Raw genomic sequence first — 257500 nt, forward strand, 5'->3', positions numbered from 1 at the left:
AGCCACCATCAGGCGGCTCATCTCCGCGGCATGAAGAGCCTGGAGCCCGAGGAGGAAGTGGACGACGACCCCAAAGTTACACTGGAAGCCAAGGATCTTTGGGACCAGTTTCATAAACTCGGGACGGAGATGGTCATTACAAAGTCCGGAAGGTAAGCGCTGCGTGCGTGGAAGGACTGACTCGCGTGTATTTGGGACACGGAGGAGGCGCTCGGAGAAGGTGCGGGGGAAGCAGCCGAAGCCCGGCCGGCAGCCGGAGCCGGAAAGCCCGGAGAAACATTTCACACGGAAAGCCGCGTTTGGCCTCAGCGGTTACGCCCCGTGTATACACACCGTTTACACACCGTTTTCACACCGTTTTACACACCGTTTACACACCGATACTCCTCGAAATAGGACATACATATTATCCTGGACACACATATTATCCTGGTTACTGCGACTAATAGTGATAATACAAACACCCCAAATAATATTAATAATAACAGCAACAACAAGAACAAAATCCTAATAACAGCAACAACAACAATATCAATATTATTAGTATTAATAATAATAAATCATAATAATTATTATAATAATAATAACCATGATGATATTTATTATATCATGCAAAATATGCATTCGCTCAATATTTTTAATTCAAACTCAAAATACCGGGGTTCGTTGGCGCTTTATAAAACTAGGTAGATGTATTTTCACGGCATACTTCTCTATATTTATACTGTTTATTATTTTCATAGCGCGCCAAAAGAGCATTTAAGAATATTTTGGAGATTAGGCGCCCCTCGGATTTTATCTTCTAAAGTGCATTCTGTCGAGGCAGCATAGCTTCTGGATTTTATAAACAAGCTGTCACTTCAAAAAGCCTGGACGTGAAGTGTTGTGGTCATAAATATACCGCTCTGCTTTGTAGTGCAGCAATCGGACAACACACACACACACACACACACATTTACAGACACACACACACACGCAAGGGCCGGATCGCATGCAACGCTAAAGAATTATAATCCTACAAATGCAATATTCCCAGTTGTTAGAGATGCTCGTTTTTTTTTTTTGTTTTGTTTTGTTTTTTTCTGCGTGTTGCGTTCACTGACCTCTCTCTCCGTATCCGGGCTTTCGCGTTAAATCCTTGCGTTTCTCCCCGCAGGAGGATGTTCCCTCCGTTCAAAGTGCGAATAAACGGGCTGGATAAGAAAGCCAAGTACATCCTGCTCATGGACATCGTGGCGGCGGACGACTGCCGCTACAAGTTTCATAACTCCCGCTGGATGGTGGCGGGCAAGGCCGACCCGGAGATGCCCAAGAGGATGTATATCCACCCGGACAGCCCGGCAACCGGCGAGCAGTGGATGGCCAAGCCTGTTGCTTTCCATAAACTCAAGCTGACCAACAATATCTCAGACAAGCACGGATTTGTAAGTATTTCTGCCGTCAAGAACTGCGTTTAGTGTTGGAACAGCCCCCCTTTTCCTTTCCCGTTTTTTTTTTCTTTTTTAGTTGTTGTCACCATGCTTTTAACGTCAGATCAATATTTTATGAAGCAGATGGAGGAAACGGGGTCAATGAGGTGGTGCGGTAATAATAGCCCGGACAATTAAATACAACTGAAAAATGGTAGAAGAACATTAAAAAAAAACGTAATATTCTTGGAGGGGTGAATTTGAGTCATTTGCAAAATAAGCAACATTAAAGATTTATGGAGAATTGTGGTTAGTAATGCTGTAGCGGGTGACATTATCTACTCTTTATAATTGTGTAAAACTTTGCTTGCATGAATAGAGTTGGGTCCCTGCAGTGTCAGGGCCCCAGATCCCGCCTGCAGGCCTGGCTCCCCGAGCCTTCTTAATATTCTTTTCCACCGATCTCCTCCTGCATGGAACACTGTCATATTTGAACCTTGGCGCGGGGTGCGGGGTGCGGGGTGCGGGGTGCGGGGGGATTAGTGGACTATCATCAAACCGGGTCACACAGAAATGACGTGAAATGAGCTGATCGAGGATTTTGATACCCCCCACCCCCCACCCCCCCAACCCCAGACACCACAACCACCAGCCCAGCTGGAATCTTTCATTATAACTTATTATAATGTCAATAATATGTAGCTTTCCGTGTCAAGGATTTAATGTTTCTTGCACGCCCATGTTTTGCTTCAGAGATGAAATGAAAAGGAAATCAACATTTGCGTGTCAGTGTAATTTACATTTAGAAAACACTGTATGCAGGCGTTATTTGACATAAATCTATAGATTTCATCCTTGCCTGTAAAATTGCTTGGATTCCTGTTTTTTTCAGTCAAAGCGAAAATATATAGAAAGCTGTTAATGCGCCTTGTCTTATTAAATCTTATTAAATTCTCTCTTATGTGGTACATTTGAAATGAATGAAATAAAAGACACACACACACGACGTGCACACACGCAAGATACACACACACACACACACACCTCGGATTCCGCCTTACATAAAGTGGATCAAATCCATGGTTGTCATGGCAGCCTGTGTGGCCTGGTCAGGTCTAATTACAGACACAGGTCTACTTGCACGCTGATCATAAAAGTATCAACACACACGCACACATCCGTGATATTCACTCCAAAGCTGTGCTTTCGTGCTTATTGGTGCAGACCATCCTGAACTCCATGCACAAGTATCAGCCCAGGTTCCACATCGTGCGGGCCAACGACATCCTGAAGCTCCCCTACAGCACCTTCAGGACCTACGTCTTCCCGGAGACCGAGTTCGTCGCCGTTACTGCGTATCAGAACGACAAGGTGCGTCACTGCGAGCAAGCACACACACACACACACACACACACACACACACACACACACACACTTGCGTGCAAGCCTCCAATAAAGCAGTTTTTCCCCCGGTGAACGCGCCACATGGAAAGACTTTGTTGGTCGCCTTTTCATAGATGCCTCTGTTTTTTTTCTCTCTCATTGCGATCGATCATTTCACGAATTTTGAGATGGATTGATTTTTTTTTTCGTGCGAATTTAAATTTGTAAGGTTTCACACAGAGATGTGAAAAGTACCTTTTTTAGTGTGTGCGTGTTTTGTGCGCCGTGGTCTTAAACGTCACGGTGGCTGAGTTTGTGGGCGTCTTGTAAAAGTTGAGTCTCCATCGATTGGAGAGGCTTCCCCGGGCTTGTCGCCCCGCAGCCCCGCAGCCCGGCTGCACGGATGCCGGGAAACACACTCTCCCCGCGGCTAATGGCAAATGCACCAAGTGCTTCGTCCAAGGGCCACCGAGGGCCTCCGGGAGCCTCGGCACCGCGCACAGATCTTTGGCCCCGTGCGTGAGACGCGGGCTGAAACAGCAGCTCCTCACACCGCAAGATGAATTATTGATATGATGCTCATCTGTTCACGTATTGCTCCATTTGCCCTTTTTTATCTTCCGGGGGACAAAAGCCGACGTGGAGCTTTCAAGGAACACTTGAAGACCCTCGCGATTGATTACTTATAAAAGGGTCATTACGCTTTTATTAACTGAAAACGCAAATTTTGCATGGCTTTCCCCACGATGAACGTCCGAAAAGCCTAGATTTCCATAAACGTTGCAATTGTGTGTGTGTGTGTGTGTGTGAGTTATTTGCTCATATTCCTCTGTGTTGATGTTTGGCGAACAGATAACACAACTCAAGATAGACAACAACCCCTTTGCCAAAGGATTCAGAGACACTGGGAATGGAAGGAGGGAGAAACGGTATGCATTTTTATTGCATTATTATGCATTATTATTGCATGCATAATGCATTATTATTATTATTATTATTATTATTATTATTATTATTATTATTGTTATCCACCCATCTTCTACTGCTTATATTATTATTATTATTATTATTATTATTATTATTATTATTATTATCAACCCATCCATCTGCTACTGCTTATATTCTTCTTCTTCTTCTTCTTCTTCTTCTTCTTATTCTTATTCTTATTCTTATTATTATTATTATTATTATTATACTATCCACCCACCTATCTTCTATTGTTTATATTATTATTATTATTATTATTATTATCAACCCATCCATCTTCTACTGCTTATATTATTATTATTATTATTATTATTATTATATTGTAATATTTATGGTTTTATTTGGCAGCAAACAGCTGACCATGCCGTCTCTGCGGATGTACGAGGACCAGTGTAAGGCGGACCGGGAGGGCGCGGATTCTGACGCCTCCTCCAGTGAACCTGCGACCGGCAGAGACACCGTCCACTCCCCGCTCGGAGCGGGAACCAGCCCGCTGAGGTTCAACCGGCCGAGTCGAGGTACACTTTCAGGCCTGCCGTTATCCCTGTGTGTGTGTGTGTGTGTGTGTGTGTGTGTGTGTGTGTGTGTGTGTGTGTTGTGTGTTGTGTGTGTGCGCGCGCTAGCGCTCTCTGTCTCTGTAAATCGGCTTTAGTTTGTGTTGAAGTTGAAGGAAAATGTAAAAATTAGCAGGTGTGTAAATATGCTTTATTTTCTCACCGTTTTGTTAAACGAATCCACAAACGCTCATCATCATAACTTTGTTTTCAATAATCCAACGAGCTCTTCTAGTTTTAGGGATTATGTAGAGATCCAAGTGAAGGGAATATTATCACCATAAACTGGTGTCCCAGCAACACCTCAATATTATTTTGATTTTTAACTTTATGAGGTGTAGTTTCATGTTATATCAAAAATCTGAAATTGTACACCTGTTGTTGATTTTAGAGCGTGTTTATATCACAGCATTGTAGTGCTATCAAACCACTGTGTTCTGAGTTGGAGGCCATATTTTTCACCTTTGTCTCTTCAAGAAATAAGTTTTCCCCAAAGCCAAGGTTCCATTGCTTATTTTTCCTTTTTAGTGCATAGAAATAACACACACTTCAGTGTTTAGCATAAGTGTGTGGGTTTACTTGGGATTAATATGTGCAAGGCAGGACACATTCATATCACTCTCATTTGGATTAAATTTTGCAGAATGTCTGTTGAGAATGTTCAGCTGTCTTGAGGCTGGTATGTGTGCATGTGTGCGTGTGTGTGTGTGTGTGTGTGTGTGTGTGTGTGATGCTGGAGATGAAGTGGCGGCTAAAACGTCTCTGTATTGTGTGTTGCAGATGACAAAGCATGCACTGACAGCGAACAGGAGCTAGAACACCACGACGAACGCTGCACCAGTTCCAACAGCCCCGGACCCGAACCGGTGTCCCCGTACGGCTCCCGGTGCGAGGAGCGCGTCAGGGACCGGCCCGCTGCGGAAAAGAAGGAGGACTCCCTATTCAGCATAAGGAACCTGGAGAAGGACAAAGGCGAGAGCAGGCACCGGAAGGACACGGCAGATGTGTTGACAAAGGACTCGGAGGCGGGGGGCCTGGGTGCCAGCAAGGACGCCTTCTCCCCTCTCATGGTCCAGACCGAGAGCCCCTCGCACTTCAGCCCGAGCCACTTACAAAGCCTGGCTCTGTCTGGCCTGCACAGTCAGCAGTTCTTTAACCCTCTGAACACCGGATCGCCGCTGTTGTTCCATCCCGGGCAGTTTGCCATGGCCCCCGGAGCCTTCTCTGCTATGGGCATGGGGCATTTATTGGCCTCCGTATCTGGGGCGAGCGGCCTGGACAACGGCAGCCTCTCCGCCCAGGGCACGGGGGGAACCCCCAACCCCTTCCCCTTCCATCTGTCCCAGCACATGCTCGCTTCTCAGGTAAGGCCCGCCGCCGAGACCAGCGCGCCGCGGCCTCTAGGTTAGCCGTCTGAGCCGGCTCAGGCGTGCCCCTGTGCTTTTTCCACCTGATGTTTACCGGGCGAAAAACAAATCGACTCGCATTCCGAATTTTACAACCAGATGTACCTTCTTTTATGGTCCGAAAGCAGGAGTTAACGCCGCGTTATTAGGAGCTGGCTTTCATTTAATGCTGGAATTAAGGACGATCGGTACAGCTGCATGGAAACCAGGCTAACGTTTTGGGACGGCATTTGTTTAAAAACGTGCCGATTTAAAAATCACTGAGGTCATCCGTCTTTCTCTCTCTCTCTCTGTTTCTCTGTTTCAATTTAGTCATTAGACCTGCATGGAATGAAGCTGTTGCTGGAGATACATTTACTTGACAAAGCATTCGTATCAGCGCTATTTGTTGCTGTTTGGCAAAAAAAAAAGAATAGATTTCAGCCAATTTGTGTTTGCCTGTGTACTGAAATGAAAAAAAAAATCCCAACTCTTTTTTTTTTTTCCACCCCCCCCCCCCCCCCCTTTGTATTCCAGGGCATTCCCATGCCTCCGTTCGGAGGTCTCTTCCCCTACCCTTACACCTACATGGCAGCGGCTGCCGCGGCGGCCTCGGCCTCGGCCCTGCCGACGACCACCGCCTCCAGTCCCCTCTCCAGGAACCCCTTCCTGGCCACCTCTCGACCCCGGCTCCGCTTCAACCCCTACCAGCTTCCCGTGTCTCTGCCTCAGAGCTCCGGTCTGCTGGCCGCCGGCCTGCCCGGCAGCCTCAACCCGGGCTCGGAATCCTCCAAACCCTGCAGCAGGGAGACCAGTCCCACCCCCGAACACCACAGTAACCACAAGACGGGAGGCTCGGGCGGGAGGGCCCCGTCCCCCAAAAGCTCCGCGAAGGACTCGGTGAATGAACTGCAGAGCATTCAGAGACTGGTGAGCGGCCTGGAGGGCCAGAGGGAGCCCTCTCCGGCCGCAGACTCCCCCAAGTGATCGGGACTCCGTTTGGGAGGAACACTTGTCTTCAAGGCACGAGGACTACCGCGCCGTCCCGGCCCGGCGCTGCACGCGACAGAGACCGGGACGAAGGTTCGGCTCATCTGGGTTGGCGGAGGCCCGCGGCGACGGCAAAACCGAAAGAAACCAATCTCGTATATTTTGGATTGAAAAGTACCTCTGTCCTGAGACGACGCGTTAAAAAGAGCAAAGTCTGTCAAACTGAATTTGAACCATCGCTGGGCATCAAAACTGTCTCTGAATCCGAGTCATTTCGACGGCGAGGCTGAACTCCCCGATAAAACACATTACTGCAGTGATTGAAGGAAAATAAAAACACACACACACACACACACACACACACACACACACACACACACACATTTAGAATAATCCCAAATGATACAATCATTCAATTTTTTTGACCAATTCTGTTTGAAGTTTCACTGAGCATTTCCACTATAATATAAATATATATATACCGTATATATATTATAAAATAGAATGAGACTTTATCACATCCATGATGGTGATGATGATGATGATGATGATGATGATGAAGAAGAAAATGAGAAACCAATGACGTGGACGGCACAAGGCCAGTATCGGCCCCGGATGTCGAGCACGCCTGCAGCTCCAGCGCGCACGGCCGGCGCACGGCGGACGGTGCCGGAGCCGTGACGCCAAAAAGGCAGGTCTCGATCTGCATCCAAAAACCCTCTGCAGGCCGGACTCTTCTCAAAAAGCGATTTTGGGTGAGTGAGAGAGAGAGAGATTGAGAGAGAGAGAGAGAGAGAGAGAGAGAGAGAGAGAGAGAGAACCGCCTAACAATTTGTTTCTGAACTATTTATGTGATTAAAATAAATAGAAAACAATCTGTAAATAAAGCTAAGATCCAAGAATATGCAATTGGTATTAATTTATTCAAGGCTGTATATTAGCGTGTATATATTTCGAATTTAGCTCGTTGCTATTTTTCCCTCCTCCCCCTCTGGCCTGAGTTTATCTGCAGACGTGACAAATTAAAGGAAATGATCAACATGAAATGACTTGGTGAGACGCCGAGCCTCCACAACGCTTGAGAACAGCTCCAATGCACCTTGACAAATCCAACAACATCGTGTGTTTCTGCTGAAAGGACGGACGCGCTTGTTCGAAAATAAAATTAGAAAAAAAAAAAAAAAAAAGAATATCCGATTATAGCGCCGTCCGAAATGTCTCCAAAAATATCACATGTTCCCTGTCGCAAACATGATTCATATCGTTTTATACAAACTGAACATCTGTTCCGGGTGGAAGCATTTACACGTGTTTTGTTTCTATACTCTTTTACGCATTTTTTCCTTTAATTTGTCACCCCTGTCTGTTGCTACTGTACATGAACGCTATTTAGCGCTTGTTGGTTTGGAGAGAAAACAATGAAAAAGAAAAGAAAAGAAAAGAAAAAAGAGTGTATGGAGCTGATTTCTTTGTTTTTGAGGACGTGTGTGCCATGTTTAGTCTGCATCCACCGACAGATCCAGAGGAACAGAGCGAGAGCTCCATATGGATTCATATAAAACACCTCAGGTTATTTCACTCCAGCCAGGAGACGATCAAAGCAATTCCTCCTATGGACACATCATTCATATCTATTCATAAGTATATTTAAAGAAGAAAGTATCTTGTTTATGCTGGTTGTCCGGGTATTTTTTTTTTTTTTTGACTGTCTCACAATTTCAATAAAAAAGTCGTTGTGCTGAGATCTTTCAGGCGTTATTATCATCTTTATTATGATGATTTTTTTTTTTTTTTAATCATCGTGATTAAGTTATGAAGTCGCAGATCCAACGCACAAAGGCGGGAAAGGCGCGCCCTCTGCCGGTGTTGACACACACATTTTATTCTTTTTTATTTTTTTTTATTTTTTGCAGAACTTTCGAGATTTTACAATCCCGCATGGCGTTCACGCTGTTGCAAATCATATTTTTCAAACCGTTGATTTTTATATTTTCATTTTATTGAAAATAAAAGGTGTTTCCTCGTCAGTTGAGAAGTTTGTGGTGCAGAGGTTTATCAGTCCTGTGCTCCTGCAGCAGCTCTATTTCCAGCGGCCCTCCGTCAGTGTCACCCTGCGTTTCCTTCAGTATTGTGTAGGTATTTTTAGAAAGAGTCGAGTAATGTAAGTATTTATAGGAAGAGCATTCTGTGGCGCTCCCTCACATCCTTTGCAGCCGCACAACAACTTGAAGAGAAAATGAGTGTGAGTTTGCAGTGCCGCCTCTGTCGGCTTGAAAAACTAGTATATTTATAACGGACATGTTGTTTCGATACGTAGGAAGGTCTTGATATTGTTGCGGTGGAGATTCGTACGGCCTGTTGTTGCGGTGTTGTGGACTTGCATTTTTGCGTGTTGAAGTCACAATGTAAACGACCGGATTGCGGCCCTTGTTTATGTATGTGTGTGTGTGTGAGAGCGTGATGCAGCAGCCACACTGTGTGTGTGTGTGTGTGTGTGTGTGTGTCTCGGTTTAAAGGGTTAAGCAGGGGGAGTTTAGGGCAGCAGACAGCCTTTTGTCCGGGACCCGGCGCCTGTCGCCTGCCTGCCATCCACAGCCTCCACACCGCCCCGCTTCCTAATTAGAACCCCCCCTGCCCCCCCCCCCATCCCCCCGCCCCCCCCCACGCTCCTCCACCCCCCTTCACCTTCATTTTCTTTTTCTTTTTCTTTTTTTTTTTCCCTCTGCAGCGATAATCACAAAACTCTCATTCTATTACGGGGCCATGCTCGCCACTCTGTTATCTTCAATTAACAGAGAGAGCGACTCGACCTCGCACTCTGGGAGAAAGAAGTATTTGTCTAAATCAATCAGTCAATGAGTGATCAATAGGCCCCCGTGGAGGCCCCGTGGATCATGACTAATGACTGTTGACGGCGTGGGGTAAAAAGGCCAGGATTATTCAAAACTTTGTGCACTGATCATTGTGGGCTGATGTTTTTATTGAAGCCCGGGTACCAGAAGCTACACTAAACTAACACCTTTGATGCCTGGCCGCTCCGCTCCGCTCCTCTATCTCACCACGCTTCTTTTGCAAACACAAATTGTTGAGAACGCTTTTTCAAAAGGCAGAACAAAGTTTGAAACGCCCGATAACTCGCCGTTACTTTATGGGACACCGAAGTCTATTTCTCCGGAGTGCTGTTGCTTGCACTGAAATAAACATCGTCTCGAAAACACAACGTCATTCCCGCCGCTGTTTTCACAAGTGAAGATATTCAAAGTTCTAATAACGATCATTATTCAAGTGGAAACGGCACCGTTTTTATGACAATACTTCAAAGTGAAACCGGTGCTTTTTGGATGTGAAATGTGTTTCACAAGCTCATAATTAGGAAACGTCACGAAAGGAAAAGCCTGCGCCGGGCTCGTGCACCGCCCCGCATCTGGGGATGACACCGTGGAAAAAATAACCTTCAAACAGAAAATTTACGGGCGACAAATTTTAAAAGCGAGCTCGGGATTGACCCCGATTTGACAGGAACAAAAGTAATGAAGAATAACTGGAGAGTTATTCACGAGCCATGATTACAAGAAATGGCTGCACAACGGGCCGCTGTTTGTGCGGCGCGTACACAAGCCTCGCTGTTTTTCTTCCGTGTTGTGTTTGGCCGCCGTCCTCCGGAACACGCCTTCCACACGCAGCCCATTGGCCGCTCAGCTCAGGTGTGGTCTTAACAATGGCTAGAAGTGGACTTGCAGGAGACCAATCAGAGACGGCCATTGTCCGGTAGGACCTGGGCCGGGGAGGGAGGGAAAACACACACACACACACACACAACCTCTCTCACCCTGCTGAAACACTTTCCCAAGCTGCCACCTCACTCACAAAACACACACACACACACACACACAGGGGTAAAAATTCAAATGTATTATTTGTAACATTTCATAAATTCAACGGAATGTGCCGAAGGGAAAAGTGCAGCATGACTTCAGTTAACCCCAATCATCAGTGCAAAACGTCCATTAAAACACCTAATAAACACACCTATAAAATGCACATAATAGAGTACGAGTCGATCTCACGGTTCCGTGCGTGGAGGACGCACGGGAACCGTGCGCCCATCGCTTCATATCTGTCAAGTTGATCATGAAATGGCATTTATAGTTTTCTTTCCTGCCTTTGTGTGGGTGGTTGCATTCACTGATTGTCCAGGCCGTCACAAATGCGCCACATGCAGTCGGTCATGACTGCAGCTTTGGGATTGGCCGGACGGAGCGTGCACGCCCGTCGCCCTCTCCTGGACACAGAAGAAGGACATGCTGACAGCGTGAACTCCTTCCAGTATTAGCAGAAATAAATTGCCGTATTTTTTATTTTGTTTTTAATGATGGCCATTTGTCTGTACTCTTTTCTGTCACTTTATTTACACATTAGTGGTTTTGGAAGCTGATCTTTCATGGAAAAAAAACTACATTTACTACCAGGTGTAGTAATACAGAGTAGGAAAAATAAAACAGTAAATGAACAAACCTCTGTTACCTAGAAATGAGACAAACATACAATACTTTGCCAGAAACTTCACAGGACTGGTGTCTTGTTTGGGTAAAATATCTTTGTTTCTTCAGAACAAGCGACACTGGCCTTCCAGCAGTGAGTCCTCAGTAAACACTAGATGGCACACTCACTTACTTTACCACACAAAGTGTGTCTGAGCGTGACTTTGTGTTAATAAAGCATTCATACTTGTCGATCGTGGTTTGCCGGTTTTAATGTGCCGTCACACGAAGACTGTCTGCAAAACAAAACCCGTGTGTGTGTGTGAATAAATCATAGAATTACAGTATACGCTGAACTTTTCTTGGATAAAGCGTTTGCAAGTTTATCCTGAAAATGCATTTTGGTGTTTAGTGTGCCTGTGTGTGTGTGTGTGTGTGTGTGTCAGACACTTTTGAGACAAATTACTAAGAGAAGTATGTTGAGATACAAAATAATCCCAAAATCATCACAAAGCCAGAGTCCAAACAGAAAGGAGCAGCTAATAAAGCAGCTCACAGATAAATCTTTTATCTGTTCACAGATAAAATAGCCTTTATTTGTTGCTTGTCCATGTGGAAGCGCATAAACGGTACAGCCATGATTCGAAAGGTTTCCTCCATGTGAATCATAATAAACTCATATTCTATTTCAAAATACATTGCAATGACTTTGCACATCCATTTCACAAACATCATATTTAATGTTTAAACACTCAAACTCTGGAATTTTACATAAACATATTTCTATATACAGACAGAAAAAATTGGATTTTCTGGCCATTGTTGGTATTTGTATTGACTTTTATATTATATTATATTATATTATATTATATTATATTATATTATATTATATTATATTATGTCATATTATATCATATTATATTGTATTATATGATATGATATGATATGATATGATATGATATGATATTATATTACATTACATTACATTACATTACATTACATTATATTATATTACATTACATTACATTACATTATATTGTATTATATATGTTAAAATGTATTTCTCTCTGCAGGCGTGGTGCAGGATGTCGAGCAGTCGTCTTTAAAAGCGAATATTGGGGTTGGCTTCCCGGCTCCTCCTCGAGTGTCCGAGTGTTGTTTAGCGAGACGCCAGAAGGCCAAACTGCTCATCTGCTTCATCACAGAGAAGCAATTTCCCCACGCGGGTTAATAAAGGATAAATTATTGTTATCGAAATCTGAAGTTGTCATTGAAGATACAGCGATGAACTGTGCTTCCTGTAAGAAGGTTTCCAAAGTGTTCCTGAGTTCTGCTTCTGCCAGAAGGATGTTAGAAGCCGTAGACGTTCAAATCCCAATATGTATTTTGAACCTTAATGTAATCGTATTTAACAATTTGATTCACAGTATTGATATTTTTTCTGTTCCTATGTGGCGACATTTCGGAATGATCCATGTGTTTGTGACGAGAGTAAACACCGTCGTCTAGAGGTCAGAGGCAGTTAAAGCGGTTGAATCAAACCGGGTGATAAAACATGGTTGCTAAAACCGCGGGATGTAAAATGTTTAAAATGTGTAACACAACTGGCAAAAGCGATCTCAATACTTCATTATTCAGTCATCCTATCCCAGCTGACGCCGGCTGAGAGGCCACACTTGTGCTCATTTAAGGGTCTTCAACTCGCCTACTTCATGTTTTAGCACGCTGGGAGGGAACTGGAGAACACGGAGAAGATCTTGCCATCTTGGTGTGAAACGGCCACGGAAAACACTCTGTCCCTGTGCCGGCGCTGCACGCCCAGACGGGGCGGCGCAGAGGTTTTCGAAGCACAAACCTCTGGTTTTTGGGGCCGCAGGTTCTTTGTTTTCCTCTCACAGCCCCAAAAACATGCAGGACGTTAATTGGAAAAATAGCGAACGGATGGTTTTCCGTCTGTGATGATACAAATAATGATTGTGTCTACTTTGGTTTTGTAATCAGATTACATGGAGCCTTCTGTGTAAAAGACACTCCCATTTGAAAAAAATAAGGCTGTTCATTGTAATATCCTTATCATATGAAAACGTTAGTTGTAAGTCTACACACAAATACAAACACATCCACACAAGGTGTGTGTTGAACAAGACACTGAAACCCCGGCGCTGCTCACGGTTCGTCCCCGACGGCTTCAATCCTGTCAATGTTATATTTACGGCTCGATTTGTGCCGTATTTATAACTCAATCTGACAAATAAAGCCATTTCTATATCATGCACACAATCATTAGGCCAGTGAGTATTTTGACCATATCCTCATTTTATCCACACTTTCCAACTCCAAGCTGTATAAACTTGAATGCTCCTTGGGTTTCATGCCTGCCAGGTGATGTGTGTTTGTGTAACGAGGGAGGGCGCGGCCTCAGGAGATCAACTCCTTATATCAAGGTGTGCAGAAGCACAAGGCATGTTCTTCTCAGGAGGAATGGGCCAGAAAAAGAGATTTAACTGACTCTCAAAAGTCAAAAAGTTGTAAAAAGTCTTTCATTGGGACTCAGATCACAGAACCGTCCAACATTTTCTTGCAAATAGTCAACAGGGCTGCAGGAATGAATGCAAATGAACCGCTGAAGATTTGAGACGAATCAAACCTTCAGCTACCAGGAAGTTGTTCTGCCTTCTTCCAACACCTGTTTGCTTCTCAGACGCGGCCCAGGTAAGAAAGGCTGGAACCAAAAGCCTCCGAACAAGACACAGAAGTTGAAACATCAAGAATGGGCCAAGAAATATCTGGAGACAGATATTTTTTTTTAAGTATTTGTGGAGCGATGGCGGCGCAGATGGCTGGACCCGTGGTTGGATCCGTGACGGACACGGCGCTCCTTCAGACGCCGGCGAGGTGGAGGTGTGGTACTGGGATGGGCAGGTGTTATTGAAGCATGTCTGGTCGAGTGTGGACTCCAAATCGTCTCTCAGACCTTCTGCTAATTTTTAGAAGACACTTTCTTCAAGACCGGTACAGGAAAAAATCTGCATCTTTCTGAGTTTTATGCGAGCCACGCTCCATCACGTGCGCCACAGTGGTCCACCGCGTGGTTTTAAGGCCGGAAAAAAGATGAAACGCGAGCGACACGGCCCCCTTCTTCCCCTGACTTAAACCCAACGGAGGACGTTTCGGCCCTTAAGCAGGATTTCCAGGGAAGGTGGACCGTTCACCTCTGAACACTGACTGAGGCTGCGGCTGCACGAAGTTGGTTCTGACCCTTCGAGAAACTGACCGACTCGTGGGTGAATGGAAGGCTTGTGACCGTCTGACAAGACGGCCGGCTCGATTGAGCACTGAAATTGAAATTTGAAAATTAATTCTCGTGTTAACAGGTGAAAATAAACAAGTGAGGTGAGAAGATATATTCATTTAGTTGCATAATTCTGCACCCTAATAGTTGCCTAATTATGGCGTTAATAGATTTTTTTTTTCCTAAGAAAGCCAAAACTTCACTTTTACCACTTAAATGTCCAGGTTTGAGGGTTTAACATTTTGGATTGACCAAGAGCACTGCAGTTGTACAATAACAAAATAAATCCCCCAAAATGCAACTTGTTTATTGTGCATGCAGAGTATTTACAGAGTGTAAGAGGAGATGCGGTCGTGCATCAGACTCAGCAATTGACTTTTCTCCTGACTGATGCAGTGACAACAACTGACTGCATACGTAGAACTGATCATGGATGAATCTTTCATTGGAAGGAATATTGTAGAATAGTTATCGCAGGTGGACTGAGGATCAGACCCGGGTGGAAGCCGCCTCCCACCCATGACCTGTGGTGTGGATCGCTGGCCCAAACCGATTTACGCCAGGGGCCGGTTTTAAGCATGAAAATGATTCTGCGGATCCGTTTGAGGCGCTGGGGGTTCAAATAATGAACACTTGTCAGTTCACAGTATTTAATCTGAATACAACCATTACAGTTTATGAGGCAGTTGTAATATGAAGTGCGTCAGGAAAGCAAAGGCGGAAACGGATGTTTTTCAAAATAAGATCTGGAAGGTCTGAGGATAAATAACTCATTGGTACCAAGAGAGTGTCTTTGCGGAGCAGAAGCAAAGGATCTGCAGGCTGGGGGTTGGAGACCTCTGGTGCAGATCATGAAGGCAAGAAGAATCGTGAACTCCATTCTTATCAGCCATAACAAGATGAAGAGCAGTGCGACAGCAATTACGTAGGAAAGAAGTCCAGAAGCGGTAGAATCTTCTGCCGGCGGCCTGTAGACCTCCTCACTCTAAAATATGTTCACTGAACAACAACCCCTACTTTTACACAAACTATTTCGCGCGATCATACGTTTATTCGTACAGAAGTGTGTGTGTGTGTGTGTGTGTTACCTATTTTTACAAACTTTTGACATTTTGATTTACTGTTTAAATTTCATGATATGAAGTTCTATTCTGATTCTTCCCCGCTTTGTAGCAGGAGCTGCTTTCAATGAAAATCACTTCCCTGGCGATCAGTAACGTATTAATATTCAGACTGGTCACTAGAACTTTACTGACCAGCATAAACTGTGATACTAACATGACAGAATCTGAACAAAATTCACATTCTGAAGCAAGAAACTTTCCCCCGAATCAATTCGAACATCATTAGTCGAAGCGGTTGCGTTCTAAAATACGATAAAACGTGCGCTGTTTGAGCGCAGCGCGCTGTGAAATCAAGGCGTTGTGCGCACGTATGCTGTGTAAGTGTTGCAGCTCAGGGAGAAACTCATTCTACCATCTGCACTTTCAGACGGATGTCTGTTTTGCCAATGTTTTTGTTTAGGAGCGTCTGATCCAAGAAGATGAATATTTTTCCAGTTTCTTCAAACTCCTCGACTCTTGTTTATTGAATCCTCTCCTGGTTCATCACTGTTTTTTAACCTATTTTACAAGAAACCCAGCCTGTCTCCTGCTCTCACCTGAGGAATATATGGATCGTGACCCGATCATCTGCATTACATTGAAGGGATTTTGGGGCGATATTGAACATTTCTTACTGAAATATTCATGTTTAAAAAAAAAAAAAAACTTTTCCTGTGAAATTGTGCCCTGAGCCAGGAACTCAAACATTTTGGGATCCCAAAGTGTCGTGAGAATGTGACATAAAGGTGATTTGGAATAGCCTATCAGTCCAAAATGTTTACCTAATTAAAACTATTTAGAAATAGCTTTACTTAATTTGTGGTATTCTTGGCTTCTTTCCTCCAGTTTTTGTTCCCCAATTGTTCATTTCAACTTTTGAGAGATTGCTAATCTGATGCAAACGGCTAGAAATTAAACCAAGGCATTTAAATTTAAAGGTCATACCGAGTTGCTTGATAAGGTATTAGTTAAAGATGCATTCTAAGATGCTTCCACCTCAGACTGGGCCGGTGCTGTTTTGCTATCCGTCTTTTCTGAACATAATTTAGTAACACACGCTGATATTGATTGGGAAGCTTTTTGTTTCAATCAAACATTTTCAAAAGAACAAAGAATGAGAGCAAGGAGAAAGGTGTTCAAGCTGAAAGTCCTTCACACCCAATAAAAACAGATACGGTGAAGCGGAAGCCGACAAGCACGGCGAACGACGAAGTCACGAAGCGTCCCAGAAATCTGGACTCCCATTTATCTTTAATGAACTAAACCGAGCGACGCAAACAGACTGGGACGAGCCTCTCCTCGTCACCACGGTCACAGGCAAGGATACGCCGCCGTTTAACATCCGCCGCTTACGCGTGAATAGCAGGTAATTAGAGACGGCGAACATTTGGGAACTTTTTATCCATATATTCACTGATTCATTTACGTGCGAATGACCGACTGGTTAAACAAATAACAGACAAATTGGAGGCGTCCATCTCCGGTCTCCATCTGTAACCGCAGAGCGGGGCCAAGCTCTGGCGGGGCCAAGCTTTCACGGGGCCAAGCTCTTGCGGGGCCAAGCTCTTGCGGGGCCAAGCTCTGGCGGGGCCAAGCTCTGGTGGGGCCAAGCTCTGGTGCGGTGATCGTTTCAGTAAAAGAAGATAGCGGCGAGCGTTTCCGTCATGGGAGGTCCGAGGACTAACTTCCCCCTGGGCTCCGTCCAGTGAAGTCAGCAGGATCACCGGGTCCCATGTCTGCCCTGTCACATGTTCGGGGATCAGAGGAACCGGAGGAGCCGGAGTGTGTACGTGAGTGTAACTAAGACTATGGGTTTGACCAGATCTTGAACCAAGTAGCACATGACGCCCACATACCACCAGCCAGGCGGCTTCTAAAGTCCGGCTGAAATCAGCAATTGACCCTGACACTAATATCATCAAGCTGTGCTCCGAATCAAACGGTCACAGTGCAAACACGGCGTCCACTTCAAAGAGCGCCAGGGCTTACCCCCGAAAAACAAAGGGCACGACGCTGTTTAAATGCGAGCTGGGAACCGCTGAGACACCAGAGCTGATGAGGTGCCGCGCCGAGAGGCCGGATAAACAGGAGCCGTTTTGTCCCGGTCGTAACCCTGCTAGTTGGCTCTTACACAAGATTAAAACCTTAACCTTCCTGGAGACTGGCCTCAGCCGGAGCCTTTCAATCAACAAGCAACTTTTACATTTAAATTAATTCCATTACTCAATCATTACTTATCTCTCAGGTTTGGAGTTATCACACTTATTGCAATGACCTAAAATGTAACCTACTGTCTACACAAGCACAACAGAAGCTTTGACCACATTTATACACAGCAAGCAAGCAACTGGTTTGACGCTTCGCATTTGTTTTAGCACAAATCTACCGTGGAGTAACCCAGCGTGTTCCACACTCACTGGCAAAAGGAAAGGTAAATATCAAAGCATTGTGTATTATACAGACACGGACGGGATGCAGTTGAATTTAATTCCATGTCGTCGAGCGTCTGCCGGAGCCGTCTAGGACGTCTCCTATGGCGCTAAATCCAATCATGCTAACCGGCAAACCCTGTCTATTCAAACCAAATTTGTGGACAGCGGTCCTTTTCTCCAGGTCTTCCAACATTCATCCACGTTTCGCTTCCTTCCCAGTTTGTCCAGCTGCTTATTTCACAACAAGACTCTCAGTATCCCTTCTGTGGAGGCTCGGTGCAAGGTGGACGCCCAGGAGGGAGGACAGACCTCCACGGACGACCGCTCGGCCCGACAGATGTCAGTGGATTCGCATCACGACGGTAAACAGGACATACTTGAGGTAGATGTTCACCCTGTTCACCCTGGTCCACCCTGGTCCACCCTGTTCACCCTGTCCACCCTGGTCCACCCTGTCCACCCTGTTCACCCTGTCCACCCTGGTCCACCCTGGTCCACCCTGTCCACCCTGTTCACCCTGTTCACCCTGGTCCACCCGCCAGAACCCGAGTCCATCCACGCAGGCGAGAACATGCAAACTCTACCCAGAAGGCCTGTGGTCGTGAGCGGCCCGTGAGCCCGGAGCACTAACCACTGAAACTCTCATTCGCTTCTCCGCATTTCTAGTTTTAGCACCTGAGCAAAGATATGTACGGACTGTTTTCTAACTAAAGGTGGTCTGACTTTGCGTGGAAATGATTTGGCTGCATGAAGCTTTGAACCCAGACTGTGGAATCACCGGAGGTGGCGACGTGTCACCATCGCAGCTCAGTTAACTGGTGGTTAACTGGTGGTTAACTGGTGGTTTATTGCAGAGGCGCCGCACCACAATCCAGAGGACTTGAGGAATTCTTATTCATGACATGAATCTTGTAACCGCTGTGTGTTTTTGTAGTAAATGCCGCTTCATCACTTCACACGGGTCTGATGGTGACATTGTACAAAGTGTTAAAGAGTTAAAATCATCTTATTTCACGGCTATAATTGTCACATAATACTATATTTAATTCAATACCACTATCATCTGCATTAAACAGCTAATGTAATAAAGATGATTATTACATTAGATGTAATAATTACAATTATTGCCGTGAAATTAGATTTTTTTTTTTTTATAATTGTTGAAAAAAATTAAAATAAAAAAAAAAATCTTATTTCATGACAATAATTGTTACATAAGACAACATTTATTTCAACACCACTATCATATGTAGTAAACAACTAATTTCACAGGAACTTTTAATATAAATAATGATCTAAATGTGTAAGGAAAGAATGAAGTGTGTGTGTGTGTGTGTGTGTGTGTGTGTGTGTGTGTGTGTGTGTGTGTGTGTGTGTGTGTGTGTGTGTGTGTGTGTGTGTGTGTGTGTGAGTGTGAGATGTCCACCACTTACTATGTGTTGAAATATCTTAAAACTTCCACTTCAAAGCAAAGTTTAGTCCAAGAAGTGATTTGAGCACCAGAAGAACTGGAGAGCAGATTTCACTGAGCTTTTACTGTAACATTTCAAAGTTAGTGGTCGGTTCTATAAATCAAGAGAAAAACGCTTGATTTTCAAGCAAATTCAAGGCACAAATATGCTTAAGCTTATGCAGCGCTTTGGATGTTATTTATGTGCAACTGGACTCTTGAAATCAGAGGCGGCGGCCGAGACAGAACCCTTCGTATTGTTTCTGATCCGCGAGCTGAACCGAAGGCCCGCCATTGGTTACTCAGAGGAAAGGTTACCAATCGGCAAAGAGAAATTTGTCAGAGCGGAGGGCGGGAAGGGGGAAGGCTTGACGCTTTATGAAAATGGAGACAGAGATTCGGCGGGTTTGCCGACGCCTTTCCACGAAGAGCCTCGGCTCACGTCTCAACTTCACGCTCTGCAGAAACCAAACCCCTAAACTCCCCCTCGATCAACACAACAGTACATTCTATAAATACCAAAGGCGTCTTTAAGACCCGGGAAATGGAAATGAATCATAAATAGAAAATAAATAATGGACTCACAAATACCTGCCGTGTCATTATATTTGTGTCAAGCGGACGCACAATTCCAAATTTCTAAACTGTCATCTCAAAATAATCTTCATTTTTCATGAATTCAACTCAGATTTTATGTCCACTCTCTCTCTGGATTACTGACTCTTTCAACAATACAAAAAACAGGTTTTTAAGTTGTTTTTTTTGTGTTTTTGCAAAAGATTTCGCTGCACAATTTCATCTATCAAATGTACAGAATGTCTCCTTTTTCCCGTTTTGAACAAGAATAAGTAAAAAAAAGATTGTTAAAGAGATATGACCTCGTATTATAGTTCTAAATACTTTTCAAGTCCAGCGGAGTAACTTTAAATCACTTATTGTCATATGACGTCTCTTGGAAATGTGTGTGTGAGTGTGTGTGTGTGTCGGGGGGGGGGGGGCAGAGTGGGGTCGACTTTGCCAAAAAGACAAGTTTTTTTTTAAGGTGTTTCAAAAGAATTGGGTATGGATCAGTTAAGTCTCATTTATCCCCTCTTCCTGATAAATGAGAGACATATTTCCAAGGCCGACATTAGTGTCAGACTAACTGCGGCTAAAAACCTCCTCCTTCTCCAACCATGTGACAGCGGGGGTGTGTGGGGTGTGTGTGGAGTGTGTGGGGTGTGTGTGTGGGGTGTGCGGGGGTTCACTTTCCTTCCAGAACTTGGGCCCGATTCTGCTGCTATAAAAAATATCTAACATTTAGTTTGCAGAGGATACTTGCGGAGGGGCTGCACGGCTCCGGCACGGTGAACGCTGAGCCAAGATAACCGTGGGAAGGAGCGCAAAGGTCAGGAAGAACGGGAGGTAAGACACACACACACACACACACACACACACACACACACTCGATAATCCAAACTATCTTTACGACGATATCGACAGAAAGAAGCGGTGTATTTGGGAGTGTGTATTCTCCATCGGTGTAGACGGACGGCGCCCGGGTCTCAAAAATCAGAGGATTTGTTGAAAGACGAAGCCGAAACAGGCTGATGTTGCTAGTTTTCTGCCGCTTTGGCCTCAGAAAGTAAAACATTGATGCGCCACAAAGTGCACGCCTGCCTGGGTGAACGTCCTCCGGTCTTTACGGGCCTTTATGTTGCCTGACGGATCTTTTCAACTTAACGCCACCTTCATGAAGGCTTTTAACACATTTTTCTTTGCACATACTTACATAGTTTTTGAACGGACGTCAAGCATTTGAACACCCCGGCAAAGGCCTTCGAGCAGAACAATCACAGGTCGCATTGCGACGCAACACAGAAAAATATGGATTCTTTTTATTTGAGCGTCACAATTAGAAATAAGAATGCATGTGCAACCTTTTCAAGCGATTTAAACATGGATTTTAAAGGGTGTTTTGACATGAAGAGTTGCATCAAATCATAAATCAATGCCACAATAATCCATAATCTCATGCTGGGGGTGTTTTTTGTTTTATGTTTTTCTGAATTTTGCCGCAGTTTTTTTTAACTTTGGAGCTGAAGTGTCTCATAAATCCCCGCGCGTTGATCGAAGAAGACAAACATCATCTAGAAATGTGCGTGTTATTTCACGAGATGCGTTGAGGGGAAAACAAGAAGTTGCCCTGGTTGTGGATTCATTCACGCATTCATCCGTTCATCGTCAAAGTGCGTGATTGACAATCGAGACGTGGAAATCCTTTTTTGGAGAGCGCAAAATGGAAACAGTTGAGACGAGTGCGCGATCCAGGAGTCGCGGCCGTGGACGGAGAGAGCGTGGACGGAGAGAGCGTGGACGGCCCCGGTGGAGCCCCGGTGGAGCCCCGGTGGAGAAGGCCTCTCCCGGGGCGAAAACACGCGCGATGACGGCATTTGACGCACCGTGAAATCACGCCATTGTGCCCCCGACCCTCTCCAAACACCCGGCGGGGTGAGCCGGTCACGCAGAGTAAGACACCGCGTGTATTCTCTGCGTGGGATGGAGTCCAAGAATACACCCCGTGCCCCCCCACCCACCCACCCACCCAGCCCCCCTCCACACCCACGCCCAAAACAGAGCGCGGAGCGCGGCGCACAGGCGCACAACGGCCCCGCTCCTCCGCACCGGCAGCTGCAAGCCGGCCGAGGCAGTCGGAGCTGCCGTGGGAGGAAAACACCCGGGTCGAGGAGTCACGCGTGGATGGATTTGCGCAGATGACCGTGAGGTAGGGCCGCCTCGGCGGGAGCCGGTGTGTTGCGCGGCGCGCAAAGGTTTTGTCCCGCGTCGTGGTCCGGACCCTGTGACGGCCGTGCCCGCACAGGCGCGGGAGGTGAGCGACGCGTGAAAACTTAGGCCACGCATTTTTGGCTGAAAAACTCTATCGAACGCACGTCTTTCTGCGCGGTAAAATGAATAAGAATAACATGAATTCCAGGAAAACTAACGACGCGCATCATCATGATGAGGTTATTTGTGTATTTGTTGGATGTTGCCCGAGGGCCCGCACAGCTGGACAGGTGTCTTTAAATCACTTTATATTACTTTATATCACTTTATATCACTTTATATCACGCTATTAGAAATGAATACCATGAACAGACTCAAACCCAAGTGTATTTTACGCTGACCGTGATGTTAGTGCGCGGGGTTGAAGGCAGGGATGCCGTCTGATGCAAACTGCTCTGTCACACTTTGTGTTTTATTTTTACCGCTTTGTTACTTTTATTGTTTTTATATTTATGCTTTCTACTAAATCTCGTTGAGTGAGGCGCCCCAAATCCAATGTATTCTTCTTCTTATCATTCCTGGTAGGTCAGTATCCAGGTACTTTATTCAAATCTAAGGGGAAATTTGCAGGTCAAGCTTCAATACAAAAATATTTCCTGCTATTCACTGTTGTTGTTGTTGGTGATGGGATTATTATTACTATTATTATTATTTTGATTGTCGTTGTTGTTGTTGTAATCACTAGTATTATTGCATTGAAAACGAGTTAAAATGTCAAAAAAAAAGAAAATACAAAAAAAAATATTAGTGCCATTTTAAAGAGGCCAATGATGGATGCATGAAAATCCATCAAATAAGTACGACTCAAGAGGGAGGGTTGTGTACAGTTCTCTATTTTACAGGAAGGCCAGAGGGCTTGTATTCTTTAAACTTTTTTAAGAAAATGTAAGTCGATTAAGGACCAGTAAATGAGTTGTTCATTTCTACCTGGAGGAAGCAAACCTGTCTGCTGCTGCAGAGGCAGTGAATTAACCTCATTTTATTTCTTCACTTTGGTCATTTTTATTAAGTTGTTAGGAACTCGTGAAGGTTAATGAATACTAACCACTGCAGTGGACCATTATAGTCTGGAAATATTATACTAAAGAGACGCTGGTAGGTTTAACAAATCTTTAGTTATTCTTTTGTGTGGATTTACTGGAATATGGGGGATTCATCGCTGGCAAATGTATATTTCTGAGTAAATATAAATTGGAAAAAAAATAAATGAAAGAAGCGACGAGAGCAGACAGAAAAGTATGATGAATATCCGTGAAATAAATTCTCATTTAAAACTTGAAGTGATATGATAATAAGACAGAAAAGTAAGAAGAGGAAGAAGAAGAATGAAAAACCAGCATAAGTTTAAATGTTGACTTTTTTTTTTTTTTAATCCAGGCAGGAAAGCTTTCAGTTGATGCTCTGGATTCATTCCTTGCAGTTTCATAATGGTGAAATGCCTTTTAACACAACTGGATCACGGATAAACAACTATATTTTACCAAACATTTCTACTTCTCACTTGAGAAATCAGAGTTCCTGAGAGGATTTAAATCATGTGATTAGAAAATGGACTGATCGCCCTGTAGCATTTTCCTCCACCACAACAATGTTTACATCCTTATGTGTCCGCTGAGATATTTTACAGACAGACTCAGCAAAAGCGACTGCTTTTAATGCGTATTCAAGACCGTTCCATCCAGGATTCGGACAGAAATAGCAGCAGAATGAAATCAATCAATGCCATAAAGACAGAACTTTCTTTTTGTTTACCGGCTTCTTTGAAAGGTGAATTTGTTCTGTTTGACTGTCATAACTCACAGAAACACAATCCTCGCACCCTTAAATGGCACAAATCAAATTCCACATTCACGCTGTAAAAACTCTTGCTGTTTTTCTTTCAACTGTCGATCGGCTTTTTTAGCTTTTCATCCATTTATGCTGGATGTAACCTGTCCTGTTCCTACTGCGCGTACGTGCACGTGTCCAAGTTGTGCACGTGTCCACCTGCACAGATGCACAGCTTTTGAGTGTTTTTTACCCCAGCGGTGTTTTGAAAATGGCCTCATTGCTTCTGATCCTTTGGATAATGGAAGCATTTATCAGTGTTAAATATAGCGGGTAAAACCTGACCTAAAAGCCGAGTTATGATTGGACCATGAAAACAAATCCATGTGTCTGAGCAGCAGGATGAGGCTTGGATGAGGAGGGAGGTTCGGCATCGGGATGGACGATCAGCAACATATCAAATTATTCCACTGTTTGCAATAGTTTGCAATAGTTTGCAATAGTTTGCAATAGTTTGCAATAGTTTGCAACAGTCAACCTTGTTTTCAGGAGAAAAATATTTTCCTTTTGTATCTGTGACTAATTTGAGTGACATGCTGTATGTTTTTTTTTTGTTGTTGTTGTTGTTCATTTGTAATTCCAATTCATTACTTTCATTGTTTCATCATTCTTTTTTTTAAGATCATTTCTCATGGCAGTCTGGAGTTAGTACTCATTTTTGTGTGTCATTTTTACATAATGGGTTACGTTGCCAATCCGAAAATATACATACATACATGATATTATACTTTGAATTTATCATTTATCCGGCACACAGTGGCATTTTTGGCAATCCGTACAACATCATCACCATATCATTTAAAAAAATGTATGTAAAGGATTGTGTTTGTATAGGATGAAGTTACACTTCAAAATGACTCATTTTCAGCCGTCTAATGTAAAGTGGGGGTGTAGATGTGAGAGTGATAATCTTCTGGAAATCAGCAATTAATTCATATGTTGGATAGAAAAATATCAGATGAATTAGAAAAACCAATTAACTGAAGCAAATTTATAAATTAAAGTTTACATTTCTCGACTGTAATTCAATAGCAAGGGTTTATTATTCAGTGACCTGCAAATTTAAAGCCAGTGTATCAACTGTATTGATTTCATTGAATTAACAGTTACAGGAAAATGCGCTTGTGTCCAGTTTTTAAATGTGGTTCATATGATCAGGACAAAATGGTCGAGTAAAATTAAAGTGAATTCCAAAAGTGTCTCTCTGTATTTGGCAAGGCGGGTCTGAGTCGGTGAACAAGATATATGTTTCCAGAAAGCCTTGCAGAGACAGCGGCAAAAAGATAAAGCCGACAGACACAAAAACCTTGTTGCAACCCCACAAGGAATATGTATTTTAAAGCATAGAAAACTAAAATTCGCAATTAATTCAAAGTATGCAACTGCACATCCATATGTAGATTCAATATTGTCACCGTTGCCATTTTTTCACAAGTCAGTTTTTTTTTTTCTGTAAATCACGTGAGGACAAAACTGTAAATATGACTTGACTGCGTTCCTGCAGTGGAGTTTATACTCAAACTACAAGGAGCACTATTTCACACATCCGCTGGATTTCTGTCACCTTTTGCAAAGATATTTGCCCTCACCGTCCCTCACCGACGTCTGAAAGCAAGGATGTTTTTTTAATCCTTTAGAGATGCTGCAAGAGAAGGCTTCCTCTGTGACGGGTGAATATATGAACCAGGTCCAGACCGGCAGGGAGACGGATCCCCTCCCAGACCCGCCACAGCTGGATCCGTCTAAAGCTCCCATTATTTCCTGTTCCAGCGAGCACGACCAGGTACGCCTTCATTTTTTGTTTTTTTTGCGGCGACATTTTCCCCTTTTTTCCCTATTTACTCATAGGAAAAAAGTGTCTGGTTTTGTTATACATATAATTTCATTTTTATTTAACACACACTCACACGTTCCGTCGGTTGTATTTGTATTTTAACCTTACGATTCTCCCTCTCTTTCAGAACTTTGACAATATTAAAGTTGTTCTTCACGAGAGGGAGCTGTGGAAGAAGTTCCATGAGGCCGGCACAGAGATGATAATTACTAAAGCAGGCAGGTTTGTAAAGCAGAATACGGCTTCTCTTCCCGAAGGCCTTCCATAATCAATGAGAAATCTATGACACAGAGTGTATCCGTGATTAGAATCCCAACATAACACTTTTTAAAGACGTGAACCGTTTGACGGCACAGATGATGCCCTCGTCTCACTGTGGCTCGTGATGCCAGAAAACACAACTTTAATATGTGGCCAATTTAATGTAGGAAACCATTTTCTTTACATGATTTTGAGCTCAAGTTGCATTTTTAATGAGCTGCACACACACACACACACACTATTTAACTGAGCATAGTTGAAATTCAGTTGCAGTTTGACGTCACTATTTTATTTGTTTGCACATGCAGGTACTTTTAAGTCAAGCTGCCAAAGACTTTTTGATTTGTGAAATTACACTAATTTTTTTTTTAGCCATTAACCCAACATGCATCGTGTGTTTCCATACATGACATCAACTGGTGGACTGAAATGTCACTGATATTACGAAATATTCCCATGTTTTCTTGTGAGAAATCAATGGCTCGCGTCCTCGTAATGCCCGCTGTGTATCAACGACGTTGATCGTCACGCATCAGCTTTGTCTGAATCTTTAACTGCTACCAGCTGAGAAGAGTGTGTGTAACATCCCCTCCTCCTGGAACAAAAGAATCCGTCATTTGCCAACACGGTCCTCGGGAGTGTTTCATGTCGTGGTCCGTCCGGACCGAGACGGAGAAAACTCTCGGTTTCGGCTCGACTTTTATCACCTGGAACCAAATCCAAACCCTGGAGTGGAAATGGAAGCGGCAAACAAAGTGTGAAAGGCGTCCCGGCGGTTGTGTGTTCATGTCGCGGCCGCCTCGCTGGTTGTCATGAGACACAGATGTCTTGGACGGCACGTGAAGAATCGAAAGCCCGAAACACAGAAGGACGATGACATCTTTTTTTACTCCCAAGTTTTGAAAGATTATGAGAGAGTGATAGTTTAATGATGGATAATCACACAAAATCCATACATTTCTGAGGCCGCTCAGACAGCTAATAGTCAGATCTAAGTTACAACTTTGCCTTTCAAAACGTAGACAGAATGTTCCTAAAACAGCGAGTGCATAATTGAAAACACAAATGACTGTTCAACATCTTGGATTTAATGCAAGCTCAGGATTAGATGGTGAGGCTTTTGGACATTAACCAGAGAATGAGTACACTCTCAAATCAACCTCCACCTCTCATTCCTCATGGGATGTTTTTTTTTCCAGTAAAAAATGTAAAAGGTCACCACATTTTTCCTTAATGCCACATAACACAAAGAGATGGGCTTTCTCTTGTCCAGCTGATAAAGCGAGCTTTGAATCATTGAGGCTCTTTGAAGAGCCGCGCAGGGTTCAGCACCGCAGCTGTGCTGGGAACCCGTCTGGTTTTACCTTCTGCAGGAGATACTGGAGGTCACAGATGAAGAAGCTTTACATCTTCAAGAGCGACAACTTTGACAATGAACCAACACACAAATGATCTGAACAACAGACTCGAACGTTCCCACAAAAAATACTAGCCGTGGTGTTACTCGGTAGGTTCTCGTGCAGAATGCGTGTCCTGGTCCAATAGTTTGGCGCGTGTTCTCATGGAGAATACGTTTTGTAATTCCTGTATGTTTTGTTGTTTTGACGCGGCGTCGCTCCTGGTTCTCACGAGAGGCCCCGAACCACAACTGATGTTCATGACCTCTTTCCTCATTTCATATAAACAGTGTAACTGTATATACTTTCTACATATACACTGTACATTTATGAACAGTTTATACGTATGTGGATACGTACACGTATTCAGCGTATGAATGTGTGTGTTTTGTGCAGTTTACATTCATTAGAGGCATCCTGCTCTTTGTAGTAGAGCAGACAGAGGTGAAATGGAGCAATAAGGTGCTGGCAGATCCGTTGACATCTTAAAGTACGACGTCGGGGCTTTTCCATAATTTTTCTGCCCCAGCGTATCCTAGAACTGTCAAGAGTTGGGACACAAATACTCTTAAAAACAATTCGATTGGACTGCAAACCGATCGCATCGATGTTACTCTGAAAATAGCGGGAATCTATTTTTGGGCTGAAACACAAACTGGTGCCAAGGGCCGGTTGTGGCTGATGGAATTCTACTCCTTCCAAATCGCACACTTCTTTAAGGGGCAAAACACGCTTGAAATGGAAAACCTTTGCACGGCCGTCAGGATTGGTGCTGGTGTATCATGTCTGCATGTCCGGCAGCAGGCCGTCAATGCACATCACTCGCTGTCTGACTCGATACGCTACTTATAATGAAAAATAATGGGGAAAAGCTCCTTCAGCACAACACGTCTGAATTCAGTGTCAAACCCGGAAGATGAAAAACCTGCGATGAAAAAGGGAAGCGATCGCTTTTCTGCTTTCCAGATTTAAATGAACAAGCCACCCATTTGTCCGTGCGACAAATAGTGACAAGTTTAAAGAAAAGAAACTAGATTCAAAATAGCTTTGTAAAAAGGCTGACTAAGCCTCTAGATAGTTGCCAGTTGGATCTTATTTTGTGTTTAAAGTGAATTAGAACAATAGATAAAAAATACAAGGGTCACTCATTGTAAATCTGTGTGTTGCCCATGACTTTGGGACTTTCCGCAGCTGCCTACATTTTCTCAGCTTAAGGCTGAAACCTTAAACCTGAGTCTCGTGGCTGACGTTTCTCAGGTGAGAAAATAACCACGTTGTAGAAGGGGACGGAAAAAAAATGTACGATTTAAAAACTGGATAAAAACAATTTTATGGCGGCGAACACAAATCCAGTGCGGGCACACTGCTCATACATGACCGTCCATCCAAGAAGGTCCCGTCGCTGTCCTACAGTTGAATGTTGCACTCTCCTGGCGCAGAAGCCGGTTTGTGTGGACGTTTGCAGGGTACGAGCAGGGTTTTCTGACTTCAAACTACTTTTGAGGCAAGAAAGGAAAAGAGGCGGGTGACACCAAACCGACGGGACGACTTTTCATGGTCTTCATTACGCTTTTTCCAAAGTGATCATCGTTGATCATTTCTGCACGTATCTTTGAGTCACTTGTGACCAGAGGACATCCAAACAATTCAGTGCCTCCTATTAGTAACTGCCTGTTAATGCTTATTTCTTGTTTTGCTTATTTGTCTCCTACTAACACCCTATCAAGCTTCACTGTGAGAGGCAAAAACACAAATACCTGACAATTAAACTCTTTGAATCTTAAGCTGAGAAAGCATGTGTTTTACAGCAATGACTTGCCAGTTCAGCAAGATATCACAATATTGCTCATATCACTAATACGGGGAAGAAAGAGTAACATTTGGGTGAGCTATTCCGGCACGGTAGGAAGGGATTCCACGTTTTCCGGACACTCCCGCTACCCGGCCAAGTCTTGAGGAGTTGTTATTGGGAATGTGGTTGCCCGGGCCGTAATCCACCCCCTTTATAGCACCCACTCCAGCTCTTCCCTCACTCTCCCTCTCTGTACACAAGCTGTCAAGAGAGCAGCGGCAGGTTGATAAGAGGAACCCGGGGGCCGCGAACGTCCCGAGTCTACCGGGTTCCAGCGCTTCATCATCCCGCCCCCTCCCTCCGGGCCTCTTTGATCTGGCCGTGGTGCCGGTCATTCCCAGAGAGGGAAGGGATCACTGGAAGGCCTAAACATGTGGGACTGTTAGGAGAAACAGCTGGCCGGGCACACAAAGACACACACAATCCGACACCGATATCATACACACACTCGCGGACTTGCGTTTCTCATGCTCCGCTTCGGCTCACTCACTTTGTCACACGGTTGGATGTATACATGTGCCTGCGGAGTCTCGGACTCCCAAAGGTGCGAGAACCTTTTTATAGATGTAGAAAGTTTTCGCGTGAATTTTCAGCGAGACAAAAGGCTACAGAGCGACACGGTGGGTTATCGATGAAAATCATTTGCTCTCCAACCAGCTTGAAATTCTTGCGTTTTGGCCCTATTCATTAATTATGTTTCAGGATGAGGGATTCGGGAGCCAAAGATCTAGTAAAAGCCCACTTCATGTCAAGTATACTACTTTATTATTGAAGAAGTAGCAAATGTAGCATGAACAGCCCGGTGAAATTGTGCCGCGGCTCAGAAGTACATTGAATTAAATTGCGAATCCTTACACGCTGCTCCGAAAAATAAAAGGAGCACTAAAATAACACATCCTGGACATGAATGGATGAATGAAATATTAAATGCTTTTGTTCTTGTCATAGTTGAATGTGTTGACAACAAAATCACAAACATTATCAATGGAAATCCAATGTCTGAACCCATGGAGCTCTGGATTTGGAGTCGAACTCCAAATGTTGTGTCGCTCAAGTGTTCCCTTTATTTTTTGGAGCGGTATAGTTTGGAACATCCGATTGTTACGACGAATAATCTCACCTGTTTGGTTGTGATGCTAGCACACAGTCGTTAGCATTCCCGGCGGGATTCTGGCCTCTTTGTACCGAGTTTGCACCGAGTTTCTTCTTGTGCTCGTGTTGGTGCTCTGAGGTTTCTCTGCGACGCTCCAAAAACAAACATGCAGTCGGTTTAATGACGACGAATGGTTGCACGACTGGATACTTGTCCCGTGGGACGAGGCTGTCCGGCCCGGCGTCGGCGCCGGTCCTCCCTCAGAGAGACGCAACTCATTTCTGCCAATCCATGATGCCTTACGGACTCAAAACTACGTTGGTTCCTCTTGAAGAAATTCAAACAAATCACATTTTGATCTTTGTATTTAGTGTTTGTGTGTTTTTTTTGACCAACAAAAAGGATGAATAAATGTTTGTAAAATGGTCAACAAAGGAGAAAGAAACATGAAATATTCCTTGCAGAGTTTTGAAAGTTGGGAAAAGATGGAAATGCTGTTGGTTAAAGCTCTACTTGTGCTGTGTGAAGGCCTTTGCCACGTCTATCATTTATCAGCTTGAATCTTGCTTAAAATGGGCCTTTTTTTCTAATGTTTGTTATTTTTTGCGTGTTTGTTTTTCCCAATTTGCGATCAATCATAAACAGATATCAAAAATCTGGTGCTAAGATTGCGTTCGAAGCCCGTCGAGTCTCTGAGAACTGGAAGAGTTTTAGGAGTTAAGCCGAGTTAAAACAAGTATCTCGCTACCCACTTCTGAAAACAAGGTATGACCTTATTATTCAAGTCGGCGGTCTGTATGTGTTGACACAGGCTTCCATCTGCTCCTCTATACGCTTCAAGTTGAGCCAGAGATGAGCAGAGGTCTGTTTTGAATGTTCCTCAAAGATTAACTTGTCTGTCAGTGAGGATGATACTGCGACTGATCACCCTTACTGATTGGATTTGAAGCCTGCTAGAGAGATTTGAATTACCTGCCCTCATTCCTCCTTGCTCTTTCTAATGCGAGAGAGTATTTACAGTAACATGATCAGCTGGTGTCAGGCACTGTGAGCCTTTGAAGGAGGATAGTTCTTCCCTTTTGGAGCAGCAAGTATGAAGAAAGGGGGTTTGATGCAAAACCATCCCGTGCTTTCACAGGCTCTTTGCGCCACTGTTTGCACAGGAAACCGTGGAAATAGCCACTCCGAGGGACTGCAAGGTATTTGCTTCCCTCTGTAGAGGTTTTGAGCAGCAACTCTCTTCCCTGAGCCGCTGTCCAATCTGTGGAGCCATTAAAAACCACTTTAGGCTTTATGAGGAGTCACATAGACTTATGCAAAAATGTCCCTGCGCTCATATGGTATTACACAGTTTTTGGTTTCCCATACGAAGCAAGGAAACGCAGCTCTCTTTTAAGAGGTCAGGAACGGTATCTCCCTCCAACAGTTTTATGGCCTTGCGTGCTACCGTACCATATTCTGTCATGAGGGATTTATTCTCCCAGGAACATTTTATGGCATCCCTGTATCACAAGTATGAAGAGGTTGAAGTCATCCTCTAAATAAATGCCTGTGGAGAAACAAATGAATATGAGCTTATCCATTGAGAACATTTAAAACCAAGACCGATATTAAGCAAATAGGTAAAAATATGGTAAGCAGTCGTTCTTCTGTAAAGTGATCGATTGGGTTATTCATGCAGCGCCAGATCTTATTCTCTGAGCGAATACATCGCCAGGTGTCTGATCGGTTGACAGTAAAAGAGTAGATCAGTGCTGGTCTGCACACACCGATTGATCAAACCTTATTTTGTTCAACCCTCTAATGCTCGTGATCCAATTTTAGTCAAAATGCAGAGTATTTGTTCACAACATATTCAAAAACTAACCGTACTGTTCGTGTCTCGCTGAAAACTCACCCTTATTCAGGTGACGGAGCTCACAAAATGTCCTGCTGTTGTCCATTAACCAACCGACAAAATACTGAACGATAACAAGGTTTTACTTTGGTGAATTTGATCGTAAATCTAAATGTTCAATTTAAACAATTCAAAACAGAGAGGCTCCTTTCCCCATGCAGGGAAATGTAACAATCGGGACCATAAATGAAGAATTAGTGGAGCCATGCACATTAACACGTTTATACTGAAACTGCACATCTAATTACAAAAGCTAGTATTTATTACAATTTGAAAACAGTGCAGCTTTGCAAAGCTTCTCAAAGTATTAGCGGCCAAACAAGCAGATTATAGCCTGACTTTTACAAATCTTGATTTCGGATTCTTTTGTGAATAACACTGTATATTTTGAAGAGGGGGGGGGGAATAGATCGATATTGCGGTGACAAATTTTATCGATCTGCTGTCTATTCTGGAAACTCTCTGGGATGAGAGGTGAAACATATTCAAAAGAAGGAAAGTTGCTACGATAGTAAGTTTATCTGCTCTTATATATTTGCTATTTGTTCCTGCTGTCCCTCTCGCTCTCAGTTGTGCACGGTAGCCATGACTTGGCCTTCCAACATGAGTCTCAGTTGCATTTTAACTCAGGATCGATCACTCGTTTATTCCTTTTTTGTGTTGCATTAGTTTGTTGTATCCTTTCTCCCAGGCGGATGTTCCCGAGCTACAAGGTGAAAGTGTCAGGGATGAATCCCAAAACCAAGTACATCCTACTTGTCGATATCGTTCCGGCTGATGACCACCGTTACAAGTTCTGTGATAATAAATGGTAAGTTTATTCCAAGTTATTCCCCAAATAAAACTGGCTGAGTATTGAGTCGTATATTACCTATTACTTGGGATGTTTTTATTCGAAAAGAAAGCGAAACAAAGAATATTGTTCCCATGAAGAATGTGACATTAGTTGACTTCCCCCCCACCAGTAGGCTTTTATGTCCTGACTGCGATCGCACGCCACTCACTTGCAGGGAAAAATCTAAACAAAGCCTTAAAACCAACCCAACCAACTGAGGAAATGAAAAAAATACAACTCGAGGTTGGAAAATTCAACGCCAGACGGTCAGTTTCCACTAATTACATTTAAGGTTAATGATCTGAGTTCATCCTTAGAAATGGTAAGACGGAACCCGGGGTTTCATTTGAGGTCACCTATTTTGATCCAAAATTTCACTCGAATATATTTGCAGTTATCCTTATATGTCCTTATTTTTATGCAATGTCGAGGTTTAAAGCAGCTTTCCAGTTCCTAAAACCTTTCAAAGCAAGCGGTGATCTTGTGCTTTTCTTGTGCACTTTTTCTAGACCAGAGGTTTAGAAAGTAGATACCAAACACAACTTTCCGTTCTCGTAAAAACAGTTGCCCCTCCTTTCTCCTCTAATAGTTTTTGAGCTTTGACATTGCACATTCTCTACCACTGGACAAAAATCAATATACGTTAACGTTTGCAAAAAAACAAAATGCATTAAAACCGTTGCAACTGGTTTCCACCTCTGCATTGGCTCAACTTCCACTATGGCGGCGCAGAGGTGAGACATGATGTCAGGTCTCTGTTCATCAGAGCACCGAAACACTCGGTAACGGTCAGATATTGATCGCTGTGTTGTCTCAGCCTTGGGCATCTATTGAGCCGTAGTTTGATCATGAGCTTTAAAGAGCTCCAAACAGGAGGCCGTGAGGAGCGTTGGGAACTTTTGCAACTCACTTCCCTTATTGTTAAAGCGCTGTTAAAGGGAAAAGTGATTGTTGCTGGCAGACAACCGGACATGAACCTTAAACATTCCTCTATCCGGCTCAAATTAAAAACCCAACCGACATTGGTCGGACAATTCTAATATAGCATTTGGTAATGAATTTAAGAAAATGTGGTCTTTAGTTTCAGGCTCTTTGGACATCTGGTCATCTCTTACCGGGTTCTGACCAGAGCCGCCTGAATGTGTGTCCACTATTGAACGGACAAGTCGATGTCATTTATTTCAAATCAAATTTCAGCATTGTCCCTTTTAATTCCGCAATTTTCAGTCTTCTAAATCAAAGTGTGTGTGGAGGTTCTTAATCGTCAAAGTTCTGGTCAGTGGTCGGATTGAAGTTTGTCAAGAGCAAGCGACGATTTCATCTAAAAAACAAATACTATGATAACAACTAGCACCATCCCGCCAACACTGATGGTTCAGAAGAGCAAATCTATATTATGTTGTAAACAACCGCTTGTTTTCTTCTCTGCCTTCTCAATCTGATTTTAGGATGGTGGCAGGAAAGGCCGAGCCGGCGATGCCAGGCAGACTCTACGTGCACCCCGATTCGCCCACCACAGGAGCACACTGGATGAGACAGCTGGTGTCATTTCAGAAACTCAAGCTGACAAACAATCACTTGGATCCCTTTGGTCACGTAAGTTCCCACAGAGAACATCAGGAAGGTTTATTTTAATGTGTTTACCCTCTAAATTCTTCCAATCACCAAAGCTCATGGGTGTATTTTATTACTAGAAATATGGGAGCATAGCAATACTCTACATGTTACACTGGAGTCCACACACTGGGTCAGGATGGCGCGTCACAGAGTGCCAACGTTTGGTTTCTCCCCAATGCATCTGGAGATGCTCATCCAATAATGACAGAAAAAAAAAAGGTTGTCAAAAGAATCCTGGACATTTGCAGCTGTCCGGTCAGTAATGTTTTTTTGCACCAATATCAGGAACACCAATGGATTAACTCGTCCTCCAGCGCCACTATATTCAGAACATTAATTTGAACATATCTGACTATGGAGTCGATACATTTAGAAAAGGAACAGAAGATACAGTTTAAGACAAGAAAAAACCTGGTACATCAACATCTTCTTATTGAAGCAACTAAATGTGAGTTTCCCCTCTCGGCTCCTTAAAAGGAGCGCTCAACTTGCTCAGCGCCGTTCATGGAATCCACAGGTGTTGGATTTTTAAATTCATACCGTATCATTTTCGTCCACTGAGTTAACCGTCCGTGATATTCAGCTTCCTGCCGTCGGTGCGACACTCGCAGCCACATTCGGCCAGACTGGCGGTTGGTCTTTTAGTTTACTGAGGAGAAACAGTTACTAAAAAATGATGTGAGCAGCATTCTCCAACTGGCATATTTACACGAAGCAGACAGAGCCGTAATAAGATATAACCATAAACCATGATATGAATGCTTTGTAATACTCATCCCACGACACCAAGTCTGCATCCACACCAGAATGGATGACTTGGACTGAAACATCTGATGATTTCAGACAACATATGATGGAAGCAGGCGGCTAGATTTCTAGATGAGCTTGAAAATAAGGACAGAAAAAGGATTGATAAATGCGTTCGTATTTAACACGGCGCAATAAAAAATTGGCCAGGTTAGATCAATCTGAACGGTCATTGATGAATTATCTTTGGACTTATCCTGCACTCGGGTCACAGAGGGGCTGGTTCTATCCCTGCAGTCATTGGGCGAGAGGCGGCTGCACGCCGGACTGGTCGCCAGCAGAGGTACATCTCAAAAAACAGCATGAAAAAGTTCCTTTTTTTTCTGTCACTGGTTCCAGAAAGTGAAACCCATATTACAAAGACTGAAATATTTCAAGTTTGTATTTCTTGAAGCTCTGATGTTTATGGCTGACAGATAATAAGAACCAAAACTCTGTTTCAGAAAATTGATTTATTACACAAGAGCAATAAAAGGGATATTTTGAAAACGAGCATCAGGTCGGCGAGAGGGGGGGAAGTGGCAGCGAGGCGAGGTGCTCGGTCCACACTCGGGGTCCCATCGGTGGGGTGAGGCGGCCCCGTAAGGGCCCCGGGTTCACACCACCGCCCAAGGGAACGGTCACCGTGCAGGGGGTCCCTTTGGGTGGAGCGGTGGCCCGGCGAGATGCGAGGGTTCACACCTCCGGGGGAAGGACGAGGGAGAACGCGATCACTCAGAACAGAAATGGAGAATGAACTGGCAACCGGAGAGGCCAAACCGCCTGCTTTTAAGTGCTGCTGATCCCTGGCGATGAGTGCCGGGTGAGCCGGTCAGCAGCAGGTGAGCTGCCACAGACCGGCCGAAGCCAACCCTGATATCCCCGTAAAGATAATCAGCCAAAGGGAGACTGAAGGGCTGGAAACAATTCAGTGTAGATGGTTGTGTTGACCCTGGACCTCAGAAGGAACCCAGTGGACCAGCTCATCACATGCAAAATTGACTCAGGTTTGGATTTTGCTGCGGTCGTCCCTTTTGCCGACGCACCTTTTCTGACCACATTTTTCCTTCCGCTCAACTTTCGATACACCAGCTTCTTCGCAAATGACCTTTTGTGGATTATCCTCCTTGCAGAGGTGACATTGACTGTCTTCCCAACACCTTTCAAGTCCGTGGTCTTCACCGTGATTGTGTCGCCTTTCTAACCCTTTTAAAGGTTCAGGAAATGATATACTGAACTTTTTTACACAATATTCTAATGTTTCTGAGACATTCAATTTTGTGTTTCATTGTTCGTCAGCCATCGTCATCAAAATGCCAATACATATATATGTATATATATATATATATATGTATATATATAAAAGCTTGAAATGTTCTAATGAATATATATAATATATGGGTTCCACTTTCTGAAGAGAGTGACAACAATTTCTTCATGGCCTTCTAATTTTTTGAGATGCACCTGTATGAACATACAACCATTTACTGTCATTCACACACCTGAGCAATTTGCAGTTTCCAGTCAATCTACTACAGGTTTTTGGACCAAGGGTGTATGAATGCCTACTAGAACCAGATGTTAGAATCCCTTGATAAATCAGCTCATCGCTGGTGTGGGAGACGTCCTCTCGGATCGGGTCTGAAGATATAATAAAGATCTAATGTTAATGACTTTGGGCAGCACAGTGGTGTCTCTTAAACTGTCTGTCTGGATTCTATTCAATCACCCTGGGTTCATCTCACCGTCCAAAAACATGTACTAGGTTACTAGAAAACAATTTGGTGTAATCTGCTGTAGGTGTGAGACTAGTTGTCTATGTCCATGTGACTGTTTCATCAAGTGTTTCATTTACTCCACCTGTTGTCCATGACTAATGAATATTGAATAATGCTGTTACACAAAAAGGAATGTAGATGTCCTGCTAACAGTAGGCGAGCGGCCTGGCAAAGTTAACTAGTTAACCAGTTTGGCATTTACATGCTTTTATTTAAAGCAGACACCATGGAAGTATCCTAGTGTCGGTGTTGATAGTTAAGGACTTTATCTGGACTGTTAAGGAAAAGAGGATCACGTCCTGAGTTATGTGTGTTTAGTCTAAGAGCAAGTGTGTTTTGAGGTTGCAAGAGATCTGTCTGGAATAAAAAAGCGAGTGAATATGTATCCTGTCTGTGAAAGTGTATTAAATGTACACGCATTAATGCAAGTCCAGTATGGAAGATAAAGTGTTTCATCTCCATCAACCTTTGAATTCCTGATGTTCTGGATCAGAGGGCTGGTCCTAAACAGGTTGCCATCATTATCAAAAACATTAAGTTAATTAAAGCTTTGCCGCGACTAACTAACTAAAGAGATCTGTATGTATCTTCCTCCATAGGTTATTCTTACATAGAGAGGAGAAAGTTGAGTGGTCAGGGGTAGATTTACTCTCCAGGGGCCGCATTTGAATGGATTTCACTTCAAAAAAATGCAGCTGCAGGGAAATGCATCAAGATAAATAAATATTTGCTAATCCTTGTCACGGGCATATTTGTGAATGAATGATGCCAGAGAGTGTGTAACACAGACAATAGAGAGAGGGAGGTGAAGAGTGTGACTGTGGCAGCAAAGCCCAAGGGGACTCTGGGATAGGTTGTCTGAAGCCATCCCATCAATGGGTGGGCTCATTAGGTTCATAACCTCTCAGATCAGTGGCCGGGCCGGCTGTCAGACTGAGTTGTGTGCCTGGCCAGTGATAAGGGCGGGTAATGAGAACAGAGTAAGTTAAGAGGTGAGGCGAAGCCAGATGACGGCTCGGCCGGGACTGGAGTGTAGACGGCCTGTTCGGAGGAGGAGGAGGAGGAGGAAGAGGAGGAGGAGGAGGAGGAGGAGGAGGAGGAGGAGGAGGAGGAGGAGGAGGAGGAGGAAGAGGAGGAGGAGGAGGAGGAGGAGGAGGAGGAGGAGGAGAAGGAGGAGGAGGAGGAGGAGGAGGAGGAGCATAGGAATACAATGTGGTCCCAGTGATTACAGAATCTGTTGCGAGGTTTTTTCTCCTGCCACCAGTATATATATATATATATGTGTGTGTGTGTGTGTGTGTGTGTGTGTATATATGTGTGTGTGTGTATGTGTATATATGTATATATGTGTGTTAATGTATATGTATATATATGTGTGTATATGTATATATATATGTATGTATATATATGTGTATGTGTGTGTGTATATATATATATATACATATAGAAAAAACATTATACATACATATATATATATATATATATATATATATATATATATATATATATATATGTATAATTTTTTTTACAATACATTCACCGGCCTGAATACTTTGATAATTTGGAAAAATATTCAGTGTGTTTTTATAATGATGAAAACAAATGTTTTTTTTATTTAGTCAGACTTGAAATAGAAATATAATTGTATCCATCTTTCCCCCCCATATATATATATATATATATATATATATATATGTGCGTGTGTGTGTGTATATGTATATGTATACGTGTGTGTGTATATGTATATGTATATATATCTATATGTATACATATATATGTATATATGTATATGTATATATACATATATATGTATATGTCTACATATAATGATTTTTTTTATAATGATGAAAACAAATGTTTTTTTTATTTAGTCAGACTTGAAATATGAATATAATTGTATGCATCTTTCCCCCTTTAGATTTCTTCTTCTTCGAACTAATGTCAGTAAATTTGAGTTAAACCCCATTGAAGGAGGATTTTTTCTAAATCATATAAAGTTGGTCTCCAGGTGAGACGACGCCTGAGAAAATACATTTTTCAACCGATTTGCCAGTCAGTTGCAGTTCAGCCTGTAGCGGTGTGAGCGGAGCAGGTTTTTGAATATGTTGAGTTAAGAGAAGATGCAAAGCATCCCATAGGCATACAGATAAAGCGCTTGGTTTTGCACACACATAACATAATGTGATAATGTGATGTTGCAAAACTCAATTATTTCCACTGAAAAGGAACCAAATCGTTGTTTCATCCTGAGTCACTTCTCTGCAGAATGAGATTCAGGATTACAGCACAAGATGACTCTGTCCCTATCTGGTATTGTTTGGTTTAATTTTCACTGTGCAGACCTGACACTTCACGTGCATCATTAGAAATGTTATGAAAAGAAAATGTATACCTTTTTATACAAACAACTGCATGTTTATCAAGGTACTCCAGGTATTCTCTCTGAGAGAAAATAACACTGTCAGTGTTGTGGTGTCATCAAGGAACAGTTTTCAAAGGGATGTTTAAAAAGCTAAAGACTGAATGCTAATGTGTTTGTGTGTTATATTACATGAAGAAGCTTAGCCTTGGTCTTCATCCATGCCACTCAGTGCCACAACAGAATCCAGTGCCTTCCAGACTGAAAATGCCTCTTCTCTGCATGCATCTATTATTTCCTGTTTGTATGTGTGCTATTTAATGCGTCCAACCAGTTTTGAAAGTTCTTGTTAAAGAAGGATTTCAAACACTGCACAAGTTTGGCAACACTAAGTTGAAATCAAATATTCATCTGAAAGGGAAATCTAAATTACAGCCAATTTTTTGCCCACAATTGAGAAAAAACAAACAACATAAAATAATGGTTCAGAGTACAAGTTTGATGAATTTTGTTTGTTCAATGTAAAAATCCAGCTCTGCTTGATTTTTTTTTTTTTTTTTTAACTGACTCATCTACATTTGCAGACGAAAGCCTTAAATAAAACACGCAGACCAGAGTACAGATGAAGGCAGTCACCATTTTTTGGATCAATTATTTTCAAAAAGTTCATGAAATGGCAGAAATTATATAAATCGTATGGCCTTTGTGCTTAATCTGCAAGTGCAATTTTGTCCTGCACCTTTTTTTCTCTGCCACTGTCACAGGATTGTCCCTGACAATCACTTTACTCAAAACAATTTAATGAAACCTCCTCTGTTTGATTTTACTTATCCAGTCACCATCACTACAGATCCAGTTCTGCACTTGGCAAGTTCTCCATCTCAACCAAAAAGCTCTATTTGCTCTGTGCTTGTGGTATGTTTCGCTCCACATTAACTGTCGATGTTTAACATGTTAAGTCTATTTAAGAAAAAAAACAACAAATCTATAGATCCATCCATGTAATTATTAGTAAACTAACTTTTTATTTGATTTTTTTAATCAAGACTGTTCACACAATTTAATGTAAGTCTACCTCTTGCTGTGCTGTTGAATATTCACCTCTCTGAGAGGTCCAGGGGAACAGGCTCTTCAGGAGAGTGTCTGGTAATTAGAGAAGCCAAGTTGCTGAGCTTGATGATGATCTGTCCTGACAAGCTGGACTAGTAGTAACCCTACGTAACAGTACTAGGGCTTTGCTGGGCGCAGCACTGGACTGCAGTGAGTTGACTGGTGCTGGTGACACCAACTGGCACGAGAAACTGACACTGAAACACTCAAATTCCGGGTGACTTTATTCAAGATGAAATGGAAAAAAGGTCACTGAGTCAAATGATGTTGAAGAAAAATGAGGATAGTCATAAAACAAATTTAGAATTCACATTTTAAGTTTTATTCCAAAATTCTTTTACAAAATATGTTTAGTTTCTAAACAAAATGGATTGTGCACTAACTACAAAATTGTGACACTTGTGCTTTTACCGCTTCATGTCAAAATGCTTTAATGAGGCCTGCAATGCTGCAAACTAGTTGTACCTATGTAGGCAGTACATTTAAACCAATCACAAAGAAGGATAATGAATAATCACATTATAAAGCAACAGCAGAATAAGTTGCGACTATATTTGTGTGGATTGATATGTGTTTATATATATGTATATATATATATGTGTTATATATATATATTTGCACAGACATGTACTCATATATATGTGTATGTATGTATGTATGTTTGTATATGTATATATATGCACCATTAACCATTTAACCATTATAACCATTTAATCTATTTTTTCATTTTCAATTTTTTTCTTTACGAGATGACGGGTGAGGCCGGGCCTCACCTGCCTCTACTGACTGCACGTCACACTGTATATATGTATATAATGTAAATGTGTATATGTATCAATGTCTTTTCATGCATGTAAGTGTAAATATATGTGTGTATATTTCTATGTTTAGATATGTGTGTGTTTATATATGTATATTTGTATATGTTAATATATATATGCATATATATATTAATGTATATATCTATATATTTGTTTGTGTGTGTGTGTTTATATGTATATATTAATTTATATACACGCATATATATTAATGTATATATCTGTATATATTTATATATGTATGTGTGTATCAATGTATATATATGTATATGTGAAGGTATATGTGAATGTATATATGTGTATATAAGTCTGTGTATGTATATGTGTATATATAAATGTATGTGTATATATGTATATATATTTTTTATTCATCTACATGTTATGTATAAATACATACAAAATACACACATATATATATATATATATTATATATATATAAAGAAACAGAGATACTTCTAGATATACATACATACATACATTCATTCATATACATTCATACACATATACAAATAGATATATACATAGACATATATATATATATATATATACAGAATACATGTTTATATGTGAATATGTATATATGTGTGTATATATTTATATTTCAGTGTGTAAATATGAATATATTTGTATCTATGAACATGGATATATATGTTTATGTGTATCTATATATACAGATATATATTTATATACACATACATATGCACACACACGTAAATATACATACAATATACATACATACATTTAAGTATTTATACATATGTATATATATATAAACATACATTCTTTAATGCATACATACATACATTTATAAAAATTTATATACATACACATAAATACAGAAATATGCATATGTATAAATAAACATATATACATATATTTATACATACACACATTCACATGAATATATACATATACAAACAGACATTTGCATAAATATAGACATATATACATATATACATATATACACACACAGAATACATGTTTATATATGTATATGTGTGTGTATATATTTGGATATATGTTTATATTTATGTAAATATGTATATATTTATACATATTCATATATATGTTTATGTTTATCAATGTATATACGTATATATACACATACCTTTTTTATATGTATCTGTACATGTATATATATATATATATACACACACATAGATGTATTCATATACACTCACTTATACATATATATATATAAATGTGTAACAAATTTGTAGGGGTTTATATATATCTATATGTGTGTCTTTTATGTACATATATGTGTATATATGTGTATTTGTTTTATATGTATATATATCTTTATGTATGCATCTATATTTAGATATATGTTAACATATATGTATATTTTTTTAAATGTGTATGTCTATATATATTTATATGTGTATATATGTATATATATGTATGTGCCCATGTTACATATGCATCTGATATGTCTACATGTATATATGTAATTGTGTATGTGTCTATATGCATGTATAAGTTTGTATATATGTGTGTATATATGTTTATACATATCTTTATATGTGTATATTTGTATATATACATATGTATATGTATATATGTATATGTGTATGTAACCTCCGCATACAGAGGAGTCAGACGAGGTGATCTTGTCAGTATACTTCCTGGAGGTTATCTGGGCCTGTCCATCTGGGAGGAGGCCATGAGGCCATGAGGCCATGAGGAGGACCCAGGACACCCTGCAGAGACTCTGTCTCCAGGCTGGCCTGGGAACACCTTGAGATCCTCCCAGAACTGCTGGACCATGTGGCTGGGGAGAGGGAAGCCTGGACCTCTCTGGTCCGGCTGCTGCCCCAACACCCAACTTAGGATGGATGGATGGATGGATTGGTGGATGGATGGCATACATCCTATGATTTTTGTCTGTTTTTTGTCCAAATTAATATGATTTTACACCTGTAGTTGTAGAAAAATAAACCATTATCCTGCAAATGTTTTGACACAAATTAAAATGAAATCTATCACTTTTTTAGATCATCTTGAACTCCATGCACAAGTACCAGCCCAGACTACACATCGTAAAAGCAGATGAAAACAATGCTTTTGGCTCCAAGAACACTGCCTACTGCACTCGGGTCTTTCAGGAGACAGCGTTCATCTCTGTGACCTCTTATCAAAACCACAAGGTACAGCAACTATTAATTCTATCCCCCACAGCCATTGGCATTGTCTGTAGTTTTATAAATTCAAATGCTTAATGAAAACATCGAAATTCTAATAAGCACTCTTATTTGCACTATTTTATCATCTGCTTCATCACCCAAGATAAAATGCAGTGTTATTATTTAGATCACCCAGCTGAAGATCGAAAACAATCCATTTGCAAAAGGATTTCGAGGGAGTGAAGAAGGAGATCCGCGCATTTCAAGATTGCAGGGGTAAGAATTTTGAAAATGGAAAGTACGAGAAGGTCAAGATCTTTCACGTTCTCGGACAACAGAGTGCATTTTAAGGATTTTAAGCTATTACGAATATGCAAATGTATTGAATATCTTGAAATATTATTTAAAATGAAACACTGTTTGTTTTCTGTTGACGCTCAGGAAAGAATACCCAATGGTTTCCAAGAATATGGCTTGCCAGGGGTTAATCTCATCACACAGTCACCTAGCAGGAAAGCTGGGAGCAGCAGTGCTAACAGGCCATCCTCAAGTTCTGTCCTCTTATCAGTATGATTCCGGGGTTCCTTTGACCAATGTAGATGTCCAAGACACAATCTCCAACCACTTCCCTCAGACCAGAGAGCCCAGCCTTCTGTATCACTGCTTCAAACACAGAGGTATGCTATTAGCCATTGAGAAGAATTCAAAATGGCAATAAAAAAAAAAGCCTTCAAAAAAATGCAGTTGATTATACCATCTTGCAGATAATGCCCGACACCTGGAGCTTGGATGTAAACGGCCATACCTGGAGACTTCGTCTGCTGTGTCGGAGGAGCATTACTTTTGTTCTCCCCCCTCTTATGAGTCACCCCTCCTGTCTCATCCCTACTGCCCTGAGGTGATAACCTCTAGAGAAGCTTGTATGTATAGTAACATGGAAACAGAGTCTGGGCCCGGAGAGTCCGATGACCTGAGCAACTCCCCTTCCGTAAATTGCAACATGTGGGCGACTATGCAGACCCACCCTCGCTACAGTGTGGACGGTATGCCTTACCAGTCCTTTACGGCTCACTTTACCAGTGCTGCCACGGTAAGCCCCGCAGTGGCCCACCCCACCTCCTCAATGGCATCAAGGCCACAGGCTGATCTGGGTGTCTACAACTCATCGGTTCAACGAGGTCTTCCCATCATACCCCCTTTATCTTCCTCTTCATCGTGCTCTCCAGCAGTGCCGGGATCCAGGAACAGGTCAGGCCACCCACCCCAGTACCAGAAGAAGCCGGCGTCGCCAGCCTGGCCTCACAGAAACTTCTCAGCTTATCCCAGACAAAGCACGATATCCATCTGTGATCCATCCTATCAGTACCAAGTGGGTCTCAGTGCGGCAGGGCCTCCCTGGACGGATAGCAGTTAATGTGGACTGCTGGAGAAAGCGTCAATTTTTATGGTAGTCAAAGTGTCCAAAAGCCCACCGTGGGCAGATGCCTAGCACTGCTCATGAGCCATAGCCATAGCGGTGCCAAGACCGTTGACTCCATGAAATCTACTGAAGCACAACTGATGGCTATGGTGAGCGGTGGCCCCGTCTCTACTGAGGCCAAAGTGCAGCGTATGTACTATAAATCTACAATTGCATCGGGTAGTTTTGTTATCGTCGAATGAAAAATGCAGTTTTCAACAGCAAATGGAGATTTAACACAACTCAGCTGGATCAACTCTTCTTTGAACCATCAGTTATTGTTCAAGCAACAGTTGTGCAAGACAATATTAACAAACCCAATAAGGACGATGATACAGAAAAGGAATGTTAGTTTTGCTTCCCTCTTTGAAAGAAAGTTAAAGCCCACACAGCTATTTTGGATATGTGTTTACTCTGCAGGGAAGACATTTTTTTTGTTTGTTTTTCATGTCATAAAATGTGGTTCCATTTGTTGTGTATCACGCTCAAAAGTATTAATAAAAATTGAGGATGAGCTGAAGGGTCTCCCAACTTTTGCTATGTTCTGTATCATGGCAGTGCCGAGGCAGATCATCGGGGTTGGAGGTGAGCGCTGGATTGAACAGGTGGGATGAGAGCCGTCATTTAAAGAGGAATAATAAAGTGGCACCTGCAAGCAACTTCAGGCTGCCTGATGTTGCCTGATGTTGCATGTCTAATCTTTCAATCATTCCAGCAGTACGGCAATATGCTTAAAGTCCACAGAGACCCATATGTACCTCACCTGCCGGCACTCATGTACTTTCATTGCATCCATCTGGCTGCTCCAGGGGAGCTGCAGATAATTGTTCATCAGCCTACATTACCTTGATGTAAACAAGCGTGGAAGGAGATGTGGCCAGAGCTTTGACACAAAACACTAACTAACAATGCTTTGCAGGTGAAATAAATATTCCATACATGACATGTGTGACTGGCATACATGTACTTGGTGAGAAGGTGCAAGCATCTCTTTAACACTGACTTGTCTCACCAAACACAGGAGATGGAGCATTTGTTCAGGACTATTTTCAGTACGCTGGAGCATCAAAGTATGTTCATGGTGACAAATGTGAAATGAAAGAAAATCAATACGAATCAAAAGCAGTTGTTGCAATCTGAAGCTCTTCAGGAAGCAGAGGGAGTTACGGGCTACAAATAAATGACGAGCAGTCAGGATGAATTTTGTTGCTTGATGAAAAGCTTGATTCATGAACCTTCTCTCAAAATATCTGTGTTTTTGGTTTTGTAATCCTTATTGCTACGGTTTTCCATAAGCTCCGCTTCTATGGATTGGGATGTCTCTCTGCTCTTTTTGTAGTTCTGCCTTGGCTGTATAATTGGAATCCTTGCAAACCATATGAAGAAGTTCATTTTGACTTGCTTTTTGCGTGGGTGTTGCCAGAAAGTATTGAAATGTAGGATACTACAGCATTATCTATTAAAAACATACTTACTGTAAGTAAGCAGATGGGCTGACGCAACAGAGGCAACATGAATTTAAAACTTTAAATTTGTTATGATTGGTCAAAGTTTATCGATAAGATGTGACAGGCCACAAAATCAAAATATAGATAAACCTGTGTTATTTGAAATAAAACACACATTTTGCACCGTAGCCCTCCAGGCGACAGAAAGAACCTGTAATTCTCCTACTGAATGTATTGTAAAGAGTGACTGGGATTTAAGCAAATCAACTAAAGTCATTTTTAAATTCACTACGTGTACAACATTTAACCCCACTAACAAATAGTCTAACTGCACCAGTGTTTTCTCTCTTTCACGCTATTGAATTGAGCTGATACGCTTGAGAATAGAATGGGCTACAGATTATTCAGACAATTCTGTCCAGTAGAACTGAACTGAACTGTTGTTTGCCATCAAGAATGAGTTGAGTAAATCATTTTTCAACAGAACCGAAGTAAAGTGTTGGAAAGGCTTGTCTAGTGACTTCTAAGAGACACAAACAAAGCCCAGAATTTGCATTGGATCGGAAGGTGGTCAATAAAAAATGTGCACCGACAATTATTTCATTGTATTCATGAATTAAGTATTTCATAGTCTGACATTTTTACACAGCTTGTTAATAAACATTTTATAGGCTCCAACTGTTTCTTCTCTTTCTGTATTAACTTAAAGGCCACCACCGTCTATTGTACTTAAGTACTGACAGTGTGACATTCACCGTCTTGTGTACTCAGGAATGATGTACTTATTTTATAATTCATCACAATTTGCATCCATCATTAATGACTGGACTGAGCAATCTTCGGGATTTTCTTGCACGAAACCAGCTTGATATCCATCACATCTTGATCCAAAGGATTGTTCATTGGGTGTTAATTCTATTTCTTTGTTTTTCTCTGTTTCTTAATCATACAATAGACTCAGTTCAACCTTTACATTATGGTTTTTACACCTCTGTTTTGAAGATTTGTTTTTTTTTACTTAACATTTGGTGCAAATCTTCATTGGAAGAATGGGATGCGTTCAACAGAGGCAAAAGGCCAAGTTAGCGAGGACTGTTTGCGACTGTTATATCTTAAAAATGCTTGAAGGGAAAGTTTGATGTGGACTCTGGGATTTCGGAGAAATTTACTATCACTTCGACTATCAATGTCCTGCCAATATGTCCGCCTAGCCTCTTGCCAAAAAATATGTATAATTTTCTGTAACAAGTGAAATGATTTTCTAACGCATTGAGAAAAAAACGCTAAGAATTTCTGAAAATGAGACGATATTGTCCTAAAACAACCTTTTAAATCTTTCTTAGATAGTGCTTAAAACTTGTTCTGTCTCTTATCAAGTTCAATAACAACGTCCCAGAGAATTAAAGACTTACTTGGCAAGTCTTTACCTTTGGCTGGATGAACCTTGGTAGTTAATACAGTGGATTGACAGATTATAAAAAAAGTTTTTATGTTACATCATATTCTGTATTTCCCTGCTTGAGCATTATTACTTAATTGAAACAAGATGAAAATAGTTCGCACGCCGACAGCTGGAATCAATGGAACAGAAACACGGACAAACAAGCCGGTGAGGTGTTAAAATTCTGGGAAGAAGCTCCGTCAATGTCTACATGCTTAGAGCTTCTTCCCAGAATGACTTATGTCTAAGTCTTCATGCTTGTTGGCGACTGCACAACCTGGTCAAACATTACAGCAAGTGTGACTGAACAAACAGTTTGGTATTCAGTTTCATAGCTACTCTGCAACTCCCAGTAAGATCTGCTATCATGATTTAACGGCATGATGAACCATCATTTCCAAAGCAACACAGATCTTCTTTCAACTGCTATCATGTCTCCACATTTTTGAACGCCATCTCGGACGTGCCGTGAGGAACAACAATAAAAGGCATCTCAACAAAAGGCTCCACTGCATGTGTCATTTTATGTGAGCGCACAAAACACTGGAACAGTTAGTCGGGGCATTGTTGTGTTCCATATGTCATGTTGTTTACAGAGACGTCCAATTATATTTTTGAAAACCGACATTTTTATCAAGATGAAAAATGTACCTCGTTTACGATCACAGTTCTTGAGTAATTATTTGAAGTGTAATTAAAAAAATGCATCCTGTCAAACATTCAAATTCATGTTGATATAAACAAAATTCAAGTTCACAAACTCCCCTCCTGACATGGCAGCAATAAGCCAAGTCTAAATGTACCGGTGTGATGCTAAAACATTCTGGATAGCTTGAACCAAGCGACATTTCAAATCAACATCATCGTTGGGTTTTTGACAATAAAGAGGTGTTTTCCAGGGCTGAAGTATTTTACTGCATGGGACTTTTTTAAAAAACACATAAAAGGATTTTATCCCAGTATGGACCCCATCCAGCAAAAACAGATTTCTACACATGCTGAAAGCAAGCTCAAACTTCTATGGAAAGCATATTTTGTTAATAGCAGTGTAACAAGAGAGAGAATGAGAAAAAAAAATAAGAGTTTGAGCGAGAGTGAGAGACAGCACTGCTTTCTGTCAGAAGTAGCTCTCATCAGATCATGATATCTACTGATGGAGAGCTCCTGGTTTATGTCAGGACCTCCCTTTCTGCCTCCTCAGAAGCTGCCGCATTTTACATGCGTGGGAGTCCGTCACGGTCAGCTACTAGTTATACCAAGATCAGATTAAAACCGGGATAAACCTTGCTGGTTAGCGGTTATTAGACGTCGATTGGGCAGAGCAAGGCTAACGTGTCCGTCAGCTCTTCACTTGAGAGTGACAACACATTAATGCAATACATATATTTCCTTATTTACACTGGACAGGGGCATAACCCAGCATTTCTAATAGTCAACACAAGAAAATCCACTGTTTAAGGTTCTCATTGTGCTGAAAGTCTGGTACTAAAGGAAGCTTAGACAACAAAAATGAAGACATAAATAATAACGGTGTATTTCAAAAAGATTAGTGGCAATGTAAAGTATATAAATTATGCAAATAGAAAAATGTAGCTGCTACATTAGCCACATGACAGCTGGATCTTCCAAGCGATTTATTTCTGTGAACGCAATTCTCTACGTAAATCATCGCGGAACGGCAATATTGGAGCGGGTGCCGTTCAGCGACGCACACTTTTGTTATAATGACGTACAGAAAGGCTAATAACACGGATTTCACAGCGTGACCTCGAACGTATATGCAGACAAGAAATGGTACAACTGAAAAATGAAACACAACTATCTTCACGTTGAAAGAAGCCCCACCCGAGACACACTCGGGGAAACGGTGAGTCCTGGTCTGCGACTCCAGTGGGAGAACTTTGGCCTGCAGGCCATCTGGAAGTCATTGAGCGGAGCTCTGGACGTTCCTCTCCCCTGCATTGCATTGCCCTTCTCTACCGTTGCCCCATAATCCCGGCTAACAGCCACCGGGGTCTGGCCGGCCCGTTTCAACACACCGCCGGCTTAATTTAGGCATCTTGTAAAAAAAGAAAGGCACCGTTCTTCAGACGACCACTGCAAAAACACTCTTTCAATATCTGGGGGGGATTTAATATCAAGTCTATCAGGGCTTTTCTCCAGCCCTGTAAATAGTCAATTAGTGGATTAGTCTGATTTGATCCACATGCCATCGCAATAGAAGAGGCCAGTTAGGGGCTTTCTCATGTGGCTCCCTTTCAGAAGATCATCTACTAAGAGGGTGACAGTGGTAACTCCGTCATAAAAAATGAATCATAAAAATGATTAATCCTGTAGAGGAGGCAAAAAAAAAATAAAACACCCCGAAATGACAAATGACGGTCTTTGCTCTTTGGAGACACCGGGCGCAGAACCTCGGAGAGACGGACGTTAATTGTGCTTGTGTCTCGTGATCAAACACACAGTTGGAAGCAATAGAAACCAGAGCTGGATCTGCTGCGTGAAGAAGGATTGCAGCGATACAAAGTGGTTTGGAATAAATGCATCTGTCAAAAGAAATAAACATCACAATCCATTTGTTGATTAAATATCTGGAGAGGAGAAAGGGACAGATTTTTTACATCCGACATTGGACAAGCTCTTATTTTTTGGAAATGAAATTATATGTGAGCAGAGGTTGAGGAACACGGTGTTGATTCTGAACTCTTGACACAACTTTAACTGCAAACAAAACACTAAGTTGATAAAAGCAAGTATCACAATCTACTCCCACACCAAGTCTGATACATACTCTTAACTTCTTCTCCGTCTTTTCTTTTCCCTTTTGGGTTTTCCCTTCGTGGGTCTCCACAGTGAATCCACCTCCTCTCTCACACCAACTCCCTTCATATCTTCTCTCACCACGTCCATCAACCTTCTCTTTGGTCTTCCTCTAGACCTCCAATTCCAGCATCCGTCTAATTCCCTCTCCCTCCTCTGTCCATGACCCAACCATCTCAGTCTGGCTTCTCTGACCTTCTCTCCGAAACATGCTGTTCCTCTGATGGACTCATTCCTGACCCTATCCATCCTGGTCACTCCCAAAGAGAACCTCGACATCTTCGTCTCTGCGACCTCCAGCGCTGCCTCATGCCTTTTTATCAGTGTCACTGTTTGTTGAGCCTACAGCATCACTGGTCTCACCACTGTCTCCTGCACCTTTCCTTTCATTCGGGCTGATAGTCTTCTATCTCTTGGTGCCCCTGACGCTTTTCTCCACCAGGTCCAACCTGCTTGAGCCTGTTTCTTTGCTTCTTCGGTACTCTGAACTGTTGACCCCAAGTACCTAAAATCCTCCAGCTTCTTGATCTCCACTCCCTGTAGCCTCACCGTTCCACCCGAGTTCCTCTCATTCACACACATATATTCTGTCCTGCTGTGACTAACCTTCATTCCTCTCCTTTCCAGAGCATACTTCCACCCCTCAAGATTTTCCTCAACTTGTGTCCTGCTCTTGCTACAGATCACAATGTCATCTGCAAACATCATGGTCCATGGGGATTCCTGTCTACCCTTATCTGTCAGCCTGTCCATCACCACTGAAAACAAGAAGGGGCTCAGAGCTGATCCCTGGTGGAGTCCCACCTCCACCTTGAACTTCTCTGTTACACCTACAGGACACCGTACCACTGTCTCATAGCGAGCATACATGTCTTGCACCAGTTTAACATACATTTGCCACTACCGACTAACCCTAACCCTCTCTTGGTCGTATGCTTTTTTGAGTTCAATCTCATAAACCAACCCATGAAATAGCCCTGAGGGCCACATGCTCACACAGGTTTATAAAAGGCTTTTGAAATCAAAGCAAATCAATGCGATACTGTTTGTCATGTTGAATTCGTGGATTGTAAGTGTAGTTGTGGATGGAGCCGTTACTTGCAGTTGTGTTTGACAACGATCAGGACAAATTCAACTGGCTTGAACTTAGCATTTCTTTCTTTCCTCCAGGAAACCAGAGAAAAATGACTGCATTAGATGGATTTTTTTTTAATCTTTCTTAATTTCTAATTTGCAATCCATACCACAGGATTGTTGCTAAGCCTTATACAATTCAGTCAGGAAGTTGTCAAGGGATCAAAATAGATTTTTGCACTATTATTTGTTGTCTATTGTTTCCACACCAAGCCACACACATGAAACGACAAATACAAGTGCACATATGTGCACCACACCCGGAGCTCCAGACCGACATGCCCACATCATTGTTGTTAAATATCATCATTTCTTTGAACGGCAATGCTCCATGATCATACAAAACAACAACACAAAACCAGGAATCATTCATTAAATTCATATCTATGTCAAAAAGATCATTTAGATCAATCTGGAAACCGAGCAAATCACCGTGTGTAGAATTCACCCTTAATTTGGAGAGCTGTCTGGCCATTACCTGGATTATTCTAATTTCATATTAACTAACTACTAATTAACGAATATTACACCGGTCACTATCGGGTATCATAAGCCAGGTGGTTTCAAGACTGAAGACGAGTGTTTCTTGTCACATGCACAGCGTGGCAACGTGTTTCGCTGTACAAGAAAATTCTTGCGTTGCTGTCTACACTGCAGATGGATTTGTATTGACAATAAATAGGTAGTGTAAATATTATTAGAAATATGAACGGCGTCGGCAGTGCAAGTGAGACATTGTGCGGCTCGGCGTGCAACTCACAAAGTGCAAGTGCAACTGTTTGTCAAAAACTTTGTGTCATTGCAATTGGACTGGATTTTCTTCACTTGAGGACGTTTCTAATGGGAGTTTGCTAAAATAACTGCCAGGGTTTTGGGCGGGTCGAGGTTACGGTGGCTTGTTATGCAAATGGGAGAGTTGATCCTCAGAAAGTAGGTCGAAGGGGGTTGTAATGTTAGAGGGTGTCGTTAGGTGGGGACAAAAATACAACTTTTGGGATTTACCGTCAATTCCGGACTACAGGTTGCGCCTATATAGAGGCAGCAACTCTCCTAATTTAAAATAAAAAAGAAAATTGTGCATGAATAAGCCACAGGTGTCTCCGCTGAAACGTGACATAACAAATATAAAAACCAAATGTGTGCAAAATGCATCAGCACAGGGAAAATATTGACAAATCAAAACTAATGCATGTTGATTTATTTCTTTTTCAATTTTTCTATAAACCTTACAGAATGTTTTTTTTATATCATATTCATCAACTATACAGTTCGATTCCAGTGTAAATGCTAAAAGTATTTTCATTTGAATTGTCAAAAACATGTCATATCATGTTGTATTTATGTATTTATTATCATAATTTTTGTTTCGTAAACACCGGCTCTGAACTGAAATGATGTTTCGTTGGAAAAATGGATTTGCTGTGAACGCTAATTTTAGGCTGCATTAAAAACATTTGTGACATTTGTGCATTCTCTGTAAAATATCAAAACCTCATGAATTTGCTTGGACTAATGTGTGTTTCTAATGTTTGCTGAAAAGTAAAGTAAATAGAAAGGAGCTGTTTTCCAACTCGCGAGACAATTTGATTGCGAGTGCAAGAGACTCACTCATCTTTTTTTCTCCTGTTTTTTGCTCTTATTTCTGGTTTTGAGACCAAAGTTTGGTCCCGGGATTAACAGTGAAACAGAGGAGCCGAAATGCATCTTGCAAATGTATAGAAGTAAAAGATTATCAGCAGGATGCCTGGAGTGTCTTAACATCACCACCTTTAGATTCCTTGTTATTTTGTCCTCAAGCGTCGCCCTCTTAAACCTCCTCCTGGAGTCTGTTTGATGTCTGGCTGGAAGCATCTTCACCCGAAACCCTGAGAGCCGCTGCTTTAGCAGCTCCATCTAAAATCTATTTATCAAAGTTAGCAGGGGAAACAAACACACACATTTATGAAAGAAAAAAAAAAAAAAAGCACAATTTGTTTTTATGCTGTTTAACCCTAACTAGATGAGTTGGTTTTTTTTGTTTTGTTTTTTAAAGCAGTATCTGAAAGCGTACACACACCCTCAGCCTACACACAGTCCAGAGGCTGAGGATCTAGAAGGTCATCTATGCAAGGAAGAGCGTTTCCTCTTGGAGTTCCGACACCCTCTACTGGCTCGAATGAATCAACTCAAGCATTTCCAGCCTTTGAGATATATTCAGTATCCTGATTCAAGAAGGGTAGAACATTTGTCATTAATATTTAAAACACTTGTGTCCATTTCCACACAAGTCATTAATTTCATTAAAATAAGAGGTGATCTCTAATTTAGAGTAGCAGCTACTGGCAGAAGACGGGAAGCAGAGCTGGAGGTCGCAGACACGTTGAGGTTCTCTTTGGGATTTGAGGAGGACGGATAAGATCAGGAATGAGTCCAACGGGGCGGCAGCTCATGTTCGATGCCCTGGAGATCAGGTCAGGGAGGACAGACGGAGAGGGTTCGGACACGTCCAAGGATGCTGAGGTTGGAGGTGGCGGGTAGGAGGCCGAGTCCAAGACCAGAGCGAAGACTCGTGGATGCGGTGAGAGAAGACGTGAAGCTACTCGGGGTCGGACCGAGCCGGGGGTCGACCCCCCCTGGAGGAAACAGCTGAAGGAAAAGAAGATAACTTGCTCGGAACGATTAGTTTTGCAGCTCGTTTTTACTGTCCGCTCCGAAAATGAACGATCGTACAAACGATCGCACGTCTCCGGTGACAATTCATTGCGTCCAGTCTTTATCTGATGGTCCAAAAACATTAGGAAGGGGGTCCCCGTGGCCCCTAGGAAAATGGGTACGTGACAAAACGTCGCTTCACCTGTGCAGAGCGGTCACATATATCCCGCTAAGATGTTTGTCCTCCAGTAAGTCTGTAATCACAATGCGCTGAGCCGCCTCCTGAGCTTCCCCTTTAGCTGCCAGCCTGGTCGGGATCAAGTATTTAGTTTCATAAGCACAGTTTACCGGGGATCACACGTTACTGTTGGCGAGGTTCGCCAAAAGGGCAACAATCCTCCTGAAGGTGATTAAGTACCTAAAGAAAGGCTGGGTGAGAGATGTGTTCGTCATTTTGCACACTGTTATGGTAGAGCTGTTGATTGGATCGACAAAAACCAGACCGGGGCGGTCCGGCGTCTTTCGACTGCTCGTAAAGCGCCGATCAATAACGTGTAAATAAACCGTAGAGCGCGATCAAACATTCCCCGGGTCAGAAAGGAGGACTTCCGCTTCCATTTAATTTCACTTCATATTCCATTTGTCAGTCGTAAATTCAGAGAGGCCCGCTTGGCCGAGCAGAAAATAGAACGGAGAGGAAGCCGGCGAGCAGGTCCGGAAACACTCTGATGAAATCGCTGATAAATGGCAACAATTAAAATGACGTCGGTTTCACGTGATCTCGTGCTCGCTGCAAAAACTTCCCTCTGATGGCGGCGGGCTGGCCGAGACGGCAGAGCCCGTGTCTTTTCAGGGGACGAGAAATAAACCTACAGATTTACGGTTACGTTTTAGCACCGAGTTCCAATTGCACTCGCACGTTTTCTGAAGTGCCGAGAAACACTTTATCGGGAAATTTGGGGAAAATAGGTAGAAACGACTCCTATAATCTGAGCGTCGTCCACGAGGTCAAATCATCCGGGATCGCTGTCTTTATCCCGGACGTTTACAAACCTCAAAACAAGGGATTCCTTCATTGGACCCGAGCACTTCAGTGTGATCGGTGTTGACGGAAAGCAAAATATATCATCTTACAAAGACACACCCAAAATATCTTTATAGTGACAGAATGTGAAGAAAAAAATATTAAGTAAGATTATGTGGTTTCTGAGATCCAAAGAAGCAATTTGCCGAAACGATCCAAATAAACTCCAGCTCGTATTATTCAAGAAAGCCGTTTACCCAGAAATCAAAACGTGTAGAATCGAATGAGCGACCAAAATATCACGGCACGTCAGGTGTTTCAAAAATACAAGGGATTACGAGGTTCTTTGGATGAGAAAAAAAGTGACACTGAAAATTTAAAGCGCAAACGTTATCTTTGGTCAGAGCGTTGTTTACGTTACGGCAATTTCTCATACATGCGGAGGGAACATCGACACAAGAGGTAAACATTTAGTTGTCCTTAGTTGTCAGCACAAGCAAGTAAGGTGTAATAAATAGTTCCTGCCGGGACGATACAATCTCAGTTAATCTGGACACCAGGTGTCCTTACAGCAGGTGTTGGATTACCAGTCGGCCTTTTCCACGAACACAACTCAATGTCCTGCAAAGTGGGCAGACAGTAAGAAGACTAGCCACAGGTAAGAAAGGTAAACTTGGGGATTTGGGGCCTTAGCTCTGACTCAAAAGACTCTTAGCAGGTGATTTGCGGCTAATCCCCCAGAGGACTTAGGCTGCGCCGATCTGACAAAGCTCGCCCATCAAATCAGGTGTCTACTTAACGCAGCGCGGCCAGGTTGATCTGGGAGATGGCTGGAGAACAGGTCCCGTATCCTGTTAGTGTAGCTGTTTTAATGGGTATTTAAAGGCCGATCCCATTACGCCGGATTGAAAAGTGCGTAATAGGTTGCAAAACATGTCCAGGTAACATACTGACGGCAGCCATCGGTGAGAAATGTTCACCTCACCCATGGAAATAATGTTTGCGTCTGCCAGGCTGTGTTTCTTGTACTCTTTAAATGGTGTCTCACTGCTGTTTCTTGGACTTTTTCAAAAGACAACGATGATGGGATGGATTGGGAGAGAACCATATTTGGTTTGAATCATTGCAACGGAAAAGTGGAGCGCACTAGAAGTGGGAGTGGGAGTGGGAGTGGTCGTGGTCACACACACATTGCATTTTATGTATTTTGTTGCAGCATGGCATGACCAAGGTCAGAGAGGTGTTGTCTGTAATTTCAGAGCTTCTGTTGCCGAGGTCTGATCCCATTTCCACTCTGCGGTGTTGCGACATGGTCGCGTCGTGCCCGTTGACTTCACCCGCTCAAAGTGCCAGCTTGTGCGTCAGAGGAACTCGGCGTGTGAGAAGATACCCGGTCATCTAGGTCACAGTTACCCAAGAAGTGTTGAGTCACGGGCTACTTGACCTGTTAAATGAAGACGCCTCTTGGCCGAGAGCGGCGATACCTTCGCCGGCCTCCAGGTTCCTGTCGATCGGCCCGGTTAAGAACTAGGCCAAACACCAGGTTCTCCAGAAATAAAATGGACCCCTGAGCCGTCAGGCGACCTCTTTTGTTCAGAGTCACTATTTCATTGGCTGGAGACCAGATTCATCAGGTGCGTGACATGCGCCGATGTTTTGCGTCATCGTAGAGCGCCGCAGTCGTACTGTCTGTGAATGACTTCACATGTTCTGGGACAACGGATGACAAGTTCAAGCTCTGTTTTAGTTTTAAATTCTAGCTGGGACAAGCCGCTAGCGCTGTTTGACAAACCCACTGCACGCTATATGTCACTTTTAGCAATGGCTTCCCTCCCGCCAGCACATATTCGGTATTTAACATGAATTTAGATGCCTATCTATAAGTTGTCTCCAGTCGTTCAGAAAAAAGGATTTGCGTATTTTTCTACACCGAGTTTTAAATTCATTCTCGCTAAATTGGGGATTTTTTTTCCCTTCCTATTATTTTAGTTAGGTGAGTCGCAATTTTGATATCGAACCCGTACATTTGGCAAGGAAAGAAGTGTACAACGGCCAAATGGTTTGGAGGCTCACTCTTTCACAACGGAAGAAGATGGATGCTTGTGATTTTTTTATTTGACATAAACTCTAAGGTCTGTCTTTAGCCAAATAAAGGTGCTTTCTTGAATTTTGTATCATGCCAAGTGCTAATTCAGGAAGCCCAGCTTCTTCCTAAAACGGAGACTCCTACACAGTTGGAAGAAAGGTTATGAAGATGGAGCGTAAACTGGTCCTTCGTCAACAAGTCCTGACTCACGGTTTCTCCCGAATCTGCTCTCAAAGGTCTGATATTTCAGCGCGAGCGGCCGAAATGAGATGAGTGCTTATCATCCACCGGGAGCAGGAAGGGTGGGCAAGACAAGGGAATTAATCATGTCTGTTTTGCCCGTCCTTTTCCACGTGACCTAACCTCATTTGCGGCACCTCTCCTTCTGGCCTCAAAGAGTCTTGTCTAATGTGAGAAGATGACACTACCCCTTCCTCGCCCGTCTTCCTGTTGCCCAAACAACGGACATTTCACATAATCGGCTGGATAGCGATTCGAAAACATCCGCTCGCTCTGCAAACACAAAACCTCCGAGGATTTCCGAAGGTACACAACTGAGAGGGCGCGTGAAGTAACGGCTCGGCCTTCGAGCCTTTCCCGTCACGTCCGGAATCGTTCGGATCAAGGTATGTAGGATATGTAAGTCAAAAAGTACGGACGGCTATCTCTGATGGCACAGATAGCGGAAGCGTGGAGCCAAGCCCGGGTATCGCCGGCATTTATCTCACACAGCCCAAACAATGACGAGCAACATTTCTGGTAACGCAAACAACATCCGGATATAATTACACAATCAGGAAATTACCAAGACAGTGTGTCTGCTTGAGCAGGCGGCCCGCATCCTACACCCGAGACCGGGAGGATGTGTGGGAGGAGGAGGGTCGGACGCCGCCGAGCCGCCAGACCACGACCAGACCGACCGTAAACAACTCCGACTCTCCGCGCCTTCGGCAATAATCGGCAAATACAATATAATAGACAGTTAGAATATGTCGTCCGCACGGATCAGTGAAAACACCGATATTCTCCGTCCGCAAACAAAGCTCCGGGTGATAATAGATAGTCAGAAAAATGTTAACCTTCGATCGATTCCTTTGAACGGTGTTCTGCTGCCTGGATGTTTCCGCTGGTTTGGTTTGGGTCGCCCAGCTGTCCCGTCTGTTCGTTTCTCCTTTGAACGAAACAACTTAGAGAGCGCTTTCCTTTTCGACCGGGGGAGCCGGCGCGCCGTGACCCGGGGCTGCGGGGGCTGCGAGGTGAAAGGTTTGTTTTGGCTTCGCTTTGGAGGGTGTTTGAGATTTTTAAGGAGAACTCATGGCTGTCGAGGCCTCGCTTCTCGGAGGAGACTCGGAAGTCTCCCTCTGATAAAAAAAACGGTAAATAATTTATGATATTGCATATTGAAATGTGAATTTTAAAGCGCTCGACAAATAAAGCCTAAACTTCGGTCCTGGCCGCACCTCACGTGGACGGTGGTGAGATTTTCAATTGTTTTGTTCCTCAGGACTTTCCAAGTGTTTTCAGGCCAGTTGGATCACTGTTGATGTTCAGCCCAACACTTTCATGCTGTGCGTGCGTGTGCGTGCGTGCGTGTGCGTGCGTGTGTGTGTGTGTGTGTTCTATTCGTTTCCTCGCCTGAGAACAAATTAACGAGTACTCTCCGCTCGCTTCTCGTCCCGGAGTTTTTTCTTTCCATTAGTCATCAGAGCTGCTGAAAGGCCCGATCTGAAGAGTGTGAACTAAAAGACAGCTGTCAGGCTCGCCGAGAGAGCAAACATCACACTCTTACTTACGTGCCATTACAAATATACCGACAGGCAAGCAAACAAGTGTACGCAAACACAATTCAAAAGGTGAGAGGCAGAGCTCGTCCCGACGCTCGGCCTGCCTCGGCTGCTTTGGAATTGTTTTAAGCTCGAAGCTTCCACTCCTTTGTTTGTTCTGCAGCTCAGTCTTGTCCCTTGTGCGTGTCTGTCTCCGTGCTCTTTGGTCCGAGTGTGTGTTCACAAGGTGAGAGTGTGCGGGGGATGTTTTTTTGTTCGGCCGGGACAGGAGTGTTTATTTTGGGGAATCGGAGTGTTTGTTCTGCTTGCTTTGGGAGTCGACGCCGGAGACGGTGAGGGACGGACCGCGGGAGGTTCCAGCCAAAGGTCTCCGTCGCTCCCTGGTGGCCGGCTGTCGTACAGACGCTCAAACTGAAAATGTTAAAAACCTCAGATGAAGTTGAGCAACAGCTTACGTGCGTACAGAACTCAAGCGCATTAAGCAATTTATTTTTTGCAAACTGATGTTTAACAACCTGTGCGAATTCATAAAATATAGAGTATTTATGTTTAAAGCGATGCAATAAATATACGTTTGACTTTTACAGGTCAAGTCCAATTTGAAATCTACATTTGTGTTTGTTCCAGTGACTCCCGGAGCCACAGAATTTGGTGGTTTATAGGATACGTGCCGGAAACGTAGAGCCCCGCGTAACACGGAGCAGCAAACTAAACCTTCGTCCTCTAATGCTGCAGAAAAACCCCCTGAACTGTTTCATCCATCCAAAATAGACTTTCATACATTTGCAAAACATGGATGCAAAAGGAGGGATTATTTAGGTGCAACACTTGGCTGTCTCTCAGCGTTGCTCCTTTTTTGGAAACAAGAAAACACAGAGAAAGAGGAAATCTGCGGTTATATTTGTGCCCCATTGTGTCAGGCATATTTTAGCATGAATGCTCAAATAAGGGTGTCCTCCGGTCACCGTGTGTTTTTGTAGCCCAGGTGATAAACTGCGCGAGATGATCTCACAGGATATTTTGGCTGGGCGCTAACAAGTAAACCAACTGAGCTTACAGCTAAATGAGCTAAACAAAAAGCAGGAAGCGAGCGGTGTTGCTGTGACTGCTGCGATGCGTGCGCACACACACACACACACACACACACACGATAAACTGAACATGTGCTCAGAGGAGAGCTTTAGTAGAAGCGTGAAGGAAATCCATGACTCCGCGCACCAGCGTGAACAATAACACTTTATACTTCAAAAACATCTTCAATCACTTCGTGTTGGACGGTTACGTTTTCATCTTTTGTTCCCGTCGTATCTGTAAACATTTTGGTTGTGTGTACTTGCTTTCAATTTGTAACCTCTGAACCATTCTTCACATTTAATCCACAATAACAAAACTTCATTGCACAACCAAGGAGCAGATGTCCTTTTATAACTGACACTGCCGATACAATGGGTTCAGCGTGCGATGCGGGCTCAGCCGCCCGGCGGCGGTTCGCCCGCCGCGGAAGTGAAAGGGAAACAGCGCCCCCATTTGTTGGCCTTCCGTCTCCGCCGGGCGACGTGTCAAGGGCAATAAGGCTTAAAGACTCAAGCAGGAGGTGGGCAGAGGCAAAGACAGCATGTCTGCAACACCTTCGTGTCACAGAAAAAGGATTACTAGGTTGCCTCATTATCAGTATCCACAGATGCACGCACGGCGCTATTAGCCGGAGACGTGGGTACGATTAGCCGGACGGGGGCGCGAGGGGCCGTTTCACAAAAAAACTGGGTCAACATTTGATCGTTAGATGCAGAAACAATCAAATGCATCGGACCCGCCGGCCTCGGCGGACTCGGAGGACGAGTCGCCCAGCTCAGCGCGAAGCTACCAGAGACCAGCTTTTGTTTTCCCGTCAATAACGACGGTCCCGAGGTTTGAGCTTTGCTCGTGCGGCGCCGGCGACGCCAACCGATGGAACCAACAGGTTTCCTGCATTGCAACCTAGAGGTTTGAAAGATCTAAAATACCGAGTGGTGGGAGCAGAAATGGGTCAAAAACACTCGGATAATAATATTATTGATAAAATATACAACATTTCATAAAATCATTGAGGGTCAAGACTGTCTATTTTTTTCTGTCAACTCCTTTCGGTCGAATGAACGGCCGACGACTTATTGTCTTATGCATATCGTATCATTTTTAACTCACGTTCAGCCCTTTTTTAATAGATTTAATGCCAGAAAGTTAAAGTCACGTATCCCTCTAACACTTTACGATATCATTGTTTAAAAAGCACAACTTATCATCTCTTTTCAAACGTTTTATTGGGACTTTAAATGTTAAATACTTGGACACTTGAATCTTTGGTGTTCTCTTTTAAAAGTAAGACTTGACCTGAAAGGAGTGACCCGGAGCAATAAAGACTACATATTTTCAATGACGCATTCAAAGACACAGACAGAGTCTCTTTCTGTAAATATGAATAAACAGTAAAGTCCTTTTTTGGACTAAAACCAAGTTTAAAATAAGATTGTAGCTCATTTCCAGGCCAGATGTACTTTATGGATGCCTTTCAAATGATGACTAATTGCTGCTGACCTATTTATCTTCTGTAAACTCTGTATTACTTTCACACTCTTACACTCTCTAATCAGTCTTACACTTGTAAAAAAAAAAAAAAAGACAGATTTTAATGTTTCAAATGCTTCGCCTCAAATTCCAATAACTACTAAAATGCAACAAAGTGACCAAACTACAAACATTTGAACCAAACGCTGCCACCCTGTCTATTACTTTGTTTCACTGCGATTTTGAGGCCCCTTTAGAGTTATTTATTGTGGTTTTAGCGTTCGAATGATGTTTTTTCATGATCTTTTACAGCCGGCGTGCCAGAGACAAATTTCCACCTAGTTGGACTCAATAGGTTTAATCTATTCGAATGAAAAGACCCGTCATTGGAGGTTCTGAGGCGAGACTCATCTATCAATATTGGAGCATATTGGAGACAAATAACAATGCATAAATAAGAATGCCGACAGTCGTGCCACAGCAGGAAGGCTCCGTACACATGCGCACCGACAGACTAATAAAAAATAATGTCTTCATTAAACTGACGGTAATAAATGCAGGCTAGTGGGAGAACTCTCCACTCCTGGCTCAGGTCGATGGGTGCATTTCTGGACAGCTTTATATGAATTATTTTTAGTGTATGGTAACCATGTACCTGACTTTTTGTGATGGAAGAGAAATAAACGGATATATATCGTGCAGTTTTTCTAGAAAAGGAGTGAGCGGACAGAAGCCTCCAAAGCAGCCCATTTTGTGGTGACAGTTAATGTATTTACATGGTAAACAATGCTTATGTAAATCCATGAGCATTAGCTTTCAGGTGATGGCAGGTGGATAATGTTGTTTACTCCAAGCAGCGGTTGGTTCAACACACACACACACACACACACACACACACACACAAACACACTTCTCTTTCAGTAGAAACCAGAGGCTCCTTTCTCAGCTCATCTCTAAGCTTTAACTTTGTTAGTCTTTGCTTTCGCCTAAATTTAACCGTTAGAATTTGTATAAGCTTTCAAACACACCATTAGCTGACAGTCAGTTGTGCCACGGCTTAACGTTTTAAAACTGGATGAAAGAAATGGGTCCATTGTACGATCATGAGAACACCGGATGAAAAAAGCCGGCAAAGAAAATAAACTATGAGACGACCAGTTTAATCTGTGCGAGAACATTTGGAGGCATTCTGTCAGTAGATCTTTGATAAGACCATGAGATGTGCTCCTCCTGCAGTTTGAAAGGTTTGAACGCCGGTTATATTCATCTCCATAAATATCGGCAGAATATATTCATAGTTTAGTTCAGGAATATCAAACCAAAAGGCTCTGCATTAACAATTTGGAAGTGATGAAGACTCATCTACCGGTCCTACGGGTACGAAACCTGTTGCGATGTGAGGACAATCAATAGAAAATATAAAAAAAAAGGAAGCAGGAACTAGCGTTTTGAATTCTCCGCAGTCACACCCAAGCAACGGTGACACGCTAAAAGTGACAGTCAAACGTGGACACGCGTGTTGTCAGACGGAGCGCCAGTCGTTGTTGGAAACATGTGGCTAAAGCACGGGAAGCTGCGTGGGGAAGGTCGTGGCTCACACACTGATAGTAAAAAATGACAACTTCACAGATACAGGAGTCATTGTTGCTCCAGAAGCAGCCGCAAATAGTCGACAAGGAATGTGTCACTAAAAAGAGCAACCTGTTGATAAACCCATGGACCGCCAGCGTGAAAAGGAAAAATAAATTCATGAAAAAGGGAATGACATTGCAGGTTTTGAAGATATACGTATGATGTTTTCTGCAAGATCTTGACTTCAGAACATATAATAATCACAAGAAAATATTCATTTCTTACCATTTAGAACTCATATTTGGCTCTTTCATGGTTACATTTCAGCCTCACAGTGATTCCCTGATCCTGTACCCATCCTGCACTTCTGCCAAGATGTTTGATCAACTCAATTTTGACATTTTAGCAAAAACAATGAATTAGTTTCATGGCTAAAAAAAAACAAACAAAAAACTGCAACTCACACTCCAAAAGTAAATGGTAAACACAAACAACAATTTAAATCTACACCTCCATTATGTTTAGATTTAAGAGCAAATATATTTCCCAGTGTGATCAATGAGGTTCTTTTTCAAATCTGAAAAAAGAAACTACTAAAAAATAGGGAGAGACATGAGCAGAAACACATGGGCTTTTTTATGAATCAAAATCAACGGACACCTAAAGTGTGAGTTGCTGGAGGGCTCATGTCACCAGGAAGGTTGAGGACATCACAACACACACACACACACACACACACACACACGCTTCTCTCTGATTACTGGAGTGGACTCAGGTGTGCCAGAGGACTAGCACTCACCAGTTTCATCCATTAGTCATAAAAACTCCAACAATGCTTGTTTTGAACAGTAATTTGCTTTTCCTATTTCCCTGCAGTTTCTCTTCCCCCCCCAGTGTCTGTATGTATATATGTATGTATGTATGTATGTATGCATGTATGTATGTATGCATGCATGTATGTATATGTGGCCCTGCTAGTGACCAGCGATCTGTCCAGGGTGAATCTGGGGAAGGATCAAGCTTCCACCGCGACCCTCAGGAGCAGCAGACGATGGATGGATGGACGGTTTCTGTCCAAACACTGTTATTTGTAACAAATTTAAAACGCTGGTCCTGCGGATGTGAACTGCATGTGCTGAAAAGAGGGTTTGATGGAATGTGGCGGGTAAATACACTATATGGCCAAAATATTGGCTCACGCATCCAAATAATGGGCATCAGGTGTTCCAAACACTTCCACGGCCACAGGTGGATCAAATCAAGCACCGAGGCAAGAACATTGTTTTTACAAACATTTGTGAAGGAATGGGTGGCTCTCAGGAGCTCGGTGAAGTCCAGCTGTCACAGGAGGCCACCCGTGCTACAAATCCAGCGGCTCCTAAATATTCCACAGTCAACCGTCAGCCGGATTAGAAGAACAGGAAGGTGTTTGGGAGCGACAGCAACTCGGCCGCCGAGTGTTTGGCCACGTGAACTGACGGGCGGGTCAGTCCATGCTGAGGAGCAACTCTCTGCCAGACCTCCAACCTTCACGTGGCCTTCAGATGAGCTGAAGAACGGGGAGCTTCATCGAAAGGCTTTCCATGGGAGAGCGGCTGCATCCAAGGTGCAGTGCAAAGCGTGGGATGCAGACGTGAAAAGCACGCTAGAGCAGCGGGGACGCCGACTCTGAAGCGACCAATCACGCTTCTCCATCTGGCAATCTGATGGACGAGTCTGGGTCCAGCAGTCACCAGGAGAACGCTACTTGTATGACTGCATCGTGCCAGGTGTTAAATTTGGTAGAGGGGGGATTCTGGTGTGGGCTTGTTTTCGGCCCTTAGTTCCGTGACAGGAACTCTGAGAGCTTCAGCAAAAAAAGATGATGCCAACTTAGTGGGAACAGTTTGGAGCTTCCTTTTCCAACATGACTGTCCACCAGAGCACAACGCAAGATCCATAAGGACATGGAGGACAGAGTCTGCTGACCTCAAGCCCATACAACACCTTTGGGATGAATGAGAGAGGAGACCGAGAGCCAGACCTTCTTGTCCAACATCACAACTGTGCTTCTGGAAGAACGCTCAGAAATGGCCATCAACACATGGTGAAGCTTGTGGACAGCCTTCCCAGAAGAGCTGGAGATGTTCTCGCTGCAAAGGGTGGATCCACGTCACATTGAACCCTCTGGATCAGGAACGGGACGTCACTGCAGTTCATCTGCCAGTCCGGGCGGGTGAGACGATACTTTTGGCCTTTTAGTGTTTTTCCTGAGCTGTTAGATTGTGAGAGAAGATTCACTCCTGTGAGCGACCATATTGGCCCGTAACTATCACATTTATCAGAAAACAACCTGTTCAAGAACATAGAAAAGACAGGCACGACGTTACTTCGGACTCCCCGACATCGTCGTCACAAATAAAACAAAAAAAACGTTAAAAAAGCCCAACCATTAAAGCTTCTACCGCATACAAAGTCGCTCTTGCTAAGCAATGCTTTGATTTCACCACACGAACCGAAAGGCCTCCGGTTTGTCGAGAACATTATGGGAGCGTCGCACACAGTCGGATAGGTGAGCAAATACGAGAAGGTACGGGCTTTGGAATTGAGGTTAACAATGACTCAAAAAAGCAACTTGAAGCGGCACCTGTCACGCTAAGGGAGCAGCAGGGTGGAGGACGGCCCACACAAAAGACTGCGCATTATGCTGTGTTTAGAAAGAGGAGCTAACCCTGTTTGCTTTGGAGGTGTTGTCCCGGCCGCCCCGCCGCCTGATTATTACAGTGATGTGGGCGGCCTTTTGTTTCCCAGGGTGTTTGGAGGGTTCTGCAGGCATTGGTGCGTGACTGAGCGGGAAGTCTCCGGACAGCACCTGCCGCTTGGTTCTCTTTGCTAAACCAGCATTGATGTGGAAATGCATCACGGTGCATTTGGGTGTGATATCTAGACTATAGCTTCACTATCACACTGCCTTTTTTCCTCCTTCCCTTAGTTTTCATCTTAGATAATGACATCTTGAGGTTAAGTTTGAATCTGAACTTGTATTTTGGATTTCGCCCACGACATACAGTTGGTCGGCCGAAGACCGATAGAAGGTCAATCAGTGGGAGTTTCAAGCCACTGGTCAAAGGTGTGCTCGGCCCGTCAGCTCATCAGCGATAACATGAATGAATGAATGAATGAATGAATGAAATGTATCTAACAGGTCAGAGAATGATTTATCCTTTATTGATCCCCCCGGGGCGATTGGTTCTCTGCAACACGAGCGTGAGGAGGAGCCGAGAATCCGACCGGGAATGTTTGATCGCTCGACCTCCTGCGCCAACCTCAATAAGAATAATATAAGAATCATTTTTACTCAGGGAAACAAAAAAAAAGACAAGATGATGTCAGAATGAATTAAGGTTAAGTGGTGATTTGTATTGTCTTTTCTTACGAATTCCTCCAATTTGAATTCGTCAAAACAGCTGAACTCTTCACGCGGTAAAATTTCAGAAAGATGCCGGACATCCAGTCGGGTGAAGGGTATTTCAATTTCAGACCAACGTCTCGAAAGACAAATAATAAGGAACGTCTCGGGCGAGTCGAGTCGAGTCTAGACCTCCGAGCGATGGATGGATTAAGGGATGGTTGATGAAATGAGATCCGTCTGAGCTTCATCTCAGAATCGGGAATTGAGCAAAAAATGCTCGAGCAACAAATGATGGACGGAAAGGGCGACCGGCGGAGAGGAAACTACGGCGAGATCTGGTTGGCGGTGAGGATCGGCCGACATGATCGGCGAGCGAGAAAAGACCACGTGCGATAGGAACCGAGAGGAAAGAAACGCTGACGGACGAAGTGAAAGCGCCCGACTGAGTTTACGTTTGGCCTGAAAGAGCGCTTACAGTGAAGACACTTCGTGCAGAAAGTTAGTTCTAACCTTGTATCGGGAACACAAGAATGTTTCAGATTATTTAACATTTTAATGGAATATATACTGTACATATATTTATTCAGATAAAACATATTTTCCCCATCATGCCAACGGCAGAGACACACTAAAAATGCCATAAATGACAACTTGAAATGAATCATTATAATCTCGGTGTGTGCTGGCAGGATCCAGGCGAGCGGCGCAGAATGAAAGTCCACATGTGGAGGGGAAAAATACGATCGGGAAATTCATGCCGCTCGGCAGCCGGGTTTATTGATGTACGTCTGTCGCCACCTCTGTTTTCTGTCAACAAGAAAAGGGTTTCCAGGTTTCACCTCCGACTTCAAAAGAAGAAATGTGTGTGTGCGCCCATCTCTGACTTCTTTCTAACATTTGCTTCTTTATAACTCAGAGAAGCTGTTAAATGGCCAAAAACGGAACGCAAATGAAATCAACATGTTGGAGCAGAGAGAGCGTAGAAATCTCCTTCCCCGTGCGAGGAATGCGAGCGGCGGGCTTTTAAAGGTGTGATGAGTCAGGGCAGGCTCACAATTAAACACTGAAAGTGTCCTGTTTGATTTGAGGAGCTCCTGTTTTTAAACCGTCTCGTCTGTCAGCGTGATTATTTGAGCCCAGGCAAGAACAAAGAATGCTCCTGTCATCGCCCGAGCGCGCCGTGCGATTATCTCCGATACTTGCAGTGATTGTGTGCGGTGAGAAGAGCTTTCAGCTCACCGGGACGCAGGAGGATCGAGCCTGTTTGAGACAGATCAAAATAAAGGGTCAATACGCCGCCTGATCCTACTTCTGGCTGGATCTGAAAGAACAATCCAGGTGTTGTGTGGTTCCTCATTCATTATTAAACTGCGTTTGACACAGAAACTAAAGATTTACACTGTTTACACAGCTCAGGACCACCAACATTGTGCTTTCACTCCTGACATTTCTCAACACATTAACTAGCATTCCGCTAAGTCCCAAACCCCGAGCTCTCAGACGGCCTTTCATGGACACGCCGTCGAAAGAAAGGCGATCCATCAATTCGAAGAGATAATAGAGCGTTTAGTCGGAGATGACTGAAAGTTATATGTTTGATCTGCTGGCATATTTGCAGAAGGATTCCCAAATGCGAGACGGCCTCAGTGCATCTTGAGTTTCCTTTCACCTGCAAAATATGAGCAGCAGCAGCCTGGAAACACCCGCCATGAGACCGCAACTGGAGTCCAAAACATTATTACGCTACCGATATCTAAAAATGCACAACGCATTGTCATACCGAACACGCGCGCCGTTTTAGCCGGAGCTGAAAGTACCGGAACGTTCGATCCGTCTCTATTCGCCAGGTGTTTTTCAAATATGGGGATTTTGCTGTGACAACGTGGAAGCGCGATGAACTAAAAAAGAGAAATCAGGACAAGCGTAACCGCCGGCGCAAATGCAGTGCAATAAAGAAGGTGTTTTTGTGGCGAGAGGTTTTGGTTCAAACGGTGTTTCCAGGGTGAGACGGATCAGCCGTGACCTTTCCTGGAGGCGTGCAGGTCTTATCCAGGACTAATAAATCACTTATTACTCCTGGATCATAAAAAAATGAAATACATCCACTCTTGTTTGCATATGAAAAGACACGTGAGTCTCGTTACAGTACATATTTGTGTGTGATTCAGCTACTGATCATTGAAAAACTAGAATCACAGTGTTTGATCTCTCTAAAGGCTTCATGTGCTTTGGGTGTGTTTATGTTGCAGAGTTGTTGTTGTCAGTTGTTGTCAGTTGTCATCGGAAAGGTCCTGCTTTGTTATTGTTCAAGCCACAGGAAACAAAAAACAAAAAAAATCTGTCCATTTGCTTTTCAATTTCTTTGAATATAGATTTATTCACGCGATTTACCGATCACGTGATTTGATAAATGACAACGCCCGTGCCGTGTGTGTCGTTCTGAAAATACGTGAGATGCTTTTCCATCTCTATGGCTCTGAACCGTTCAGAATTTACCGGCTCACACCGGGTTCTCGCTCTGTCCGGGCGACAGAGGATCTCCGAACAGCTCCTCCATACCAGGAGCCACAATCACTGCTACGCTGGTAAATGAGGACTAACTAGTTAGGCTGTGATTCCACCCGCCGCTGGTTTACAACAGGCTGTGGTGACTAAAATGACCATAGCTTTATGAAATGCAACATGTATTTTAGTTCATTTAGCGTCAATCCTATTTCGATTAGGCGGTCCGACCCCGGCGCCGTTCACGCCGAAGCTCCCGAAAGCATCATTATAGCATTTAGAAGAAAACTATTTGCAGAGTAATAATTACTTCAGACAGGTTTGCTGCTATCGGCACAGCCGGTAGAAGAAGTTCCAGCGTATTGATCCTAAGTTAGGATCATAGGACGACAACAGAAAATCAATACGGGAGGCGCAATTTGTATTCAATCTACGTGCGACCATTTTAAGTGACGCACAGGTGACGGCATGAAATGAAGGCGGCTTATCATTTGAATGAATTGCTGACCAACTGTAACGGTGTTAACGTGACGGTGAACAAAGAAGTTAATGCCTTTCAGGGATCAGAGTTTCTTATCTTTGAGTCCGAGGGGGGAAGGAATGGCTAACTGCCAATCTCTAATGTTCTCCTGCTGAGATCTACTACGATATGCACGACCAAAAAGGCATGAGGCTCTCAGCTGACAAATGGTTACAACAATAACACTCATAGTATTAACCAGCTTACGCTGTAAGCACACTAAGATGAGCCCAAACAACGGATGTCTATATCAAGATTAGGCAACTTACAAAACCACATAGGCAGATTAGGTGTCTAATTCCAGTGACCCTCTGAAATAAATCTGGGTTTATTGTCCAAGGAGCTCCAAACCTATGACTCCAGCCAAGTTCTAACAGCTGCTCCAGTAGACAGACTGCTAAAGACCCTCTAGTCGCAGATGATCCGGACAAGCAATCCTTATCAGGCTGTATACGCTTAAAGAAATCAATTTCATTAACTAGTATTCTACTCAGGAATATTGCGCTGACCAAGTCTGCTTTATTCCATCCAAGAGACTAAATTAGAAATGGCAACATTTCTTTTTTTTTTTTTTTTCTTTGTAGAAGCAGATAGAAATACTGACGTTTAATGTTGGATTTTCATTTTCACCCGTTAAAAAAAACCCTTGTCTTGTTTTGTTTTTTTTTTGTGTTTCATTTCATTTTCCAGGGGGATCTGGCAAATTTCAAATCAGAGAAATAATACCTGAGTATATGTTAAATGTGATGATGTATTGGCTTCATGTTGACAATCCGTGGAAATTGTCTTCTTAAAGCTATTTTAAAAACATCTGTGAACTAAAGTTTTCACTGTCTAATCATTCAGAGTAAAGCTCATAAGCGCCATTATAATGTAGAGTAATAACACCGACAAAATACACGGAATCACAGGTATTCTCTTCCATTTGAGAGCGAGCAATTCATTTCTATATTTAAAAATGTAAAAAAAAAAAATTGATTTTCTTGCCAACCGCCATCTGGCCATCTTGGTTTTGCCATTGGTTTCATCATTGAGTTGTTCTTTTTGGGGAGGTTCTTTGTAACTTCGTAAGCGATGCTTGAAACCATAGCGCTTTCCACACTAGACGTATAACGTCTAGTTTATGAGGAGGCTCGTCTTCGCACGCCCTCACATCTTCTAAGTAGGAACAGTTACAAGTAATCCTCAGCGCATTAGCTGGTAATGATGTTAAATCAGACATTAAGATCTGACAGCAGGTGCCTGAAAGATGAGGACCGCCGGTGACGCCCGCGGTCGTGGTTAGCGTGAAGGTTTTTAACACCGGCTCACGTCAAGAGCGCGGGATTCTGTTCCGGTGCGCCGACGCCTCGTGAGCAATATGGTTTCTGTCAAGTTTGCGGACGAGCAGCGGGGGAAATGAAAATGTTTGTGCAGGCGTTCAGAGAAGAAAGAAGAGCGGACCAAAGTGTAGCCCAATGTCCTCCAAGCAAAGGGGTGGAGAGAGACGGGTTTGCCTGACAGGCTTAGTCAAATTCACACAAGGATCCAGATGGTCGAAATGTTGAGACAATTCACAAAACAAGTCCCTTATCCTGACCGTCTGGGCACCTCCAGGACGGTGCCGGCGGTGCCGGCGGTGCACCACGCTCTGCTCACGTAGTTCAAATGATGAGGCCAGAAATGTCACAACAGGAAAATACATTGACCGTGAAAGCGTGAACAAGAGTAGTGGACGATCACGCTTTACGCTCAAAACACTGTTTACCAAATGTCAAACGAAATTCTTCAAGAAAAGTCTTTAAAACACTCCACGTCTGGGTCGCAGCGCAGAGATGAGTAGATCATGGTGATTTGAAAGTAAGTGCCACAAAGTTGTGGAAAGTAGCAGTTCACCTTAAATGTACCGGTCAATCTGGGTTAATCTTTTTAATCTGACGGCTCTCTTGTAATCTGCACGGTGGTTGACAATTTCACGGGTGGTTTTCGTCAGGGCGGAAACGCCACGAACAAACGTAACGCCGCGACTTCATCGATTAAGGAACCATTTATTGGTGAGAAGGTCCGATGTCGCCCACTGATTTCGGGTGACGTCTGGTGTGAATGATCTCGCTCGGCATTCAAAACTGTCATTTTCAATCGCAGGAAATGTTTTTGAGGAGATGCAGGAATGGGAACCGACCCATAATTTGGTTTTGACTTTTCAAACGCGAAGTAGCTTCTCCGTCTGTTTGGGAAAGGCATGAACACGCCTTGAGCCTCAGACTCTTCCTTTTCCTTCTCACATCATTGGGATTCATGTATGACAATAATTATTTTCTCATCATTGTATTTGCTTTTGTAAGGACAGCAGACTGACATAAATCTTTTCCATTTATTTAGAAAACACAATTTCTTATGTGTATGGCATGCGACTTGGAAGAAGATGTGAAATTAGCTTCTGAGTCCATGAACTCAGTTGCAAAGAAACTATTCTGAAATGTATTAATGAGAGCATTTTAAGTTTCGGGCGAAGCAAAAACTGCACTTTTAGACAAACGTCGGTAAAATGGGTGATCGTTTTAAAAAAAAGCCTTATCGGATAAATGTTGTCGGAGGGCCCGCCCTACAACAGATCATTTAAGAAGGAGCTTAAGGATTTATAAATCAATGTGGTTGTAAAAACTGGCTGAGGTATTTCTGGAAGCCGTGATCATTTGTACAGTGTCTCCGTCCTGTTACTATTGTAAGTCGGATTATGGAGGGGTGGCAGCAGTTATTGATTAAATGTGCTCTCTGGCACAGCATGTGTGCACCAGAACTAAATAAAACAGCGCGCTCAATGCACCCTGATAAAGCAACAGCACATGGATATTTCCCCCATGAAACGGCTATTTGGGAAATCCAGCAATGCGGCTCCAATATCTTTGTCTGTAAAACACAGATCGCCCACAATCTATCAAATGCGGGGTACATTTTCAGCAGATCCCAGCTTAGTGTTAGACAAAATTCTCTCCCATTCCTTGTTTATCTTCACTCTAGTGTAGAGTTTAAAACCCATCTTCTTACCTCTCACACCGTCTAACATCCCGAACTACCGTGAACTGACCTCCCGAAATCTGCTTCGACTTGTTTCCAAGAGTTTCTGTAAGTCCAGAGCTTACACGCATTGACATTCTCTCTAGAGCAGGTGGCGGTCTGAACCAAAAAATTGTCTACATATATATCTATCATTTGTCCGGGCCTTATTACAACTCATGCCTTTTGTATGTTAATCATGGCTTATAGCATCAGCCTGTAGTATTTTCCTATGGTTTTGCGTGCACGTGGCCTCACGTCCGGCAGATATTGTGACCCTGAAGGTGCAGTTTGGGCTAAAAGCCATCCAGTAATTATTAATAATGGCCTGTACTATCAGCAGGCTGTTTTTAGCGACTGGCCTTTCCAACAGATCTGACGGAGATGAACTGAATTCAAATGACCTCGTTCATAACAAACAACATGCTATGCGCGAACGGTATAACTGGGTTTGTGTCTTTTGGTATTTGTTTCTTTTATTGAGAAATATATAACATACATCATCATGTATGTTATACACGTCTGCATCATATTTCAAAACATCAAAAAAAAACATTTTGTTCCAACATCAAATAAAAACATTTCATCAGATTTCTTCCGAGCACAGTGTTCGACTTGGAAATGAAAGATGTTTGGACTTTAATTTAGCAATCTTAAATTACATAAAGGCACATGAATGTGCTCTGCGCTGTACTATACTGCTTGAAAATTAAACAATATTGGTTCAAAGATTATCTGGGAAAAGTACAAATGTCATAAAACAAAAAAGAAATAGTAAAGTCAAAAGTTGCACAGTAATCACGGTTGCATATCCACGTTTCGAGTATTTATCAAATAAGAAATGTAATATCTAAACGCAACGGTGACATATGTGCACTGAGATATCAGGTCTTACTGGGCTTTAGTTAATATATGATATATATATATATATATATATATATATATGATAGTCATGCAGCCACTGCAGCCACATTGCTTTTTAAACCAACAAGGAAACAACGTTTTCGTTTATTGCATCTGGACAACTTGTTTGACAGGTCAACACGCAAAGGGACATTTCAAGGTAACCACGGATTCTCAACGGTATTTTTAGCTTTAGAACATCAGTTTTCATTTACCACTTAAGTCAGAATAACTACATTGAAAAGAGACGGTGCCACTAACCAACCCCATTCTTGTATTTTTAAAAAGACGCACCCAGAATGCTGCTTCCACGAGATGCACACTGTGGTGCGATGCTTCGTCCTGCACCGTCCGCTTCCTCCCTGGACCGGGACAATTTCACTGCGGATATGAAAACATCTTTGTCAGGTTTTCATTGTTCCGTTAGGCCACACGGGATTTATTGTGTGACTAAATGCATAGCTGGATGGTAAATAACTAAACAAGGATTCGCAGTGGGCACCTGGAAAATGGCCGTTCTTTTTGGACACGTCCTGAGTCTTCTTCGTTCCTGCTTGTAAGATCTTTGTACTTTTGATGGACGGAAAGATATTTTAGATATTGAACAGTATTCCAGACAATACTTCCACAAGAATGTAGAACCTTGAAAAGTATTTTCACAATCCGCCCTTCGGGAAAGTAATTGTAGGGTAATGGAATACAGGCCTAAAATAACATGCATTCAAAGAACCGGCCGACATGTCCTCATTCTACATCCTGGTTGACATTTAACCGTCAGCTTGTCACAAGAAACAACTTAAGAAAGCAGGGGTCGAAGGTTACCTGAGATCCTAAGATGCGTTCCCTGTTTAGATATTGAATGTTAAATATTACAGCAGGCTCAAAATATGTTGGTTCATTTCTTCTTGTGGAACCAAAACTGTATTATCTTGTCTCAACAACCCCAGCCTTTGTCTTGTTTTTGACTCATCACATTCCTGTTGCCAATAAAAGTCTTGACCACGGTTCGGTTCGGTCGTGTCTCTGAGTAGAACACCATCTTTCATCCTAGCATGTTCATGTGGAACTTGTTGCAAGCGCTTTACCTTTTGGTTTGTTGAGCTGACCGGCAGGAGTTTCCTCTGGAGCAGCAGTAGACGCTACCTCGTCCTTGTGCAGGCACACTTTGTCGTCTTGTTTGGAAGCGACAAGAGCAACGTGTGGAGCACCAGCATCGGGGATGACCAGCTCCTCAAGGTCTTTCTGGTCTCCTGCATCTAGAGAGGGCTTCTGCAACTCGTCTGTCTGCTCTGCATCTGAGCAGGCTTTACGGCCTTCTTCCACACCAGTCTGGTCATGTACGGGAAAAATATTGTGGCGGATCTTTAACGAAGAGCTTTTCCTCAGGGGTTCTCGGCTCTCCGAATCTGTAATCTTTAACTCGACGTAAAAACTCTTCCCGTCCGTCTGCATCGTGCTGAGCCGGATGTGGTTTTTTTGACGGCTCCTCCCTGAGACGTCTTCATAGCCTCCACCTGCCCGACAAAAAGATGCAACATTTAGTAAATATAGCCCTTTTTCCTGAGCCAGAACAACAAAGAGGGTGGGCGGGGATTTAATATACTGTATTTTGTTGCAGTTTGGAACCAGAATCATTTGTGGTGCTTTCAGGAATCAAAAATATAAGTCATACAACAGATCGGTTTCTGGTGAGAAGCAGGAATTTTAAAACCCCAGTTGAGTCTCTGGGGAGTCCAGTTCATACGATACACAGTTACAGCAAACCGGACCAAGGTGAGTGATGTTCGTATAAATGCGATGCGAGCAAAAGCCCGAGAGACGATGCAGACGGACTTTGAGGAGATAATAAGTGACTGTTTCCACAGCCTGGGAAGTCATTCACTGAAACAATGGTACGTTTGATAAATGTGGAATGGGAACACACTAGAGTAAGAGTAAGGTCCGAAAGAGTTCAAACGACGCTTAACTTTTGGACCTGACGGCACCTTTTAAGAGAAGCAATCAAGAGGGAATTAAAGTCTAGCTTTCACAAGAAAATGAACAAAAAAAGAAAAAAATATTGCAGTTAACATTGAGCAGTGACATCCATTTTCTTAAGATTCCTTTACTCCCATATTTATTGATTCATTTATGATTCAGCACTTTGATGACCAGCTGCACTTTTCCAAGATTTCAGGTGAACTAAGGAAGCCATCATTCGACAAAAACAAACCTTAATCAGACAAAAAACTTCAGGAATAGTCAAATCAACAATTTAGTCCCTTTGTATACATACATACATATATATACACACACACATAAATATATGCATATATACATATATATGTATACATACATCCATATATATACACATATATGTATACATACATATACACACACACACACACACATATATATATATACATATATATATCTTATAATGATATATATATATATATATGAGAATTGCACTTGTGGGATCAACACCACAGGAACTTCTGGGTGAAGAAACAAATCCCCCCCCAGAGAGGAGGGATTTATTCACCATTTATCTGTAAAACATTAAAGAAATTTAATGCAATGACATAAATAGCCACAAAAAAGAAATAAAGGGGTTTTATGTTGCCGCTCATCACAGAATTCAGTCAAATGAACATTTCATTTTGAATTCATAACTATCAGTTTGCTTGCTAAGCTTGCATCTATTTGTCACAAAATTCCTGAAAATGATACAATTACACGTTTGACAAAGACATCAACATTGTTGTCCAAATCTTTTATAAAACGGCGACGCTCGATAGCATCAAAACCGGACTTGCTCCTGCAAATACTGCTGAAGAAAAGGCTTCCATTTCTCAAATGAAAAGAATATATGAAGCAAAATGTTTTTATTGTGAATTTCCCCTCTGTTTGGTATATCTTATAAAGCAAAATGTTTCCTTAGTGAAGCATTAATGATTTGGGGTTGGGAAGTCTGAAAGAAGCTAATGGGAAAAAGTCATTGTCAGCTATTACTCGGTCTTTGGGTAATGTGCGCTCCCTATTAAGTGCTTTTAACACACATTTGCCAGCCTCTCCACGTTCTGTGTTTTGATGATGTTAACGAGTGGTCAGGCACGATTACGTATACAAGGGTCTTGGGGAGGCAGTTGATGAGCAAAAGAAAGGTTTTAATGGAACACTTGTCCACTCCACTCATCTGTGTAAATCACACATTGGTGAAGTTTGCTGTAATGAGAGAAATCACATCAGAGTAATCACAGTTAATTTAATCTTCCTGCTTCCTTCTTGATGATTTTATGCCACCTTGTTTGGCAATTCCACATTTAACATTGGTTTGATTGGTATCCCCGAGCACAAAGCAGACGCAAAGCAAATAAATATGACCTTTGCGAGAACCGCTTCTCTTTACAAGTCAAACAAAATGAAAAACTGCCCTGAAAGGCATTGTTGAAGATTCAAAAGGTGAAATAACACGAGGGCTCAAAACATTGTTTTGTGAAAACTGCAGACGTGACGATCGTCTTATCAGAAAAGTGAAAGTGAGATCTTTTAATACTTTGTTCTCTTCATATTGTATCAAAAACAGTATAATAACCGCCATCTGTTTTGCCATTATCAACATTAATTACTAAAACAAAATAAATAGCAAAGGACTTATACAAGATACTGGTGTCCCGTCTTCCTTAAACTGTGACACGATATTTCAGCGCATAACAATTTCAGGTAAACAAAAACAAAAAACTGAGAAAATTAACTTAAAATTTGAAAAAAATTTGAGTATATTACAAATAACTTCCAGTAGTATGGTGTATTGGAAACGGGCTTGGGAATTTGCTAATAATTCAGTTTGTAAAGTAAATATTCAAAAGTGTCTCTAGTGTAATAGTGTAACCATCTTACAACTTGGAGTAAATTTTATTGACAGTCTCAAACTTTTACCAGGTAAAACTTACACTCCAACATGAGCTTGACAACATCCAGACTGACATGTTTTAGGTCCAGAAACGGTTGTGACCGTTCATCGCAAAAAGTTTACGAAAAGCACCGGGAAGAATTTGCGCTTTTTTTAATTAAATGAAAGATGATAATATTTTGATCTAAAACAACATCGATATGGTGGTCTGCAAATTCACTTCAGAAAGAATATGAGGGGGAAAAGAGACAAAGGAAGTGTGAGCGTTTTATTGCAGAGTAAAAAAAAAAAAAAAAGATCCAGGCTTGTGAGTCAAACAAATGCTCATCCATGTACTCATATGGCATATAATTGGAAAGAAAACAAAAAACAAATGAGGTTAAGTGAGGCGAGTCTTAAGCGTCCATGTTCGCCAGCCATGATGTATGTACACATCATTAAAACTCAACAAAGTGATGATGTACTCCTCAAGAAAACAAATGAGCTCTTGGTTTTGTATTTTAATGATTTAAGATCAGCGATGTCACTTCCACAATTACGTGGAGTCGGGCTTGAGGGCACGGCCTCTGCGACCTTAACGAGATTTATCCACACGATACCAGAGTGCACGTGAAACGACCGCGTCGGTCGAAATACGCATGGGCGTAGCGATTAGTACGGTCGGAACGTTTCTTAGTTATCTGGATTCGATAAAAGTTGCAAATCGTGTAACAATTGCACGTTACATGCCGGCTGATTAACTTGCATATGTGTTGCTTTTGCAAACCAGATATGGTGCTGTGTTAGTTACCTGGTTGAGGAGCTTTCTGTCTGGATCTGGACAGTCTGGAGTGTCTACTCCCTGCCTGCGTGACCACCTGCTCTGCCTCCTCACCTCGCGTCTCTGCCCTTTCACCGCCTCTTTCACCTTCTGGTAATTTAGCTTTTGTCTCACTGACTAAATTCGCACTGCGTCGTTCACAAGGGGACGCTCGGCCTCCGAAAAGCTCCCCCGACGGCGCGGCGGGAACGTCCGCTCCGCATACAATCCCCGAAGGAGACGGCATCTCCGCCTCGCTCTGTGGGCCGTCCTCCTCTCCGTCGCTATTAAAAAGTTCGGGGGTGAAGAACACGGTCAGGTCGTCTTCATCCGGCCCGTCTGCCGGAGGAAGGTCGGGTTCGCATGCCGTGAGAGCGTCTGAAGACACATTTTGTTGTCCCTCTTTGGTTTCACAGGACGCCGCTTTAAGACAACGGTCCTCAGTCCTGTCTGGCGGTGAGGGACTCTGCCGCTCCTTCTCAGGAATACCGGGCGTCTCTATGTGCTGGCTGGGATCACCGGGGTCCGTCTCTTTAAAAATTGCCTTTTTGAACAAACTGATGGGACCGGAGGTGAAAATGTGGTACAGACGATCTGGCCTTTCTTTATCAGAGAGCGGTTCTGCTGGGAAACGGCGCCGCATCTCCTTCTGCTGTTCGGCACCTGGGAAACAGAATGGAGGATTTCTTACATCTAAAACACAAAATGTGTTCGAATGGCGTGATTATAAACCAAGTGCGAGCAAGAAAGCAAGAAAGCTCACAGGAAAGCTTTGAAATTGCACCACGGACGCTGGCTGCTGGTGCTTTTTTATGTAGAAAGATATAAATGTGGCCTTACGCTCAATATAACCCAAACAAAGGTCAAGGGGATTTAATTAAAAGCAACAGTCCAACATCTGCTCATCAGCTCGCTTCAGCAGCACTCAGGCACGCAAAAGACCTTACAGTAATGAGGCAAGCCACTCAACTGATCCCGTGGCCCCCCCACCCCGAGCGGAGGCTGGGTGGGCGTTAGGGGGTGTCTGCTACCGCTCAGCTACCACAGCTAGCCACAACACCAAATTCAACTGTTCAACCTTGTTATGACCCCGAAACAAAGGCTGCTTTCACAGGCAATGAGCAAATATGTCACCTAAATATATCTTCTTTTCATGTCCCCTTCAAATCCCTGCCACCACAGAAAATGGCATTTTGATTGCTTGTTTTGGAAACCTGCTGTCATTCATATATATATGATATATAAATATATATATTACAAAACAAGCTTGAACATGGACCGCTTTCATCCCTCTGCTATTCTGTGTACTTTTAGTATCTCGACAATGACAATTCTGTACTCTTTCACACATCTGGATAATTAGATTTTCTATTTTTTTCCCACAATGTTTATGTTGTTGAGCACAGTTTAGCTTAATACAGCATTTCTTCTTTACTGCAGCCCTAAATAGTGTTTCACAACATAAGCCAGAGACTGTTTTTGAAACTGATAACCACTGAGACAATGAATCAGAAAACATCTATTGTGATACTTTAAAATAAAAATAATACGATACGAATAATTGCTTCAAATTCTCAATTTACGCAGTACAACGTTCGTACTTGAGTTTAATTAACAAATGCGTGCGTCTTTATTATGAACGCTTCAAACTCAATGTTATACTTTTCCATCGACGTTCTTTGACTCTGATGTCATAAAAAAGCATTTGTCCTTGCAGAACCCGTAAAGTGTATATCAATTATGATCATACAAAATGACCGGGTTGATACTGAATGCACAAATCGGGAAAGTGTTTGCCTCAGACTGAGTAGCAACCGATGATAAAAAGCCATCAGTTGGAAATCAGTGCTTTTTAAATCCAGGAAGACTTCTATGCAAACTGTACAGTACCATAACATATAAAGAATAATAATTTCATACAGATTGAGGATGCCATTAATAACGATGTAAAGTCATTGGTCAATCATTTTTTGGTGAATCTTTTTCAGATGATAAAGAATGTATCATGCCAGTTAAGACAAAGTGAAAAAGCAGGCAGGTCCCAGCCCTTATACGTTTTAAGAGACTTCTATAATGTACTGTTTTGATTTATTTTTATCTCAAATATCCATGCTGAGGCATTAGCACGCCTTTAAATACCATATGCGTTATTATTTTCAAATATTCTGTGATTCATCGAGTTCAATAGGCATATTTCTTTTAAAGAAACGACAAGATGTACAGCATAGCCTCCATTCTGAGGTAAAGATGTATCACACAGGCTGGAAAGGAGCCGTCCATTGTTGTGGTCACATCTCTGTTGTCCAACCATTAGGAAGCATTGAGCGCTGAAGGGCTCTTCAGCACCAGAAGGCTCCCAACCCTCATCTTCTACACCAGGTGCAAAGCTGATGCTGCGTGAATGTTCACCATGTTTACTGATTAAATGAATGACCGGTTTTCTGTCGGTGTTTAACATAATATTAAAAAAACTGAAATCTGAAAAATAAATGAAATAATACATCATCAATATGAAACCAAACATAATTAGCATTACGGCTATAGTCAGTTACAACAAATAATTAGTTTGTCAATAAATACATCTTCACCCTTTTAGCAACATTTAGTGTGTCCTCTTAATGGCTCAGTGGATTACTAGCATTTGCCAAAGGCACTTGATTTATTCTTTTACCATTTTTGTCAGTGAACCAATGAAACCCATCAGGCAGTCCACCAGGAGTGTGTCCAACCTCAAGAATGACTGACTGCAATCATTCTTAGTTTGCTTGATTTGACAATTTGGACTCCCGATAGAGATTTTCAATTTTATCTTTTTTCAATTTTCTACGGCTTCATATTGCATTTGTGATAAAAACAGGCATTCGGCAAACCTCTGTGTGGGCTGGGTTCAAATGGAAAGACTGGGGACCGGAACGTCTTTTTGAGTTCGGAGTCGTTTCTCAAAGCCTCCTCAGCTCCGGCAGAGGAACCTCGAGGGCTCTGGCTCTCTACAGGAGAAGAGTTCTGCTGGCATTGAGAAAACGCTACCAGAGATTGCATGGCCGTGCTGAAGGTATCATGATGCAGGACGCGCTGGCGAACCCATTTGGACAGACCTGGAACACAACAACACACACACACACACACACCGCCCTGTTTCTTAGAATGGACGACTATTGCCATCTAGTGTTCAAGTTGAGAGCGTGTCCAGTTTGACACGGAAAGTCAGGAGGGTTTTTTTTGTTTTCAGCAAGTGACGACTTTTGCCAACCTGTGATGTACTTATTAGGATTACTCCTGTAACGGTCATCCACAAGAATTAAGGCGCCCCAGTCATTCCTATGGCGGATACACCTAAAAAAGAAAAGCAATTTCATTTTTAGTCCATAAAAATGCAACAGCACACGTGATTCTGACTGAAACCTTGACACATGTAAGATTTACCTTCCCAAGGCCTGGTTTAGAGCTCGGTAGGCCTGAATCTCATACCAGCGGTGACCTGAGAGTAGACCTCTGGTTGTGCAGTGCTGGTCATTATACTTCATCTTCAGTTCCACCTATTTATCACATAGGATAACAGAACCAAAAATACTCAAGGATAAGTATTGTTGATATTATTTATGACCTTTTTTTTAAATTGAAATATTTTTCGTAAGACTGAACTGACGTCATTCTCACAACTGTCTTTCAACAAGAGTAGCAAAAAATTAAGTAAAAGCACAGTTCGGCCTTTCAGTTAGCGAGACCACAATATATATATATATATATATATATATATAAAACAGTTTCATAAAGCAACACATTAATAGACTGAAGTGGCCTGAAGCCATTGTAAAATTACACACAGAACCTGTTTGCCCGTGGGGTAATATTGGGTTTCTGTTAATCATTTTAAGGAGTGTCGTCGAGACCTACTCCACATGTAAAGTGTCATGAAACAACCCTGTGGTGGTTTATCCCTATATAAATCAAATCTGATCATCAAATTTTGACTTGCAAGCTGTAACAAGACAGAAATCCCTCTAATTACAGTTTTTTCCATTTTCTAAAGTTAGGCTTACGGACAAAATTATTGGCCAATCATTTAATGTGAAATGCAAACAGGAATGAATAGAACTCTTTTCTGTGGGACAATAACGGCGATGGCCTTGGTACGCGGATAAATCGATTAATTGGCCGTACAAAAGGAGAAACCCGTGGAGATGGGGTTCTAAAGAGAACCAGAACACTGATAAAAACACCTGAAGGCTTGAAGCGGTGCAGTATTACCTGCCCTTCCAAACAGACGTGTTGTGAAAGGGGAACAGCAGCACTATAGACAAGCTGTGACAGAGCTGCAGAGGCAGTAGGAGGGGGCGGACAAGGTGGTCTAGGCAACATGAAGCATCCCTGCACACGAAAACGAAGAAAGCATCCATCCATTTGCATCTGTCTCCGTTGATTTTAGTGCTAACCTTTCTGAATTGACAAGTGAAAAGTTCAGCTGGCGTCTGATGAGTTGTCATGAAGGGCAGGCTGCTGAACAGGGCTCTAACTGCTTTTGACAGGTACCATGTGTTCGCCCACAGCCACCAAACACAGGACTGTGGCAGGTACATCCTGTTCCCCGACGTGCATCACGCAATACCACTGTGGCCTGTCTGCGCTCGTGTGCATAAACAAACAAGCGGTCACAGAAAATCAACAACATCGTCCTCGAGTCGGACGACGTCTAATCACACCGATACGAAGCGGTCAAACACACACCCGCCGCGAAGAACAACATGAAAGTGACACTGAAAAGAGTCTCACTGTTGGACGATTGTGTGCCTCGGCTCACGGGACAATGGGAAATTACACCTTTTTTTTTTCCGGAAACGACAACAATACTACAAGCGGGTTTTTTGAGACAAAGTGTATGTGTCGAAGCCAGTGTTGTAAAGTTGCCTTTTTGGTGAGAAACCGTTCAATATGAGACACTTCTTCTTCTTCTTTCGGCTTTTCCCTTCAGGTGTCGCCACAGCGAGTCCACTTTCTCCATCTAACCCTATTCTCTGGATCCTCCTCTCTCACACCAACTACCTTCATATCTTCTCTCACCACGTCCATAAACCTTCTCTTTGGTCTTCCTCCAGACCTCTTGCCTGGCAGCTCCAATTCCAGCATCCGTCTACCAATATGTTCTCTATCCCTCCTCTGTCCATGACCCAACCATCTCAGTCTGGCTTCTCTGACCTTCTCTCCAAAACATCGAACATGTGCCGTCCCTTTGATAGACTCATTCCTGATCCTCTCCATCCTGGTCACTCCCAAAGAGAACCTCAACATCTTCATCTCTGCAACCTCTAGTTCTGCCTGCTGTCTTTTGGTCATTGGAACAGTTTCTAGTCCAAACATCATCGCTGGTCTCACCACTGTCTTGTACACCTTTCCTTTTATGTTCAATATGAGCCACTATAGCAGTAAAAGAATCTACTTCTCAACCCGCAGCTCTGGCAGAAAGGTCAGTGGCCTGGAGCCGACTGTGTCATCTAAATCCAATCACAAACTATTCCGCCGTCCAAGCCATCGCGTCTCTTGTCTGTACCATATCATTGTCCAATCTAACATGACAGGTTACGTATGTGAAAAAGCCAATTCTGGCTGCTAGCAAATTTCCCAAATGTGCAAGAAACCACAAGCTCGAAGGGATTAGTTAAAATGTCAAGAGATCACTCGCTTGCTTTGGCCTTGTCCTCTAAAGCTACCTGTTCATCCCGAAAAACATATTTGACCAGTAGGCATGATTCATAGCTGAGCGCATCCGTATGAGCTACATTTTACACAGGGTGTGTGTGGTGGGCGTCAGTGTCACTGTGCACGCCCCTGGCGGTCCAGGACATCTTGTGCCTGTCACTGAAATTGCTGAGCACCTCATCTGTCACATGAGGTTGAGCTGACAGCAGAGTGGCTCATCTTAAAGTTAAATGTGTCCGTGTATACATATATGTAGGACATTTGACTAGAACACCTTCCAACACTCTCATGGGTCAGTCCACACCAAACATAATTATATTGGACACGACTCACTATAGGATGATTTCTTGACTTGAATTTCTTTTCTTTTCTTAGTCAAGCAGCTAGGTGTGTGTGAGTGAGTGACAGAGAGAGAAAGAGAGATTCAGAAATATGCAGTTTGAATTGGACTGTATGGTTCTCATATAGTGCAAAGAACCTGATCAACAGAAGAGGCAATCTCAAAAAAAGAGTCATTTGATGAGTGTAAAAGTATATTTGACATAGATACGGAATACTGTCGGAGCTTGAAGCATTAAAATCCTCTAACAGCCTGAACAGTATATTACCTACTCATAACAGCTCTTAATATGTGGAAGTCGGGCGCATTATAACAATAATGGTTGTATTAAGTCGAGGTATTCATGCAGCCTTGGGGGCCCAAGTCTATCTCTCCCCGAGCCAGCTTTAGGGGTACAGGCCAGTGTCTCCTGAGCCAGCTTTAGGGGTACAGGCCAGTGTCTCCTGAGCCAGCTTGAGGAGGTTCAGACCGGTGTCTCCTGAGCCAGCTTGAGGAGGTTCAGGCCAGTGTCTCCTGAGCCAGCTTGAGGAGGTTCAGGCCAGTGTCTCCTGAGCTGGTCAAAACCAGGATAAATGCAGAGGGCTGCGTCAAGAAGGGCATCCTGCCTAAAACCAAATATGCAAATCAAACCTAACAATCTCATACCGGATCGGTTAAGGCCCGGCTTAACAACGACCGCCATTGCTGCCGATGACCTACAGGGTACCAGTGGAAACTGGGCTACTGTGGGTGGAAGAAGGAGAGGAGGAAGGCGTGTTCGAAAGCAGAGAGAGAAGAGGAAAGACAAGAGTCTGGGACTGAGAGGAGGTGCTTTGAATATTGGGACTGCGACAGGAAAAGGTAGAGAGTTGGTGGACATGATGCAGAGAGGGAAGGTGGAGATACTGTGTGTCCAGGAGACCAGGTGGAAAGGTAGTAAGGCTAGAAGCTTAGGAGCAGGTTTCAAGTTGTACTATCATGGTACTGACAGGAAGAGAAAGGGATAAGAAGTTATCTCAGAGGAATTTGTTAAGAATGTTATGGTGGAAAAAAGAATGTCCGACAGACTTATGAATCTGAAACTGGAAATTGAAGTTGTGATGCTCAATGTTGTTAGTGGCTATGAACCACAGGTGGGATGTGAGTCTGAGGAGAAGGAGAGGTTCTGGAATGAGCTAGATGAAGTGATGCAGAATATCCCCAGAGATGAGAGGGTAGTTGGTGCAGACTTCAATGGGCATGTTGGTGAAGGCAATAGATGGGATGAAGAAGTGATGGGCAGATATTGATAGACGGATGCTGGGATTGGAGGTCTAGAGGAAGACCAAAGAGAAGATTTATGGACAGTGAGAGAGGATATGAAGTTAGTTGGTGTGACACAGAAGGTTCAGAAAATAGGGTTAGATGGAGAAGGTGGATTCACGGTGGCGACCCCTGAAGGGAAAAGGAGAAAGGAGAAGAAGAAGAGCGAAGTTTAGGGATTATATCACCAAAAAAATATCAAGTGAAAGAGCTGTTAAGATGCTGAAAATGACAGCACAAATAAGGATTACGTATTACGAAGCATTTCTTCAGGGGCTGATTAGAAATCCACATGTTCTGCCTCAAGTGTGCCTCGACCATCCATCATCTCCCCTTGTTAATTTCTGTGAACTCGTCAGCATTCCTCCAAAATCCCTCTATCCATCAGAGGACATAAAAATAAAACACTTTCCGGCTAGTCTTTGATAAAAGGCAGCAGTAAGAGGATGGCTGAGCCTGTCATTAAAATAAAAAAGATCCCTTATCAGTTCTAAGTGTCTTTTTATTGGTTGTAAAGACCCTTTTTCTGTTTGGGTCACACAGGATCCAACGGTTCGGTGTATAACAAGCCCCGGGAAAAAAACCTAAACATAAATGCAATACCACATTTGGCAGAGCTTTGACTGTCGTGGGCTTCTCAAGTTCAACCTTTGATCTTTGTCACAATAACACTACAGGCTAGTAAAATGCTGTGCTACGTCCTTCCAGTTAAGTGTCCAAGAGTTATGCGTGTCTGGGAATGCAGCCATCTAGTGTGCTGAAGCGGTTTTAAATGGAGAGAAGCCGGGCTTACGCCGCTTATCCTCGAAATCGGGGCTGCTGTGTGAATATAGCATAGAATTAATGAGTTACTATGTGTGGTTCCACGTGTGTTTCGGGGGGCTAAAACATGAAGTTTTAAAATGGGAAATAACACCAGAAACTACTGGATATGTGAAGCTTTATCGAGGGCAAAAGTGCAGGCGAGTACACGGGACTGGATACCATGACCAATGTTGCACGCCGTGATCCGATACTAGTCAGTTCAGATGTTTTTTGAGTTGAACAAAAATATAAAGCTGGTCAGACAGTGATCTCCATGCAGGGGAAACACAGAAACTGAAAGAGATGACGGCACATACGAAACCAATCTAAGGAGATCATAACAGAAAATAACACAGAAATGAAATATAAAACGAACTAAAATAATGTTAAAACTGTCGCTTCCATTGCAGGAGTCTCTCCTGTTCATGGAGAACGGACAAGAAAGTTGAGAGAAATCTCACCACATAATAGATGTACGCTTTTTCCCCAGTTTGTGTTCCCTCAGGATAAACAAAATGGAACGACGTGCTAGTAGATCCACCATTTAGCTCCAGAGGGGTTTTCTAACTAAGCATACACATTGCGGCTACAATGCACATTTTGATCAGATCTGATCACACATTAGGAAAAGACACAGGCTGGCACTGCAGATGCTGATGGTAGATCAGATCTAGATTCAAGGTGAGCAAGAGCTCCAGTTCCCTTTGCACAAAGTGAACCGGTAGCAGAATCTGAGGGTGTAAAGATGTCACTCCAAAATGCTGCCACCTCGCAGTAAGAAAAGTCCAATTTACTTCCTGCTTTTTAATTGCTAATTAAAAGCAGAAACAGAGTAATTTAATCACTAACCTTCGCCATGGAAAAATACAGTGGGAAGAGCGATTGAAGTCATGTACCACTGCAGAAGCCAGAGGGACAAACACAACAATAGCTCCATGTCTAATTCATAGAAAAAGTCACAAAAGAGCATTAACATTTTAGTAATCCGCGCTTGTCGAAATAGCTGAGTCGATTGAGAGGTTTCTGTTTGACACAAAAGCCTCCTCTATTAATCATTGAAAGGACAAAAATGCAATCACGGAACAGTGATGATGGCGGTTGAATTTCCTCATTTCTTTCTTTCATTGACTTCTGTCTGAACGAGCAGCGGTTAAGTCAGGATGGACCAAATTTTTTAGAAAAGTAAAACTTTGATGTTTTCAAATTTGGGTGCTTTTTTTAAGGATTGAAAAATGGTTGACAGATACCTTAGAGTTCAAACATCTTTTTGATGGTTACATAAAATTAAGTTTGCCTCTATACATCCCCAGAATGACTGGAAAGATGTGATGATGATGCACCGGATGCCTAGATTGTCACTTTTCCAAGCTACAGGATATATTTTACAAAATACTTCTATGTGCAAACAATCACATTTAGAGGCCCTACAAACACTATAACTGCAGGGTCCTCACTTCAGGTACTTTGCGAGGTTTTCGGTAATCATTGTAAAATTCAAGGTCTTTTATATTTCCTCGAATTCAACTTTCCCAAATTGGTGATATCGATCTATCGCAGAAGACAAAAAGATCAAATCAAATGCAAAGGCAATCGTTTAACATGACAACCTCCAGTCATAATTCACTAATCCCTATTTAGAGCTAAACCTAAAGCTGATATTGATAAGATAAGATGAGATAAGAACAACTTTATTAATCCCGAAGGAAATTGTTGTGCCAGAGTTACAGAAAAAATAACAGTAATAAATAATAAAAAGAAAAGGCAGAATTAGAAATAAAATAAACTATAAACTATAAAGTGTCTCAGTGAAACTATAAAGTGTCTTAGTAAACAAGTGATAAAACTATAAGTGTCTTAGTAACAAGTGAGGTAAGGAGTGCACAATAGTATGATAAAGGAAAAATTGTCGTGTACTGTTATGAAATGAAATGAAATTGATTTGATTATTCTATTGTGTAGCTCTTTTAGCCATATCAAATATACTGCATATTACTGGTATTTTTTGCATGCCTTCTTCACTTTATTGTAACTATTTACATGATGTTTGTGGATATTACTGGAATGGCGAATTTCCCGCCGGGGATGAAAAAGTAACTAACTCTAACCTCGGTCCAAGATAAAATCGAGTTTAAACGGCTGGCTTAGTTGGGTTGAGATTAGGTCACTGTTTTCCCATTTAAAAAAAAAATGACATTTTTTTTTTTTTTATTTTAAGGACAATCTCTGTTCCTTTCATGGTGATATGGGTCATTACCCATCTAAGCCTCTACAGATTTCAGTCTTGCAAGTTTTTTCTATGATCAGAGCAGAGAACCAAACACTAATTCAACGCCTGAAATCAATACCAGACCTTCAATCTCCTTGATTTTCCTGGAGCATAAATTGTGGTCAAACTTTGGCAGATCACCCATTCACGATAAGAACTTTTTCAAATGCGATTTTTTTTAAAAAAAAAAAACAACGACGGCTTGAAATTTGACAGAGGTGAAAGTGACAGCTTTGGCGAAGGTAGAGTCTGGGAAGCTTCAATCAAGCACTCATCATGACACAATGACAGAACAGGTTAGTGAAAGCTTTGCTGTGCTCTGACAGGGGGATGGGGGAGGAGAGGCAACAGGGGGTGGGGTACGCAAACTTAAAGGTCAACTTTAGCTGCTAAGGACAGAGCAGACACAACAACATGGCTTTGGGATTTTTTTCACGGATCACCACAAAGGAATACAGAGACTGCATATAGATGGACATCTGATTTACTCTGTTGATATACAGATGTATAGAAATGACTGAAAGAGGCCGATAACTTGCAGACTGTCAATGTCTCACACACTTTGAGACTGTAAATGTTTCTATTCTTATTATTTAAGCTATGGACTTTGCACATGCATGGAGACACTTAATTTAATCTTTCTTTATGTGTATTTTTTCCTACGTTCTTTTTTGCATTCATTGTTATTCTGTGTTGTTGATAGCGTTGCAACTGGTAGTTATTATCCTGTTGACTGTGAGGTACCTTGCATATGACAAATAAATCGCACGAAATCTGACTGTGTTTGACTGCGTGTGTGTGTGTGTGTGTGTGTGTTTTCTGTGCCAAAAAAAAACAGCAAAAACAGATTAAAGCAGTCACATATAAGAAATAAAACAATAAATAAAGATTTGCGGTTATAGTGGTTATTTTACTTTAATTGCAAAAACAATGCTCTACTCACTTGACAGCATAACACTGTCTCCTGCTATTTAACATCAGGTCCCTCAATAATATACAAGGAGTTACTTCCACTTGTTCAAAGGGTTTAATTTTCAACTTTAAGAAATTGGTGAAGGTAACATTATTCTTTCAACAAGTCAATGCACGCAAGTGTGAAATGTATTTCTAAACGCTCGGGCCCAACTGAAACGGGGATTGCTTAAATCGCAGCACAATTGTGTGATGGCATGCTGCAGACTGGCTCATTTAGACAATTTGTGTTAAAATGTAAAAGATAGTATATGGGCACATGCATATGATTAAACTTGCTCAAATGAAAGACTGAATAAAGTGATTTTTTTACAACATACCTGGAGGTCCTTAATGTTTGGGAATGGAATTCCAACCGTGATCACCGCCCTGGCGTTGTCATCAGTAAAGTCCAGTCCTTCGCTTACTTTACCTCGGCAGACGGCAATTAACAGAGCACCGTCTAGAGTAAAATATTTAAGAGACAAAGACAAGTAATGTACGGCTCAGGACAATAACAGTCCTGTTTTTAATCACCACACGGAAAAACACCGGAGAGATCCCGGGTCAATGTAAAAGCAAAAATAATGTTTTAGCTAAGATAAGGAGCTGCCCGAAATCTAAAAAAAAAAAAAAAAAAAAAAAAACATTAAAGTTGTCAGAATGCTGAATTCAGATTGTTGATGTTCAAAGCATTCAGAGTGTGAAGTCACAAAGAAAGCAGGGATTCATGTGTAGAAATCTCACCTCTTTCTGCAGAGTGTTTAATGGCATCGTAGTAAATCTGAAGCAGTTCATCAAACTCCCCCTTGCCGCCTCCACGGGGCTCCGTTATGACCGTTTTTTGTTTTTCAAGCTTCTCCCAGAGACCCGTGCAGGTCCATCGATCCCGCAACTTGTCCATCATCTACATGAAAAACACAGTGTTCGTCAAAGTTCAGATGTTAGTTAAGATTTCTCAATTTTGTTCAAAACACAGGGTAGAGCTGTTCACCTAACATCTAAATAATTGCATCTAAGGGCGCTTTGTGCTGCCTGTTCTCTACTGTCATGGATAATGTTATTGGTAAAGAGTTGTAACTCACTTTTCTAGGCCTGTAATGGCAAGTCATACCACTTTACACCAGATGTTTGGACATTCGTTCATAAATCCCAGGAGATTAATCCCTCCCCCCCCAAGGCCAGTGAAAAATCTAAGCAAAAAATATGCACATCCTAAGAGATGGGCAGATGTTTGGCCAAGAAAGCAAAAATCAATCGAGACATTTTGTAAAAAATATTGGGGCCAGTCAAACGCATCATTTTCTGCAAGTCCATATTTTCTGCGGTGAACCACTGAGTGGCACAGATCACTAGAATAGCGTTAAAAACGATGTTGTCACGAAACCATCTTGTTCATCCCTCTGTTTGGCCATAAAAGCGTCTTTACCAGCACCAACAGCAAAATAGAATAAGTTGACAGACTTCTCAAAAACAGTAATCAGACACGACACACTGACACTCAGGCCAGAGTCTCCATTTGCATAGGCCTGCCAGACGGGATTGACCGACAGCCACGCAGAAGGTAACCGTTCACCTGTCACTCTAATGTTGAGACGCACAGTCAGGGGCTGTCAGAGGAAAAGGCAGATTGAAAATAAAGAACAACGCGGTGCCAAAAGATGCTGCAAAATGAGCAACACTTTTCATCAGTAAGAGACCGGATTAATTAAAACACAAACACACAGGGCCGGGTCTCATATTATTATATGCAACCAATAAATAACTGTAAGCTAAACAACTCTTGGTTGGGTCATTTGCACCGTCAGTGGCTGTTAGAATGCCTTTGAATACCTGTCATATGAAAAACAGGCAAAGTCACAATATGCCTAAAGCAAAGCACGGTATAAAACAGGTATATCACAATAATATTGTAACATCGTTATACTATTATGCTCGTTTCTATCGCATCTGTTGATCCCCACAACTATCTTCCACGCATGTTTATCGCAATTGGACTAAGTCTGTAATAAAGCGATCAAAATCAGAAAATTCATTTTGATTCGTCCAAGCTTTATATTTTTCCCTGTGCTTTCTGGAAATAAAATCACTGCTGCTGTACTATTGTTGGTGCAAAAAGTCACCGTCTCTCGGGGGAAGCACATTGATCTAAAAGCCCTCATCCTAGCACAGCACTAACATAGCTGTGCAGTGCAGATTATATCCTTGAATAAGCATGGCCTCACAATCAAAGAGCAGCTTCACTGGCTTGGAAATGTGTTAGGAGGGTCAAGAAGAAGTTCTTCTTTTAGTCAGTAGAAACTTTAACAACTTTTAGTTTACCACCATGACCAACTGTAAATGGGAAGCGTTGGGAGTTTTTAGTTTCATCCATTACAACCAAATCATCCTATTTTGTATGCCTGCATGAAAAGCAACTCCAAATCTTTCCCAGACACACCGCTTGCATCGAAAAGCAAATTGAATCTGCTATACTGAGTGGACAAGAGTGTTGACAGTTGTTTCCATGCCAGTGTGTTTGCCTCATAATGGTGAAATGAAGCATGTAGAAGATTTTATCAGGTTGATGCCTCCAAAAGCAAGCAAGGGCAGCATGGTTGCATCAATAAAATATAGGGCATTCACTAAATATGCAGTGTTACATCAACAAGGACCCCCTCGCATGCATCTTAAACTCTGCAAATTGTTTGTCCTGCTATTGCTTTCCAGAGCAATCTTGGGAGAGGAATGAATAAATAATGCTATGTACTTTAGGCAGCTCTTCCTCTAAACAAAACAGTGATCATCTGTCAGGCTATACGCTAAAAGGAGTCGATTCCTCAAGGAAACGTGAAAATGAGCAAATACTCACGCAGATAAACTTAAGCGACACTTGATAAAAACCAAATTACGACGCAATCGACTGGGAATGAACGGACCGGGCGTCGTTCTTGTAGCGTTATTTCTCTCCCCGTGTGCTTGACGGGCGACCTTTGCGGAACAGTTACATTATTCGATGACATAGGATTTCACTCCCTGACGCAAACTCCTCTGCCTGGCATAGATGAAAGCTTAAAATGGGATTCAAATTTGTGGACCACCTGTGTCAGTGCTAGCTGTGTCCTGCTCGCTCCCCCTGTAAGAGCAGCAATTTCCGTTTTAACATTTGTTTGTTTAGATCGCGTATACGTTACAAAGTTGTGGGGGCTCAATTGACATTTTTGCGATACAATTTTCATGCATTTCTGGTGAACGGAGAGAGGTTGCTCTTTGTTTCACGGAGGGATCTCGTAAGCCACCGGTCCGGAAAATGGCTCATGTTTTGTTTGTCATTCTGACCTTGGGCCGCTGTGTAGACAAACCTTATTGCCTGTAAATATTTTGCGCGTGGCAGCAAATTCTTCATATTTACATTCTGGCGCTCTATTTTTACCAACACCCACAGACTGGAGGCAAATTATCAGTGAGATCGATGCTGTCTTGTGTGGGTGAATTTTGTACAGGGCCCTCGAGAACACAAAGTAGACACAACGTCAACATCTGGACCTCACATGTAAGAATGCCATTGGTGCCGTGACTAAATGAAAAACACCCGCATAAAATATTTACTACAAAATCTTACAAGTATCGAGGTTGATAGCTTGTTGCAGATAGATATACTGAAATTGAAGCTATCATTGGTTAAAATTCTATTCATTTTGAGCAGTGCTAACATATCATTATTATCAAATACCTGACAAGAACTGTGTAAGTATGAGCATATGCCATAAACTTCAAACACTGTTTTGGTAAGTTGACTCAAATTCAGAATTTTGCATGGCTGATTTCAAAATGTGGACTGCGTTTAACTGATCGGCTCAAGTGAATTCTCGAGATTTTAACGGCGCATCCTATATCTATCTCATTTGCGATGGGAAATGAAGTATAAAAATGCGATGCAAAATCATTTTTACATGAAGCATCAAATTAGCTCTATCCTATTTTTGCTCGCATCCATTTATGTTGGAATATGTTTGAATGGAAACACTTGCGATGGGTTGCTTTTATGTGGGCGTGCAGGTGTCGCTTTTGTTGTGCTGAGCTCTGGATAACCCTTTGTTGCTCCGACAGGTTCGACTGCTTAGATGTACGTGCGGAGCTGGTCTTTAAAATGTGCAGTCAAATGGTTTTTCAGCACCTTCAGCAAAGCCTGTCAACCATGCAAGTGTTCAGACACTCCGAGAATTTACACACACAAAACTGACAACGGCATATTTATAAATTATTGATGGACAACATCTGACATGGACCTGCTGCTTAGTTGGCAGGCCGGTTTGGCATCATAAAAGTACGACCATTAGTATTTCTTTTCTTTAGCCTAAAAAAAAAAGCCACGGGGACATTTGTAAAGAGTAAAGGCACGGACGACGAGCACATTTTGAAGCTAGAGAAAACTCTTGGCTGAAGGCTGTGACGCTGAGGTTTCTTTTCCCATTCCTTCACAGCATTTCAGAGCATCTCCGATGGAATTCTATCTCTTTTGGAACAGAAGCATTTCAGCATAATTCATTTGTTCTGCCAAACTTTGGACTTACAAGGGTCATTCTACATTAACCTAATTGCCACGCACAGGAAACCAAAGTGGAAATGTGGGGTATTTAGCACATAGGGGAGGAGGACGAGGTGTAAAATATTTATTGCACCGCTATCCCTGGTAGGTGCAATGTTCAGCCTCTGCCTATAATACGGTTAAGTGGGCCAGATCTTCCTGCCAATTGGGACAGTGTGGTGAACAAACAGATAGAAGCAGTGAACTGTAGTCTTTCTAACACTTCTACGCTTCCCATGTTCTTCCCCACTTTCACCTCTTCTGTATCCGGCCTCCATCTCATTCCCTATGTCCCTGGTGTCACTGAGCTGTGTGGCGACACATCGCAGCTCCTCTAGTTCCTGATGAATTATGGAAGAAGATAGGAGGCGATGGCATTAATGAAACATGCAGCCAGGAGCCACATTTCACTGCAGCGAGGGGAGACGTATTGTTGCAGTGTAAATTATTCAGCTTCAAAATATCACAGCAACCATCACGCCAGGACGAGTGGCAAGAAGCCACCTGCCACCTCTGGCCAACCCTTGTCGTCTGGTGGCAACAAAAACTGATGGAGGCTTTCAGTCTATTCAAGACAAAGGGACTTCACGCTTCCTGTTCCCTTTCTTTTTTTTCAATTTATATTTTGGACAGATATTTCCCTTCATATTAACAACTTTGACTGCAAGAATTGAGCTGAGGCTGAAAGGGAACATCCGCGTTCTTCACTAAAAATAGCCCCCTCCCCGAAAAAAAAAAAATGCGCGCGCACACACACACACACACACACATGCACACACAGACACACACACATAGGACAGCAAAGCAGCCATACATGCATGCATGGCTCAGGAGCAACTGACGGTTCAATATCTTGCCCAATGATGCGCCGGCATTCAGAGACCGGGAACTGAACCATCGACCTTCCTGTTTGAAAGACAAGCTGAGCCACAATCACTCCCTTCTGTACGTCTGTCAAAAATTAAATAGCTTCAAAACTGCAGCAACAGTGAAGTCTGTACTTGTAGTATCTCACTGAATGCAAGTTGATCTGAATATTATAAAATTACATGAATAGTCTGCTACACCACCGGTTCAGTTTTAACCGAACCGCAACATTTAAACCGAGAAATTCACATCACATGTCACTTGAGAAATCAGTAACAGCAGCAGGACGAGACTAAAACAACAGTAGATATTTTTTATTCAAATACAAGGCTACGTAAATCCCTGCATACCTTCAGTTTAACACCCTCTGCCTGCACGGAACGGAGCCATGGTAATTGAAGCTAAAAGAGCATTTTTAACTGATCATCTTTATCACATCAATACTTTGCCAAAATCAAAATTTGGCCCATATTCGTAATGACAAAATCCTGTGCTGAGGTGACGACATCGCTGAAATTCCGACATTTCCACAAACACTGGGTGAGCTAATCTCTTAAACAACAATTCATTAAATACTTACAGAATGAGTGACTGAAATGTTTGCCTTATCTTTCAAATAGCTTTATGTTTGATGAATAGCTTTATGTTAAATGAGCCTTGAGTTGTCATTGATACAACTAGATCTCTCATTTATCTAGTTAACTGCAACTTGTACACTGGTGTGCAAGCATGCATGTTTCTGTCTGTATTTAAAATAGTACAACACATGTAAGTGAATGGGAATTTGTGAATCTGCCTTCTGGCCCCTCATTTTTCTTCACCATAGGTTCGATGGAAACAAGCTCATATAAACCGCTGTGTTTCTTCACTTTGCACTTGCCTATTCCAAAATGTATATTGTCTACTTTCAAGATTCTGCCACTGTTTTGCATTGGGCATTTGTAGGTGTACAAAGTGAAGAGAGATGTCGAGAAGGAGCGCATCCTCAGTGCCTTGTGGATGCGCACCATAGACGGGCCGGACGCCATGGCTCCAACACGGCAATGAGCTCCAATTAATACCCCGGCACTTCATATCCTATTCATCTGTAAGAGCTGACTGCAGATTAAATATTCATGTGTCAGCATAGAAAGCAAGAGGGAAGGCTCCAACTTGGCTATCAATAATAAAAACATATTCCACATCTCATTGGGGCTCCTCGGCTGGCATAACAGCTTGATAAAAAGGAAAGGTAAAATGAGATTGCAACACTGTAATGAGCCTTAGCTTTCCTTCTCAGCTGAGAGACTAACAGGACGGACTGCAGACACATCAAATAATTACAGTATGTGTAACACTGAAATGCGTGATCTTGACTACTCGTTACTATAGATGACAGATTTTCCACTGAAGTAGAAAATCTGTCTGAGCGTGGAACAAATGTCAACAGTTGTCCTGGCACTCCATTTAAAAAAAAAAAGTTCTCCTAAAAAAGAACAGTAATGAAAGAGAAATGCAGATCAGGGTGAGTACAAATGAAACGGCACCAAAAAAAGAGGCCGATAATACTGGGAAAAAAACGTTAGCGGGTCTTAAATCACAAGCCGTAACAACGAAACTTATGGCGGAAATACTACGAACCTAAGAATAACCCTGCAATAAGCTGAATCTGACAAGCAAAAACAAAATCCTTGAAGGACTTCAATATTAAAAAACAAAATAATCATCATCCCCATCATTGCATTAATATATTTATAGAACACTTTCCATCAAAGTGAGAAGGGATGAGAGGAGAACACAAATGACTAACAACAATACGAGTGTCCTCTCGTTTCAAACCGTGGCCTGCATTTATCTGACGGGCTTTGTTCAAGTGGATTCTAGAGATTTTAACAGCGCATGGTCTTTTATCTCATTTGCAATGGGAAATGAAATATAAAAATGTGGTACAAAATAATTTTCATATCAATCATAAAATTAGTTTTATCATATTTTTGCTTGGGATTATGTGGCCACACTGGGGAGAAACAGATGGTCATTAAATTTATGATATGTGAGATCCAGAGATTCAGCCTGGATGTGGGAACAGATCACAGATGGAACAGGCTGGTGACAAAAAAAATAAGACCATCAAAGATCTAACATTCACCACTTAACTTTCAGAAGCCAAAGATAAATATTTTCAGTGCTGCTATTAATGTCCATGAAGATTGTATGAGAGGACGCGTTTTGTCCGTCATGCAAATGTTGAGGCCGATGAAGTCAATATTCCTCGACAATATTACTGACAATATTCTTCTAGTCAATCTGAGCAGCTGTGACACGATGCCTTTCACAAGTGCAAAAAAGCGGGTTTGGCATTCTATTTTGTCTGGAAAATGTGCAGTTCACTACTGTGGAGCGACAGGAGGTTTGTCAAAATAATACAACTGACACAAGCTCAATTACGTAACAGTCAAAAATTCACCAAATGTGGGACTTCCACTTTGTGCATTTATTATACCGCGGGTTCAGGTGGCAATTATTTATGGTAGGTACCATTAATCTATGGTATTTATGGTAAAAAGTGCATGACAAAAATGTTCATGTACATTTTACCACCTCTGTTAGCAAACAAACAGGCTAAAGGCCACTTTGAGAAACACCGTATCAACTCTTTAAATTGGCGATGAACTTGACACAAAAGCCAGAGGGACGACTCGAGAAAAAGAAAAAGTAAATTGACAGGAGTCAATGCCAAACTGAAGCGTAAATAGTACATTACACGTCTTCTGTTTGTGTACATTCACACAAAGTGTTTGAAATCCCTCTCTTCATCTCTACCGCAGCCTGTCAACCTAAGACGGGGTCAACAGAGTACTTTAGGGGAATAAATTGATCCAGTGTACTTTGAAGAGCGGCAGCGATGCAGTGTGTCCCGGCTGGACAGAATGCTAAGGTACATAACATTTCTGTGTATGTGGATCTGAGTTTCAAGCTCCATGTTTACCCTCTTTGTCAAGGACAGGGGAATCATTCATTAAATGGAAAAAAAGTATAAATAGAATGAAAACAAATAGTGGATACTTGGGTCGATATGGATTCTCTTTTCAGAGAATATATATGTATATGTATGGGTTTTTTTTTTTAATTATTATAAAGATTTTTGAAAGTATAGGCTACAACTGTAAAATTTGATATAATGTGTTCAAAAAGACAAAGAAGGACATACAATCAATCAAGTTTCAATGTGCCACATTTTTATGACTGCACTACACCTTACCTAAATGGCTGATTTTGTAATAGTTTCTAACTTAAAAGCAAAAAACAAAAAAAAAAGTTAATAGGTCCAAATTTGTGAATAACAAAAAATGTGACATGACGTTCAGAGAATGACAGACAAAATAGCAAAAAATTCTGTTGCCCTTTAGTGAACTGATGCGGCAACTGAGATATAATGGACATTGAATTATTCATGGCCGAAAAGGCTTAGGAAATAAAGGGGGACACGGTGTCTATGAGTGCTCTCTTACAAGTCACCTTAACACCTGAGAGGCAGACCGTCCACAAGTACCTGACAAGCACCTCTGTTCAGCTGTGGTGATGTACTGGAACGTGACACCACCAGCTGGGATAATGACTCGGTGTCTTCAAACCGAAATCCGTCCCATATAGGAATGTTTACGTCTTCATCCCTTCCCTCTCACACCCGCTCTTCAGAGACTGCTGATCAAATGAACTCGCTTATCAACACCACCAAGTCAGAGGAAGGAAGACCGGCATGGATCATTTTGCCCTTTGAGAAAGGAATTTTAAGTATTCATGTGTAAGTGTTATAAATATCAGCATTTCTAGCAACGTATTTTGGACATAAAGTAGAACAATTGCAAACACGGCAATGCTACAATAATTCACGAAATTTTTGAACGATAGTGTCTCTGATCATTTGTTAAAGTGTGTATGTGTGTGTGTGTGTGTGTCAGCGTAGAACAGATTAAAAAAATACAATTGTGTTTAGGCAATGAGAATTTACACCGAAACTATGTTAAAAATGTATTAAAATAAAAAACAAATCAATAAAAAAATAAAAGCGTTGCTAGACATGTTTCAAATACCTGGTCTCTAGCTCCCTCCAGTGGTACAACGTAAAAATTGATGTTTCACAAAGCGCCAAAATGATGATGAGAAATTATGCAACATGAAAATGTTCTTGTCTGACCAATGGAAGCAGCTGACAGACGAACAAGAGGAACAGGAGCAGCAGAAGAGTGCAAATCTAAAGAGAGTCTACTCACCCTTTATACACAGACCCTAAAATAGAAATCAGACATGTACACACACACACACACACACACACACATATATATATATATATGTATAAAGACTGAGCACATTAAAATAAAACAAATTCAAAAAAATTTCATTATGTTCATGTTATATTTCTGTAGACTTTTATCAAATATAAGTTAAAGGATAGATAGAAATGGAAACTTTTATAATGCTGGTTGAAAGTTAAAAAAATAGAATTTCAGTTCTTTGATTTGCCGGTATTTAAACTTTAATTGGCTGTCCTTGCAGCCAAAATGCAAACCCTGGAGAAAAAAAAAAAAAAATCTTTATATTCGGAGTCTTTTTCTGAAATAATGTTTGTATAAATGTACACTAGAGAGTGACCGAACATTATGTCAATAAAATTGGACAAAAAAAGTGTGTTACTGGGTTGCTGAAAGGAAACCTCCATTGTGGAACAGCTTTCCATTCACTCAGCACAGGCAAAACCATTCCAGGCAGTTAAAATCTTTTACACAACACTAAAATGTTACCTATGTTACCTTGCATTAAATCCTAAAATGAAGTTCCTTTCTTGTAAAAACGTGAATGAAAGGCATATCAATCTCCTAAAATCATGTGCACATTTCATGTCTGTTTTAGTACGTGTTGGTGGTATAGTTACTTTGTAAGAGGGCAAAAAGCAGAGCACACCCTTGGTCACCACTTGGCAGACATGCAGCAGCAGGGCACCCACTTCATCCTGGAAAGCAAAGGTCTCCGCATGTTGAAAGGTGGCGCAGAGTTTCCTGCCTTGAGGTCCTGCGCCAACGGTGCCAACCCAAACCTGCAGAGAGACATTTAGCACTCGATGTTCATTCGGCGACTTCTGAAGAACATGATCTTGCACCCTCAGTATATGTTAGCAGATTAGGTGAGTCTTGGGTCATTTGTTCTTTATTTTCAACCCAATGAACATAATAGTGATCTCAATTACAGAGCCTTAGTATGAATTACTATAACTAATTACCTCCGATCAAAAAAAGAGGCATCGTTCCTATTTTAATTTAAGCGTCCTCTTTTATCGTGTAACCAATGGAAATCCATAAATTCTATTAGACAGTTAAGCTGTTGCATAAAAGTGTAGCACCTCATGGACAAATCACGCAATTTATCCAATGTTTAGCAGATTTTTTTGGAGATCATCTCTATATGGTTTTAATATTGTCAGATTTATAACAAGTAACAAATAACAAGGAGAAGCTCTGAAATGCTGTTAGATAAATCTTAAGGGATCACATTAACATGTGGCCGTGTGGGATGGCGTACTGACCACTGACCTGGGATTTGTTGATGACATGGTTGGCCTCCAACTGAATGGAGAATTTTACCCCAAGTTCTGAGGAGAAGGACCCCATTGGTGACAGAGTCCCTGATGTCAACACGATGCTGTGCACCACGCCATTCAACTCAGAGAAGGTCTGTGAAAACAAGACACGCGTCAATATCTCAATTGCAGTAAATAGAAGACACTATTTTAACTAAACCAGCCCTTCAAAACTGACATTTCTCTTTCCCCTTCTACAGTTGAACAGATGAGCTTCACGATAGAGAATGACATATGAGCAGAACAGACATTTAATGTATTCTTGTCAAATTTTCCTCTCGTGGCAAGTGGACTTGATTTTCTTCCCTTACAGACGTTTCGCCTCTCATCTGAGAGGCTTCTTTGGGCCGAGAAGTAACGTCTACGGGAAAGAAAAATCAAGTCCAGTTGCCACGAGAAGAACATTTTGACAAGAACTGACCGTAACCTGGATGACTGAGAACCTCCACAGACACATTAGAGTCACAATATTCTTTCCATCAATATATATTCTGGATGGTTAAATAGAGAGAGATTTAAGGACCTTGATTTTTGTTCCAATATAAAGTATGCCTGACAAACATTATTGTTATTAATAATATTAAGAATTATTGTGGCTAACACGGGCGCCCAGTCATGTCTATGCTCACCACAGCAGGGTTAAGGCACCAGAAGCTCAATGCCAGGACTTCTGTTTTGACGCGGGTGTTCTGGCGTTTTCTGTGGCGAGGCACGACAATAAATCCTTGCGCATCTGTGGGATCGGCTGCCGACTTGTTTGTCCAACTGTAGCTCTTCTGGAGCGCAACTCTGTAGTCCTCACAAAACCTACAGACACAACAGCTTTATTCAAATGCTATGCAACCCCTTATTTTCTCAAAGTTTGACAACGGTTACATCTCTATAAACAAATTTTGCACAAAAAACACTGCACACTCCATCCTCAGCATTGACAAATAGTATATAGGGGAGCTACTAATGGTGTATTACTTTTAAAATCAGTAGGTCCTAGTTTTCGACAGATAATACATCTATATGAATTGAAACCTTTGAATCCCGTCTAAGTGGATTGATATTTATGCTCTGAAGAATACAAGATAGAAAGTAAAAATATGCATGGTATCTATGGATTTATTTCATTTCTAATATTAACTGCCACTGCCACTGTTGTTTTCACAGTGACCAAATACAGTCAGCAAGTATCAATGTAGGAAATCTCCAAATACTGGCTCACATATTTCCCTCCTCACAGAGAGACTGGATTGAAGTGGTACATAAGCTTTAGTGCTCCAACCTGCTGTTTTCCTTGTAGAGGAAGTTGAGCACCATAAAGAGACCTTTAAGGATAGCAGCTACTGGTGAACCGATGGTTGGCACCTGCACCATGTCCTCTTTCCCATTGCCAGCACCTACACGCTCCTCCTTCTCCATCACAGTTGCCAAGTTTTGCTGTTGAACATGAAAAAAAGTGTGGGGGATAAAAGTTATTACTGGTAAAAAAAAATGACATAGTCCTGCAAAACAAAACATGAAATGTCTCATCAACCAATGCAATTGAAACCAACCGATTGAACAATGCAAGAAAGCTGCAATCTGCTAAACAGCACATACGGAGGACAGGTACCTGAAGAATGGTAAAGGTGCCAAAAGTGATTCCCAGGTTGTGGAAAATGCCCAGTATATCTTTTCCATTCCAAACTTTACAAGAGTTCTCAAATCCTCTTTCAGTCATTAAGCTTTGGCTCTCCTGGATCCAACTATATTGTGAAGAAATATATATACATATAAAACATACGATATCCTCAGAAAATATTGGCGCAACTCATCCTCTAGACAAGGATTGTGGTGTCAGTACTTTTATACATTAAAGTTGTAAAGAAACAAATAGATCATGTATTAAATGGTCAGAAGTGGAGGGGGTTTTACAACCTCTGTACATTGGATATTTTTCAGAGTTGTCTGCACCATTTTGGTCGTGTCAAGTGCATTAGCTGACTGTGTCGTGAGACCAAGGGTTGTTTATTGACAACATGCGGTCAATATTGAAACATGTTGGGTGGTCACTTCTCACCGGGACTAACCTCCAGTGATTTCCTGCAGGCGTATGCGTAAGTGTGCACGTGTATGTGTGTTTGGATGGAGTGCTGACGGTCGCAGCCGAACGCCTTTCACAAAATACGGCCAGAGATGGTAAAAGGTGTGTAACAATTAGTTACTGACTTGACAAGAACATAGCAGAAATCTCTGAGGGTCTCGTGCTGGGAACGTCTGATGTTGTTTTTAACCATGCCATCCAGCTCGTCCCGGCACATCATGAGGCCGTTGTGGTCGACAGTGAAGCTGGCACACTCCCTGGCACAGTCCTCTATGTTATGGGCTTCATCCAGCACCAGGATTTGGCCCTCAAGGTTTATCTCCATCTGTCGGCGGTACAGGTGGAGAGAACTTGAGAAACACAGTGTATCCAATCTGACTGTTTTCCAAAGTTGATTGTCAAAGCTGGACCGAGTTGCGTCCGGATTATGGTTTGGAAGTGATGTCATATTTTTTAAAAGTGCAACGCAAGGCATTTTCAATATCTAGCAAGGATGAATGCAGCATGTGAGGGAATGTTTTTAGACACCTCACAAACTAAGCTGTGATTCTCTTTAAATATGAAAAGTGAAGCAAGTAACATGCCGTCTTATCTATAACATGATCTCTCATTTAAAGCGGCACTTCACCAAAAGGGGCCTCAATTGACTTTAAAAGCAAACCAAAGCTAAGCTATGAAAGTACGGATATGAGGTTGTACCCAGTGCTATGTGACTGACGATTTGTACACTGTTGTTTGATGGTGCTGCTTCTCCTTCTTGTATCAGATGTAGCTGGTTTTGGATGCACGCTGTTCTCCAGTGATGTCGAATTACTTTGCGTTTACTAAATCAGGAAAAACTTAAATATGCAAAGTGTTGTTTAGTTGGAAAATAACACCAGCCCTCCACATATTCTGTGGACACCCTCAAAAGGCAAAGGTTCCAGGAAATTAGTATTAAATATTTTAAATTATTATTCATGGAGGACTTTTTAAAACAAGTGTAATGCAGCAACATATCTCAGTTTCTAAGATATTTTTGTCAAGAAAAGTGAAATTTGGTTTATTTCAAAACTTATGGGGAAAATCTAATTTGCTAATCCTTGCTAAATAGTGACATCCATTTGTTTCCTATCTTATTTTTCCTCCCACAGAGGACACGCACGTGTCTGTTGTTATGGTTTCTTGTTTGAAACATTCATGTTATAGCGACTCTTACATCATTTGAAACTGTAGCTTGACATGTTTTGAAAATGAGCTGTAGATCCGTTCATCTTTCACTCACTGACAAATAAATTTGACATTACATCCAACCACTCCTTCGACTACGTACGCTCTCTCTGATCATGGGGTCCAGCAGATAGTTGTACGGACAAAAGATGATGTGGGCGTCTTGCATCAGTTCACGGGCAGCGTAGTAGGAGCAGAGCCGGTGTTTCTTGCCCAGAGACACCAGGTCCTCGATGTCCCAGGCTTGATGGAGCCCATAGACCTTCTGCAGAGTGGCCTGACCCCTCATTTTATGAACGCCATGGTAGAAACTGCATGACCTGCCCTAAAAACATAGAGATGGTGTGAATTGTGGTACCCATATATGAAGACTGAACTTCTCATTACTAACAACCCCACTTGGGAGATAAGAGAATAACTTGCCAGCCTAGAACATCTTTCAAGGATGACATTAAATGCAAAGTATTTGGATTGATCCTTGACAGTGATTTTCTGGGAACTGCTATCATCCAAATGCAAACTAGATGGCAATGTGCTACAACATTAAACAATAAGCAAAGAACAATGTTTGTCCCTGCATACAACAAGATCTAGGGGAAAACAGATTTTTGTTTATTGTACTGTATTCACATTTAATGTCTGCATTCATTTAAGGGTTTGTGGAAAAACTCTTCTTTAGTTGTGAGAAATATGACTGTCTTAACAATGTATGAGTTCTCCACCAGTGTGTCCTTGGAGAAGCATGGGGGAAACTGGGATGGTAGTGGAAACCAGAATGTCATTAAGAAGCACCCATAACCGGACGCCCTACAGAAGAAACGCTTCCCTGTCATTCACTGGAAATCGTGACCGGTCAAGTCAAGAGGAAAATGTTTCACTTTACTTTCAGCCCGCAATGTGAACTCTTTGAATTGTTAGAAATAACTTCCATTTTAAGTTCGAGAAATCAAACAAATAAAATGTTCAGTTTCAGAGCAGGCTAAAACTGCTGTAGATTGTGTTTATGTGGCAGTGTCTTGCAGTTCTTTCAAAGGCCTTAGTAATTATACTGAGAAATGCTGACCTGTCAAATGTTTTATTCACTACATTTATTCAAAATTTTATTAGTGCAAAATAAAGTTTTTACTGCCCTGTTTGTCACTACAAAGTTACAGATACAGTGGGATTCTCTTCTCTGAGTAGAAGTGTACAGTATTTCAAATATACCTTGGATCAGGTGTCTCTGCTATTGAAGGGGGTTTCATGTCTTGACACTCATATAGTAGATATATGAGTTTAAAAGAGCAGCATCTCATTTACCGAGAACCAATTACTGTGTCACTGGAGGTGCCTCCTGTAAATGCCCCACCTTTATGCATAACAGCTTGAAGTGACAGTGTCACATAAATACTGTAGATTTTTGGCCTCAATGACCTCCAGACACAATTATCATCACAGGATATAATAACGGCCATTTAACAATGATGTGTGAACTTTGACACTTCCAAAACTGTAATCCATATGCTGGGGGGGGGGGGAGCTTAGTGCTCGTGCAACCGACACCACAGCAGGATGTAAGATTACCAGCTTGAATGAAAAACCTGCAGAATATGGATTCATTTTAAGGTTTTAATTACAGTGACTAAAATGACCTTTTTTTACATATTGATAGAGGAAAGTATGGGTGAAAAAAATACCTATCAAGTATGATTTGCTTGATAGGTGCTTTTTGTTCTTTTGTTTTCCATCAATTGATGTTGCAACTTACTTTATTGTTGGAACTCAAACAGACCAAAACCAATGTTAATAGAGAAGCAGAAAAAAAGGGACTTTTATGATTTGGTTACGTCATTTTAAAGAATCTCCCTTTGAGTAGTGGTTCGATAAAATATGCAGGTGATTATACAATAATATGAATATAAATATGGATATCTAATCATACCAATACATCTTTCTAAATCCAACACACTAGGCCAACCAGCGGTTGAATGTTTTGACAAAAGGCACCAAGAAGCTCCCGATATAAATTTCTGTCTATGAATCTTTGTTAGTACAGCATGGTAACGTGACACTGAGGGGCCACTGAGGGGCCACTGAGGGGCTACTGAGGGGCTACTGAGGGGCCACTGAGGGGCCACTGAGGGGCCACTGAGGGGCCACTGAGGGGCAACTGAGGGGCCACTGAGGGGCCTGAGGTGATGGAGTCACAATATGCTAGTGACACCCACTCCAGAACGGGGTTATGACTCGGACAGCCATTTCATGTGACAAAGTGAGGTGAATGCCAGAGGAGGCCAACACCTCCATTGACAGCAAAATTGTCCTCATTCCAGTAGGTGCCTTCTCTTTAACAAAGTAGAGGGGCTAACAAGTGTCTAATGTCTCTGAAAAAAGTTCATTCAATGGCTCTTGACATTTTACTCTGTCAAAAAGAGCCTGCTGGACCATTGTGGATATTGTAACAGCATAATTGCTGCTCTGAGGTTACATTGTTGAAAAATCTTTGTCTGGTCTAAGTTACTTGTGTCTTTGTGTCATGGAGAGTGTGTGTATCATGAGGTAACGCATGTTAAAAGAGCATGACAGTCTGAGGTCAAAATAGTGTGAAATGGAGGTATAAATACATTGTAATACAACAACATGTACACATTATGTCACTTTAAGGCAAAATGAAGCCAAGTTACTATTTACTATTCTTTGCTACAGAATAAAGCAGTCATTGTCAGAGACTTAGACCCAACTGACTGTCTCTTAGAATAAGCAGTGTGCAAAAGTACTGATATGGCAATCAATTGTGTGACTTCTTTTTGCAACACAATACTGCCGTCCTGCACGGAGGGTCGCGGGGGCGCCGGCGCTCAAGCCTATCCCAGCTGTCATTGGGCGAGAGGCAGGGTGCACCCTGTGACGGTCACCAGTCGGTCACAGGACCACATATAGAGACATACCAACATTCACACACCTTGGAAATTAAGAATCTACAATTAACCGACTGCATGGACTGCGGAAGGAAACTGAAGAACCCAGAGGAAACCCAGGTGGTCACAGAGAGGCCCCTGTTGGATCCCAACAGGAACCTTCTTGCTGTGAAGCAAAGCGCTTATCACTGAATTTTTCAATCAAATCAAAAAAAACAAAAAAAAACAGGCAGGATTTTTTTTTTTGGTGAATGCATACATTCTTGAATCATTCTATTATACTGATTGATGGTGCATATAAACCATGAAGTTGTATACCATGACTGACCTAGATATATGGGCATATAGTTAAAATGCCAAATATACACACACACACGTGTGTATATATACATATAAATATGCATACATATATATGTATGTGTATATATATAATATAAATTATACATATATATACTGCTCAAAAAAGTAAAGGGAACACTTGAACAACACAATGTAACTCCAAGTCAATCCCACTTGTGTGAAATCATAGTGTCCACTCAGGAAGCAACACAGATTCATTTGGACTTGTTTTAAGGACATTACATCAAAGTTGGATCAGCCTGGAGTTTGTTTTTACACTTTAGTTTTGAGTGTGATTCCTAATCCAGACCTCCATGGGTTGATACTATTGATTTCCATTGATCATTTTTGTGTGATTTTGTTGTCAGCACATTCAACTGTGTAAAGAGCAAAGTATTTCATAAGAATATTTCATTCATTTAGATCTAGGATGTGTTTTTTAAGTGTTCCCTTTATTTTTTTGAGCAGTGTATATATGTGTGTGTGTGTGTGTGTGTGTGTGTGTGTGTGTGTGTGTGTATATATACACATAAAGTAGTGCTAGACGTGGCGAGGACGGTGAAGACGTGGCTCGCCTGCGTCGCATATTAAGGGAACTGTGAAGCTTCAGAAAAAGACAGCAAACAGCAACTCACCAGATAAAGCCAGAGCTGCACAGGACCAATAACAGACTAGAGGAAGCTGGGGCCAGAATGAAGGTCATTTTGAAATCTCGGACGAACAAAGCCACGGTTATCGTGACGTCCGGTGGATATGCATCAACTTGCATACGTGGAGATTTTGCATGGAAGTGTCTAATAATTAGATTCTTTACGACGCCTAAACAGAAAGCTCATTTTACACGAGACGATGCAAAGTGCTGGAGAATATGAGGGAACCAGGACGCATATATTCTGGGACTGTCCAGTTACCACAGATTGCTAGTCGGATATGCACAAAATATTAGAAACCATCTTTCATATGAAAATACAACACCATTTCAAAACTTAAATTCTGGAAGAAAACAACTTTCTTACAGTATGTCTTATTCAACACCTATTCAGGGTTTTGATATCAGTTGGCAAGAAAACCATCACCAGACCCTGGCTACGTCCTGAAGCCCCCGACATTTGAGGAACGGTTAGGTATTGTTATTGTTAATTTGTTTGTAAATGGAAACATTTCCCATGTCCTGTTCAAAATGACACTCCTACGTACAGAAAGCCAGCGAGCTGAATCAACTCACCTGGTATTTTCATCGCTCTCCTGATTTGGACTCTAAACCGAGATAGAGTGTATAAGGATGTTCCTACGGGTGACTTTATGTATCTTTTCTAGCTTACACGTCCCCCCTTCCCCATTCATTCCTCTTTTTCCTCTTTTTCGCATGTTTTCTTAAATAATTGTTACTCCTGTTATCATTATCTCTTTTTATAAGAGCAAAAACACTTTGTATACTGCAGCTAATTCAAAGCATTTGAAACGATGTAATGCAATATCATGTCCTAGTTCACCCGTATGCTGTGAAATGTAAACTACACTGAAGATAAAAAAGAAAAAAAAAAAAGGAAGAGTATTTTGATGTCAAAATGAATTTCAGGTAAGTCAAAAACAGAGCTACGGTGTGTGTATGTTTTGTTCTCACATCCTTGGACTCCAGGAGTTCCTTGCAGCGTTCGTTGCGGTTGGAGTGAGGCGCCACCGACGGATTCACACAGGTGTGATCTCTGCTGGACAAGATGGTCATCGGCACGCTGGAGAAAATGGTCCTTCTCAGCTCATGAGCAATCTGAGTGATTTGCTTGTGCGTCCGTGTGCCGAAGAAAATCTTTGGAATCTTCTTTTTGCCGTCCTTCTCCTTTGCGCCATCTTTTACGACAGCACACGGGCACAGGGTGCATGGCTCGGTGGGCTGGAGAGACAAGAACACATTATCACTCACAGCAACGCAGTCCTTATACACTAAGGTGATGGATGAGCCAATTCTGTTGCCTCATTTTGCGATCATAATAAGAAGAATTATGTTATTTTCCTTGTTTAAGTATAATACATGAATTGTGAGAGCAAAATGAACTCAAACATTTTCAATAGGTTTAAAGACTCAATTGATTATCATATAATTGTAACTTTAAAATCCACATAATCACTCATAGCAATGCAGTCCTTATCCACTAAGGTGACGGATGAGTCAATTCTGTTGCCTCATTATGCGATAATAATAACAAGAATTATGTTGTTTTCCTTGTTTAAGTATAATACATGAATTGTGAGAGCCAAATGAACTCAACAATTTTCAATAGGTTTAAAAAGATTCAATTGATTATCATATAATTGTAACTTTATGAGAGATGATGAGAAAGAGATGAGAGATGAGAACAACTTTATTAATCCCTAAGGAAATCGTTGTGCCAGAGTTTCAGGTAAAAAACATAACAGTAATAGATAATAGTAGAAAGGAGGAAGAATAAGAAATATAATGAAATAAGAATTGTCTAACTGTTAGCAGTAACTACAAAGATTGAAGATTCCCTGCGGCTGAGGGAAGAGGAATTAAAATTAAAAATGTATATTTTTGTTTCTTACCGGTCACTTTTACGAATACACCAGTTCATCTAGTCGTTAATGCAAATAGCTACTCAGCCACTAAAATGGCAGCACCTCCATGTATTTAGGCACGAAGACACGGTCAAAATGACATGCTGAAGCTCAGGACGTTTGGCATGTCCTCAAAGATCCTCAGCAACTTCTACAGCTGCGTCGTCGAGAGCGTCTTAACCGGCTGCATGGCGGCGTGGTACGGCGTCACCACTGCTCTGGACCACAAACGCCCGTATCAAGCAGTGAGGCTGCTGAGAAGATCACAAGAACCCCACCACCTTCATTCCCATGAGAGATGCCTCCATTGCCAGGGACCCACACATGAACCCCCCCAACACACACTGCTCACTCTCCACCCTTTGGTACAGGAGTGTGAAATGTAGAACAAGACGACAAAAAGAACTTGTTCTACGCGACGGCCATCAGGCTTCTGAACAACTGACAGGAATCAATAACTGTGTACGACTTCCGGACAATTCTGCATTTCTGCACTTGCCATCCAGGACAGCCAGTGCTGCACTCAACTGTAATGTCATTTAACTGTATATTTTAAATATCTGCATATGACCTGCGCCTGCTCTTTGTCAGTTGCAAACTACAGTATGTTTGTTATTATTTATCAAAGCTTATCTGGATGCGCTGTGGACAGGAAAGTAAGGATTTCACTGTACAGGCTAACTTTTCCAGACTGTATACATGAACCTTGAATCGTGAATTATGAAACTAGCTTAAACTCCTCACAGTACAATTAGGAGATATTTGTCTCGTCGAAAAAGGTCATCTATTCTGAGACTTCAGACACGCTGTTTAAATGGACAGGATGATAAATGCGGGCAAAAATGCATTTTTCAATGACTATTAAGGAGGTTTTTTTCGTCCCTTGTCACCACACGAGCCCGTTAGACTTCGCACGTTAGTGACTTTTATTCTCCTTTTTAAACTTTTGATAGAAAATAGCATGAGACAAAAAAGGTCAAAATTGATTTCACACGATCATTCAGAATACAACATTTTAAAGCGCTTTATACAAACAGTTGCTTGTTTATTTATATTTAATAATAAATACGTAAATGACATCTTATTCCTAAACGCTGTCTTAATTCCACGTCAGAGGGTGTTGTTGAACATGAATCACAGCGTATGATGCCGATTAGAGGGCATCACTTTTGATGACAAATAAATGTCTCGGGTTGCACGGAGGCTCAGATTTACCTTCCATGTTTGCTCATCAAATATTACAATGTGTGATGGAGCGTAGGCCAGAGCCAGCCCCTCCAGGGCTGACTGTAAGAGTTAAGAGGGATAACAAACCCTGTGAAAAATAAACAGAGGAGCTGAAGGGCCTCAACACAAGCTCAAATTACCTTTCTCCACTGGAACAGTTGCACTCCGCAGCCCGGACCCTGGGCCCGATCACCTTACTTGCCGCTGCCACATAAAACAGAACTATCCAAATGCTCGCCCCGAGATGGCCAATAATCACTTATTCATGGGCAGGTGGGGAGAGACGGGGTGGTTTGGGCCAGTGTAGGAGAGCTCGCTGATGAATAGAGGTGATTGTCAAAAGCTACGGCAGGAAACAGCTGACACAAGAGTATCCTCTTACGCCTGCCTCCTGAGATGCCAGAACAACAATGCTTCAAGCCTGGCCCCGGAGCCCAAAGCAGACACCCACGAGAAAGAATGTAGATAAGTGGCAAAGGGGGAAAAGGGGCAAACAGGATACGGGCTCGGTTTGATGAACGAACGTACCCGATCTTCAATACAATTCTGCTGGTGTTACTGTTTGGGCGCTAATGTCAAGCACTGCGGTGGACAGGAAGCGCTTCCTCGCGAACAATGTGCTTAAAACTAGAGTCCGTATAGGACATGTTTACTGCGACTCGTACCTCCAGAGGTACGCATGAGATAACGGTGGAATTAGCATAGCGGATGCCAGAGGGTCGACCTTAGACTATTCACACAGTAGACTCCTACGACTTTCCTCTCTGGCCACACCTGAGAGATGGAGTTCTCACACTTCAGGGCGCCGGTCAGAGGGCACCGAGAGGCCACAGGCGCCCGACCACTTAGGTATCACTTGCGCCTCATGCTGGACGCCAATTTGCTCCTCATTTCGCAGCTTTAGAAGCCTCGGAATTCATTCCAATAAGAGCGGGCTTCAAAAGCCAATATCTCGGAAAACACGACACCGAACGCCCCCACCTTCCAATACGACCACACCGTGCAGGTAGGGGCCCTGGCCAATATCTGCCCTCCGAAGCACCTGTTTATCCCACGGGCGCAGTAACCAGCGGGTGAACCCCATTCAATATTTATCCCTGTGGCTTTCACAGATCAGCAGCTCAGGCAAGGCAAACCCTCTTAATTAAAACTGGAGCTTGCTTCAAAGGGCCCTATTCAGGCCATCAGTCAGCACTCGTGGGACAAAAGAGCCCGGGTCATGTAGCTGCAGGGGAAACTAGAGACCAACACGCTTTTTCGACTTCACTTTCCCTCCTCCTCTTTTTCCACAATCCACAGCTCAAAATCCAAGCCACACACCTGTGGCATGTACACAGGCAATACTGCATCAGCCTTTTCTGGCTGAGTGCGTGGAATGATTATGGGTAGCCGACTGGCGGTTGGCCCTGAGAAAACCATGTTTCCTTCATACCTTCGATAACATGATGCTAGTGCATAAAACTGCACCGCTTGCTCAATACTTGACTTCTATTCAGATCAAAACTTATATGTTCTCAGCAAAAGGTCATTCAAAATTAGACTGGCAAGTCAATCTGATCTTTATGCATTTCATTCATTCATTCATTCTCTACCTCTTATCCTGCTCTTGGAGCCTGTCCCACCTGTCATTGGGCGAGAGGCGGTGCACCCTGGACTCCCTGGACACCCTGGACACCCTGGACACCCTGGACCAGTCGATCACAGGGCCACATAAAGAGACAATCATTCAGTCTCTCATTCACACATTTGAGCAATTTCCCCTTTTTCTCCAGTTAACCTTCTGCATGTTTTTGGACTGTGGGGTGTAGCTGCAGAACCCAGAAGAAACCCATGCGAACACGGGGGAGAGCATGCAATCTTAAAAACCATGCAATCCTAAAAGAAAGTCTGCCTTTTCTCAATCTGCCTTTTCCTGTAAAGCCACAAAAGAATGGAATGGGCTTCCAGACAATCTTAAGAACATGACTGATTTTCACACCTTTACACGGGACGTTAAAAATTGGATTCTGGAGCACCAAACATGCTCACGCTAACAATGCCAGACGGGTATTTTGCCATCAGATGTTACCTGATGGCCCCCAGATGACCAAAGTAATAATATCACAACAATAGCACTTGCAACTTGCAAAATACATATTTTATTGCCTGTTTATATATTGTATAGTTATTTTATTGCCTATCTGTATATTTTATATATATTGTCTATTTTGTACAGTTTTATGTTTGTATTGTCCAGGACTACAGATGGAAATTAGCAATGAGCTACAATCTTGTACTAACATCTCTGCCTCTGTGCTTAATGTAATTGTACACTGTCCTAATAAACTTCTAAACAAACAAACAAACAAACAAAGAGCGGGGAACTGAAGCAGGGTCCTTCATGCTGTGAGGCAGAAGCGCTAACCACTGCGCCACTGTTCATAAACCGTTCTGTTCACAGAAAATAACATTCATTCATAAACATGATCTTGCTATATATGTGCGTAGTTTTTTGTTTGTTATTTTTGGTCATGGACCAAGGTCTAACTGGTTTACTGTCACTTTATCAAAGAAAAAAAAACGGAACTTACCCTCTTTTGGTAGTTTGAATTGAGTGCAATAGCTTAAAATGGCAGTTTATTGCAGTTTATGCCTATAGATGTGCACTCTGGGTCACATAGTTACCCTGTACAAACTCACTCTTGAAAATACTGTTGATAGTTCATCCTTCCATTCAAATACCTTGTATTTTTTCCTTAATGTGCATGTTTATTTTTCTTATGCCTTGTTAAAATTTCCGTCAGATCACGTGGTTACTGTGACATGAAGACTCTGGTATATTACATTGTAATATATTATATTCAGGGTTGCCTCCTCGTTCCTCCTCCCAGATGGCTTCTAACAACAGATTTATAAACGTGACTATGACTAATTGATGTAATACTTTTACCTCGGCCAATGCACCTACCCATTCCTATATGCAACAGTTATCTGAAATGATGAGGACTTTTTCATCAGAGTACAGTGACGTATCGCTCCTACTGTACAGAACTCTTAAAATGAGTCTAAAATGAACAGGACAACTTATACCGTACACGCTGTAAAATAAAGTGTGTGAGGTTGAACTATGTAAGACAGAAGTAACAGACCTGATTGGGTTGAGGAAATTCTAAATCCTTTAAGGTTCAATTTCAAGCAAATGTACATTTTCCCCCGTCAAAAACCTGCCCAATAAAACAACTTGAAGAGTTTATGAAATAATAAACAGGGTCAACTGAGACAGAGACGTCAGCGTGTAAATAATAAGGCACTGTTTTGTAAGACCATCTAGATTTCTGTGAAGTATGTTTGGGGCTAAACTCAGAATAACAGTTAAAAGCAAAAATGGAAAAAAGTAGGAGAATTTTGAGGGTTGCAACACTAGAATGGTTTAGGGAAAGAAACTCCCTGAGTTCTGTTACAAACAATTTATTTAGACCAAATACGGAAAACAAATTCTCCGACATCTTTAAAGAATTTTGAAATTTCAATATGATTTGAAACATGGGAGGGAATTATAATACTTGCATGACAAATATCAGTATACAGATATGAGATGATTTTGGGAGGGAATGTCTACAAAATACACGTTTGACATCCATGTCTGTCAAATGCAAGAAGAATATTCTACAACACAAACACATCCATTCCCAAACAACATTTCAAGAGGTTTACATTAAAGAAATATAACTACAAATACTTCACATTTTACTATGACACATGATGTGCACTATGTAATGGTATGTGCATTCTGTTCTCACCTTCTGAAAACAGTAAAGCCCGTTCATCAAAGTGTCATATGTGTTATTCTACTGATACCTTTTTGTGGGGGTTTCTTGGGAACTATAAGCGGGTTATTATGAAATATAGCCATGTTTACTTTAATTTCCAATATTAATCTATTGCAAAGAGTAATGCTATTCAACATTGTAAAATACAGCAAGTAATTGAGTCATGTTTAATGTTAACTTTAAAGTTAAATGAACTCAAGACAACTATACGGGGAGAGACCCCCCTTGATAGGATTACACAGTAACCTGTACAGTAAATCCACACTTTCACCGACAGCAAACCTGCACTGTATCCTAGAAGGATGCATACTTTGAGGAACACACATTCCTTCCGTGATGTCAGACATCATCGAATCTGACTGACTGAGATTGGGTGTCCAGTTTAAATATATGATCTCTGGAGGAGCTGAGGTCATCTCGCAATGAAGAGTTGTACACTGCACCCTTACACACCTAAGATATGACTTCATACATCCTCATCTCTCCTGCTGGCAAGGCTTTTAGAGAGTTTCAACCAAAAAGTGGACACGTGCTTCTTTCTTTTACTAAAACCATGCTTGTTCATGCGAGCATAGATGGATGTCCAAAATACATAAAGGTTTGAGCTGGCAGTTCACTGCAAGCGGGAAATATATGACACTTATTTCGGAGACGGTGAATCTTGTGGACTATATCACCACCCAGTGGTGGTGGTAAATACATGAAAAAGATGTAGAGTGCACAGTTCTACACAGCTGTTGGAAGAGAATTAACAAGCATTTTGACCAGGAGTAGCTTGAATAAAGGTTCTTGGGTTTTTTTTTTTTTTTTTTTTACAACTTAAAGAGTGATTGACATTTTGTCAATGTCGGCAAGCTGTCATCTTAAAGAGTTCAGCGTGCCAACAGTGAAACAATGAGTTTACTTTATGGATGTGGGTTGTTATAGCATGTTTTGAGGTTTACAGAAGGAGAAAAGTGATAAATTAATGTGGACAATTTAGATTTGTATACAGAATAATAAGACCATACTGGGGTGACACATTTTGAATAACATTTCATTGGCATTTCAAGGGTTAACAAATGTTGAGCACAATATCTAAACTGTAGGTAAAGGCTAGAATAGCAGCCTCAGCTCATCAGAATGAAGGTAAGTTACACCCTAAAGCATCGGCGTCTGAAAGCACCCTGTCAAATATATTCTGTTCATTCAAGGTCTTTTTGAAAGCATCAAATGGTCTGATGTGAGACATGTAGCTAATGTTAATATAACTCAGAGACTCCCGCAAACCTCATTACAACTTGTATTTTGTCCCAGAAATTACAGACAGTTTGCCTTTTCCATAAGAGGTGGAGGTGGGGGCCTCCTGTCAAGTTCGAATTTCGTCTGGTAGCGGCAGCTGTCACACATACCTCTCGTGTCAAACAACCTTCCCAAGAGGTGGATAAGCACAATGTTGTATTGCCGGTGATCATTCCACAATGGTGTGGAAGACTAATGGCTCGAATTGATATAGCTTGATTGTAAAATCTGGTTTGTATCTCCGACACAAACAGTTTTGAGATATACCATCTTTACATCAGCGCATCCTACTGTTTTTAATTATACTATGGCAAATACTTCGACCACAGTGATGACCGATATTGCTGAAAAACAGAATTTGCAGGGATGGACAGGATTGTGGCTTGGTGATTGCTCAACAAAAGCAACAGAGCACCAATTCCCTTTCACTGACTCAGCAGTTACAGTCAGTTTCTAATATACCTTCAGCACTTTGAACAATATCACCCTCATGCATCTGCGAGCCAAATAATCAGCTCTCGTCAGCATCTTGAGAGTTTTTACTCACGCAGCACGAGGACGGTCCTGCCGCCTGGCTCTTTGGCTCCACGCTCCACCCATAAGGACTCCATGGCTGATCTTCGAGCTCTGGCTCGTCATCTAGAAACACGACTCCACGATCTGAACGCTGCCTTTTACGGCTCTGGAAAAAAAAAAAAAGAAGAGATTTCACATTATTTAGCATGTTTTAATTAATGTCAATCACTGCACCTCAGTTCATTATTTCATGAGCAGGGAAAAATCATGGATTCATCTCACTCGGGAGGTGACTTTAAATCCAGAAAAAATATTTAAAATAAATGTTAAAATAGATTGTTCAGGATGAAAATGATTTGGATAAAAACAGTTCCACTTAAATTCTATTTTTTTCCATTATCCCTATATAACTGAACTTTGAGTTTAGCCGATGTGTGATAGACATTTAACAAAGCATATTTTGGAGTGACAAGGATGGATATTTAGGACAATTCATATTTCATTGTATTTCTTATTCTTCCTCCTTTCTACTATTATCTATTACTGTTATGTTTTTTACTTGGAACTCTGGCACAACAATTTCCTTCGGGATAAATAAAGTTGTTCTCATCTCATCATCATCATATGATCAGGAATGAGTCCATGAGAGGGACAGCACATTTTAGATCTTCTGGAGAAGACCCAGACCAATATGGTTTGGACATGGACAGAGGATGTATTGCAAATATATGGCTGGAGGGATGCTGCGGTCAGAACTGCCCGCTGTGAGGCCTTGAGGACGACCAAAGAGAAGAGTTATGGATGGAGTAAAAGAGGACAAGAAGATAAACAGGGTAAGAGAAGAAGATGCAGAGGATAGGATTAGACGCCGGCAGATGATTCACTCTGGCGACTCCTGAAGGGTGCAGCTGAAAAGAATAGACAGAGATACATATATGTGTATACAATATTAATGACTACCTTGTGTTCCAGAGTACGAATGCGCTTCCTATCTGCTTGGAAGTCGTCATCGTTCTTCTCACCAAATTTCAAGGAGGACTGGAAAATCTTACCCAGGCGAGATGCTATTGTGTTCCGGGCCTGCAACTCATCTTCAAAAACAGCAAGTGTGTCATATGAATATGCACTAACTCCAACAACAAAATGATTCCCTTGTGCCTGGTGCATGTAAATATTTAAACCTGCTGGAGCAGACAACGAGAAATCCGATCCCGTGGATAGTCTGCAGCGATTGCAATGACCTGAGCTTGATTGAATAACGTTCATACCGCAGTACAACAAAAAAAAGGCATGTAAGAAGAAAAGCACAATTTCCATGAACTTCAGAAATTGCTACTTCTCTACAGCTCTACTGTGCAGCCATAACCTCCCTTTGCTACTACTTTGTCTGCATGGATTCCATTTGAGAATTCAAAAGAAACAAAAGGAACTAAGTGACAAAAAAAAAAAACATGATATATTCATAAATAACGAACTATCTAAAAAAGGAATCTTGCAGCATTTCCACTGAATTTGAATCAAACTGTGTCTGAAATTGTCTCGTGATAACGAAAGAAGAGTAAAAGGCACTTACTAGTTTGGGATGTTTGGGGCAGTTTTCCGGGTGAATCGGTGAGGTCAACGACAGCCGAGGGGGGTGAAGCTGGAGTGGAAGTGCAGGTGACTTCATTGTGGCAAACACACTGGCACGGATTACTGACTCCTGACTTTGTATAATCCCCGGCGTTTTTGTCAGACTGGATCTTGTCTTCCACGGAGCTTCTTTCTTGTTCCGATTTAGCTAACAGGGCAGAGGCAGGCGCATGAAACAACCTTATCTACATCAATAAAGTGGGTGCATATTTGTTCTATGACCATTCCCAATGTTCCAAAATACTTCAAACCATGATTGAAATTTGAAACCAAATGTATAAAACATATAAGGATCACTGAACTGTATTTCATGACAATGGCAATTTTATATATTTCTACATTTCTTAAAGACACGGGTAAGAAGGGGGGAAAAAAGTCATACTGGCATGTTTTTAGAGTGACACTCGAAACCGTCTTACGGTCTGGTATAAATCATTTATCTATACCATAATAAGGTGTCGACAATATGCTGTTACAATAGAAAAAGATTAATATTTTATCTTGCCAAGAAACTTGAAAGCTCTTGACCCGAGTGTCCAGGACACGCGGATGCAAATCCAACAACACGACCACCAGGTCAACCAAAGAACTGCGTCGGTGGCTTCCACATTTCCAAGCTTATGTTATGAACACGCCCACTCACTGACGTTAAATATGAAGCAATAAGTCACTGCACACGCTCTTAAGATTTCTGATGTGACCTCTGAAATTAGGTGAGAAAAATCCATGCGGCAAACATTTGTTTGATATTACATAAATTGTGTATCGAAGTCAAAGAACGCTTACCGAATTGTGCACTCTGCCACCCGAGAGAAGAGCACAACAAGGCCAAACTCTTGCCGCTTCCTGTCGGACTCTCCAACAAACAGTGCTGCTTAGAGTTTAACCCTCGTATGATCTGCAATCACATTCAGATAATATCACGTAAAATTAGGGTAACACATAAATGAAACCCCTGAATAAACAGCCCTCATCAATTATTCATATAATTAAAGCCTCAATACGCACGACTACACACCACTATCCAATCTCTATACAATCACAATGTAGTCAGCGGTTTCGGAATATCCATTTAAAAAGTAGTTGAAACATGACAATGATGATCTTCATATGATATATTGGCTGTTTTTACCTCAGTCATGACTATCAAAACTATCATGACTATCATGACTATCAAACTCCATACAATAAATATAGCATTTCTGTTTGTTTTTAATTTCAGGTTCATATATTTTATTGTTTAAAAATATGTTGTTTCATTAATCGACATGTTGGTCTCTTGTGGAGATAAATATTTATCATATACATATTTTATGAGTACATCACTATATAACTAATATACAGACAATAGAATATTTTAAATCCACTTAATCTATGAACTTCCCATGCAACCTGCCCGTTTGGACATTTTATTTTCAAGTTAAAATAGCAAGTCTTATAACATATTCTGATTAATTTAATCACTTTCTAAACCCATCAGCATCATCTCTAGTACTGTTTTTTTTTTTTTAGGAAAATGCTTGATTATTGCTGTTTCATATTCTTCTAAACTAAAAAAGGCACCCAATGTGAAGCATCCAGTTGAGGAAGAGGACAAGGGATTTTTGCGCAGAAGAAATTGGCATTCTATGAAGATGTATTCCCATGGTGCAAAGTATCTTCTTACTCGACCATTAGTCTGATGACCATATTATTCCACACAGGTGATAAAAGACATAAATAATGTGTATTTGTTTTTTTTAAATATACTAAGGGGTATTTGAATATGTCAAAGTCGTGATGGAACATATTTCAACACACACGCGCACGCACACACACTGTTTTTTTTACCATGTTTGCTCAAGTACATTTAAACGCAATGTTGTTCATACATTAGTTTCACTCAATGTTTTTATGCTCACATTTATTTTAATATTGTGAAATTCATAGGCATCATGGTGTAGAATATACTTTTCTAAGATGAAAACAACAACAAAACAAACACAATTAATGGTTGGGACAATAGAAGACTTTTGGGGCAATATTCTGTGGACTGACAGACAAAATTGGCACTTTTGGGAGGTGTACATCTACAACTGGCGTAAAACTAATGGAGCATTTAATAAAAATGACATCATGCCGACAGTCAAACACAGTGAAGAGAGCCTAAAGGTCCAGGGCTGCTTTGCTGCTGCAGGACCCCAAACACTCACTGTTATTGATGGAATCAGTAAATCTACTCTCTTAACAGAAAATCCTGAAAGAGAACACTCAGACGTTAGTTTGTGACCTTAAGCTCAAGCACACACGGATGGTCCTGCAGGACACTGAGCCGAAGCACACCAGCGGTCCACCACAGAATGGCTCATAAATAAAATTTAAAAAAAAAGAATGAAGGATTCTGTTGCTGTCCAATCAAAGAGCGGACTTTAACCAGATTGAGATGCTTAGATATAACGTTAAACAATCGTGTGAAAATCCTCTACTGTGGCTGAATCAGAAAGAATCACTGGCATTTATCATAAAGGCTTCATTGCAGTTATTGACATCAAGGACAATCATGTCTTGGGATAAGGGGGCAATTACTTTTACACACAGGGCCAGGTTCATATGCATACATTTTTCTCCTTAATTCATGAAGTTAACATTTAAGATAAGATAAACTTTATTGATCCCCATAGGGGAAATTCTTGTCACAGCAGTGAAAAATTTATAGTGTCAGAAATAAATATGAATATAAATAGAGAGACAGGTAGAAGACAGAAAATAGCAAAGACATCCATGATTAAAAAGACAGCAGGGAGAAGAAGAAGAAGAACAACAACAGGGATAAGAATGGACAACAGCATGAAACAACCAAAACTAAACGGCAATATAGAGTCACAATAGCAACGCCAAGAATAAAATGAACTAACAAAAACATAGGCAGGATGTGTGCAGGCTGGGACAAGGATAAGAAAGGGAGCAGCTTCAGGGCATGACATGGGAATGGGTGAGGCAGTGAGATTGAGGGAGCATGGATGCACCTCAGGTTTCTACTCCCTCTTCATGATAAGGACCTTTGGGAAGATCCTGGATGAAGCGCTTCACCAGGTTAATGTGCTGACTTACTGAGTTCATCATAGCCAGCTGGGATGCATAAGCCTTGCAGGGGAATTGGATCTTCACCCCACCGATAGTGTATTCCACTGATGATGCAGTCATGTTTCTTGCTTCCTTATGCACAAAAAAACACGTGTAAGCAGATTAAATCTCTGCAAGACCAAACCTTGTTGTAAATGTAAATGTAAATAAAGCAAAGAGAGGTGCCAGTTGTCTGTCGTTAGCGCCTACCTGAGATCCGAGGAGAGACTTATTTGGGGAGCGCCTAGAATATGACAACATTCAGCGCCCCAGCAGTAAAACCGCTCATTCCTGCTGTTTCTGTGCATCAGCCGGTGACACCGGCAGCGAGAAGATTTTATGAGAGTAAACTCAGAAACCAGACTTGGACAAGCTGTTTGAGATCCCGCTTTCAAATTCCATGGAGGGAAAAGGCCGAGCGGTGACGTCGTAACCACGCGTTTCCCGAAACGGCTTCCAAAATAATATTGATGACGTTGAAAGACAAAAAATATCAAACATATTTGCAAGTAACGCTAGGAAGTGAGAACGTATTTGTTTTTTTGACCAATCGACGAGTCTTTACTCGATACATTTGACAGAAAAAGACCAGCTATTAGCTGTCGATGTTACGAAGCGAGGCTAATGTTGCTATTTCGACGCTTTTATTCCGAAGCCCTTATTTGGTAAACACCGGAAGTGACGTTTGCACATTGCGCGGGACTTCCGGGTTAGGTTTTAATTGAATGGCAAAAATGATGGAACATTTAATGGAACACAAATGTAAACAATCCAATGTGCATCACTGGGCATGATGATGCAAATCATTTTAACAAGGTCGGAGCGGAAGGAGTCATTTGTATAAATGGTCATTTGTAATTCTTTTGGAACATTTGGGAGTGTCTTTTCATGAAAATGTATTTTTTATAGGGTCTGGTTGGATTCCGACAGGAGACCTTTCTGTCTGGAGTTTGCATGTTCTCCCCGTGTCTGCGTGGGTTTCCTCCCACATTTCAAAATCATGCAGTAGGTTCATTGGAAAAAATCTGGGAAATTGCCCCAAATGAATGAGTGAGTGAGTGAGTGAATGTTGTCTGTATACGTGGCCCTGCAACTGACTGGGGACCAGTGTATTTCTTTGTAATAATTAAATTATCCTGAGTTTCCTTAGCAATTTTCGTGCGATTTTGATGATGCATATTTTGGTTCTCAGCACCCTGCCTGAAATTTGAAAATGTAAACGGTCATAACTTTAACAAATGAGAAGTGCTTATTAACTTGAACATGTTTTCCTATAAGGAAATGATAAAGTGATGATATAAATATTAAAAAATCTCAGGCTGTACTGACAAGGAGAATACAGCATGAACTTCAAGTCATGTGTATATACCTTTTCTGTAATATTCCAAGTTACCCTATGGTATATACTTTTTTTATCAAATTAAAACATGACCAAGATTTCCTGTGAATAAAATCAAATCCGGCTATTTTTCATATGCAGGTTAATAAATAGTCTAAAATGCAATGAAATTTTATGGACAAGAGGAATCAAGTGACTCACAAATCACAACGCATAAAAAAATGACTGTAGAATATAAGCAAAAGTCTAAAAAAAATATATGGAAAATTATAAACATTAAGATAATGTAAAGTATGTTTTTCAATGTACATGATCAGGATTCAGAACAAAGAACAAAAATGTAAACATTAAAATTGTTAAAGTATGTGTGCAAGGATTTGCGTACGATACTAGGTCAGGTTTGTGCAGTGTCTTAAACAGTTTATCCTTTGTTCAGGAGCCCGACAGCCTGATGGGAACATATTTCAGTCTTTAGTTTCGTGCAGTCATGTTCCTGTAATGAAGTAAAGAGAAGTATTGTGCCATTTAAATTTGAGACTAGGAATATCTATTTAATGTAATGTCAGCATAAAATTTTAACTCAATGGAGTTCATGGGAAAATTAGAAAAAAAAAAAGGGCATATTTAAGCACGATTGTGTAAGAGGCAGAGGCCACATCGCTGCAGGGGTGTGCACAAAACCTTGTCCAACTTGTCCTCGTAAGAAAACACAAGGCACAGAGTCCAACACAGTTAGAAACTGTTTTGCTTTTCAGACCACTGTAGTGATGAAATAATATTTCATGGCATTTGAAACAGCAATAATGCAATAAGGCTGCCTACTTGATAACCAATAATCAGTCACTGGCAGTCATTAAACATAAGTAGTTGTATATTTGTTATATTATGCCAGTAAAATGTATGCAATGTAGGTTTTAACAATAGCTTGTTCAGTTCGTCATCCGGGTTCATGTAGATTCAATGTGAGGAGCAGAGCAATGGTTGAATTCCTTTAAATGTTTGTACTGCGTAATGAAATGTTTGTACTTTAAATGTTTGCGTTACTGCCCGAGAATTTGATCCTAATTTGATTGTCTGGTTGATGCATCAAGACTAATATGAAACACACTTAAATCCCAATTTATTTTTGAAGGAAAAATAAGTGTGCAATGACAGATGCAAGCAACAATATCCACCACGTCGATAAACATTGGTGGCTTACCATGTTTTTACAATTTCATGAAGGTGTGCAGATAGAGGATTGGAGCCTCTGTATACAGTGGAGAAGATTGGAAGCCTCAAAACAGACAGACATAGGACACGTACATTGGCATGCTACATCTGCCAATGAAAAATCTATGTCTAAACTTTACAAAATGTGATTGAAACTTAATAATTAACTCATAAATGTGATATTCTATTTAAAAAGTCTTTAAATATTTCTGTTGTATCTTAAATAGGATCATTTATTGATATGTGTTTTAAAGTTTACACTGTACACATGCATCTGCACCAAGGACGTCATTATCCAAAAGGTAAAATCCTTTAATACCCAGAAGATTTCTTAAAATAGTATAGAAAACATACAGGAGGACAAAGCCAAGTGACATACAGACTGTAATGGGTGGGTGGATGTGTTTTCATTACTGTATCATACAATAAGTTTTAAAACAATTCACAAAACAAAGAGGTAAAGCGGAGTAAATACCAAAAAGGTATTGGAGCATAAAAATTAATGGTTTTGTGTCTTAATTTAGGGGTCAAATATTTGGTAGCTGTCACTCAGACCTAAAAGGGGACTTCATTTTAGATTTTAGTGATTAAATATCAAATCTCGGTTCGCTACCACACCAGCTGCTGCAGTAGCGTCAGTTGCGCAGATGGTTGTTGAAAGGCATTCTGAGGAAAGAGGAACCTGGATAATATGAATGAAAAAAATATCTGCCATGGAAGAAGTAGATCAGTTGTAGTGCTTGAGGAACCTATACATATTATAGGGATGAGTGAAAATATCCAAATGATGCTGTGAACAATTAAGCCAATATTTCATTTGAAACTTTAAACAGCCTAATTCATTATGATACGAAATACTACTTTCACTTTTTACATTTACTTATATGCCAGTACAGACAATGTAGCTTACTACATAATGAGTGTAGAAGCACCTTCACGCATGTCAAAGATACATTTCCAGTGGTTAGATAAGATACTAAAAATACATCTTTTTTTTTTTTCCAAATATCCAGTTTGCATGCAATGCTTTATGGACATAGCGGGGAAGACTAGAGCTCATCCATGGCCGATTTTATCATACAATTGGACTCCAGGTGCATCTCAGTAATTAGAAAAGTAGAAAAGTTCGGTATTTCTAATTGGGTATTTCATAAAGGGAAAATGATGTATATTCTTGACTCATTCCATGTAAACTAAAATGTCTCAAGTATATTTTGATAATTATGTCCTATGACTTAAAAATGGAAATAATAAATGCATCACAAAAATAGTGGAGTATTTCATGTCAACTTTGAGTAAAATCTGACTCATGCATTATCAATACCATTAATCACCGTCAGGTTACAGTAACTGCAAACAACTGTAATGTGTCGTCCAGAACACTTACTAACACCCTCCACAAGGAAGGTCAGCCACAGAAGACCACTGCTGACTCTTCAGAGCACCCCAGCAAAGAATATTCATGGATATTTGACCGGAGGGGTTTAGTACAGGAGGAAAGGGTACACAAGCACCAGGGATGGCAAGGCTTTCAAATAAACTTGTCAAGCGAGGCTTATTCAAGAACTTGGGATAACTTCACAAAGAGTGGACTGAGACTGAGGTCGGAGCTTTAAGAGCCACCACACAGACATTTCCAGGAACTGGACTACAGGGATCACATTTTGAGTGTCAAGCCACTCCAGAAGCACGTTATCTGAGCAAAGAGAAAAACTAGACTATAGCTCTGTGGTCCAAAGTCCTATTTGAAGAAGACAGTGAATTTTGTATTTCACTTGGAAATAAGGGTCCCGAACTGATAGGACGATTAGCAAGGCACAGTACCCATGTAGCTTGAAGTCCAGTCAAGGGTGTCCACAGTCAGTGATACTCGGTGTGCCATGTCAACTGCTGGTGTTGGTCCACTGCCTTTTGTCAAGTCCAAAGTCAATGAATGTGCTTGGTTGGTGAGCCACCTTGGCTGACCTGAACCCAACAGAGATGCTAAAGAGCATTGTCAAGAGGAAGACCCAACAATAAGGTGAACTGGGAGCCTCTGTCATGGCAGTCTGGGCTTCAAATAACATTTCAGCGGCGCGTCAGGCTTTTCGCCTCCATGCCGCACTGCAATAATGCAGAACTTTGTGACAACGGAGGCCCCACCAATTATTGAATGCAAAAATGAAGAGACTTTCAAGAAGTTTGCCCTTTCTCCACCATAAATCATTTTTTTACTGATCATGTGAAAGGTTATAATGTTTTGATATTGAGTTTTCATGGGCTGTATGGCATACTGACTACATTTAAGACAGAAAAGACTTAAATATGTGAGCTCGATTTGACCAGATTCACTGTTGGATTTAAATGATGGTATAAAAAAAATAGACAACTATTAAGGTATTCTAATTTTTCAAGATGCACTTGTATATACATATACATTTTTTTTTTTATTTTTTTTAAAGAACCAGATCTGATTTTCAAGCCTATAAAAGCATTAAATATTTACATCAGTGTGATTAGTTTTTAATGAGTGTTACCAGATGGCGAAGTAAAGTAGGGCACATAAAAGTGCTTAAAGAAGGCAAATGAAAACGAACCAAAACGATTTCTATTAAGCTATTTGAACAAGGACAAATGTACCGGTCCTGTGCAAGACGAAGACTTTCCGTGCTCTCGGATGTTGGGCTACTTTGAGATGGGATAATGTGCAGGATCACTGGATGCTGTACACACTACATCAGGAGAGGCAATAAGTTGATGTGTCCATGTGCGCATTTCAACACACACACACTGTCGTCTTGCTATGCTGCTGTAGAATAGGGGAGATATTGCTGGACTCCTGTTTTTTCTCAGCGTTGTGTTGAGCAAGAGGTGGCCTATTTGCAGTCCTGCGTCTGGCTTTCTTTGTCGAATGGCCCAATGAAGGTTGGGAAGTAGATAGGTCAGTTGTTCTTTTTCCACTAGGTGTCCTGCTGCCCATGGTCCTGTTTGTCGGATTTGACTGATTTGGCAGCTCGGCGTTACCGCTCGCGAAAAATGCAGAAAAAGCGAATGGATCGGATCTATTCACGTGGAAAAGGTTGTTGCCGCCCGATAGTCCGTCCCGCCTTTCGAGAGCAGGAAGAAGCTCACATGAAGCAGATGGAGGGTCTTCCTGTGGGGAGTGCTGCAGAGCAGAAGCAGATGAGCAGAATTAGTGCCAAGTGTGATGTTACAGTCTTAAAGTTGAAGCTACATCACTGGCCTTCAGAACTACTAAGAATCTCTGCAGCATGACACCTGTTATTTTTTCTGTGCATTAAATGCTGCATGTTACTCGCGAAAATTTCGAGTCCTAACACTCAGAACAGGCAGGTCTCAAGTGCTTCACTAGCCTAAAAGTGTCAAAATCAAATGACTCCTACTAATGAAGTTTATTAAAGGCTTCGGTTGGATTGTGTATCAACCCACAAAGGGTTGATACACAAATCAAATCAATTTTAAGTTATAGTCCAGTCTGCAGTTGGAAAACAAACTCTAGTTACTTGTGTTGCAAACAATTTACATTTGAGGCAATCATTCATGATAGAAGGGGGAGAATCTAAAAACGAGTACTGGTTGAAATTGCGTTGAATCGGTTAAAGGACATATTTTTATATCCTGCTTTAATTGTCATTATTGTGATTCCACAGGAAGTTTTGCAATTAATTTCACCTGTATGTGAAACAGTGGAAGCTGTATTCAATTTTACAGCTTCAGACATACACACATAGTGTTTGGTCGACATATAAAATCAGAATCACACAACATAAACTCCAACACATATTATATTGATCACTGTCAATGTGGGCTTTGTTTTTGTATCTAAGTAAATCAAAGTAGGTAGAAAAAAAACTATCAACTTTGTCTGCAGGGTTTCAGAAAATCAGACTTGACATCATTAACAGCAATTAAAACAAGAGAAACAACTTTAAAAAATAAAAAACCCTTTCTAATGGTGCAAAATCTAGAGGATAATTATATTTGTGTTTAAACAGAGGAAGGCCAATGCACATACCTAACGCATGGATTGATACTTAAATATAACTTCTTAACGAATAAAATCACTTCAGGAGTTTATGGGATATTATATACCGGTAGGTCTAAATCCTCTGACCTGCTTCAAAATTCCAAAAAGTCTGTTCACTGATGAAATGAGGTGTTACGCGGGGCGGGGTTTATATATTTGTCTTTCGACGCTTTCCTTTACTTACTTGCAGAAGGGGCGATTTAGGTGTGGATTTTGATGGAAAATAGGACACCTTAGCGAGGTCAAACACCACTTCCTCATGGTTACAGGTGACCTGGGGAGCCCCGGCATCCTGGAGTGCAATAACAATAGCGCTGGTGTTGTCGGCACGCAACATCCGCTGGCGCCACCTCAGCAGAGCGTGGCTGACAAGCTGCCGGGCGCTCTGCATCCCAGACGAAGCCTGCAGCAGCAGAAACTGTCGTTACACTCAGAGGCACCAATGTTGAGTCCGTGAATTAGTCTAAAAGTTAATTCATAGTGTTGGTTTGGAAGGGAAATGCTCTGATCCTGATAAAACAGTAACTTACCATCCCTTCATCATTATTCTGACACATAGAAATGGCCTCCTGAGGTGGCACCATGTTCCAAAGACCATCGCTTCCCAGAATAATGTAGCGATGTTTTTTGGGGTCAAGGTTTACGACGCTGGTGTCTGGCTCCGGAGACACAACAAACTCCCCACTGTAGAAATCATAACTCCACAGATCACCTGTCAATGAGGAGTAGAGGTCATGTGAGGACACGGACAGGCGCCATTCTCTGACCTGCATCAAATATTTCCATGTTTTTCATGTCTGTACAGCTTCTTATGACATGTAGGCCAAAAAAAGAAATTATAATGTGACTAAAGCTTTGTGAATTTTCAAAGAGAACTCAATTAAACCAACCCGCGCTGATTATGTCAAGCAAACATTCTAGTAACAAAAAAGTGCAGCAAAAGTCAATTCTGATAGGTTCATTGAAAATCACTGTTCGATGAGTTGGCTGTTTTCTAACCTAGAGCTCGAGCTACGGCGAGGAACGGTATCTGATCGATAACGGTGCTCCGACGGACAGGTCCGTTGTGGCTGAGTCGAGGCCTTTTCCAGACAACCCGGTTCACTCCGGATTTCTTGATTACACTGTAATGGACAATAAATATCCCGTAAATATCCAATAAATATTGAAAAATATTCAAAGTAAATACAGAAACCACTCATAGTTATTAAACTGCATTAGAACAGGAATGTACCGCAACCTCAAAAACAAGTTTTACATGTTTGATTGTTTTCTCATACGTGATGTTTTCACAGATGAGTGTGAATCATTGATATACAGCAGGCCAATATGACAAAAACCTTCCTGAAATCAAGCAGTCAAACTCTATTTAACTGTATCCTCTAATAACAGACATCCAAACATCCAAAATTGATAAATGACACAACTAGTTTCAGAGCAGGCATTCTCGTTTAAGACTTCTACAGTATAAAGAAGTCATTGTCTCAATCAGTTTTCCCTTCCGCTGCCCTTAAATTACCTACTTGCCTACTTACTTATACAAAATCATGCTCAGAAATTCTGACAGCCTTGTCTACAACTTGATAGTTGCCCTGAATACCAGATTGCAGCTCATATGAGATTCATAAGAGGGCCGATTTCAAATCCTTCGGCTCCAGGTGTGGATGGAATGCTGGAATGTAAAAGGCTTTTTATTGTGTGCCTTTTGAAATAAATCAACAGTGGATCAAACTAACTTTGGTGTGGACATAAAGTAAGTTGTATTTTCAATAATGTGGAAAAAACTAAGATGGGCTGAATGTTTTCAGGAATTTTCTGGCAACTCAGCAGCTCAGATTGCATTTGGAAACTCTGAATGACAAAACCTTTGGGCAAAAAAAAAAAATCCACCTTGTTACAAAGTTCATAAGCCAAAATCTGTGTTAATATATGGCGGTAAAAGGTCGATGACACAGGCGACTTAGGATAATAATAAATTTTATGTGAGGCGCCTTACTAGACATGCAAAGACGCCGTACAGACATATACATAAAATACAGATTTAAGAGCAAGAATAAAAGTGACGGAGCAGTTGGCCTCAGATGAAGAGGGCTGCTTTTTGAGTCGCGCTTTGAAGAGGTGGAAGGAGTCGGGGTGGTAATGACTTCCAGAGCAGCTGAAGACTCGCCTCCCCGTGGTGCTCAGACAGAAAGGTGGACGGAGGCAGTGGGACCAGATGGGGGGGCGGGAACGAGTAATGTTTGGTAGACGTCAAGGATGACACCCAGACTTTGAACCCGGGGCGAAGGTGATACAGAGGAGTTTATTCATGGCGAAAGAAAAGCTGTTGGCTTTGGATAGAGTGGATCCAGGGAGAACTTTGGTGCTGTTCTTGTTTAACTGAAGGAAGCTTAGAGTGAACCAGGTTTTTGTTTCAGAGGTGCAATCAGTAAGCGAGGTGAGAGACAGCGGAGAAGGGTTTAGGGGTGACGTAGATCGGGGTGTCATCCGCGTGACAGTGGAACTGAATGTTGAATTAGCAGATGATGTACAGAAGGAGCCCCAGGAGGAGCCCAAGGACACAGAAGGGGGGATTTAACGGAGTGAGGGTGCTGGCGATAGAAGGCGGCCTGTTAAAGAGGTGTTTTAGTGCGTGAAACATCTAGCATAGCACCATTAATAGTAGAGAGGAAAAGCCAAAAAAAGAGAAGTAAAATAACTGATAAATACTGTTAATACCTGAATTACTATGTGACTGCTTTTGCAATTCTAATGTGCTTGAATCGGCTACGTATATTTTGAGCCTTATTGATTTATATAAAATGTATCAGAGGACTGCCAAGCAACATTTTGCAGAACATTTGCATAAGGTAAACCACTCCATTACAATACAAACCATCCATGTTGTCTATCATAAACCTAATGTTTAAAAAAATGCCTTTTTTCATAATCCTATTTTACTTGATATTTGCATATAGCTCACCTTTATTTAATATTACAAATGCTCACAATTCATATATTTAAATACTGTGTGAAGGGAGTCATGACACCCATAGCAGAATCATTCCCATCATTAATGCACAATACTCACTATTTGATCAATACATGAAATGTTACAAGGATTCCATTATTATTACAATTATGGACAAATTAAAGCCATAATATGGTCATGCTGCATCACACAAAAAAATGATAATTAAATTAAGAACCAGAAATTAAAACCGGCAATAGTTAATCATGAATATGTCTTCAGTTATGAGTCATTGCCTGAATTAAAATGAATCAGAATGCGAGCATCATGCAGCATGTGACATTTCTTACCTCCCTCCCAAACCTTCAATGCGCTCTCTTTCTCGTGGTAGTTCAGGCTTGTGGTCTTGTGTGACTTCCACTGCTCTTATGAATGGAACCGTAGGATCATCCTGAACGCCAAGAACTACTGCGGAGTCCCCAACATGGGCCACATACATCCGGTTCCTTCTGATGACAACCACACTGGCGGTGGTACCTGATGTGCTGGGGAGGCCGGCGAGAGTCTTGGGCCATTCGGCTGAAAAGGTAATGGAAATAATGTTACCTATATTATAATAATGTTCATTGACTGATATACTGTTTGTAGTTTGCCAATTTGACCAAACTGGCTATTAAATAAAAGACAGATATCCGATCACGTAATTGGGACTAGTTACCTCGACAGGAAACACTTAGGCCTTAACAAACAACGAAGCATGTAGAATGTTTTCTTCCCAGATGAAAACAAATGACAAGCCCAGATACAGACGGAGCGATGTGGACGACCAACCCGCTCCTGGTTAGTACATAAAGTCCACCGTGTTCAAATCTCATTCAGTGTCAGAAAAGTCTAAAAGTTTGGACATTTGATGCTTTCATCAGTATCACTCATCACATTTTTAAAGTATAACTTAGTCTTGGGAAGGGACGAGCTGTGACGTTTTACTCTTTGGTGATGAAGCAGAGTAATGTGCTGTCGGTCTCATTTGGACGACAGTGAATACAGGACAATGGACGAAGCCCATTAATATAGTCAGCTACATCACTCACAGCCATGACACTAAGGAAACACCGGACAACAGGATTACCGCAGAGACATAGTATCAAATAAAAACCCTCCTCAAAACAATTATGAGAGGACCATAATCCTATGGTCCATATCCCATAATCCACAGTTCTCGGACATTTGTGACATTTTACCCATGTCACTGCCAATCTCATTTTAGAGGACCCCTCGACACCGCCTAAGGGGAGTAGCTGCTCCCCGCAATCCCCCCCAACCATAGAGCGCCGAAGGAGCCCGGGACTAAAGTAGTCATCTCCATGCTCAGACCCAACGGGCAGGGATTCTGCAGCTTGTGCCGGCGCTCCCTCACCCTCAGCCTGCTCAGCATCTGAGGACCAAGGCTGGTGGGAAAGCAGAGACATCTGGCCTTGTTGTGGTTGGCTTAGGCCAAACGCAAAGACCCTCAGACACAAAACATATTCCACCCTCCCTGCAGCTTAGAGAGGAGGAGCACACGGACCCTGGAGAAGTTCAGGCTGAGGTTCTTGAAAGAAACGCACAGGTCGAACACGTAAGTGCATTTCAATCCATGGCACGGATCCAGCCTGGATCTGGTGGCCGAAGAGGCCAACCCTGGACGTGGATCCGGTGTCCGGGACGTCCAGGACTAGGCGTGTTCCTGCAGCTTCCACCCGGCGGCCCCGATGAAACCCCGCGGCGGGCTGAGCAGGGGTGGCGTCCGGTCCACCAAGTATCCCCGGCAGGGTCGCGCTTCATCGTGACGGTCGTCCCAATGGAGATCCGCGTCAGGACTGGGGATGGAGCGGCTAATTTCTTACCGAATTGCCATTTTTTATCCCACATCAGATCACCGATCACCGGCCGCGGCCGGTGGGACGGATTCTTTGGTCGTGATGACGTATTGCGTGTTGTTCCGTCACCCCTTTATTTGGAAAACGGCCGAAGCCCACTAATCCGGCCGCCTGTCTCACTTTTGACATCAACTAATCATTTGCAAAGACAACAGAGTTATAAAAGAATAACGCGAACAAAATAAAGGCTTGTCTTTAAAGGCTTGTAGCGGTCCGTCTCATTTCCATATCCCGCCTCTCGGCCAATCATATTCCGGGAAAAGCCTTCCGGGACACCACGTGATGCGTCCAACACTTCCCTCCTCCCTCAAATAAACACGGCAGCCTTGCTATTTACCGTCACCATTCGCAATCCTAATAAAACACGCAAGGACTATAAGTTTTTTTTTGTGGCTTTGAATCGGTATCTGTTTCCTGAAGCACATTATTGCGGTCAGTAGAAGATTCGGCGCAACTGTCTAAAGAGACGATAAAAATGAATCGGATCCTTTTTGTGTTCGATTTCGTGTTGCAATGACAAAAGGTGTCTCGATACCGGGATGACAGCCAACAGTGAGTGATTAAGTCCTGTGTCAGTCAACTTACGCAGCTTCTTCCACATTGCGTGGTGGCAGGCAACGAAGCCTTTGCGTATGGCAGCGCACACCTCGGAGTCACAGTCCGACCAGAATCCCCGTTGCTTCTTCACAAAGTCCCACAGATAGTCTCTTGCAAAGAGAGCAGCTTCACGGCCTCCGTGGCCGTCGAACACGGCGAAGAAAGCCACCGAATGGCGGGAACGACCAACGTCGCTCGGCTCGGCTCGATCTCCTCCAGGGGATCTCGTTTCAGCCGGCGTACTTTTAGATCCCATTCTTTCTGGGTCACTGGCCGTATCTGCAAGTCGGATACACTCCACATTTTCCCCAGTGTCCTCTGGATTCACGTCTTCCACCGACGAGTCGAGAGTTCGGTCCCCCCCTGAGCTCAGCTCTGCTTGCCCCGACGTCAGCGCATCTTCTCCCGGCTCAGGTTCAACTACGACCTCGGTCACATCTTCCATGTATTTTCTACCTCCTTGGTCGGTGAAAACGCTAACTCGCATCGATAGTGCGTTTTCCATGGCACCAACAACGGTTAACTCTGCTTACTTTCCAGTAGTTTAACCTTAAAACTCAAGTAAGTAGAGTTTAAAGTAAGGCAGCGATCTGCCTTTGTTTATGTTCAACCGGAGTAGGCATGCCCAAACGTGATGACGTCAGTCTTTCTTCTTCGCGCACGTCGGTGTGGTGGTGACAGCGCTCACAGCGCCCCCTAGAGGCCGGGTATGTAATTACACCCAATTCAGTGGAGCGCAGATGACGCTGGGACCCGTCGTGAGAGCAGATAACAAGTGGAGAAACATCTAGAGAGGTGCAACTATGCTCTGGAAAAGAGAGGATTTAAGTCTCGTCAAAATATTCTTGTCTTGGCAGCTGGACTTGAATTTCTTGGATGACTGAAAACCACAGACATTTCTCACTGTTACAGCTGTTGTGGTGCGTGAGCCGTGAACGAACCGTTCAAAACTTTTGAATCATTTTACTGACTCGTGAATCATTATTCACCATCTATTCACCATCAGTATATGAGGGGCTGGACAAAATGTCACTATTGTATTATTGCTTTTCTAACTATTTTGTCTATGTGTGTGTATGTATTTAAATATAAATTCTTCCCTGTGGAAAGAGTAACAGGTTTCTTGTTTTTTGGGTTGTTGGTTTCTTGTTTCAACTCACCCTTTCAGTCTGTGACATGAACTGTCAGTGAAGAATAAGTGTCACAGTAGACTCTACCAGCTGACCTCGTTTGACAAACGACTCACTAAGTAACTCAATGAGCGAATCACTGAGTAGCTCAGAGTAGGGGACTATACTAGTTCTGAGTAAATTACTACAACGACGCATTTTATTCTTTGTATCATAAAAACAGTGGGTCAGGGAAACATAACCAGTGAAGCAACAAACTTGCTTGTCAGGATATTGAAGATGAGACCCTGAGCTTTGTATACTTTATCTTGACTGCTGAATTAAATGCGGATTTAAGCCTAAATATCATATCCTATTGCTTCATTAACAAACATGCAGGATCCACCCACACATAGTGGCGAGGTAGAACGGGACAGGTTGCAACAAACTCCATTTTCTACTTTGTGAATGATTCATGTAAACCCAAGTTAGTGAAAGGAATCGAGCATCCCAAATCCTTGACTCATTTTCATACCTCACCCCTTGGCCCTTTACCAATCACATTCCACAGGCCACAATACAGCCTCCCTTCCATTTCGTCAATTAGGAGTATATCTGATGTATTTTAAAACTCGAAATGATCGTTTGTTTTTATTGAGAAATGTGTTGTTTTTTTGTTTGTTTGTTTTTTAAATGCAAGGCAGGATGCAAGGAAATAATGATCAATGACTCAAACTGCCATACACATTATGGTTTTGTTCAGAAAGCTTAGGCTATTTCTGAACCAAAAAGTCTATGTATGTATGTATGTATATATGTATGCATGTATGTATGTGAAGATATGTGTGTATGTAACTATGTATATGTGTATGTATGTGTGCATGTGTGCACTTGTGGATATATGTATGTATGCATATATGTATGTGTGGATATATGTATGTGTGTTTGTGTATGTATGTACGTATGTATGTATGTATGTATGTATGTATGTATGTATGTATGTATGTGTGTGTGTATGTATGTATGTATGTATGTATGTGTTTGTGTGTGTGTGTGTTCGTGTGTGTGTGTATTTATTTATAATGGCTGTACAGTGACGTCATGGCGTTAATCACCGTGCGTCTACGTCGGGACGGGGGCACGGCACTGCTTGTGCAGTCGACGAATAATTGATAATGAAGGAGACAGATGGAAATTTGAAAGGGGGGTTAGCATTATAACAGTATTTAGGTGAAAGTGAGATTATTTCCAGCATTCATGCAAAGCGAATGTTACCCGAGAAAGTGTCGTACTAGTGGTCGGGCGGCGAATGAAGGGAGTGTTGGGGGGCTGTAGCTGCTGTTTTTTTGGAGAGGGAAAATAACATGGCTGCGGTGGAGCTCGAATGGATCCCAGAAACACTGTACAACACCGCTATCTCGGCCGTGGTGGACAACTACAGTCGATCCAGGAGGGATATACGCTCTCTTCCAGAAAATATACAATTCGATGTCTATTATAAGGTAAGAGTGTCAAGACAAAAGGCCCAGGTGGCTCTGACAGATGCCATACTGTAGGCGTTTGTATCTTCAGCCGCTAAAGTTAGCAGGCTATGCTAATGTTACGGCAGCTTTAATATGGCTTGTTTTTGTTTGAACGTTAGCTTAACTGTTTATCCCAAAACTTACAATCACCCAAAACACATCTTTGTGTTAACGCAGCTAAACGAATAAGTTCCAAATTTATAATATCTAATAGTGGTTTTCTGTCAATTGTATCAGACTGTGTTTATGAGTTACGTTGTTGGGAGATTGTATATCTTTTCTCTACGTCACAACGCTTCCGTAAAAAAAGAAAATAACATAGAATAGCACAGCAGAATTAAACTTTGAAAGGACTTCAACATCATTAAAAATACTTCATGTGGCCCTTCGATGACTTTATCGCTCCAGGTGTACAGGCTTGTTAAAAGTACTGTCTGTTTAAATGTGGATTTATTGGTCAGGGCTGTAGAGCTATTTACTTGTATACGTTGAAAATACTTCAGTTAAGTATAAAAGAACGTTACTTTGTCATTTATACGAATATAATTCAGCCCACTTAAGCTCTTCCAGCGTTTGCTGAGGCTCAATGGCATGATTCGTCCTGTTTTTCATGCTTTTCAGCCTTCATGTGGTCTTGTGGATATCATTCAGACACTCTGTCCAGTTATAATTCTCTCCATGCAAGACTATCATATGTGTTTATATCAAGTGGGGGTTGAGCTGATTTCATTAGAAACAAGTTATGATCACTTTCTATCTTAAGCCTATAACCCAAGGGTTAGAGTGCAAAATTATTCACCTCGATGTTAAACGTGTCAAGCATGTAAAAATGAGTTTACAGTAAAAAGTAGCCATTGGAATATGGAGTGTTTAATAGCGTTTCAAAGCGAACACAGCGGACCAGCAAACATAAACTAGATGTAATTTCATGTATACTCCTACTCATACTGAGCACTCTAAGAAACTGACATTTCAAGTTAACATTGCCTTTAAGAATAACAGAATTAACAGCAGCATATGTCGAAGGATTCAGTTGAATCCTCTGTTCAATTTGGAATATGTTTTTGATTCACTGTGGTCTAAAAAATGACACTGTTCTAAAATTGTCTTTTTAAATTATCTTAAAGGTCAGAGTGGCATGTAGTATTACCATTGAACACAAATATCTCCTCAAAAGTCATAAATAAATACACAATCGTACATGTTTTATTTACATTGCTGTTTCAATCTCATCTTAATAAACATTTATAATAAATTTGTTTCCAAGCACTGACATGAAATTCATGCGTTAGTATTTTCTCCTGAAGTTGTGTTTAATTGTTGTATTTTTGTATTTTGTAACTGATGGAGTCATATTTTCTTAAAAGTGTGTTATAAATTATAAGCACAATCGGTGTAATTGTTAATGGTTCATGAGCTGATTTGTGACTTACGATTAACAAACTATATCAATGTACATTATAAATTCAGTCAATGGTGCACACACCTAAAATGTGTAGGTAGATGCTTCATTAAGACTTATTAAACATGACCTTGTGATCCATTTACAAAGATCCTTTGTCGTTGTTTACTAGTTGGAAAGTATTTTGTGGACTCACAACAAAGTGAGAAAATGTAATGCCTAACAAAACATCAACAAGAGCGGCTATATCAATGATATCATTGAAATCCAAATGGTTTGGAGTTGAGGAACATCAGTCTAATACCTGTGCCGGACTAGATGTTCGCCCCCCTTTACGGAGGGATCGTTCCATCTACTCCTAGCAAGCGTTTATCTCGCTCTTCTGACACCAATCTTGTATTTGATGGGTGTCATCTCTATTGTACAGACCGGGAAGTAAAAAGGCGAAAGGATGGTACAAAGAACATTCTCTCAGAACTGTCCAGTTCAATGTGTCTGTTGCTGTCAGCTCAGACTCTCACAGATAGAAATAAGTATTTCATGAGCAGGTGTTACTTGTATGTCATCACATGTGTCACTCGTAGTGTTCCATAGATCCAGTTATAGTGGGGTACTGAATATACTGAATTCCTGCGAGCCACATTTTGATGACAGGCTAGACATCAGCACATTTTTTAAAATCCCCGAACAGCAGACAGCATTTTCTAATGCATCAACCCAAAACAACCAGGATAGAAACAAGGTTGAAAAAGTAATAGAAATAGATCTATTGTAGTCACCGAATTGATCGATTCTCCCTTTCACCTCCCCATCTTCTTACTTAAATCAATGATATCTGAAAGACTTGATATTGTCAGCCTGAATGAAAAATTTAGATCTGTATTTCTTCTTGGAGAGGTTTCATTCTCATCTTCTCCACTGTTTTGTGTCCTTTAGCTTTACCAGCAGGGTCGGCTCTGCCAGCTAGGAGGGGAGTTTTGTGAGTTGGAAGTGTTTGCTAAAGTGCTACGGGCTTCAGACAAAAGGTAAGAACATGGAGACACCACTTTATGCTTGAAATTTCTCAAACCTCATAGCATCCGCATTAACATGCCTCTTGTCAGATAAAACTTTGTAAGAGAGTTTGCATCAATTTTACAGCATGTTACCTGGTAGTTTCTATTTTATTTAATTTATTTGAATTGCCCTGTGAGAAAAACAGAATAGTTGGATATCATTGGAAATGCATTTTGCATATATTTGAATAGACCTTTCCTGAAATAACTTACCATATTAAAAGCAAAATACATGAAATTTAATATAGTCATGTCCATAAGTATTTGTACGGTGAAATAGATTTAGTCCTTTGCCTCTCTTCAAGAAGTGCTTTCACTATGATATCCACTCAGTGGCTATGCTTTTGAAGGATGCCATCATTTGTCTCAAAAAATAAATGTCGCGATGGTCGTGTTTACAATTTGGTACATTATTTAAGAAACAAGGTTGCACTGGTGTGCTCAGCGATACTAGGGGAGTTATATGAACACCGAAGACTTCCCTGGTTGAACAAAATAAAACTACCCAAAAATCTCAATACCCTTGTGAACCCTTGTCATGAGGCAGGAGATTGATTGTAGAGTCAACGATGGTTTCTCTATGAATGTAAATAGTATTACAATAATAGCTAACTGCCAGTTACACCCTGGAACAGAAAAGCCAGTCGGACCTTGTCAGAAAATATCTAAAATGCCCCCCTAGTTTTGAAATATAATTCCCCAAAACAAATGAAAGCTGCTGCTGCAATTATACAGAGAAGAGAAAAGTAGAGAAGAGAGCAGTTTGCAGAGGTAAAGAGAAGGTCCCACACTGGCCATCGGAAGGAGGAAGTGTGATATGTATTAATACATAAGTAAGGATGGCTTTCAATCAAAGAGGATAGATTGTTTTCTCATTCTGTTAAATGCTGAAAGAGTTATGAGGAGTTCTGAAGTGTTTCGGGGTCTAATTTCTGCTTCTATCAGAACATTGCAGCAGGGATATTACCCAGTGCATACTGAGAAAGCACCTTTCTCAAGTTAAAGAAATACAATGTATTTATGTAGCCACATTGTATTTGCGGCTTATTTCACTTCCGAAGATTAGATAATACTGAGAACATTTCTTGTCCAAAGTGTTTCACTCCGTCTTTTGTGCTTCTTCTGGAGAAAATTTCAAGATGTCTTATAGCGTATTTCCAGTCCTGTTGTAACAAAATAGCTAAATACAGAAATACAGATAGCTATTTTTTACAAGTAGGATTTAAAAATGGACAAAAGTTATTAGGGATTAAACTAAAGTGCATGACTTCCCTAGAGATTCAAATGGAAAGATCTGTTTGTTTCCACATAGCCCCCCCCTCACCCCCCCCACCCACACACAGAATATTTGCAAATAGTAGTGTGTGTGTGTGTGTGTGTTAGCTGTGTGTGTGTGTTAGCTGTGTGTGTGTGTTAGCTATGTGTATAACTGACAAGCAATCTAGTAACTCATCCGACAAGGAGCAAAGTCTGCCAATCTCTTGTGAAGACACCTTTACAGCTAAACAAGTAATTTAATCGTTTTGAAAAGTAAACTGAAAAGCTGCTCTCACAAAAATAAATGGTAAATCAAACAATTCAGTCACACTTGAATGATGAGCAGACAATTTAAGATATACTCTATTATATTTTAAGTTATTCAAGAACAATAAGGAAATTCTTGTCTATTCTTGTCTGGAAGATTTCGACAGGAATTAATTATGACCTGGATGACAGAGAACCTCGATAGACAACTCACATATAATATAGATTCATTACACATAGAGTGAAATATTTCTTAATCAAAAATTCAGTGTTTTAGAAAATTAGAATATTGTCCAAAAATTCAAAATCGGAAAGTTACGGTGTCATGCCAAAAAGAGCTAATTAATTAAAAAGACTTTTGATGGTCTTAGTCTGGGTCAGTAGGCTACACAATCATGGGGAAGACTGCTGACTTAACAGATGCCCGGAAGACAGGAAGTGGCACCCTCCGCTAGGAGGTTAATCTACGGCTGGAAGTTGGTCCTTCAAAGAGCGCTGTATTTAAGAATATTCACTGAAAGTTCAGTAGAAGGAAAAAAGAATTTGGGGGACCTTAACAAGAGTGGGCCGAGGCTGCGGTCAGTCCAGCAATAGTCACTGTACAGAGTCAAATCATGGACAAATGTTCAATGTACAGATTCCTTGTGCCAGGCCAGTGGTGAACCAGAGACAACGCCAGAAGCTTCTTACCTGGCCTGCGGAGAAAAAGAACTGGATTGTTGCTCAGTGGTCCAAAGTCCTCTTTTCAGATGAAAGTAAATAAGATAAGATAATACTTTATTGATCCCCATAGCGGAAATGTGTTTGTCACAACAATAACAATATCAATAAATATGAATATAGATATGAGTAGGAGAGACAAGTGTCAACAGCAAAGATATAAATAGATGGCAGAATGACAACAATAAGGATACAAGTAGATAACAGAATGACAACAAGGATAAAAATGGACAACAGAAAAACAACAACAACCACAAGGATAAAAATAGATAACAGAATCACAACAACAAGACGGATAAAAATAGATAACAGAGTGACGACAACAACAAGCGCAAAAAAAAAAAAAAAAACAAGGCTAAAAATAGAAAACAACAACAAGACGGATAAAAATAGATAAAAGAATGACCATGACAACAAGCGTAAAAATAGAAAACAACATAGATAAAAATAGATAACAAATTTTCCATGTTATTTTGAAATCAAGTTCCGAGAGTCTGGAGGAAGGGTGGAGATGCCCTTTGGTTGAGGTCCAGTGTGAAGTTTCAGCCGTCAGTGATGATTTGGGCTGCCAGGTCATGTGTTAGTGTTGGTCCACTGTGTTCTGTGAAGTTCACAGTCGACACAGCCGTCTACCAGGAAATGTTGGAGGACTTCATGCTTCCTTCTGCTGACTCGCAGACTTTAATCGATCTTGTGTAATATTCTAATTTTCTGAGACACTGAATTTATCTATTTATATAATGTATGAGTTTCACTTTCTGAAATGAGTGGCGAAAAGTATGAACTTTTTCATGATAATCCGGCCCCGCGGGTGACCGATCGCTGCCCTAGATGATGATAATAATCAAAACTTATGAAGTAATGTAGACTGGAAATAGCATGAAGTATGGATGCCATCGAGTAATTGCAGGGTGTTTAGCTTTCATTTTTGTACATTGTTTGCCAAAGTGTCCTTCGGTAAACCTTAATTACTTATTAAGTCCTTCTATTTATGTATTTGTGTATAAATGCTTATGAGGATGTGTCAATTTTCTAATCTTTGATTGCGACAGATTTGTATAACAACTTTGTGTGGGTAGTGGACCCAACAAACGGTGTGTAAATTCAGTCCAATTCAGATCAGTTGTCCTACATGAGAATATTCAGAATACTATAATATATATGAATAATCCTCTATCTGATAAAACAAATCAGACATAAAGCATAAATCCTACTGTACTCGGTTCAAACCTTTTTTTATTTAGTCTGTTCATTGTTTTTTTTATGCAAAAGACGATACAGTGACAGCCTCGGGTATTAGCTATGTTAATTTTCTGGTGTGGTTAACTATTTCAATCTTTTCTTGGCATTGTTTAGCTGTTTTAATCAAATGTTAATTTATGTGATTGAATTCTTTTTGATTGATTACTCGGACAGTTTATTTCTTTTTCCAATCAGACTTGTATTTCTTTGTGTTTTACAAAGACTGGTATTTCTGTATCAAACATGGAGGGGTTTTTTCATGTAGAATAATGTAATCTTGGTATTCAATATGTTGATGATTTTTAAATCTCAGTCTTCCAATAACAATCAATGAATGTCGACTGCAGTAAAACCTCAAAAGAATCTAGATCTCTGTACAAACTCAAATAAACCAGTAAGTTAAGGTACTTAATTGATCTTATTCATATGTAAGTATAGGTCTCTGTGCTATTTGTTGCGAGACTGATAATGAACACAATAGCAGCAGTCATCAGCATTGTTGTTGCACTGATTATTGTTTACCTCTTTCTATATTGTATTAATGCAACAACAAAAATCTTCTTATTACAGACACCTCCTGCATCACTGCTTCCAGGCCCTGATGGACCACGGTGTGAAAGTAGCTTCGGTTCTAGCCAACTCCTTCAGCCGCCGTTGTTCGTACATCGCTGAGTCTGATACTCATGTCAAAGAAAAGGCCATCCAGTTTGGCTTTGTGCTGGGTAAGTGATGTGAAATGGAGCACGCCGCCCAACATCGCCACCGCTCCAACCCCACCCTCATGTTTTGCTCCTTTGAATAAAGGAGTATTGGTTACTCAGCTGTGATTTTTTTTTTTTTTTTTTTGCCATTTAAGTAACTTACAAATTACCAAGAAAAATAAAAGATTTTTAATTCTAAGTACTTACGCATTATGGTTATTGAAACCCTCAAGGTACAGAGGCTTCACTTTTTCACCAAACGTCACCTAGTGAAGTCGTAAGGGTTTAACAATGGCAGATTGTTTGAAAAATAAATGATTGTTATTCAGATATGTTTAATTAGCTTTATATAACTTTGCAGGGTCTTGGTCAGACTTATGGAACAGCGTTGCCTGCTATGGGAACATTCAAAAATATGCATGTACATAAATCGATTAAGTCATGACATGTTAAAACCAAAAATGTGTTTAAATGAGAAGTTTGTCCTCTGCAATTATATTTTTGCATATTTTGTGCCACAACTCGAGAAGTGGTACTCTAATATGTTTTTCTTTTTCTCCACATCTATACCCTTTATCTTCTGCCACTTACAGACAGTTATTTTAGTTCTCAGCGGTTCCTATGTAAAAAATACGAATGTTTTGATTTTTACATGATGTCGTGTTGTACTTATGTAAACTCCTCCCAGTATAACCACTATTAAAATCTGCGTTTCGTGTAACAGTATGCAGCTTCACATGCGAAACAGGTATCTGGTATACTAAAGCAATATGGCAAGGGGATTGTTAAAGATGTTCATGATAAAAATTTAATAAAGAAGGATTAGATTAATAAGGAACTTTTTGCCACCATGCTTTACCTAGATGGTGTATCTGCCTTATCATGATAGTTAAGTAAGTCATGCTTTTTTGATTCCAGGGGGTTTCTTGTCTGACGCCGGCTGGTATGGAGATGCTGAAAAGGTGTTTCTGTCGTGCCTGCAGCTCTGCACACTCCACAGTGAGGTCCTCCACTGCTTCAGGGCCGTGGAGTGTTGTGTCAGGTAAGTCAGTCCCTGAGAAATTAGTTTGACCATTAGTAGGAGGCTGATTTACCGAGAAGTCCTTTTAAGCGTTGGTTGAAGAATATTAAAGGCTCTTTAATATTCAACATCTCCCTGTAAAATATGTTCAAAATTCACTCTAAGGATTCACCATAATAACAAAAACATTGTCATTCATTTCTCCTCTTCCCTCTCGTAACTGTTTATTGGCATAGGTCTCCAAAATCCGATAAAGCCGGGACACTATTCTGAAGCTTTTCAAGCTAACTGACATGGGAAGCATTTTATTGCTGTGCGTGGACTATAACGTGCAAATTTGTTTCTGTCAAGCACCTAGTCTTTTCAATATGCTGACCAAAGTTGCAAAAAGGGTCACTGTGATAATGAAACTGTTTTTACATTTACAATCCAACATTTTTTTTATTAGACTGAAGCATATCTACCATCAAACATGATGGATTCCCCTGACATTTGATGTCCCCAGTCTGCACATCTGTAAGGTTTAGGCGATCCTCAGGTGGTTCAACCTCTTGATCAATTTTTGGAGAAGCTGGTCTTAGCTGTCACATAGAACATGCCGGTACTGATATTTCAGTCCTGAACTGCTGCTGTGACACGTCCACCAAAGGTACGGTAGTTGGTTTTGGTATCCAACTGCTGTGCAGATTTCTAAGGTGATGGGCTTATATAGAAAACAGCCATGCTAATTTAATGGAAACGCAGATCTGCTTGCCAGTAGATCTTTACCGGTTGCAATGTGACACTATGCTACACAGATGGATGATTTGCAGTTAATCTCCACCGTCAGCATGGTCGTCATCTCCACTGTGGTGGTTATAACTTCAAGGACAAACTCCACAAGTAATCAACTTTGCTCAAGGAAAAAGCTTGCTAACAGAATTGATTCGAGGGCAAATCTAGACAAGAAAAAGATTATCTGGAGATTGCCCAGAAGAAGTGATTGAAAAGATTAGTGTTGCAGTTCATTTCATGTCCGGCGCCCCCTTTAATCGTTTCAGGCTGCTTCATGTCCGCAATGGCAACTGCAAGTACCACCTGGGGGAAGAGACATTTAAGCTTGCACAGTCTTATATGGACAAATTGGCTACACATGGCCACCAAGCCAACAAGGCAGCACTCTACGGCGAGCTTTGTGCCTTGCTCTTCGCCAAAAGCCACTATGATGAGGTACAGTTTATCCTCCATACCTTTATATGGTCTGGCACTATATAAATAGTCAGGTTTGTAACACCTGGGATCGGTGAGACATTTGTAACTCATGTTTTCCCAAATTTCTACAGGCATATAGGTGGTGTATAGAGGCAATGAAGGAAATGACTCCTGGGCTACCTGTTAAAGTAGTGGTTGATGTCCTCCGACAAGCCTCCAAGGTGAAAAACTTTCATTCATCCCAAATATAAAAACGGTATTTAGATGTTGACTGGATTTTCCTTTTTCCACCTGAGTGACATAATATATCACAATCCATATTCAGTTTCTTCCGGGATAAAGTACGCGTTATTCTGATTCTAATATGATCCTCTTGATTATTCGGTTATTATCCTCTGGATGTTCCCACCTGTAGATCGTGATGATTAACCAAGAAATTAAAAAAATGTCTTGGAAATAGAAAGGAAAATTTATTTGATCGGATAGAATTTCACTATTTAAAGGTATTGATCAGAGATAAGACATTTATCTTGCCAAATACATTTGTTAAATTCTTTTGAGAAGCCTCTTTAAGAATTACAATTATTCAGTTTTGTTTCAATCTCTGTTAGTGAAAAATTACAAAAATGAATGTACGACGGCAGAATGTGGATAATGTGAATATATATATACATATATTTGATGTGATTCCATGCCGTTCAACACGGAGTGTGATGTTTTACATCTGTGATTCTCAGGCCTGTGTGGTGAAAAGGGAGTTCCGAAAAGCGGAGCAGCTGATTAAACATGCAGTGTTTCTAGCAAGGTACCGTGCTGTGTCTTAAACTGAACGTCATCTAAGCTTATTTGCTGTGTTTACATGCATTCTGATGTCTTTTTTTTTTTTTTTCTTATAGAGAACATTTTGGACACAAGCATCCAAAGTACTCTGACACACTTCTAGACTATGGATTTTACTTATTAAATGTAGACAATATATGTCAATCAGTTGCTATTTACCAGGTAAGCGGGTCATTAGCAACACGTTCATGTGCTCATTGTCCTTGACAACAAATGAAAATTGTGTCTGTTTTTCAATGGTAATCTCAGACTGCACTGGACATCAGACAGTCGGTGTTTGGAGGGAAGAACATCCATGTTGCCACAGCTCATGAAGACCTGGCCTACTCTTCATATGTACACCAGTATAGTTCTGGGAAATTTGACAATGCTCTGTGAGTACAATTACCTCGCTGGCTTATTACGTCCAAAATCATGAAATGAAAGAAAATGACTCCTCCTCTGAGGTCCTATCTTCTACATCTATCAATTAATAGTCCGTAAACAGTCTCTCTGTAAACAAAGAGCCGTAATCAAAACTCAGTGACTCTAAATTCTATTTTCCTTACCGGCCTTTGTAAAATATTTATCATAGTGCTCCCAAACAACGCAATTTAAATTTGTTTCACTGAAGTACTCTCCCCTTTTTAGAATACAGTTTATTGGAAAGTCTGAGCTGTCTTGCATATTCTTTAGCTGCTGTGTTTGTCCATCAGCTTCCATGCGGAGCGTGCCATAGACATCATAACTCACATTCTGCCTGAGGACCATCTGCTACTGGCCTCCTCAAAGAGAGTCAAAGGTAAGCCATGTTTCTTGGGGACTTTGGACCTGTGAACACTATTTGTAGGGAGCAGTGGCACTCTAGTAAGGCTTTATTTAGACCGGAAGCAACTGTCGAGATCCTGTTACATCATAAATGTGTGATACCAGCTCACAGTTTTGATGAAAACTACTGGTGGACTTAATGTCTTCTGGCTTCTCCCTAACTATGGGTTTGCCACAACAGATCTTCTGTTTCCATCTGGCCCGGCGCTCTGTAGCTTCCTTTTTCACACCCACAAACTGCAATACTCACTCATGTCAACCTTAATGCTCTGGATCAGTTAATGAACTAACTTGAGTAAATGAGGTATGCAAATATTCTTTGCTGGCATTGTTACAAGTCATAAATACATCATGTTATTTTAATTTGAATACCTCTCCAATGTAAGTTACAATAGTTATTGTCAGCTGGGGGTCTCAGCGCCTCTAAGCAAGAAGGTTGGATTGTGAATGGGGCTTTTCTGTTTGTATGTTGTTCCACGTGTGACGTGCGTACATTCTTTTGAGTTTTCTTTCAAAATCCTCACACGTTTAAGTTCATTTTTATTTGTGTATGATAACTATGGTATTTTCCCCACACTGAAATGATCAATTTCTTTTTTAAATTTCCATCAAGGAACGAAAGCGATTAAGGATGCTCTTAAGTGAAGTAATATAACAAGAAAAAGTGTTTCTCATTCACTGATTCATGCTTATGATGTTCAGAGAACACTTCTCAGAGCTAACTCAAGTTTTTATACCTTTATCCACTAGCTTATTATTAAAAGAAACCGCTCACTGCCAGATGATACCACTTACTGTAATAAGTTGTAGATCCCACTCACACTTCTTCTGTATTCTTGATTCTCCTCATAGAACAAAGACTTATTTTCATGAGTTGGATAATGATAATAACATCATATTATGGGATTAAATGTATTTCAAGTTATATATCCATGTAGAAAATTTCAAATTTGCCCCGAACCACACAAAGCGAGCTAACTTTAAGTAACTATCTAATGCTGTGAACCATTTCCCCCACTGGAACCCGCTCATACTGCCAAATCCTACTCTAGCAACAGTTATTTTTCCCATTCATTCATTCATTCATTCATTCATCCATTCGTTCATTCGTTCGTTCAGTCATTCATTCATTGTTGATACCGCTTGTTCCTTATTCAGGCTCCAGGTAGAGATGGAGATCATGCCAACTGACATTAGGGAATATGGTTGTTATTTATTTTATACGTTTTGCTATTACAATCAGTTTCCATCATCACTATGTAACTTTTAAAAAGGTAAATTAAAGGCACATCACCCAGTAGTCAGTATTCCATCAACCTGTTATCAGGATTTTACTATTAAAAACATGTTTTTTTCAGTACTTCATACTTATTAATTTACTATATATTTGAATATCTCCCGATCTAATACCCTCTACTGTTGCATACTAATTATTATTTTGAGAGAAGGCAGGGTAAATAATATAAATAACCATTGCACAAATACATTCTCTTTGAAGGAAAGAAAAGAAGGCACTGAGAAAGCAGAAGTTTATGTTGTAATGGACTTCTTACGTGTGTCATCTGTGTGTTCTATATGTATCAATGAATTTGTTTTCATTCAAGATGTTCAGTTGAAGAGACCTCAAGTTCCTCGAGCACTTTTTAAGTTGAAAATATCCCCCTGTTTTTTTTGTTAGTTTCGTAAACTGATCGGTCTTGCAGATTTTTAATTTTTGGTTCTGTTTTTGAGTACAGCGTTTCCAGCAATCTCATTACTTAATATTCTTCAGACAGATCTTCAATTCTACAGTCTCTTTTCTGCTGTTTGTGAAATGTAGTTACTTTTTTTGCTTTTATGCTGATGATGATTGATGGTAGTTGTATTTTTGTTTAGTTTTTTAATCCACATTGGGATTTTTTAGGGACCCCGTAAAAGTTAAAAGTAAAGGACCATTTGACCCAGAGTAAATACGGTCATTTTTCTTGAGTTTTGTTTATTGTACCGTTCTTACATTTCACTAAAAACTCTTTGTCTTACATTAATCTTGACTTTAGCATGAAGAACCCTGAAAGCTTACTGTGGAAATTCACAGTTGGCACCAACAAATGAAATGGTGCAGATGCAGACTTCGACGTGTGCTTTGTCTTTTCTTTGCTCAAAGCTCTGATCCTCGAGGAAATTGCCATCGACTGCCATAACAAGGAGACAGAAGAGCGCCTTCTGCAAGAAGCACATGACCTCCACCTGTCCTCGCTGCAGTTAGCCAAGAAGGCCTTCGGAGAGTTCAATGTGCAGACGGCCAAGCACTACGGCAACCTAGGACGGCTCTACCAGTCCATGAGGAAGTTCAAGGTAATTGGAGAAACCATTGGTATCTACACTTTTTAATACATTAAATAACTACAATCTGACTAAATATCAAACTCATCTTACTTGTGAATTTTGATGACAATTAGTTCATGGTTATCTCCCACATGGCTAACTTTGACACATTTATGTACTGGAGGGATCTTTTTTTCAAAACTTCAATCATACGAACTGTTCAAAATTCCACATTTTCCACATGTAACAATCATAATTACAAAACGAAGCAGATGATTGGTAATAATAACAAAGGTAAGACAAGTGTTGTTTGTGCTGTTTTACTGCTACACTCTATTACCATCTTTCTGACACAGATGTTTCTGTCGAAACAACAAACACTGACACTGAACAAAATCAGTCTCTCCATCCCTTAATAACTCAGTCTAGTAGCACACACTCCGATTTCTCATTTTTCAGAAGACAAGCATCAACTACTATGGTAAGTTAATGGTACTCTCCAAATTCATCATCCACTGATGTGGCGTCAGTGTATTTATGCCTCCCTATAAAGGCCTTACGACTTGTTTCATTTAGTGAAAAAGAAATTTTAATTTTGGCTTTCACGCACTCTAAACCCACAATATTTTGTTTGTGACAATTGAAGCAGCAGGACTTGTTTTGAGAAAATACAAAGCGAGTGCTGTATGTATGTGTGATTAAACCTGTACTTTAGTTGTTTTGTAGATAATTTATAATGTGTTTCTGGATGTTTGTGTGATTGAAAAGGAGGCGGAGGAGATGCACATCAAGGCCATCCAGATTAAGGAGCAGCTTCTTGGGCACGAGGACTACGAGGTGGCTCTGTCTGTGGGTCACCTGGCCTCCCTCTATAACTACGACATGAACCAGTATGAGGATGCAGAGAGGCTCTACCTGCGCTCCATTGCGATCGGTAAGACATTTAGAAGAGGGTTTCCAGAGCTGAAGTCAACCACGGATATTTATCAATCCAATATATACTTTGTAAGGCTATAAAAGGTCCATCTGTAAAGTAATTATAGGGTCAGCATTCCTTTAGAATGCACTCAGCTTCCAACAGAATATTCCTGTGATCGTCTCACCGTGCGGAAATTTCTGTTCACGCAGCAGCACAAAGTGGAGCGTGCAGTGGAGGTAGTTAATAATGTATAAGGGGTAAGATATAGAAATATCAGAAAAAAAAAAAAAAAAGTAGAAAAAAAAATAAATAAGAAATTAAAAAAAAAAAAAGAAAGAAAGAAAAATATATGATAAACATGTGCAAAAGTAGCAACTAGCATACTAGCATACCACAGTGCAATTGTACATATAAACAATTTCATACAAAAAAGGTTTTTCATTTATCAGCCAATTGTTTGCGCTGTTGATACTGGCCTGTGTGTGTGTGTGTGTGCATGCGTGTGTGTGTGTGATACTCCATAGTACATATTGTCTGTTACTTGAAGGTCTCCTATTAGTGAGGACAGAATTGTTTCAGACAGTGATGGTCCGCTGGAGGGGAATCTTTCTAGTAAACTTTCTCAAGCGTTTACTTACAAGTGGTATTTGTTTACAACTTTGTTCTGCTGTTGTGGGAACACAAACAACCTGAGGCACAAACACAAGAATTCTATCATTTTATTTGTCGAATCAGATCCGTGCAAATAAGCAACATCTGTTCAGCGGGTTGAGGGATGAATGTCCTGCTGAAGGGAACAAGGTCATCCATTGTCAGTGTCGGTAGTTTAAACTAAACATGAAAAGCGCTAAGTTTCCTTTTGTTGTCGCAGGTAAAAAGCTGTTTGGGGAGGGCTACAGCGGGCTGGAATACGACTACCGAGGTCTAATCAAACTTTACAACTCAGTGGGAAACTACGAGAAGTTATTTGAATACCACAATGTACTGTCCAACTGGAATCGTCTGAGGGACCGGCAGTTCGCGGTGGCAGACGCCCTGGAGGACGTCAACACCACGCCTCAGCAGACCCAGGAGGTGGTTCAAGCTTTCCTGCTGGCTCAGAGCCTTGGCCCGACCCGCCCTTGTTTGGGCGGATTTTAAAAAGGAAGAAAGGAAGAGACACATGGCTTTAAGTTCAGTGAGGACCAGTCAAGATGTGATGCCTCTGTTGCACACACACACACACACACACACACACACACACACACACGTAACTAGTTATACATAGTAAATTTAACCCTTGTGCTCCATTAAAAAATGGACCCTTTTGAGTACCTTAGGGGACAAAATATATAAAGTTGTTGTTGATTTATCACTGTGTTGATGAATGTGGTTCATTGTGGCCTGCAGTTCGAAATCTTCCAAATTTGCGACTCAACTCACACGTAAATGCAACGCATCGACTTTCACCACCGCACTATTTCGTTCTAAATGCCTCTGCTGAGGAGAATACAGTAGATAGAATTCCTAGTTTTGTCCCACGCACCGTGCAGATAAAAACACTCGAGTTTTGTGCAAAATAATCAGAAGTCAGTAGCTCAGAAAGAAAGTCTCATATAATTGAATGAAGAGATTTGTACGATAACCGCAGTCCATTGTTGCCGTTTATAGGGCCTCGCTGGGACATTTTGTCCCCTACAGTACTCTGTGTAATTATTTAGTTTTGACATTGTATTATAGACATATTTATGTAATTACAGTTGACAACGTAAAGCTAAAGTACACACCCTTGCCAAATTGTCATTTCTTTTCCTTAACACGAAACAAAAGAGCACTGAAATGTGTCTTACGGCGTACAAGGGTTAGCCGACGGCAGACGCTCAATTGACATACTGTGAAGTCACCGCAGTTGCGAGCAATCGCACGGACACACAAAACGACACGGCGAAATAAAAAAATTAAAAAAAAATTATTTAAACATCAGTAACATGACCGAATTCACCCAGATGCAACTCCAGACTGAACGCAGCTTCATCCCGGAGCAGGCCGTGGACGTAGAAAACTTCAGCATCCCGCCAGGATGACGACAGCTTCATGTCTCGTCTGTTGTCGCCACCGTCTTTTCAGTCTGGAGCGGCCGGACGAATCTGATTTTGTTTTCGAAGCAGCATGACTCGGAGTACTGTGAGACCTGTGAAAGAAGAAATTGTATCCGCCAGCACTTTGATATTACCTGTCTCCCGCACACACCCGAGGAGAACAAACACTGTCCGACACGCATCCGTCGACACCAGAGATGGAACGTGTTGGATCGTTGTACACTTGTACAGTAAAATAATACAGCAGAGACAACAATGGAGTTTCATTTAAAAGCTTTTCGGTTGTTTTATTTTCTGCAATTGAAATGAAAGTGGACCCGAAGGAGACGTGTAAACAGCTTCAAGCTACTTTTGGAGACAGATTACAGTGGAATGTGTTGAATCATTGGGTATGTTGTTACACAAATCGTTGGCTCCACGGCTTTTTTCAGTTTAGTTTACCTTTTCCAGCTTAGTACTGACAGCGTCATCAAAATGCCAATTACTTATAATGAATAAAAATATAAATGCAACACTTGAGATTTTTAAATTTTTTTACTGTTTTTTTTTTTTTTAATGTATTTGTGGTTCGGACACTTTAACGAAATTATGCAGCTATGTGCACATGTACTCATTGGTGGACAACAGTTAGTCTGAGGCGTGTAACGGCGATGGCCACTGAGGTCGGCTTTTTGGGCAGTTTCAAATTTTCAGCAAGCCTCTGATTGTTCAGATAAGCTGTACGTTAGGTTGGAGATATCCTTGTTCAACTAAATGTTAGCATTTACATGATGGGTGCCTCTTGCGTTCTGCACCTGTTTGTGGTGTCAGTCCTGCACGGTAATAAAAGCAAAATATGCTCGCAAGATCCAATAGATGAATGGTAGGGACCGGTGGTTGTTCCGTCAAATGTAAAAAATCGTAATTTAAAGTTTGGGAACTGTTTGATGGATCAAGTCCTCAAGTGTTCTTATGTGGATGATGGGTTATAGCTGCACATTTTGCGGTCATGCTAACCATGATAACCTTTTTTTGACATTGTCACAAAATGAACAGACGCTTTTCTTGCTTTGGTTTGCTTGATGCACGAGAGAGGTTTCCTTGAGTGGCACGTAGCATCTGTGTAAGCCAGGACATATCTGTTTTACTTAATATGTGAATGTGAAGAAAAATTCCAAGTACATACATCAAGCGGATCATTTTTCTAATCTCCTACCAATATTCTGACCAACCTGCTAAAACAGACCTCTAAGGTAGAACATTGATAATTGCAATCAGATTTTATTGTCAGTTAACATGCTGAAAGTCCTTTTTCTTGTTGCCATACGACTTAATCGGTGCGTTGATGTGACGGAAAAAGACGAGAATTTTGAACAGACAAAATTATTGAAACAGCTGCAAAGTAAGTGTTGGATTTATATTTTTGTCTTTATTGTATCTGCAAACATGTATGTAAATGTAGCCGTTTGTTTATCCTGTCTTACCGAACAGGCTGTTCTCACCGAGGGAATATTTACCTAAAAAAAAAAAAAACAACGCGGATTAGATTGAAACGAGAACGAATCCTCAATTTACTGTGGTCTGAGGCTCAATATCAGCCTCATTTCATTGGAGGCGTGCACGTGCGCGGGTGCTGTACCCAGAACAATGTGCAGGTGCTCAAGTGCTCCACTGACCAGCCTTACAGCAGCTCGCAGTTATCTGTCTGTAGACGGATCCATTCATCTAAGTGCTAAATAAACTTGTAAACCCTGGAGGACACTGCAATGGGGACCAAATGTGTGTATGTCTGAATGTGTGTGTTTGTGTGGGCGTTTGCGTAGCCTTTCTCCTCAACGGCATCCTGTCACATTTCCCATCAGAGGGAATATTGTCTTGATCTCCATCCTAAGGACTTCCTGTTCGTCCCATCAGTAGCATCAGTGGAGCCGTGTTGCTTGTCTTGGTGCTTTTCTTCTACAGGGAAAAAAAAACGAACCTCTTTTTGTTTAAGAAAGATTGGTGCTGCTCCGATGTTCACTTGGATCTTCGTTCCACACCGAATCCCTCCTGTTTCTGCAAGAGAAAAGCTGGTCCAGCAGTTCCTCTAATAGAATTATGTGTTTGAGAATGTACTGGCCAATTTATAAAAAGATAAATAAAAAATGAAAAAAAAAAGACATACATTATTATTCCTATAAATCCCTGTTATCAACAAGAAAAATGTCAGTTTACACACCACAATAAAAATAATAATAAGAAATTGTCAATGCCCTGTTCGTGTATGAAGTGAAAGAATGTGAAACTCATACATGAATGTTGTCTTTGGCTCCTGTTCTCTTCACACAGAAGAACATTGTTCAGCATGTTTAAGGTGTAGAAATGCTTTTGTCTAGTGTTTCCATAGACACAGAGGTCTTCATATAGAAATAAATGCACCAAAATATGTTTTTTGGCAGAGTAATAAAATGTAGCAGACCATACATTCTTAAAAGAAAGCCGATCATTCACTATATTTGAAAATCATAAATGTACGATAAAACTAGAACTGGTTGAATTAACCTTAATTCGGTCTCGTCAACACATTGCTAAAAGTGCGCCTTAAAATCTAACAAACAAAAAAAAAAAGCTACAAAATCGATGATTGTCAGGTTATTTAAAAGCCCTGAAAATGATCTGACCTGCAAGATGCTGGAATCCATGTCATCCAAGAGCCCTCCTGCCTCACGGTGGTTGGTGCTCCTGGATGGAAAATAAAGTTTAGAAAGGAGTCTGGGTTACCAGCGGGTTACCAGCGGGTTACCAGCGGGTTACAAGCGATCCAAGGTCAGTGTTTCCTTCGTCTCCCAGCAGATGACGGTGAAAAGGCTCTCCTGTGTTGAGGGATGGTGTCTCTGCTGCTGAGATGGAGAGTTTCCATCGATAAAATCACGGATTCACCGGTGCTGTTTTTGTGTCGTATTCAGTGAATTATGATATTTCACCCAAATCACGAGCCGATTGGCTTTCATGGATATATAAAGAGAATTCAATACAGACCCATGTACACTAATAATATGAATTTTATAGTAGCAAATTATACATTTTTCCAGTTAATTAGAACTTTAGCCAATAGACGTATTGAATTATTAATACATTTTTAAAAATGGAACAAATGGTGCAAATTTTAAGGAAAAATGCCACTTTTTGATTACTTCAAGCAATATTTTGTTTTTGCAAAAGGTGTCATTCTAGAATTGCATATTTTTTTCTATAACCCTGGATTTTCAGCATCATATGTCTGTGGGACATAATGATAATAAATTCTATTGAAAGGCGCCTCACTCGAAACTGAGAGACACCATACAGACATTAACATATACACAAAATACACATTAAAAAAATAAATAAATAAAAGTGACCTAGCAATTGGGATCAGATGGAAAAGGAAAAAGATTAAGAAAAAGATTTTGTGATTAAAATGGGGGAATTAATTGATATTTCTAAGGTTTGGGGTGATAATAGAATTCCGGAGATGGGGAATTCAGCAGTGGCTGAATGGTGGACTCCATGGATGCTTGTATGTGTGTTTGATCATAAACTCATAGCCTTCTGCCACAGAGTGCATGCAGACGCCACCACAGACAGTTTTGACGTGTCCTGTTGTTCAGCAGCTCAGTGCAAAACAAATAGCAGCACTAATTTTACAACTCTGTGTCAGTGACGTGGTAAGTTACATTCAGGGATGTCCCATCTTCTGCTTTGGGACTTGATAAAATAATAATAAGCTAAAAATCAATCAACTTTGTCAAAGTGCAGATGTGTAGGATTTTATCGGCTTCGATTTGTTTAGTTTTATCGTCGTGAGTCGTAGAGTTGTATATTTACGGCGAGTCTTGGTGAAGCACTGCAGCTTTTTAACAGTCCATGCATCCTGCAACTTGTTGCAGCCTCTCATGGCACATTGGAGGAATTACAGGACTGTCTCAGAAAATTAGAATATTGTGATAAAGTTCTTTATCTTCTGTAATGCAATTACAAAAACAAAAATGTCATATATTCTGGATTCATTACGAAATCGTGACACTGAAATATTGCAAGTCTTTTAAAACACTTTATAACCTTAACTTTGACACTTTATATTTTATTTGTATTTCTTATTCTCCCTCCTTCCTACTATTATCTATTATTGTTATGTTTTACTTGAAACTCTGGCACAACAATTTCCTTCGGGATAAATAAAGTCATTCTTATTCTTATTCTTAATATTGCTGATTATGGCTTACATCTTAAGAAAACTCAAAAATCCATCGCAATATTAGAATATCATGAAAAAGTATTTTTTGTTTTTTTAATTGCAATATTGTTATAATGTGTTATACAATATTCGGATTTTCTGAGACAGTCCTGTATATCCGCTGGTTCTTCCCAATCTTATTTCTCCATTCATCTTCTAGCATGGTTATTTAGCAACCACATTAAAAGAATAAAAATAAACCAAAGTCACTAAATTCAAGAGAAAAGTTTGCAGATAACTGTTTGACTCCTTTTGTGTTCATTTCAAGTTATTGCTCCTGCTAAGAACAAATTAAAATGTGAAATTATTTTAGGAATAATACTATAGGAAACTAATAACAAGTCCTATTTTAATATCATGTGAAATTGTGATCGGCAAGTAAGTGTAAACGGAGGATGTCGCCTGTTAAAATACTGTTGACATTTTCTCAACTTTTTCAAACCCGTGGTTCCCCGATCTTTAGTCCAACACCTCACAAAAACTCGGAATAGGAAAAAACAAACGTGTATCACATTCAGTTATGCATTGTTAATAAAATGTCCTCTCAACCATTTAAGAAAACAAATCCATCAGAGAAATTCCCCCAATGTTTAATGGCTGACGGTGACAGAATACAGAAGCTGCTTGAAAAATGTCACGTTGACAAAGGACCCACAAAAACAGTCCGTAGGGAAATTCCTCCGACGTCTTTTAAAAATAAAGGAATACCAAAGGAAGTTTTGGTCGTATTCTTCAGTGTGGCAAAAAGAACAAGCAATCATTGAGGTGGGACAGTGAATAATAAATGCACCGTAAATATGATTTAGTAGATACTTTATTATAGCTTGAGCTTGAAATGTTATTCATTCGGTGAGGAGATCTTTCTTCACTTTCTACCAGCAGCATCCAGGATGCCATTCTTCACCACCTGCTGTGGATGCTCGGCAAATTTCAAAGGGAACTCAAAGACAATGACTCAGCATTGGAATATTGAAATGAAAATGTGGTAAAAAAATAAATATGTTAAAAAAAAATAGTTTCAAATCAGTCACATCAAAGTTTGCTTTGCCACAGTCCTTTGGTCTGTAGTGAGCAGCCTTTTTTATTTCATAAATACACATGTATTATCAAATATATTACAGATATTTGTCAGTTTGACAAGCCCTCTTTGGTGAAGTAGAATAATCATTCACTGAAACAATATAATACACTTTGCAGACCTGTATTCAAACCAACATAACATCATAAAAAGTTCTGATATGTCCAAGACTGAAATCCTGCAGCCTGTTTTCATATTTCTAACAGTTCAATGCATCCGTTTCCAGTCTCCTTTTGACAAACAGAAGCACCTCGTGTCTCAGTTGTCTCACTGTCTTGACCGTGCACCGATTTTAAGATGCATTTACTGACCTTTTTTCAATTCACTGAGGATGTCGAGCTAAAAAAGCAATTCTTTGTTGCAAGATCTACTATGTTATCTTGTTCAACTAAGAGGTTGATTTATGCTGAACATAAATCTGCATTAATTGATTGTGGTTGTGAAGCCATATGCATTGAAAAGGCCTGTAGCGTGCAGATGGAGGAGTCGGAGTTGAACGTCACGGGGACTCAACAGTTCATGACCAGATTCTTTTAAATATGACCAGAACGTGACCAGTCTGTGTCCAAATTGTCAGACAAGAGGTGGCAGGTGGGGACAATTAGGACACACATATATATATATATATATATATATATATATATATATATATATATATATATATATATATATATATATATATATAAAATGGCAACAGCTCACTTTTTTAATTTTTTTTTGAGATCAAGCGTTTTGTTTGGCAGATTCTTTGATTTTTATGCCTTTTTTAAGCATTTTTTTTATGCATTTTTATTTTTCAAGTTTTGATCAATCGTTTTTTTAACCTAAACCATGACAGACAATGTTTTTTTTCGAGTCACAAATTAGCCCTGTGCTCTTTCACGTGTGGATAAGCTTTATTGGAAATCTACAACAATTGTAGCTAAGCACTAATTTTAATAGGTTTTTTATGTCAACATTCTGTCAGTAGAGCTACTTTTCTTTGATTTGTCTTTATGTTTCGACCTCCGGGTATGTAAGTAAAGCCCCAAAATTACTTTTACCATTGCATGACATTTTCTGTCTTCTAACTCCTCACAAATGACTTCTTAAATATTCTAGTTCAGCGCGACACTTTAAACCCAAAGCTACAAGCAAAGACCAAAATGTGCAAAATGTGTGCAAAAAGAGGGCTGATGCGTTTCAAGCGCAGCATTTTGCATCTTTACACAGTGAGAGTGACGGCAACGAAATAAGGTTTCTTACTGGGTCGTATTTTACTCGTGTAAAGGTGGTGGACTGTTGATAATCGGTTAAAGTGATAGAGTTCAGTAGGTTCAGTTGCTCAAGACGTATCGGGTTTATTTCTTCTCTGTCTCGTGGTTGACAAGGTGTTGAATGTGATTCCAGACACACCAGATCTGAAAAGTTAATATAGCGACATGTTAAATATGACCAAATCAACTTTTTGACAGAGCCTATGAAATTTTGAGTGCCGTTATTGGTATTTTTTTTTTCAGTGGCTACACAAAATCATTTCTAAAAGTCATTTTCACTTTTGGAAAATTGAAAACAAAACTTTGAATTGATAATAAAAAATGGTGGTATATTTATTCAAAAAGTTGACAGAAACATATATGGAGATTAACAATTTGTGCTGTAAGTTGTTGAATATTAGAGAAGAAACTTCTGAAAATACCAAAAGAATATCTTTACAAAATAACAAAAGCATTCTTGTAAAACTACATGAAACAGCATTTAAATATTAAAAATGAATCCCATGTAAAAATTGCAAAAAAAAATAAAAAAGTATCTCAGAGAATTTGCAATGAATTGCTTTTAAATGAAGCAATGAAAAAAAACAAAAGAGCAACGCTAGCAACGAACCAAAGTGAATTCTCTATAAGTGTGAAATTGTAAACTAAAAAAGCCGTCTGTACGTACCTCCACCGAGAGAGCAAGTATGCGACCGGTAACCAACAGCAGAGCCCCAAAAACCTGAGTCCAGAGAGGCATCAGCTGGGAGAGGACCTGCCGCTGGTATCCGTACAGCCACAGAGGGAGGCCGTGGAGCCCGGCCACCACCCAGGAGCCCAGAGGAGTCCGAAACCCTGAAAGCACCCGGAGCCGGGAGGCAAAGGTCAGACGAGAGGCGTCTCGCCAGATGACGGCGTCCGCTTACGGAAGACGCCGCGATCTTACCGTCGGCCATGACGGCTCGTATGAATCCGGGGCTGCGGCTGAAGCTGCTCTTCCAGTGCTCCCCGTGTAAACTGTGATTGCACACAAACACACACCACTCCAGTGCAGTTACAAGCCAGCCCCACTGCAATAAAACACACACAACAGTTCAAACTCTTAACCTGCACAGCCGTTCTCCCTGCATGCCAGACACAAACAGCCCGGCCGAGAGGAATGACATGCGATACGGTCCTGTGGAAGCTGCTGATTTATTACTCTAAATTCTCTGATGTCTGAGGCGAGTTACAATCTTAGTTCTTGAAAATTCTCTCAAAGCTACAACTTATTTTATTTTGGATTGCTACAACCAGCATATGTTTGACTTGTTTAACATGATTGACATTGTGATTTTTCTTGTCCATTTGTGAGCTGTAACATGTCACTTTTTGTTCAATAACAGACTGCAAGCGAATACATTCAAGTAGTACATTACATAAAGAAGTGAACAACAGGATGATTAGGACACACACGACATAGTTAATATCATTTCTACACAGCAGGTGTCCTTAATTTCCTAAAAAAAAAAAAAAAAAAAAAAAAATCAATATTATGAGCCTTGTGCAAGCAGATAAACACATAAGTAGTAAAGTTTGTCATGAGTAATGACATCCTTTTTCATGCCAAACTAATACTCCTCCTGCTGCTGGTTCGGAGCGGTGCAATGATCCAGTGGTAGCGAGACGTCAGCCGTCTGTTCCTCGTGCTGCATCGGAGCAACATAACTAGATCTTAGGGGGGGTTAGCTTTCATGATAAGAAGCAGCCATTCAAAGCTGTACTTTACATGCACTCAAAGCAGTGGTAGGTGAGACTACGGCCAACATCACAGGTTTGGAGGAGGACTCTGGAGACAAGAAAGATGATGAGGACAAAGCGACAGAAGCCGGGAAGGGTTGGATGCTTTTCACTGAGGAGTCCAGAAAGCGGTGGAACGCGGTGTGTCGTCTGGAAGGAGGATTTACGGAGAAAGAAGTTAGCAAAGAAAAGGTGGGACACTGAGGGGACTGAGGAGAGCAGACAGGTATCTGCGATGCTGAATGGTTTGCTGACAGAAGCACCGAAGTGAAGACAGGGAGCAGAGATGAAGATGTTGAGGTTCTCTTTGGGAGCGACCAGGATGGAGAGGATCAGGAACGAGTCCATCAGAGGGACGGCGTGTGTTCGATGTTTTGGAGAGAAGGTCTGAGATGGTTGGATCACGGACAGAGGAGGGAGAGGGAATATATCGGTAGACGGATGCTGGAATTGGAGGTCTGGAGGAAGACCAAGGAGAAGATGGATGGATGGATGTAGTGAGAGAAGATATGAAGATAGTTGGTGTGAGAGAGGAGGGTGCAGAGAATAGAGTTAGATGGAGGAAGGTGATCAGCTGTGGAGACCCCTGAGGGGAGCAGCTGAAAGTAAAAAAGAAGATAATGAAGTTAATGTGGTAGTTTTTGTGTCCCCTTGAGGTTTGACGCAAGGCTGCAGTTTCCTGTTTGGTCATAATTGCATCACCGCTTAATGTGCACAACAACTGTCCACGTGTTAAAGGTGTAGGAATGGCCGGACCTGAAACAGCTGGCACCACAGCATGCCTCTGCCCAGGTTGTCCACCGCCACGTCCAGCCATGCCCCGAACCTGGAGGTCTGGCCGAGCTTCCTGGCCAGCCACCCGTCCACGCCTGCAGGGAAGAGACATGTACACTGAGAGGCTGGCACCCATACAGATACTTTGTCAGTTCTTACTTTTAAGCGCGGTTTTTTACTTTTAACTATTCTCAAATTGTCAATATCAGCTTCATTTTTTTTCTCCTGAATATCCAAATGAACTAATTTGCAAGAAAACAATGGAAAGATAGAAAGGATGATGTGTTGTCATTCATCTGTCTGATGAAGGGACAGGAGAAGGAATCTCACCCAGCACAAATTATTACTAAGCAGAAAGACATCTACATTATCTTCTCCTTATGTTCAGTTTTCTTAGTTTGTTCTGACAGCAGTCCTTTAGAAATCTTTACTTTTATAAAATACCTCTTGGAATTCTTATCTCTATTAGCGTCATGTTTATGTTCTACTCCGCAAGCAGAATGTACAAAGGACATTAGAAATCATTAGAAATGCAAAGCAAAACAAATCATTGTGAAGACAATTTCCTACAAATTTGCCAGACAAATGCAAGAAATTAGATTGAAATGATCTAAAAAGGACCTGCAAATAAACAAGAGGTGGTAAAATGTCAAGTGCAATGTGTGATGGAAGAGTATCAGATGTAGAAGATGCCGTGGAACATGTATGATTTCCAGACATTGGAAGTGAGGAGAAGAGTGGTGGCAGCAGACATTCACATATTCAGGTACTTTGGAGTGATGAGGATGGATAGGATGAGGAGAGAGTCTGTCAGAGGAACAGCCCTTTTAGATGCATGGAGATGAAGGTCAGAGGTCAAACTGAGATGGTTTGAATCCCAATACGTTATTGATCCCCGGGGGGGAAAATTGCTTTTCGTTGAAGGCAGCTCCTGCTACGGAGTCAAGTGGGGAAGAATCAAAATAGAACGCTGTATAAAAATAAAGAATAAAATAGCAAATGATAAAAATAAAGTACAAAAAAAGTAAAGATCAAAAGAAATAAATCAAAATAAAAGGAAAGGTATGTAAAAATATATCTGATGTACATGTGTATCTGATAACATGTGGTCATTGTGTGTATAGGTAGGGGTTGTTGTGCAGTAAAACACTTATTGCACAGAAGACAACTGATCTATTGCACATACGGAGAATTATTGCACGAGACGACTCCACCGGCAGCCAACGGACGCCGAGCGTCTGGCCCTCAGAGTGAGGACGTCTACGGCCTGATGACCTGCGATGCAGTCGGCGGTGCGTCGTGGTGGGATCGCTGTGGAGCTGGAAGAACTCCCGGCTCTTCTACACGGTTGTCAGGGTTCTGTCCCTTTCAAGTTTGTTGTCAGAGAGACTGTTTGTGTCCAGTTGGAGAGACAGAATGCATAGAATACATTGGTAGAAGGACGCTTCGGCAGGAACTGCCAGGCAGTCGGCCTGGAGGACCTTCTGCTTTTCCTTTTTTTGGTCGCTCCCCTCAGACGAATCCTCTGCCTCCATCTCACCCGATACTCTGTATCCTGTTCTTTCACACCAAGTCACTCCATGACCTCGATTACTTCGTCCATGAACCTCTATTTTGGTCTTCCCCTAGGCTTCCAGCCTGGCAGCACCCTTCTCCCGATACGTCCACCTCCGTGTACATGTTTTGGGGCGGCGTGGCTCAGGGGTTCCCGGCTCCATCTCCACGCTCCTCCAAGCCTGAGGAGGTGTTGGTGAGCAAGACGCTGTTCCTCCAACCACCTCCATGGTGCTTCCAAGTGGCTGCCAACTACTCCTTGTGCATCCATTAAAATGGAGAGAAATATCTCCCACAAAGGGTTAATAAAATGTAACAGCCAGTTGTAGAAGGAGGGTTAGAAGGAGGCAGATGTTGCTGTGGTGACACATGAAGGGAACGGCTAAACGGAGGTGGTTCGGGGGGTCTCTAATCCAAACCCAATCATTATTGAAGACAAGCGTATTCATTTGTATTGTAATAAAATTATATCTTACCGTCGAGAGCTATGAAGACAGAATATAGCGCGGAAAAGAGCGCCGGTGTTTCATAAGCTGCCCAGGCACCGAACAGGAGGCCGATACGAACATATCCTGAAACACAGCAAGCGCGGTGCTACTTATTTTTATCGATGTACAAACGATCACGCTGATTAAACAACGCAGTTTAAATGACAATCTCTCAAGTGAGTGCAATACTGAGGAAAAATAAAAAAGTGATGTATTCCTCACCAATTATATTGGGCCAGTAGAGCAGAACATTCGTCATTCGACTGTTTGCCGGGTGAACGTTTTTCCATCCGGACTCGCAGTTTCGTCACTTCCGCTTTCAACCCGGAAACGATGAGACGCGATAGTAAATACGATATTTGTTTTTGTTTTGTTGTTTTGTTTTTTTATTTTCCTCTTCTTAAGAATTCGCAAATTTATTTTTTTCAACTCAAAAATACTGCAAACGATGACAATAACATCACATGACCCAAAGCTATAACAACAGAATGTCCACGATTCTTCTTGTTATTGTTGTTGATGTTGTGATCGATTATCATATTTACCATTTTGTCATCTCATTTTGTGTGCTGTTGCAGAATTTCCTGCTTACTAGCAAAAGTGCTTCGCACTTCACTGCTACATTTTAGTTTGTTCTGCAGCAAAGCGTTTAAAAAAATTCCTGAAGAGTGAAGAATTTTTCACCTTGTAAGTAACTGCTCAGAAACACTTGCACAGCACACACTGTGCTCTTGTTTTCAACAGTGACTGTTGAAACATTGAAATATGATAGAATAATAACTTTGTTTCCACTTGGTGATAAAATCTCGCATACCCCAAAGACTCACATTGATCTTATCAACCTTTATTCACCGGCCAAGTGTGACCCTCACTGTGCACAATGAATGATGTTCAGCAATTTACACTTGAGGGCTGTTTACAAATGTAATGACTTAAAGCTTCATTTTTATATGATTATATTTATATGATTATATTTTATGACTATATTTTACATGATATTTATATTCATATTTATTTTACCTTTTTTGACATTATAACTGTTATGCGGCTGTGACAAAGGAATCTCCCCTATGGGGATCGTAAAGTTCATCTTCTCTTAAATAGTGTAACCGGATGAGCAGCTGCCAGATGCCATTATTAAATTAAATTAGTTTATTTCAAAAGGGGACAATTCAATTTCATAAAACACATGAATAAAACATGAGTAAAAAAGCCAGAATTAGCCAAAGAGGCTATTTTTCATCGGTAGTCCCCTGGCCACGATGTCAAAAATGGCAATAATATGGACAAAGACATACATTGTTGGACACAACAGCAACACAAATGTAACAAATAAAATATAATATTTACAAAATATATACAGTCAGCGCTCAAATGGACGATGAGAGAGGAGAGGCTTTAGTGTGTGCATGTGTTCACCAGCCATTCTTGCAAATATTTCTGAAATGTTTTGTAAAATGATAGTTGTTTAATTGTGTTTGGTATTAAAGAGAATATGTTGTGAGCAGTTATACAGCTATGACAAACATGCGTGTGTGTGTGTGTGTGTGTGTGTGTGTGTGTGTGTGTGTGTGTGTGTGTATGTAAAACCAAAAGAACAGACGTAGAACCACCAAGCAGCTGGTCTTGTGACACTTGGGGTCGCTGTGGTGGACGCAGCGTCACACACGGGGAGAGTCAACACGTTTAAACACAACGAACACGCTTTTATCATGTGTTAAGCCTGTGGATTCATCGACGAAATAAAGTCATATGACTCAAACCATAGTGTATTGACGCTTTTCCGAGCGATCAAGCGTATCGATGAGGACAATTCCAGGCGTGTTTACAAGTGTGAGTACAGCTGATCAACTGACCTGTACAGTGCGATCATGTGACAGAATGGAGGCGTCGCTGACAACGTTCACCCGTTCACCACATACACACACCACCAGGAACCCATTTCACAATAAACGGATAAGGCGACAAACCCTTGCGAGGACCTCGGTTCGTATCGTTTATTCCCCCTTCTCGCAATGAAATGAGGGGAGCATGGGGGCCAAAGAGTCGAGGATAGGATTCCTGTCGTATGACGAGGCCGTCAAGAGAGGTAAAGCAGCGGGCTAAAGCCATTTCAACCGCGCTAGCGTTCGCTTTGCTAACGGGCGCCGAGCTCGGCTAGCCCGGCTAGCCCGGCTAGCTAGCACGGCTAACCCGGCGGGACATCTTGCTCGTTTATGTCGTGACATTGGTCAAAGTACAAACGTGTCAGGTTTCTCCCCAAAACACGATCTCCGTGGAACCCGAACGATCACCAGTTTAAATCACCACACTTAACAGTGCCGGGGTTTGGGTTGGATTTAACAATAGCTAAGCTAATGGTTTCCCCAGCCGGGGTCTCCTCAAGCGTCTCTCCGCCGGGCTCCCGAGTCCCCCCGGCGCTCCCAGACCGGGATGACGGGCTTTTCTTCGGGGTTTCCTCGCTGTCACGCAAAGACCCAGTCGGATGGAGAGATTTTTGCACCGCGTGTAGCTACTGTTTACCGGAGAGGAGGCTGGGCTGACTTGACAGCCCCAACAGCTGGCCGGGCGTCTCTTAGCATGTATCCCCCCATTCGCCTGTCACCACATCTGTTATAAACACTTTTCGTGCAGCTACCAGTTTCCGTCTCTGGCTCTGTCATGTCGCAGCTCTGCTCGCCTTGTCGTCAGGATTTGGCCCAAAACAGACGCGCTGTTCGGCGCTGCCACTGCATTTTGTGCCCGTCGTGTAATTCGGTTTGTGGGTGAATGTTTCTGGTGGGGGGGGGAAAGGAAGACATCAGGACAGGGTTTCGTCTCGTTGATAAACTACAGCCCACTTTGGATCATATTTGCATGAGCGGAAGAGCTGGGAGAGCGTTAAATAGAGCATGCAAAGTGGATAATGTTGTTAGGCATTTATCAGGATCTTATCTGAGACGGCCTCCTTGCTAGACTTTACTCCCCCGTGACTGACAATCTTTGAACTTTGCAGTTTGGGCCGGTCCTTAGCTGTGTTTTCCTCTCCGCCTTGGATGGATGCTATACTGACATGTCCTGCTTTTGCACAGCTGTTTCAAGTGTTCACGATGACCCGCTGAACTGCATATTCTTTTTATATCTTCAGCAAATACGGCTGCCATCCAATCAATGATTCTGCCTGGGACACACAAAGACTAATTAATGCATTTGCAACCAAGATTTTTTTTTGTCATGGATTTTTAAAGTATACTGGATTCCCTGTCAGAAATAGGGCTCTATTCTTTTCTGTAAAAGCTGCATTGTGGCTCATGAATCCACAAAACCAGATAGATGTCAATGTCATGCAGATCAGAAAACAAGCAGCATGGCTGATAAAAATAATGTTAACTTGTGACTACTCTTAACTTTTTCAAATGCTCCATCTCACAGATCAAATGATGATAAAAGCATCAAAAGGAACATTTGAAACCCCATTTTTCCCATGCTTTCAAAATCTAAACCCAGGGAAAAAAAAAAAATGTTGTCACATGACTGTAAATACAAGGTCTGGCCAGTCCGTCTCAGTTTTTGTTGTCCAGCGCTGCAGCTGAGGGGTTGCCACCCAACCAGAAGCAGGTCCCCTGCACCTTTGTGAGCAGGGTTTACAATTTGCAGTTATGAAGTGAAGTGAAACTTGCATCTGAAAAAAGTAAATTCATTGCCAGATGTTCACCTGAATGGTAAAGGTTTCTCGAGGTTTATTCATCACTCGCAAATTTTTCATTCGCAAATTGAACTGATTTTGTTGTTTTTGGACACCTCGGCTTGACTTAGTTTGATGAATCTCATCATGATGCTAATTCACTTTTTGTGGTCAGGGCTGAACTGATATAGTTGTTTTCGAGACAATTTCTAGAGATGTCTGACTACAGATTTTTTTTCTGGAATGTTATCTGATTTTGCATTGGCATCACACCACAAAGGTTGTCTCATTAAAGAGCATTCAACATCATTAAGCAACATAACCTCGGCGTAATTTGTATTGCTCACTAGCCATCTAGCTAGTAAAAGAAATGGGGAAACCTGCATGAATTCAAGTCCACAGACTGAATTCAACACTGATTCTTCATCTGCCGATCTGCAGAAAAAAATCTCTTATTACATTTGTTGCGTCTCCCAACATGACTGGCTAGTTTTACAGATGGATTGAGTATCAGGAACAGGAAGAACCTCAAGCAGTATTAATCCCTCAAAAGTACTTCGGTAGCAGCATCAGATGACTAATTTTGATGCATGTTTCTTCTCGTGCTCATCTTCATATTTGTCAGACAGCACTCGGAGTGTAGAAGAGAAAAAAAACAAGTGGCATAATGCTGTGTGCAGTCATGGCAGTATCTTTTAACTCCCAAAGCACTGCTGTTTGCATTTAGTTGTCTGGAAAAAAGCTTATACCAAAAGAAATGACGAGGATAGGACAATCATCTCAGATATAAGCAATACAGTAGAACCTCTGAAGTGTCATATTGGCAAGCTTTTTGTCTGGTTTTGTAGAATCGAGTGTAGTTCCTCAATTTGTTGTAGTTGATATGTGACACCATGCAAATAGTAGCTTTTGAAAAAAATCTTTGGTTTGGACACTCCCATGGTTACGTCTTTTGCACACTATAATGATATTCAAATGCGGTGCGGGCACTGGAGTCCAGCTATTCAGCTTTTTATGAAAAGTCACATGGCATCTTTCCTAAATCCTACAACGGGCCCAGTCACAGGCAGGAATTTTGTGGTCAGTTTTCCTGGAAGTTCACCGGAGTAGGATACGGTCACGATAAAAGCCAGGAAGCACCCTGCACTTTGATATGTTCCTGTCGTAAGCTCAGGTCCTTTTAAATGTCCTCCAGGCATATTCGTGCATGTGCTCTCCGTTAACCCCTGCTCAGCACACTTGGATTTTGTAGCTACAATATACTTTGGCTCGGTGAACCTACTGTTGTTCAATAGGTCATTCTGTGAGCATTTTGCATTTTTCAGAGAAATAGTAATCAAATGAGTTGATTTGCTTTTCTGTGATAATTTGATTATTTAAAGGAAATATTTACATCCCGGCTTATAATCGGCAAACAAGCAAAGCTGGTTCTGAGGTTAATGTACACGGATTTTGCCTTTTGTGGCTTTTTCATTTAAGTGAGAATATATACAGTTTTTAGTCACTACTTCTGAATGTTACTAACTTAACAGTCTGACATTAGCGTTTATCTGCTCTGTTTTTTTGATTGGGTCTGCCTTTATCAACCTACAAAACCTTTCTCCGTCCCTGTTATGCTATCATGCAGCTCCCCTGTTTTGGTTAGTCACGCTGTCTTTCCTCTGTGGTGCCATTAGCTCTTTGTTGTTTTGTTGTTGAATAGTCACATGCCGCATTCACCCTTTATTTCAAGTTTGAGCCACCGAGGTGGGAGAAAGAGCCTCATCCCTCTCCAAAACAGACATGCGTGGTTTCTGTCGACACATTGATCAACAGATATTCCAACAGTGGGGTTGCCACCATTACCTCTGCTGACGTGTTTGTTTTTTTTCATCACTTGCAAAGCCTAGTCATTAAGTAAACAGCCACCTCTTGAGCAAATCAAATCAAAACAGCGTTGGCCTGTCAGTATAATCCCTGATTTGGCCCATGTGACCTCAATCATTTTTGCAGACCTCAACAACAGCAAAAAAATAACATATACAACACCTTCAGATACATGAAATTAGTGACTTACATCCTGTTTTTGAAGTCTTTCTTTGACACCATGACCCGGTTGTGAGCGTCACTTGCCTGTAAAAATAATCTCGGGTCAATTGCATATTAACAAAATGAAGCTGTGGATATAAAATAGTCTTCCTGACATCAATAAAAGGACCATTTATGGAATCAGTCAAATAGATAATAACAAACCAGAGCTTTTATGAATTGTAAGGCTTACATTTCTGCCCGTGCTTTGAGAAGATTTATGACTGCTGACCCGTTAAAGCAAAAAGGGATTTTCAACACCGACCTCGCTTTGCCAAAATAGACAGTAGTAAGATCACCAGTCAGAGCTGAGAGCCAACGCACATGAGCCAATACTGTGTTTGTTAAGAAGTGCTTAAGATCTGTAAGCGTTGATGGTCTTAAAAAAGGAAACCAGAATTTGGTAAAAGCCAAAGGTGGGTATTTCCGCCTCAAATAAGATAACAAAACTAATTGACCAATATAAATGTACTGTTGTATATATCCTAAATGAAACAGTTTGTACAAAGTTTTTATATTTCATTTTGATTTATGGTCCACTATATGTATATATATATATATATATATATATATATCCAAACATTCATGGCCAGGTGGGTGTATCCTGAGATTTAAATTATTCTGAGGATATTCGATTGTATCACAATCTATCAAATTTTTTTTTTTAGAATTCATTTCTCAGTCTTTCTGTTTCTTTTTTTTGGTATAGTCTGCGCAAATTATTTTACCAGCATTGGCAGAGGTATTTGAGCATGTTAGGGACCAAGCGAGAGTTCTTTAAATACAGATATACCTCTGAAGATTTCTAGAGGTGCAATGATACAACTTCAGAAAAACTCCCAGGTCACAACAACATCTTATCAGCATTTTAATTATGCAGCACTTTATCAAGAAACCTACCAGCAGTGTCATAAAAATGGTTATAAATGTCACATCAGAGTTGTGCCAAAACCTTTGTTGTTCTTTTTTTATAAGGTCCCCATGTATTGCCATTTGAAATACCAGCATGCCTCTCTGTATTGATATTTTTTCACCAGCTCCAACTTTCTCATGACATGGGATGTGTTACAACAATTTCAGTGTGTGTCTATCTATATATGTAAATATCTATATACACCCTTCCTCAATTTAACTGCTATAAATGAGTTGAGAAAACAGTAGCTTAAGATCTAGGTCCAGTGCTCAGTGAAATGGTGAAAGGAGATTTTTAAGACACCCCTGTATGTTTCAGCCTTCAGGTGTTTCTGTTTACGGTTCATCTTGACGCAAAGTTGGCGGAGGCTCATGCGATTACATTATTTACATTATATTGCGGACACTTTTGTTCTTTGTACCAGGTTGTTTCAGTCCTGCTGATAACATCGGGCGAGCCAAATCTCAACGCTGGCTGGTATCAATGTCAGCCCAGTTTAGAGGACAGCTTGTTAGGATAGGTAATAAGTTAGGGTTGCTAAAGATTTATCAAACACGCCCTTCCTTCCAGTTATTTATTCAGGAAGTTGAAATCTGTGAATGTGTTTTTGATTTAACTGGACTTCCTCCACCTTACCGTGAAATCCTCCCTGATTGGCCGACTGCCCCTTATTTGGTCTTTATTGATATGGTCTATAGACAGACACATAAAATACAATTTGAGCAATAGCTGATGGCAGTCGAGCTGTTTAAAATCTTTGTTTCACAGTTTCTACTGTAAACGATAGACTACATTAGATGTGAGATTCAAATGAGTTATGGTCATTATTGGTTATTTTGTTCAACCAAAGTTTGTGCGTATGCATGCAGAGAGTAATCGAGGCCAAAAACCGCTGTGACTGGATGTGGCAGGGCAATTAATGCATTGCTGGGTGATATGATTGTATCAAACTTCACATGATTATTTTGGGGCATTTTATGTACAGTATTCCAAAGCCCCACTTGTAATACCAGTGGTGTCATGATTGACAGGAGGTTACACTTGTTTTACAGAATTATTTCCATCCATTATTTGCATCCCATCTTGTTATCGTACCCACTACAGCACAGAAACAGCCAAGCTGAAAGTCACCAACAATCTCCTCCTTGCCTATGACTCTGGTTACCCTCACCTCCTTCTGACCACCCTCCGACTCCTTGACCTAAGTCGTGTTGGGTTTCCTCCATTTCACCCCTTACTTTCTACCCCTTGGACACATCATTTGCTGCCATAGACACCAAAGATAAACACCTGTAGATCTGCACCGAATCCATCTCCGTTGTCATTCTCTCCAACATTACAAACTGCCTTGCTGAGATGAGAACCTGGATGGACGATGACTTGTTGAAACTCAACAAGACAACAGAAGTCATCATCACTGGGCCAAGAGCTCTCCCACCCTCTGCCCAGGACTTCTCCCTCCTCATAGATGGACGTAACATATTTCCCAACACCTCACCCTCAGTGCACAGCCAGGAAGTCATAATGGACTACAACCTCTCCTTCAAATCAGGACTTCATTCTTCCACCTCTGAAACATTGACTGTCTCCAAAGCTCCCTCTCCCACTCCATTGCCAAAATACTCATTCATGCCTTCATCACCCCTAAACTAGACTATTGCAATAGCATTCTTTATGGCCTTCCTTCTACTGTCCTGCAAAAAGTACAATACAGTCACTCCTCACTTAATGACGTACTCGGAGTTACGACGGCCGTTACGACTCTGACCGATATTCATTTAACGAAAATATCTCGAAGCTGTGACGTCAATGTATATGTGGCGGGTACAGTGGCAGCACAGTGGAGAGTGTGAGTGTACCCAAACGTAACTGTGTTCGTAAGTTGGGCCGAGGCAGCTGGCAGCGCTGGGATACAGCCGGCATCTTCTCTGCCTCAGTGTACGGGAAGAGGAATACCAGTTTGAATTGGAAGATAATGGTATTATAAAAGATCTATAGCAATAACACCAATTCTATTTTCAACATTAGGCTAGGCTAACTTGTAACTTTTCACCGACAGTCGGTTAACTTTTAGGCTACGGTAGGCGAGCCAAGTGTTAGGGTATGCGGTGTATAGCCTGTACACTTGGCTCGCCATTAGTATAGCATGCAGTATACTACTTATATATATATATATATATAAGTAGTATACTGCATATACATACATATATATACATATATATATATATATGACGATTTGAGTCGACATAAAGGGAACCCTAACGCTGAATTCGCTTTACAACGTGTTCGTTGCAAGAGAGTTTCTTCTTCTTCTTTCGGCTTTTCCCTTCAGGTGTCGCCACAGCGAGTCAACCTTCTCCATCTAACCCTATTCTCTGGATCCTCCTCTCTCACACCAACTACCTTCATATCTTCTCTCACTACGTCCATAAATCTTCTCTCTGGTCTTCCTCCAGACCTCTTGCCTGGCAGCTCCAATTCCAGCATCCGTCTACCAATATATTCTCTATCCCTCCTCTGTCCATGACCCAACCATCTCCGTCTGGCTTCTCTGACCTTCTCTCCCAAACATCTAACATGTGCTGTTCCTCTGATAGACTCATTCCTGATCCTCTCCATCCTGGTCACTCCCAAAGAGAACCTCAACATCTTCATCTCTGCAACCTCTAGTTCTGCCTGCTGTCTTTTGGTCATTGGAACAGTTTCTAGTCCAAACATCATCGCTGGTCTCACCACTGTCTTGTACGCCTTTCCTTTCATTCTGTTCGTTGTAAGAGATCATCATGGTTAAAGGAGGAGTGACTGTATATATGCAACTCGGCGGCCCAGTTACTCACCTCCCACCACGCCAAAGAGCACATCATCCCCTCCTCCAAGAGCTCCACCGGCTCCCTGTCTGTTTTAGCATACAGTCCAAACTCCCCCTCCTTGCCTACAAAGCCCTCAATAATCTTACTCCTTCCAACCTCACTGATCTTCTCCTCTGCCATCCCCCCTCCCGCCGTCTTCGATCTGCTGACTCCAACCTCCTGATCCCCATCACCATAAGCGAGCAGTGACCCGTGGGGGACCAGGTCTTAGCCGCTGTTGCCCCCCACCCTCTGGAATTCCCTGCCACCACACATCAGAAACTCAAATTCGCTGCCCACGTTCAAAGCACTTCTCAAAGCCCAAGTGTTCACACTGGCTCCCTCCCGGCTCTGACAGCCTCTTCTACTTCATTTGTTACTTTTTATTTTTTTCTGTTTATCTCTATCACAATTTAAAGCGCCTGTGATTTGCCCAAAAACAAAATAGATGTATCATTATCATGATTATTCTTATTATGCATGACTCTGGACACCCGCCGAGACGCGTCCGGCGGATGTGCAGGTGAGGAAGTTCTGTCCTCGAGCCGAAGGGGCGCCGCCATTTTATACCACCGCCGGGTTTACTTCCTGATAAGGACTTGTTTTACACACTCTTGGAAGGGAGCAACTTGGGGTGTCGGGCTGCTCCTTGGGCTCACGGGATGCGTTCCCACGGGCGAATTTAACAAAATGGCAATAGAGGTGTTAAATGGTAATAATGTGTTTGGATGGGTGGCAGTTCAGTATTTCCGTACGTGTATCTGGATAATATTCAAACCGATCGCCTCGTCATCCAAGGGCTCACCAGGATGATGCCAATCCAAGATAGGCCGTCAGTCCAACTCCAAACTATTGTTTGCGGTGTATTGAATGGCAGCCGCTGCAGTTAATGCAGCCGAGTGTCCGACGATACTCCAATTCTATCAGTGCGTCACAAAAAGGACAGTGTTCCCCATAATGTGTTCCCTATGTCTAATTGTACCAACTTTGTTATTTTCTTCCACTCTTTTGCTTGTCTTAGTTGCCTGCTAATACAGAAGCTAATGTTAAGCTCATTTTTAGTATTTTCTCACACCCCATTGCTGTGTAGTGACAACAAGACTGGTACCAATGATCAGACTGAAATGTATGTAAATTAAAAAAAAACACTCTGCATTATTATCTATGTGACTCAGTCTAAATGCTGGGTAGCTGCTGAGAACCTTTCTTGTGACATGCTTTACATTTCTTCTTCTTCTTCTTCTTCTTCTTCTTCTTCTTCTTTCGGCTTTTCCCTTCAGGTGTCGCCACAGCGAGTCAACTTTCTCCATCTAACCCTAACATGCTTTACATTTAATGCTGCTATTAAACCTTATCCTTGTTGCTGTTGATGAAATAGAAATCTAAAAGTTGTTGATTTATGGGTCACGGCTACAAACATAAAGGCATTCAAAATCAATATTTTTTCGTATTTTGTTCTAAATGACAAAGCTACAGAGAATCGCCCTTCTCTGTATTTCGAGAGCTTTAAGTGAATATCTGGCTGACTGTTACAGGGATTCATCACCGATATAATCCTGGGGAATATTTGAGATGGATCTGAAAAGAGGTGAATATTATAGCATCAATTATTAAGTGGCCCAAGAAAACATGACTGTTCTCGTGTTAGTTTTGCTTCAAAACTGCTGGATGTGAACATAAATAACTGCTTGCTTACAAGTTCAAAATCTTCTTTCCTTTTTGGCTGCTCCCCTCAGAGGTCGCCACAGTGAATCATCTTGCTTAATCTCAACCTATTGTCTGAATCCTCTTCTTTCACACCAACTATCTCATGTCCTCTTTCTCTATATCCATAAATCTGCTCTTCCGATAGATTCACTATCCCTGTTCCGTCCATACCTTCTCAGTCTGGCCTCTGACTTGATCTTCAAAGTATCTGACATGTTTTGTCCATCAGATGGACTCGTTCCTAATCCTGTCCATCCTGGTCAACACGTTCATCTGTGCTGCCTCCAGCTCTGCTTCCTCTCCTCAAGTCTCCAAACTCTACGGCGTTGCTGACGCTGGTCTTTTCTCTTCAGTCCACCTTTCCTTTCCTTTCCTGATACTCTTTATTGGACATTACCCCGTCGCTTTTCTCCAGCCATTCCAACCTGCTTGAATGGATTTCTTCACCTCTTTTCCACACTCGCCATTGCTCTGGACTGTTGACCCTAAATACTTAAAATCCTCCACCTCCTTTATGTCTACCTCCCATAACCTCACTCCTCCACTTGGGCCCCTCTCATTCACACACATGTATTCTGTCACGCTGCAGCCAATATTCATATATTCAATATTCCATATTCCTCTCCTTTCCAAGGCATCCCTTGGAACGGACCTCCGCCTCTCTAGAATTTTCTGCACCAGCTCCCTCATGACAGATCACGGTGTCAAACGTCACAGTGCATAATTTAGTGCGTAGCTGTGTTGGTACAATCAGAGGTTGGCAGTTCTATTGTCTGCATGTCAAAGAGTCCTTGGGCAAGACACAACCCCTGTGTGTGTGTGTGTGTGTGTGTGTGTGTGTGTGTGTGTGTGTGTGTGTGTGTGTGTGTGTGTGTGTGTGTGTGTGTGTGTGTGAATGCTATCCAAGCTCTAAGTAATGGGGACCATTTAGTCCATGGAGAATCCCGTCTAACCTCATCTGCCAGCCTATCCATCATCCATCACCATAGCAAACAAGAAGGGGCTCTGAATTGTCAGCTGATGCAGTGTTTATTCCACCTTGAACTCCTTTCACTGTCACAGGTCTCATGCATTTCTCTTACGTACTTTCCTCCACAGTACTCTTCAGAGTACCCTAGTTCCTCTTTTGTCACCCTTCGAATGCTTTTTTGATATCTAGTAAAGTGTCGATGCAGCTCCCTCTGACCTTTTTTATATTTCTCTCGGTGAAATTCAAAGCAAATACTGCATCTGTAGTAGTCTCTCTTGCCATGAAACCATATTGCTGCTTACAAATGCTCAGCTCTGCTCCCAGTCTAGTCTCCACTACTTTTTCCCTAAATCAATCTCAATTGTATGGCTCATCAGCTTTATTCCTCTATAGCTACCACAATTGTGCACACCTCCACTAGCACACTTCTTCTCCATTTGTCAGGCATTTCCTCCGTCTCTAAGCTCGTGTTGAATAGTCTTGTGAAAACTCTACTGCTGTCGCTCACAGAAACTTCCCACCTCCACTGATATTTCATCCTCTTCAATGCCCTCCTCACTTCACCTTTACTAAGCTGATCTATTTTGGGTCCACAATGGTCACCTCTTCTACTCATTGTTCTCTTTCATTTTCCTCATCTGGCGCCGATCAATTCATTTCCCTTTTTCACCTTTACCAGCCAAAGCGGCAGCATGTCCTTCCCATCTCTGTCCGACCTAGAAGTCGGACCGTGAGTCATCGTTCACCCTTTGTTTGGCCCTTTCACCTCACGCTGCATCTCCCTGTGCTCCTATTGGACCCCTCAGTGCCCCATTTCTTTGTAAACCTCTTCTCTGTATAGACTTCTGGAAGTCCTCATTCTTCTAGATGAAAAACACAGTCTTGTTTTAACCAAAAAGTCAGGCTGTAAATCTTTGTCCAGTATTGTGCGGGTGAGAGAGCATGATTTGATTTTATGCTGAGTGTCGCGTGAGTTTGTGACTCAGCAGCACACTGGGAATAGACTTGACCTCATTGAGAAGTTGAATTTTCAGCCTGCAGCTCTTCATCTTGGCTGTCTCTCTTGCAAAATATCTAGCTGACCTGCTGTCAAAAACTGATAATTGTCATGATTTGTAGACATCCTTTTTGATTAATGAAAGTAGTCTGTTTTTGAAGTTCGTCGTTATATTTCCACTGTCTATTCTGATGAAATTATGCCCTTTTTCCAAACTAAAGACAAACTAAAAGGAAAACAAATGTATGCATGTATGCATGTATTTAGTGATTTTATAATAGCATTTGCTCGTATGCCCTGTTGTAATCAATATTCTATGAGTATAATCAATATATGTATAGCTATAAGTTTAAAATACAGTCCCAGCCAATCTCCTACAGATTGCCAAAGTCCTTACATGCTGATATGTGCATGTATGTTTATTGTAACATTAAGTGCCCAAACCTATATATTTGATTATTTTTATTTAGAATATTGATATTACAAACCGTCATGCTGAAATGCATTAAAATATTTGTCTTTTCAAAAGTAGAATGGATGACAAATATCAATTGTTTATTTTTAACCACTAAAGTTTTAAATAATAAGTTTCATTTCGATTATATATGAACAGCTTGTATATTTTTTGTTAAATATAATACTTCTGATCGTTTTCGTGAATGACGTTCTTTGGCCAAGAAACAAAGCAGACTGTAACGTCAGCGCTCTGTCTCTCCCCAGTCACTGATGTGGAGTTCAAAAGGCTGAAAGATGCCTTCAAGAGGACCAGTGGCCTCTCCTTCTACATGTCCCAGCAATGCTTCTTCAGGGAGGTGCTGGGAGATGGAGTCCCACCTAAAGTTGCAGAGGTGAGTCACACACCTTTCAGCTAAACTATCTCTATGAAGTGGCCTTGACAATTAAGTGTTTCTCGGCTCTCGCGGGGTTTTGACTCAACAATTTGGGTTTAGAAATGAACCAGTGTAAAATGACCATGATATGCCTGAACTTTATATTTAGTTTTGATAGCGCAGGGCTCCAAAATGAGAATGTCCTTGTTGCCCTGGAGGTGTAAAATGCCATGTTGACCCAGTGAAGAAAGCAGATCATTTCCTTGATCAGGAAGGAACGACGTGAACGTTGCTTTGTCTTTCAGACTTTGTTACTCGTCACTCGTGTTACTTTTGGCCTTCCAGGACTGCAATATCTAAACGAAATGATGTTGTTCAAGTACAAACAGCAATATTGTTTAAGTGTTTATTTGATTATAAAAGAAATGTGAAACAAACAAACTTTTTTTATCTCCTCAGATTTATGGTCTGCGCCTCTCAGTAATCTCGTCCATCGCACTTAAAGGGAGATGTGATTACTGTCCGATTTCAAAATTCAAATCGAGAACATTGCAGAACTCGTCCGCCTTGAACAATTATCAATTTGGCGTTGAATTTTTCCACGATTATCGAATACCGAATTGATTGCAGGTCATACAAAAGTTATTTGCGGCGAGCGCCGCTATGGTTGACATTTGTCTCTTTGAATTTCTCTCTAATCAAGGTATTTTGGGGTGGTCGATTCCAGTTTCCATCCACTGAGGGCACACTCTTCAGTATTTCTCTCTTTACCAAATGTCCTTTACGGAAGTAGTGTAAAGTTTTAAATTCCACTCTTTTTTTTAAGTGTTACTCATCCATCGAATGCCTGCATCATTGCAAAATTCTCTCACCATGTTGGCCAAACAGCTTTATATTGATGTACACAATTCAAAGCTGCTGCAATTTCACGGTTTAAGTTACGACATTATTTTCTAAGTTCGTAAGAGTGTCCTCCAAAATGGTTGCAAGGCCCGCTAGCAGGAAACATGTAACAGTATTGTAGTCAGCGATCATGGATTCGGCCGCTCAGTTCAGAAATCAAAAAACAGCTATGACGCTGATTTAAAAGTACATTTAGTCACTGCTGTTTGAAAGCATTGAAACGTCTGTGCTCCAATGAAACGTTTTTTTTCCAACAACTTAAGTTAAATGAATATCAATGATGCACTTTTTTTTTAACTGAAAAAGTTGAAAATGGTCCAAATGGCTACTGGTGCTTTTGGCCGTGTGTGAAACCTGATCCTCTAGTCCAGGGTGCAGTAACAGGTGATCATTCGGGACGGGCTTTGCAAAGAATTTCATCATAATCGTATGTAATTCCATGTGTAGTCTTTGTCTCACGTTATGCATGACAATAACAGCTATACGTGAGTAATATGAATAACATTTTGATTCTAGAAGTTGTCTTAATTCAGAGTAATTGTCCCGATGATACATTTAAAATCAAAGTTGATGACAGGAATGAAACAGCCCAAATAAATGTCTGCTTCCTCTGGCCAGTCATACATCGCCACTCTAAGCTGAAAGTGATAAGAATTGTTACAAACTGAAAAAGACAAATGTCCCTGTCCTGCACATTGGGCTCAAATTGTGACAAAAATATGTGTCAGCCACCCACTGTAACTATAATTTATGCACTTATTCGTCCAGATCAGAAACAACAAAAAAGTCCCTTTTCTCGTCTTGGATGGGGAACAAGTACGGCCGCTCTCAGCTACCTATGCACTCGAGGAACATTTTATATTGTCTATGAAACAAAAAGTTGTGGCTAATTACACAATAAATGAGCATCTGCTTTCCAGATGATTAGGTTTCACCCTGAAACACAGCAGGTAGCTGCAAGGCCGTCCCTGCAATCACATGGTTAATGGTCTTTTATCCTTTTAGGTGATCTATAATTCGTTTGGAGGCTCATCCAAGGGGCTGCACTTCAACAATCTAATCGTGGGCCTGGTGCTTCTCACCCGAGGTCGCAATGAGGAGAAAGCTAAGTGTAAGCATTTCCCGATTTCAGGGAAAAGAAGAAAATGACATTTCTCTCCCATGTGAATCCGTCTTGGAAATGATTTCAAAGGAAAAATGCAGAGTTTGAAGTTCTCCATTGCCTTTGCGCCTTTCTGCCATGGCAAAACTAATGATCATTGTGAAAAAGGGAGGAGGAGGGATGTCTGGGACTCTGCTTGGTGGATCCTCCAACCTTGTGAAACTGGAAAGCACTATGATCTAGAACAAGCTATGGATTAAGAGTTGACTGTGAAATTTTTTACATTTGTTGTTCTTATTATTACACATTGTTGTGTTGCAATGTTCTGTCAAGCGGTATTTTATTATAGGTCAAACTCCACGTAGGAGGGGAACAAAGAATATAAATCAGGATGGGAAAACAGTCCAAGTAAACGTTATTTAGCCGACAGGTGGCATAACATTAAAAGCAGAGACATATATTGCATGCTGTCTTATACGTATAATCATCCCAAAATGTAAACGCTATGAAGTTAGTGCAATATGCTCATAATACTAATTACATAGCAAAACTTTGCACAAATATTTCTCAAGTCACCGAGAACATGCATAAAATGTGATGCATATTGGCTAATTCCCATTTACAGTGTCACACTATTGTAAAAAAATAAATGACTTATCAGTCCTAGTCAAGAACCCATGAAAATCAACTGAGCCAACAGAAACATTGCAGTATCACGGTATCCTTGACGATTATACGAGGACTATAGTAAAACTTTTATATATTTTCTGTTATTGTTAAAGGTATTATAGCTGTGAATCCTCGATTGAACCAAAATACCAGTCGACCAAATTGTTAAGCCCCCTTGTTTAGGGCCCGTCTGCAAAAGAGGTGAATTTACATATCTGACATGACAGACAAGTTCTTTTTTGTTTCTGCAGGTGTCAATGTATCGTGTGAACATTAATCCACCGGGAATTTATTTGCATTGTTATTCTGAATTTTCCACACTATAGCTCTCTTGACAGAGATGAAGCTGAACTCACGTCTCACATTCTTATGTCTATCAGACCTCTTCAGTCTGTTTGCCAGTGATCTGGGTGGATACGCTGCCAGGGAAGACATCGAAGCAGTTCTGCAAGTCTTGGATGGAGAAGTCCCGGCATCTCTCAGGAAGTGCTTCGGCGAGGTCAGGCCGTCTATCCAACATTTCTTATACATATGTATGAAATGAAAACCAACCAATGACCAAACTGTTGCTCATTTGCCGGTGAAACGAACCATGTCCATAGTACAATGCAGCAAATGAACTCATCCTATGGTTCTAGACTTGATAAACCATTACATTAATGGACAACCAAGCTTTGGAAAGCTGCCTCTTCAAAGATGCGGCCTTTCTTGAACTTCAGTCGAGAATATCAACCAAGTGAACAGTAGACTAGAAAGAGCGTTCAGCACCTTGTAGGTGCTTTGTACATTCAGGCCTATAATGAATCCTAAAGTAAGCGAAGGGGAAACCATCTCCTTCTTATCTGCCCCCTTGACAAGTTGTGACAATCTTCACCTACTGTGAACTTTGTCCCTCCTCAGATTGTTAAACAAAAGGTTATATACCTTAATTTCCAGATGATAGGCCCATCTGGAAATTCCCCCCCGGCTCTCCCCCGGCTTTTTTCACTTTAAACGACAACGCGGCTAATAAATTGATTTTTTTGGGGGCGGGAGGCTAACGAGCTTCACGCCGTTAAAACATTTATCCTCGTCACATGGGACCGATGAAATAACCAGAAAATTCTGAGTCTGTTCAACTCCGACACCAAAGAAGACGACTTTGTCGGTTTTACTGCGCAGAAAGAAGCCCAAGATAGCGATCGGCTAGCCCGTGCGGCTTCTATTTACGTGCGCTCAATAGTCCGTATGTTGCGGTAACTGACATCGCACTACAGCATAGTTAAATATTTTATGAGGATGCCGTGGGAATGATTATGGTGGTTAAAACTCAGCACAGAATTACTTTTGAGAAAAGTTACTCACTCAATTTGGTTACAAAATTAGCGATCTTAAAGGCGCCAGCGATCGGTCAGTGAGAATTTTAAGGGCTTTATTTCCTGTCCAACAACCTGCCAAAGAATGGTCCCTTGGATTTATGTCGAATTTGGGATAAAACATTCAGTGATGGAGTCATTGTCAAGGAGTTCCTGAACGCAGTGAACCCTGAACCCCTTTTGAGGGAAAACAAAAAGAGGAGATTTGAAAAACAAACAAACATAAACCTCTATCTGCAATAACAACCACAAAGAAAAGGGTGCTTTTATCCAGCGTGTTCTAGAACAGATAAATGAAGCCATGCATAAAGCTCCATGCAGGCTTAGCGGTAGATGAGCTCAGTGATGTATCTGTCCGTGCTTCGATAACAGGCGGTGCCAGAATCTTCGACAAGGGCAACGATTGAGTTTTGTGAAGATCTTTTCGTAATCACACCCCTCAACTTGGCATAGTGCTGATGTTGACACGGTGGCACAGATCTGTGCTTCTCTATCCAGGCCAACCTTAATCATAATGATCAGGATAGCAAAACACCATCATATAAACCCGTTTAGATGTCTGTGGAGTCGTCCAGGTAATATTGAATTCTTGTCAAAAGTCAAATCCAAGAAGATTTCGACAAGTAAATAAGTTTAGAGTACAGTGATCCCTCGCTATAACGCGGTTTACTTTTCACGGTTTCGCTACTTCACAGATGTGCATCGTGCATTGTGTTCTGCATTCTGATTGGCTAAAAAGTCACTCCGCTGAGGCTAAAGATGAGGAGGAAGGACTAACACTTGGTCGCTTAGCAACCATGCTGAGAATGGCCACTGAACCTCAGCGAGTAGCTCAAGAATGGGACCCTTTGATGAGCCGTTCATTACAGTTCTCCAACATAATCGATGGTTGCATGTCGGTGGATAAGGATCTTTTTTCAAAGAAGAAAAAAGAGCGACAACAACTGCCTGTCACTATGTTCTTCTCCTGAACAAACACACCTTCAGAAGAAGAAAACACTGCAGAGCGGAGTCAGGATGCAGCGGCTCAGTCTGAAGAGCAGTGAAATACACCCGAGTCACTATTTGTCCGACTGTACTTTGTATTTTTTTCATAATTATTTTTAATTTTCTCCCGTTTAATCCAATGACTCTGGCCGCGGTGGGCGGAGCTAATCTCCGCAATTTGAAGCCTTCTGTTCACATTGATGATTAAAATTATTATTTGACAGCACAGAAGTTATTTGTTGAAAAAAACTTTTATTTGCGAAACAAATGATTGAGCCTGTAAAATAGTTTGTTCTTTCTTTTCAATGTATAATAGAGTATTTAATTTTATACTAATTGTAAAAGAAAATACAGGTTTCTACTTCACAGATTTTGCCTATCACAGGTTCTTTTTGGAAAGTAACCCCTGTGAAAAAACAAGGTTATACTGTAATGGTGTTGGATTGCTGTTGTTGTTGTTGTTGTTTTTGTTGTTGTCTTTTAGATACTTTCACAAGCAAGCCATCTAATGTTTTTGTTTGTGTTGTGTTGTGTTGTGTCAGGGTGACAAAGTGAATTATGAGCGCTTCAAGAGCTGGCTTCTGCAGAATAAAGACGCCTTCACACTTTCTCGATGGCTTCTGTCAGCAGGAGTGTGTGTCACTCTGACTGATGATAGTGACACACCCACCTTCTACCAGACGCTAGCTGGCGTCACACACTGTAAGTTCCATCAACTCTCCACGGCTCTGGTACGTGACTGACAAGCTCCACTCATCACCCAGCCGTACACTTTCTTTCACATTAGTCCACCCCCTCCTCAGCCAGGCTTCTCTAGTTAATGGGCTGAAGTTCCGTCTTTTAGCTCAAGTATTGAAGGGAAGCGGTTGCAATAGACGTGTTCGGGGAACAGTGCAGAACACATTTTATTGCAGGCATAATGAGTTCTGTTTTTTGGCTGCTGAGTTTCAAGAAGTTATTCTCCATCCAAAATGTGTCATGTAAATATTTTGTCCATTGATGTCAACTCTGTGGTCAGTTACTGCATATGTGACAGTCACTACATGTAATGAAGTACATTAAGAAACTGGTGTTGAGTCAAAGTACTCAATTTGCAGCTTTTTAATCAAATTCTTAAAGTGAAGTGCAAAAATGTGTTGATGTAAAAAAAAAAAAAAAACTGATATGAAAGTAACAACTGAGTAGTAGCATATTCTAGCCAAATCAACTGTTTCTTACATTTTTTTAAGAAGGAGAACTGTAGCGTTCAGCGAAACCAGAGTCCTGTAAAACCACAGAGGACAAAGTAGATATGGAAGAATTCTTTCCTTGGTGAAGAAATTACCCGTTATGAACATCATGCCAAGTCAAGACCTTCTGCTGAAGACAAGCGTATCATTGTTCAAGTCATAGGCGGTCATGAATTAGGATTCAGAGGCTTTACAACACAGTGCAAACCATCGGTATCACGCTGAATGTTACCAGTGGTTTGGGAAACTGCTACCTTATGTTGATGCTAAAAAACACCTGATTCTTAAGCGCCTGCTTTCTTATCCATCTGAAAACAGTGTTTTCAAGTCTTCTGTTCCACAGTCTCACTGATTTGAACCTTCAAATTAATGCAACATTTTTACTCAGGCTTTTTTTTTTTATTAAGCTGCTTTTACTTGCTAAATTGATGAAATACAGTTGTAACTTTAACAAAGTTATTTGCAATTATTTGGCTGTATTTCACAAAGCTTGTCTTAATAACTCTCTATATATGATTGATGATAGGAACAAAAAGTCAGTTTTATGTCAATTTCTCCCCATGTGCTAGACATACAGAGGACTCAGAAGATGTTTCTCCCTATCCCACTGTCACATGAAATTAACTGAAAAATAATAATAATGTGCACATTACACATCAAACAATTAACATTGAACTATAAAGTATAAAAGACGCAGATACAATCACCTGTTGCTGAGGTGAAAGGATGACTGAATGGCATAAAAACTGAAATGTATATTTATGTATGTTTCATTTTAATCATAGCCGTCATTATATTGTCTGCATATGGCACTCTTAGGCCATAAGTTTATTTCAATAAATGTTAATCAGTCTGTATTTGTAAACTGAAAGCCATCATTGGCAGTGCTTTTTGTAGTTGCAGGACAAGTAAATTTAGCCAGGCTTTACTTTCTCAGCTAAGGACAGGGGGTTGGAGAGAACCTGTCCAGCAAACCTGGATGCTGCCTTAATCTGCCTGCTTCTAGTTTATCCTCTTATGTGTGTGTGTGTGTGTGTGTGTGTGTTTGAGACAGACAGAGAGAGTGACTGACATTCCTTGATTCATGACAGAGCCTGACACAGACAATCTGATGCCACCTTCCAGGTTTCTGACAGTCACAGTGTTTTTACCGTAGAACTCCTGGGGAATACTGGGCTTTTGGATCAGTTTGACATCGTTTCCGTGAGCGTAGGTGCAGGGAGTTTACTATGCTACACGCTGGTTGTCGCAGCACTTCTCTTAGGATGGTCCATGGATAATGGTATGGTATTTCTGCTGCCATTCCGAGAGAGTTGCACCTTTAGGTGGGTACAGCACGAGTACAGCTACAATCCTGCGTGGTTCACGTGGAAATAATTGGACACTTTGTTTTGTTTTGTTTTTTTCGTCAACATGGTTGCAAACTTTGAGGTTGAGGTCTGACTGAGGTCTTGTTTGACCGGCAATGTGTGTGTGTGTGTGTGTGTGTGTGTGTGGGTTGTACTGTGCTTTCAATACTTTAATCAGCATTCTTTGTTTTGAGGATAATTAGATTAAGGACTGAAGAAGCTGACCATTACACTCATATTGGTTACACCAAAGAATTGCAAGGCTTAGAGTATGTTTAATTAACCAATGCTGCTCAAGTGACGTGGTGGAAATTTACAGTAAATGGAGCGGTAGACAGCATATGTTAATTCCCCTTACATTACAATTGATTCCCAATTTCTTCCCGAACATACTGTATGTATCTCATTTAAGGAGTGTGGTGTACAGATGAAAATGTAGAATTGCTTCAGCAAAATGAGAATTTTTAAATGCTTGTCTTGTCGGAGGAATTGTAACGTCACGTATATTTGCGGAAAAAAAATCCACATGTTGTTAATTCATAAAGACAGAAAATGAACCTTGTCAAGAAGTGGAAGACATCTTGTATCCAGAAGTTGAGCGTGTCTCATAAAAATGTTAACCTCGATTGGAAGAAAGACTTAGTGAAATTGAAAGTCTTAACTCCCATGTGGACGGGATCTTTGAAGCTGTCCTCCATGAGAAAGCGTAAACTCCACCCAGAGGTGGTCAGGTACCGAACCAAAGGTTGCAGCAGCCCACATTAGCTGCTCTGTGGGTGCAAGGATGTGATCGTCAACAAGTGCTGTTGAGCCTTGAGACAGAAAATAGGCTTGTTTCTTTTGTGCTTATTCCCTGCATTAGTCCAGTACTGTCCAGATTTTGCTTTTCTCATGACTTTATGCATGGTTGTCAAGAATATCAACTACACACACATATACATATATGATATAATGCAACAATGCAACAGCATTGGTGGTTTATGATGTTTTCCATGATGAATCGTGTTACAGTGTTATAAAATTATTGTCATGCTATATAAGTCTAGATTATAAATCCATCACTTGTCACTCCATGCTCCCATGTCTTTGTGGTGCGTCTCAGCTTTACAGTTGCTGTAAAAGTGTAACTAAGTTATTATTTCCTGATCACCATAAGAGAAAAACACTGATGAGAAGCTTAGTTCAGTTCCACCAGTGATATTAGCTCTAGTGACTGCAGAGGGGGTTGTTTCTCTGGAAGCCCATCTGCATTTTGTTCCAGGAACCAAAAGCCATTTAATTTATGTGTCCATGTGTTTACATCTATCATAAGCACTGACTCCATGTCAACAGCTAGCTGACCAGCAGTTGAATCCTATTAGCTTAATTGTGGATTAACTTGTTGAATGTGGAGGCTGGCTCATTGACCCCATGTGCTATATTGGCCTGATCTGTATCACTTTGTTGAGTCAGCTAGTCTTCCAGCGATTGCTGTTACATAATCCACCATAATAGCTATAATATGATATGATATGATATAATGTGTGGTCTGCTGCTACTAGGTCAAATGTTTTGTACTTTTTTTCCCAAAAGAGGTGGAGCTGCATTCTAGATTTTGCAACAGACATGATCTTTTGATCTTATCAGCGATTTCAATCCACTAAATTCCCCCCGACACACTTACCAACCGGAGTGAAGCAAGCGTCTAAACCTCGGCCAAAAGCTCCTTGCACAACCCCTTGGTGACAGAACATACACATCAAACCTTTGTTTTGGAAAATTACAAGACAGACAGTGGAGTAAAACACTCGCCAATTATAGCAATGTCCTCAATTTGACAATCAACATGTTTACAGATATGTAATCATTTTCATGACATATGTTAATCCTAGCTTTTTGAGGTTTTTGTTAGATCACTTTCTCATCACAGACCTCAGTAAATAACAGATCAGATAAGCCGCCTAGAGACAAAGGCCTTGTGTAGCGTGGCACTGCTACCTAATTTAGAAAATTTGCTTTTGAACTAAAACAATGATGAAGTAGAGGGCAGAAGCATAACATTTACAGTTTTTTGTTTTGACTTCAAAACTGATACTTACTTTCCCGTTGTGCAGGATGAGCAAGGTCAGTTTCTGCAGCTGAAAACACATCGCTCTTTCTCACTTTAACTCTCTGTAATATTTCAGTGGAAGAATCTGACATTATCGACTTGGAGAAACGCTACTGGCTTCTGAAAGCTCAGTCCAGAACTGGACGCTTTGACTTGGAAACCTTTGTCCCGTTGGTCTCTCCTCCTATCCACGCCTCTCTAAGTGAAGGTAGGATTTGCGTTGTGGTCGTATCGGCTACATTGTTTGTAAATGTTTATACATGTCGTTTGCAGGAATCATATCAAGTCGTTCCTCCTTTTTGTGTTTGAGCATTGAATCCAGCAAGTCATAAGCCAAAAAACAGCTCCCTTCACAGACATGCCTTATTATTGGTCTTTTTTCCCAGGTTTGTTTCACGCCTTTGATGAGAATCGGGACAATCACATTGACTTTAAGGAGATCTCATGTGGACTCTCTGCATGCTGCAGGGGGCCTGTGGCCGAAAGGCAAAAATGTAAGCTTAACTCGTTAGCGCTAAATGTGTCCCGCCGTCCGGTTATTATGCGTGTGTGATACTGAAGGAGCAGGTCGGCATGCTGATGTGCAAAAAATTAATCTGTAAAGAAACAAAGAAATAGGTTCCTTGTTTCCATCATTCACTCGGAATTTCAGCTTCTCAAGCAAGTCTGAACACTCTCCTCTGTAGAGCTCAACAATGTCAAACCATTGTGGTTGTAGAAGTAAAAACCCTCATTCTCGAGAATTATCACGAGGAGCCATAAAACTTTCCATGGAAATATTTTCCACGAATGTCAGCTCATGAAACAGTGATATATTCTCCTGTACAAGCCTAAATGTTACCAGCGTAACCAGTCAGTTTCCATTTATTGTATCGGGAAAATACTACTTTTTTGTGGTTCTAGAGAGCAACAGTCACGCCTCTCATTGGTGGTTATGACGGGTATCCTGGTGAACAGCTAGTCTGATCTGTGTGGACAGACCAGCATGAAGGCCTGTGGTGAATCAGAGAGTAGATTACACATTTTAGTAGGTCCACTCTGTTAAGATATGATGCTTATAGCATCGTATATTTTATTTGCCTTTTTTACTTTGTCCTTGTCTTGGTTTCTGTCTTCCATTGATTTCCGATAGTATTTTTGAAAAGAAAAGAAAATGACTGACTGAAAATCAGTTCTTGACTAATCATATGTACTTGATTTTGACGCTATTATGACAGCTGTCAAATCAATTGCTAAGCAATAGAAAACAGCAGGATAGGATGGAAAACTCCTTGATTGCACACAGCTGACAGCCCAGGTAGCTTCAGCATGACTTAAACAAGGATCTTATGTCCACGTAAAGTCTTTATAGATTCAGCTAAAGCCATAAAGAACTGTTTGTAACAGTCGTATATTCACCCACAATCAATACCTTTAATTAATGTTTAAAAAACCTTACACATGTCTGAAAGTACAACATTTACAAAACATTGTAATTGGGAAACCTTAGGAGTCTATAACCCATGCAGGACACACACTCTGTCCAGATGGGAAAAAAAAAAAAAAAAAAAAAATTGGCTCACGCAAGAAAAGAATTTGAGGACAATGTCATTTAAATCATACATGAGCAAAAAATAACTTCATCAAATCTTATTTTAGTCATGTTTGACAACAGTGTTAAATACCACTTGATTTCGATAGAAACGCATCAAAAAAACCTTTCTGTCACATTTTTCTCCTCCAGGTCTCTTTTCTTTCTTTCTTTATCTATCTATCAAATTTGATACAAGGCATACACTTGGGTATTTTTGCCCTGATATGTTTATATATGATCGCGCTTTCAAATTTTGTCCACATATCAAAATCAGAATTAGAATTCCTTTATCCACCAAGTAATTTTCACAACTACAAGGAATTTACTTTGGTTAATCAGATAATCGTTTGAAAAAGTGAAAAATTGTGCTTTGGCACTACCACTGCAGAAATCAATTTATTGTTTTCTCAATAGATTTTTCATTGTTGGTTATTTTGGTTATAAGGTCTTTGTTTTTGTACATATGACTGATAAGCACCATCCTGCTGGGGAGGAAGCATTATCATTGATGACATCCACAACAAACATCTCCACATGTGCAAATACAGTGGTTATAATGTGTATAACAAAGTCCAAACCACTACTAACAATTATACTTTGACAGAAATCATCTTAAAAGTCTCTGATTATGAAAAAGTGCTAACATACCAGGTACTCATTTATGGTGAAGTGTGGTGGCTGTGAAAATGAAGAAATGAAGCCAGATCTTAACATCATGTTGTATTGCAACCATATACGTGTTTCACTTCTTCAATGATTTCACCGGCAGTTTGCTTCAAAGTGTTCGATGTGGACCGTGACGGAGTCCTGTCTCGGGATGAACTCCATGAGATGGTTGTAGCCCTGCTCGAGGTTTGGAAAGATAATCGCACAGATACACTTCCTGTGAGTAGACAACAATCAAAGGTATTCTTATGGTGCTACTTGAAGTCAAACTAGAAAACTAGTGTCTAGTGTCTTTTTTTAACTGTATAGATACACATTTAGAAGAGTACTTTCAAGTCTGATATTTTCTTTTAACCTCCCTAAGTATTCTTTTGACACCTGATGAATATAAAACTAAGCATCATCTTTTGACATGATGTCGTTTTTGAGAAAAAAAAAAAAAAATCAACATATGGGGAGACTGATAGAACGCAATATGTCAGCCCAATGTGTGAGGCCTGGCATGTGGACACCAGGTCTTAGGAGGTCAAATAGTAACTGCAAAAATGTATAAAGCAGACCCATATCTTAATCAAAGTATGTGACAGAAAGGATTGCAATGCACTATTTTTACTGAGCACATGCACAGCCATGGTGAGCACTGGCCATCAAGAGGGCCTTCTAGAGGGCCTTTAGGAGGCTACTGGTACAATACTGGTCCTTCCAAACCTCCGTTACTCCTGATTGCTCTCTTACTATCAACCATAGCTTTATGACTATGTGGATATATTTGATAACTATATGTTGCCAACCCCTTTGTTGCATCAAATATTGGATGAACAGAGTCAATGACTTTGGGCAAATTTGTGCAACCGGTCAATGTAGTCCTTTTCAACTTTCTCAAGAGGGATTCTTTTGCTCTCTTTTAATTGCATCTCTGTTTCTATTTATACGCATATTTTTTGAGACTGTAATTGTTACAAAGAACTTCCCCTATGGGGATCAATAAAGTATATCTTATGTTTGTAATGTTTTAATTGGCAAAATTTTGTCTTATTTTCTCTTCTCCGTTTGTCTCTTTATGAATTAGTTTGATCATATTTTATGTTGTCGCCGGCAGGAGCTGCACAGTAGTGTGTCAGACATCGTAGAGTGCATTCTGAAGACACATGACACAACCAAGGTAGTGCACGTCTCTTATCACGTGACAGAAAGCCACTTTTTAGTCACAGGGTTGTGAACTTGATTGTGATGCAATTTGCTCTGTCCGTCACCAGTTGGGTTACCTGACGCTGGAGGACTACCAGATCTGGAGCGTGAAGAGTTCGTTGGCCAATGAATTCTTGAACTTGCTCTTTCAGGTCAGTTATTTCTCTTGATGGTGGTTTATTGATTGTGTTATCGTATTTTCAACATCTCAACATTACTTTATTAAACTGCCTTAGGTTTGCCACATAGTCCTTGGACTCAGACCTGCTACTCCTGAGGAAGAGGGTCAAATTATCAGGTATATAAAATCTGGCCCATGTTACACAGTGTACTGTTTCAACAAGTGATGGGTGGTCATCTAATTGACAAAACTCTCCGTGTGTGTGTGTGTGTGTGTGTGTGTGTGTGTGTGTGTGTGTGTGTGTGTGTGTGTGTGTGTGTGTCTCTCTCTCTCTCTCTCTCTCTCTCTCTCTCTCTCTCTCTCTCTCTCTCTCTCTCTCTCTCTCTCTCTCTCTCTCTCTCTCTCTCTCTCTCTCTCTCTCTCTCTCTCTCTCTCTCTCTCTCTCTCTCTAGGGGTTGGTTAGAGAGGGAGAGCAGACATGGACTGCAGCAAGGCCAGAGCTGGTTCCTTATCTCCATGCTGTGGTGGCAGCAGTGGAAAGACTATGTTAAATACGTGAGTTTAGCCAATTTATTCTGAAAAAAAACTGAAAATACACAAAAATACACAAGTGAAATGCAGCCACTCACCAATGTTTGCCTTTTTTATTGAATACCTATTGTATACCTCCATTGCGATATGTCATCCATTTTGTGGGTAAATGATCTTATTGTGCTATACATTTATTAAAAAATGAATAAAACTACAAAGTGGACAATGTAAAATAATAGCAACAACCAACAATTAACAGATACAGTGACTGGCCAAAACCTGTCAAAAGGTTCAAACGTCCTCAGAATGCAGAAGAATCCATTAGTCGATTTTTCAGATTCACTCTCCTCGGGTTTTTAATTGTTTTTTTGTGATATGTCATAATTATCTGATCAACCTGTCCAAGTGTACAGTGGAAATCGAGATCAGCTATATTGGAGTGTTTAGTTCTGCAAAGCTTCAAAGCAAGAAGTAAACAGAAATATCAAATCTAACAGGAATGGCAAGGGTAAAGGTGCCATTTATCTTTAGTTTGAATTAAAAACAGATCAGTTTGGGACATTTTGAAGACAGTTTTACAAAGAATGATTCAAAAGATAGTTTGTGTAATTTTAGCCAGATCAAATGTATCCATAATGTACCATCTTCAGCTCATCCTTGGTCGATTCCTAAATTTTGGAACAGTTCTCAAGAAGTAAGAATCCAAGACTGGCACTAGCTGGCTAATGTGAGACTGATGTGTAAGGATTGGTCAAAAGTGCACATGAAATTTAAGAATCTATCTAGAACACAAGCACATAATGAGTCCATGATTGCACCTCTATGTCTTTTTACTTGAGAATCATTGGCAGTTGTTTGGGCCTCTGTAAGTCAACAAGTAGGACAGAAGAATCTACTGAAGCAGCTTGTCTTTGTCAAAGAGGCAGTAAACAGAAAAACAAGAAGCACATGGGACCTAGAACAGAACCCTGTGGGATCACACCTGAAACTATGGATTTGTATGAAATCATGCAATTCAAATCAGTAAAGTGTTTTCTTGAAGGCGGGAGTGACCTAACTCACAATTTACAGACTTTCCATAATTATTCAGTCTTTCAATATCTCCTCCTCCACCGCTGACGGACTCATTCACCCTAAGCAGTTTCTGTCTCAGGACAAAATGTTCATTTAACACGGCTCGGTCTCGGAAAATCACCATAGTATTATATTTTCTTCATGACAAATAAAGCTGTTTATTATTCACATGTACTCTAGTTGATGATAAATCTGCAACACAGCTCTTCATAGATCTATTAAATTCATTTAAAAGGATATGGTTTGAATGCTTGGTAGGACATGATTTGTCCTGCACACCGTGTGGACCCAAAGAGGGCATTAAAAAGAAATTAAAAATCACTTTTGGCTGTTACCATTAAGTCAAAATCACAAATATTCAATGGTTCTTTTAACTTATTGACAAAGTAAAGTCATAAATCGTAAACATTTCTGGCACAGCAGCATAACATTGATGTACTGATAGAGCATTAGTGAGTAGGATAGTTTTTATTGATTCAATTAAATAACTTAATAAATGAATCTATTTATTAGCAGAGAATCTTCAAGGATCTGCTCTAAGATTTGAGTGAAAAACTGGAGGTTCAGTTTTTTCGGATTTGCAAATCAAAGAGCATTGAGAGGAACCGTCCTGTCAACAGAGTCCAAACTTGCAAGGTGGCAGAACTCTGTCTAGATCTTTGTTTCTTGATTCTACCCGACTTGGAACCTTTCCGTGTGTTCTCTCCTTACAATGACAGCCGATGATCGACCATTAGGAATTTACCTGGTCTTCATTTCATTGCATGATAAAAATTGTACAAGTGAGAGAGCTGAGTAAACATGATCTGCTGTAAATAGTAAGATAAGCGCTAACCATCTCAGCACTACTTCCGACGATGGAGTTTTGGTGATTTATAGCGTTTGTAAAGCTGGAGAGCGTCACGTTTTATTCACCGAAGGTGTTTGTAGTAAGAAGTCAGGTGGGTGGAAAGTATTTTTCATCAATGACCACCTCAGAAAACCTGAAACCGTCCAATATGAGCAGGGACGGCCCTGAAAACAAACACTGCCTGAACCTGAGCTGTCATATGAGAGTGAGCTTCCTGCTGTTGCCTTCCTGTCCAGGAGCACAAGGGCATCGTGGTGGTGCAGCCGTCCATCTTGAGCTCATTGCGAACTCCCTTCGCCTTCGCCGCTGTGGAGCCGACCTCCCCAGACAGGCTGGTCGGACTGGCACCCGTAAGCCCTGGCAGTCCTGCCGAGGAAAAGTCTCCCGATGCTGTGTCAAGTGCCTCAGAGGCCACCGAGGCCACGGGTCAGTGTCGCATCACGTTTTGCTAAAATCTCTCCAAACGCTTTCTGTGATAGTTATTGTATAAATGCAGAGCGCATCGCACAAACGGACCATTTTCTTCAGGCTTTTTACAGATGTACAGTTATTTATAGATTTGTAGCCATTTACACAGATGGCAGTTTTATTTACAGATGTTGGAGTCACTTCACTCTATTTTTTCACTTTATTTTGACTTTTTATCCTATTACCATTCTATTTATTTACCTATATTTACATATTTTTATTTTCTACATTTATAGATGTTGGGTCTGTTACAAATTGCAGTCCGATCTCTAATTCTGATTCTGAATGAATTAATGGTCCCATATGAACATTTTACATTGAATGTCTTAAAATGAATCCAGATTGTTCATCTTTTAATGGCACAATAAAATTCACAGTCTTTGGAATCACATGTATTCATTTGAAAAAATAAAACAAAAAAATTGCAGAACAAAAAATGCCAACTGAAGAACTTAGATTAGACATAAAGTATTTGCAGTTGTGGCAGCCACCGCTTGCTTTATTTATTACTTTGAAATAACTCTGTTCACCATTTTACTGAATGATACACTCTTAAATAAAGCTTAGGCATTATTTCTTTTCACCCACATGTTGGGCTTGTGGGTTGTAGTCAATTTTAATATATAAAATGTAAACATAGCATTGTTTGCCTTCTCAAAATCAGATGAAATTTTCTAAATCAAGTAGGGTTTTATTATTCTTTTATAATGTCACTAACACATAAAGAAATGGCTTGATTTATCCTTGATTTAAATGCTCTTTGACTATTGGTGACTTTTTAAACGCAACCTGATCTCAAAGACAGATTGGCAATTTCACCCCATATGTTTCAGTAACTTTAGTTTTAAGTAGCTCTAAGAATAGACTCACTATCTGGACATTAACCAGTAAGTAAGCTGGTTTAACACTTGGGAAAATGAGCAACTTGTGGAAAAGTTAACTAATGTGACTAATCTTTCTGTCTCCTCTGTGTGTTTGACCAGCCCTGAGCGCACAGGCTGTTCCCTCTGCAACTGAGAGCTGTTTCGCCAACCAGCAAAATGTTTCAGAAGCTAACAACCAGTGCTTTGCTGCAACCAACGGTCACCTCCCTTCCCAACTAGCAATACAGAGACCCGGAGCCATTGATAACCAGGCTCTGGTCACCACAGACCCCATGAAGGCTAGTGTGTTTATTTTCTGAATGTTAAGTTAAGACACACCCTGCAGTTATATAAAAGAACACCGGTCAGTAGAAGAATTGTTTGCAAACATTGCACAGAGGTTTACTGAGCAATGACCAAGTCATTTGACTGATAATCCATCGGTTAGCTCTCCAGATTCAAAACCACTAGTGCATCCTGGCATATTTTTGAATTACAACTTTTTATCCTTTATTAATCCCTTGTGGGTAATTCCTTCTCTGCCGTCGATCAGCGCCAGGGGAGCAGTCATTTAAAGAAGCTGCTTTTAACTTGCAGACAACACTTTGTTTAAAGAATCATTTTCCTGAAAAGAAATGGCTGAAAACCTAAAAATGATCCGAGATTCCATCGTAGGATGTTTTCTGAGAGCAAAATCTCCCAGGGATCAGACTGTGCTTAGTTAACTCTGTTTTAGATCAATGAAAAGAGACCCTCAGAAGAGCTCCGAAGCTCTCTTAACTGATGATCTTTAATTTAAATATGCAGAAAATTCTTTACTCATCTTTATCTACCTTTAAAGGCTCCAACACTGACCATGGAAGGGGGAAGGCTGAAGCGTTTCTCACACTTGATGCCAGGCCAAGATTTTGAGACGGTGCCAGAGCCTGTATGGCGAGCACTTTACCACTGGTACGGTGCCAACCTCAGTCTGCCACGACCAGTGAGTTGATGTTCACACTCTCTTAGCGTCACTCGTGCTGAACTACTGGAACAACTGACTCACCGTCCCAATGTGACAAATGCAGCCAGAAAGAATATATCAAACTTTTAATAGTTATCTTTTAAAACGTGAGACATGGATTGCGAGATTGAATGAATTGGAAGTAAAAGGAGCCGCTGAAGGCTCTTGTTTTGCTGACAGCGCTGTCACTATAGTTCATTGGAATGAAGTAAAAAGGGAAAAATAAAAAGGCCTATTTTTAGCCTTTATCATGATTGAATTCTTTCAAAAGACAAGAAGGAAAGGTGAGCTATTCCTGTCATTTGGACTTGTTGATATCAGAAGGACCCTGCTTTCAGCCCAAGCTTCTTGTGAACATGTTTTGAAACACCTTCAGAATACTTTGCCGCAGACTTACACTGTGGCATTATTTTTTTTTTATTTTAGAAAATAGGGATGTGTTTGCGGCATGATTCCAGCCTAAGAAACATTTAGTTTAACAGTTAAACTAATGAGTGGATATTTTCTTCAATGAAATGTTTTCATTGTTGCTTCTCAATCATACATGTTTGGTGATTCTTAAACCATCTTTTATTATGAGACACTGGACTAAACATATAAATATACCCTTACTTTTGCAAAACATTGTAAAACTGTTTTGTAGATAAACAATAAGAAAAGGCTAACTGTGATTAAGCACAGGATTTAAGATGATATAAAAGCTTTCAGTCTTGCTGTACAATTCCTGTTTAGTTGTCAGGAATTTTGATGAAATCTGTCCTTGCAAATGCACGTGGATTCATTTATGATATAAAGAGACCTTCAACTTGCAGAGGAATCAATGGAATACATTTACTGTGTGTGCTTCATTCTTTCCTGGGCCACTTTTCACATTTTGATAAGTGTGATGTATTGGTGTACACAGCAACCTCAGGTTTCCCTCACCAGAGTTTTATTCTATTAATTGATGTAGTCATTGTTTTGAACTTTGACAAGGAGAATAAACCACTTGGCCTTTCATTCTGACAGGTCATCACTGATAGCAAGACGGGCCAAGCTGAGCTGGAGCTCTTCCCCCGCTACCTGCTTTTCCTCCGCCAGCAGCCGGCAACACGCCCGCCTCAGTCCAACATCTGGGTCAATATGGGTATGACCAGCCTGCGAATGTTCCCACAAAATATGCCCCCGCCAAGAGGTAACGTAAGCCTGCAGCAAGACCGGAGCGAGCCGTCGACAAATGCCTTATCCCACAACCCCCTTAATCCTCCTGGAGTGGCGAGGCGATGCTCTGGAGTGGGCGTTGGAATAAACCAATGGCCCACGAAGGGGATTGACGCTCAACACAGACCTTGCTATTCAAGTATTTTTGACGATTCTCGATCAAACATTGGATGTATATCGCTTCATCACTCGAAACGGTTTGAAATACTCCAAAGGTTAAACATTTATAACAGTAATTTGGTCCTTGTAGACATTTAGAAACAATGTTTCCAGAAAAAAAACAAGCTGAGAAACAGACAAAAGCAAGTAATAAGCCACTTGAACAATTTGCCAGTCGTCCAAACTTTGTACCAATGCATCTTGAGCAAAATAAAGAGAAATACCCGGCTTGGTTAATCGTGGTAATATCTCAAGCAACGTCTTGCCTTCTGCATCAATACTCCCAGTATTTGTTTTGTAAATAAGCTATAAAACCACTTCAAACACTCATTCCTGTTGAGAGGACATACATTCAGAAAGGAGAGGATACAAAAAACAGAGTTATATGGAGGAGGTAGATTCACTCTGGCGGCCCCTGAAGGGAAACGCCGAAAGGAAGAAGTGGACTGTTGTGTCCAGCACTCAAGTAAATGCAGGGAATCGTTTACAAAGCTGCACTTGTTCGGTTAAGCGAGCAGCGCGGCCTCCGGTCAGCACGCCGCATCGAGCGGCCGCCATTTCGACTGCAGGCCCGTGTTTGGTGTCTAAGCTGGCCATTTATTCTGTCACAACATCTAAAGAGGCAGACGTGAAGTTTAGCTTGAGAACTAGATTATTTTTCCTAAGAAAAAGTTTGCTAGCTGAATCCTCCAGACCCGGCGAGAAGACATTGGGAGTTGAAGGAGTGTTTGATTTCTCGTCTACTTGAATAGCAGGACTGTGCCGATAGAAATACTAAAAAATCACACATCTTTAAATCACTGGTTTATGAATCAGCATCATTTATTTCACCTTTTAATTTATTTTACTGGTCCTTTTTTGAGTGGTTTGCATTTTGTTTTATCCAATCCCAATCTGAAAACGCTTAAGTTGATTGACGGATCACATCTGCCCTGATTTACAGAATGGTCCTTTCTTGCTGCTTCCTTACAACTAATCCTAAGCAGTGTGCTGCAATTTGTGTGGGTGATTAATACACCATAGATTGACTACTTTCACACAACATCGGATTTATTATCAGAACTTAGTCGAAGACGGCGGTGCGTCTGTGTCATTTTCCGTCTGTCCTATGAACCCGAGCAGGAAACATGCCGTCCCCGAACGCTCCCCTGAAGCGGGTGTTAGCGTACACCAGCTGCTTCAGCCGAATGTCCACCATCAAGGATATTCACCTTTATCTGTCGCAGAGGCTTCGCATCAAAGAGGAGGACATGCGATTGTGGCTCTACATCAGTGACGTGAGTAATGCCAGCCTGTTATATTTTGTTTTTCTCATTATTTGAAAGAGAGTGATACATTTTAAGGATTACCACGATCAGACCTTGATTTTTTCTTTTCTTTTCTTTTTGTTCTGGGCACCCAGTATCGATATGGAGGAAAATATGTAGAAACAACAACAGATAAAAGCACAATTTTAATTCTTGCTTGTGAAACACAAAAAAATACAGTCATTCTTGAAAAAATGTCAAGCTATTCTCATGGACATTCGAAATCTCCAAATGTGTTGTTTGGTTGTTAAAGTAAACATGAATTGAAAGCATAGCATTAGCACTAACTATTATAAAATGGTAACAAAGCGTTGAACAAACTCATTGTTTAGAAAGAAACTTAGTTTATAGATGTTTCATTATTGACATTTTTTCTTGCTGTGTGTCTCTATTTGTTTACAACATGTATTTCTGACACTAATGGCACAACCTGGGGTGAAAATCTAGCAAATCTGAATGTTTTGTCCAAAAGCCAAAGTCGATAGATAGTCATTCATTGTTACTGAATCCCCGATTTCCGTCATTTCTGCAGAACTACCTAACCCTCCTGGATGATGAAGATCACACACTGGAAAATTTGAAGATCCAGGATGAGCAGCAGCTTGTCATTGAAGGTATTCAACCTTTTTACGTCTCTCAACTTGTCTGACCTGTAATTTGGGGTCGGATCGGCTAATCAGAGAAACGTCTTTGTTATCGTCAGTCAGAAACAAAGACATGAGCTGGCCTGAAGAAATGTCTTTCATCGCCAACAGTAGTAAGATGGATCGACACAAAGGTACGCAAAAATGAGGCTGCATGAGGCAAGGGAAGATTTGGGATGATATTTTCTGTCTCATGGAATTCTCTTACCATAATTGACATGATATGCAAACCAATGGGTCCAAGTACTTTATATGGGATTCTTTGGCTATAATTTCATGTTATCTGCACTTTATTTTGTTACCCGGCACCTGACACAACACTAAATAGAAATAAAGGCCACTGCAATCCCCTATTTCTTTTCTTCCTTGATACCCCTCGTGATAGGCTCATCAAACTCATCAAACTAGCAGCTTTTCAAGCATTTTCACCTTCAGTCGACTCTTGCCAGTTCGCAGACTCAGACCGTGTCATCAAATGGACTCATTTAGAAACAGAATATTTTGTCAGAAATGATTTTTGACTACCGGTAGTTCTTTCTCCCATTATGTATTGAACAGTATCAGGTGATCTTGTTGCACACTAGAATCAGTCTTTGAGGTTGTTTAGTTTAAACCAGGGGTCGGCAACCCGTAACACCCAAAGAGCCATTTGGACCCGGTTCCCTCGGAAAGAAAACACTGGGAGCCGCAATTACTTTTTGACGTCGAAAATAAAGGTACCACTGTATATATTACTTTTTATTACCTTTACACTTTGTATAAACAAGTGTGTCGTGTGTTGCTTCTGAAATTCACAAAGTATTACGGAGAAAATTAAATTTTATTTATGTAATGAACTCATTTTGAGCTTTGGGCTTTCAGAGCGTGTAGCGGAGCCTTGACCTGAATTTTAAAAATAAATCGGGAAAAAAATCACTGTGTCAGTAAACGATAAAAAATAAATATTTGCAAAATATCTTCTCAAATATTTATTTTACCTGGTTTATGGGACTTCTGCGCACAGCATCTGCAAATCGGGACTTTACCGGCTTCCGCGAGTGTGATGTTATTTTGAGCGGCGAAAAATAATAAATATAATTTTATTTAATATTTCAAGATCACAATAATCTTCCAACTTAGAAATAAAAGTAAAAAAAAAGGAATTAACACAAATGAAATACACTTCAATTGAATATTTATCATTTATTTTCCCAAGCCGCTCGGAGCCGCGGTGTAAAGGTGAAAGAGGAGCCGCGGGTTGCCGACCTCTGGTTTAAACCACAGTAAAGTTTGTTGGAGTGATCAGTTTTGCATGGAATTTGTCTGCAGTACGTCAAGCTTTCTCACGCCGGTAACTCTTCCCCTAACGCAGTTCCTACAGAGAAAGGAGCGACCGGTCTCAGTAACCTTGGCAACACCTGCTTCATGAACTCCAGTATCCAGTGTGTGAGCAACACCAAGCCTCTCACAGACTACTTCATCTCAGGAAAACATCTCTATGAGCTCAACAGGTGTCCTTCAAACAGCGTCGGACGAGCGCCATCATCCTGAGCCAGTCACGTCATTCACAGTGTTTCCATGTTTTTGCAGAACCAACCCCATTGGGATGCGAGGTCATATGGCCAAGTGTTACGGAGACCTGGTGATGGAGCTGTGGAGTGGCACGCAGAAGAATGTAGCTCCACTCAAACTCAGGGTGTGTGTGTGTGTGTGTGTGTGTGTATGCGCGACTCTTAGGAAATATTTTTGGCCTGGAATAGTACAACTTGCAAAAATCTTATTGGTATTTGTAGGGAACTTTTTTAAGATTCCAACTATATTTCAGCTAATGCACATGTTTGTACGGACCTCGAAACTCACTAGAATATATTAAAATAGCCTAGGACAAATTTCCACTGCTGTATGTTAGTACGTTAATTAATGTTCGTATTGTGAGTTTTGAGATGCCGGCTTGTGTGGCTTTTTGTCTTTGTGTTAAAAGTCATGTGAGCCCGTTAGGTTTCTAAATATTACATTACGACACAAACTATTGGGGATGTTTTTTCACTCACTTGCAATGACTTGTAGAATGTGAGTAAAGAAAAAAATGATTATGGTTTATAAAGAAACTGATATTTAATCGTGGCAATGAATCGCTACTGTGTACTGATTTACTGATATTCAGTATTGAATTTTGTCAAACATTAATTTGTTGAAAGTCTAAACTACTTTATCATGTGTATTAAGTATGTGGTTCTCAAAATGACATAAAATCAAAAGGTGATGGTTATTTTATGTGCTTATCAAGTCACAATAAGCCAAAATAGCAAAGAGACATTAAAAATGCCCACCAAAGTAGATCCAAAAGGCGCCTCAGCCTGCAAAAACAAAAATGTGTTGCTGTTTATTTTAGTACTTGGGATTTGAATTATTTATTAATGAGCTGTTCAAATGTAAAAACGTCAAAAATACTGCACTACTGAAAAACAATTGTGGTTCTGAGGAATACTGAAGAGGAGATTTATGGAGGGAGGGAAAGAGGATTTGATGTTTGTTGTTGTGAGAGACGAGGATAAAGAGAACAGGGTCAGATGGAGAAAGGTGAAGCAAATAGCAGAAAGGAAAAGAAGAAAAAAGACTGAAAAACAACTCGAAGTGACTCCCAGAATGCGTCATGTGATCGAGGTCTAAGGAATTTGTACAAAATTGCACATTTGCCTTTTGCACTCTGAACTGCAGACACACCTTTGTGTTAAAAATACACAATGAAATAACATTCATTTTGGCTTTTTTCCATTTCTCCAGTGGACAATAGCAAAGTATGCTCCGCGTTTCAACGGCTTCCAGCAGCAGGACTCCCAGGAGCTGTTGGCGTTCTTGCTTGACGGCCTCCATGAAGATCTCAATCGAGTTCATGAGAAGCCGTATGTGGAACTGAAGGACAGCGACGGCCGGCCTGACTTGGAGGTTGCCTCTGAGGTCAGAGATACACTATAGATATAGATGTGTTTATGTGTGTGTGTATATATATATATATATATATAGAATTGACCATATTTTTAAATCTTTGATTTGAGTCTTATCCAAACATTTCAGCAATTGTATTTCTTATCTTGGCAATCTGAACTAAAATCAACTTCAAAATGATCCTATATGATGTATAGTTGTGTCGTGGCCAAGGGTTTTAGATGTTTAGAAACATGTATGATCTTGCCTGTCTTACCAACTCTTATAGAAGACTGGAATTTTTCCCTGCTTTTTACTGGTTTGTACATATGTAACTTATTTTTACAAGTTCTCTGACTTTTTTATTATGCCAAAAAAATACTCAAAAGATGAATCACAGTCTAGTCAGTGCCAGCATGGCAATGGGAATTATGTGTGTTATATGTCACACTAGATGCTCGTGCATCTTCTGTATTTATATTGTGTATCATAATATAAAATACCAATAGCCAAATGATGGTGTGTTTATCTTTGCCTTTGTGTAAATCAAGAGATGATCACCAACTTTGGTCACATTTTGCCAAGCGTTGATTTAAAAAAACAAATAAAGATAGTATTGAAATAGTCGGAATAATTCCAATATTAAACATTGGTTCTCTGCAGGCTAATTTTCCATCAATTTTATTTGGCAAAGAGCAACAGTGAACAGTGCTTATTTTTACACATTTTCATTGTAAAGGCCTGGCATTATAGAAACAATCACTATGGTGTAATAATTCATTGCCCCACGTACTGCATCTAAAGTCTCTAATTCTATAGCTATATGCTACTTATGCTACGTCAGGCTCTGTACTGATTATGGTTTGTTTATCCTGGTGCAGGTAAGCATGGTAACTGAAGCTAAAAAAGCGATCACTATGTTCATAGAAAGTCCATGATCCTCAAATAACAGCATCTTGTAGGGATTTACTGTTGCTTTTCTCAATTGAGTCAGTCAACTGGATCCATACATTTGGGAAAGTCCTAACATGAATGTGTGTGTGTGTGTGTGTGTGTGTTTATTTAAAGGCATGGGACAACCACCTGAGAAGAAATCGTTCCATAGTTGTAGATCTGTTCCATGGTCAGCTCAAGTCCCAAGTGAAGTGTAAAACCTGCGGCCACATCAGTGCTCGTTTTGACCCCTTCAACTTCCTGTCTCTCCCCCTTCCCATGGACAGCTCCATGCATTTAGAGATCACTGGTAATGAAATGCACAATTCAGCAAAGATAAATATAAATATATATATATATATATAGATCAATAGATAGATAGATAGATAGATAGATGTTGCAAACTGAATGGCGTGTGTTATATCAGTTATTAAGCTGGATGGCTCTACACCTGTGCGCTATGGCTTGAGGTTGAACATGGATGAGAAGTACACGGGACTGAAGAAGCAACTTAGTGAGCTGTGCAGCCTGAAGCCCGAACAGATCCTCCTGGCTGAGGTTCACACCTCCAACATCAAGGTACCGAAACTTGGCTGAGCACATTATCACGAGCCGGATGTCTCCGTGGGGTTTTTGTGCCGTTCAACTTCAAGAGATTTTGAATTAAAGGCTGATACAGCCAATCTACACTCATAACACATTCACCCACCTCTGGAATAAAAAAAAAACAAAAAACTGTGCAATATTTCATTTCACTGTGCAATACTCAGAACTGTGCAATATTTCATTTCATAACAGCTACACTACAATTTTTTCCTTTTATCATACTATTGTGCACTCCTTACCTCACTTGTTACTAAGACACTTATAGTTTTATCACTTGTTTACTAAGACACTTTATAGTTTCACTGAGACACTTTTATAGTTTATAGTTTATTTTTATTTCTAATTCTGCCTTTTTCTTTTTATTATTTATTACTGTTATTTTTTTCTGTAACTCTGGCACAACAATTTCCTTCGGGATTAATAAAGTTGTTCTTATCTTATCTTATCTTATCTTATCTTAAAGCGTTTTATTTATTAGGCATCTCATCATGAGTCTGTTCATAGTGCTTTTCTCAAATAAAACCATACTGTCGTCTCGTTTAATGTTTAATGACCGATACCTATATGAACATAGAGGACGAAGAGAAATAAAGGAGGTGGCGGTTAAAGGAATTGGATCGGAGACAGTGGGGTTGAGGAAGGAAAATTAAGAACATTTAAGTCTTTTTGACAGCAAACGTATCACAGCAGGTAAAACAGAAACGGAGAGATTTGCTTTCAATCTTTGTACAGTTTGTATACAACCAACTGAACACATTTATTATTCAGTTTGTTTGCTAAAGAATCAGAGTTATTTGATGACTTCATCAGGAAATTGGTGGCTGGCCCATATTTACCATGGTTTTTCGTTGGCCCTTACTCACTGTCTCCTGTTTTCTGCTTTAAATGAATTCTGTCTGTTTTAAATCCCCCATCACGGCAACAGTGGGTCTGAAAAATGATATGATCAAAAGCTAAAATGGTGAACACAAACAAAGCGATGCAGTAAAATGACAGAAGAAATTCAAGTTTTGTTCTCTTTCATTGTTCACATATGAACCTTTTGGTTTCCTGCTGGAGATTTTTGACCTTTTAACTCTGATATGGTTGCACTTAAATTTAAAGATTCAAGGATGATATTTGATTGTGTTGTGAAATAACAGTGAAGTGTGTTGTTATTTGATTTTAAAACGCTGACTGCGTTTTCTATCCTCTTCATATACGTTTAGTTTATGTGAGTCTTGCAGCGAAATATCATGCAGTTGGAGACATCGATTTGAGATTTAGTTCTTTTAATATAAAATTGCACCCTGCTATTGACTACTTTTCTGAAGTCTAGATTTTTGCTATTTTTCACAAGAAAAAAATTAGATTGCGCAAAGCTATTTGTTTCATTCATGGTTTTATTTTTTCTAAATTTGTGTATAATGTTATGTCATGTGAACATAACATATATGTATTTGCACAAGGGCAATTTTACAGTGTTTGCCATAAGAAGATGTGCACGTGTGAGCCATTTTTGTTAAGCTGCTCTGCTGTTCTTCTTAGACGCATAGTGAAAATCCCCAAAATGCCCATATCAGTATCCTCCGTGTACTTTTAATAAAATCATGAAGGCATAGCAGCAGTATTTATTTAAAAAGCCGTCAAATCCAACAGCACGTGTCGACCTCCATCACAAATGTGCTATTGTCTTCCAAGAAACAATGTCTTGTTTCCAAAACTCTCTGTTGCAGAATTTCCCTCAGGACAACCAGAAGGTCCGTCTGTCCGTCAACGGTTTCCTGTGTGCGTTTGAGATCCCCGTTCCAGGTTCTCCAACCTCTCTGAGCTCACCCACGCTAACAGGCGAGCCTTGTTTATGTTCAATCCAATCCGAATTTGTCCGAGACGCCACAATGAACTGGCTCTTTCCCGACCCTCAGACGTCACACCCAATGGCTCGGCACCCAACGGACACCCGGATAATAAATCCATCCCGAATGGCGGGCCGGCCTTCGCCACCTGCAGCCCCGAGGTCCCCCTTGCTAACGGCATTCCCAATGGTCACGTTACTCCAGTACAGGACAGCCCCTTCATCGGCTACATCATCGCAATGCACAGGAAAATGGTAAGTCATGCGCTTTGTTAATACTTTCTTCCAGCGTCCGTCTTGACGGGGGTCTCTGTTGTTTAGCAAATTTCAAAATGTTTCTTTCTCCTTTTAGATGCGCACCGAACTGTACTTCCTGTCATCTCAGAAGAACCGGCCTAGTCTCTTCGGCATGCCACTTATTGTTCCCTGCACCGTGCACACCAGTAAGAAGGACCTCTACGATGCCGTATGGATTCAAGTGTCCCGACTGGCGAGCCCGCTGCCTCCGCAGGAATCTAGCAACCATGCCCAAGACTGGTGAGAACTAGCCGACCCCACGACAGCAAATAAGATCAGGTTGTGCAAAGTGATCGAAAGTGACCTGAACTGACCTGAACTGCACCGTCAGTTTAAGCTCTCCAACGCTGTACAGTAAACCCTTGTTTTCTGCGGGGGTTACGTTCCAAAAAGACCTTTTATAGGCAAAATCCGTGAAGTAGAAACCTTTATTTATTTTTTTTACCAATTATTATACAATTAAATACTCTATTATACATTGAAAAGAAAGAACAAACCATTTTACAGGCTCAATCATTTGTTTCACAAATAAAAGTACTGTACTTTCGAAAGGTTTTTTTTTCAACAAATAACTTCTGTACTGTCAAATAATAATTTTAATCATCAATGTGAACAGAAGGTTTCAAATGGCAGAGATTAGCGCCGCCCACCGCGACCCGAGTCATTGGATTAAATAGGAGAAAATTAAAAATGATTATGAAAAAAATGGCGGACAGTCGCAACCCTTTTTGCATCCTTATTAAAACTTATCGCTGCTGTCGTCCTTATGTTTTTTCTTCCTTCTTTATGGAACGAACGGAAGATTCATTCATTCCGTAATGCCGACCTACAGCCGCGTAGCTTTTAGCTTCCCTTAGCATGTCCAGAAGTTTAACTTTATCTGCCATAGATAGCGTCTTCCGCTGCCTTTTGGGCCCTGCAAGGTGCTTTTGTCGCTCCAGAGCGTTTTGTCAACATTATGGGTTTTAGAGAAACTTGAAATCCCGAGAGAATTTGCACGTACGTCATGTAAATTTGTCAAGCTGTTTTACGTACGTGTACATATTAAACTGCAACGTTATTGACGCACAGGTAGAGAAGAAGCGGAGTGACTTTTTAGCCAATCAGAATGCAGAACACAATGCACCATGCAAATCCGTGAAGTAGCGAAACCGTGAAAAGTAAAGCGCGTTATAGCGAGGGATCGCTGTAAATGTAAGTAGGCTGTGACCCGTCGGGTGCTCATAGAGTTGCTGCATGACGGGTTGTGACATTTCGGTAGATTAGACCAATATTTAAACCAAGAATTCCAAGGATTTAAATGTCTTTAATTACACATGAACATGAATACAAGATTATTTATCTCTCATTCAGAAATGCACACATTCAGAAACACACAGAAGGAAAAAAGGAACCGTTCATTATAATACTGCATTCTTCCAACTCAGATTGTCTGTTAAAATGATTTGATTCAAACTATTCTATGTGAGTCGTGATATACAGGTGAACTCTTTTGATATCATTTGATATTTCACCACCCTTATTTACTGTGTGACAGCTCCTATTCACACAGCGATATTTTAATCGTTCTTTGATAAAGGCAAAGTAATTGGGTCAGAACTTGGTGCTGCTGGATTAAATGACTGAAAGTTTATCTTTTTTAATGAGAGAAACAGCCAGAGTTTCCAATCAGTATGTTTGTCCATAACTAAGAAAACCTTGGATTGTTTTGTCCTTTTTTTCCATTTTCACTGCCTCTCATTCATCTTAGACGGGGATTTTTTATTGACCAAAAAGTTTGGATATTGCCTGGAGACTCAAAAAAAATGTTTGTTCAAATTTAAATGTTAAAAATTTAAATTTATATCTAAATTTAAATGGAATTGATTGATTGATTTGGCAAGTTTTTCCTCATTTAAACCAAGAATTCCTCCCAGCTTGTTGATGGTGATAAGAAAAGTGTGGTGGGTCTTATTTCTGAGAGGAGATGAATCTCATGGATTTCTATCAGCCACAGTCACTTGCAGCAGGTCGTTCTTACAAACGTAACCTTGTGTTCAGCTCTTGCAGCAGCTCAAGCCGTACACTCTACGTGCACAATCTAATTTCTTGTTTCCGTAGGGAAATAAACACTTTCATGGTTTGCCCTGATCGACCATTAGACTCTTTAGTCAAGTTTTCGTCTCATCATGGTAATGTCTGCAAGTTCACCTTTCCACGGCCTCCATTTACTTGCGGAATTAATAATTGCACGGATTTTCTATGTTTTGGTTTAGTGAAAAGGTATTTACCAGCTGGCATAAAACTGTCAAGCACCCAAGTAACAGCCAATGTAAGTGTAAGACCTGACAGTGATTTTAACTTATTTTGTTTGTATTTGACCTGCAGTGACGATAGCATGGGCTACCAGTACCCCTTCACTTTAAGAGTCGTGGCCAAGGATGGAAACTCGTGTGCTTTTTGCCCTTGGTACAGGTAAGACGGGATCTGAAACACAAACGGATTTTAAAATTAAAATCCACGAGTAATATTTCTTAGCGTTTAAGAAGGGTGATGCAGCAAACCCAGGTGACGTGTCCTTCCCCGCTGTGTCACCAGGTTCTGCAGAGGCTGCACAGTGGAATGCACTGAAGACAGAGCCTCCGTGGGAAACGCTTACATCGCTGTGGACTGGGATCCCACCGCTCTGCATCTCCGATACCAGACCTCGCAGGAAAGGGTGAGAAACACACCAACATGCGAATGCACACACACACACACACACACACACACACACATCCCGCGTACTTGGAGGATAATCAGTCTGTAAACGTTCAGTTAGCAGGTTCTCAGCTTGATTAAACTTTGCTCACTTTTAATTGTTTTTTTTTTTTTTCGAATGGCTTTCAATGACCTTTTTAGATCAAATTACAATCTGAAATGTGGTCCGCGAACCTCATCGAATGCTCATTACTGTGCTTTAAGTTGTTTTCTTTATAGTTCTGGCTTCATTTATCTGACTGTAACCTCCCCCGACATCTTATGACTTTACCAAACTCTTCCCACTATCATTTTATTTTATTGCTTCTTTTGATTCTTTAAAATAACTCAACATTCTAAGTATCCTCTGGCTTGATGAATACGTTTGCGGTTCATCATGCGGTACAGCTTGAGTTTGACAGCACAGAGTGCCGCTACTTAGGTGTTACTTAATGTTGAACAACAATACAAAAAATGAAATTCTTGCCCCTTGGAAATCTGACATTTGAGTTTCACGTCCCTTAACTTCATTTCTAGTGTGAATGTTGTTTGTGATCCCGGTGTATCAGATGGTTTTCATCCACTGTCTACAGAGAACAACAAAACATTTTGATTTTAGGTAGATTTTAAATTTAGATTACTTTCAACTTTAATGTTACACTCATGTTGCACACATTTGAATGACAGTAAAGCACCTTGAACTTTGGGGGGAAAAAAAAGGCGCAGTAAGTGCAAGTTTTCCTCCAAGTCAGAAGGAAAGCGTCAGTTACCGAGTCCAACTAACACCCGGCCTCGCAGATCGTGGAGGAGCACTGCAGCGTGGAGCTTTCCCGCCGAGCCCAGGCCGAGCCCATCAGTCTGGACAGTTGTCTAAAAGCCTTCACAAGTGAGGAGGAACTGGGCGAGGATGAACTCTATTATTGTTCCAAATGCAAAACCCACCGGCTGGCCACCAAGAAGCTGGACCTCTGGAGGCTGCCGCCCATACTGGTCAGTAGCCACTGGTCAATCGATATATTAAATGCATTCGTTCTTCAAATATTAAAGCTCGGCTTCCCTTTTTCAGATCGTCCACCTGAAGCGCTTCCAATTTGTCAACGGTCGCTGGATCAAGTCCCAGAAAATTGTGAAATTTCCGCGGGAAAACTTTGACCCCAGTGCCTTCCTGGCTCCCAGAGACCTGGAACAGTCCTGCCTTCACTCCCACAGCGAGAGTGAAGATCTGCTGAGGATCGCCGAGGACAATCTGTCCTCCATCTCTGCCCCGGCAGGCTTCTGCAACCTCCTCAAAGGTAGATGGACGTCTAGCTTTGGCAAAGCTGCCGTCCCTCCTGTTTCTGCTGTGAAATGTTTGAGTCATTCGAGTAGAAGGATGAAAGTGCAGAGTTTTGAAGGCTATTATCACATGGATTTATTTTGTCATTAAATTCCCCTGTGGTCGGTCATTTAAAGTCCGGTTATTGACGAACACGATTTATAACCGCCAATAGACTGGAAAGGAGAGGAATGAAAGTTAGTTACAGCAAGACAGAATATATGTGTGTGAATGAGAGGAACTCAGGTGGAACGGTGAGGCTACAGGGAGTGGAGATCAAGAAGCTGGAGGATCTCAGGTACTTAGGGTCAACAGTCCAGAGCGTAGGAGAGTGTGGAGAAGAGGTGAAGAGACGGTCCAAGCAGGTTGGAACGGGTGGAGAAAAGTGTCAGGGGTACCAAGAGATAGAAGAACATCAGCCAGAATAAAAGAAAAGGTGTACAAGACAGTGGTGAGACCAGCGATGATGTTTGGACTAGAAACTGTTCCAATGACCAAAAGACAGCAGGCAGAACTAGAGGTTGCAGAGATGAAGATGTTGAGGTTCTCTTTGGGAGTGACCAGGATGGAGAGGATCAGGAATGAGTCTATCAGAGGAACAGCACATGTTAGATGTTTTGGAGAGAAGGTCAGAGAAGCCAGACTGAGATGGTTGGGTCATGGACAGAGGAGGGATAGAGAATATATTGGTAGACGGATGCTGGACTTGGAGCTGCCAGGCAAGAGGTCTGGAGGAAGACCAAAGAGAAGATTTATGGACGTAGTGAGAGAAGATATGAAGGTAGTTGGTGAAAGAGAGGAGGATCCAGAGAATAGGGTTAGATGGAGAAAGTTGACTCGCTGTGGAGACACCTGAAGGGAAAAGCCGAAAGAAGAAGAAGAAGAAGAAGAAGAAGACTGAAAACCGCAGCGACGGATGCGATGATTTCTATTATAGGCTGTGATATATTTTACACGCATGCCAGGCGATGCTTGAATGGATAGCATTTGCTTGTTATAGAGAAAAAAGAGTCACGAACGATGCGCTTCATCCCGACAGTGTCTCCTGCCTCGAGCAGAAAGTCGGCCCCGTCTCTGAGTCGGAGCAGCAGCCCCTCCGGCAGCCCCAAAGCCGGCGGCGGAGGCCGGAGGCACGGCCGGCTCCGCCTGCCTCAGCTCAGCGGCAGACACCGCCTCTCCAACAGCAAGGAAAACCTGGAGGGCTCCGCCAACGCCGAGGCGGAGACGAGAGACGGTACGGCCCGGGCCGACCCGGAAGGAGGCCCGGCGGGAAGCCTGTCCGGCTCAGGGGAACCGCCGGCATCAGAAACATCCTTCAATACCGAGGCGTCCGGCGGTCACTGTGACTTGACCCTGGTGAACGGAGACGCCAACGGACTCAACTCGGACTGCAGCACGGAGAGCAACCCGGACCACGACGGCGCTCTGCTGCCGCACGCAGATAACATGTGTATGGATGCCATCTACAGCCTCTACGCCATATCAGTAAGAGCTGTCACTCAAACTCACTGCACGGGGATCGATTCTAATAAGAGAAGATAAACTTTATTGATCCTCATAGGGGAAATTCCTTTGTCACTGCAGCGTAACAGTTATAATGTCAAAAAAGTAAATAAACATGAGTGTGTGTATAGCAGAGGAGAGGAGATAGCGAGACGAAAAAAATCCATGAATAAATAGACGGCAGATAAGTAAACAACAGATAACAACTACAACAACAGGGATGACACTGGAACAGTGAGGGTGAAAAATACACAACTAAACGACAATATAAACAGAGTGACATCCTTAGAATAGATCCTTGTCTATTTCAACTCAACGTTTACTTCAACTGATTTTTGAAAACCCAAGGTCACCTTTACTCACATACAGCGAAAAAGCATGAAAAGGAAAGTTTCCGACACCAAAGTATTTGACTTACCTGTGAATCGTCAGCCAATGATTAGAATTAATAGTTAGGTGAACTTAATGACTGATTTATTCTAAAGCCTGACTGAAATATGTGCACGTATTAACCTCACAAAGATGATGACAGGTGTGACGTTAACCAACCCAAATGTAGAAAGAAGCACGAAATTGAGGCGTTTTCATTTTTGGCCGCGTTTAAGTAAACAAAGTAGAAGCATTTGAGTTTCCAAAATGAGAATCCTGTGTGACGTCTGCAGATGTTTGGTTTATCTCCGTCTTCACATCTCCTGGTTCTGAACGGTTGTCTCGTACCGCCGATCTTGATAGCAACACTCGATAGCCTTAACTTTGACACTTTATATTTTATTGTATTTCTTATTCTCCCTCCTTCCTACTACCATCTATTATTGTTATGTTTTACTTGAAACTCTGGCACAACAATTTCCTTCGGGATAAATAAAGTTGTTCTTATCTTATCTTACCAATTTATTCAACAGGATCGCGTCTTTTGTAAGATGTTTGAACACAACTTGAAGCTATTTTTTACTGCCAGATATCAGTGTTGTATTGATCAGGCTGTAGTGTAATCAATAATATTAGCCATAATGAAATAAATGATAGTAGTGTAATACAGCGGGTCTAAATGCGGCGTCAGTAGTACAAGTCTACTGACGTCTACCGGTAGAGTGGTGGTGAAGTAAATAGATGTATAAAGAAATGAAAGAAAAATGGCTTCATTTCCTTCCTCTTTTTTCCATTTGTGGTTCAGGCGGAAGGGACGTGCGTCTTATTTTCCAATGAATTCTTATTTCTCTGGAGACACAGCATGCTCTGCAGCTCTGCAGCTCTGCAGCTCTGCAGCAAGCCTTCGTAATGACACATTTAGAGAAATTGATGCCCATGTGTTTCTGCACCTCTAAGACCTCCTTCTTCACCTCCTCAGTGCCATTCAGGAATTCTGGGAGGAGGCCACTATGTGACATATGCCAAAAACCCCAATGACAAGTGGTACTGCTACAATGACAGCAGCTGTAAGGTAAGACTACTTATTCATGATAGCGAAGGTAATTAGACACTCATCCCATAGGCGTGTTTATTATATACTTCCGTATCAGCCGTTCTTATAGATCTTCATCTACAGAGATTCAACTCAGCACGGCCTAAACTGTGTGTATCAACTAACTTGACTCCAAATGTACCAGCTGGTCTACAGAAATGCATATTCAGCGTGTCGGACATATTGAAAGCATCGAGATGAATTCCTCTCCATTCAGCCGCCGGCAACCATAAAAACCTATCTTTAACCTAAAAAAAACAAAACTGTGCAATATTTCATTTCATAACAGTACACGACAATTTTTCCTTTATCATACTATTATGCACTCCTTACCTCACTTGTTACTAAGACACTTATAGTTTTATCACTTGTTACTAAGACACTTTATAGTTTCACTGAAACACTTTATAGTTTATAGTTTATTTCATTTCTAATTCTGCCTATTCTTTTTATTATTTATTACTGTTATATTTTCTGTAACTCTGGCACAACAATTTCCTTCGGGATTAATAAAGTTGTTCTTATCTTATCTTATCTTATAAAACAAGGATTTAGGTGCACATTTGATCACGATTTTAATTTGAGCCTTGTTGCGATCGGGTCTGCACATCGGTGCGTATTTACCAGTTAAAATCGAGTATTCGCCGATAAACCGCTGTGAACGAGGCTGTAATTTTAGCCACTGACCCAAAGGACGAATGAATCCTCAATGTTTGTGGACTTGCAGGAGGTACATTCTGAGGAGATCGACACGGACTCGGCTTACATCCTCTTCTACGAACAGCAGGGAGTCAACTACTCGCAATTCCTGCCAAAGATCGACGGCAAGAAGATGGCCGACACCAGTAGCATGGATGAAGACTTTGAGTCCGACTACAAGAAATATTGTGTCCTGCAGTGACGACGTCTGGTCTTCCGTCTTTCGGCCCCTCCGAGCGGGAGGATTTATTTCAAACCGCTAAAGACTAGTAAAGTAGTGCGCTCCCATCTTTAAGGATGCTTCATGGCACTTTCTACACTTGATAGGAATCCTGGATTTAGTAGAAAGGCACTAGACAATAAAAGCACTAAACTGGTGCACTTTGGAAAAAAAGCTCCCCCCCTTCCCTTCCCTTCCCTTCCCTTCCCTTCCCTTCCCTTCCCTTCCCTTCCCTTCCCTTCCCTTCCCTTCCCTTCCCTTCTCTTCCCTTACTTTACCTTCCCTTCCCTTCCGCAGTCCTTGCGATGACATCCATGTATCCTACGGTTGCGGGTGTTTCCGAATGTATGCCGATGTGGCCAAGCCGTTGAGTGATGTCGCTTTGTCATTGTGCATCAGTCGCCCGTCATGTTGTTTTACCCTGAAGGTCACATGATGGGAAACACACAAATTAAGCCCCTAGATGTCAGTGTGAGGTCAAGGACTGGATTCCCGCTCCCGTTCAAATGCCTGGTTTGAAACGGGTCCCGGAGGGAAAGGAGCTGTGTTTTTCGCCGGTGTTCGTCGCCGCCGGACACGAACGGGCAAATGAAACGACGACGGTGTCTGGCGGAGTAACGATAGCGTCTTAAGGACGAAAGAAATGAATCACACGCTACCTCATATGCTCATCGATTCTCACTCGTCGGCCAACTGTCCCCGTGACGTCTTCGACAGTATTAAACCCAAAAACCGATGCCTCCTCTCGCCGTAGGAAACGTAGTAAACGCATTTCACGCTGTCCTCGCCCTCTTTAGGACACTCACAGGTCCAGATGTCAAAATGAGACGAGGCATTCGGTTCCCAGAACTGTGCGTCATCGCACAACTGCCAAAAAAAAACAAAAAATCAGCAGAGATTTTGTGCAATGTTTGATTTGTTTTCGGAATTCCTCTTGAGAATCAGACTCCGGCTTTAGCAGGACCGGTGCCATGACTTCGAGGGAGAGACGCTTCCAGAAAAATAATAGGTTCCGTATTTAATACTTGTTTGATACTGCAGACTAGTTGTTTTATAAAATATGTGTTATTGTTTCGATTGTTCTCTTTTGCCGTTAGTGAGGCTTTCGGATCCATCGTAACGTGGGGGAAAAAAGAAAACGCTCTAGGAGTGGATATGGGTTTAAAGGCCAAAGCCAGAGGCGTAAAGCTTTTCTTCGTCTTTGCTGACGCACCTATGCTGACGTATCTCCTCCTCCTCTTCGTCCTCTTCGTCCTCCTTGTCCTCCTCGTTGTCTTCTTCTTCCTCTTCCTCCTCTTCCTCCCCGTCTTCGTCCCCCGATAACAACAACAAAACGCCAACTGTTTCTTCATGTAGCAAGAGAGGATCCTATCAGCACGCTGCGTTATCAAGCTAAATAAACTTTAAATAAAACAAGGTGAGATTACACGACTTAACGTGGATTAATGCGCAGTAAGAAATGTATGAAGTGTTTATAAAAGCATACATTTATCCAGTTTTTATTGCGTTTATATACAAGTGATTGGGAGAAATGAATATAAATGCCTTTTCAGCTTTGCATTGAATCAGTCTCACTGACCATGTGGACACATCTCATACACCTTAAGTGTATTTTTAACTTACATGCGACTCATTTTAACAAATGATTTATTTATATTAATTTATTGAACGATTAGATTACTAGTGTGGTGGTAGTTACTGTTGAGTTCGGTCTTGTTTTTGTGGCTGATGCTGAACTAAATGTATGAACTATTAGATGTTGACTGAGTTAACCACTCAGTCAACATGAACCATTAATAGATGTCTGCAAAATAATAATTCTACTGTTTATCAACGGCAAAGTATTAATCCATGTTAATGAGAGTAACTTCCTTGTGACTCATCGGAAAGCGACTGCAAGAGTCAAAGTTGCAATCGATGGATCATCTCGAGTTTTCCCACGGAAATGATATCCAGCACTTCAATTTACAGGTCGGCCATCATTTTGACGGAGATAAAAATGCGCCCGGTTGAATTCTTACTGATATCAAACGTTGTTGTTTTTTTCTTATTTGCACCCCAAAGTCAAACGCGTCATGGATGAAAGATTAAGAAAAAGAGAGACGGGCGGATGCTGTCCGAGCCGGCCGGGCCTCCAGAGCGCCGCTTCACGCTTACCATCAACACACATTCGCACATTAGTCGTACTTAAACCAAATGTTTTTCTCCTCGAACACAAATTTATATTTCCGTCTGTTTTTTTTTTTGTTTGTTTTTTCACTTTTTATGGAACTACTCGGCGTCGTGCCTGAAATTAAGTATGTCAAGTCCTACTTGGAAACAGCGTTCGGCGCCGCGGTGAAATACAGTTTGATGACATCCTGCTTTCTCCACGTGGAGAGTTTGACTGGCGGCGTCTTGTTCTGCAGCCCAACTGTCTCAGGGACCTTCAGCTGGAGCTTTGAATGATCAGAGTTTTCGAGCGCTCGTGAATCGAACTCGTGAGCGCTCGTTTCCGGTCCAGGAAGTAGCGTTCGGTGGCCTCTGCGGCGGATCCGTCGAGGTTGCTCGGGGATTGGCGGGAAAGGCGTGCCGTTTGGCGGTGATGTCACACCCCTGGGTTTGTGGAGAGACTCCCTCTTCTGTTCGCTCTGGATTTGATTTATGAGTGAAAGCCGGCGCTGTTGGCGTGTGTTGTTTGCTGTGAGCACGCAAAACACATTTGGAAGTGACCGGATTCATGCCGGCGCTGTCGTTCGGCTGCAACGGTTCCGGTAGCTTCCTGTCATGCCATTGAAATGAAGCGACAATAACTCGAGGAATTGATGCAAACCTGGTATGGAACCGCGCAACTTGATGACAGAATAGAAAGGAGTTTTTTTTTTTATTGGTATCTTTGATATTTTTTTCGCTAAAGTGCATCTAAACCCGATCTAATCCACCAACATCCAGACTCAGGCAACGGCGAATGAGCGTCGATGGGGAGTTTTTTTGTGTTTTTTTTTTTCTTTTGAACAAGCTTTCTGCCCGTTTCTGTGGAAACAACAAATCAACTCCTCCTCCAGTGAAAGACCCCAAAGTCATTTATCCATTTCTAAATGTTTTCAAAAGTAACCAAAGTTTGTGGAGTATTTGAGCGGCGGCCTGGGTGTGTTTGGGTGTCGATGTGCTCTCCGAGTTCTCAGCCTGAATTCCCATTTCACGCACCGTCAGGACTTGTTTTTGGCCGCTTCCGCCCGAAGCTCTGGCCTCTGGCTGCAGCCTCCAGAGCGGGTTTGAACGGCGCAGGCGGAGCTCGGCCCGATCACTGTGAAGAGAGACGACGAATCTCTGTGATTGGATGTCGTTTTTAAGAAGATGATTTATTTGGAGAAATACGTCGCCGACTGAAACGAGTGTGTCTGTTGAGCAAATCGTGATTTCTATTTCTGTGTACCTGCTCCATTTTGTTCCTCCGCCCCGCTTTCTTCCCCCCCTCCCGTGTCGAGAACGTCACCAAATCACTCAAAGGGAAGATTTGTCTCTTGAGAACCCCGAATCCTTTGTCATTTAAGTTGCAAAACTGTCGAGTATATTTTGTGTCGTATGTATGAATGTACCTCTTAACAACTCGTGTGATGCTAAGCTCGCCACACCCGTAGCTTAAAGTGTATTAACAAAGAGTAGCTTTTAAAGAGGGGGGTTCATTTCAGCGAAATGTTTTTTCCTCCGACGAAAAATCCCAGATGCTAAATTGGGTACAAAGTGTTTCTTGAACCACAGGGCTGATGTTGTGGATCATCCTCGCCGTTCTCGAAGCCCCCGGAGAAAGAGATGGAGCATGTGCAGGCAGTGCGATCGACTACTGAGCCGTCTGTCAGGGTGTGTAGCCTCTTTATTTGTCAGATCTCAAGCAGATGTGTTAATTTAATGAACTTTGTAAGTGTTTGTTGAAAGAAGGTGACATTGCACTGACATCAAAACATGTACATACAAATGTGTTTTGTAAATAAGCCAATAAAACTATGTATTTGAATATGAACTGTATAAACTACTGTACTTGTAGTTGTATATGGAGTGAAACCATTGACTGTAACAGATATCCAAGCAACAAATTAAACTCTGCAGAGGAAACCCAGACTTTTGGGCTCATTGTTTTTTAAAAGTCATCTATGGTGACGTCGCGCATCATTTCATTCAGTGTGTTTGAAAGGCGTCGTCGGTGGTCGGTGTTTTATTTCCCTCCGGAAACCTCCCTTTTCTGTACGCCGACGGCCATCGAAATAAAAAGTCAGTCGGTTCACTTCTTATTTCTCAATCAAGTTTTTTTAGGAACTGATTCCAATATACTGTTTTTAAAGATAGCAAGCGAGTAAAGCTTGTAGTCCGCAAAAGCCTCTCGAGACATAAAACATATAAATGGCTGAATGTTTGCTTACCTTTCTTGTATTCTTCTACGCTGAACCTGGTGAAAAGTGACCTTTTCTGATGTGTGTATGGCCACAAAGTTACATTACATTACATTTGGCAGACGCTTTTATCCAAAGCGACTTACAATAGAGGACATAAGGACTGCAAATACACTTGCAAATACAAGATGCACAGGAAATATACAGAACAGTAAGCTGGGGTTAGTGAGTTGGTTTTTTTTGTTTTTTTTTTGACAAAGACGTACACAAACGTACACACACACACACACACACACACACACTGCATAGCCTAACTTGGTGCCTAACCTGATCTGGGGCATCAGCGCAGTGAAAAGTCCTGAAAGAGCAAAGTTTTTACCTGTTTCTTGAAGGTTGAGAGAGATGATGCTCGTCTTGTTGCTTCCGGAAGTTTGTTCCACCACTGAGGTAGTAGAACTGAGAACAGTTTTGCCTGAGATGGCTTAGAGCGAGCAGAAGGTACTGCTAGTAGGTTTGTATTAGAGGAACGCAGCTCTCTGCCGGGAACATAAGGTCTTATCGTTTCGGTCAGATATGCTGGACCTGTTCCTGAGGTGGTTTTGAAGGCCAGTATCTATGTTTCTAAGTGCCTCATAGAAACATAGATACTGTCTTGCTTGGCCTCTGCTTTTGCACACAAAAGTTGTATTGTACTTAGTTAAAGGAAATTTCTTAAAAAGAGGGATTGAATTTCATATTCAGACTTTTCTATAATGGTAAGTTCTGCATAGCTGTCGGAAAAAATGGCACATGAATGAAGAAATAAATTCCAGAAATCATTTGCCAACTTGCAGAAGCCTTTTTCAAATACCAAAAATATCTACTTGTATACTTTTAGGAAGCCTCTGAATTTATTTTACAATTTCCTGTATTTGCCGGTTTTGTTTTGGAGAATTCTGAGAAGAATTCAGCCTAAAACAAAAGCTCTGACGTGTTTGATGTGGCTGTGAATAGCCCTCCTCAGTGGGAATCCAAAATTCAGGTTTGTTCCTGTTGCTGCGTTGACGTTAATTATCATGTATTTGTGTGTCAGTGAATATATTCGGAAACAGAGAAACGGCGAGTTTGTTTGAAGAAGCGCATCCTGAACCGTGACAGATGAATCACGTATAAGGATGTCGACTATAACAGCAAGAACATCTCTTACACGTTCAAATGTGGGCCAAACTCAGAATTTTTATTTGGTGGACGTAAGGCCAAAGTAGTCATGTAAGTTCTCCAGATTGACCCCAAAAAATTTAAAAGATGTTGTCGGTCAATCATGTTTGTCTCAGTTTGAGCCGCCGGTGTTTCTTCTCATATGGAGGAGGACGATTGATGGATTGTCTTACGGAAAGCTGGATAAATCAAGATAAGTGATATAAATATGTTACAAAATGAGGCTTGAAGACATGGGCGTCTGCGTGTCTTTCCTCCGCTTTCCTCCCACGAGAAGCAGGTTCATTGGAAAAATGGGAAATGAATGGTTGTGTGTTTCTATGCAGTGAAACCCCAGATAAAGAAAAGCTTTATCTGTATATCTATATTTTTGTTTTTCTCTTATTGCGAAAGAGGCAGGAAAATATTTGTTTTCTGTGGGATTCTATTGTCACCTAGTGGTGGCTTCTAGATCCATCCTTCCATCGTCTAACGGGGCAGTTATTTTGTCTGGCGGGACACATTTCTTATTTCATTTTTATCCGCGGGCCAACTTGGTGTCACGTTAATTGAACAAAATGAAAATTGCAATTTAAATATTTACATTTTTTGGCATTTTATTTCAACTTTAAAAATCATTAATGCTCATATAAATGTTCTGACATTATTTTGCATGTCATCATCCATCCATGCATCCACACAATCGAACAAAAGGAGAAGATAAGGAGTTTCTGAATTCAATATTGATTGAAAAGACCAATTAAAAGAAAATAGTTTGGCGGGCCGGATAAAAAAGCAAAACGGCCTTTGAGCCATGTTTTGGCTCCTCCAACTGTTGTTTTCAAGACAAGCAGTTTCCCCACCAGGGATTGAGAAATTATTATTCATTCTAAATCAAGAAATTGGAAATCAACCTCTTCATTTTCTTTTGAAGTTCAAGTTCCATTGGATCACTCAAATGCTAACTGTCATCTAGGAATCTGTTCATGGAAAAGCTGTAATTCGACAGTTCTGTGCACATTTAAGAGGCGCCGGCCTGGCAGCGCCGCCGGCCCGGTTCCTGGACGGACGCCACGGCTATTTTACCAAACATAATTACATCACTAGTTTGAGACAATTTAAGTGAGTTTTAATTTACATTCATACATTTTTCCCCGAGAAAAAAAAAGAGGTGGTCTCCGTGAGGTGTGTGTGTGCTCGGTTGTATTAACACGAGGAGAGAAATGAAGAGGTCAAATCCAGATCCACTGAGTTTGTACTTAGAAAATCTTTTTGTATTTACAGGTTTGAAGAGACAAGCAGGTACAGACAAAAAGTGCTTATATACAGAGCAGCACAGGATGTTAAAATGAGTGCTAAAATAGGAGCTATTTACAGAAGGGACTACAGCGGAAAGTACAGACTAAGAACAATTTTTTTTATCACAAAACGTCTGGTACTCTACACAGTATCACAAAGTCATGAGCTGTACAGTTAAAAACCAAATAATGATAAATCTACATGATATCCAATGTTTCTCCAATTGAGAGGCACTGAATTTTACATATTTACATTGTATATACATATAGTGTATAAGCATGTATGTTGTCATACAAATATAGCTACCTGTGGTGCAAAAGCAGCAAAAGAAATTAGAACTTATGGAATTCTTACTACACAATAAATGATTTGTGGTAAATGGGTTGACTGACAAAATAAAGTTACACCATACATAATACATATACTGGCAAAAACGGGCGAGGGGGGAAAAAGGAAAAAAAAAAAAAAGCGCGCCTGCTAATATCATCTGCTTGAAATCTTAACGGTCTGATGAAAACAGAGGGTCGATGTCAGTCATTTAAAAACAGAAGAGATTGTCAATAATACTTCAAGTTCATGCAAGGATATAAATCATTAAAAATGAAAAAATAAACTTTTCCCTGTTGTCCAGCCAGCTGTGCAGCTTTCCCTTCATTGTGTGTCGGAAGGTGCAAACTAAAGGTGTGATGCGGGGCGTCTCCGGGCGGGTTATGGAACAGAGTTGGAGTGCTGAGCGGGCACTTGGTGGGAGGGCGCGGCTTCGGGGTTGGACTCGTCCCGGCCGGAGGGGCCGCCGGCCGCGGCGCCGGCGCCGGCTTGGGTCAGCGGGACGGCGGCGGCGGCGGGGCCGCCGGCGGTCTGCTCCTCTTTGGGTTGCTTGCCGGCAAATTCAGTAACGCTGAAGACAAACTGCATGCAGCCCAGCTTGATGTAGCTGCCGTGGTGCAGCAGCGCCGTGCCTTCCCAGCCCGCCCCGCTGCCGCCGATCAGACTGGAGCTGCTCGCCTTGCAGCTGCACGACAGCTCCGGGCCGCCCTGAGGACGGCTGCTCATGACGCCGCCGGCCGGCGGCGAGCCGGACGCCGAGCTCGGGCCCTCGTCCTCCTCCCGCTTCTTACTGCGACCTGCGGACAAAAACACTTGAGTGTCCGAACTGACGCGAACCCAAAACTGTGCTGGAATCGATCATGAGAAAATGGCAAAGTGAGAAGTTCGGTAAAGAACCGGAGCACTTTCGCGGCAAGTTTTGAATTTTGGTCGAGACGTCGGCCGTCTTATTGTCGCCTCGTGACGCCTGCTGATATCTAAGGCCGTGATTGACAGCGACGGCTTCAACTAAGGTCATTTAGTCAACTTTTACATTCATGTCAAGCCGGTAAAACAAGACTAGCCCGTTCATTTGATATATTTAGCGCTGGAAGTTTGAATCTAACTGAAATAAAAGTTGAAAAAATGTCACTTTCTTATTGGTCCTTGTCTTAGCCAGACCTTAGTGTTTAAATATCGCTGCCAACTTACACATCTAGACATCGACTCCTGTTCCTCAAGTATACCGTTTTTCTTCAAACTGATTTTGCTTTCAAACTCCTCCTCAAATTATAAATACTAAGAATCCTGGCCAAACCTCCGCCTGGATTCAATCAAATCATTCAAAGTCAAATCTTTTTGCGGCTGAGATTCTTCACGGACGCGTGAATTAAGTCCTGGTTCCCATCACGTAAGTCCGGGAAAAAGGCAGCTCATGACTGTTTCCATGCGGCGTGGAGGACGTGGCGAGCGGCGCTCTCAGACTCACGGATGATACCCTGGACTTTGGCCACCAGGCCGCTGGGCGGCGAGGGCGACGCCTTCTCCGAGAAATCACAGGAATACAGTACGTTGTCCACCGTGGTGCCGTGCTCGCTGTAGTTGAGCAGCTCGTAGTGCTTGGTGTTCTGCACGGACAGAGCGCGGGATCAGTGACGGCGCCGTCGGTTCGGGTCAAAACGTGAAGCGACGCGGCGCCTCCGGAGATCTTACCTCGTCATAGAATATACAGGCGTGTTTCCCCGAAATGTAGTTGCAGTGACCGTAGTTGGTAAGGCACACATCCATGTCAGCACCTGCAGGACGGACAACAAGTCACCGTGTTATTGCTCTGGCATGGTCTTCGTTATTTAACAGGTCAAAATATCATGATATGTTTTAATTCCTCTTCCCTTAGCTGCAGGGAATCTTCAAATCTTTGTAGTTAACAGTTAAAAGTTAAGACAATTTATATTTCATTGTGTTTCTTATTCTTCCTCCTTCCTACTATTATCTATTACTGATATGTTTTTACTTGAAACTTTGGCACAACAATTTCCTTCGGGATAAATAAAGTTGTTCTCATCTCATCAGCTTTAGAAAAGAGTTTGCTTTAAACAATATATATATATATATATATATATATCATTTGCTGCAATCACTCCATCCAAAACTGAAATTTGCATCAACACCAGGGGAGGGTTGGTAATATCCACTGCTTTATTCTAAATAAAAAGCTCAGTCTAATTCAGAAGTCTTATGTAAGGAGAGACTTTCTAGTTCTACTATCAGTTGCTTTTCCAGGAATTGGTAAAGAAAATCAATCTGTAAGCGAGATACACGACCTTTTTCCTCTTAAACCCTCGAGTTTAATATCCCAGCTTTTAGCGTTTTCCCCCCTTTCCAGATCCCCTTCCTGGATATAAGCAACTTCACACCCGGCGGAGCGTCCGGGTCTCACCAGATCCGATGTATAAAGTCCTGTAGCACATGTTAACAGCTTTTCCTTTCCCTGTCAGCGGATAGAAGATGGCTCGCGCTTGCAGCTTTTTCTGACCTGTTGGCAAGAGAGTTCAATGTAACGCCGGCAACCATTTACAAAACGGATATCTGGAAATGAACGGCCTCCGGTCTTACAGTCGGGGTGGGGGGGCGGGTTCTTGGCGGGGGTACCGGCGGCCAAAGAGGGGCCGCCGGGCGCTTTGTGGGGGAAGAGCTGTTGGATCCTCTGCCACGCCAACATCTTGATCATTTCTATGTCCAGTTTCTCCACTTCGATGCCTTGGTGGAGATGTGCAAACACAGGTTAGACACCGCCGCGCTTCTACCTCATCGGCCGCCGTCGTCGAGAGAAGCCGCTTACCGCCATCCTCATCCATCCAGTCCTTCAGGCAGTTGGACAAGTTGGTGCCGGAGGAGAGAGAGGCGGGTAGCGGCGAGTCCGTCGGGTCGGCGCCGGCTTTCAGGTCGGACGAGCACGGAGCTGCAGAGACACCGAGGGCTCGGTGAGCTGACGCTCCTCTGGGATTTGCCGTGACATTGCCGTTATGGTGCTTTCGTTCTGAACGAATCTTAATTCCGGTATTATATGAAGTGCTGTTTATTTATACTTATGCCTTATGGCTCTCAGTAGAATTTCATTATGCCTGCTAAAGACTATTAAAAATCTCAAGTCTATTTGCAAACTACTCATTATACATTTTTATTGTACTTCACTTCTCTAATGCCTTTGTTATCTTTATATTATTCCTGTATTCTTGGAGCCGTCCAGCACAACAATTTCCTTCTGGATTAATAAAGTGGAAGCTATCCATCTTTACAAATAACAGCGGGACTTTAAAATCAAATTTCTAAGTGCAGATGAGCTGATATTTCACTCAGGGGCAAAAAAAAAACACTAAACCTAAATTGACAAATATTCTAATAAGAATGGGTGGCCTGTGTGTGTTACTACCATTACGTTGGTAAAGACGCATTTGATTCAATAAATAAACGGCAGCGTTACAAGAAACCAGGTGTGTCAAAGTGGCTGATGGCTTCTTGGTTCCACCGTGTTTGTACAACATAGACCGAGTTGAGGTTGGGTCTGTTTTGGGCCTCTTAGATCAGCGACCAACATTTCCGTTCCATATCAGCCCTCCAAACGTGCGTCTCACGCCAAAACCAGTGACTCCATAAAGAGTTATGAACTCACCTGGATCTCTAATCTAAAGTCTTAGCTGCGGTAGGAGTCACTTTCAAAACCGCTGCTTAACACAACAGTTCTGCTCCAGGAACAACAAGACTGGAGTGACAGGCTCTAATTTCGACTGGCGTGAGGATGTCATTAAGATTCCCATATCTATTTATTTCAACTTCCCTTTTTTGTTTATATTCGGTGTATCATTGCCGATGTCACAATGCCGCCGCGTGTGAATTCATGCCGCATTCCAACACAAGTTATATTTTTGGCCTGTAACCCGACACCGACTTTGGGTACCTGAGCCCGTGTTACTCATTGCAAGCAAGTGAGTTTACGCTAATGCAAAGATAAATTTGAATCGATTGCAAAACGTCATTCCGTCTTGATATAGAATTATCATATCAGTTATTATACCAAATATACCGAGTTATTTGCCACATTTATCTGCAGCGTGTTGGCCGGCCGTGTACCTGGCGGTGTCACCGATGCCGCTAGCTTGCTGGAATCTTGCATCTGGTTGCCGTTAGATGGCGCGTCTTGGAGGGCAACGCCGCTGACGGAGTGGGAGGATTTCTCATCGCCGCTCGTTTTATTTTCCTTCTGGGGCCATATCGTCGGGGCGTCGGCGCCGCGTTTCTGCGCGCAGTCTTCCGCGGAGCTCTCGGGCTCCTTCTTCACCGTTTCTGCTGCCAGGTGGTTGGGCGGGCCAGGGGCTACGGCTAAATCTGGGGGTTGTGAGCCGGCCTTCAGTCTGTGCTGCAGCTGCGTTTGCCTACAAGCCTCGGACCCACAGCTACAGTCTACAGGTCCGTTGGCTTTGGGAGGCTGACCCTCCGCCGCTAGAGGTCCGTTGGGTTTCCTGCAATCACGACAGGGCGTCGTGTTGTATTTACAAGCATCCGGCTCCGACGACGACGACCCCTGGGGGTTATCGGGGCTAACGCAGGGTTTGGAACACGGGTCAGGGGTAGGAGTCCTTTCAAAAGACGCTTGAGTTTTTACTTCCTCTGATTTAGTGCAGGCATTCTTCTCAGAGTCCCACTCTGCTATCGAGCAGGATAAAGCCTTCTGCTTGGAAGAAAGGTGACGCATAATACTGCACTGGAGGGCGATGACATCCTGAAGCCACTGTTAAACAAAACCGAAGGAGACAATATTACGAGCAAGTACAGGAAGAGATGATCTCTTAACCGATGAAGATTTATGTCGCCGTTGCAAAACTAGACTCATCACGACTCATTCTTGCGGTGGTGTAATGAATTACAAGTTGAAAGATTGGGTTGATTTTTGGAGAAATAGACACGGTTTGTGTCCTTTTATTTTCTTACAAATCAGGACTTAATTCTTCTTTTGACGATGAACATCCCCATTCAGCGTTGGATTGTCAAACACAATTGATGAGCGTTATAATAACCGATCCTCCAGAGAAACTCCAGAATCGATATGTCCTGGTGTCCGATCGATATCCAATTATGCAAGTCTGATTATACACGCTTCCGTTTAAGAATTTCAGCATGATACAACTTGAGTATGAGACAGAATTACCTGTTTTACCTAATTCCTGCTCAAATATTATATGCAGCTAATACAATAGACACGATTTTCTGTAAACTCATCATGAAAAGAAAATGTTACATCATAAACCGGTACGATAAGATTGATATATAAAAACTGGTACATGTTTTTATGAAAAAGGAAGAAATAGGAACTGAAGCTTTGACAATTTTTGCACTCCCCTGTTTATATATTACATTACATTACAAATATCTCAAATAGCATCTCAAATAGCATGTCATATAAAGTAAAAAAATCACAACGTGGCAGAACGGAATAGGATGCGAGGTTTTCCCTCCTACCTCCTGCTGCTCGGCCTCGGTGGTGAGGAACTTCAAGGGCTGTGTTTCAGGGATGCCGCTACACACCAATTCCAACTGGCGCACCCCTGCAGGGTGTAGTGTAGGGGGAGGGTTCCTATAGTGGGACTTGATGGCGTCAGGCACCTGGGGTGAAACGGTTATGGGTTGAAAGATACCGCTGTAGTTACCCTTCATCATTACAAGGAATAGATCGATGTCATTTTACAATGTGGAATGAACTACTGTTGCTCGCAGGTGTACCTTGATGGCCTTCTTGTTATGCTGGTTAGTTGCTTGCCAGTGAGGCGCGTACTGCCGATGGATTCTCCGCAGGAAGTCCAATTTTACAGCATGTTGGGACATCCGGTCCTGGAACTGGTCAAAAAGCTGACAGCGGCTAGATAGGCTCAGACTCCTCTGATTCAGCTGTGTAAAAAAAAGTAACAGTTGTAATAGCAAACTTTGTTGACTCTGTAATTCTAGAAAAAAAAAAATCTGTAAAAACACTTGAAACAAGGAGCCGCATACCACTAAGTGCTCGACGTGATTTGGGCACATCCACTTGCCCGCTGGAAGAGCAGTGAGAGGAGGGTCCAGACAGTCCATGTGGAACAGGAGGGGACAATAGTCGCACTGGATCAGCGGAGCCAACCTGCAACTCCTTGGACAGAAAAGAATGCAAGTCAATCAACATAAGATGCTAAACACTCCATATCCATCCATCCGTTACTGAAAACACTCCAGTATCAACCTGTTGCATGAGAAGCAGACTTTCACTGGTAAAGGAACCAAGCCGTTGGGATCCAGTTCGTGCTGAGGCCGCCTGAAGGGCTTCCCTAGTAATTCCTCTTTCCTCCTTCGCTTACTGCTACCTGTGTGGCAAAATACGACAAGATAAAAACATTTGAGAATCCAGCAGCTTCACCTTCTTCTGTGTCAAAAGGAAGATATACAAGTTCAGGATTTGGTTCATCGTCCAGCACCACCTTGTCTACCTTTAGTTGGGTTGCTAAAACAACTCCTGGTCCGAGACGGGAGTCACAGCAAAATAATAGCCACTATGAGGAAACCCACTTGAATCGCACCATGAATTCACACAGGAGCTTGTAACCGCATGCCCGGATTAAATGTCGTGAGAAAGCGTATATAATAGTATGAAGGTCGTTACAGTAAAGTTGTAATCTTTACACACTCGAGGGAAATGTGGCGTTATTCTGAACCGCAATAAAGTTATTGACACCCGTGACACTTGCTAGCCCAAAACTGGCCCGGCATGCAAACAATACATGCATGCATAGAGGTAAGCGTTGCTGTCTGGGGAATTGTAATCATTTTTGCAGTGTTTTTATGATGATTATTCAAATGCTTCGTGCCATTTTTGCTCTTTTATTTTTGTCATTTCTTCCCTTTATAGATGATTTTGAAACTGTGAGTTCCCTTTATCCGCTTTAACCAATGAGATAAGTGTAATTTCTCAAAAGTGCGATCATAAGGGCTGTATTTATTTAAATGTAACCCAGTTGGACAATCACGAGCATGCATTTGTGACTGATACTTGTGAATTCTGTGAGTGTGTGTGTGTGTGTGTGTGTGTGTGTGTGTCCCGCAGAGCTATTTAGAACAGTTATTCCCCAGACACAATTTCAAGCAAAAGATGCCGTTATTTTCAATAGCCGAACAGAGCGTTGACAAACGACTGACCTGGCAATGCAGTGGTACAAGTGAGCTCACTGGGGAGCTGGAATTGTGTAGGATTTCTTTCCATAGCAGCAGCGATGAGCAACTGAAAGGGCCTCTTGAGGAGGCGAGGTGTCGGAACGGAAAGCGCCGTGCTCTCTAGCTCGGCTCCCTGAATATCATCCTCAGGTTCAGCCACCTCTTCCTCACCGTCGTTCTGCTCCTCTGAGGGGGTTGGGGTAGATGAAGTGTTGGAAGTGGGTGTGCCTGGTCGGCTGCTTGGCCTGCTGCTGGTTCTGCGGTCCAGGAGGCGTACCTGAGCCACTCGGAGACCTGGCCCTGCTGCTCCAGCCCCTGGAGGCAGACCATCAAGCCGTAACGGGCCGGCATTGAGCTCCAGTTCCACAGCTGGGGATGCTGAGCGCTTGGTGGAGCACTTATCTGGGAGACCATTGGTTTGTTCTGATTTCTGTTCTCGCTTCTGAACGAAAACAGGACGACAGACCCATCAAGTCAAACAGAACGGACTTTACATCTCAACGGCGGGATTTCAATTACCGAGGATAAAACCTGCTTACTTTTTTTCGAACATTGCAGCGATGACACATCCATTCTCCAGGGGGAAGCATTTCTTCACTCAGAGGTGGGTTACTGAAAATGAACACACACACACAAACACACACTTAAGAATAACCAGCTTGAAAAATATGTTCACGAAAAAAACAACTTACTGTAGTAGAACAAGATTAAACACCTGAGTATGCATATTTCATACAAATTTGGAATGTTGGCAAGAATTTCCCCTATGGGGATCAACAGTTTTCGTCTTCTTCTGCTTCTTTAAAGTATTATCTTACCAAAGACAATACAGAAAAGAACAATCATGATAATGATTAACATACGCATGTCGTTCTTTTGATACTTTTTAATCGGTGATTTAAAATCTGTTGAACTATCCGTGTTGGTGGCTTACATCTGTACTAATAGTCAATTTAAGGTGCCCCAATGCCTCCATCTAGTGGGATGAAATTGCATTACAGTTTGGGAAATGCCCATCATGGATGAGCAAAACTAAGCCCTATGCATCTTTTTCACGTTATGCACTGACGGATTTTATGAAGATGTTTATAATTGTATAAACAGCTGTGCAGAACGACACCAATAATGTTCTCATCGCGTCTGTCGAAATGACAAATCCAAGGAGTTGAATGCAAGCGGGGTATTTTCCGAGGTCGGGGCTTTGCAGCCGAAAAATCTGTTATTCGAAAGCAAAGAGTTTCAACCGATAAGCATGTTGACGGCGGCAATGCGGCTTCCGAACATGCGAGGGAGATGAGAGAGGAAAAGCCCTGCACTGTCCTGACCATATATGGCGGTTCTTTCCAGGTTACCTTCTCCATCTAACTGTCCCCGATGCAAGTTGGAACCGTGGAAGCAGATGTTTCCCCGGAGAGCCGAGCGAGGCGGCGCTGGGGAAACGCTGCACGGGAAAGGGAGGGGGTTCCGCGGCGGACCCCGCGGAGCGGAGAGCCGCATTTCAATTGCACGTTTATACATAAATCAACGTTTTTTAAATCCCCCCCCCAAAACTAAAATTGTTGGTAAGATGGCGGTGGAGCCGAAAAAAAAGAGCAGGGAGGTCGCCATATTGTAAACAGAAGCAGCCTCGACTCCATTTTTAGCAGCGGCAGCTCCGCTGGCTGCAGCCGCGGCAGGAGGGGAGGACCGACTGCAAGCTAGTCCGTACCACACCGAGCTTCTCTTACATCTTTATTTTAGCCCCCATATCTCTACTGAAAGCGAAACTGGGCGGGCGATGAATGAAATGATGATCCCCCCCGAGCATTGACTTTATCCACCGGAGCGGGGTGAAGCAACTTCCACGCGTGGAAATAGATGCACAACACCGCCGTTAGCCGCTTCCTGCTACTCAGCTGTGTGGCACATTATAACTTCTGATGTCCGGACCCAAGATGCACATTTCTTTGGGTGCTGTGCACCGCAAGCACGTTTGCTGCCAAGATACGTGTCATTAAGCTCTTAGGTTCCGATCGATCCGGCACAAAATGAACTCAATTGAACATGCAAAAGTGCAGTGGAGGCTCCCCTGCCTGCTCGCCTCGCCGGTGTCGTTTTTCCAAAAGAATGCAGAGCAAAAGTGAGGGAAAGCGAGCAAACTGGCGGACAATGGCGCTCTGCTAACATGATCCGATGTGGGATCACTTATATATATGGGAAAACTTATACCGGGGCATAACTTTTGAACATTCGTGCAGCGAGAGGAGCAACATGAACGTTGAAACAGCCCCATTCGAGCTTCTCTGCTTGGCAATCTCTTTGTTTGGCATGGATTTAAACCACACTTGCTTAGCTACTTTTAGGATGATGAGGGAAAAACTTACCAGCACTGGAGGTGGAAGGCTGCCGGGCAGTGGTCGCAGCACAGCAAGTCTCCCCCTTCCCGGCAACTATCGCAGGTGTCGTGGTTGGTGGCCCTACCGCTCCTCCGCACGTCTCTCACTAACTTCCGACTTCTCTTCTCTACCTCTTCGGACTTCGGGGGTGCCAGCAGTGTCTGTATTTGCTGTAAAATATGAATAAAAGCGTCAATCTGTGCTCTCGGTTTTCATAAACGAGACGAGGTGCGATGTTGGGGAATTTGCGATCTTCTGCCCGCGGTTCCAGTCCATGCTAAGCCTCGGGAGGCAGAGAGGTTACTACCGAGAACTTGTGGCCTCCATTGTCAATTTGAACGAGCAAGTTGATAAAACACGAAACGCTTGACAGCAGACTTTGGTGCTCTAACTCCATCGGTCGCCGATACAATCATATCTTAATCGTGTGCATTTCACTCGAAGCCCTTGGGCCAAACAACCTTACCTCCATTAAGCCCCCAGAGGTGTCCAAATCGTACACAATCGTCGGGGTCTCCATTTTGTCCCACATTCATCCAAGCATACGTTGCACTACGAATACGCGATACAGGTGCGTTCAGGGCACGCAACGGCGAGACGAGATCCCACGATGAAAGTCTTTTCCCGAGTGTTTTCGCCAACGGATGGCTGGCCAAAATATGCTAGCTACCGTTAGCACGCTAAATCAGCTAGCGACGGAGGCAAGACGTCAACCAGTCAAGGTTGTGGAGCTATCGGGGCCACCAACTTGTGTTGCCGTCCAAAACAAAGACACCAAAAACACGAGTTAATTCTGAAGTTAAAACGCTGGATTCTTAGCGCCACGTGTAAGTGGTAAGGCTAAGCGCAAACGCAATATCGTATATCAAAAGACTGTCGTTGCTAGCCACAAAATCTAACTGCGGCCTAGCTGGCCAGCCATGATTCTTGTTTCTGCTCCTGCAAAAAGAAGCCTTGTAAATCTGCAAACCCCTCCGCTCCCATTGTCAACACAAGACGTTGCCACAAACAAACAGGGGCAGTTATCTTGACGCGGTCCACTACGCGATTTCCGACGACGCTTGCGATGTATAATCCACAACACTAGATGCAAAGATGCAAATTTGGTTGATGTTATTGTTGTGAAAAAGGCAGTGCATCTACACTGGCTGCTAGCAACATCCTCTACCACTTGGCGCAACCGCGAACTGCCGGGTGCGCATGCGCACTGCAAAGGATATAGCTAGCGTACACCAATGTGGCAAACTTGGAGCAATGTAGTTCTAAATTTAACCGGTGAACTTATGTTCTTTTATTATATTAGAACATTTTGCCGATATCTTTTCAACCCACCGTCGGCACTCACTTCTATTTATCTCGATGACGTTACTGTGAATTATGTTTCTGTTGTTTGTATTCGGGGACTGCGGCTAAAGCTAGCTAGCAGTGTTTCCTGATTCTAGCGGTCACCGGGCTATACGTAATCAATGCTTGGATTCTGGGTTACTGCTGCTTCTTTCGGGATTATTTTAGTTTACTGTAAATTCACCTGGAATTTAATCCGACATCTGCAGCTTCCCGCGACATTTTAAATGAAACGGCTGCTTGTAAAAAAAAAAAATGTATATATTTTTTCCCAAACTACTCAACTGTTACTGCCATCGCTTTTTACCAACGCCACGAAAACTACCATTGCCAGCTTGCTGTGCCAGAGAGCATGAAATACACATATTGATAAGTATAAAGATGTTTATTTTCATCATCTTAAACTATTAACAACAGGTAAAAGAATTATTAGCAAGAGATATCTGGAAGGAAAAAGTCAGCCAATCCTCATGAACATGTCCAGAACATTTGGGAATGATAGCAGAATGTTATTTTAAATATTTAAACACCAATTCATAAATTGCATTCTTATATTGTCATTTGAATGGCTATGTGGTACAAAAAATATTGACACATTGAAACATTTAGGTATGCATTTTTTTTTGATAAGCATATAAGTAAGATTAATTTAAAAGTGGTGTGACCTACTGAGAAAAGTGTGCATTACTGCAATGTGACGTGTGAATTTGTTGGACTTAAATTACGTGTCATTGAATTTAGGTCGTTTTGCCCTTTTTTAAGGGTGAAATACCAATAACTCAAATGGATTTACACATTTCCAAAGACTGTTTCTTCAAGGTGGAAGTCAGAAAGAGTAGCAGGATGATTAAACCAGATGGCAGATGGGTAATTAGTAACCCTCGCCAGCAGAGGGAAGCAGCGCTCCGTTGTATTTAGCTATAAATTATATTTATTATGTTTTCTACATTCCACTTACCCTTTAATTTCAGTGGTACTTCTGAACTTTGGCTCATAGAATTGAGATGATCTTCAGACATGCAGTCGATGTAACTTTCACTTGGTGTGTGGGCTGTGCAGGGCCATGTTATGGATAGCACAAAAGATCAAGTAAAAGTTAGACAAATGAAACATATCGTGTCAGCATAATGCACAATATAATTGAAATGAAAGTTTCAACTTTATATTAAAAGTTTGCTGTCTGTAAACTTTGCCTCTAGCTCCCCTTACCAAATAGGAACCATACATTCTAATGTTCGATGAGAATTCAGTATACGCCCCGTACAGTTGGCATGTTTATGGGGGCACTTTGTGGTAGCAGGGCAAAAAATGTGGGGACAGTTAAACTTCCACAGTACGACACCAAAACAATCGTTTCACATGTACACTGTAATAAACTTGTCAATTTCCTCTGCTCGGGGAAATGAGTAATTTAACTTTTCTCAAAGTGCTTCTAAGAGGGCTTCTGAAAGTTGTATTTAAGTTTTGCATTAATGCATATTTGCATTCAAATACATAGTGGCATAATGCATAGTTGCATTAAAATACACCTTTCCTGATCGAAAAATAGTTTGTAACCTTCTGCTCATTTTTTGCAGTTATTGTTGTCTTGCTTTTTGAATCTTGAAGATGCGAAGAGTAAATTTGACACGAGTCACCTTTGAAATCCGCAGTAGTGGAAGAGAATATGTGCCAGTCATTAGGTACGTATTTACTCATTCAACTCACTGAATAACACAATAAGTGAGCTACATTTATTTTCTGAATAATAGCTTTTATTGACAATGTTTGTGGCACGGTATTATCGGAACTTCATGGTCAATGAAAGAAAAGTAGGTGATCGCCGTCAGTACACCACCTTGCAGAGATACAATATTATTATACGACAATATGTTGTTTGTGTTGCAGCAACAAAAGCAGGTCCGATTTTAGACACTATCTCTGAACAGGTGAATTAAAACTTACAACAATTAAACAATTGTTTAATTGTAACAATTAAAACTTGTTTCTTCTGCTTCAGTGGAATGTAACAAAATTGACGGTGACAAACTATGAATCCAAGATGCATTTGATTTAATGCTACATTAATTTGTTTTAGTAACAAATGAAACTAATGTCCTTGTTTCTTACTTTCTGCAGTCGAATCATTCTTTTGGGAATCGTTTTAATGAATGGAGGAAACAATAACTCATTGAAAATCATACATTTATCATATCACTTTATACCGTAGATTAATGCTACTTTGAAACTGTGATATCAGGAAATGCACCCGCTTGGTTTCTTTCTGAATTTAAACGCCATTTCTTTCTTTAACAGACGAGTGTGTTAAGATGTAGTTGGAGTAGTTGACAATAGACATTGTTTGTTCTAAATACATACCTAAAATATTTTCACCTGTCAATCATACCAGACAAATTATTTGACCAGCCATTGTTCATGTAATGCACCTCATACAAAAAATATTTAAAAAAAAAACAAACAGGAAAAACAGTTGAAAAAAAACAGTGCTGGAATATATGATGAATGTGTTTTGGGGTAAATAAAAAACACTTTCTTTGACATAAACTCTAGATTTTGTTAAAATAGCCCTGTCTGATCATTATGCCCACTTGTAAAATGTCTTACAAAGATGTATTGTGTCTCAGTGGGAAACTGACAGTGGACAGAAACAGGAATCATAAAAGAGGTCAAGGCCAAGCCAATAGCACACGATTCAGAAGTTATAGATCCTCTTTTCCTTTCGGCTCCTCCCTTCAGGGGTCGCCACAATGAATCAACGTCCTCCACTTGACCTGTTTCCTCTTCTTTCACACCAGATAACTCCATGTCCTCTGACACTCTACATCCATAAATCTTCTCCTTGGTCTTCCTCTAGGTCTCTTGCATGGCAGTTCCAAACTCAGCATCCGTCTACCAATATGTTCACCATCCCTCCTCTGTAAACCACCAAACCATTTCCGTCCGGCCTCTCAGACCTTCTCTCCAAAACATCTAATATTTGCCGTCCCTCTGACGGACTCATTCCCGATCCTCTCCGCCCTGATCACTTCCAAAGAGAACCTCAACATCTTCATCTCTGCTGCCTCCAGCTCGGCTTCCAGTCTTTATCTCAATGCCGACGTGTCTGAACCATAAAGCATTGCTGCTCTCACCACTGTCTTATACACCTTTCATCCTTGCTGAGATTCTTCATTACACATTACACCCTGATACTTTTCTTCACCTGTTGTGTGTGTACACACACACACACACACACACACACACACACACACACACACATATACATATATGTCTTTTTTACATATATATACCAAGACAGCCTCATCAACCCACATAAAGTAGCGGTAGGTTGCACACAGCAGGGACTGCCATGCCCACTCATACAGTGAGAGAGAATGGAAAGAAGTTAGTGTGTCTCGCAGCTGAGGGCCAAATTAGTATATATATATACGTTTGATTTAAATAAAGGAAAGCAAAAATGTAAAAATGTGGTTGGTATGTTTTATTTATTTTTGTATTTTTATTTTGCAATGTGGATACCATAGCTGTACTTGTGTGTGTGTGTGTATGTATATATATACATCTATATATATATATATAGATGTATATATATATATATATATATACACCACACACACATATATATGTTTACATATACACACACATATATATACATATATATGTATATATATACACACACATATATGTATATATATATATATATATATGGATCACTATATATATATTATCTATATATATTATAATCCATAATCCCCTGATCCATGTATTTATGTAAAAATGCATGAATGTATATTCCAATGCTGCTAGTAAAGGCAATTTTTTTTCTTCTAATTTTTTTAAGTTTATCAAAACTTTATCAAAAACTGTTTTTAATGATCTAAAAATTCAGGACATTTGTTTGTAAAGCAGGAAATAATTTTGGAAACACACAACTGAAAGCATCTCAGATTTTATGAATATTAAATAAATAATTAGAAGTCATTATCAGATGATATATTGATTTATATTGCCCAGCCCTATCAAAGATGGAGACGACATCATGCAAATGATCCACTGCTGCTGAAAATATAACCAACAATGGTGTTTTTGTCATTCCCTGGCAGGCAGTGTGAAACCTGAAAAACCTGGCTACCATTTTTAATCCCCTTTATGCTTCATGTTCCCAAACTGCTTTCATAACAGAGCAGCGTTTTTAAAATTGTTGCTAAATGTTACAATCCTTGGTGAAATGATGCAAACATCAGGGATCTGAGCATCTCTCTCTTTCAGTGAATCTTAATACTCTTTGTGATGTCGTCGCTTTTAGGACAATAATTTACCATCGAAGAAACTTGAGGCCGACATTGCAGTGCATTATATTACATTACGCAACTCAAGGTTTTTGTCTTCCTTCGGAGGGCTAAACTTGCTCCTTGCGTTGGTTGCACGTTTCCAAAATGTCAACCTTCAATCAGTAGGTTGAAGTTCAGGACTTTTACCGTCAATGTGAAGATTTCTAGTTCCTTTGAAGTTTCATTTCTATTTCCCATAGAATTTTCAGTAACACAAAACATCCTGACAAACATCCCAAGGATATAGTAGTTTTCAGATTGCATCACTTTCTTTCCTCTATAGTTCACGTCAGCCTGCAACTCCAAATATCAAATTACTCACAGGTTCTCAATATATACTCGGTATAATTTATTTTCATAACATTACCCTGAAATGTGAAAGATATCAGGCGCAGTTGATTTTCTTGCAACACTCAGGCTTCAGGCAATCATTATGAGACCCTGGTGTAAATATTATCGATCAAACATTGATGTCACAAATTCAGGCCAGAGCCTATTTTGAAACAGGGATAAATAAGTGAGTGAGAAAATGTAATTGCTTTTAAAACACAATGCTTTATCTGAATAAAGTGCTGTGAAAAGTCGGGCCAAAGGTTGGGCATGAATGACAAAGAAAGCCGCAAATTAGACACGATCAACGACAAAATGCAAGTTGAGACACGACAAAAACAAAGAAGAATGATAAAGTATTTGTAAATCTTTCTCAACGATCCAGAAACTAAAAGGCACCATATTTAATGTTTACAATTTATACTGCACCAAAAAAATAAAGGGAACATTTAAATAACAAAAAGTAACTGCAAGTCAGTCACACTTGTGTGAAACCAAAGCGTCCACTCAGGAAGCAAAACTGATTCATCTGGACTTGTTTTAAGGACATTACATGTGTTTTTACACTTTAATTCAGAGTGTGACTCCAAATCCAGACCTCATGGGTTCATACATTTGATGTCCCTTGATAGTTTTTGTGTGAACGCATCCTCTCAGTGTTTGGAAATAGAGGACACCAATTGTTGAGGGTTTGAAATTGGAATTTTTTCTTCCCCTCTTGCCTGATAAATATTTAGTTTTTCAACACTTCAAGACCTCTATTAGTGTATTTTGCACTTCATAAAAGCCACAGATTTTACAACGCTCTCAGGCAGTCTTGGCTGCAGGCAGAAAGTAGCTGGAATAAATGAGCAAGTCCCTGAAAATAGATGCATTTAGGAGCATAGATTTTCCCAATTTAAGTCCATTAGTCCATACTGTTGGTTCATCCAAGAGATTTGGGCCGTGAGAAATAAACTGCGTTTGAGGAAGTCACCGTTACGCAAACCGATCTTTTCGTTAAAGCATAATAACGTGTAATTTTAGATTAAGTGGTGAGATGAGTTTACTGACAGCACTTTTCCAAAGTAATATTCTGTATATAATCATGTTGTAAGTGAAAGCAGCGCCACTGGAGAGGCCACCGGTCGAAGGAACATGTTTTGTTTTTTCATCACGATGCACAGAAATCTTTCTGCATTCTTTGAGTCTTCTGATGATATGATGGACTGCAGATATTGATTTCCTGACATTTCTAATCACGACACGTCGTCCGTCATTGTTTTGAAACAGTTTGATTATTCGCCCCTTCAGGTTTTCTCTTCGAAGTTACCCTCCCGTCGTTGCCTTGCAGCCTTTCAGGAGTGCCTTTTCTATCCAACCATGACCACGTCACCTGTCAGCACCGACCATCGCTACCGTCACACGCGTGTTGCCTCGTCCCAACCTTCTTCTAAACAGGTCGCCGGAATAAACATACAGCAACAAACCTAGTCATGCTGAGATGAAAAAGCGAAATTCAGCCGATCTGCATCTCATAAACCACAAAGTGGCAAATGATTACACTTACACTTTGTTTAGGCTCTACAGAATATCACATTTTTGGAATCTAGGTTATAGAACATAATCATTATAGCAGTGAAATATAAATGTGAAAACTGAGAGAAACTAAAGTAAATAATGGAAGTAAATGAGCAAAGTTACAGTATATACTGAACAACAATGACTAATACATGGGCTTGGAATTAAAGTTTTCTTTGAGTTATGCAACATCTCCAAGAATAAGGTCTGTTGAGTGTCAGTGAGAGTATTAGAGAACGAAACGTTTGGAAGACGATCAAAGTTTCATCTTAATCGCATCACGAACGAGAGGCAGATCGGAAGCTCGGAGTCGCACGTCCGAGGACCGCAACATTCTGGCGGTAGCATTTTGGTCCGGGATCACCTAAACAGAGAAAACTTGAGAAAAGATTCTCAGTTGATCAGAGTAAAGCAAAGAAGCGGATGTGTCTTGACTCAATGCCGTGACCTCGGTTGCAGAAAACACACCGGCGTGTTGGAGGCGGTCAGATGGAGCAAAACCAGGACGGCATTTTGTTTTGCATCAACAGCAGAAGCTTCGCGAGAACTGAGAGGCAGATCGGATCACGATCGAGGACCGATGGAGGGCGCTTGTAACTGAGATAGGAAAATATCTTCCTCATCTGTATCTGGCAAAGATTGGCGAGTTCTGTGTTGAAAAAGGAAGAAGAGTCTAGAGATTCGACTATGTGATCATTCTATAATGCCATTAACAATGCACTTATTAAGTCAGATATTAAAGCATTTGTTGTCACCTTAAGGAACTGCCTCCTGACTTTTGCAGATTGATTTGTTATTATTATATTTCATGATTGTTATTATTTGCATTTACTATAAAAACTAATGACATTCATATTTACAGCGCAGATATAATAATATACAAACCCTGACAGAAAAAGATGTTTAGTGTGTTTACTCTTTACAGATCAAGCCAATCATGAAGCCAATTGTATTCGACACGAGGAATCATATTATTAAAACCCAGTGGTTTTTTTTTTCAGATTACAATTAATTTCTCATTCTTTTATCGTTGAAAAAAATTCGCAGCAATTTGCTTCCCGCTGGCAACACAATATTTGACCTGTTTTTGGATTGTGATGAGTGAGAGACAGAGCGGCGAGTCACACACTGAAAAACAAGTCGTATCAAAGGGGGAACAATCAATCTTATTACAAGCCAGTAAAGGTGTTACTCATCACAACTAAACTTCTTCTTTTTGAGACAGCAAGCATCGTCGTTTTAAGAAAACATCATTATTCGGACAAACTAGCAGGTATTTGCAGTGGTGGTTTTGGACAAAGTAGCACAACTCAGGACTGCAAAAGGACGGAATAATTAAAGAAAAACAGGGTCCTTGAAATGCAGTTCTTGGTCTGTAGATCTGAAACTCTGCTGATCCGAAGCGACCGACTTTATTTTCTTTAACCGTATTTGAAGAAGCTCCATGTTTACGAACAAAACAACGTTTCCGCCGCTCGCCATCAGAAGCCGTACGTCCTGCTGAAAACGCTGTCACTTGCAGAAACGCTGTCTTCCCCCGTCGGGGAAGGTAATGACATTTTTGTTTTTCCTCGCTATTGTAGTTCAAACCACCACATAGAAGCTTTTAAAAGTTTTCCAGTTTGTTTTTCTGTGAAATAAAATTGACATTGAGAATGTGAATCATTTTCTTTCATCTGCAGGGTAAACAGGTGGACGTAAGAGCTCGGAGGCCAAGTCGATTCTTTAGGTGTCAATGAAATGCATTTAAAAAGCTCTGCAAAGATAGACGGCGTTCCATTTATATTCTGACTCGGTGCGTTTGCACAAATCAAACACACCAAGCTACTTCCATTTACACTTTTATTGCAGATTTGGAATTAAAGCAAAGGGAAGATGAAACACAATAGTCTCCTCGGACGCTCTCTGCGCTCATGTTATAATCAAACGAAGCCCTAAACAAGGGATTCCCGACGTGGGGAAAAGAATAATGAAATGTAAACATCAAAAGATTGTGTAAATGCATGGAAAGAAATGCATGTACTGTACCTTTCGTGTCATTTCTTTTAAATTGTATTGTGTTTACTTGTTTGATTTGAAGATGATGGATTCCCTCCAAAATCAGCGAGAAATCAGCTCAAGGTAACTTGTCAACCTCGACTTAAACTCGAACGCTTGCGACACCGAATGGAAAAATGCGACGACGGCACGGCAAGTCATTTTTAACACTGACGACGAGTAAACTATATATCCAGAAATGATACAAAGTCATAATATTGGTCGATTACGTGGAAATGCGAACTCCGTGTTTGAAACATATTGTATTTCATTGACTGTCTTCGGTTTCGAACCGCTCGCGGGGATTTTATCGTCATTGATTTTCTTTATTTTTATCTATTTGCAGAAAGCTTCTCTTTGAAATTTGCCACATCTTACCGTTCAATGATAAACCCGGTGGATCTCAAAGTGACACCAAAGTTGAGGAACTCAAAAAAAGAGCGATGATTTTGACGTGAGTCAATATTCAACGCCGATCGGTATGTTGAACGCGACGCGAGACGTGTAGAAAGGGTGAAATAGGACAAAACACCAATTTGTGTCCATTCAAGTGCGGGGACAACATTTTCAACATGCTAAGCACAGAGGTGTCGTGTTCTTTAAAGCAACCGATCGGACCACTCGGTACGGTCGGCAGATTTGAAGCGGTCGGGGGATGATTTGAAACGGCGAGGTGAAAATGGGCCCATCTTGTGGCCGGGAGACAGAAGACAGTCCACGTGGAGACTCGGACGGCGTTTGGCTCGCGGTTTTGAAAAGTGAAGCCAAGTAATGGCGCATTTTAAACACGGCGAAGCCTCCTTGTGAAAATCCGTCGGACGTTAAGACGTGGCTCGGATGAACTCGTCCGTCTCCACGTCACCGCTCCGTTTGTGTGGCATGCAAGCCGCGGACGTGTTTACCATGTTTACCATGCTGTTAAAGGCTGAAAAAAGAAAGACGTGGCTAAATAAGCGTCCACACAGTGAGGGGCCGAAGGGATTGAAATCGGCGCTCCGTATTCTCTGGTTTCGCATAAACACGGTAAACGGAGAAAACAGCCGGAGGTCCAATTAGACCTAAACACAAGTAATCTTTGCCGGGTTCTGCGCCGAGTGTATTGGTTTCGTCGGGTTGCATTTTGACCGGTTTCGGCGAGTCTTTCTGTCATCCCGAGGGTTATTATTAGCACGCGTAAGCAAGATGACCTTCTTCTTGAGTCCGGGTCGGAAAGGATAAGCATGTTCCCCTCAATATGCTTCATTTATAAGGGCCTTTTATTTAAGGCACGTTCTAATAGCTTTAAATATTACACGGATGCAAATTTTGGGGTGAAGATGCTACTTGCTACCGATACCATTTTTCCTTTTTTTTCCATACGCATACTGTGACATAATGTTTCTGTAAGAGGCGGTAGAAGACATATAGTGTATATAATGTACATAACACAAGATAATAACAGTGATTCTATGCAGTTTAATGGCATTAAACGGTATCACATGAGTTACCACCGCCGTCTGGTTGGTTAATGGGTCCTGGAAGTCCTCAGGATTAAAAACTGTACAAACTGCTGCTGCTGGGCTGTTACTTTTGAGGTGCTAGAAAAATAATCCTGCGGCCCGGCCTTTTCAGGGGAGTCGTGGCGCCCTCCGTCAGCTCAATAATGGGAGGCTCCGATTGGGCGGAGAGACGGCGAAGCTGTCAGGGACCCGGAGGCGACCGAAGGTGTGGGTGAAGCGGACGATGAAAAGGCCTGCGGACAGGTTATCGGTCCTTACTGAAACACACATCCCAGTTTCCTCAGATTGAAACCTCGTATTCTCTCGTTTCCTGCGAAGGAGCAAAAGCCAGAGAGGGAGATTTGACTTCACGGTAGCTTTGCCAAAGCTTCAAAGTTTGTCATATGCCCGGCTTTTATGAGTTTATCGGTCCATATAACCCGCTAGCAGAGCAGCTACTGAGAAATGAAAACACAAAAACATGTCGCTTATAAAAGGCCGAACTCAAAATTATGATGACGCTTTTCAAAAAGCTCATATCGCGATACGGCGCAGTTTTTTGTTTACTTTCCGCAACATCTTGACTTCCCAGATTGTCGAAAGCCACTGTTGGTTTAGCAAATGAAATCACTGCTGCTGTTTGCTGATTTAGTGTATCTGTGTGTGCAAATCTGACTAAGCCTTTTTGGGGGTTCATGTTTGAGACCATTTCAGCTTCAAATATTACTCACAAGGACTGTTGGAGAGCGTGGAAATAAATATAAAAGGCGCTGTGAGGGTTAAACACAGACTGAAACACAGATTAGATGCTATTTCATTTAGTTATTAGCTAAGGGTATGTTTTGTATCAAGGCATACAGTATACTCAAATGATCCTGGGACTGTGCTATGTGGGTCAGTAACCTAATAACACACACACACACACACACACACACACACACACACACACACACACCAAAAGCTTGGTAAACTAAACACTGCAAACTATCAGCATTCCAATTAGCAAAAGCAAGTTCTTCACTCACTTCTTTACTGGATGTAAACGTGGAAATGTGATCATCCCGTGTCTTATTCTTTCCACTTTAATATTCTTTGAGAAATTAATGACCGGTAAGTTCATGCATTTCTTCTCTCCTGTTCCCTGGAGTCAGACATGTACTGTGTGTGAATGTACTGGAAATAATTAAAACGTCTTATTAAGTAAATCTGGAGCTCCTTTGAGAAGAAAAGTGGAACGTCTGGTTGAAGTATTGCATTGCCGTCCTTAAAAGATGAAGTGCAGGGAAAATACGCAAAACTACCGACTCCAAATAAAAAGATAAAGGTTGCGGCATGATTTCAGCTGATTTTAAAAAAAGATCATTTAAAATAAAATGTTTATTTTTTCATGTTTATAAGTCATGTCAGGGCAAATCAACTCTTGCACTAAAAACCCAGTCAGACGGCGTCCTTGTGTTTGGCCTGATTTACCTTCTTTCCCCCAAAACCAATGAAGTGATGATAAGAAATAGACTTTTGCCTGAACGCTTCATTGTTTGGCTTCATCAGCAGAGCTGATCTTCATCCAGATGTCAGCGATTCCAAAAAGGGTGATGGAGGATTAAGGTTAAGGTCTCCTTAAGGGTAATCATTAGGTTTGTGAACAACAAAACTTTACAGCATAACCTGAAGCAACAGGACAAGAACTTGCAACAATACTGGATTTGAGGAGCCGCCCACAGGGTTGGAATCAATATAAGGCAAGATTAAAAAAATCCAGATAAAAGTAGTATATTGTTGAAGTACAAATATAACCTCTTTTTCACATTGTGACACATTGTCACCTCAATGGCAGAATATATATATTCATTTTATCATTTAAATTGAACAAGGTTTCCTGATAATTGTGTGAAATATGCTGATGTAGTCTGGTAGTGTTTCTATTTCATCTGCTTTTCTGAGCCAATGGTGTAAATAGAAAAATGGCTACATCTTCATGCTTGAAATGAACACACACACACACACACACACACACACACACACACACACCACTGCTCACCTTTGTCTCAGACGTTGAGCTGTCAAAGGTGGAATCTCCGCTGATATTTTTGTAAGGCAAATTTGAAGACAAGATGAGCACGGATGGCTTTCTATGAATCCTGTTGGAGAGCAGAGGAGGGTAAAACTGACAATATGTAATCCAATAATATGCACATGTACTCGATTACAAGTCATGAACAGGTGGAGACGTGGTCTTGAACATGCCTGTGTCATGAACACGCATGTTCTCTGTTCTGTCAACCAGATATCATCCCATTTTTTAGAAACACATTCAGTGAATTACCTCCTTTTTAAATGATCGCAGACAAACTATGAATCACAATGAATAATTTGCATGTGTGTGTGTGTGTGTGTGTGTGTGTGTGTGTGTGTGTAAGCAAAGGCTGGGGACAAACTTGTATAGCGTGCCTTTATTGGTAGCCACTTTCTTCTTCCGGTGGCCACTTTTAACCACATTATTTGACCTCTTATCAAACTGAAGCATATCTTTAATTTTATTTTTTCGTTTTCGGCGGTTGGATGCAGAATATTCGGCGTCGGGGTTGTGAGGCGGCCGCTCAGGAGGGCGTTTTTGCTGCTTTTGTATCACGTCAAAAGAAACAGCGTTCCCCTCTTCACGCTTACTTTGAGCAGTAGTAGTGGATCCCGGTCACCATGACGAGGACGAGGGTTACGGAGGTGAAAACGGCGACGGTCGCCTGCAGCCACCCGACCGTTAGCTTGGCCGGAGACACTGTTGTTGGAAACCACGAGAAGAAATGTTAGATGATGACCATTTGCTTCACGCAGAAAATATCCCGTAGGCGTGGAAGGCCAAACACAGAATGGGCACAACATTGATTCTCACTATTCATCCACAGAAATGGTTGCAAACGTTAAATGAAGAGCAACCTTTGGTCCACAACTTGTTCCACGTTTGAAGAGATTTCCTTCAACAAAGGGACCTAAAAATATCTCCGTCTTTGCTCGAAGCTTCAGGTATCTGATCTGAAAGGTATCCACTCATTACGGTGTTGTTTTTTTAGTTGTTTATCTCATCATTTTGCCGCCCGCACATTTCTAAAACATCAGGAACGGCTGAACGGTGTAACTGAGACCAGTGGAGGAGGAGCACGAGGTTAGCAACAGAAAAACGATCTTTAAACTTTAAAGATCTGATCTCATGTGTTTCTGTCTACCAGAAGAACTTCTGAACTCACAGCGAATTGAAAAATAAATGTATTATTAAAAGTAGAAGTCCTCTCTGACCCATCAGATCCAACTACTGACCAAACCTGCTATTTAATACATAAGCAGCGGAAAGACCTACTTGATTTTTCTGAAGGGAAATAACTTTGTATTGTTTATTCTGACCGCCTGCATTTCCAATTAACCTTCTGCATATTTTTGTCCCGTGGGTGGAAACCAGGGCGGACACGGGGAGAACTTTGCACGTGCAAAGAGAAAAGGCTGGTTGCAAAAAGCCCTGCGCTACAATTCAATTCCAATTTTTCCAATGTTTGTAATCTGATGAACTCACCATCCAGTCTGTTCTCCGCAGTGTTGCCTGGGAAAAGAGAGACAAACGTCAAACTAAATAATCACATTTTTAACCTGAAAATGATCAAGAAAATCGTTTTGGAAAACGAGGACTCTGGTAACACTGACCAAAAACAAAGATTGTGACACTAAAAGTGAAAATAAACATCGCCTTCTCTTCCTGCCACCTTCTTTGTAGATACACTCCTCACATCACATTTTGCATTGCAGCCTGCATGTGTGTGTGTGTGTGTGTGTGTGTGTGTGTGTGTGTGTGTGTGTGTGTGTGCGGCTCCTCACCCTTGCAGACAGGTGGCAGCCCGCTCCACTGCGATGGATGTCCGGGGACACAGTGCAGGACGGGCTCCCCCAGCAGCTGGTGGCCGCTCAGGCAGGAGTAGTGGAGCGTCTCCCCGGCCTGGAAACGAGGCTTCTTGGAGCTGGGGATGCCGAAGGTGGGGGTCCCGGGGTGACCGCAGGGGTCAAAGGTCTCGGCTGCGGAGGCCACGGGAGGAGGAAAATATAATCCAGCTCAAACTGTTCACGTTCTGTCGGTGACGGACGTTCACGTCGCGGCAGAAATCCGTCAGGAAAGCAGCCGGAACGGTTTGGATCTATTTCGACACGTAATCTCAATCTTTCTAGATTTCACATTTAAAGTCTTATTTTTCTCCAGCTTTTGTTTGTTCAGTCGATATTCAGTTTATGAATTATGCTCACTACCAGTGTGATACTGTTTGAGTCAAATAACTAATTTGAAAGGAGCATTAAAGATGATACAGAAACATTAATGGAAAAAAAAACCCACACAAAATCTATATATGTTTTTCCTCTTGATTTCAGATAATAAACAACACAGAAGCAAATAAACCTCCTGTTTTTGTATCCTTCAGAGTGAAAATAACCTTTTTGTCTTAAAATATTTGTTCCTTTAAATTCATCTTTCAAACAAAAAACATAATGAAAACAAGCAAAGTTGCTGAAAAGTACGCGCACACTCAACACTCATTTTTTTTCACATTTTGAGTGGAAGACAAAAACATCCCACATCCGTAAGATTCTATCAATATGACAGTTTGATCGACGCCAATTGATGTTTCCAAAAAAAACACCACGGGTTTGAATCCGTCACCGAACGCTTGTGAAAAGTCGGCTCGATAAAATCCAGCCCGTTTCTCCGCTGACGAAAATTTCAGAGCCGCTTTCATTTTTCTCAACTTGTGGTCTCCATCTCATACGTGACGACGGCGTGTATGATCTTTGTCGAATCATTTCCACGATTTTGATTTCATGGATTATTGCGCTGTCACAGTGTGTGTGTGTGTGTCTGAGGCCGACGAGGAGCTTCTCCTGCACACCAGGTCAAACCTGACATGCAAAAGTAAAGCGATGCGCCTGCAGCTTTTCTGCAGCCCAGAGAGCAGCACCCTCTGCTGGTGCCCACAAAGTATTTTAAAATCAGGAAAATACTGACTGCTGCCCATCTTTTACTATTATTTCAGACAGCAGTGCACATTTTGGACAATTTCTATTTTTATTTTCAACTCACACACTTATTTCATCTTTTTGAAACGGCTCCACTGGTTTTTCAATTTTCCTTTTTTTTTTTTTTTTGTGATGAAGAAGTTGAACGTGCTGAAATCAAGGTGAAATTTAGAAGAAAGCAATACGAAAAAGAAGAATAGATTTTTATATTAGAATGAGTAAAACATTTTTGGACTCTATGGGACGTGTTTGAGTGTGTGTGTGACCACTTTATGAATATTTGAATTGAGAATGACAACATTACACAGGCCAACACGTCAGGATTTCATCTAGATACAGCGAATTTGTGTTTTCTTTAAAGTGCACTGTCATAAAGTCGCTCTACTCTGTGACGGAGCAAACCTTCTCTCTGGTCGCTTGGCAGAAGAAAAAGAGTAAAGAGAGTAGAGAAGTACTTTTAGTGTGAAGCCCGTCCAGAAATCACACACTCACACAGCAGCCGTTGTTTTCATTTATCATAAAGACATTTCTAATCACTCTTAACGTCGATATATGACGGAGCTTTTTCGAGTACGCCGTGTCCGTTAAGGTTGAAACGCGTTTGATTTTGCAGCTTATCTGGCCTTGAGCTGTCGACGCCGGAGATCCTAAATCAGGCGTGAAACATGCACGGCGGCGGCGAGGCCGAGCGCAGACCCCGGGCTACATACGCAGGCATCTGGGCAGCTTCTGGTTCCATCTGGGTCCGGAGGAGCCTCGGTTGTAGCAGGTGAGGAGGCTGTTTCCGGACAGAGCGAAGCCCTTGTGACAGACGTATTGGATGGTGGAACCGGCGGTGAAGCGAGGCCCGGACAGAACCCGCCTGCTGTGCTCCACCACGCCGGGATCAGGACACGAAACCACTGAGACGCAGGAGGACACAGGGTTTGCATTATTGCAGGGAACGAAAGATGAATTTATTCGCGCCGGCCGGAGACGATTATATTACACCTCTTGAAATGCATCTTTGCATGACGACATTCACAGGTCGTGTCCCGACTCTGCTATCCTGCCTGTTTTTGTTTATTTTCATTCTTGTCACTGCTGTTGTCACTTATATTTATGCTGTCGTTTAGTTCTGGCTGCGTATTTTTCAGCCTTACTGTTCCTTTATGTTGGCCATCATTATCGCTGATGACGTCGCTCTGGTTGATGTCTCTCTCTCCCAAAGTCTATCCCGCTGTCTCTTTATTTATATTTAGGTTCATTTATTTCTATTTATTTATTTTTTTAAATTCAATGACATTTTTTTTTTTCTCCTGACATTATAACTGTTACGTTGCTGCGACAAAGTAAAACTAAAATGTATCTTTTCTTATTTTAACACAAATAACACACTCATGGCTCATGATTTTTCAATCTCTAGATTTTATCTTTAAATCCCACTCTTTTGTTTGGATCATTTCCGTTTTTTCCATTTTTTTTCAGTGATGCTAACAAGGCAGACGCCGATCAACATTTCCTCCAGAACCCAAACACACAGACAATTTTTCACATAAAAAGGTAAAAAGTTAGTGACATTGAACATGTAAATAGCCAAAGAGTCCTATGATCAATATGAATGACAAAACAAATAAGCATAATGTGCTTGACACCGTCATCATCTTGCTTTTGGTGGACTTATACCTTCCGTGAAACTCTGCATTTTGACATTTCTTTGACATTGAGCAAACCCAATAAGGCTTTAACATTTGTTGTAAGTTTTTGCATGGCACACACACCTGCTGGCTTCTGCACGACTCCCTCCCTGCTCTTCACACCTGTGACGGCGTTGATGAAGTTATGAATTTAATGCGACTCTCAGGTTGGGTAAATGTACGAGCCTCGCCTTGTTTACATTGTTTTCACGTCATCGCGAGCTCTAGTTACGTTGCTTTATTTACCAAATGGACTAAAAAAACAAACACCTGATACAGCAAAACCGCTAAATTTCCATACAAATAAATACGCTGATCGTGATGATGATGAAGATCAATGAAAAATATCAATATGAGACATTGTTTTTCATCTTGACTGGATTTCATGTCCGTTTGATAAATAAATAAAACATCTATTTAGATAGTTAGTTGTGATAAAAGCCGGCTTTCTGGACTTTCACCTCCTGCTTCTTGGTTTTCACCACATCTGCTGGATTAAATGTCAGACCAAAGAATAACATATGTATACACTTGTAAATTGATTATGTCACCTAATGGGTTTTATATTTTTGCGTCTCCTTGTTTCGCCGCCCGTCGGCCACCGTCTTTACTCGGCTTCCTCCCTCGTGGCTTCTTTTATCCCTTATCTTCTTGTAGGCTCCATTAAATAAACAGTAAAATCTATGACATTGAACATGTCTCTGAAAAATCCCCAAATGTCAGCAGTTGCGCTTCCTTCCTGTCAGCAGGTTGTTTAATGATAAATCCATGCGACGACGCTGATGCAGCTTTATACTGTCTTATTGCCTCTCAATAGAAACCATCCCACATGGCACATCCACTGTATTTATTACACTTTAAATGCAAATTATTTGACAAAGCCATGTCACACACGTGGTGGGATTTCTTAAGGTATACAGGACTGTCTCAGAAAATTAGAATATTGTGATAAAGTTCTTTATCTTCTGTAATGCAAGTACAAAAACAAAAATGTCACACATTCTGGGTTCATTAAAAATCAACTGAAATATTGCGAGCCTTTTATTATTTTAATACTGCCGATTACGGCTTACATCTTAAGAAAACTCAAAAATCCTACCTCAAAATATTAGAATATCATGAAAAGGTAATTTTTGTTTTTTTAATTGCAGGTTTATTGTAAGTTTATCAGGCGTTGAGAGGTCGGTGCACATAAATCCACGGTTGTTAAATCCAGACACCAAATGAAGCGTTATCCTGGTTCAGAAGTTCGCAGACTCAGTTTCACAACAGCAAGAGAAAAGACTGCGTGGAACAAATATGCACTGTCCTCCGTCACAGAAGAAGTATTTGGATTACAGTTGTAACTTTTAAATAAGTCTAAAAAAAAGGAGATCGTGCCGACCTCAAACGTACTCTTAGATACGTGGACTGAAATCATGGTCCTGAAAAGGAGCAATTATGAAGAAAAGGCAAATCACGAGACGTACGGAGTCTGAAACTGTTCCTGCTGCGTTAACCGTGCATCGCTAATGATCGGAGGCCAATGATACATTTAATTCTCTTTATGTAACGCTGAAATAATTACTTTATAGATGGTAAGATGGTGCACTACATAAAAAAAATTAAAAAAAATCATGAAAAGCACTGACTCCTAAGATTTCTACATGTCTATTAAAACCAGAGATGAGCGTCAGACCGTGTTTTTTTATATTTTCTATTGTCTGCTGAAGGCCTTCAATCAAAGGTTGTTTCAGTCCCCATATTTGTGTATCTGTCATAAAAATATAAAAAAAGTACCGCCGTCTCGGGTCGGTTCTTGAAAAGGAGTGAAGAAAATGTTACCGTGTTAAAATGAGGCTCACCTGCGGCAGCAGGAAGCTGATTTCAATCAGAATTGTTTGATACTCAAACCCTCAGCCTTCCGTTCTTCAAATATAAAACATAATTCTATGTCGCATTTATTCTGCGTATTACAGCCATGGATTCTGGCCTCACGATACCAACGATGATGCAAACATCTCCACGCAGCTCATTCAAGCTGCTCAATGCAACCGTCTCTTCAGCACTCATTCCTGTGGATGAAAATGATATAAACAACTCTGGACTTTGTCATGAGTGAACAAACCTTGTGCCAAAAATCAGCAAAAAGATGGCGTGTGCTTTGAAAGACATGGGTTGCCCTTGTTTTTTTTTTGGTTTGGCGAAACAACAGCGTTGTGATGCTCTTACTAAATACAATAGCGAGATGAGATGTGCTTTATCGATGCCAGAATTGTAACATTCGCGCAAAGACGTCCTCAACATTTCTTCACAGAAACACGGTCGTGCAAAAAGGACGATAATGTAACTTCACATAGATGGTTTCGGTTCTGTTTTACGGGACGGGGAATCGTCGAGCTTCTTTGCAAATCCTCAGTTATGTGACTCAGACGTTGATCTTCTGGCTGGTCTCGGCCGGTCTCCAGAATTCCCGCAAGTCCTCCTTATTCTGGTCTACATCAGATGGTCCACAAACACATCCTGGACCTCAGAACGCGTCGGCTCCGAACAAGACGAACCTGAGCGGATCTCCCCGGACGCCCCCGAGTTCGTTACGGGTGATTTCAATCACCGGACAAAACTGTGAAAGGATTCCAACAGGATGTCAACCGTAAAACCCCGTCTGGGGAAAACACTCGACAGATGTTCTGGATCCGTCTCCGATGCCTACAAAGCCGTCCCTCCTCCCCCGTCTTGGCTCTGCTGATCACCGCTCGCTTCTGCCTACTCACCGGTAAGAAGAGCAGATAGAGTGACAAAAGCGGCCATCAAGCGTTGTCAGGCTTCGGGTGCTTTGAACCCACACACTCGGATCACCTCGTATCCTCGTCCGAGAATATCGCTGAGCAGCGGAGATTGTCTCCTGCATCTGCTTCTCGGCCTGTTGAAGGAGTCGCCGTGTTTGCGAGCAGCAGAACTTGGGTGAGGAAAGCGCCGATTCTTAATTAGTGAAGGAGAATCTTGAGGCGGTGAAGGACGAGGTCGATGAAAGAGTTGGAATACAAGAGCGAGGTAGAGCAAAGCTTTGCGCGAGCGGACCTGCGCTCAGCTTGGCGGGGAGTCAAAAACACGGCATCGTGAATATTGTTTCCCCGTTCAGATCTCAGGGAGCAACTCGACATCATCCCCTCGACCTCAGCTTCTTCTTCGGACGGCTTGAACCAAGGTCAACATGGCGCCTGGTCCGGAAAACATCTGCGGACCTCGGGACTGTGCTGAGCAGCTTGGAGGAGTATTTGAGGGGAACCACAAAGGTCCTGAGCTGCCTCGGACCCGTGGTTCTCACCTCTCTGGCAATGAAGACCTCGGAGAGACTTGTAACCAGAGTAACCGAACCACCGGTTGTTTGCAGACGTCTCTTCAACTTTCAACAGCTTCACATACCGGCTCGGTGGCCGATCATTCGTTTCCGCCCCGACCAGCGACTCACCTGTCGGTTGCTTCCTCACCAACGGATCACAGAGAGTTTGGATAAACAACATCTTTTTCTACGGCCTCTTCACCTCAACCAGGCCACCCGTAGGCTGCAGCCTATCTACGGATGACTGCAGGTCTACCCAACAGAACCTGTCCCTGGTTCCCAGTGGGTAGAGAACCCTCCGCCCAGCTTGTGAGGACACGGCCGGCAGCTCTGAAGCTTCAAGTTCTGTCCCTCTCGACTGTGGTAACCAACTGATTTTCCACTTTTGGTCGATCTGTCAGTGGGCTAGTTGGGTGAGTCTGTCAACTCCAACACAAACCTCACCTCAGAGGGAATTTCAAGAGGTTTTCCCCAAGAAGCACCAAAGTAGTAAAGTAGTAAGACCATGGGGGATGCCCAGCAAATTTCCCAATCTAGTTGTTGTTAGTTTCTGATATCCTTTGCTCAGTATCAGAAACCACGTCAGACGAGGGTGAACATTGAACTTCACACCGAACCTTGAAATTTTGCTTGATAGCAGTTTGATCAAGCTTGCTGAGACCATCTGACTGGAAGCCTCTGACTGGATTGGGATGCGACTCGTCCAACCCTTCCCATGACGGCCCATCGCTGCACCTGGAGATCTTAAGGGTTTTGTGCCGGATATGGTTGTACGGGAGCGTGGTTTACGTTCCCGGGTGCGGGAAACTTCGGGAATAAAGTTTGAACTCGCCTTCATCTCCGTTATTTTTCCTCATCCTACCGCTGTACGACCTTATTCGGGCTATTCTTTCACGAGTATAGAGTTTGTTGTGCTTCCACCCACCTCTCTCGCAGCTCGGGAGGTCTCCGCTCCAGGTGAGGTCCCACTGACACATGAGCATCTCGGCTCCGACCACCTGATAGCCGGGGTAACATTGGTACGTCACCACGGTTCCCTGAACAAGCTCCGGGTGAGACGTGCTCTTCCAGCCGTTGGAGATCTCCGGTAGTTCCGGGCAAGTGTCGTTCCGGGCCACTTCTGCAGAAGGCCGGACACGGACAGGAAGGGGAGGAAAAGCTTATCAGGGGGAGAACGTTATAAGCTGAATGAGTTTAGCTCCAGATTATTGATTTTTTTTTAACCACAACCAAGATAGAGCTGTGGTCTGTGCATTTTACATCCTTCTACCAAAACAAATGATGGCTTAATGCAAAGGAGGCAGCAGTAGCTGATGCCGGTTTTGTGGTTTTACACCTGAGAAACAAGACTGAGATAAAGACATTTGCGTGTTCACTTGTCGATCTCATAAAAATAGTTAAAAATTGGATTCTGAAGCACCAAACATGCTCACACTAACATGGCAGACCGGCATTTTGGCCCCCAGGTGACCAAAGTAACAATATCACAACAATATCACAACAATAGCACTTGCAACTTGCAAAATACATATTTTACTGCCTGTTTATATATTGTATAGTTATTTTATTGCCTATCTGCATATTTTATATATATTGTCATTTTATACAGTTTTATATTTGTATTGTCCAGGACTACAGATGGAAATTAGCTATGAGCTACAATCTGGTACAAACATCTCTGCCTCTGTGCTTCATGTATTTGTACACTGTCCTAATAAACTTCTAAACAAACAAACATAAGAAAGAGGCGCGTTTCAAATCATTTGTGTCATCTTGTTTAAAACTATCAACTCCTAATAGAAGTGTGTTCATTTTTCATGATCTATCTGTCCATGGAAGTTGTCAGTCATCCAGGTGATGACTTTCTACTTCTGCTCAATGCATTGTAAATATTTCCCCAGATTTGTCACTGCACAATGAGGTTGCACCCGCCTACCAACTTATACACTCCGGATATAAATACTAGCGAGGTATACCTGCAATGTCACAAAATAACATTACATTATCGTTCAAATATGTTTGTTTTTAAGCAAAACAATGTTCAAACAAAGGGAAAAAAACAGTGAAAACATTCATTGGTGGCTGAACTTTTGACCAGTCAGTTGTTGATGGCATTGCTGCTCTTCAGTACAGACATAAAAACCCTTCAGCCTCTTCTCATCGACGAGTGTTTACATTTACACTTGAATCTCTGTGTGTTCTTGAATACATGGCATGGGGGAAAACATTTGAATTTCACACAGAAGGTCCCCAGATGTATTCTGGAACTGGACCAGGAATCTTCTAGCCATGAGGTTCTAGCACTAATTACTGCACGACGTCCCTATGAAAGTAATTTATGTTTAATATCCCACATAAGGGACAGTTTTCCACAGTTTTCCCAATAAAAAAGTTATGAAAAAGATGGTGGTCGAATATATAAATGAAGAAATACATAAAATTGGATTAAGATTTGTATGCACCATTGTTTAGGGTGTTACATTTGGGGAATCCGACAGAAAGTCTAATTCAAGTGACCGTAATGACTATTAATGTATGTTTTTGGATGCGGGTCGTTGCGGCTTTACTCCATTATTCACACACCGTCACCGGTTTCATTACATTTTAGCATCGATTGTTGGCTGCCGGCCATCCGCGCAGGTGCAGCGATCGGGCGTTTGTACAAAACTACAATCTGTTTCTCTGAAATATCTGCTAATATGTATAGATTAAAACATCATAATATAACACACTCATATTTTTGTTTTTTTCCTGTCAAATACTTGCTAATTTAGGGTGAGTTCAAGAAAACATCTGAAATCAGATGAAAAAAACAACAAAAAAAAAATCAGACAAATCAACAACCAAAGCACAAACTTGATTATGTGTTTGCAAATAAGCTAAAACAGCACTGTTTTAAGAAATTAAAGGACAGTGTATTTCTTGGTGGTCAGACAATGTTTAAAGTCTCAGGTTAGTGAGACACTATTTTTTTGGCAGGTTGTTATTTTCTGACCAGGATAATGAAAAACAATCAAAAGCAAATGAATCTTTTTTTAATTTTTTTATACAATCACAGTAATTGCATGAATCCAAGTTACACCTGAATGGAGCCTTATTTTCCCCGTGATGGATATGAGAAAATGGATGTGTGTGTGTGTGTGTGTGTGTGTGTGTTGTTGCCCACACAGGTGCACAGCAGCAGGTTCAGACCATCTGCTTATGAGTCTAATTTGGAATGTGCAAAGTAATTGCACTTGGGCACGAGACAAGCAAACTGCCTGCCCTGCTGTCTTGTATTTACATTTCACCGATGCAATTCTTGGGGAGACTTTAGTAAAATCCCTTTCCCTCTGCTCATAATTTGTATTCCAGCCTTTCCTTCCCCATGAATTCATCAGGTCTTATCAGATATTGTGTGCCGGCCGCGGTGTTGCTCTGATAGAAAGGCCCTTCCAGCGCCAGAAAGAGCCTCTCATTGTTCCCGTCTTTAGGCTCCACACCTTCGTTGCACAATTTTTCCCGTCTTCTGTCTTTTTTTAACTACTTTTTTTAACTTTCACCTCCTTCATTCTCAACTCTATTTGCATTAAATAGTCAGGATGTGGTTAATATAAAAACTGAACCTGGTAGTGAAAACAACATAATAGCTGTTGTAGCCGACAAATATACGGCCTTAAGGCTACGAACTGTATGTTAAACTAAAGTGTGTGTGCACACACACCGGGGGAGAGTGGGCCGTCGCCTGTTTCCTCTGTGCAAATTTAATGAATATTTTCTTAATAATCACACTCTAATGTAGAATGTGGTTTATTATTAATGTACATCTTCCGATGATTTATGCTGACAAACTGTTTGGACGAACCTCAGCTCAACCCCGAACCTTTCATCCGGCCATCCTGGTCTTCACCTGCATACTTCAGCTTCTCCTGGAGACTTGATGGTTTCCTGGGGACGTTTGTACCCTCAACCTGATGTCAAGGCTGAACACGGCCTGCATGAGACGGGAACTCATTCCACTGGCTTTTGTCCGAGATCTAATATTTTACACGCTGCTTATGATTGCCGGACAGAATATGAACGCACGGAAAAGGAGAGCTTTGGTTTCTACCTCACTATCTTAACGCAAGAGACAAGAGCTTTGGAACACCGATCCAACCAGGTAAGTTGAGCTCCAATTTACCCTTCCAATATCAATAATAATAATAATAATACCAATGATAATAATAATGATAATAATAATAATACCAATAATAATAACAACAACAACAACAATAATAATAATAATAATAATTCATGATAATAATTCATGATAACAATAATAATAATACCAATAATAATAATAATGATAATTATAATAATAACAACAATGATAATGATACTTATTATTATTATTATTATTATAAGAATAATTCATGTTAATAACAATAATAACAATAATAATAATAATAATAATAATGATAATAATACTAATAACATATTATTATTATTAGCATTATTATTGTTATTATTATTGTTATTGAATTCTTTTTTATTATTTTTGCCATTTATTAATTTATTTTTTATTTTATTCTTGATGATCACATGCTCCCCCATGGGAACAAATACAGTTTTTCTTATTCTGATAATCCATTATTTCTTTCACTTGACACATTGAATCACTTCCAGCTTGGGCTCGCTGTTGGTCTTGTGCTGATGAGAACATAAGAACCACATAATCCTGCAAAACCAGAGAAATGATCCAGAGATTCTCTGAGTTTATCCAGAGACCTCAAGACAAAGGAGATGATAGTGGACGTGAGGAAGGAGAGGAATCGTCTTCAGCCCCTGTTCAGTTTTAGATACCTGAGCGTCCACATCAGTGAGGACCTCCTGCGGTCACGCGACGCCGCGCTGACCGTTACGAAGCCTCAACAGCGGCAGAGGAAGTTCCCTTAAGATCCTCAGCAACTTGAGCAGCCGTGTCGTTCACAGCATCTTGACCGGTATCATCCGAGTGTCGGAGTATCAGTATGGGAGAAGATCCCGAGGTCTGCGCTGTCTTCTCTGTAGAGCATCTGCAACCAGACACCACATGATCCCTTCCCATTCCTCCCCTCTGGCCGGAGGTACGGGAGTGTTAAATGTCGAAGGTTACGACTGAAGGACGCGTTTTACCAAACTGTCGTTAGACTCATGAACAACGGGCGATGTCAATGATCATGTTCCGCCTCAGGACGATTAGAAGCACCTTTTCACCTCCCCGCACTTTAGATTCAGCACATCCAGCGCTGCTTTCAGATGTTCATTTCACTTCACTGCCGATACAACTGTCCGCGTTCGACCCGCACCTTGATTTTTCACACCCGGGCTCACTCGGCTTTTGAGATGTCGATCCGCACGTTCTCACCTTGCACATCCTGTGAACACAACTGTCAACATCTCAATTTGCACCCTTTCTTTCACCTTGCACATCCAGTTAATACTCCTTTTAGCAATAATATGCTCATTATCATAATGCGTCCTATCTCGCTTCACTGTGGATACCAAAATAAGAATTTCCCTGTCCAGGGAAACACATTTCCAGACGTTAATAAATACTTTGAATCTTGAGATAAACAGGTTCCTGCCCCTGCGGTCGAGAGCCGGAGCCAAGTGTTGTTTACTTTTCCTGACAGTTGGCCAGAACTTCTCCGAGGCGAACAGTAGGTCCTTCTCCTTCTGCTGCCTCGGTGCTTTCTGGTTCAAAGCTGTTGCTCCAACAGACACTTCTGGAGCCCCGAGACTACCTTCTGCTTGATGGCCTCCATTTCTGCAGGTATCTGCCATCTATTTAAGACGCTAACACAACAAGCAAATGAAGCTACTTTGGACATGATCTATCACTTAACCTCCTCTAGAATGCAAGAGAGTAAATCCCTCTCCAAAGTTCTCCCCTCTTTTTACTTTGGTGACCATTGAAGCTGAAGCTCTCTGATCCCTCCAACCTCTCAGCACTTCTGGAAAACTTCTGGCCTCCATCTCCCTGACCTCCTCCTTCACTCTTAGAATCAGAAACAAAAAACTTTAACTGTCCCCTCTCAGCGTCCCCCCACACTGGATCACCCCTTCATGTAGGTTCTTCCTGAAGATCTTGCTGACAGGGTTCACCTGCAAACATAATCTGTGCCACCTGAACCAGCAGGAGACGACTCTGCCACCTTTTTCACCAAAGACATACGACAACAGATCTGACGATACGACGATAAAGTTGATTATTGATCTTTGGGCTAAGGTTTTCTGCTAGCATTTCATGTTGAAAAGCACTCTT

The 257500-nt window shown here is 41.4% G+C and overlaps 9 protein-coding genes and 2 long non-coding RNA genes across 21 annotated transcripts in view; 5 read left to right on the forward strand and 6 right to left on the reverse strand.

Moving 5' to 3' along the window:
- The window catches only part of tbx2b (T-box transcription factor 2b), a 9329-nt gene extending 877 nt beyond the window's left edge, over positions 1-8452 (forward strand). The window contains exons 1-7 of one of the 2 annotated variants that reach the window (XM_086140745.1): positions 1-152; positions 1157-1424; positions 2628-2780; positions 3645-3721; positions 4128-4297; positions 5114-5697; positions 6256-8452. The exon at positions 1-152 is cut by the window's left edge and continues 877 nt beyond it. In XM_086140745.1, coding sequence (XP_085996871.1) covers positions 1-152; positions 1157-1424; positions 2628-2780; positions 3645-3721; positions 4128-4297; positions 5114-5697; positions 6256-6705 — 1854 coding nt within the window. In that variant the 3' untranslated portion in view covers positions 6706-8452. The remainder of the gene's footprint in view (positions 153-1156; positions 1425-2627; positions 2781-3644; positions 3722-4127; positions 4298-5113; positions 5698-6255) is intronic. The other variant, XM_086140753.1, reaches the window with a different exon arrangement.
- A 12280-nt stretch (positions 8453-20732) lies between these two features.
- Positions 20733-45850, forward strand: tbx4 (T-box transcription factor 4). Of its 2 annotated transcripts, none has more exons than XM_086178245.1 (9): positions 20733-20870; positions 25757-25902; positions 26081-26175; positions 33145-33264; positions 34737-34884; positions 43754-43906; positions 44070-44158; positions 44324-44559; positions 44647-45850. In XM_086178245.1, exons 2-9 carry the CDS (start codon positions 25759-25761, stop codon positions 45294-45296), a joined length of 1635 nt encoding a protein of 544 aa, XP_086034371.1. In that variant the 5' UTR covers positions 20733-20870; positions 25757-25758; the 3' UTR covers positions 45297-45850. The 2 variants fall into 2 exon arrangements, with proteins under 2 accessions (XP_086034371.1, XP_086034362.1); XM_086178236.1 differs by lacking the exon at positions 20733-20870 and adding an exon at positions 22113-22230.
- Positions 45851-74441: 28591 nt separating this feature from the next.
- Positions 74442-122453, reverse strand: brip1 (BRCA1 interacting helicase 1). 3 transcript variants are annotated; one of them, XM_086178273.1, is made up of 22 exons: positions 122126-122453; positions 121904-122008; positions 119600-119711; positions 118755-118961; positions 118142-118272; positions 117213-117347; positions 109399-109665; positions 104642-104863; positions 103455-103654; positions 102859-102991; positions 102529-102683; positions 101885-102062; positions 101209-101349; positions 100554-100715; positions 90955-91114; positions 90549-90670; positions 82295-82407; positions 82122-82204; positions 81742-81966; positions 75263-75691; positions 74680-74747; positions 74442-74558 (listed from the first exon to the last, which is right to left on the reverse strand). In XM_086178273.1, exons 1-22 carry the CDS (start codon positions 122174-122176, stop codon positions 74556-74558), a joined length of 3402 nt encoding a protein of 1133 aa, XP_086034399.1. In that variant the 5' UTR covers positions 122177-122453; the 3' UTR covers positions 74442-74555. The 3 variants fall into 3 exon arrangements, with proteins under 3 accessions (XP_086034399.1, XP_086034391.1, XP_086034383.1); XM_086178265.1 differs by lacking the exons at positions 74442-74558; positions 74680-74747; positions 75263-75691 and adding an exon at positions 75763-79534 and having other exon boundaries at positions 121904-122004; XM_086178257.1 differs by lacking the exons at positions 74442-74558; positions 74680-74747; positions 75263-75691 and adding an exon at positions 75763-79534.
- A 1904-nt stretch (positions 122454-124357) lies between these two features.
- On the reverse strand, positions 124358-134572 carry ppm1da (protein phosphatase, Mg2+/Mn2+ dependent, 1Da). Its single transcript, XM_086140817.1, has 6 exons — positions 133948-134572; positions 131794-132022; positions 129493-129617; positions 129024-129205; positions 128678-128896; positions 124358-127611 (listed from the first exon to the last, which is right to left on the reverse strand). Exons 1-6 carry the CDS (start codon positions 134462-134464, stop codon positions 127222-127224), a joined length of 1662 nt encoding a protein of 553 aa, XP_085996943.1. The 5' UTR covers positions 134465-134572; the 3' UTR covers positions 124358-127221.
- A 1625-nt stretch (positions 134573-136197) lies between these two features.
- appbp2 (amyloid beta precursor protein (cytoplasmic tail) binding protein 2) lies at positions 136198-152080 on the forward strand. Its single transcript, XM_086140828.1, has 13 exons — positions 136198-136570; positions 138930-139018; positions 143105-143256; positions 144154-144277; positions 145297-145465; positions 145579-145668; positions 146185-146252; positions 146344-146449; positions 146537-146661; positions 146983-147068; positions 149238-149428; positions 150167-150332; positions 151189-152080. The coding sequence occupies exons 1-13, from the start codon at positions 136433-136435 to the stop codon at positions 151455-151457; spliced, it is 1773 nt and encodes a 590-aa protein (XP_085996954.1). The 5' UTR covers positions 136198-136432; the 3' UTR covers positions 151458-152080.
- A 5345-nt stretch (positions 152081-157425) lies between these two features.
- Positions 157426-163870, reverse strand: LOC147235165 (uncharacterized). 2 transcript variants are annotated; one of them, XM_086140841.1, is made up of 6 exons: positions 163760-163870; positions 163526-163621; positions 161478-161590; positions 159889-159959; positions 159631-159797; positions 157426-159107 (listed from the first exon to the last, which is right to left on the reverse strand). In XM_086140841.1, exons 1-6 carry the CDS (start codon positions 163794-163796, stop codon positions 158890-158892), a joined length of 702 nt encoding a protein of 233 aa, XP_085996967.1. In that variant the 5' UTR covers positions 163797-163870; the 3' UTR covers positions 157426-158889. The 2 variants fall into 2 exon arrangements, with proteins under 2 accessions (XP_085996967.1, XP_085996976.1); XM_086140850.1 differs by having other exon boundaries at positions 159889-160012.
- A 582-nt stretch (positions 163871-164452) lies between these two features.
- LOC147235166 (uncharacterized) lies at positions 164453-165503 on the reverse strand. Its single transcript, XR_015104322.1, has 3 exons — positions 165394-165503; positions 165141-165260; positions 164453-164977 (listed from the first exon to the last, which is right to left on the reverse strand). It is a non-coding gene; the product is annotated as an uncharacterized LOC147235166 (long non-coding RNA).
- usp32 (ubiquitin specific peptidase 32) lies at positions 165367-217447 on the forward strand. Of its 4 annotated transcripts, none has more exons than XM_086140885.1 (34): positions 165367-165626; positions 177425-177552; positions 179443-179548; positions 180589-180707; positions 183093-183252; positions 187294-187425; positions 187604-187711; positions 189560-189675; positions 190556-190618; positions 190713-190796; positions 190881-190942; positions 191218-191320; positions 193457-193646; positions 194672-194850; positions 195393-195533; positions 196563-196728; positions 198036-198190; positions 198753-198834; positions 198924-198998; positions 200216-200354; positions 200434-200539; positions 201628-201801; positions 202837-203011; positions 203129-203280; positions 205023-205134; positions 205212-205396; positions 205494-205678; positions 207806-207892; positions 208016-208136; positions 208955-209146; positions 209223-209448; positions 210511-210956; positions 212323-212415; positions 213164-217447. In XM_086140885.1, the coding sequence occupies exons 1-34, from the start codon at positions 165569-165571 to the stop codon at positions 213335-213337; spliced, it is 4794 nt and encodes a 1597-aa protein (XP_085997011.1). In that variant the 5' UTR covers positions 165367-165568; the 3' UTR covers positions 213338-217447. The 4 variants fall into 4 exon arrangements, with proteins under 4 accessions (XP_085997011.1, XP_085997020.1, XP_085997028.1 ...); XM_086140894.1 differs by having other exon boundaries at positions 205023-205098; XM_086140902.1 differs by having other exon boundaries at positions 196563-196680.
- Positions 217448-220150: 2703 nt separating this feature from the next.
- phf12b (PHD finger protein 12b) lies at positions 220151-231278 on the reverse strand. 2 transcript variants are annotated; one of them, XM_086140863.1, is made up of 15 exons: positions 230578-231278; positions 230100-230281; positions 228276-228348; positions 227722-228178; positions 226772-226892; positions 226549-226681; positions 226282-226446; positions 226021-226164; positions 224635-225292; positions 223346-223465; positions 223120-223263; positions 222944-223039; positions 222217-222299; positions 221993-222131; positions 220151-221321 (listed from the first exon to the last, which is right to left on the reverse strand). In XM_086140863.1, the coding sequence occupies exons 1-15, from the start codon at positions 230641-230643 to the stop codon at positions 220906-220908; spliced, it is 2997 nt and encodes a 998-aa protein (XP_085996989.1). In that variant the 5' UTR covers positions 230644-231278; the 3' UTR covers positions 220151-220905. The 2 variants fall into 2 exon arrangements, with proteins under 2 accessions (XP_085996989.1, XP_085997000.1); XM_086140874.1 differs by lacking the exons at positions 228276-228348; positions 230100-230281; positions 230578-231278 and having other exon boundaries at positions 227722-227922; positions 228014-228137.
- Positions 231279-231341: 63 nt separating this feature from the next.
- On the forward strand, positions 231342-234848 carry LOC147235169 (uncharacterized). Its single transcript, XR_015109167.1, has 3 exons — positions 231342-231386; positions 233033-233137; positions 234310-234848. It is a non-coding gene; the product is annotated as an uncharacterized LOC147235169 (long non-coding RNA).
- Positions 234849-241051: 6203 nt separating this feature from the next.
- sez6b (seizure related 6 homolog b) overlaps positions 241052-257500 on the reverse strand; it is a 189004-nt gene continuing 172555 nt past the window's right edge. For both annotated transcript variants that reach the window (XM_086140932.1, XM_086140941.1), the window contains 7 exons: positions 252158-252352; positions 246945-247136; positions 245050-245244; positions 244751-244777; positions 243856-243964; positions 243230-243329; positions 241052-241522 (listed from right to left, as the gene is read on the reverse strand). In XM_086140932.1, coding sequence (XP_085997058.1) covers positions 241493-241522; positions 243230-243329; positions 243856-243964; positions 244751-244777; positions 245050-245244; positions 246945-247136; positions 252158-252352 — 848 coding nt within the window. In that variant the 3' untranslated portion in view covers positions 241052-241492. The remainder of the gene's footprint in view (positions 241523-243229; positions 243330-243855; positions 243965-244750; positions 244778-245049; positions 245245-246944; positions 247137-252157; positions 252353-257500) is intronic.

This window comes from Fistularia commersonii, chromosome 3 (genome assembly GCF_037954325.1).
Source record: "Fistularia commersonii isolate RoL2024-O1a breed Wild chromosome 3, RoL_Fcom_v1.0, whole genome shotgun sequence".
In the NCBI taxonomy this organism is placed as follows: Eukaryota; Metazoa; Chordata; class Actinopteri; order Syngnathiformes; family Fistulariidae; genus Fistularia; species Fistularia commersonii.

Excerpts from the sequence above, each read along its gene's own strand:
- tbx4 (XM_086178245.1), top strand. The coding sequence starts at position 25,759 with ATGCTGCAAGAGAAGGCTTCCTCTGTGACGGGTGAATATATGAACCAG. Across the intron at positions 25,903-26,080 it reads GTTCCAGCGAGCACGACCAG|AACTTTGACAATATTAAAGT; the intron begins GTACGCCTTCAT and ends CCTCTCTTTCAG. Across the intron at positions 34,885-43,753 it reads ACTTGGATCCCTTTGGTCAC|ATCATCTTGAACTCCATGCA; the intron begins GTAAGTTCCCAC and ends TCACTTTTTTAG.
- brip1 (XM_086178257.1), bottom strand. The coding sequence starts at position 122,176 with ATGTTGTCATATTCTAGGCGCTCCCCAAATAAGTCTCTCCTCGGATCT. Across the intron at positions 103,655-104,641 it reads ACCCCATGATCAGAGAGAGC|ATGGAGATAAACCTTGAGGG; the intron begins GTACGTAGTCGA and ends TACCGCCGACAG. Across the intron at positions 79,535-81,741 it reads TGAACCCAGCCCACACAGAG|GTGCCGAACAGCAGAAGGAG; the intron begins GTTTGCCGAATG and ends TCTGTTTCCCAG.
- ppm1da (XM_086140817.1), bottom strand. The coding sequence starts at position 134,464 with ATGGAAAACGCACTATCGATGCGAGTTAGCGTTTTCACCGACCAAGGA. Across the intron at positions 128,897-129,023 it reads AGAATAATGATGAAGGGATG|GCTTCGTCTGGGATGCAGAG; the intron begins GTAAGTTACTGT and ends CTGCTGCTGCAG. Across the intron at positions 127,612-128,677 it reads CTAAATCGCCCCTTCTGCAA|CACTCCCCACAGGAAGACCC; the intron begins GTAAGTAAAGGA and ends TCTGCTCTGCAG.
- appbp2 (XM_086140828.1), top strand. The coding sequence starts at position 136,433 with ATGGCTGCGGTGGAGCTCGAATGGATCCCAGAAACACTGTACAACACC. Across the intron at positions 139,019-143,104 it reads CTACGGGCTTCAGACAAAAG|ACACCTCCTGCATCACTGCT; the intron begins GTAAGAACATGG and ends TTCTTATTACAG. Across the intron at positions 145,669-146,184 it reads TCCTCCGACAAGCCTCCAAG|GCCTGTGTGGTGAAAAGGGA; the intron begins GTGAAAAACTTT and ends TGTGATTCTCAG.
- LOC147235165 (XM_086140841.1), bottom strand. The coding sequence starts at position 163,796 with ATGACGAATGTTCTGCTCTACTGGCCCAATATAATTG. Across the intron at positions 161,591-163,525 it reads TGTCTTCATAGCTCTCGACG|GCGTGGACGGGTGGCTGGCC; the intron begins GTAAGATATAAT and ends TCTTCCCTGCAG. Across the intron at positions 159,798-159,888 it reads ACGAGCCGTCATGGCCGACG|GGTTTCGGACTCCTCTGGGC; the intron begins GTAAGATCGCGG and ends GGGTGCTTTCAG.
- usp32 (XM_086140885.1), top strand. The coding sequence starts at position 165,569 with ATGGGGGCCAAAGAGTCGAGGATAGGATTCCTGTCGTATGACGAGGCC. Across the intron at positions 198,835-198,923 it reads GCAGCAGCTTGTCATTGAAG|TCAGAAACAAAGACATGAGC; the intron begins GTATTCAACCTT and ends TGTTATCGTCAG. Across the intron at positions 209,449-210,510 it reads CTTCTGCAACCTCCTCAAAG|TGTCTCCTGCCTCGAGCAGA; the intron begins GTAGATGGACGT and ends TCATCCCGACAG.
- phf12b (XM_086140863.1), bottom strand. The coding sequence starts at position 230,643 with ATGTGGGACAAAATGGAGACCCCGACGATTGTGTACGATTTGGACACC. Across the intron at positions 228,349-230,099 it reads GCCTTCCACCTCCAGTGCTG|TAACCCACCTCTGAGTGAAG; the intron begins GTAAGTTTTTCC and ends GTTCATTTTCAG. Across the intron at positions 226,447-226,548 it reads ATCACGTCGAGCACTTAGTG|CTGAATCAGAGGAGTCTGAG; the intron begins GTATGCGGCTCC and ends TTTTTTACACAG.